At 40.8% G+C, this 273,061-nt stretch overlaps 27 protein-coding genes and 2 long non-coding RNA genes across 55 annotated transcripts; 15 read left to right on the forward strand and 14 right to left on the reverse strand.

Annotated features, from left to right (window-relative positions):
* Positions 1–8,651: 8,651 nt before the first annotated feature.
* Positions 8,652–16,528, reverse strand: lpxn (leupaxin). Its single transcript, XM_020080739.2, has 9 exons — positions 16,245–16,528; positions 15,288–15,373; positions 15,079–15,146; positions 14,324–14,420; positions 13,796–14,038; positions 13,492–13,665; positions 12,939–13,020; positions 12,685–12,833; positions 8,652–10,356 (listed from the first exon to the last, which is right to left on the reverse strand). Exons 1-9 carry the CDS (start codon positions 16,291–16,293, stop codon positions 10,090–10,092), a joined length of 1,215 nt encoding a protein of 404 aa, XP_019936298.2. The 5' UTR covers positions 16,294–16,528; the 3' UTR covers positions 8,652–10,089.
* Positions 16,529–17,818: 1,290 nt separating this feature from the next.
* scyl3 (SCY1-like, kinase-like 3) lies at positions 17,819–24,862 on the forward strand. Its single transcript, XM_020081123.2, has 14 exons — positions 17,819–18,105; positions 18,209–18,393; positions 19,141–19,326; positions 19,783–19,896; positions 20,034–20,090; positions 20,174–20,276; positions 20,389–20,500; positions 20,579–20,656; positions 20,909–21,048; positions 21,175–21,362; positions 21,698–21,869; positions 22,701–22,871; positions 22,956–23,782; positions 24,253–24,862. Exons 2-14 carry the CDS (start codon positions 18,229–18,231, stop codon positions 24,313–24,315), a joined length of 2,376 nt encoding a protein of 791 aa, XP_019936682.2. The 5' UTR covers positions 17,819–18,105; positions 18,209–18,228; the 3' UTR covers positions 24,316–24,862.
* A 102-nt stretch (positions 24,863–24,964) lies between these two features.
* Positions 24,965–36,311, reverse strand: firrm (fignl1 interacting regulator of recombination and mitosis). 4 transcript variants are annotated; one of them, XM_020081120.2, is made up of 25 exons: positions 36,084–36,311; positions 35,774–35,887; positions 35,390–35,429; positions 35,192–35,280; positions 34,909–35,013; positions 34,604–34,744; positions 34,192–34,354; positions 33,973–34,057; positions 33,705–33,843; positions 33,348–33,437; positions 33,177–33,241; positions 32,932–33,080; positions 31,725–31,854; positions 31,160–31,346; positions 29,839–29,921; positions 29,578–29,629; positions 28,755–28,844; positions 28,193–28,378; positions 27,863–27,982; positions 27,585–27,680; positions 27,379–27,492; positions 26,531–26,635; positions 26,369–26,449; positions 26,144–26,290; positions 24,965–25,304 (listed from the first exon to the last, which is right to left on the reverse strand). In XM_020081120.2, the coding sequence occupies exons 2-25, from the start codon at positions 35,867–35,869 to the stop codon at positions 25,098–25,100; spliced, it is 2,760 nt and encodes a 919-aa protein (XP_019936679.2). In that variant the 5' UTR covers positions 35,870–35,887; positions 36,084–36,311; the 3' UTR covers positions 24,965–25,097. The 4 variants fall into 4 exon arrangements, with proteins under 4 accessions (XP_019936679.2, XP_069378249.1, XP_019936681.2 ...); XM_069522148.1 differs by having other exon boundaries at positions 35,390–35,476; positions 35,661–35,887; XM_020081122.2 differs by having other exon boundaries at positions 36,183–36,268.
* A 2,404-nt stretch (positions 36,312–38,715) lies between these two features.
* Positions 38,716–41,499, reverse strand: LOC109625906 (14 kDa phosphohistidine phosphatase). Of its 2 annotated transcripts, XM_069522152.1 has the most exons (4): positions 41,447–41,499; positions 39,396–39,727; positions 38,973–39,097; positions 38,716–38,867 (listed from the first exon to the last, which is right to left on the reverse strand). In XM_069522152.1, the coding sequence occupies exons 2-4, from the start codon at positions 39,535–39,537 to the stop codon at positions 38,775–38,777; spliced, it is 360 nt and encodes a 119-aa protein (XP_069378253.1). In that variant the 5' UTR covers positions 39,538–39,727; positions 41,447–41,499; the 3' UTR covers positions 38,716–38,774. The 2 variants fall into 2 exon arrangements, with proteins under 2 accessions (XP_069378253.1, XP_019937047.1); XM_020081488.2 differs by lacking the exon at positions 41,447–41,499 and having other exon boundaries at positions 39,396–40,136.
* A 119-nt stretch (positions 41,500–41,618) lies between these two features.
* Positions 41,619–46,337, forward strand: sele (selectin E). The gene is made up of 12 exons (XM_020081484.2): positions 41,619–41,764; positions 41,878–41,950; positions 42,080–42,484; positions 42,622–42,726; positions 42,906–43,097; positions 43,218–43,409; positions 43,547–43,732; positions 44,207–44,392; positions 44,488–44,694; positions 44,784–44,963; positions 45,061–45,190; positions 45,549–46,337. The coding sequence occupies exons 1-12, from the start codon at positions 41,762–41,764 to the stop codon at positions 45,607–45,609; spliced, it is 1,920 nt and encodes a 639-aa protein (XP_019937043.1). The 5' UTR covers positions 41,619–41,761; the 3' UTR covers positions 45,610–46,337.
* Positions 46,338–46,917: 580 nt separating this feature from the next.
* Positions 46,918–50,639, forward strand: LOC109625904 (E-selectin-like). 2 transcript variants are annotated; one of them, XM_020081486.2, is made up of 8 exons: positions 46,918–47,465; positions 47,544–47,585; positions 47,693–48,088; positions 48,173–48,277; positions 49,636–49,815; positions 49,964–50,053; positions 50,142–50,163; positions 50,291–50,639. In XM_020081486.2, exons 2-8 carry the CDS (start codon positions 47,558–47,560, stop codon positions 50,334–50,336), a joined length of 867 nt encoding a protein of 288 aa, XP_019937045.2. In that variant the 5' UTR covers positions 46,918–47,465; positions 47,544–47,557; the 3' UTR covers positions 50,337–50,639. The 2 variants fall into 2 exon arrangements, with proteins under 2 accessions (XP_019937045.2, XP_019937046.2); XM_020081487.2 differs by having other exon boundaries at positions 46,918–47,414.
* Positions 50,640–52,568: 1,929 nt separating this feature from the next.
* On the forward strand, positions 52,569–58,392 carry LOC109648028 (E-selectin-like). Of its 3 annotated transcripts, none has more exons than XM_069522149.1 (16): positions 52,569–52,787; positions 52,870–52,945; positions 53,029–53,415; positions 53,499–53,606; positions 53,687–53,872; positions 53,952–54,143; positions 54,893–55,078; positions 55,176–55,361; positions 55,454–55,639; positions 55,742–55,927; positions 56,034–56,219; positions 56,330–56,515; positions 56,718–56,906; positions 56,983–57,171; positions 57,676–57,795; positions 57,899–58,392. In XM_069522149.1, the coding sequence occupies exons 1-16, from the start codon at positions 52,785–52,787 to the stop codon at positions 57,961–57,963; spliced, it is 2,631 nt and encodes an 876-aa protein (XP_069378250.1). In that variant the 5' UTR covers positions 52,569–52,784; the 3' UTR covers positions 57,964–58,392. The 3 variants fall into 3 exon arrangements, with proteins under 3 accessions (XP_069378250.1, XP_069378251.1, XP_069378252.1); XM_069522150.1 differs by having other exon boundaries at positions 57,679–57,795; positions 57,899–58,266; XM_069522151.1 differs by lacking the exon at positions 54,893–55,078.
* A 1,721-nt stretch (positions 58,393–60,113) lies between these two features.
* Positions 60,114–71,814, reverse strand: lmx1a (LIM homeobox transcription factor 1, alpha). Of its 3 annotated transcripts, none has more exons than XM_069522154.1 (8): positions 71,466–71,814; positions 70,776–70,956; positions 64,559–64,779; positions 63,897–64,087; positions 63,195–63,272; positions 62,742–62,826; positions 62,227–62,418; positions 60,114–61,325 (listed from the first exon to the last, which is right to left on the reverse strand). In XM_069522154.1, exons 2-8 carry the CDS (start codon positions 70,952–70,954, stop codon positions 61,183–61,185), a joined length of 1,089 nt encoding a protein of 362 aa, XP_069378255.1. In that variant the 5' UTR covers positions 70,955–70,956; positions 71,466–71,814; the 3' UTR covers positions 60,114–61,182. The 3 variants fall into 3 exon arrangements, with proteins under 3 accessions (XP_069378255.1, XP_019936372.2, XP_069378254.1); XM_020080813.2 differs by having other exon boundaries at positions 70,776–70,961; XM_069522153.1 differs by lacking the exon at positions 71,466–71,814 and having other exon boundaries at positions 70,776–71,383.
* A 1,358-nt stretch (positions 71,815–73,172) lies between these two features.
* Positions 73,173–98,483, reverse strand: rxrgb (retinoid X receptor, gamma b). Of its 2 annotated transcripts, XM_020081425.2 has the most exons (11): positions 98,243–98,459; positions 91,842–91,993; positions 82,086–82,321; positions 78,568–78,712; positions 78,065–78,244; positions 77,154–77,314; positions 75,698–75,827; positions 74,665–74,797; positions 74,155–74,246; positions 73,803–73,908; positions 73,173–73,699 (listed from the first exon to the last, which is right to left on the reverse strand). In XM_020081425.2, exons 2-11 carry the CDS (start codon positions 91,906–91,908, stop codon positions 73,552–73,554), a joined length of 1,398 nt encoding a protein of 465 aa, XP_019936984.1. In that variant the 5' UTR covers positions 91,909–91,993; positions 98,243–98,459; the 3' UTR covers positions 73,173–73,551. The 2 variants fall into 2 exon arrangements, with proteins under 2 accessions (XP_019936984.1, XP_019936986.1); XM_020081427.2 differs by lacking the exon at positions 91,842–91,993 and having other exon boundaries at positions 98,243–98,483.
* A 6,085-nt stretch (positions 98,484–104,568) lies between these two features.
* Positions 104,569–135,750, forward strand: atf6 (activating transcription factor 6). 2 transcript variants are annotated; one of them, XM_069522172.1, is made up of 17 exons: positions 104,613–104,829; positions 104,960–105,013; positions 105,715–105,803; positions 106,059–106,137; positions 107,081–107,178; positions 107,874–107,997; positions 108,244–108,447; positions 110,158–110,303; positions 115,920–116,105; positions 116,325–116,416; positions 117,533–117,682; positions 119,632–119,727; positions 119,818–119,920; positions 120,736–120,800; positions 121,911–122,022; positions 125,641–125,725; positions 133,907–135,750. In XM_069522172.1, exons 1-17 carry the CDS (start codon positions 104,748–104,750, stop codon positions 134,101–134,103), a joined length of 1,962 nt encoding a protein of 653 aa, XP_069378273.1. In that variant the 5' UTR covers positions 104,613–104,747; the 3' UTR covers positions 134,104–135,750. The 2 variants fall into 2 exon arrangements, with proteins under 2 accessions (XP_019936446.2, XP_069378273.1); XM_020080887.2 differs by lacking the exon at positions 104,960–105,013 and having other exon boundaries at positions 104,569–104,829.
* Positions 135,751–135,981: 231 nt separating this feature from the next.
* Positions 135,982–142,847, reverse strand: olfml2ba (olfactomedin-like 2Ba). 3 transcript variants are annotated; one of them, XM_069522170.1, is made up of 8 exons: positions 142,385–142,847; positions 141,995–142,187; positions 141,637–141,744; positions 141,055–141,237; positions 139,223–139,451; positions 138,108–139,103; positions 137,245–137,421; positions 135,982–137,155 (listed from the first exon to the last, which is right to left on the reverse strand). In XM_069522170.1, exons 3-8 carry the CDS (start codon positions 141,700–141,702, stop codon positions 136,542–136,544), a joined length of 2,265 nt encoding a protein of 754 aa, XP_069378271.1. In that variant the 5' UTR covers positions 141,703–141,744; positions 141,995–142,187; positions 142,385–142,847; the 3' UTR covers positions 135,982–136,541. The 3 variants fall into 3 exon arrangements, with proteins under 3 accessions (XP_069378271.1, XP_019936443.2, XP_019936444.2); XM_020080884.2 differs by having other exon boundaries at positions 141,995–142,258; XM_020080885.2 differs by having other exon boundaries at positions 141,088–141,237; positions 141,995–142,258; positions 142,385–142,801.
* Positions 142,848–143,132: 285 nt separating this feature from the next.
* Positions 143,133–147,385, reverse strand: LOC109625605 (torsin-1A-interacting protein 2-like). Of its 2 annotated transcripts, none has more exons than XM_069522173.1 (10): positions 147,244–147,385; positions 146,726–146,831; positions 146,551–146,643; positions 146,381–146,446; positions 145,769–145,978; positions 145,600–145,683; positions 145,407–145,514; positions 144,994–145,137; positions 144,657–144,821; positions 143,133–144,479 (listed from the first exon to the last, which is right to left on the reverse strand). In XM_069522173.1, the coding sequence occupies exons 2-10, from the start codon at positions 146,778–146,780 to the stop codon at positions 143,710–143,712; spliced, it is 1,695 nt and encodes a 564-aa protein (XP_069378274.1). In that variant the 5' UTR covers positions 146,781–146,831; positions 147,244–147,385; the 3' UTR covers positions 143,133–143,709. The 2 variants fall into 2 exon arrangements, with proteins under 2 accessions (XP_069378274.1, XP_019936447.2); XM_020080888.2 differs by having other exon boundaries at positions 146,381–146,464.
* LOC109625606 (torsin-1A-interacting protein 2-like) lies at positions 147,325–151,478 on the forward strand. The gene is made up of 8 exons (XM_069522174.1): positions 147,325–147,589; positions 147,808–147,930; positions 148,003–148,209; positions 148,520–148,603; positions 148,695–148,829; positions 148,923–149,045; positions 149,131–149,184; positions 149,284–151,478. The coding sequence occupies exons 1-8, from the start codon at positions 147,517–147,519 to the stop codon at positions 150,069–150,071; spliced, it is 1,587 nt and encodes a 528-aa protein (XP_069378275.1). The 5' UTR covers positions 147,325–147,516; the 3' UTR covers positions 150,072–151,478.
* Positions 151,479–151,987: 509 nt separating this feature from the next.
* LOC109625609 (ferric-chelate reductase 1-like) lies at positions 151,988–156,345 on the reverse strand. The gene is made up of 11 exons (XM_069522175.1): positions 156,107–156,345; positions 155,872–155,963; positions 155,588–155,783; positions 155,431–155,484; positions 155,304–155,348; positions 154,840–154,923; positions 154,580–154,668; positions 154,438–154,496; positions 153,758–153,919; positions 153,639–153,655; positions 151,988–153,509 (listed from the first exon to the last, which is right to left on the reverse strand). Exons 1-11 carry the CDS (start codon positions 156,212–156,214, stop codon positions 153,402–153,404), a joined length of 1,014 nt encoding a protein of 337 aa, XP_069378276.1. The 5' UTR covers positions 156,215–156,345; the 3' UTR covers positions 151,988–153,401.
* A 128-nt stretch (positions 156,346–156,473) lies between these two features.
* xcr1a.1 (chemokine (C motif) receptor 1a, duplicate 1) lies at positions 156,474–159,741 on the reverse strand. 2 transcript variants are annotated; one of them, XR_011240624.1, is made up of 5 exons: positions 159,625–159,741; positions 158,489–159,455; positions 157,434–157,577; positions 157,235–157,332; positions 156,474–156,612 (listed from the first exon to the last, which is right to left on the reverse strand). XR_011240624.1 is itself a non-coding variant. In XM_020080891.2 (3 exons), exons 2-3 carry the CDS (start codon positions 159,443–159,445, stop codon positions 157,485–157,487), a joined length of 1,050 nt encoding a protein of 349 aa, XP_019936450.2. In that variant the 5' UTR covers positions 159,446–159,455; positions 159,625–159,741; the 3' UTR covers positions 156,962–157,484. The 2 variants fall into 2 exon arrangements, 1 of the variants encoding a protein (XP_019936450.2); XM_020080891.2 differs by lacking the exon at positions 156,474–156,612 and having other exon boundaries at positions 156,962–157,577.
* A 1,264-nt stretch (positions 159,742–161,005) lies between these two features.
* Positions 161,006–176,379, forward strand: fyco1a (FYVE and coiled-coil domain autophagy adaptor 1a). Of its 5 annotated transcripts, none has more exons than XM_069522157.1 (19): positions 161,028–161,286; positions 162,004–162,065; positions 162,827–162,938; positions 163,593–163,699; positions 163,884–164,009; positions 164,530–164,636; positions 165,497–165,640; positions 165,851–165,944; positions 166,058–168,562; positions 168,714–168,806; positions 169,073–169,191; positions 169,279–169,446; positions 170,272–170,421; positions 170,545–170,774; positions 171,528–171,681; positions 172,676–172,768; positions 173,571–173,781; positions 174,408–174,517; positions 174,705–176,379. In XM_069522157.1, exons 3-19 carry the CDS (start codon positions 162,872–162,874, stop codon positions 174,778–174,780), a joined length of 4,554 nt encoding a protein of 1,517 aa, XP_069378258.1. In that variant the 5' UTR covers positions 161,028–161,286; positions 162,004–162,065; positions 162,827–162,871; the 3' UTR covers positions 174,781–176,379. The 5 variants fall into 5 exon arrangements, with proteins under 5 accessions (XP_019936797.2, XP_069378258.1, XP_069378259.1 ...); XM_069522158.1 differs by having other exon boundaries at positions 162,007–162,065; positions 162,824–162,938; XM_069522156.1 differs by having other exon boundaries at positions 162,007–162,065.
* LOC138407207 (uncharacterized) lies at positions 176,029–177,427 on the reverse strand. 4 transcript variants are annotated; one of them, XR_011240619.1, is made up of 2 exons: positions 177,233–177,427; positions 176,029–176,851 (listed from the first exon to the last, which is right to left on the reverse strand). It is a non-coding gene; the product is annotated as an uncharacterized lncRNA (long non-coding RNA). The 4 variants fall into 4 exon arrangements; XR_011240620.1 differs by having other exon boundaries at positions 176,029–176,955; XR_011240622.1 differs by having other exon boundaries at positions 177,132–177,427.
* Positions 177,428–177,552: 125 nt separating this feature from the next.
* Positions 177,553–180,574, forward strand: LOC138407204 (homeodomain-interacting protein kinase 3-like). Its single transcript, XM_069522159.1, has 9 exons — positions 177,553–177,713; positions 178,355–178,545; positions 178,668–178,859; positions 178,981–179,162; positions 179,264–179,387; positions 179,477–179,596; positions 179,694–179,783; positions 179,891–180,045; positions 180,143–180,574. Exons 1-9 carry the CDS (start codon positions 177,671–177,673, stop codon positions 180,501–180,503), a joined length of 1,458 nt encoding a protein of 485 aa, XP_069378260.1. The 5' UTR covers positions 177,553–177,670; the 3' UTR covers positions 180,504–180,574.
* LOC138407206 (homeodomain-interacting protein kinase 1-like) lies at positions 180,438–182,167 on the forward strand. Its single transcript, XM_069522163.1, has 7 exons — positions 180,438–180,579; positions 180,712–180,902; positions 181,025–181,216; positions 181,338–181,519; positions 181,621–181,744; positions 181,834–181,943; positions 182,027–182,167. The coding sequence occupies exons 1-6, from the start codon at positions 180,510–180,512 to the stop codon at positions 181,939–181,941; spliced, it is 867 nt and encodes a 288-aa protein (XP_069378264.1). The 5' UTR covers positions 180,438–180,509; the 3' UTR covers positions 181,942–181,943; positions 182,027–182,167.
* An 84-nt stretch (positions 182,168–182,251) lies between these two features.
* Positions 182,252–207,221, forward strand: ghrhrl (growth hormone releasing hormone receptor, like). Of its 2 annotated transcripts, none has more exons than XM_069522161.1 (14): positions 182,252–185,460; positions 187,556–187,712; positions 196,510–196,615; positions 197,042–197,149; positions 197,895–197,986; positions 199,128–199,231; positions 199,373–199,505; positions 199,675–199,828; positions 201,124–201,184; positions 201,423–201,492; positions 201,823–201,914; positions 202,568–202,697; positions 204,114–204,155; positions 204,921–207,221. In XM_069522161.1, the coding sequence occupies exons 2-14, from the start codon at positions 187,599–187,601 to the stop codon at positions 205,020–205,022; spliced, it is 1,308 nt and encodes a 435-aa protein (XP_069378262.1). In that variant the 5' UTR covers positions 182,252–185,460; positions 187,556–187,598; the 3' UTR covers positions 205,023–207,221. The 2 variants fall into 2 exon arrangements, with proteins under 2 accessions (XP_069378262.1, XP_069378261.1); XM_069522160.1 differs by having other exon boundaries at positions 182,252–185,001; positions 185,347–187,712.
* Positions 189,270–194,060, forward strand: LOC138407205 (uncharacterized). The gene is made up of 6 exons (XM_069522162.1): positions 189,270–189,563; positions 190,287–190,477; positions 190,600–190,791; positions 190,913–191,094; positions 191,237–191,467; positions 191,564–194,060. The coding sequence occupies exons 1-6, from the start codon at positions 189,521–189,523 to the stop codon at positions 191,922–191,924; spliced, it is 1,200 nt and encodes a 399-aa protein (XP_069378263.1). The 5' UTR covers positions 189,270–189,520; the 3' UTR covers positions 191,925–194,060.
* A 520-nt stretch (positions 207,222–207,741) lies between the features above and the next one.
* On the forward strand, positions 207,742–218,481 carry LOC109625409 (multiple epidermal growth factor-like domains protein 6). 2 transcript variants are annotated; one of them, XM_069522164.1, is made up of 23 exons: positions 207,742–207,969; positions 208,447–208,587; positions 208,689–208,749; positions 208,826–209,005; positions 209,559–209,684; positions 210,285–210,425; positions 210,726–210,851; positions 211,183–211,215; positions 211,785–211,907; positions 212,105–212,227; positions 212,398–212,520; positions 213,374–213,496; positions 213,847–213,969; positions 214,449–214,574; positions 215,060–215,188; positions 215,326–215,418; positions 215,531–215,626; positions 215,941–216,036; positions 216,194–216,289; positions 216,906–217,007; positions 217,121–217,226; positions 217,529–217,645; positions 218,245–218,481. In XM_069522164.1, exons 2-23 carry the CDS (start codon positions 208,456–208,458, stop codon positions 218,318–218,320), a joined length of 2,451 nt encoding a protein of 816 aa, XP_069378265.1. In that variant the 5' UTR covers positions 207,742–207,969; positions 208,447–208,455; the 3' UTR covers positions 218,321–218,481. The 2 variants fall into 2 exon arrangements, with proteins under 2 accessions (XP_069378265.1, XP_069378266.1); XM_069522165.1 differs by lacking the exon at positions 211,183–211,215 and having other exon boundaries at positions 207,746–207,969.
* On the reverse strand, positions 218,481–224,261 carry LOC109625616 (cytochrome P450 2J4-like). The gene is made up of 9 exons (XM_020080914.2): positions 224,052–224,261; positions 222,960–223,122; positions 222,635–222,784; positions 222,390–222,550; positions 222,061–222,237; positions 221,094–221,241; positions 220,791–220,978; positions 220,566–220,707; positions 218,481–219,715 (listed from the first exon to the last, which is right to left on the reverse strand). Exons 1-9 carry the CDS (start codon positions 224,259–224,261, stop codon positions 219,540–219,542), a joined length of 1,515 nt encoding a protein of 504 aa, XP_019936473.2. The 3' UTR covers positions 218,481–219,539.
* LOC138407209 (uncharacterized) lies at positions 222,390–224,829 on the forward strand. Its single transcript, XR_011240623.1, has 3 exons — positions 222,390–222,530; positions 222,906–223,024; positions 224,073–224,829. It is a non-coding gene; the product is annotated as an uncharacterized lncRNA (long non-coding RNA).
* A 283-nt stretch (positions 224,830–225,112) lies between these two features.
* On the reverse strand, positions 225,113–229,825 carry LOC109625408 (cytochrome P450 2J6-like). Its single transcript, XM_020080617.2, has 9 exons — positions 229,437–229,825; positions 229,184–229,346; positions 228,755–228,904; positions 228,518–228,678; positions 228,113–228,283; positions 227,645–227,786; positions 227,189–227,376; positions 225,908–226,049; positions 225,113–225,554 (listed from the first exon to the last, which is right to left on the reverse strand). The coding sequence occupies exons 1-9, from the start codon at positions 229,764–229,766 to the stop codon at positions 225,379–225,381; spliced, it is 1,623 nt and encodes a 540-aa protein (XP_019936176.2). The 5' UTR covers positions 229,767–229,825; the 3' UTR covers positions 225,113–225,378.
* Positions 229,826–230,852: 1,027 nt separating this feature from the next.
* Positions 230,853–237,820, reverse strand: LOC138407208 (cytochrome P450 2J4-like). 2 transcript variants are annotated; one of them, XM_069522167.1, is made up of 10 exons: positions 237,734–237,820; positions 234,207–234,337; positions 233,954–234,116; positions 233,599–233,748; positions 233,351–233,511; positions 233,015–233,185; positions 232,219–232,360; positions 231,826–232,013; positions 231,600–231,741; positions 230,853–231,230 (listed from the first exon to the last, which is right to left on the reverse strand). In XM_069522167.1, the coding sequence occupies exons 2-10, from the start codon at positions 234,249–234,251 to the stop codon at positions 231,055–231,057; spliced, it is 1,338 nt and encodes a 445-aa protein (XP_069378268.1). In that variant the 5' UTR covers positions 234,252–234,337; positions 237,734–237,820; the 3' UTR covers positions 230,853–231,054. The 2 variants fall into 2 exon arrangements, with proteins under 2 accessions (XP_069378268.1, XP_069378267.1); XM_069522166.1 differs by lacking the exon at positions 237,734–237,820 and having other exon boundaries at positions 234,207–234,513.
* On the forward strand, positions 235,480–238,036 carry uqcrh (ubiquinol-cytochrome c reductase hinge protein). Its single transcript, XM_020080716.2, has 4 exons — positions 235,480–235,641; positions 235,937–235,978; positions 237,073–237,234; positions 237,791–238,036. The coding sequence occupies exons 1-4, from the start codon at positions 235,597–235,599 to the stop codon at positions 237,821–237,823; spliced, it is 282 nt and encodes a 93-aa protein (XP_019936275.1). The 5' UTR covers positions 235,480–235,596; the 3' UTR covers positions 237,824–238,036.
* A 2,262-nt stretch (positions 238,037–240,298) lies between these two features.
* Positions 240,299–247,948, forward strand: faah (fatty acid amide hydrolase). 2 transcript variants are annotated; one of them, XM_020080477.2, is made up of 15 exons: positions 240,299–240,610; positions 241,118–241,231; positions 242,441–242,581; positions 242,689–242,822; positions 242,994–243,200; positions 243,293–243,333; positions 243,454–243,578; positions 244,244–244,369; positions 244,452–244,549; positions 244,941–245,040; positions 245,680–245,723; positions 245,807–245,846; positions 245,929–246,037; positions 246,611–246,756; positions 247,447–247,948. In XM_020080477.2, the coding sequence occupies exons 1-15, from the start codon at positions 240,377–240,379 to the stop codon at positions 247,567–247,569; spliced, it is 1,782 nt and encodes a 593-aa protein (XP_019936036.2). In that variant the 5' UTR covers positions 240,299–240,376; the 3' UTR covers positions 247,570–247,948. The 2 variants fall into 2 exon arrangements, with proteins under 2 accessions (XP_019936036.2, XP_019936037.2); XM_020080478.2 differs by lacking the exons at positions 244,244–244,369; positions 244,452–244,549; positions 244,941–245,040 and having other exon boundaries at positions 240,307–240,610.
* A 6,435-nt stretch (positions 247,949–254,383) lies between these two features.
* On the reverse strand, positions 254,384–259,616 carry LOC109625317 (diencephalon/mesencephalon homeobox protein 1-B-like). The gene is made up of 5 exons (XM_069522168.1): positions 259,411–259,616; positions 257,088–257,255; positions 256,715–256,893; positions 256,152–256,608; positions 254,384–256,011 (listed from the first exon to the last, which is right to left on the reverse strand). Exons 2-5 carry the CDS (start codon positions 257,239–257,241, stop codon positions 255,593–255,595), a joined length of 1,209 nt encoding a protein of 402 aa, XP_069378269.1. The 5' UTR covers positions 257,242–257,255; positions 259,411–259,616; the 3' UTR covers positions 254,384–255,592.
* Between the last annotated feature and the right edge of the window lie 13,445 nt (positions 259,617–273,061).

The raw sequence follows: 273,061 nt of genomic DNA on the forward strand, positions 1-273,061 counted from the left end.
ACCAAATATTTTGCAACACCAGCAACCAGAATGAGTCTCTGTTGTTTAGTCAGCAGTTAGAACCTCTCGACTTCGTCCAAAAGATATTGAAACTGCAGTAAAATTACCAGTCACAGCCTTGCTCCAACATTTTTTGACTTAAGCTCAGTACCAGACCGTTTTTTTATCCCATGAACACGGCACAGCCAACAGGCCATTGTGGGAGGATCTGAAGTGTCTGGCAGTTCTGAAAGGGGTGAGAGGTTATATAAGAGAGAGACGTATATCAAGGTTTATCCTGAATTGAACTGGAGGTGTGGGGATGTGTGGTGGAAATTTATCTTGAGATTTGAAATAAAGAGTTTCTCAGACCGGAGTTATCTTTGGGTCTTTAAAAGAGCTCTGCAGAGGGTTTCACACTCAGCGTGAATGCTCAGAGTGGAACCTCGAATAGTGAAAGGAGAAGGTTCTTATACAGTACAGGGAACATTAAGAGACAACTGTTACTGAATAAGCCGCAAACACTGAAGCCACCTGTAGTCTGGTTGACACCGGAAACTGCTCTCGCTTCTGCATGAAAGAGGAAGTTTGCTTGCTACACAGATCAGGGTCAACAAGGGGATCATCATCAAGTAAGGACATGAACTCTGAGGTTACATCTGCAAAGTGCACAGCAACACTCAGGGCATTTGTTAGTTCAAGGTAAAAAAGAAAAAAAGGTATCTGACTAGTTTCGAATCGTCCATCTGCACGTACGCCAGACAGTTCCTCTTATGCTAGCATGACTGTTTCTATATGAGGAGTTATTGTTGAACACAGCACACGAGCATTGACCAGACATAGGAAAGAGTTCATGCTAAGGTCTTATGAAAATTTTTCCATTACAGATGCAAGGGCAGGGGTTATATAACTTTTTCCTCAGACCCTCTTAATAACCAGACAGCAACATTTTCAATTAGCTGTAAACAGGAGATGGCAGCCTGATGCCCAGAGGAAGTCACAGCAGTTCAGCCTGATAATATAAGAGCATATATTACTTTTGATCAGTGGATGATAAACATGCTTAATTTGGGTGAGATGGTTGAGTAGGAAGAGACTGGACCTTACAACAGTATGTAGCTGTTGAAGCTCAGAATATAATCACTATTATTATTTTTGACTGTATATAATGATGGACAATGGTTCTTCACTTCCTTCCACTATTCAGAATTGAAGCCAAAATATGCAAGATATATGAATGATGCCATTTTGCACCAATGATGTCATTTGGAGCCAGAGTCTGCACAGTGGTGACCAGGGGATGAAGCCACCGTATCAAGGTACTGCCGAGACACACCCTCAACCAATCTCTGCATCTCAGCTGTCAATTATGACATTTAACCCTGTTTTATAGCATCAAATATAGAGGGACACACTGTGAGTGCATACCTTCACAAGGCTAATGCATTATCTTGACATGTCAAAGCAGTGTTTCTCCTGATTAAAATGTTTTTCATGCCACAATTTCATAATTAACAACTTTGTTTTATAGCTGTGTGCAGCAGTATTTGCTGTTGTCCATAAAGTTGTTACCGTCCATGCAGACAGTCACACACTTGAACATACATTGTTGATAAAAACTACCTTAAATGACAGAAGCAATTTTTGCAAACATTTTATATGATGCACTTTGACTTTTTGGTTTGGTCAACGTCCCATCCACTATTATGGAGCAGGCAGGATTTATATACTGCAGCCAGCCACCGGGGGGGTACCAGGAGGCTTCACTTCTGGAGCTGACATGTCCATTTTTAAATGTAGTTGATGAGCCTCTACAATCGAAAACAATATATTTTTATTGTGTCCTCAGTTGAGCCCATTTCCCAAATGCTAATATTATTCTGAAGTTAATGAAAAACATCTTTGATAACCAGCTCACCCACCATACCGTTACTGCTTCCCATAGAGATCATTAGCTTCATCCTCCTGTTTCTCATACTGCTCCTACTGCTCCTCTTCCTCCCTCTGATCGCTCAGTCCAACGTACGGCACATCTTCACTTTTGTCTCTGCTCTTGCCCCTCACATCCTCGACGTGTCGCAACATCAAACGTTAAACATAAAAGCCTCTCTCCGCTGGAAAGAGTTTCTCTCCTGAAATGTGTTTCTCATTTCATGCTATTATCATATCACTGGACATGTCCACATGCAACTTTTGTTTTGAAGACAGCGGATTCAGAGAGTAAATGAGCCGCAGAGTCAGTAATTTGAGCTCTAATCCCGCCGTAAGCCCTGACACAGACTCGACTTTTGGTGGAAACATTTCTCAAGCCAGTCATTCAAGAGAGGGAAAGTGAAGAAGATGTTGATAAAAATGACTGAATGATCCTGGAGTTCCTGTTTGTCTTGGCTTCGCTGGTTGCTACGTGACGGTGGTGAGTGGGAAAGAGAGAGAGCTAAAGGAGATAGATGGAGAGATTGAGATTCTGGTTAAAGAGGGAAATAAAATTTGATGATAAAAAGCACAGGGCGTCAGTCACATGAATTTATGCCCATGTGGCTCCATCAAAGTATTAGGGAAGGAAAAAGTGATGTGACATGGAAGGATCCTGACTGTAGTCGGTTGTCATAAAATACAGAACCATTTTTAGATATGGCAAATTAATGGGAACCAAGTTGGTTCATCTTCTAATATTACGTTGTATGAAGGACGATCTTGTGAACTACTTTATTCTTTTTTCAGTACACACTTAGAAATAAAAATAGATGCGAGTTACCAGAAATGTATTTATCTAAACTTCCAGCAAAATATTGTGAAGCAGATATAAATTAACATTGATTAACTTTATATATATAAGATCTTAATTTAAAATTATTTGAATACATTTAAGAGGCTAACTACTCTTTTTTTTTTAGAATAAAATATCCATATTTTATCCATACTGTCTATTGCACTCTACTGCACTACCTTCACAGATGAATGAAGTAAGACTTTCTCAAGTTGCTGGGTTATAAAAATGCACCAATAATCATAATGACAAAAGTAATGTGGTGGTTTTAAATTGAAATAATTTTTATGCAAAGACGTCCTGTAATTCCAACTCACTGCATAGCTGCAGACAAGCTCTCCTGTCAGACAAAGCCATGTATCTTAGCGGGTTTTGTGGGAACAGGGTGTCACTGAAAGTGCTGGTGGATTAGTGATGAGAAAAATGTCTCCACCGATTCCAAAGGTTTGGAGCGAGACGCTAATGTATCCTTCAGAAAAGGCAAACCTGAATCCTCTCAGTCCAATTTAAATAGATGTTCTGTCAAACACAGCAGAGCCAAGGTGCTGGAAAATGGACACCTGCTAATAGAATTACTGTAAAACTCAAGTGAAGTTTCCAGGGTGAAAAATGTGTGTTATATATGGTGCGTGTGTTTAACTATTAAACCCATTACGATGCAATATAATGTGTGTGTGTGTGGGGGGGGGGGTTCTCCACAAAGTTTCCCAGCAGCAGACCTGTTGAAACTTTGACTTGAGGCCGGCCTTGTGGGCTGCTCCCGCAACGGCTGTGATTTATCAACCAGCCAGCCGAGATCTGCTCCTCGCAGCGTTTCCCAGCCACTGAAAACCTCCTCGGCCTCGTCTAAACCCAGGAGGTCATTCAGCTCCATAACATGGCCTGGTTGCCAGGCCATATTGTGGCTAACCATCATTCTTTAAAACAAATAACAATGATCAATGCTGTGGCTGCTACAAAGACTGTGGATGTATCCCCACCTGGTCCAGGGTTAGAGCCCCTCTGCTCTGGTTTTCAACTATCTACTGCTAACAAGACAAACAGAGATCCACACCCTTAACTTCCACTCCAGGGTCACCTTACCATCCCTTACCCAAATTTAACTATTGAAGAAAACCCAGCCTGAACCTCAACTTTTTGAAAAATAAACCAGCTCAAATCTTTACAGGATTACCCATCATTCAAAACATCTTCTAACCATTACAAGAATGGTTTAATTTTCTCAAAGACCTCCATCGTTCGCAGGAATGGTTTCCCCTGAACATGTCACACACTGTGCTGCTCTGGCACACTGCAAAGCACACCCACACATGGACACAATGAAGAGGCATAATGAAACCATCTATCTTCTTGACACTAAAGGCTAGTCTACAGAAGGAGCTCACTGTCTTATAAATCTCTCGTAACCTCAGCCAGTTCGGTCTGCGCTGCCATTAGGCTACAGATAAAGTGCAGCGCGGCCTCTTTCTCCGACTCTTCCTCCATGTTTTTCCATGTTGAGCATGGAGGTCCGACTGAGAGACTTGGCAGGCGATGAGAGGGAGATGCAGCAGACAGAAGGGAGATGGAGTATTTCAAAGTTGTCATGAGAAACCTCACAGCGTCCCCCTCGGGAGCTGACTCCATTTAACTGATAAAACCGGAGACCTCAAGTTCACTTGGTTAAGGATCCGGCAGAGACGGCAGTGCTTGCATAGATATGCTGTGTAAACCAAGCCCAAGAAGAGCATATTCGACTTGGTTGTGCGTGTATGTGTGTGCGTGAGAGAGAGAGACCAAACTCATAAATAGCTTTTATATGTTTATGTGTGTGCACGTGTTTTGCATCTGTGTGTGTGCGTGATTATGGTCACTGAACCCACAAACAGTATGCATATGTGATTTGTGCGTGTGTGTGAAGCTAAGTTTTTGTGTTTAAGCATGAGTCTGTGCATGTGATTGTGCTGAGTAAACCCAAGACAGCATGAATAAAAAAATCCACAAATAGTTTTTACAAGTTTGTTTTACGTGTGTGTGTGTTTCACATGTGTGTGTTTTACGTGTGAATGTGTGTGTGTGCATTCATAAGCTGCTGTGTGTGAGAGAGTGTGAGATAGAGAGGAGTCCTGAGTTTTGGGCCAAGGACAACAAGAGGTTTCTTCTCGACAGAGGAGCCAGTCATGAATCAGGTGTGATACCTGCACCCAGCGTTCGCTCGATGCCAAAACAAACACGGCCAGAAGTGGAGCCGCGTCCAGCTCGACTTCTCTCTGCATGGAAGTAATTTCTGAGGTGTTGAAATTGTCACTTTTCCTTTGCTGTTAAAAACACATTCATTTGAACTCTCACACAGAAACACTTCTATTTCGCGCAGGCATTCCCCTCAGACCGGCTCTGCTGGCTTATACCAGCTCCCATTTGTGGGTTGCTGAAATTTGCATGTACACATTTTGCAAATAGTGATGGACACTCTAATTCCTCCCAGTTCGGATGACTGGTTCTTCACATAATGTTTTGATTTTCTGGTTGTTGGGTTGTCGCAGAAATCCTCTGGTCTTTCTCTGAAGGACATGAAGTAGTTACAACATCTGCAAACAAGTTCAAATTAATATTTTCCCACAGATTTCCCATCACATTGGATCACTTACAATCGTGCTAATGGTGTCATGACAATGAACTTACCAGGATACTGAAGACAATATCCGCAAATTATTTTTAATGATAATATGCACACAAGTATAGTTGCCTGAAATAACAGGTGATTATGCCAGAAAATGTGTTTACGTCTGCCTCCCATAGTTAATAACTGTGATCGGTAATTGATGACAGCAGCAATATTCCCTGCTTGGTGAAAAGTACTACGGACGTGTCAAAACTAAAAGAAAAAGTGACTGTCAACATCTAAATAAAATCAAATATCACTAAAGTTCTCCTGAAACTGTCTGAATCAGTTGCTTTTTACACACTCAGGTACTTTTCCTGCAAGCACCCTGGTGAAAGATCTGTAAAATGACAGAGTGAGCCCATGAGACACTATAGAGCATGACTGAAAAATTAAATCAGAGTGTGTTGCTGACATTTTAAACATGTGACAAATTAGAAACTGGAGGAATACAAATATCTCAGGATGAAAAATGAGGTGTGATACATCGATGAAGATGACAAATTGAAAAGACGAGATTTGAGAGCTTTTGGTGATGAGGGACGAAATTCTGAAACATGTGGCAGGGAATTCATGCATCATGTCCTGCCTCCAACATGGTCTATATGCAGGCACCACCCCTTGAATTAATTTTCTCTGTATTTTCCTGTTGCTGTGAACGTGTCCTGATGCATTATTGTGGAAGACAAACTGTCCAGACCCAACCTTTCTGTCTTAATATAATCACTTCGGTTAATTTAAATGAGCTGCTCCTGTTAAAATCTGGTTTCACTCAATACTAAATTACACAATCAAATATATCAGACTGGGAAAAGAGTTAATTAACATTCCCGGGTCATAAAACAGGTTTTGCTGAGGCGGTGCACGCTATAAAAATCCATCCATCAATCATCCATCCCGCTCATCCTCAGAGGGTCGCATGTGGCTGGAGCCAATGCTGAAAATCAACATGTTAAACAAACTCATTCACTCTACACTTAGAGATTCTTAATGGCAGCAAATTATGATTATGTTTTGTTGAATTACCTAACAGGATTCTTTTTTTTACATCATTGAAGTTAGATCAAAAACACTGGTTTATTTTGGTAACTCCAGCTCAAGTAATGCAAATGTGAAAATAAACATTTTGTGACAGATTCATTAAGTGAAATATAAGCTGTTATAATTCAGACATCATTTGTCATTTGTGTGCTGTGAACTGTAAAGTTCATCAGTATGTAAACGTGGACATGTCTCGTAATGATGTGATTGTAATCTGCTCCCTCCAGCTTTTATTGTACCTACTGGAGCTGTGATTTCACATTTTAAGGGTTGATTTGCAACTTGACTTTTCTCCAACTGGCATTTCCCTGCACGTGTGTCTACAAGCAAATGTGCTGATTAATGAGTCGGACTGTACATAAGACCAATCCGACAGAAAAGGCTTCAAAGCTGATGAGAGCTGGTTAGGGCCGGGCCAGCCAGGTGTGATTGAGAGGGGCTGTGTGGTTCTGGACGGGCCGCTCAGCCATCCCCATCGGGGGTGGCCCGGCGGGCACAGCCATTTTACAGGAGAGGAGGTAAGTGTTGGGTTTCAGTGTCACGCAGGGGTAACGCTCGCAACTACACTCCTCAACCCCTGCCCTCCTCACCCGGCCTCCCTCAGCACCGGTATCCATTTTGTCCCAGTGTACTCCTCACTCCCTCTTTCCTCCCCTACGGAGCTCGAGCTGCCATCTCATGACCCGGTGCACTCCCAGACTGTTCGTACTTTGTTTCACTGCTGTAAATGTCACCTGAGTTACACTCTCGGCTTTCCACAGACGGCCATTTATTCGCCACCCTTTTAAAAAGACCCCCACTCACATTTCATGTTTTCTCATTTTTACTACGTGCTAGAGAACGCTTTTCCTCCCTGTTCACTCAGCCATATGATACCACTCACTTTTTTTTCCTGTGGATGCCAGAACATCTTTCCCTGCATCATATTTTTGTTTTCTACTGCTCAGTTCGAGGCTTCGTTCGGCTCTGGTGTTGTCTGTACTTCAGTGAACCCACTGGACAGCCAGGGGTTAGTGTATACATGTGTGTCTGAGGTTTTTCACAAATCTAAAATTAAGCTAACCGCTGGTTTATGGCTCTTTGAAGCCATTTGTAGGAAAGACAGCATTAAACAAGTATTCCCACTCATGAGACAGTTTTGGCAGCTGGGTCCTCTCATAATAACATGCAGTTGTGACAGTGATGGTGCAGAAAGAAAAAGAAAAATACTAGAATGAACATATCAGTCCTCAAGCCATGTGACCATGTGGAACTTTACAGCTGTGCGAGACGTCAAAATGTCAAATAAAATCCAAGTTGATGTTGTTCTACGCTGGAAAGTTCACTTCCTGTAGTGTCACAAAACTTAAATCTCTCATGTGCATTTTAACATATCTAACATTTTGCATTACAGTATGTCTTTGAGTGCAGCAGGAATTTGGGCACGAGGCCCTGAGATCATTAAACACTTACGATCTTTGGATCTTGACTGAACACGATACATTCACACTTGTTCCATGATGCAAGGTCCGTATTCTGTAAGGGGCCACGAAGGGCCCGGTCTGACAGCGATGACAGAGTGATTAATGCCCACCTTCGTTTCTCATGCACACACACTTACTCCACAAGGCGAACTCTAAACCGGTTTGAAGAAAAGCTGGAGAAAGCTGCCAACAGGGTCGACAAACAGAAGCCGGTATTCATCTGAAGATAAGATACAAGTTGATGAGATTCAGTTTGACGTTGACAAAAATACTGAAGTCAGTATTCTGCAGGAATTAGAACATTCAGGAAAGGTTTGGTTTTCACCTTTCGTTCAACTTTCACTGATTTGAAATTCAACTACTTCAACATACTAGCTAGAGACTTAATTTGAGCTTTCAAGGACAATTTCAACACCTCAGGAATTTGCATTTAAATATGTTCTGTCTTGGCTGATTTTAGTTTGTAGCCTTTCAGATCAGTGTCACATGCACAGATAAAAAAAACATGTATGTCCATCTCTTAGACTTTGTGAAACATCACTGTTGAAAATATTCAAGTGCAATTCATTATTAATTGTGTGCAAAATACTAAATTTTTTACACAAATATACATTTTGTGTATTTTCATACAAATATATATCAAAAGCTGCAAAATTATTTAAAACATGAACAAACTTGAATTAATGAGTTTTAAAAGTTGATTTACGTGATTACATTTTTACATCCACACAAAAAGTGAAATAAAACTGCAAGATGTAAATTTATTTGTGAACATCATTTTACTAGATCAAATATATGAATGACACGTCAAGTTTACAGTATTCATCCTTTTTTACAATTCCAAATCTAACTTCTTCTTCAGACAAAGTCAAGGGAGCAATTCAGTTTCAGATTGTAAAAAAGCATCAATTTATGTTAAGTTTCAAGTTAAGTGTAATTTCATTTTTGACTTTTTAATTTAGTGAAGGTTTTTAACCACATCTTTTGTTTTTTTGATTTCCTGCTTTCCATTTTTGGAACATGAAAAGCAATTGCAAAGATTTCTAACTTCTCATGACCCTTAATTCCCTTGATGGTGTATTCAATTTATTTGAATTGAAGGGTATCTTGCTGCAAAATCCATTTTGTAGCTTAATGCATATATGTCTGTTTAGGCTGAGTTAAAGAGCTTGTTGAGATTTGTGCAGCTGCAAAATCTATAAATGTAAAACACTGATTTTTCTATGATATGATTCTGCAGAGCTGACCAAAAAAACTGACATTTAAATAACATATTTCCTTTTGTTGATCCATGTCCTGACTTGGATTCAAGTTTTGCAAGTTTTCTCCACCTTACATATCATCCACTATGTAAGGCAACAATAAAAAAAAATACCACATCACCAAAGTTATTTTTTCTCCAAAGCTTTAAAGCACTGTGTGGTTGATTTGTGCCGCGACAGTCAGAGTGAGCTGCTGACAAGATGCTGTGCTGTGAAGGAACTCTTCACCTCCTGAAACCACCGTTGTTCATCTCAGCACCTTCATTAATCTTCCACGAGCTGCTATAAAGGAGCTTGTGTGGAGTATGAAGAGCTTGTCTGAATCCAGGGCGCGTTAAAGGGCCAAACGGTCAGTGAGAGTAAGAGGAGACTCGGCCTGGCACGTTGACTCCAGGCCAGTCCCACTTCCATGCCAATAAAAGCTATCAGGCCAAATAGACAAGCCCCTTGACGAACGGCTGGAGTGTCTCTGCTCTGCCAAGACTTACGGCAAACTGAGGATAGCTCAGTGGAAACCATGGATTAAACCTGAGCCTCTGAATTTTCCTTTCCCCGTGTATGTATTTTAAGTAATTGTGATTTAGGAAATCCTGTGTCAGCAACAGAACCATCCAAAATTCACATGTGAAAAGTTTCTTCAATACCTTTACATTAGGAAACAAGTATTTTCCATGTGTTTTACAACCATGTCATTAATTATGGCACAATGTTTGCATTTACAGCTCATTCCTCATCCTACTTAACCATGTAACTGATCATATTACAATCCAAAATCACTTGAGAGTGAAATGTGAAGAGTTGCTCCTCTGTACAATGCAAATAAGAATAGCTGCCTAATTTTAATTTATCATTCATAATATGAAGTCATAAACTCAACAATGGCAATGATACAGTTTGTTTCCTTTGCATTATTTGTGTGTTTACGCCCTGCATGCCTCACACATAGAGTTTGTTGAAGCAGGCTGAGCAGTACGGCTTTCCTCTCTGCTCCTTGAAGATGCCCTGGCTGAGCTGCCGCAGACAGAAAGCACACACAAAGTGCTCAGGGTGAAACTTGCGATCGAGAGCGGAGATGCAGCGGCCCATGATGGGCTGATCGCAGCCGCCACACAGGGTGCCCTGTCTGGAGTGGAAGTGCAGAGAGCAGAGGGGTCGACCGTCCAGCTCCATGAAGCAGCCGTCAGTGAAGGGCTTCAGACAGTCCTGGGTATAAAGACAGAGGAGGGAGGGAGAGTGATGGAGGGAAAGAGGGAGAGAGGATGAAGAGAGGCAGAAAAAAGGCAAGAGATGGTCACAAAGGATATTTACGTTTCAGTTTGAACATTTGCTTTTCAACAACCTTACCATTGATTTTTCATTACTTTTCCAAATGGATGCTTACATCACTATTGTTACTAAAGCAGAGCATAGTTTTAGTAATGTTACTGAGTTATTTAATCACTGAGCAAAATATTTTCACAGTTCCATAAAGAAGGAAATTGATTATTCTTTAAAGCTGACCCCTTGGTGCTGACTTCACAGACATGCTGACATTAATATCTATCTGACATCACTATTTTCCTGCTTAATCAAACATTTAAGATCAGCAAAAATGGAACATGGACAATGATGATGTGTATTTTGTATAGCTCCACGCATCGAGCAGAGAGTCTTGATTTTGCTATTGTGTCATTGTGATACAATTCTTAGAAAGCGTGATTTTAATGAAATAAACTGGATTTATGATTCTATCACTTAAAGAGCTTTACACTAATAAGTCAAATTCATCAATTCACACACACTCATACAGTGCTTCTATATCTACCAACTCTCTGTCCCTTTGACACGCAGACTGGAAGAGCTGGGGATCAAACCACCAACCATTAGATTAGTAACAACCCACTGTAATTCAGGGCCCACAGATGAGGAGTGATGAAAGAACTCCATCATATAACTACATATTGTTATTTCCTTGATGTGCTCTGTTACACACAACCTCTATTCTGTCCGTCCTGGGGGAGAGGTCCCTCACTTCTCTTTTTTTTTTGCATTTCTTTTTAATGTATTTCTTTTTGCAGTTTTTCCTCACCTTGACGAGGGTTAGGTGCAGAGGATGCCGGACCTAACTTAGGCCCTATGAGGCAAATAGTGATTGATTAATTGAATGATTGATTTGTTTCAAATCTCTGTAATGTGAGATTCTGTTAAAACTATATGGAAACCTAGTCTATAATCCTGTGGTAATACTTTGAAAAGTGGTCAGCTGTAAAATAAAGTTAAGCTGCATCTGATGACACTGCGGCAAGATTACTGACAAAGAGCAAGCAAAAAAAAAAGAATTATAGCAGCGTTACTGTTAACAATCCATGAAGAACTGCTTTAAAATGGGTCTGGAAAGTGAAGCTGCACATATTAGCTGACTGCAGACATTTCTCTTGGCAGACACTTTGACTTGTCATAGCAGCAAAAGTGCAGGTGCAACTCTTAACCTTGGTGATGGCTATAGTTCCATTCCTATGTGCCAGTGTGCTGTGACAGCGAGCCAGCTTGTGCAAAACTAAAGCCTTGGAACACATCAGTGGAATAATCCATTAATTACATCAGCGACACCTGCATTTAAGAAATCAAAATGTCGCCTGCTCTGCTCTGTCAAAAGTTTTTCTAACAATAAAAATAATCCGCTGAATGAGAATTTCTCTGCAGTCTGCAACAAGTCAACAACAACTGTAACGTAATGACTCTCTCCTGAACCAGCATGTTTTAGAGGAGAGTCATCACACGTTCACGGTTTGAGAATCTCAACGAGCTCGTGAGCGCGACCAAAAAGCTCAAAGGTGCTAAATTGCAGGAACTGCTTCATTAATTTCATGCAGGGCGTTGATTGAAAAAAAGGCTGGTCTACTCTGGAGTGTCCACTTCAGCGTCTTTGTGGAGTGTTTGACCTCCTGCCCTCTGGAATGAGACATGGGTCAACAAGGACCAGGTGGAACTGTGACCTCGCTGCTCTGTATAAAACAATGTTTGGGTTCTGTGCCAACGCTGAGCCATATAACTGCAGTAATGATTTGTTTAGGTAGTTACAGTTGGAAGTATTCCATTTTCTGGATGACAGGTATTAAGGGCAGTGTATTTTATGTATTTCCAGGTTTATGGACATTGTATTTCTGCATTATTTTTAAAGGACTGTACAATATACTAAAGTTGAAGCTGCTACCTCATGTCAGAGCATCTCCACTGAGAGCGTTTCATGTTTAACAACTGCAGGAGTGAAGCAGAAGTGGAGTTGCACACTGAAGCGTTTTTCGACCAGATGCTGCACACAGAGAGAAGTGGGTTTGAGGAGAATGTAATAGATACCCTCACTGAGGAATATGGTTTCCCTGATTTATTTGCATCATTTCAACCGCGTCGTATTCATCAGGCATACGGTTTTCATCAGCCTCGCGGGCAAAATGTTGCAAATAAAGCCAACGTGTGGATATCTCTCTCATTCATTCTCAGGCTAGTGTGCGACTCGGAGCCACGTGTGTGGTCCGAGGTGAAAGGGCTTACTGCGCAGACAAAGCACTCTGGATGCCAGGTGCCATTAGCTGCCGTCAGGTAGTTCTCCTTCACTGACTCCCCACAGCCAGAGCACTTGGGAGCAAATAGGTGGTAGAAGTCCCTGCAACAATATGGCTTCCCGTCCTTCACGAGGTAACCTACAAGTACAAGACAATTTTGAGACTGTACATGTGATAACTTGTGAAAGTATTTGTCAAAGAAGTGGTTTCCAGTGAAGAGAAGTTAATGCACAAGCCTTTAACCTTTATTTCCGAACAGGTCTCCACAGTGCATACAGAAGAAGTGCTCAGGGTGCCAGGTCTGGTCCAGGGCTGTCAGGATGTTCTGGTTAACCAGCCACATATAGAAATATTACATCAGGCTTTTAACGTCAAATAAGGATTATTAAGACTTTTCTCAATTCACATGTTCACATGTGCGGGGGCACAAAAATATGTATGGTAGAAGTGAATCACAGGGAAAATTGCATTAGTTTCTGATTAATGACTTTGGTCTGCAGAACCCAATATGGTTTTGTGTTCTATTTATTAAGATGACATGTGGGATACATATTGAAGAATGTACTTTTCCTATTATATGTCATCATCCAATCCAAACCAGATAGTTGTATAAATGAATGGATGTAGTATATGACACAATAAATGTGTTTATCAATCAAAAAGGGATAACTAGTAAGGCTTTTGGGTTTATTAAATAAACGGCCACAACATACATTTTAATAGTCAGATTTTGACGGGGGTGGACTCCTTGTTTTCATTCCCATGATATGATTGTAATGAATCGATCCCTCCTCACCTGCACAATGGGCCCCTTGCAATAAGCGCAGCAAGGAGAGAAGATGTTGTGGTAGTCTCTGTCACAGTACGGCCGTCCATCTCTCTCAAAGAAGCCTGTGGTGCTCAGCTCCGTCTTACAAACTGCACACACAAAGTGTTCAGGGTGCCACACCTCACCCAGCGCTGTGATCATCTGGGAAACAGAAAAAATATTTATAAGTAACTTCACTTGTGTTGTACAGACATATGAATATAGCATCTTTTTTTTGCAGAATTGTAAAATATACAATACATGTATTTAAAAGGTTTTCCCTTTACTGTACCTTTCCAGCAATGCATTTGTTGCAGGCAGCACAGTGGCCCTTGGCTGTGGTGCGTACGCCAATCTTCTCCAGGTCAGAGCTCAGTCCTCCGAGCAGGTCGTCTATAGTGTCTGTTTTCATGGTCTGTGCGTCTGAACCTGCTGAGCTGCTGCTCTCCTTCTTCTCCTCTTGCTTCCCTTCTGTTTTTCTTTTCACCGACTGCTTCTGTGTAAGCGGTGGTGGGGTTGTTGAAGATGCTTTCTCCTAAATGATACATGTGAGCACAGAAATCTGGGTTTTTGATTTTATAGTTGAAAATATTTAACATTGCTCCAATACTGACATTCTATGATTGTGCAGTGTTGAGATTAGTACAATGCTGCCCTCTGTTGGTAAGATTGATCAATTTCCCTCGTAAATCCACTTGCTCAATTTCATTTCCTGTGAACAATTCTTGCACACAAGATAACTGAGAAAGATGATCCTCATTGCGTACTTTCACAACATTTAAATGAATTTGGCACATGCATGTGGACACACTTAACTGACCTCTTCTCCCAGACTCATCAGATCTTGCAAGATGGAGTCCAGCTCCTTAGTGGGTGAGTCAGGTTCCACAGAAGCTGCCACGGGAGCTGGGAGGTCACTGAAAGCCAGAGAGGGAAATTAAACATTAGAGCACAATATCTCAAATTTTAACATCAGCTTACAATAACACTGATGATTCCATTATGTACAACTATTATGAGCAATTGTTAACAGAGCAATAACTCTAACCTTTTGTGCAATGTATGTGTTGCCTGTGTCTATTGAAGAACATGAATAGGATTTTTTTTATCAGAATACTTATATTTATAGGAATTGATTTTTTTATTTGGTAAATTTTTACAACCTGGACTTCATCTACTGGATTCTTTCATGTTTAAGGTACATTTCTGATATCATATAGTCTGCATCTGGACTGTGGCTCTGAACATGATTCAGGGTCCTTGATGATTTTTTACACATTGTGTAATGTGGGATTATACATTTTAAGAAAAAACATTAGCAGTATTAATGTAAAAAAAACAAAATGATCAAAATCTATAGAGGAAACAGAAACAGAAATTGTTAAGTGGTGCTTCAGCGTCAATGTGCAAAGCTTACAGACCCATAACAAGATCTTTGTGTGCAATATGATAATGAATCTACACACTTTCATTAACAACCTTGAAATACAATTTTTCAGGTAATTTATTAGTTTCTTATTGAATGTTTAAACGATGATAATCTGAATCAGGCATCAACAGGAGCCTGTGGTTCACCTGTAGACATTTGAGCTGACTGAGTCTTTTTCATTCTTGCTGAGTCCAGTGTAGCCTGCACCTGGTACCTGCAGACACAAAATGTACAGATGTTTTCATGACACAAGTACCAAGATTAAGTAAATGTGATGATCTGAATCTGGAAAAGGTGACGATGCAGAGTTATGAAACAATATAATGTTTTAATTTTTGTGGTTTTGCTTTGTCACCTCGCCATCATCTGTAACATTCCCCACATTTTCTCTGACAGTCTTCGGGGCAGCTGCATTCAGGGCAAGCTCTTGCAACAGCAGATCTGTGGAAGGATGAAGTCCATACATTTTCCAAACACACTTAAACATAAACACATGCATTTACAGCACAGTAGTCACACAACCACTAAAACACATTGATTTGTTCTCACTGGGCTGCTAACTGTTAATCCAGATGATACTGTATGTAGGACAGGCAGAGTGAAACACCCTGATGTACAGATCAGGGGTTGATGTGACTTCATGCAAGTCAGTTTCCTCAGGAAGTCATGGTGTGGAGTGCACGTTGCAGAAGTGAAACTTTACATAATGTTGTAATGCCTTGAAAACCAGAAATCAAAATTTCTTCTCCACATATGGAAAAACATATAAAATCAATAAAGTATTTTTCTGAGAAAGCGAACAACATATAAATGTAGAAAAAGAAAAGGGTTTGATTTTAGCACAATAATCTTAAACATCTGATCTGGTTCCTTTGAAGTAAAAAAAAAACCCTTTACAGAATAGTGACATGAAAAAATACAACAATAACATTTTAAAGTTTAGTTTTTCTGATGAAATCAGTAGAACCTTTATTTTCCCATGATAGTCTGCGGAGATCAGGACTCTTAAGACCATTCTGGATAAAATGTCAGTAAACAAAAAAATACTGCATTTAAATACAAAACAAAAGTTGGACATAATAAATGTAAGAAATGGCAAGAGTAATTCAAATCCTTTTCATACTTCATTACAAAGTACAGGTCTTACAGTACGAGAGTCACAGACCACAGTACTGTAAGTATTTTATTAAATCATCAGATCTTTATTTCACTAGTTTCAATCTACACACACCACACTCATCAGACTATATGAATAAACACTGTAGGTCCATGGTTTGAGTACGATCGACACTTTGAAAGAAAGTCATCTTACCGAGCTCATCCATGTTGGTTCCTGCTTTCAGCTCAAAACCTACTTGCATGTGAGTGTTTTTCTTTTTTTCTCTGTTCCTGCTCGTTAGTTTCTAAGGTAACAAAACTGTCACTTCCTGTGACAAGGTTTGTGTTTGCGACTGAAACAAAACATATTCATGTTTGATAAAAAATAGTTTGTTTAATGAAGAGGTAACCACGGACAATGTCAGTGAGACAAAAACTTGGGGCTCAGTGGAGTCATGTGTTTAAGTCTAACCCACAGTGTGAAGTGCTGATTATATACTGTATATATATATATATATATATATATAGACAGGCAGTGCACAGATAGACCCATAGTTTTTTTTGGCTTGAGCACCTGCCCCCAAAAGTGTCTGTGCACGTGCCTGTATACTGCATATATAGACATGCATGATGACACACTATTGGAAACATTAGCACTAGTTCATCTGAAGGTTTTAGTCAGACAACTGACCTCACAGTTTTTGTGCTTTGCAGGTTTGTAATAGTTTGTTCATCATCAGTTAAAAATACAAATGTTATGGATAAGTTAAAGGTTTAACAACTATAAAATAGCTGTACTTTTTTACGTTGTATCATGAGGCCTTACTTTAATAGAACATATAATTAACAATATAAATGAAATGTTCCATCTCTATTGTAGTGTACAATCAGAAATCAGAATCAGAAATACTTTATTAATCCCCGGAGGGAAATTCAAAAAGTCACAGGGCTCCTGAGCCAGCGATGGAAAAAGCAGGTATAGCAGTGAGAGTAAGGGCTAAACAAAAAATGCGGCGTTATCAAAATAAATCAAATTAAACAAGAAGACAAAAGTAAAAAGTAAAAGATGAGCATAAGTACAAATAAATCTGCAATATAGATCAACATGACATGTAAGTTAAGTATACACAGTATACATGTTTAAGCTTATTTACAAGTTGTGATTATACAGTTTGACAGCAACAGGCAGGAATGACTTCCTGTGTCGTTCTGTGGAGCAGCGTGGGTGGATGAGTCTGTCACTGAACGAGCTGCAGAAGCTAATCAAGATGAGTGATCATGTGTAAATGCTCTCCTCTCACATCATATAAACTCACCACACGTGGTTCCTCCTCACGAACTCTCACATGGATTCAGATTGTCTTTATTGTCATTGGACGTGATTCAACGACATTTGCATTGTTAGAAACAGGATTTAGTGTTGACTGAGTCAGGATGACGGGCCTCGGCTCACTGAGGTCAGAATTAACACACGAAAACACTCTGGGTGTGCTGACCTCAGATCAGCCTCCATGTTTCACTTGTCTCTCCATGTCAGCCCCGCGCGCGCACACCTGCGTTAACTCGCGCCACTCTAGTTGCAACCATTAGCCACCAGAGCAGGGGTGTGTGTGGTTTAGTATTGATTCAAAACGAATTATGAAATATAATAATGAACACGGTTATATTTTTTGTGCAGTAAATATATGCAATATCAAAATAATTTACTAAATCCTACAAAGATTCGTTTTTTATGACAATATCTAACATTTTTAAAGTAGTAACACCCCTGCTCTGTGGTTTGCTCTGAAACCGGAAAGGTTTGTGTTTACAGCGGAGCTCCACGTTAGCATCGTCGACTTGTCGAGCAGCGAGCAGGAACTAAGTCGTGTCGTCTCAATATAAATGAACAGTTTCATATTTTTGCAGAGAAGTGTTCGGTTGACTTTGTAGCACACCGCGGATAGCATGCTACTTTGGAGGCAGAATGGCGTAGCAATGACCAGCTGGCTAACGTAGCCGAGGTTAGCCAGCCAGGCTACCTGACCGCAGCAGCAGCTAACAGCAGCGGTGCTACATCCAGTCCGGGCAGACAGGTATTCACCGGTGACAGCTTATTTGTGCGTGTTGAATGAATAACAACAGCACGCTGCAGCTTGACCCTTTAACGTCCACCTGTCCTCTGCTCGTTGGCCACAGCTCCAGGACTCAACGCGGCCATGGGTGCGGAGAGCAGCGCTGTGCGGAGCTGTATCCTGGAGGAGCCGCTGCTCACCCTGCCCTCCGGACTCACCATGTACTCAGCTCTGCTCCAGGATGGAAAGTCCGCTTCTGTGTTCGTCCACAAACGAGACAATGAAGACAAAGTCAACAAAGCTGCCAAGGTAGTTAATGCAGAAGCTTCCTTCCGGTGCCTTGTCACACTGGACGGAGCTGCCTCGCAGCAGCAGCAGTATGATGTAATAATAATAATAATAATGGATATCTGAGACAAGTCCTCATAGACGCTTAAAAACCCCCGTAGAAGTGCACCGACAGTATTACGAATGTATCGTCCTAATCTTATAAAGCAGGAACCTGTTCTCATCCTCCAGCCTCCCACCCTTCATAAATCACACTTCAAATGTTCTATGTATAAAACATAGACAAGATGTAGTTCTCAGAGGTAAATGGACTGCACGGAATTTAATCATTTGTGCCTCATACAGATCAGGTTTTCTGCAATTCTCCAGAAACTCGAGTGATACTCAGTAGAAGCTTCTACATCCGCCAAGCCCTAAGAGTCCACTCAAATACAATCAAGCTGCACCATATTTTACAAACTCATAAATATCAGTTCACTAAATGTTTTAACAAAAAAAAATAATCCTGGATCTATGCACTTGAATTTTTGGTTCTTCCCTGATCGATACATCCTCCCACCAAGTTTCTTGGTAATCCGTTCAGTAGTTTTTTGCTAATCTTTCTTACAAAAAAACTAACAAACAAATTTGGTAACAAAGCCACCAAGATATGTGCGTATGCTTTGTATAGGCTGTCTAACCAGTTCCTGCTCAATGATCCTCCACAGGAGCATGACAGTCACTGTCTTTAAAAAAAACAAAACAAATGAATACTTTAATTTCTTGCAGCACCTGAAGACCTTGAGGCACCCATGTCTGCTGCGCTTCCTGTCCTGCTCAGTGCAGGATGGTGGCATCCACCTGGTGACAGAGCGTGTGCAGCCCCTGGAGCTGCTGCTGGACAGCCTCTCCCCAGAGGAGATCTGCGCAGGCATCTTTGACCTCCTGCAGGCGCTGGTGTTTCTGCACGAGAGGGTGAGCAAAAACCATGTCTTTTAAACATGACATATCCAGGCAAAAAGGTGTAAAAGGCTGTTTAGGTGCAATACCAGATATCTGTCCGTGCTCAATTGGATACATATTTTCAATATTTGAACTCAGGTTCCACAATTTAGCTCTTTACTCACTAAAACCCAAAGTTTTTTTTCTAACAAGTTGAGTTGTCAACCCTGTGCCATTATTTCTAAAAAGTTGTTAAATACATTGTGTGACTCCTGTCTGTCATGCAGTGCATTCAGTACTGTGCAGTTGCCCACTGCCATGCAAGATCTCACAAGGCAGACAGTAATCCAATCCCTGTTTTTTTTTTTTTTTTACAATTCGGTTATATAATCAAATATAGAATATTTGATGACAGCCCAACTTCTAAGGTTGTTTTGTGTTTCTGGTCATAAGCAGTGTGACTTATAACATGTCTTCCTCTTCCACCAGGGTAAATCGAGCCATAACAACGTCTGCATTGCATCTGTATACGTCAGTGAAGATGGTCACTGGAAACTGGGAGGGATGGAGACCGTCTGCAAGTTTTCTGAAGCAACCCCAGAGGTGAGAGGTAGAATTATAACAAGTGTTATACCAAGAATCTATGTTTGACATTGTATTTTCCTTAATTAAGTTAAAAGTATCTACAGTAGATCAGACATTTGAAGATTCACTTTCCACCTTTTCCCCCATGAACTCAGTTTCTCACAAGCATCCAGAACGTGAGAGAGGCCAGCTGTGTTCCTCCAGAAGAGCAGGTAAAGAGATTAAAAGTCATGATTGACAAATAGAATATCTTCTGCTTTTGTTTACATGTTCTCATGAAACATGTTGTTGGCAGGTTGAGGGCTTTAAAATGCTTCTGGATAAACATGCTCACTCTCGAGACTGTTACTCTTTTGGAGTGATGGTGGAGATGCTCATCCCTCTCCTGAATGGCTATGGTGGGTAGAGGTGACCTCATGACCTCAAACCTCATCTTACATCATGTCACATTTGTCCAGTGTGTATTTTCTCTGCTCTTTTCAACCCCACTCCCTCCTCTGTTGTTTCCAGTGTCGCAGGAGCTGTCTGACAGTCTGGGGAAGACCCTGCAGGCAGGCCTGCTGAACTCTGACCCCTTGTGCCGACTTCCACTCAGCTCCCTGCTGACTCATGACTTTTTCAGGTTTGTGCGATCGACTTGCTGTTGTTGTACAGTATAACATTGATTTGTTTTTAACCAGTGTTTTTTTTCTATGAACAGGAACGACTTTCTGGAAGTGATGAATTTTCTCAAGAGTCTGACCCTGAAGACTGAAGAAGAAAAGAATGAATTCTTTAAGTGAGAAACAATATGCTCTTCTTGGTTTACTTATTATAAAGAGTGCTTGTTTGCTGTTTGTACATCGTGTAAATGCAAAACATAGTTTCGTAAACGTGTCATACATTATTTACCAAGGCAGTTCTTACTTTTCAACTTTCAGAATTGTATTGTGCAATATTGTAGGTCTGTTAGTGTTTTCCATATAATTCTAAGTTGAACTGTTTTCGCCAAGGATCCCTGAACATGCTGGTTGTGTATTTGTTTGTGCAGGTTTCTTTTGGACCGGGTCCAGAGTCTCCCTGAGGAGCTGACAGCTGCACGTCTTGTCCCCAAACTCCTCAACACTCTAGTTTTTGCAGAACCAATGGCTGTGAAAAGTTTCCTGCCTCATCTTCTAAGGCCAAAGACGGGTAAATTCCACTCTTGCTGCTAAAACAACTCAGACCCTCTAAAGAAGCTTTCACGTAGAATTGATGTGTAAAATTAGTGTGGATGTTGCTTAGACTTCCCCTCTTCATTTCCACCTGTGTCAACAGATTCCAGTAGTGGTGGCGGTGAAGAATGCCTGCTGTCTGTAACTCTTTACCGTAAACACGTGATCCCTCAGCTTCTCAAGCTCTACAAGGTCAAAGAGGAACACGTACGGATCGTGCTGTTGGGTCACATCCACATGTACGCAGAGTTCTTCTCACACGAAGAGCTCAAAATCCAGATCCTGCCTCAGGTGGAGTGTTGACACAGTTCCAGATATGTTATCTTGTCTGATGTGTTTAAATTACTTAAGGAGGTAAGGCTCAGAGGAGTTTCAATCAGTTGAGCATACAGACTTAAAGCAGCTAGCAAGGGAATCAGCTAGCAAACTCACTCTAAGAAATATTGATCACTATTGCTATAGTATGTAAAACATGGATTATGAAACATACAAAATGCTGGAAGGAAGCAGAGGTTGTTTTTTCATGCAAATGTAACTTGGGAAAAGGGCTGGGTTGTCACTGCTAAATGTCTGTGTGTAATTATCTCTGAGTTACATAACATCTTTTTGTTTTCCTCTGGCTGCAGGTTTTGTTGGGCATGAGAGACACCAATGACTCTCTGGTTGCCATGACGCTGCAGAGTCTGGCGGTGTTGGTGCCCTTGCTGGGAGCCCAAGTGGTGGTTGGAGGAGAGAGAACCAAGGTCTTTAAACGCACCACACCCAACTTCACCAAGTCTACAGAGGTCACTCCTGAAAGTAAGCAGCACAGGGCCTAATACTGACATTTACAATGAAGGTCGATACATCACTGACATTGAAATTTGTGGCCACATGTTTTGTTCATCTGCAGTTGTTGAGGTTGCAAGAGACTAACATCAAAAAAACATAGACATTCAGTCAAAAACTCTGTGGGAAAACTGGTGGATCAATAAAATTCCCCTTAAAGGATTTGTTTGCTGTTTTGAGCACGAGGCTCTTCTTCAAATGACACTGGCAAATAAATCCTGTGACAGGAGCTATAGGTGTGCTAACCTTTTATTTTTCAAACATTTTTGTGGCAAGAGAATAACCCATACATTTTCCTCAGGCATGGTTTGGGTGAACTAGTCAGACACCTACTAGTTCAAGTTCTATGATCCTGCATCTCATCAAAACAAGATATCAAGAAAAGTCAGTCGGAAGTGACGTATAAAATAATCCTAGATTTGTAACTGGTTTAATAAGTTGATATAAGTGTTGCATTATATATCTGATCAAAACCAAATAAAATGTCAAACTTGTAAATAACTGGCCGCAGGAAGACCATTGCAGCTGTAAGGCATGAGGAAGCACAAAGGATTGGGATGGTCACTCTGCCATACATGAGTCATTGCTCACCTCAATACTTCAAGAAACAGGTTTTTCAAAATGGAACAGTTCAGATTAGAGAATCTGGTTTTGGCCGATTAGACATCACATTACTGTACATACAAACTGCTCAAGGGCTTAAAAACTCCAAGTCGAATACTATAATGTGAGAAGGATCTGCATACTTGACAAATCATGTATGAATTTAGTCAACTCTAAACTTTCTTATTTTTGTTTTAGCTTCTCCTGTCCATGTGGTTGGAGGTTCCCACCCTCAGCTGGCCCAACCCCCCAAAGTCTTGAATTTATTCTCCCGACCGCCAGGGACTGAAGGCCTGGTGCTCGAAAATATGGGTAGTTTAGCCGAGAGGAAAGAGCCTCCAAGAAGTTTCCCCCTGGTGCCAAAAGCAGGTATAACATCACCCTTATTACGAATCCTTTCAACAGTTTGACATCATTGTTCGTGGAACTCAGTCTCTGTGTTGTGTGTTTCAGACGTGAGTAGACCGATGTCTCTACCTTTGAATGGCCTTCATCAGGACAGTGTGATAAAGCCATTGTCATACAGCCCAGAGCAGCCAGACAGCCCAGAGCAGCCAGACAGCCCAGAGCAGCCAGACAGCCCAGAGCAGCCAGACAGACCTGAAGGCCCAGTGGAAGACTGGCCTGACTGGAGTGACACTGAAGAGAGCAAGAGAACTGGACAGTCAGTCCAGATCCACATTCAGGCCTCAGAGAGAGCAGATCCAGTCCAGCTACTCTCACACCGCAACACTGAGGAGCCATGGGATGACTTTGAGGACACTGAACCTACCTCTGATCTCTCCCCTACTGCTCCTTCAGGAGACCCTGTTATACTCACACCACCCAGAGGGGGCACAACTGCTTCACCTGTCAAACACGCTCCAGGAGCATCAAGACTGGGATCCTCCAAACCTCTCAAACTGACCTCAGCACTGCGACAATCAACACAGAGCAAGATCGCTTCCTCGTGGGACGACGGCTGGGCTCAAGAGGAGATGGACTCCACCCTTAACCCCAAACCTACAGAGGCACTAAAGAATCATGGGACGGGAGGTTTGGGGGATGAGTTCACCATTAAGGTGAAGAAAAAGGTCAAACAGGACCCAGAGCTGGATTTGTTTGCTGATATGGTCCCAGACATTAAGCTGTCTTCTCCAGCTGTGATTTCACTGGGAGAAAGCAGTGTGAGTGACGCTGGACTGTCGGCGTCCTCAGAAAACTCTAAATTGTTGCAGGTTGACTCACTGATCGACACTGTAACGCTCACTGCCAAGTTTGCAGCTACCAACCTGACAGAGGTGAGCATCTTAGACAAATGAACAGGTTTAACAGCTGTGTTTTTGTACACAATATAAGGAATGCTACAATCAAACATCATCTAGAGCATTTTATGATTTTAGAGGTAGAAAAAGTTTCTGGTCCTTTCCAAGAACAGATGGAAAACACAACGTGGTGGAGATAAGTCACCAAGAGTAGAATTCTACCTCAGTAACTAGTAATGTGTAATATTCCTGTTTTTTTTGTCGTCGTTTTTTTATGAAGAACAGTTAGAATGTTCATTACTTTCAGTACAAGAGCAAAGGTGGTTGGTGATTGATCATTATTACAGCAAATTAGAATTAACTGGAAGCAGTTTGAATTATTTAAGAGCCAAAAACCTGATTGTTTTTCAAAAAAAAACTGAGCATTTAAAAACTCACCTCTCATTGATGATTGTTCCTAGTTTCCATTTATTTATTTATTTATTTATTCTTTTTTCTGTCAAAAGATGGAAACAGATGGCTGGGGCGATGGAGATGACCTGAACTGGGAGGATGAGAATGCCTGGTGATGACATCTCCAACCTTTTTTTTTTTTTTTTTATCTGCAGCAAAAGACTTGATAACTGGAAAAACCTCCATCTCTAGAAGCGACCACTTCACAGCCAACTGATCCAGTTCTCATTTAACATGATGCAGTCAGAATAAAAAATGAATGGGATGGACTGAGCCCTTTTTATCCTGTTTTCTTGGTTCTTACTTTTATTCTCAGTATGTTCATTAAGCTAATTTTCTTCTGAACTGGAAGGATCATCTGCTGATCAGATGTCAGATTTGGACAAATGAAGCCACTTTTAATTTTGCCAACTGATATGTCACCTGGAAATGAATGAAGATCTTAGTCAGAGGTGAATATTATCCTGTTTTCTGCATCTTTAATTTTAATTTTATTTTTAAATGTGCCAATTTCACTACTGGCATTGAGATCTAGAAATGCTTTTGGGAAGTTGTCCAGAGTGGGTTGGGTTTGATTTGCACTTTGAATGAATGTGGAATAGGAATGAGATAATTTATTAGCAGTTTTGGGTTATGGTGAAATAAAGACTTTACTGAATCGGATATGTCCCTGTTCTGTTCGATGTTCGAAACAGAAGTTTCCCACTGACCTATTCTCAGGCAGTGAAGACTTAAACTTTCTTCCGGGTAAAAATAAATCAATGCTTTGTATTCAAACAAGTTTAATAAACATCATATAATACAAGACTGACAGTTGCGTCAAGTGTAAGAAAAAATACTTTCAGTAGCAGTAATACAAACAGAGCTTATGATACAGATCATAAATAATCTGGGAATGTTACACTGTTGTGTGCCCGGCTGTACTGATGTGGGTTATGAGGGTCTGTAGTTCCTGCAGTTTGGTTTCCAGCCACTGTGGTGGCGCTGTAGCATTGGCTTTGTCCTCGATGAGAGCCTGAAGGGCTTTTAAAGCACTCTCTGCTGTCTGGATGTAGCGGCTGTACTCCTCCGCACTCGTCTCCTGCCGAGCTCTCTTGGGACGCGGCTGAGAGGCAGGAATGATTACAAAATATTTATTTACATCAGACATGTCTTACTTGACTTGCTTGACTTGCTGGGCATGAAATTATACTGTACATTCTTCAGGCGCAGACCCAGACACAACTTTGAATGCACTAAATGAACATTGTGGTTTACACATTCCATCTTTGGAGGTGAAGACTACAAGCAATCCTACGAGCTGCTTCCACTTATTCACTTCTTCTACTGTCATAATGCTGTTTCAACTTCCTGCAATTGGTCCAGAAGTCTGAACTATCCAAAAGTGTTTCACATAAACGAAAACCATGGTTCAGTTAAATCTGGACTGTGAGCTTGGTCTGAGGCACAGTTCACACCTGTTATTTTGGTTCAGACTAAACTGAAAAATCTGAAGGTCCAAGTCAAACTAAGTAGGTGTAGATGAAGTGTCCTTAAAGGGATAGTTCACCAAAAAATTTAAATTCACTTGTGTACTCACCACGATGTCGGCAGAGAGGTGGGTGTAGTTTGAGTCCACGAAACACTTCAGGAGTGAACCTCGTCGGAAGATATCAGCTGATTTAAATGACCTCATTTCAAGTCGATATGAATGTTGGGGCTTGCTGAAACTTGGGTGACACCACACGAGCAGTATGGAGGCATGTTATGTTTTTTTTGTTTTATTACATGTGGAGCTTTGGTAACTAGTTACTTGAATTGTATTCTGCTCTGACACTGTTTACGCCTGAGACTCCAGAAGTGTTTTGTGGACTCAAACACTTCACTCACCCCTCATAGTGGTGAGTAGATAATGAGTGATTTTTTCATTTCTGGGTGAACTATCCACTTAATGATGCTACTGACCTCTGATTCTGCAGCTGCTTCTTCAGCCTGTTTGTTACAAACGTTTTCTTTGTTGTTCTCAAGCTTCTTATTGTGTTGCTCAATTTGTGACGTCTCCATCTTGAGCCTCTGTAGCCGTGACTCAGCATCTTCCTGTGCATTCACAGTCTACAAGAAAATATTCATTAAGAAGTGTCCATTTTATTTCAGGGGGGCATTCCATCACAATGTATTAGGATCCCTTACCTTGCTAAGATAATTCACCACCTTGGTCTTTGTTTCTTCTACATTCAGACTCTGAGAAATTACTTCCTCATGGTTTGTGACCTAAAATATCGGAAGGACAAATTCAAATGATGTTACTGTTCACAGCACTAAATCCAAATCATTATTAGCGTCATCTTGTACCTCTGCAAATTGAGAAAAGGCCTCCAGTGCATGCTGATGTAGCAGCCAGGACTTGTCAGCCAGCAGGACGCCGAACAGGCTGCTCAGCCTCGGCAGAATTTGACTCTGAGGGGGAAAAAGACTTTCATGTGAATATTCAGGTGAGGTGAAAATATTCTGTAAGGTACAATTTGAACTATTGATTATTATTATTATTCCCTTTTTCATATAAGATTGTTCTTTTAATTTATCAACAGGAAGCATTTATTTCATGAAGGAATCAAAGACAAGAGTAATTTAATCAAAATTAAATGATTTACATTATTGTTTGACATATAACCTCTTGAACCCTGATTTTTAAAACATGGTCAGCAGCGTTTAGAGCAACTTCTAATGAGAACAACAGTAAAATAGTGAGGTTGATTTTTTCATTGCTTTCATTGTCATTAGTTAAGAGTAAAGAAAACCTACACCATCTATTTAATTGAAACTTGGTGGCAGGATGGAGTGTGGAGGAAAGAACGCATTAACTTAAGCAGTGGATTCGATTAAGGGGGCAGATCCAGGATTTGATTTTCTCTGTCTTTAACATTGCAGGATAGGGCCTTTTTTGACACTTTTATAAAATCCTTAAGAAGTAATGCAAGTAATAAGAATTATTATTATTAAAACATATTTGGGGGATTATTATCTATGAGTGTGGGAAATTTGAGGCGGCTTATTTCAATTTAAGGGGGCTGGTGGGCCTTGTCGGAGGTATGCACTCTACTGATACTAGTCCTTCTAGTTTGCCTAGAGCGACCATTGGTGTTAGTTGCATGTAAGTAAAACAGTAAAATACTCATTCACAAATCCTCTGGTTTCAGTACCTGAATGTCAGGAGGAACAAAGATCTTCCCCAGAGAGCCGAGGAACTCTAGAACAGCCAGCAGCAGCTGCTCGGCCCACTTCTGAGACGCCAGAGCATCCACACACAACAGGGCCTGGGACACACACACACACACAGATGTCAGTCAACAGAAGTTTTTCTCCGTTCTTCTTTTGAAGAATGTGAACTATAAAACTATCAGTATACCTGGCAAACGATCTGAGGTTCCAAGTTTTTCACTAATTTGGCCGATATGGACAGGAGCAGCTGCAGAGTACACAGGAGCACAGGGTGGGTCTGCACCTGGAGTGTGACAGAGAATAGTCATTATAATTGTGCATTTACACTTGATCTGTGTGTGTGTGTGTGTGTGTGTGTGTGTGTGTGTGTGTGTGTGTGTGTGTGTGTGTGTGTGTGTGTGTGTGTGTGTGTGTGTGTGTGTGTGTGTGTGTGTGTGTGTGTGTGTGTGTGTTTTGGGGTCTCACCTGATCTGAACTCATGCGTAACCAGAGCTGTGTGACTATCCTCATCACAGACAACACAGACTGTTCCTCAGGAGACGACAGCCCTTGAACCACAACAAGGAGGGATAACAGCACCACGTTCTGGAGACAGGAGGGATTTCGTAAATACCTACTTTGCAGGATGAAAGCCTGTCAGCAGAGATTGCGTGCAGCCCTCTCCGCAGCTCTCAAAGTATTATCAGTATACAGAAGCTAATGGATGTATGGATGTGCAGGAATCATTTTATGCTTCTTTATATGGACCTGCACTCCATCTTAGATTCCATATTCCATATCTGAGGTCATCCTCACCACTTGGTGCACTTGTCCAAGTTTGTATCCTCCATTTTGCCAGTCAGTCAGAGCTTTCTGAGCCATGCTAATAATGTCAGTCTCTACACGGTGACGGACATCTTGTGAAAGAGCTCTGGGGAGGACATGACGCCACACTGGTAGGTTTACCTCCTCAGAGGGTGGGAAACGTGTCACCAACTCCATCTATGGAAAAAGAAACACTTTGGATTCAAAATAAAAGCAAACATGTCATATTAAGATTATGATCTTGCACAGTTCAGTGTTATTTTAGATGTCCAAGAGCACTAGTGCAGGAAGTTAGGAACCCTATTGTTTTTTCAGATTATTATTCCCATTGACTCTTTGCAAGTTAACCTACCTGCTTTTCCACACCGACCTTTATCAACTCATCCAAACCTTTTCAGTGTGAATCTTCCACACGACAAGCTTGCAAAAAGCCGTTAAAAAATTGGATTTGTCAAACTGTTTTTGAGAAATAAACAAATAAATTGTAACTGTGTGGTTTTAGTGAATTTTTACAGAAAAATATCTAAAATTAGTTGTACATTGGGTTTCAAACCTGGTGGTGTGGTGTCATAAGGAAAACCATGCGTTTAAGCAGCAGGCCCATGTGGAACGCCTGGTAACACTCAGCAGGGCATGTTTTTACCTGGAGGAGAAGAGGGAGGACAGAGAGGAGGTCAGCGTCAGTGTGAGTGTCGGTGTGAAGGCTCAGGTGGAGGAGAATCACCAGGACGTCAGGGTAGAAGAAAGGTGAAGAACTGAAGCAGAGGGACGTGTATGGAAATCAGTGGGATCCAGGTTAACCTGATGATGTTATGGCCAAACAGGTTATAAAAAGGTGTCAGTCACTGAGATCCCACAAACACTAATTGTCACCTCTGTTGGAGTGCCACAGAAAACAGCGAAGACCCCATACTAATCCATAAACCTACAGAGAGACGAGCAGAATTTGGATTTATTTCAGAAAGGTCTCAGGTAGAGGTCATAGATGGTGGTTTCTACCCAGGATGGTGGAGACTAGGAATTTAAATTTGGGATTTGATTCTGTAAAGTACAGCATGTCTGAAAAATATAAAAAGTGATTTTGAGAGTTTAATGAGTATCTATATGATTCCTGTCTGAACTCCAGGGAACTCCTGACATTAACCAGTGGGCTGAATGTGAGAACTCAAATGTCAGAAGCAGTTATAGACATTCGCCCGTGTTTCTCCTCCCAGCCCCCTAGTAAAAGCTCTGGATAATGAAACCAGGTGAGAATAAAGCAGGAGATTCTCTATGTCCATGCTGGATACAAAAACATTTGATTTCCGCAGCAGAATGTATATGTTAAGTCCTTTCTCCATTCTCTGGAGTTAATGTGTGCTTTTTTTTGGACCCACCAGCTGAGCAATGAGGAGGACATGATGTAGACAAAGTTCTGCTGTCCCATACCTGATTACAGAGAAAGAAAGAAACCAGCAATCAATATTTTACACAAATAAAGCTGCAATAGTTCTCTAGGGCAGAAAATAGCCCTTATTTTTTAAATATTTGAACACATCCTTAAGGAGTCTAAAAAATTCCGACCAGTCACACTGGTAAAGGAAAACTCCCAGTTAGACATGATGAATAGTGGGAATTGAATGACACCTCACTCTCACCGTGCTGTGAAGCACCACACATCAGTTGCTAGTAAAGCTGTCTGTGTATCAACCTGCAGGACCCCATCAACCAAGCAGCGCTCCTAACAAAAAAACAAAGATAAAGGAGAAGGAAGGGGAAGAGGTAGAGCAGGAAAGTCAAACAAAACCAAGTTTATTTTAAAATGAATTTAATATGCACACAAGAAAAGAAAACATGATTAAATGAAGGGAATCCCCTGATACAAAACACAGCCAAGTATTAGGTCAGGGGGTCATTAAAGTGAGAAATGACTAAAAATTCAACAGACTTGATTTTTGAAATAAAAATCTTGCATACTTAAGAAAGTTTTCAGACAACAAACTACATTCCTATTTGTATTTTCTAACAGGAAAAAAAAGTTTGATTGTTATGCCTGTTGAAGGGAGAAGATGATGGAAATGATTCCTGAACTATGATGAATCTAATCACTTAGTTCAACTTCAGGAATGTCTCAAGAACATCAAGGCCTGGATGACCCAAAACTTCTTACTTCTAAATTCAGACAAAACTGTGGAACCAGCTCCCACTCTGGGTTCGGGAGGCAGACACCATCTCGGCATTTAAAGTTAAACTTAAAACGTTCGTTTTTGATACAGCCTATAGTTAGTTCTAGATCAGGTGAATCCTGAACCATCTCTTAGTTATGCTGCTATAGGTCTAGACTGCTGGGGGAACTCCCTTCATGCACTGAGCACTTCTCCACTTCTCTCTGCCCCCCCCCACACTCATTTATTTATTTTAATACATGTCAATAACTATGTTTCTTTTTTCTCCCATTGTCCCTCTCTCTCTTTCTCTCTCTCATTGCAGATATCTCTGACCACGGAACTGCAGGAGAACAACTATTACTATTATTAACAACACTTCAGTAATTAATAATTATATGAATTGTGACAGTTATCAATAATAATCAATAACTCTTTACACTGTTATTGTTTGAAACAAGTGTTCCCGGTCTCTCTCACCTCTCTTTCTACCCCTCCCCAATATCTCTCTCTCTTCTCTCCCCTCTTTTCAACCCATCTCTCCTCTCCTCCCCTTTTTTCTTTGTTTACCCCAACCAGTCGAGGCAGATAACCGCCCACATTGAGCCTGGTTCTGCTATAGGTTTTAAGGTCTTGACCTTCTATGTAAAGTTACCTGAAATAATGAATATTATGGTTTTGTGCTATACAAATAAAATTGAATTGAACTGAACTAAAACATACATCATTTTTGGTATGTGCTACTCTGAACTCTGGCACCTTTTTTCATGACTGCTTCAGACAAAGATGGATTATGGTTGTGTGCAGAACTCACCAGTGTAGGGAAGTAAACTGGAGGAAGTGCAGCCACACTGGCACAGAGGTGCACGCAGATGTGGTGGTGCAGAGTGACCTGGTTCTGGGCCTGACCTCTCATCATCACCCCTGGCAAGAGCACTGGTGCCTTACGCTCAGTGTAGCAACGACAGAAACTAGTGAACAAGGCCTTGTAGAGAGGAAGCCTGGAGACAAAGGGGATGGAAATATGTTTTTAATTGTTTTGGGTATCAAGCTAGTGTAAAAAGGAAAAGAGACAATGCTCCTGTCACACTGAAACTTGAAATACATTTGCTCTAAATTATATATCTGGGTATCTTTACAATCTTCAGTCTGTCTATCTGTATAAGGCTAGTCCGTGTGTGATGTAAATATCATGAAAATAATTCACATAATTAGTATGATTAAACAACTAATTCTAACGTTAATAGACTGATCCATCGCCAACCAATATCCCTCCTGAAAGTAAAAGGTTAGAGCTGGTTGCAACAGGCTTGAAATCTAAACGCTGAGCCCTACATTAAATCAGGTAATGAAAACAAACAAATAAAATCTTGTATTACCTGGGTGTCTCTTCTGAGAACTGGCTGCCAGTGTACCAAAGCTGCAGCACCTCTTCTGGCTGGGAGGCCAGCTGACCCAAGACGTTCACCAGCAAAAGACAGTGAGGAAGCTCATGTTCGGGACTTAACCCTGCAGACCAATGAGACAAGGATCATTCTCTGGGTGTTAGTGTCTGCAGTCAGAAACATGATGTCTACTTTCCTTTCAGTAACAACATGTAGTCAGCATTTTCTCCTAAGATGCCTCAATTTAATAAATATACAAACTGAATGTTTTTCTTCAATAGATTTTAAGTAAGTGTCTTGCAGGCCCATCAAGGTGTGTGAGACACTCCATGAGATTTATAAAACTGTAACTGTATTATATTAGTAATGTGCAGATGCAACAATATTTTTACTTTAAACGCATACATTAATGCTGTATGTAGTATACACACACACTAGTGAAATGACAAGATGAAATATACTCACTATCACCATTAAAAATATTAACATAAAGAGCAAAATTACTCATATTTTTGGTGACTTATCTTTGATTTTGCTTTATCACCTTTGTTAACTATTATTAGTTTATTTAAAAGGGAAAGAGAACACTAATGTGTGACAAAAATCACCTCAACAGTTGATATAATATGAAATAAAATAAAACTGAAATAAAGCTGAAATGTAGAATTGTAAAATGTGCACCACATTTTATTGAGCTTTAGCCTTTTGACACGTTAGTTTAAGTCTAGCTAGTTTTGGTCATATTTGTGTAGTTGCCATGGTTGCAGGTGTCTCTGATAAGGTGTCTATGTCACCCTGCTTTGATTCAGGAAATCCCAAGCATTTCCAGACTAAACAAACAGAACCACCTTCCCTCGGGTAAAGGTTGCAGATAAATCATTCAGTAGATAAATGTCTGAGTAACTGTTCTTATATGATTGTACTTGGTTTAGTTTGAGAGGAGATGCTGTATTGTTTTATAACCTGGAACTCACTGAGAGAAACACTGAAGACAGTCGACTGTAGATACTTGAAGGCAAAAATGCTTGATGTCCTCAATTTAACTTTTCTTGAACGACCATTCACAATAAACAGGATATACTTACTGTGTAACTCTACCAAAATACTGCACAACATTATACACATTGAATATTCTTCGTGTAATCATGGGAAATGCTTACACTACAACATAAATTAAATTAAACGTTAAGTTTAAACTCACCCAGGTCTTGTCGGAGGACAACTTCCGAGAACGGCCTTAAAGGCAGCAGCTGGAGCAGGAGGGCATCCATGGGAACCAGAGCGACTGCATTCAGCTCCTCGGATAGAGCCTTGGGCAGCGATGGAGCACACAAGCTGGGAGGGAACTTACTGAAACAGCCACATTAGAAAGTTTCTAAAAACCTCAATATTGTCAAGTCAAAGGATAAATTGGGATCTCACTCTGCTTCTTAAAACCACACGTACCTAATGATTTGGAGGTAGAGTTGGTAAAAGTAGCTGCAATACTTTGTGAGAAAACATTTAAATTCCTGTTAAAAAAAAAAGAAATATCGGATATAAATTCCATATAACATCACACTCATAGACATGGCACAATGCAATTATTGAGCCAAGAAAGCTGCAAAAGATTAATACCTTTATGTAATGAACCAATGTGTTCGCAAAAAATCTGCACATCTTTGCAGATTTCTGGAACAACTTGTATTCAGGGCTTTGTGTTGCTTCCTAAGACAAAAGGTGACAAAGATTAAGTACACTAAACAACACGGGAAATATACATCATTATTTCTAAACATAGGATACTGAAAATACTAAATGGGACAGAAACATACCCCACTGTCACAATCATATTAGTTCAGTAAAGACAAATATATATTTTATTGTACCTGGGAAAACCACATTTACATTTATTACAAGAAAAGCAAGGAAGAGATCTGTATAAAAGCTGCTACAAAAGTGTAAATTCACATTATGTGTTTATTTCTTTCATACCTGTAGACCAGCATGTTGTATCTGTTCAGCCAACTCCACAGAGTTGTGGAAGGAGGTCAACAAGTTGTCACACAGAGTGGTGCTGATGTCACCATGATGCAGATGTTCCTCCACCAATGACCGGTACTTCAGACTCTGTCTGATCAAAGTAATGACCATTTAAAAAAGGAAAAAAAGAACGAACCTAAACTCTGATCAATCTAATATGACAGATGATATTACATAAAGAAAAAACATGGGGGTAAACATGTGCATCTACTCTACTGACTTGATGAGGAATTTCCATGTGTTTGCATGCAGAGCAACGTCCAGGTTGGCGATAATAGAGCAGATATCCAGCAGGTTGTGAATCACTGAGGAAGATGACACAAATGTTCAGCGAACTTAAGGCTGCATTCAAGATATACAAGTACAATAACGGAGAGGCTGAATAATAAGTGTGGCAGTGAAACACACATACATTTAGTGTATATGCACAAAGACACACCTTTAACGATGTCAGAGATCTCCTCCTCTGAGGCACTGCTGTCGAGAGAGACCCTGTCCAACAGCTCCAACAGACCCTTCTGAAGGGAGTAAGCCTCCTTGAAGAGTCCCTGCAGCAGGTCAGCCACCAGGGACAGACGGCCACAGTAAACCACCTCACTCTCCTGTGAACACCAAGAAATACATTTACAGGTTTGTGTCATAAATTAACAAATATTGAAATCAGTCATTACTTACTAGATATCATATAGATTATGATATAATTATCTTTTGATACCAGACAAAACTTTCTGCCATAATTATAGTAGCTACAACACAGTGTATTTTAAAATACGTGATACCGGTTTGCAATGATGATCTGCCAAGATTTGTAATGTTCTCATTACAGCCACAGTAGAACTGAACAAACCGACCTTGCAGTGTTGAAAGGTTTCCCTCAGGATCTTCAGGATACAAGTAGGTAAGGAACGGATAGATTCCAGGTCAGGAGCCTCCTCGAATGAGCCAACATGACGCACGCACGTGGATAGTGCATCAATTAACTGCATCATTGCCTGAAGCAGACAAACAGGATCTTGTCAAAAATATTGCTTAGGAGTGAGGTGAGAGCAACCTTTTGTAGATAATGTACTGTACATCGTACACAGCTTAAACCTTCGAGGTACTAATTGATGAACAAAGAAATCAGCGATCATGATAATAGCTATAATAATAGTACCTGAAGAATTCTCCTTAGTAAGGCACACAGTTCAGTGTTTTGACTGGACAGCTCTCCAACTTGGTCTGAGATTTCTTTCATCATGCTGTCAAACACTGCCACAGCCTGCAGATATTTCATATAAAGGACAGACAGACAGATATATATTATATAAAACAGATTGATATTTTGGCCCAGAGTATAATTTAAACTAGGGACTCTTCACAGGAGGTGCAGTCACCGATTTCACAAACACTAGTTAAGGTATTATAAACCTAGATCCTGAAGGTAACAGGCTGTTTACCTGAGGTAGAATCTTAGAGAAGCACTCGTCCTCCAGCTCCGACAAACCCATATGTGGAAGGAACATGTCTGTGATTATCTTCAGAATACCTGAAGGGAATGAGATGTTATTAACACATTTCTAAGTTAATCACAAATATCACAAACGGCACAAAATAAGGGGTTTTGTAATTACTAATCTTACAGTGAAGAAACTTACGTATGTGATCATCCCAGCTCTCAGATTTGAGCTGCAGGGAGTGGAAACAGTCAAGGAACACTAAGGCATTACTGCAAATGATTTACCCTTCAAATGTCAGGATTGTAAATGTAGTAGAAAAAGAGAAGACATGTGAAAGTGAGGAAAAGTTTCAACAGGAAAAAAACTTAACAAACTGAAGAGTTTTGTATTAAGTGTAGGTCTTTAGTTCTGTTGATGTGACGTATTTTAACCGGACCCCTAATCCCAAATGATTTTGTTCATGCTTTACCAAATTTTAAAACTTTACAGGATGTAGAAATCACTGGAGTCCCCATACAGACGGCATCTGAATGGATCTTTAAAAGGTGATGATGCAGATAAATGTAGTTTTGAACAGGATATGTTGAGTTTGGGCAGAACAGCCTTGAGCTCCTGGCGGCATGTTTCCTGACTCCACTGCACCACCTCGTCCAGGAGAGACGTGTTGGTCTGGGACATGATGACAGCTCAGGAGCGCTGTCCTCAACACAGAAGGTTAAACAACAAGTCAGTCACACGAAGATAAAACGACATTTCAGCAGCTCATGATTATAACCTGCCGCTGTTAGCAAGGAGCCTGGCGTTAGCTTGAGTTTGTTGCGTATGATTCGCTAAAACACTTAACGCTGGCGTGTTGATAATGGGATTATATATTAAATATGTTAGTTCTTACCATACACGTAAGACCGTATCTTCAGTTCATGTGAGTTATTTTGTCTTAAACGTCGCCATTGTTGTTTTGTAATCGACTAAACTGCAGAAATAAACAAACCGCGCGCTGAAGTTTGAGTCGGATGTGACGTCGTATCCAAAGTTCTCAGCTACGGTGGCCCTGAGGTGCAAATCTGAAAACACAGTATCAAGAAAGAAAACCCAACGATGAATCCCAGAACACTAGAGTAATGTAAGGAAACACAAAGACAAATGATTAACCACAACAACAAAACACAAAACACTAGAGTAATGTAAGGAAACACAAAGACAAATGATTAACCACAACAACAAAACACAAGATCAATATAAGAAAACACACAGACAAATGATTAACCACAACAACAAATCACAAAGACAAACTAAAAGGGTCCTCACAGAGTACATATCTCCACCAGGACCCAGCAGTCCCCCTATGAAATCATAAATGAATCAATTACAACAGCTGAGGCTCAGTTACAATGATATTAAAACTTCAATATTGTTAAGAAACACTGGATTACACTGCAGTGCCACTTGTTTTTATTGACCTCAGCTGAGTTTCTTTCATCATGCACGTGTAACATGGAACAACACCCACAATAATCTTAAATTCAACACATTTTATCCTTAGAGAATTTAAGTTTCTAATCTCACTTTATTTTACCTCCAGCTGTTCTTGTTTTAGTTGATTTATTTATTTCTTGTTTAGGGAACAAGATTTTGCTTGTTGCTTATCTCTCTTCAAACATAGTATATTGCAGCACTGCTTACAGTATAGAAGAACTTGTCAAATTATATTTTTGTATATATTTTATACATATACATTTTAAATGGGTACATTTTGAGCATGAAAAAAACTAGTGTTATTCATGCCATAGGACACATATGAAACAAATGAGAGAAAGTGTTATTGAGGGGTGTATCTTCTGTAGGACTGTAAAGATTATAAGGCCTCATTGAGATATTTGATCAATAGATAAGTCTTATGCTTCTTATTTAAAAAATGCCTTTAAGATTCCTTTTTATTGTCCCACAATCATGCACACATGGGGAAATTTAACCCATCCGTGTGAACACAGCACACACGGAACACAATACATACAGTGACCACATGGAACAGTCGGCAGCCATGAAGGCGTCCGGGGAGCAATTGGGGGGTTCGGTGCCTTGCTCAAGGGCACAGGAGGTGAACTGGCACCTCTCCAACTGGCACCTCTCTATGGACTGAGCTACTGCCTCCCCAGTAATAAAGTAAACCCCAATAATAACACGTGTTTTCCAAGAAATGGGTTGAGTGTAATGCCTTTGTCTTCTCCCCCCTGTGCCGACTTCCCTGTTAGTATACAATACAAAGGATTTCAGTTAACAGGAAACTGGCTCAGATTTTGGAGCTGAAAAAGGAAGGAAGATCACTTTTTGGCTTCCTTTCATTTTTAAAGGTCACAGGGTAACTGGCAAATTGCAGTCACATCGGCGTCTAGATTAGGTCTGCTGATGAGTTCAGGTATCCCCAGAGTGTCGACAGTATCTAATTATGTTCATGGAGCGCCACTCTTCCGTGAAATGTTTTCTCTTTATCTCACCGGGAAGGCGAGTCATAAGGTAAAAAGGAAAGTAAGAGTAAGTATGTGATCCATGGCTGGAATACTTGTTTCCTTTAAGGTGTGAGAATGTGGGAAATCCAGAGGAAAAGGATGTAGACTCTTATTTTCTAACCATCCACACTTAAAATAGCGTGGATGCTAAAAAAATGTCATTAATGTTTTCTTTGCTATACATTCATACAAAGTGCAGTCAGACCGTTCTCCCCAGAAACATGTCAATGTGATTTATTCAAACATTCATGGTTGTCACGACTGATTTGACCCCAGACCTTTCCTTTAGCACCTAAATGAGATTCAAGGCTGTGGTTTTAGCAGAAATGTATCATCAATTACTATATAACACTATACTACAATAACTTTCATGGAATTTGGAGTACACATGTACTCATTAGTATGAATTAAACATTTTCTATTTGTAAGCTTTTAGAAAGTTTTGACACAATCTTTGATTTACTCTGACTAAACATTATTCCTCCTCATGTTAGTCTTGATCTACTTTTACCCGCAAGCTCTGATTGTTCTTTTCTTTTTTCATTGTTAGGAAGTGCTGTATAAATAAAGCTGATTTCTCTTTGTAATCTTTATTCTTTGACTTTTAAATGCCAGGCTTTTATTTATTATTGTTATATTGTCTCGAAGTTTATCATTACTTACTAATGAAAGCACAAAACCATGGTGGCAAGTGAAAGTGTTTCTTATCTGTGTCCTATTTTCTGAAAACAGAAACTTTCCCTATAACAGGATGCTATTTAGTCTATCCCATTCACCCCTTCCTGTGTGGACTTTACGCCTGACTCAAAGCTTGCAATTTTGATTAGGGCCAACGAAACACAAACTAAAATCAATCATTGTGTTGTCAAGGGAGTTTTTTTTTTCCAAAGTCATGTTTCAGGGGAATTTAAATACAAAATATTGAGTTTCCTTTGAAGAAATCCAGTCATGATTCAGTAGCTTTCCGAAGCAAACAATTACAGTGTAGCTGAATCAAATGATGTTTGGACAGAGGGCTCAAAACATTACTGTGTGCTTTTTAATTTTGCAACTGAAAAATAAAGGCAGACATTATACTATTTTTTGTCATCAGACCAGGTGATCTCATAGTTGCTGAAGGTACTCTTCAACTTCTCTGCAGACACAGAATGGTCGGCTTTGCCAAATGCCTAGAATTGAGTCAGAGAGCACAGATGTTATCACATCAGAAATATTGCTGAGTATTTGGCATCTAATTCAGCTTTTAATGCTTTTATCCAATGACTTGAACTTACAGTAGATTCTCCAAACACCCTGAGTTTCTTCTCTTGGCTGTTGTGCTCTATCTTCCCTCCTCCGAGGCATTTGCACTCCAACCCCAGGGCCTCCATAGCTGGGTTGACCTTCTCAAATATGTGATCTGTCAATAATTCAAGTCAAGATACACAATCTGATTTAGTTGCAGCACGGTCCAATCTGCAAGTCGTATAATATGTACAACTGTAGCATTTTAATTCATGGGCATTATCGCCTTTTCGTAATGCAGATATTAAGGTGCCTGGTCTGTGTATTTATGCACAGTGCACATATTTACAGGCTGCACCAAAAGACACATCGCAAATGGGAATTTCAACCAATGCTGCTGCAAAAGTGCGCATGTCTCTCTTTGCATGACGCACTTGAGGCTCCTCTGCTGCAAACTACAGTGACGAACTTACTGTGATACTCTGCACTTTTTGTGCCTCGGACTATGTCTTTGTGCACATCGCCACCTTTCACCTTCACTCTGACCAGTATGTACTTAAAGGTCCCTTCTGGATCGATCTCCACCTCGGGGACTTTACCCAGAGCGTCTGCCATTGTGACTGTAGCTCGAGTCAACGCACCGGACACTGAGGACCTGTTCAGAGGTTTTCAGAGTGAGCACAGACAACATGGTGCGTGGTTTATTTTTGGATCAGCAAGTCTGCTCCATGTCTTAAAGAGACAGACCGTGGCAGTTGCGCCCCGTCAGTGCGCACGCTGGCGACCCCTAACGGCAGCAGGAGGCCTAGGTTTATGTCAGAGAGAGGAGTTCAGAAATATAGAAATTAATAAAAAGAAATCAAATATATGAATGCATACATTAAAAATGAATGAATAAATACATCAACATATATGGAAACACAGAAACATCCCTTTTCATCGCAAACTGCATTTAATCATTTATTCATTTATTCATTCATCATTTATGTTTGCAGAAATGATTAAATTAATAAATGTTGAAATAGGTGAATGAATGAATAATGTAGAAAATATATAAGTAAAAGAAAGTAATCATTCATTGCATGGGTTTGTTTATTTATTTATTTAAACCTTTTTCTTTTGAATCTACACTGCAATCAAACCAACCAACCAACGGACAGGGGTGAAAACAGAGGCTCCTTGATGGGGACAATTATCCATCCTGCAACCTGTGGAGCCTAAACATTTGAAATGTGTGTCACAAACCTTCAGTCGTCTTCTTTATTATTTCAAATAAGACAGTGAACGTGCATAAATGCTTTAACTTCCTTAGTTATGTTGATCAAATCAGTTTTTTCTTGAAATACTGTCTTCAGTTAGTATTTTATTTGCTGTTCGTAACAGAGCATAAATAAAAACAGCATTTGTATCATACGCTCTTATCAAAGCTTAAGTCCCTCGGGTCGCATTCTGTGCAAGTTAATCGTACAGTTTATATTTTTCATCTGAGGAAACCCTTGAGGTTTCGAGGCGTCAAGTAACAATGGCTTCTGTCTGGTGTGCAGGGTCAGAGAGGAAGGATATGATCCGTCACTTCCAGAAACTGTGGCAGCCAGCAGCCGCCACCTCTGCTCCTGCACCGAACATTTCCTGCCCCTGAGTGCTCCTAAAAAAAATACCTGTAATAATGTTTGTTGGTTGTCACAATGCATTGTTGTAGTTTGTGTTCTATCTGCTCTTCCATCTTTTGATGAGCACAATCTTTTACAGGACGTGTCAATTCTGTTTTTTAGAAGAGTTAAAAGCACGTTCCAGTCTTATGCACAGTCTTTGTACTTTTTTTTTAGTTTCTCTCCCAAGCACCTTTTAACTGTGTACATTAGTATTGACATACCTTCCCTAAGAAATGTATCATTAATCTTGTATCCTGCAGTTTATGTTGTCTTTTCACACTAGTGCTGTAATTTGCCAAAGTTTTAAGTAAATTATCTGAACATTACCACATTTCTAAAAACCAATTAAAATTATTTTCTGAAGTAAAAAATTTTTTTTTAATAATTATAGCTACTGATTAATGTATAGTTGATTTGTTCTGTGATTTGTTAAAAAAAAGTAAATCAAAAAAAGATGGCCATCTGTATTTGTTTTTTGGATTTCACTGAACTAAACTAAAGCAAACCAAACTAAACTAAAAGTATGAATTAATCAGGTACAATACTGTATAATGTATATATCCTTAGAAAAATCACATATAATGAGACGTATTAGCAACATCAACATTTTAAGCACTCATTAGTATATGATAGCCCTAATGATGGGAAACATAATTATATGATTTATCATCATAGAAAATACTTGAATGTAAAACAAATTATCATATTTCATAATTATGTGTTTTGGATGTAAAGTCATATTTGAAAGTGTAAGAGTCAAATAAAGGCATTATAAAAGTAAAGCATATACAATTTCTCCCTGATAGCTGTGATAGCATAATTACTAAAGTAATGTAGTACTGATTGTAGTAAATAGTTTTAAATATACTTACTCTCCACTTGTAACAGCATCAACATTAATGATGAAAATAACCTTTTTAAGGAGATTCTACTTTTAGTTTCATAGTGAGAACATAACAAACGGGAGGGAAAGTTTCCAAGTCCTCTGGTGGGATGGGGTAGTGGTAGAGGGGGTGTGGGGATTTCCACTTAATAACCTGATTGTGACGAAGATTCCAGGAAACCTGGAGCAGGCCAACTTGTATAAAAACAGGCACCTCAGCACATCTAACAACCATCACATCCCCACACACACTGAGCGTAATTACATACAAGTCTTCAGTAGGTCCTTAGACATATCACTTAAAATGGTAAGTGCAGGGGTTTCTATTTATGAGCAGGGGTCTTAGTGCAAATCATTTTATGGTTTGCTTTGTTGTCAATTAATTTATCTTTATGCAACATTTTTACTTAATTTTTACAGGAGTTCTGCTTTGGATTACTTCAGAGTCGTGGATCCAAGATCTCATGGATCAGCCAGATGCTTCTTTGTTCAAGTAAGTGAATTAAATGCTATGAAAATCTTCACCTTCCCACTTTCAACATTTTCTTTCTGGATACTAATTTTAAAAATTCCCCATTACTAATGTACAATCTAATATATGCCCTCTTTCCTCTGTCCTCAGTGCTGTGCATGTGGACTACTGTGGAGAGCTGGTCTTACTTCTACTCCAACACCACCATGGACTGGGAGCAAGCTAGAGCCTGGTGCAGGGAGCACTACACGGACATGGTGGCCATCCAGAACAAGGAGGAGATCGACTATCTCAACAGCTGGCTGCCCAGAAAACCCACCTACTACTGGATTGGGATCCGCAAGATCGAGAATGTCTGGACCTGGGTGGGCACCAACAAGAGTCTGACAACAGAAGCAACTAACTGGGCAAAGGATGAACCAAACAATGGCAAGAATCTGAAGCAGTTCACGGAGAACGAGGACTGTGTGGAGATGTATGTGAAGAGGAAGGAGCAGCAAGGCAAGTGGAATGATGAGAGGTGTGGGAAAGAGAAGACCGCTCTGTGCTACATAGGTAAGCAAACGTTTGGATTCATAGGATATGTGTCAGTCTATTGATTCAACAGTTTTGACATGATTTACTGATGTTGTGGTAAAAGACAAGCTCAGAGAAATATGCAGGATATGTAAAAGTGCTTCTTGTTTCCCCAGCGGCCTGTAAGAATGACTCGTGTCACCATGGAGAATGCGTGGAAACCATAAACAGCCACAAGTGCGATTGTATCGAGGGCTTTTATGGAGAGAAGTGCGAAGAGGGTAAGAAAATACAGTGATGTTTTAAGTTGATATTACTAAAGTCACTTCTCAGTCACATCAATAAAATGACAACAGTAAATGTATGCAATAAAAAACTGAAAACCTGAAAGAGACAATACAAATGCACAGGTTTACAGTAAAGAGTTGATATTTAATTGTCTTATCTTCTCTGTTGGCAGTTGTTAAGTGCGAAAAAGAGGAGGTAACTGTTCCTTACAAAGGAAGTGTACATTGCAGTCACAAGTATGGAAACTTCTCCTTCAACTCATCCTGCGAGTATTCCTGTGAGGAAGGATATACGCTGAGTATGTTGAGCCCGCTGAGATGCACTGCTTCCAAAGAGTGGTCGAAGCAGCCTCCTACATGTGAACGTGAGTAGAGCTGTATTGCAAAGCTGTAAAAAAATGTAATATGTAACAACACCCAGAGAAACAGAGTTCTAATGATGGGACCTGCTTTAATGTGTTTTTCCATGGCCCTGTCATCCGCAGTGGTCCGGTGTCCGGAGCTGACTCGTCCTGCAGGAGGATCCATGTATTGCTCCAATCCTCTGGGCGACTCTAGCTACCAGTCCACCTGTGTGTTTGTCTGTGACGAGGGCTACGTACAGGCTGGTTCCTCCTCTGACACTCTGCAGTGTGAGGCATCAGGACATTGGAATGCCTCGCAGCCGTCTTGTGTTGGTACGCGCTCATATTTCTTTAACTTGCCGGATTTGATTGTCTCTGTTGTTTGTTTTAACAAGGGAAAAGCTGTGTGATTTGAAGTTGTTACATGAGGCTGCTTATTGACCTCTACTCTTGCACCTCTGTCTTTGCAGCTGTAGAGTTACCTGCTCTCCCGACACTGGAGAATGGCTTTGTCAGCTGTGGACCCACAAATATGAAGTTTATCTACAGGAACACCTGCAGCTTCAGCTGCAGCCCTGGCTACCACCTGGTGGGACTGAGCACGGTGACATACACATCAGCGGCAGATTGGAGTGAAAACATTCCTCGCTGTGACGGTGAGGGCTCTCTTTAAATGTAATCAGTGAAAGATTTAAGGTTTTTCTAAAATCAGGGGCTATAGAGGGGCCACAATTTACACAGAGGGTTCAATTATAAGTCCAAGTCCAACATCCATCACGATTCTTGATTCAGTAAGATTTACATTTAAGTCATTCCGTTAGCTCTTTTGCTTTGAGCAGAGCCACACATCATTGTATATGGTTTGAACATTGTTCTTCAAAAAAGCATAGAAAATACAAATTCTAAACAAATTTTCATATTTATTGTTAGTATTGTTTGTAAATGACTAGTTTATTAAAAAATAAATAAATAAATGAAAACTAATGACAGGACCGGGACACTTAAGGGGCCAATCAGATTGAGCCGCCCCTGAATTCTGCAGCGTTAAAGTTAATAAGAGCATTCTTTTTCTGTTCCTTTGTGACAACCATGCTAAATGTAATTCTTTTTCTTTTTTGTTACGCTGTTAGCGATCACATGTCAGAATCCAGAGGGAGCTCCTCACCTGATCACCGTGTGCAGCAACTCCTCCTCTGAGCTGCGGCTGGGCTCCACCTGCAGCTTCAACTGTGGAGCCGGCTTTGAGCTGCAGGGAGCAGACACAGTTCAGTGTTCTGATGAGGGGCGGTGGAGTAAAGCCATACCTACCTGCAAAGGTATGGAAGCATATTTTCACACATATCTTTACACACACACAGCTTTTTCTCAGCCTATTTGGACAAGTCGTGACGTTTCTTTCACACTTTTGTAGCAATGGAATGTCCTGCCCCTGAGATTCCAACAAATGGCCACATCAGCTGCAGCCTCTCTCTGTCTTCACCTGCTTCTCCCGAGACCTCCCATCCACTTGGTATGGTTTGCACTTTTACCTGTGATGAAGGCCACGAGTTGGAAGGTGCTCTCAGCATGGAGTGTGAGCATCCAGGCCAGTGGAGCTCCACACCACCCACCTGCACAGGTATGAATATGAAACCTTTTTATCTGCTCCATTTGTTGTTTTGACAGGGTCACAAAATGAGATGTGGCTAAATTATTCTCTTCCATCAGCTCTAAGGTGTCCATTGCTCGAGGCTCCAGAAAATGGTGACATCAACTGCTCAAACAGCGAGCCAGTGTTCAACTCTCAATGCTCCTTCACGTGCATCCCAGAATACTCCCTGGATGGGCATGAGCTGCTGACCTGTGATCATCATGGAAACTGGACCGGAGAGAGACCCACCTGCCAAGGTGAATAAAAGAAAAACTCAAGAAATCCCCAAAATAATTTAAAGTCAAGTTTGCATTTGAAAGGTCAACAAATTTACATTTTGTAATGTTTCCACAGCTTCCCCATCCATAATGAATGCTATTACCTCTGGTGTGGCAGCAGGGGGCACTCTGCTAACTGGTCTGTCTCTTGTAATTTGGATCCTGAAACGACTAAGGAAGAGGAAAAACGGATTTGAATTGAACAGGTTAGACGAGCATTCACTTTTCTAATGCCATGTATTTTGTAAAATGTCTGAGGTTTTGTAAGGCTCTCTTTGAAAGAAAACAGAATATAATCCGTTCGATATATCTCCATAGACCGTGTCGAATACAGAAGCGGCATCGCCATGTTACAAATTTATAAGGCTTATTCTATTGAAGAGAAATACTACAGTTTTTATTTTAGGCTCACTACAGAGTTAATACAACTTAGATATGAGGATTATATCCCATTTTTTAGCAAAGAGTGCCTTAAAAAACCTCAGACATTTTACACACTGCTACTTTAAACAAAAAGTTTGTTAAATTGCAGTGCTCATCCTCTTTCTTTGTCTTTTCTCACAGTAACTCCGACATAGAGGCCCCTGTACAGGTCTACAAAAACAGCACTGACAGCCTCATATAGACGTACACTCAAGATCTTCAGCGACAACTAAGGCCAACGTGTGTCTCTAACATTGTAATGTCCTCAATGTGAATCATCTTTGTTTGTACAAAGCTTGTTTGGGTTTGTTAACAGGAAAACCCCAGTATTTCAAAGCTATCAGTGAGAGGAAATGTTTTCTATGTTGAACATATTGTTCTGCAGCTGTATGTACATGATGGATATATGGCTCTATTCATGTTATATCAAGTGTTACATAACATTGTGGGTGTGGGTGGATTGCAGACCTGTGAATACTTTTCTGTATATATTCCAGTATTTATTTAATGCATTTGAACTGTTAATACATATTTATGAGTCACATGATCACATGACGAGAAAATATTTATGTGAGGATGACAATGTGCAGTTGCAGTAAATTATAAATGGTTTTCACAAGCAAATGTTTACAAATTTCTTTTCACGCCTATTACGTGCTGTGTTTTCTCTCTGCTCTCTTTCTGCTCTCTCTACCAGGTGTCCATTCAGGTGCCTCCCTTTTCCCTGTAGCTGCAGTGTGTGTGTGTGTGTGTGTGTGTGTGTGTGTTAAACTTGGTGATCTCTTTCATGCGTGTCGTGTTGATAGCGTGACCAGTTAGTCTGTTAGGTTGTGTTGTTGAGTTTAATTGTTACTGCTGTTTGTCAGTGTCACTTTCCTTTTAGAAAGTTGTTTTCAGTTTGTTATTAATAAATGACTCTTTTTGTTCATACGTTGCCATGATTCTCTTTCCCTGGGTTACTTATATTTTTACTCCCCTGCACTTCAATCGTGAAACGTTACAACATCCTTTTTAGAGCCTATTCCAGTTTACACTGCCCACTTGTGGTGCAGCTACACTAACGCAAAACTGAACAGAGCTTCAGGTGACACATAATGATGCATTCAAAAGCTTCATCAAGCTTCTTAGATGGAGAAGTGCAAACCTCAGTTCCACACATTTACACTGAGATCGCAGAATGTAATTTTTTTTCAAGGGTCCAGGAAGAACCTTTTCCAAACACAGGACAGACCCCTTATCTGTCTCTGTCACAGTGCCCCATTCCCAGGGTCAGGACAGAGCATGATTACAGTGAGAGATGTTTTAGCGAGGAAGGGATATATTGCTGGTCTGATGTCTTTTAAAGATCATTACCATTGTTTTCACCTTCTGCATCAGCACATTAGTGGGAAACGAAATTTTCCCACTCATGGGATTTTGGTATCTAGAAACGGAATGGTTGAATGATTGTTGAATTCATTCAATCAAGTCAGGATGCAAAGCGGCAATGGTAATCAAAACTGTTGATAAAGGAAACTGATAGTTAAACACTTAACAAGCGGAAGGCTTCACTCCATGGAGCCATGTACAGACAGAGAATCAGCCATTTTAGTGTTAGTCTTGCCTTTGGTCCTAAGGCAAGGATATATGATATTTTCTGGGTGAGGAGACTATTTCTTAATGTTGGCTTCATTGGTGACTCTCACTAAATGATTATAATTTGAAATAAGTCATTGTTTTTGGTGTTTGTGTTCCCTTTCATGGGTTATTTTCATGGATGACTGGAAAAAAAATCTGCCCCTGACTCCACCTTTACCAAAAGTATGCAGGGTTCATTTCCCAAAAGCTCTGCTCTGTTGTTTAGTCAATCAGTCATCAGACACATTCATGCTGCACAGTAAACATCCAGGTATTCTCCAAGGAAGGTTGGACTGAATCGCCCGAGAGAAATATAAAAGTCTGACACGGATCCTTGGTTTGCACCAAACTTGCGTTCACTTACTGAGCTGCTGTGGTTTAAAGTTTGATGTGAGTCGAAAACATATGGTTTTACTTTAATTAAACCATTTTCTGCTCCGGGTAAGTGATTCATTTCTTCTTTTTATTAATTTATCTTTTATGATGATATTCGCTGCTATTTTTTTTCTTGACTTAAAGGTCATTAAGTGAAAATGCAGTGGACTCTAATCGTCCTTCTTGGTGAGTATTAGTTTAAATAGCAAAATGTCGTTTAGTTTACAGGAAACATGATACAATTATGAATGAACTCTTTCTTATCTAAAAGTTTCATCCTATTGTGCTATCAGGGAGCTCCTTGGCTGAAACTACTTTGGGCTGGATGTACCACTACTCAAATGAAAGCATGACCTGGGCCAACGCTCGACAGTACTGCAAGACCAATTACACGGACATGGTGGTCATCCAAAGCCAAGAAGAGAATAACCATCTCGTCTCCCTGCTGCCAAACCGAACTGGGAGTCCATATTATTGGATTGGAATTACCAAAAACCACATGAATGAAACCTGGACCTGGCTGGGCAACAACAGCACGTGGATCGGTAATGAGTCGTGGGCAGAGAACGAGCCCAACAACAACCACAGCACAGAGTTTTGCGTGGAGATCTACGTCAATATATGGAAAAACCGAGGGAGGTGGAATGATGAGAAATGCTCCAATAAGAAATATCCTGTTTGTTACAAAGGTATGAAAAGGTATGGCGGTTTTTGTCAGCTGTTGCTGTTTCAGAAGTGGTAGAGGATTTAGTGTTGCACTTTTTTCTCGACAGCCCAGTGCAACGAAACAGCATGTGGCCGAGGAACATGTCGGGAGACTATCAACAACATAACCTGCCTCTGTGAACCTGGATTTAAAGGAGACAGATGCCAAACAGGTGAGAGGTGGGAGCTCTTTAAAACATGTTGATAAAGGAAAGCCTGTGCAAAAGCTGCATTTAAATGATGAAAAATGACTAATTACAAAGTGTACTGTAATCAATTGAAACATGTGTATAATAATGTATTTTGTTGTGTTTATCTAATAAAAATGTTGTTTACCCATTTTTTAAGATGGCTGTAACCAACATTTTCATGTCTGTTTTTTTCAAAATTCTTTAACAATACACAACTTATGCTAACGTGTTGTGTAATTGCATCTACCGATGTTTAGGGTTGCTAAGCTGGACTATGGTTTCTCAGGGGAGGGGTTAAAGGTACAGTGTGTAGAATTGTGTGATATCTAGTGTTGAAAATGCATGTTGCAGCTGAACACCCCTCACCTCACCCTCTCCTTCCAAACATGAAAAAGAACCATGGTAGCCTTCAGTTTTCATAAAAACTCAAAAGGTGTTTGTCCAGTCTGGACTAATGTAAAAAACATGGTAGTCACCATAGAGAGGACCCCCTCGATGTAAATATAATGTATTTAAATATAAAGGACCTTTTCTGGGGTAAAGAAAACTACAATTCATACAATTTAGATGAAACAAACTAGTGAAAACATCATGAGGATTATTCTACATTAAAGTTCTTCCAATAGTTTCCTTTCACCTAAATCTTAAACACTGGACCTTTAAGGGAAAAGAAATTTTCAACCAGCTCAGCTCTGTTGATTTTTAAAGTCTGTAACTTAACTATTATATTAAATAATGTAACAGGCAGACAAAATGGCAATGAGGTGCATTTAGCCGCAAACAAACAAGATATTTCTCCTCAACAGGTGGTGGAGTCCAAAAACAGAGCTACAAAGAGATTCATTTTGGATTAACATTCATTTACACAAAAACTAAAATTGATAATGGATCATACTGCATGTGTTCGATATTTCAAAAGGGAGCTGTTTACTATTAAGTTTTATCTTATCCACTTAAAAGAAAAAAAGTGTTGTGTTTTGTCTTGTTTCTACTGCTCCCAAGTGGCTTATAATCAGTTATTGCTGGTTTATCGCAGGTACGATAGAAGGTTGTTGATATTGTTCCTTTTCTAAGAATTATGTCCTTTATTCTGCAGAATTTTCTCTCCCCTGACTCTCACTGCTCTTTTTTAGAAAATGACATTTGTTGATTCTGGGCCTTGACACTGTCATCATAAACCCCCTCATCTGTTTCCTCTGTTTCCTTAGGTCATACTGAGGATCATGTCTAAATACTGATGAAAACACTAACATCAGCATGTCTTTGCTCCCTAAACAATAGACTTGTGAGACATTACATAACTGTATCCCAATTAAACTTTAACCTATTTGTGCCCACAGCGGTGGAATGTCCCTATCTGCCACAGAGTGATAACGGAGACTTTCGCTGCTCGGAGGGAAACCAAACATTTAACTCAACCTGTCAACTGAAATGCCATCTTGGCTTCCTGCCGACAGGGTCATCAACCATTACCTGCGAGGCCAATGGAGTCTGGAGTGGCCCAAGACCTATTTGCACAAGTAATTATCTTAAATTTACAAGTTTTAACAAATATCTTGAAATAAATACATCAAAACCAAGGGTATTCTATGTGCAATAGTACATCTTGTTTAGAATAATATCTGTCGAGCATTGAATGACATAAGATGTGTGTTTGACTTTTCTCAGGCTATAAACATGCTCTTTTGGCTGTGGTGGGGTGTGGTGCCCTCTCAGCCGTCGGCTGCCTCTGTTGTTGTTGGATGAAACGCAGAAAAAGTCAGTGTTTCTCAACTACTCTTAATAGAAATTGCAGATGCAATCTTATTTCAACACTTCAATCTGTTCGTCTGTTCATTTCTTGCAGGAAAGAAACTTGCACAAGTAAGGTCAGTGTTGAAACACGACATTTGTACAAAGCAGCCCCACCCACTGACACACCATTTGTGATCTTCAGGATTTAGAAAGTTGATTTACAAACATAAGAGTAAGTTTGAATATGCTTTTTGTTCACAGGCAGACTGAAGAAGCGACATGTTCATCCAATGAGGTGCACGGATAAAGGATCCTTGTGTATGTCTTTTTAAAGTAGATATATAATAACCAAAATATTATTTATCCTACACTTTTAATGAATATCCCTGCAGTCACTGGCTCCACAAGCTATTTGCAAAAAAATGTTCGATTAGCAGGTTAATTGTTTTGCTGAATATACTGTATTTTAAAGTTTGATTTAAATATATATAGCGTATCATATTATGTGTATGTAACCTCCAAACATGCTTTTAATAACATTAGAGTCCAATTTCTGCTGTATCTTTGTTAAATATAAATATTTGAATAAAACAAAATACTTTCTAAACATTTGTATGTGTGTTGTCCCGGTATTACCCGCTTAAGGGACACCTATATCTGTTTACGGTCCCCATAATAGAAAATAATCACATTTGAAAGTACATGTTTTAAGGTAAGGTTTAGGTTTAGAATTAGGTTATGGTTATGGTTATGGTTATGGTTATGGTTAAAGTAAAGTTAAGGTTTAGGTTTAGGATTAGAAGGGTAGGCTGTGTGTCTCTAACTTATCTGTATGTGAGTAGCCGGACATTGTAATGTCATCAATGTGAATTATCTCTGTTTGTATAAAGCTTGTTTGGACATACTGGAAAACCCCAGTATGTCAAAGCTATCAGTGGTGAGAGGAAATGTTAATTTAAACTTTGCATTTATTTTTTTTTAAATTTTTGTTTAGACATGTACAATATATCCTATATTGTATAATATATTATAATATATTCTATATTGAACATACACTCACCGGCCACTTTATTCGGTACACCTTGCTAGTACTGGGTTGGACCCCCTTTTGTCTTCAGAGCTGCCTTAATTCTTCCTGACATAGATTCAAAGAGGTGTTGGAAACATTCCTCAGAGATTTCAGTCCATATTGCCATGATGGCATCACACAGTTGCTGCAGATTTGTCAGCTGCACGTCCATGATGCGAATCTCTTGTTCCACCACATCCCAAAGGTGCACTATTGGATTGAGATCTGGTGACTGTGGAGACGAATACAGTGAACTCATTGTCATGTTCAAGAAACCAGTTTGAGATGATGTGAGCTTTGTGACATGGTGCATTATCCTGCTGGAGGTATCCATCAGAAGATAGGCACACTGTGGTCATAAAGGGATGGACATGGTCAGCAACAATACTCAGGTAGGCCGTGGAATTTAAACGATGCTCAATTGGTACTAAGCAACCCAAAGTGTGCCGAGAAAATATCCCCCACACCATTACACCACCACCACCAGCCTGAACCGTTGATACAAGGCAGGATGGATCCATGCTTTCATGTTGTTTCCTACAGATTCTGACTCTACCATCTGAATGATGCAGCTGAAATTGAGACTCATCAGACCAACGTTTTTCCAATCTTCTCTTGCCCAATTTTGGTGAGCCTGTAGCCTCAGTTTCCTGTTCTTAGCTGACAGGTGTGGTCTTCTGCTGCTGTAGCCCATCTGCTCCAAGGTTCGACGTGTTGTGTGTTCAGAGATGGTATTCTGCATACCTTGGTTATAACGAGTGGTTTTTTGAGTTACTGTTGCCTTTCTATCATCAACAAGGCATTTTCGTCCACACAACTGCCGCCCACTGGATATTCTCTCTTCTTTGGACCATTCTCTGTAAACCCTAGAGATGATTGTGCGTGAAAATCCCAGTAGATCAGCAGTTTTTGTAATACTCGGACCAACCCGTCTGGCACAAACAACCATGCCATGTTCAAAGTCACTTAAATCCCGGTTCTGATGCTCGGTTGTTTGAACTTCAGCAAGTCGTCTTGACCACGTCTAGTTGCCTAAATGCGTTGAGTTGCTGTCATGTGATTTGCTGATTAGCTGTTTCTGTTAACAAGCAATTGAACAGGTGTGCTTAATAAAGTGGCCGGTGAGTGTATTGTTCTGCAGCTTTATGTACACAATAGAAATATGGTTCTATTCATTTTACTGCAAGTATAACATAACATTGTGAGTGTGGGTGGACTGCTGTGATAATTGCAGACCTGTGAATACTTTTCTATATTGATTCCAGTATTTATATACTTATTTAATGTATTTGAACTGTTAATAAATATTTATGTGTCAACCTTATTCATGTGTTGCTTTTTAATAGATATCAAATGATGAGTCAAATGATCACATGACGAGAAAATATTTATGTGAGGATGACGATATGCAGCAGCAGTAAACTATAAATTGTTTTCACAAGCAAATTCTTCTCTCTGCTCTCTTTCTGTTGTTTCTCTCAAGTGTCCATTCGGGTGCCTCCCTTCGGGTGCATGTGTGTTTGTGTGTGTATGTGTTATGGGTGGTAGAGTGATGCCCTTCCTAAGAGGAAGTTATGGTAAAAGTGATATTACAAAATCATTGAATCACTTCCTGGAGGACAGTTAATACCGTTTTGCCATTAATCATGAGTAGACGACAAGCATGAGTGACCAGACACAGATCAAATGGTAGGACCTGTGAACTCTGCTGCAAATGTATATTTACACTCATATGCATTTGTGAGAAAAATTTAATATCTTTTAATTCCAGATGTCTCAAGAATCAGTTGATATCCGACGTCTGCATCACAGGGTGCTGATAGCTGCATTGATCGTCCTTTCCCAAGGTAGGTTTGCATAATCCAACAGGCTCAAAACTCTTTGCTCCACCAGTACACTTTGGTTTAATCATCCATATACCTCATCATAGACCTGAGCAGCAGAGGAGGAGCACAGGCATGGACTTACAACTACAGCATCACCCCGAACCGGAAGTGGCCGATGGCCCGCCAGTGGTGTCAGGAGCACTTCATAGACATGGTGACCATCCAGAGCCAGGAGGAAACTGACTTCATCAACAAACTGCTGCCATTCAACTCAAAATATTACTGGATAGGCATCCACAAAGTGGATGGAGCATGGACGAGGGTGGGGACAGATGAGCTTGTGCCAGAAGACGCCCAGAACTGGGCAACAGAGGAGCCGGATAGCATAGCGGGTCAGGACTGTGTGGAGATCTATATCAAGAGGAATGAGGACATGGGCATGTGGAACAATGAGAAGTGCACAACCAAGAAGGGAACTGTCTGCTACTCAGGTAAACTCCTCTTAATTGTGTTTGGTCAACACATGTACTGACTCTTATCATAGCATGTAATATTTCTTTCTGTTTCTTTGTAGCCTCTTGTACACAGGATTCCTGCAGTGCACATGCAGAATGTGTAGAGACCGTAGGGAACTATACCTGCCAGTGTCATCCAGGTTTCCATGGCCCACGCTGTGAAGAGGGTCAGCAAACCATCGTAATATTCAAACCAGTCATGACCTCTTTTTGTGATGAGGTAAATATCATATTTGTCTCTCCTCAGCAATCGCATGCAAACCCCTGCTGGATCCAGAACACGGTTCTCACCACTGTTTCCATCTCTACGGGTCCAATCGTTTCAACTCTTCCTGTCGTTTCCACTGTGAACTTGGCTTTCGCTTGGTAGGCGTGCCCCAACTCTTATGCCAAACCAGTGGACATTGGAGCCACGTTGTGCCTCAGTGTCAAGGTATGACAACTGGATATAAATATTGTTACAGTAACTGCTATTTCAGATGTACGAGGAAAATATTTTTTTCCTTTTGTAGTTGAACAGTGTCCAGTTCTGAACCACACCAACAGCAGTGGAGGTAGAGTGAACTGCAGCCACCCCATCGCACCTTACAGCTACAACTCCACCTGTGAAGTCAGGTGTGACGAAGGATATGAGCTCAGTGGAAACGAACACATACGCTGTGACCACACAGGCCAGTGGACAGCCAGTGTCCCAGCATGCACAGGTAAAATTATTGTTTTTACCTTCAAGTGATACATTTGAACAAAATAATGTTTAAACATATAATATGTAACTCTGGCCACGAAGAGTTCTTCAATCAAAACAAAAGAACAATCCTCTCTCAGAGGACGCAGTCTACTGGGCCCTTGAAATGGGACGCAGCTCTAGTTTGGTGACTTTTAGGCAGCACAGGATCATGAGACCTGATTTCTTCACCACCATTGCTAAAGAAAAGCAGATATGATGCAATTAAGACAAAATTAAATATCCTTTTACCTTGAACAAAACTGAAACATTTTGGATAATATGAGTAAACAAGTCGCAAAATTTAAATCATGAGTCTAGTTGTTTTTAGACATTTTAATGAAAAACTGTAACATATAATTAAAAACTTTTTTTATTTGATAATTTAATGTTAGTATTCAGGTCTTTTCTTTGACACCATATCTGAATATTACTTGTTAAATACTTTTCATATGATTTTCTGTATTGCTTGGCCCCTGTTAATAGATTGAATGCAACCATTTATTAATACTTGCCTCAGTGTTGAGTCACATCCTGTCCAGACTGCAGCGCAGAGCATAGGCCGGTCACACCTGTCAGCACTTTACTTCACAGTCCTTTATATCTGCATCGTCCAGACAATAATGTGATTTGCTGTCGCTGTTTTCCCTGACCATAAATCATGTCATCGTGATTCAAATGTTGATTTGCATTGAGTGGGCTTTGTGTAATGTCTGTATCCCACCACAGTAAAAAAGTGCACCCCCATTTTCTCTCCTGTCACGGGCAACATGACATGCGTGGACACTCTGGAGCCTTTCTCCTTTGGCTCATGGTGTGACTTCACCTGCCAGGAAGGCTACTACCTGAGTGGAAATAGCACACTCACCTGTCTGGCGTCAGGACAGTGGAGTAAACCTACACCTACATGTGCCGGTGTGATTTCTGTTCATAGAGTTTTCATTGTGTTGCACAAGCTTTCTGAAAATGTACAAAGTTCTCCACTGATGAGTAATGGTTATTTCTTCTTCAGTGGTGCAGTGCAACAGCCTAGAGGCTCCACTTCATGCCTCCATGCAATGCCTGGACCCTTTGGGAGAGTACAGCTATGACTCAATATGCTCTTTGCAATGCGAAGAAGGATTTGAACTGATTGGCACAAACAAAACTAAATGTTCCTCACAGGGCAACTGGAGTCACGCACTTCCTGTCTGCCAGGGTATGACCACACATTACTAAGTGATGAAGTATTTAATAAGTATAATGAGTATAATAATATAACAGGTCTTTTTGTTTCTGTCGCTCCTTTAGCTAAGAGGTGCATTCCCCAAAATCCGCCCTCTCACGGCTCCATTTCCTGTTCCGACCCTAATGGATCCTTCAGTTTCGGTTCTCGGTGCACGTCGACCTGTGACGAGGGTTTTCTCCTGAATGGAACGACCAGCACTGACTGCACCTCTGTGGGCACGTGGAGCACAGATCTGCCACATTGTTTGGGTAAAAAAGTCAAAATCTTTTTAGACAATGACTTGCAAACTTTGCAACTTTTGCAAAGTAGAGCATTTAATAATCTTTCTCTCTGTCTCTATTCCCCTCCAGCTAATCCATGTCCCCCCCTCCACCCTCCCTCTCATGGCTCTTTATCCTGCTCCCATCCCCATGGAGAGTTCAGTTTTGGGTCTCGGTGCACATCAGCCTGTGAGGAGGGTTTTCTCCTGAATGGGACAGCTGACACAGAGTGCACCTCTCTGGGCACATGGAACGCAGACAACCCACTTTGCACGGGTAGAAAAACATAAATCCTTCTATTATTTGATTATAAATCAACAGAGGAGCTCTTAATTTGAAGGTTCAGTTGCATGACTGTGTATCTTTACTGTTTGTCCCCCAGCAAAGAGATGTCCCGCTCTGAACCCTCCATCTCACGGCTCTTTATCCTGCTCCCATCCCCATGGAGAGTTCAGGTTTGCTTCTCACTGCACTTCAAACTGTAAGGAGGGTTTTCTCCTGAATGGGGCCGCAGACACTGACTGCACCTCTGTGGGCACGTGGAGCACAGATCTCCCACATTGTTTCGGTAAAAAAGTCAAAATCTGTATTTTTTTAGACAATGACTTGCAAACTTTGCAACTTTTGCAAAGTACAACATTTAAATATCAGTCTCTCTCTGTCTCTATTCCCCTCCAGCTAGGCAATGTCCCCCCCTCCACCCTCCCTCTCATGGCTCTTTATCCTGCTCTGATCCTCATGGAGAGTTCAGTTTTGGGTCTCGGTGCAAATCAGCCTGTGAGGAGGGTTTTCTCCTGAATGGGACAGCTGACACAGAGTGCACCTCTCTGGGCACATGGAGCAGAGGAATAACCCACTGTCAGGGTAATAAATCAAAATATGGGTGTTGCACTTGGCAGATATTGATTTTTAATAATATGCATTATTTGTATCATAAGAACAGAGATACGATATTAACTTCCCATACACTAAACCTGTGCTCCATAGCAGATATTCCATTTTCCACTTTGTTTCACAAAGAGATGTTGGTTTATACAGAGGCTGGCTCACACTTTGTTATTTACAGCACGTCCATGCCCCCTATTGGCCGAAGCTCCACAACATGGGCAAATGAACTGCAGCCATCCATACTCCCCTTTCAGCTATGACTCCCAATGTGACTTTGGATGTACTGAGGGTTTCTGGCTGAGAGGAAGACCTACTGTGACGTGCAATAACTCAGGCCGCTGGAGTCAGGATCTACCCACCTGCGAGCGTGAGTGCCCACAAATGTACCAGTTTTGTTCTGGTGATCAAGCAGCTATTGTAATAACAATTTCTGTCCTGTCCAGTTGTACAGTGTGAGGATATCCATGCCTTGTCTCCACCCCTGTCTGTGAACTGCTCCCACCCTCTGGGGAACTTCAGCTTTGGCTCCAAGTGTCTTTTCACCTGTAAAGACAGATTCTCCCTGAATGGCACTGATGTGTTGCTCTGCTCGTCCACTGGGTTTTGGAGTGACAGTCTGCCAAACTGCACAGGTAAATAAAAAAATGAAAAAAGATCCCTTATCAACTTTTACAATACATTATGGTATTTTCTAGATGATCAATTTTTGATCAAACAAACTCATAGTTTGTCTCATATGGCTTAACAAGGGGTAATAGCTTCTGCCCTTAACCCTCAAATATATAACAAATAGCCTATTCATTAAAAAAAGAGAGGTGTATCAATATAAGTATTTATGCAAAAGATGAAGAGAGCAGTAATGACAAATTCTGATTGTAGAGTAATTGTATGTGAATGTACATATTATAGTATAGTTTTAATCATAATCCATCATCAACTCCAGATACACAATCTCGATCAGAATCCCAATTTGAACAGTGGTGGTTTTTTATTAATTTTAGGGGTTGATAAACACATATAAAATCATATAAATCATCAAATATTACAAAAACATAATAAAAAAGTGACAAGAAATATGCAAAATATGCAGAAAGAAAAGTTAAAGAAACATATTCACTTCATTTGTATGTCTGTAGAAGATCTGCCGGTGCGGGCAGCCATGTTTATGAACACTGGCATCGGTGTGGCCTCTGTGCTCGGGCCACTTGTCCTGATCGGACTGGCTGTGTTGATATTGCCACGATTCATGAAAAGAGGTGAGACTTGTATCGTGATGATGATGTGATGTTACACAGATGCACACACAGCACATTGTGGCACACCGATCATGTCCCTCATATTGTCATCTGACCTTTGCAGGAACCCCAATCATTTCTCATGCACCACTGTGGGAAGAAAGAACAAATCCAGCATTTGAGTTTTGAGTATTTTTCTTCTTCTTTGCGACTCTTGATTTTTTCATTTCAAATACTTTTGTATTGATGTAGGTGTTGTTTTTTGTTTTTATGTTATTGTTAATTTGCTGACTCTCATATGTATATAGACACATTATTTTCTGCATGTTAATCATATATAGTCTCATTTGTAATTTTGTATTATTTTTAATCTGTGCAAAGCAATAACACAATTACTGTAACTCATGCAGTATGCATCATGTGTGCTGTTTAACATTAACTATAATTTCCACTCATGCTTAAAAATGTAAATAAACAAGAAATTACAACACATTTTGCATGAAAAGCTTTGACCTCAATCTTAGAAAGCTTAAAATAATACATAGTAAATATTGCTTGTTCCCTGCTTGTCCCTTGAACTGTATTGTAACTTGATTTGTCAGTAAATTTTAACCATCATTCCTTTACTGTATTTATTCATTCATCTTGCTCAACCACACAAATTAAGTATCTGATCAGTGTTGACATGCTTCAAGCAGTGTCCTGTGTGATGGCGAGACCCCGTCCTCTTGGTGCCCTCCCCAGCAGCTCTGGTTTACCCACGTTTGACCTCTTCCATATCGGAGCTAATACTGCGGGGTCAGACTGGGAGGCGGACAAGAACCTTTGAGATCGCCAAACTGCCGCAAAGTGTCAATTTAGCACATTTACTGGCCTGAAAGCTCTTGTCACTGAGTGGTGAGGAGGTGATCTATTATCACTCTCAGCACAATGTGTCACACTGGGCACAGATCCAACGTTCACGGGCAAATTACTAACCTCGCACTAATTTTACAATAATTATCTGAGAATCACATCGCATTGTATACATGGGATGATCTAGTTTTTTATTATAAATCCAGGGGCAATGAATTGTATGAAGATAATCAATGGCTGTGCATCTTCCCTGTGTATCTGTACCAATACCAGAAATAAAGAATGCCCCCACACTTTAAATATGTGCTGCAAATGGCCACTCTTCAGCAAAGCATGTGCATCTGTCTTGGCGCTGCAACAGCATGAAGCCAATTATAGCGGTTAAAAGACAGAGGGTTTGTGGTCTACGGCTGGCATGAAGGGTGCAATAAATAACCGAACTGTTGACAGGAAACTGTTTGGCTACCGTCAGAATAATAATGAGGTTATTGCTACCCGCTGTGACCGTATGATCACGGTTTGATTATTTTTCTCAACCCACCCACTGTTGCTGGCAGCCATACGTACAGTGTTGTGCCAACGCTGCACATACTCGTGCACGAGAAGGGAAAAGGCCCTGCAGGTGATCACGTTGGCTTCCTTCCTTGATGTTTAATCTGGCTTTACTCCCTTCACCCACCTCTAAAGGTACAAGCGAATGCATTATGATACATAAGTCTGTACAACTAAGAGTGTTGTTCCTCCCTAGCCCATGAGCATGCACACGTGCACATGGCAGCAGCCACTTAGAGCAGATACAGACTCAGATACAAAGGCAGACTCACACACTGTATACTCTGCTGCACACTTCTGTAGCTCGGGTTGGCAGTAGCATACCACAATGACAGACAGTTAGATTGTTCCTGACCATTGACTTGCGCTCTCTGCTCTTCAAGGTCTGATTTCATAGTGGGGAATATGAGATGGGTCCAGGAGAGGGTTCACGGCCGGGGCAAGGAGGCACTCCATACAGTGGGGCTTCATATCTCTGTGTCACCCTGGGCATTCTCCCCTGACACAGCTTTCAGCCCCTCCGTTGTCCAGAACCCCCACCCTGGGTTTTCTCAACCTCTCTCCCCCAGGATTCGGTGCATTCCAGCTGGGCTCAGTGCCTGGGTGGTCCCCCTTGCCCACCTCCTGTACGCTTTGACTGGAGGGAAGGAAAAGACAGAAAAATGCAGCAAGGGCCTTTGACCGCAAGGAGCACAATGTGAGCGTTGATGACGGCGGCGTGGATGTGATGCTTACCTGCCATTGACCCATGCCGCTGTCATAGCCCAGCGTTTTTACAATCTGATGATCCACCCAGCAGCCGGGAGAAGATGCCTCGCTGACCCGTCACCTAGATCGGACTGATAAGCACTGAGGATGGACTGACCCAGCTCTGACCTCATCTCCACATTAACAGATCGGCCTCTGCCACACACCTCACACTGAAGTCACTGTATCATTAACATCATTTATTGATTCATTCAAGTTGAACAGCATACACGCATTGTGAGAATAAATACAAATACACAACCAAACAGTTATTTACATTGAGTGATGCAGTTATAATCTCGTGTTCTAACATTTAAACACAGTTAGAGGTCGGACAGTATTGTACATGCACAGGGGACTGCGTTGTTGGATTGCAAAGCATAAGAGGCAGAGGAGTAGTTACTGTATGTTTATAAGGACATGCACATGGAAAATCCAGCAACTGATAATCACAGATGTTCTTATGATGTGCTCATTATGTGACTTCTTGCCTTGACTCTTGAATTAGTATTTCCTGTTTGATGATTTTCTACCTGTGTCTGTTGGTGACTGACCTTGTGTAATTATTAACTTTGCCTTTGTATTTATGCTGCATTCCAGAAAACTCGGTAGTTCCCATTTGAAATTTCTGATTTCTGAGCTCCAAGCATATCAGGCAAATGACGGCAAGCATAACAGATTATACAGTACGACTGAACTGTCGGCAGTTCAGCTTCCTTACATATGTAATCGAAGCAGGTATTATTAACTGTAACCAGCTGCCTAATGATACTGGTTATATTTTGACCTCAATTGAAATGAAGACAGGTTTTACTTTATATTGAATATAGGTAAATGTTTTTCATGTTTCCTTTTAATTGATGGTTTTTCGATTTACAGTGTACCTCCATGGTTGTTGCATGTTGTCAGATGGCGGAGGTTTACCAATCTGGCCTTCTGAGTTGTGTTCAACGCTGCATTACACTCCTCTATCAGTTCGTCTGTGTTACTCTTTTTGGACTGGCAACCTGGTTTTTGGATTCTTGTTCCTGTTTTGGATTCCCTGGCCATCTGCCTGTACACCAGTTCTGCTCATTTATTGTAGTACCTTCATTGCACCTACCTGCCTTTGTGTGTGTATGTGTGTTCTGAAATGATTGTACCGTGACAGATTGACACTATATCAAATACTATCACAGTGTATCCACATTCCTTGGCGATATTTTTACACGCACTTTCATGTGGACCGTTCCTTACTGAGTCCAGTCTTCACTCTCAGGAGGTGAAGTACGAGTCCTGCATGGAGTAAAGACAGTCAATAGGAGTAAGTAAAGAGGAGCCGCCCAGGGAGAGGCAGTCCCTGTCAGCCATATGACAAAGAGGCTCTCTGTCCATTTCACCGTACAGGCCCTTGAAGCCTAAAAAAAAAGACAACATCATTGCTCAGTCAGTAACTGGTTTATAACCAGATCCTATTAGCTTTAAAGTCTTCTCTGGGTGTGGAGGGAGTAGTTAAAAAAATAACCCTGGTGATGCCAGCGAACTGGAGATGTGGGATTTAAAAGAAGTGGACAATTAGGAGGCAGCAGATGGTGGTGGGGGGGGGGGGTCAAAAGCATCAATGAATTGTGGGTAATTTAGGACGTGGTGATTTTGGAGACGGAATTTATGTTTTCGTAGGAGTAGCATTACACTCAAACTACTAAACGGACGGAACTTGCTGGAGGATGTGGTTTAGGGTCAGGGAAAAACCCAAAACATTTTAATGTGGCTCCAATTCAGGGAACGGATCCAGGGAATTTCCTTTTCACTTTCTTCAACATTGTGAGAGGAGGGCGTTGGTGCGGCTTGATAGAATTTGATGGGAATATTAGGCCTTTGTATGAACTCAACTGAATGCCATTAAGTTTTAAGAGTGACAACTGATTCTTTGTAAAGTTTATATAATCTTCAATTTTACAAAGGTTTGCTGACCTCAGTTTGAGCAATATTACATTTTAAATTTATATCAGGTCAAATATTTCCTACATGTCAACCATAATTTACCCTTTCAAATTCCATCTGACCTGAAAAGAAAGTATGAGTTATTCTGCAACATGAGGAAAATGAGCAGTATCACAGGAAACATTCCCACAATGCTGACTTTAACTTGATCCAAAAATAAATATACTATTATAATAAATGGAATATTTTAAATTAAAATTGTGTTTTAAGCTTCATGTTGCCAATATGAATGCTTTTAAATCATTTTTGGGGCAACCCTGTGAGCATCTACTTCACTAACTCTACATCATGGTGCTGCAGCGCTGAGCTCTTTACCGTAGGGGTGCATGTGATCCCCCGGCATCTGAGGAGGGGTCAGGCCCTGTCTGAAGGGGTCCATGTCATAGTCCTGCTGCTCGAGCGTGGTGAACCCCATCTGCTGCTGCGTTTTCTGCTGCTGCTGCTGACTGTGGGAAAAAGAGGAGCCCAGGCGCTCCAGCTCAGAGGGCAAACCACCACAGGGGGGCGCTGTGGGACACAGGAGACACATATCTCAACATGCAACATGTTTCTGACATTTGCTGAGCTTTTGTGCCAGTGTGATGGAAATGTCAAGTTGTCACTGATTTAAAGGGTCTGTTGAGGCACACATGCATCTTTCTGAAACCCTTTAAAGCTGGTACATCAACATCTCCTCCCTTTATAATAAAGTATTTACTATGACATTCTTGCTTTTCTACAAGATGTGATTCCCTTTGCTGAAAAGGAAGGTACATCTGATGTAATTTTCTCTTAACACACTGATCATGACTAACTCATGGGTATGGAAGCAGTTTTCTGCAGTATAATACCTGTATGGTGTGACGGGTGCTCGTGCTGTTCCTGAGTCTGCTGCTGCTCCTGTTGCTGCTGCTGTCTCCTCGCCAATTTCTTCATCTAGAAACATGCATCACCCGACATTACAGTGAGCTGCACACAGGTAAAATCAGCCTCTCAGTGCACAGTCCCTCTGCCACCCAGGCATACGAGTGTGTTCACACACTTGCAAAGTATTAACATCAAGGTAAAGGACATCTGTCAGTGGAAGAGGGAAACCACACATGAGCCCACTTTGTGAGGAAATATGAGGTTTAATCTACAGCCATCTCACAGTGAGATGTCATCAGTTTCCTGTATGTAGAGATAACCAGGCAGATTTCCACCCTGGCATACAAATACAGTGCAGAAAGAGTTCTTTTATTAGTGTGTGTGTATGTGTATGTGTGTGTGTGCAGGTGTGTGTATATTAATACATTGTGTATTACCTTGGCTCTTTGGTTCTGGAACCAGACCTGCACAACTCGGACGCTCAGGCCAGTCTCTGCTGCCAAGGTCTCCCTTACCTTGGATTAAGATTCAGGGGGAAGGACAAAGAAAGAAAGGTTGAATGAAAAAAAAGGAAAATAGAAAGAAAGAGGAGGTCATTTGAAGGTTAAAAAATCTGTCTCACTTCACCAGTCCACCTCAAACAAGGTGGAAGGGAAAACAATTCGATTGTTAAAGAAGATGAAACATTCAAAATATATCTCTGCTTCTCTACTCTACTAAGTCAGATTTGTGAGCAATTTGGAGGAATGTTTATATACATATGTGTAGCATAAATAATATTGCAGTATGTTCAATAGCATTAGAGCTATAGAAAGAAATGTGCCACACATGAATAACTGTAATGTTTTTTTACATTTGCAGAAAAGCCAAAAAGCGGTTCCTTTGTTTTTCTGTCCAGGTTCTAAAGTTGATCTTCTGCTGTCATCATTTAAAAATTTTAACTTCTGTTATTCTTGTTAGTTATTTTATAAAAGATGCATCCTGTAAACTTTCCAAAACAAAGGTTCTTTGCTAATTAAATAGAATGTCAAATGTACACCTTTGTACACCAAGTCTCCTTCAAATCAAGCTGCACCAAATTTCACACACACACAGATATCGGTTCGGGAGGAAACAGCGCCGACATGGAAACACTCTACCTTTCTACAGGGCTTGGATGAGACCTCGAAGGAGGCTTTAAAGGTTCTTCTTTGTTGGGTGGTCAAAATAGTGCGAGGTCTTTTAGGACGTTTACTTTCCAGGTCTTCTGATCTGATTCGCCTGCCGGTAACTTTCTCCTCCTCCTCCTCCTCCTCCTCCTCCTCATCGTCTTCATCATCTTCACTTTTACCTGTAGTGGACACACATGATCGAGAAGATGTTTATTCAAAGATTCATGCAAAAACTCTTGCTATCAATCTAAGGTAATTCAGGTAATATTTGCGCTCAAGTATTTTGTGATTGCGAGTTAGACACTTTCCTTTGATTTGCAGGACCTCTGCTCTAGTTTATGGTTTCCTACATTTCCCAGAAAACCTTTCAATAACCTAGAATGAACGACTCATTGCTTTCTTAATGAGTAGAACACCATTAGTTATAAATGTCATATTTAAAATAAATCTCAGTTTGAGTCATCGTAGCACTGATTCATTACTTACTACTTTTCTATATGCTCCATTTATATAGTTTTTATGTTACTGTTATTGGGTTATTGATCCAACAGTCATGTAACAACAACACTAACCCTTTGTCTACTCAGTATTGTGTATACTGAATATGTGAACCAGTGATTTGTATATGAACAAACAAACTGTACACATACCTGTGTCAGAGGAGGTGGGACTGGCCAGACACTGGTGGTAGTCCTCTCTGGCACACAGTAGCTGTCCCTCCCTGAGGACACAGCGGTCTCCGGTCTGCAGGCGGCAGGAACAAACGCTGCAGGTGAAGCAGCGCAGGTGGAACACAGCGGCCCCTGCACGCATCACCAGCTCTGCAGGAGACACGGCCTCTGTGCAGCCCCCACAACGCACTGCAAACAGACTGGAGAGGAGGAGGAGGGAGAGGGAGTAGCAAGGGAAGAAAAAGAGAGAAACTGTGAGAGTCCAGTAAATAACAAGGGGTGATGCTTTTGTTTAGATGTGGTAAAGCTGAGACACTTGAGGAGCACCTCAGTAAGAAGAGGCTCCATGAGACAAAAATAAATGCTTGGTTGACTTTAGGAATGTTGCTGAGTCGAGCTGTCACTCAAAACAACTGCCAGTCTGACTTCTCCCCTCTCCACCTCCTCCTCCTCAGGCCCAGGCCACTCAGACACATACCCTAAGCATGGCGGGTGTGCATCTTAGCGCCTGGCAACCGGCACTGGTGGGCTTATAGCCCCAGAGACTGTTGCCGTGGCTCCGGCTGCCATGTCCGAGGCTGCGCTCCTGGGGAGGCAGGAGAAAGGCTCTCGGCAGGCCATGGCTCCAGGCAGAGGGGGGGAACCAGGTCTCCCGGTGGGAGAGGCTGAGCCGCCGGTCCCAGGAATTATCTGCAGAATTATCCCTAAGTCTGCTTAACCAGGGCAGGACAAAGACAGAGCCAGCCCCTGAGCAGCAGGACCATTGTCCGCTGGCTGGCACCTCGGCATTTTGCGTCTGTCATGCAGGATGATGCGTCATCATTCTGGAGCTGGCATTTGTCTCCAGACCTGACTGGGTCACCAGAGCAGTCAGCACAGAGGCATGAGAAAGTGACAGCTTTTTTTTTTTTAGCTTTCACATAAGAATAGGGAACTTGGAGCTGGTTAGAGCTTAAAGCTTAAAAAGTCATATTGGCCCATTAGGAATCATAGGATAATAGCCACCTGGTTGTTCCACTTCAGACATGATCAAGCATCAACATAATGAAAAACATCTGGCACTTATTCTATTTATTTTTAAAGACATTTTAACCAACATTGTTGTCTTTGTCTATTGTCTTATAGTATTAAGTATAATTACTTACAGAAAAAGCATGAAAATAGGATTGTATTTTACTTTCTCTGAAGTTTCTTAAATGGAAATACAGAATAATATTCACAAGACAAACCAAAACAAGAATAAACAGACTAAACATAAAGCAAACACCCAGGTTGAGACCCCATCAGAAGCCGTGGAGTAACAACATCCTAAAGCCAAACATTTCTGGGACCTCTTACTGTTGCTGTGGGGTCGCTAAGGAAACGGTAAAGCCCCCACTCCCAGAAGCTCAGGAGGGTCAGTCGGGCTGCTTGACCCATCCGCGTCTTCTGCCCCACGGCCTCAATGGTATGCACTTTAATATGGTCAACATACCGTCTGTGGTATGTGCATTCCTGTGGCAACAGACGATGCAATGAAGTACGTTCAAAGGAGGAAAACACTCTATGAGACAGCAAAGTGCCGCACCTGCTTTAATGTCTTAATATGATGCTGATGCTGGACGACAGCGAAGAAGAACATATTGGCCTTAATGTTGTGAGATTGTTCATGTTTCGAGAATTGCTTTTCCATTATACGCCTCGTCCAGATCGTCTCATTATCCCCACTGCTCTAAAGCATTGTTAATGCAAAGGTAGAATTCCTCCGATACTTATGGAGCAGCTCAAGGTGTTTAATATTTCAGAGTTTCCGCTGACGTGATTGACCCAGGGGCCCCGCCAGGAGAGCGGGAACACTCAGTCACGCTGGATTTAGACATGGCAATTAGTGACAAGATCATTACAGCACAATAAGTCAGCAGAATCCTGGACTCCGCCACACTGACACAGCACGGGGAAGTCGACTCGGAGTAAATGTGCTCCATGTTAAGTGTTTAGCAGAAATACACACACACACACACACACACACACACTGTCATGTTTTAATGACTTCAGCGTACATTAACACTGACTTACATTGATTCCCTGGAGACTTAATGTAACCCTCAACATAATGTTACTTGTCTAACCCAAATCTAAACCTAAACCTAAACCTAAACCCAGACCTCAACCTAAACTGAAAACATGTCTTCACTTTAAAATTCAATGATTTACATTGTAGAGTTTTTCTCTCCGTCCCCATAAGGAAGACGGGTCCCCATGATGGGCCTGAGCAAACAGATTCTGGTCCTGAAAAGATCAGTATCAATAATGGAAAGAGTCCTAAAGAAGTACCAAAAACGAGTACACACACACACACAAACACACACCTCCTCTCTTATTGTTCCTGTCTTGACTTCAGGGCTGACCTTTCGCAGTCGGGCAAACGTACACTGCTGGTCTGCCGGACAAGCAGAGAGACAGATCCTGTTTCTGGATCAGGTTAACCTGGATCCTTTGCTGAACCCACATACACCCCAACAGAGGCTGTGTATCAGATACAGATCTGCAGGTCAAGTGCAGCGTCAGTCACAGCTCTGATCTGACGGCCGATCTGCTGTCTGGTGCACCTGTCCACTGAACCGTGCAGCCGAATCTAAATCCACTGACAATCTACCCAACCCTAAACATCACATTGTCAGACAGGAATTTGCATAACGCGTCTTTAGATTACAGCACTGATGGCTGAGTGTATTATGTCCTGTGGGCTGCTAAGGGGTCAGGCTAACAAATGACAGAATCAAAATGCCATTATTTTAAATAGGTAATAATGAAAAAAGGAATAATAAAGGATAAATGTATAAATTTACTTATAATGACAAACAGAAAATCAAATCATCCAAACATTTAAAGATATGAAGGAGTTGTCACATTTAGAAAAGGTCGAGTTTCTGAGATGCCTGTGATGAAGCATGTTCATGAATATCACCAGTGCGGTTTAATGAGATTCTGAAAGTTTTTTTCCTGCTCATGACATAAACAGTATCAGTTGGTCTGTGGGATAATCAGAGTTGTGTCGAACCTGTTTTTAATTCATGAAGAGTGAATTATTAATCTAATTAAAGTTTTGAAAAAAAATCAGCAAATGGCAATTCAGATGTTTCAAGAAATGAATTTACTCTGTTCCTCCAAATTACATTTTCCATGTTCTTATATTTTAAAGTCTCTTGATTCAGTAATTGATACTCAGCATCTAAAATTACAGTCAACTGAATAGGCCTTAACCTGTTTCCAGTGATACCCCTCTACTGAATGACAACATTATTGAAGCTTATAGTGCTTTCGTTTAACAGGCACCATATTTTCGAGGTTGCTAATAAATCCTCTGTTATCTAATGAACATGGATCTATTGGAGATGTGTCGAAGAAGACTATGTCATACTAAAAAAAACTGTTTCAGAGAGCAAAGTCCCAGATGTCACACACTTTTTCATTTTCTTTTCTTTTTTCGGTGACGATATTGTTTATATGTTATTGTTAAAAATACTTGATACAACCTGAATGTTGTAAAAACCCTCTGCATGCTTATTTGGCAGCAATGTACACATTAATCATAATATTCAATAATAATGTTGTTCCTGTCTGTCGTAGTTACAGCCTCTTTGATTCAAGCAAACACTTGCAATGAAGCAAATCCTGTAATTTTTTGTTTTCGGCTTTGATCGACCTGATGATGTGACTGATGCTGATTTACCACATGAGCCAAGAGGAAAAAGAAAGCAGGACTCAGTCAGAAGATTCAGTGGGGTTGTGTCAGTGTGGAACAATCATCCCCACTGCCACAGTTTAGAACCACTCATCATGGACAGAGGAGGTGCTCTCATGCTGTCCAGGGGGCCACAGCCCCTGACAGGGAGGTGGGAGACCTCTGAGGTGGAAGCTCTGGCACCAGGCCTCCTGCTAATTGGTCAGTTCAGATATCTCATGGTTGGCTGAGCGTCGTCCCGTCGCTCGACACAGGGGCTGCTGTGAGCGGAGCTTTCCAGATGCCACGGCACATAGCGCCAGGGCTCATGATGTGCACTGTCCCGCAAAAAAGAAGTTTGCACCATCCTCACCGTCCCTCTTGTAGGGAGGCACCAGACCTTCTGACATATGGTTATACTCTCCTAATTACCTCTCAGTCCTGCTCTGGCCAAGTCCTATTATCTCCACAGATCACACTATAAACATTTAAAATCATCTGGTAATTCATGAATGCTCCATACATTTCCTTTAACCACTGGGGCGCCTGCTAAAATGTTGATATGAGGGTTGTCCCTCACTAAAAAGTGACAAATTCTGTACATGAGAAGGCCCTCGTGCTCCTAACACCACTACAGTGTGACTGGCTGGGCGTATGTTGCACCAGTGACTGTAACGTTTCTCATTGCGTCCCTGCAGCTTTGGCACAACCACCACTAAATTGTTCAGAAATAATGGGAGCTGCTGCCGTTCAGCTTGTACAGTTTTTGTCTTGGCTCTAGTTTAGGTGAGAGCATGTTTTTGGAGGAAGAAGAATGGGGGGATTAGGTGATGTGAGGGAGTCGGGCGACGGGTGATGCTGGGATTTTTTCTTTTTTTTTTGGTGGGGGTGGGTTGGGGGGGCTGCCTTGTCTACGAGACCATATGTTGTCCCCAGCTTGCAGTTGCCACGCCAGCGGGCCTCGAAATTTTAACACATTTTGACAACGTGTCAGTTGAGCTCTACCCCTGGTTGTGTGCTCTATGTGTATGTGTGTTGTTTGTGTGTGGAGGTGTGACCATGTTGTTTTGTGTGTGTGTGTGTGTGTGTGTGTGTGTGTGTGTGTGTGTGTGTGTGTGTGTGTGTGGATACAGTATGCAATAGTGTTCTCACATTCCAGCTCCCTCGCCATCCCTTCCTCCTACAGTCACCTTGTTCTGAGCGCTCTGTGCCAAGTTCCCTGGACGTCAACTTACACCCTATGCACTCACACACTGATACACAACTACACACACACACTATATAAAGCATTTATTTTGCCATGAACAGAATAAACCCATATGTACAGAACCACACCAAGCAGGAATACGTAGGCCTACATTTAACTTCAAGAGATTACTTGTTTACCAACTTTCTCTCTCTCTCTCTCTCTCTCTTGCTTACACACACACACACACACACACACACACACACACACACACACACACACACACACACATTCTTAGTCAAGGTCAGACATGGACAAGGGTTCTGTTGAGAAAATTGCCTTAATATCAGACGATCACTTTTTGTCAAGGGGCCAAATTCAATAGACACATAACAACAAAATAAAATAAACTGCCAAGACAAAAATTCATCACTTGGGCAATTGGATATTTTATCTTTGTTATGGACTATAGGCCAACAACATTGAGGTCATTTCTACAAGTAAACATAATTGCACCTAATCCTGCAGCAGCATATTTGCAACCCATGAGCAAAAGCTTTGTCGTCTTTGAAAAAGAAATTGGGTACAGTTGATTTCAAAGTATTTTGTATGTTGCATGCATAGATTTTAATATAAATGTATTTAACAAAATAATTATAATAAATAAATACATATACTGCACATTACTCTGACATCTTCAGATCATTAAAAAATATATTTTAAAAGATTTTTACCATAATTTAATAATAACATTTAACCTAAATTGAATTGCACTGAATTTAAAATTTGAGGGTGGGGGGGTTACATTACAGTGCAAAACCAGTTAAGAGCGATCTGGAAAATCTCTTTCCATCCAGACTCCACGCAGCATGATGCAAACCTAAAAAAAGGAATATGTGTCTACATCCCATTTATTCATACATTCTGAAGCTTTTTTTTTTTCATTCAGTCCTGCTCGTTTTAGCTTAGCTTGAATTCAGAATTTAGATGTAACACATTACAGAAATGATGTTTACGTTGAAATGATATGAAGTTTCTGCTCTGCATGCTCTGCCATGGGTTGTTTTAGGACTTCAGGCCAGTATGACCACGTCTCTAATCATACCCCCACCCTTCCCAAATTGGATTGTGTTCATTTTTTAGTTAATTGTCATTTGTTGTCTCTGTATAGGTCTAAAAAAATCTGCCAACAGCCCAACTACTGACCAATCAGGGGGAATAAAGTCATATGTGTGTGTTTGAGTGTTTGATTATTTCATCTGTAGCATCAGGAACCAGAAACACAGCAGTGGATGAGTTGGACTCACTCAGCATAGTCCCGCTTGCAGTAAAGTTTGCGGTCCCGCAGAAAGCAGGAGTTGTTGAGCGCGTCCCCGCACGCCGCGCACCGCACGCAGCCCTCGTGCCAGAGGCAGTCAGTGACTCTGAGCAGGAACCTGTCCGTGATGATGCGCTGACATCCCGCACACACCGCCTTCTGATCCATACCTGCACTGACGGGAGATCGTTCCATTAACACACTTTTTACAACCAGGAAATAGAGATTCAGTATTTTTTATCACAGTTGTGGAAAAGTTTGGAGAAAGCCTCATCCAAATGCGAATTTGCATCTTTTAATTTGCATCCCTTTACTGACTAAGATTTTTGGAAAACCAAAGTTAATTTAAAATAAAATCAAATCAAATTTCTTAGACTATTTACTAAGAGTTATAATTTTTAGTTTGCAATTGTTTTGACAGTGGTTTAAACTGACCAATAGATTAGGTTAGGAAAAAAAAGTGCTGAAAATGAAACATCTCAATGAAATGTATCGTTTAAAAAAGTATATTTAAATCTAAGTTCTCCAATAAAGCTGAATAATATAATTATATAATCAAATCCTAATGGTTTTAAGAGCGATTTTAAATCCACCACCACATGCCATCTGAAGAAATTGTGATTCTGACCAAAGTTAACTGAAATTAGATATCTTCCAAGTAAAAGCATGAAACTCTTACCTGTAAACTGTGATCGTGAAGTGAAGCCAGAGAAGTTTTTTTCAGGTTTTTAACTCGCACTTATTTTATCAGAGCATCTCCTGAATGCTCTCAGAGTCCTGCTGCAACTTTCTGCTCCGACTCCCAGAGAACAGCTAGCATCAAAGTTTCTCCTTTGATGTTCACTTCGACCTCGCTGAGTCCACAATTATCGACTGTTTAGATTATCTATTAATTATCCTATTAGGAGTGAACGGGAAGGAGGGATGGAGAGAGAGAGAGACTTCCTCCATGTGCAGGTGCAGGTTACCTCTCTCTCTCCGTCCCACTGTCTCTCTCTCGCTCACTCTCTCTCCTCCCATGCTCACTGAATGGTAGAGTTACAGGGACGCACATGGAAGGAGTTTCTCTCCCCCTCTATCTCTCGCTTTCTCTCTCCATTAAAACTAATGATAATGTTCAGGAAGTGAAGTGCAGGTTAAAAGGTCAAACTTTCATACTTTTAAGGTCACTTTATGGGAAACACTTTTCTCAGAAAGAAAGACATAGATAGATAGATAGATAGATAGATAGATAGATAGATAGATAGATAGATAGATAGATAGATAGATAGATAGATAGATAGATAGATAGATAGATAGATAGATAGATTTATGTATAATCTCAGATATGCTACATTAAGAAAGCAGTTCCATCTGTCTATACAGAAATGCTTTATAAGTCAAACTTAAATTTTGACCCTGGACAATATTGCTGGTTATCAAACAAAAATAAGTCAGTTATGCAACGTAATGTCCTATTCATTCATATAGTTGTATCTATTTTATTGTTCTACTCTCATTTTATCTGTCTAGTATTGTTTCTTCATTGTAAAGCACTTTGTAACATCGTAAAGAAAAGTTGAATGTATTTAAAGTATCTGTGCTATTTCAGTTTTTTGCTTAAAAAAAACGTGACATTATTATCATTATTATTGACACTCCACTATATTCCTATTTACATATTCCTTTCTACTTGGCATTCCTACTCTGGGTTTTCTCGCTTTATGTCAACACTAATGCTGTTACTGTTGTGATCAAGACAGGCTCCTACAAATCGTTGTGATGTAATATTGTATTTTTTTATCTTGACATTTCACCTCTCAACCAATCTTCACAATATCACAGATTTTTATAATGTGGAGGAGCCCCTGATGCTGTGGCCCAAAGGCAGTCTGAGAGGCTGTGTGTATGTGTGTGTGTGTGTGTGTGTGTGTGTGAGAGAGAGTTCATGCTTACACTCCGTGGGGGCCATCTAGTGGCTAGAGCATGATCATACAAGGAGGACAGAAGATCATTTGCTTGATCCAGATGACTTATTTTCTGTAGTACAGGATGTTTTTCCACTCTTGTATAAGCAGACAGATCAGGTTTGAGTGTTTAGGACTGAAGAAATGAGCTGTTGAGACTAATTACTTAGTTGATTTGGACAGATTATCATCTTGGTAATGGTATGCTATTCTTACGTCCTGTCACAAGATGAGCTAATTTCAACGCCTACAATGTTTATCCTCATCTGTTCCAAGATTTCAATGGGTTCTTCCTTGGATCATATCCCACCCCTTCACAAAATGTTATGGAAATCTGTCAGGTGCAAAATCCTGCTAAAAGTCAGACAAACAAACAAGCAATGAGAACATAAGCACCTTGGTGGAGTAAATAAGTCAAAACACGACAGTAGAAACACAGATTTTAGATACGTTTTTAAATAACTTTATTCTGTAAGAATTCTCAAAGTGAGGGATGGTTTCTGTTCTTATTCAATTCCTCTTTGAATAAAATATTATCTTTTCAAAATTGCATTGGCTTTCTTTTAAACAGACACCTGGAATTATCTATTTACAAAAGAAATCTGTTAACAATTGTATTAGAATTCATTTTGACAGTATACTCAATCTGCCTCACTCTCCCAAACATCAAAATACTTTTTTAAAAATTTTAATTACAATGTTTTCGCTTGGTACAAAATATGCTGTTTCACAATTTTAAATCAAGTCTTTTAATCTTAATTTTATCTTCATATCGCTGACAATGTGGGAGTATGTACAAAGGGAAGGGGGGGACTGGTGTCATGTGATCTGATGCGGCGCCTCCAGCATCTCCATCAGGAAGGTGTCGATGGGCGTGTCCCCGATCAGCTTGAAGAAGAACAGATGCTCCAGGCACTTGAGGCCGATGGAGCGGAGGGCGGGCAGGCGGAGCAGCAGTTTGGCAAACCTGGGGAAGAGGAAAATAAAACTAAGACCGAGCCTTCATATAAGCCATCATCAGTAAAATATATTTTTTTAAATAATTTCCTATCATGTAGTGCATTTCCTACCTGCCAGGCTGATCTGGGTATTTCTGTTTTGTATATGACTCCAACGAAGCATAGACTTTTTCCCTCAGCCCTTCGACCTCTGGTGGGTTCGAAAGACCTTTTGCATCTGAAATAAAACACAAATTCAAAGTCATATACAACAACATAGAAATCACTTCTGTTCCATCAAACATCCACCTGCATTTAAACCTATTTGAAGAAAATAAGACCGAAACTTTCCTGATCGCGGATAAATCCACAGATTTACAGTGAAGACATGGAAAAAAACATATCTGCTTAATAAGTAAGCAGTGGGATAATATGTCACATTTAACAAACGACTCGGATAATTCAAAATCCAGAGATAACAGACCTGGGTTGAAGAGGACGATGGCTCGAAGGCAGCCGAGCTCTGTCTTATCCATCTGCATATCTTTCATTTTAGATACCAGCTCTGTCAGTACTCTGCAGGGGAACAAGAGAATTACATCAGAGAGTTAACCCTCATTTTTCTAAAATAGACTAAATCAGATGCTAACCAGTAATACAGATGTGCTTTGCCTCCAATTCTTAGCAAACATTTTTTAGAAATGACCTCCAGAAAATTGAGTCTGGACAGTATGTAAAGAATATGAAGAACACAGCAGGAGGTTATTCAGTCAGATCTGTTCACAACAGGAAAATGTCCCGAACATTGAGTGAGGGATGGCACCTGGGTAGAGCATGAAGGAGCCAGGACATGACGTATTAATTCATGTTCTTTGTTTACAGAACAAATGTTCAGTTACACTTCCTCTTGCAGTATTAGAGATGCATTACAAGTCAGGTTAAGTCATCATTGCTGACGTTTAGCTTCTCAGTTGTTGCCTTATCTGTTACGTACCTATCAAAGATGGAGCCCACTCCTGCACTGTGGGCGCTGCTCCTGTGGACATGGAGGCCAGTCGCCAACAGGATACCGTCTTTTACCGTGACTGAGCGATGTGAGAATGAGGCGATGAGGAGCTCGTTCCAGCCTGGACACAAAAAGAAAACAACTGTGACTTCTCCCTCTTCCTGTCGATCCCTACCTCACAGGCCAAGTTTCTCTAAATGATCCGTGACAATATTTTATTACCTCTGCCAAAGAGATTTCCATCTGCGTTTGTACGTTTGCTATGTAGCTGGATTGTGCAAAAAATACAGGGTGGATTTCCACGAAACTTGGTGGAAGGATGTGTTATCGGTCAGGGAAGAACCCCATTAAATTTTGATGTGGATCTGGGGGTGGATCTAGGCTTTTTTTTTCTCTTTCATTGAATTGCGATACGCATTCTGTTTGACATTTTCACCGATTTCCTCAGGAATAATTCATGGATCTTGATGAAAATAATCAGTAAAGTGGACTGATCTTGTTGTTTGCAATTTCATGCAGCATGCATGAATTTTAAGGGGACTCCTGGGCCATGGCAGAGGTAGGCACTTTACTGAGTGGGATTCTAGTTCTGCTGGAATGGATCGGCTGTCCCATGTTTCTCTTAAAGCTAAAAGAATCCCCATTAACTTTGCTGTGTGACTTTATCATGGTGTGTGGAATTTGTCACCAGCAGGGGTCAGCGTTGTTAAAGCTGCAAACCGCACTGCTGGGACTGAGAAAATAGTCCAGTTATATTTGGTTTCATCGCTCCATTAAACTACATGGCAAAGATGTGTTAAGTGACTGTAGAAGACTAATAATAGAGGGTCTGCCTGAGGATGAACAACTGCTAGGATGTAGCAAGGCGGCTCAGGGGTTAGAGCGACCGTCTTCTAACCAGAAGGTCAATGGTTTGCTCCCAGTCTGAGTCTCCTCGTCCATGTGTGCTGAACCTCTCCTTATAGAAATAGTGCTGCACATAGATGCAGTGTGTGAATGTATAACTGAACTATGAGCCCACCTGCTCGTAGTAGGATGACCTGGTCGTCGAGCGGGAGTTCGGAGAAGTGCGGGATCCTTTTGGCCCACTCCACCAGGGTGAAGAGCTGCTTGTCTGCTGCTTGGCAGATATTGGTGACGGGGTCGTTCGTCTGGAGGGGGAACGAGTAGATAAAACGTCAAATCGACAGCGGCGCTGGTGAGCACTTCCGCTGACATCTGAACATGTCTATCAGCAGCTAGAGCAGGTGCAGCTGAGACTATTTTATACTGCCTTGTAAACCAACAAATTCCACTCAAGACCTGTGAAAGTTTCAGAAGTCAGTTTCAAAAATGATCACAGAGTTGAGTTACCACTTGCACAGGGTCACCGGAGCTCAGCAACATGAGCTGCGAGGGGGTGAGATTTATAGCAGGGCTGTTGTGTTGGATTACATGAGACTGTGCAGGTGTACTCAATAAAATCAATATAAATCAGTGTGTATGTCGCTGTTAATTTATCGCCCTATCAGAATAAAGGTTAAATAAAAGGTCAAATTATTTCTAAATGCAAAACAACAAAGACAGGCTTCAGGGCAGTTGTCAGCAGCACTGACAGTAGCTTGTCTGAGTCATGGAGTTGCAGTTAAGCCTGTAACTCCAACTTGATTACCAATCAGTACAACATTTAAACATGGATCAGGCTGCATCAGTCATCACACAGGATATCAGGACCTACATCATTAAGAAGCACATTCTTTACTTAAAGGTCCAGTGTGTAAGATTTAGGTGAAAGGGAACTATTGGCAGAAATTTAATGTAGAATAATCCTCATGATTTTTTCACTAGTTCATTTCATCTAAATTATATAAATTGTAGTTTTCTTTACCCCAGAAAAGGCCCTTTATATTTACATACTTTATATTTACATCGAGGGGACCCTCTCTACGGAGGCCGCCATGTTTTTTACATTAGTCCAGACTGAACAAACTAAACACCTTTTGAGTTTTTATGACAACTGAAGCTACCACAGGTTCTTTTTCATGTTTGGAAGGAGAGGGTGAGGTGAGGGGTGTTCAGCTGCAACATACAACTTCAACACTAGATATCACAAAATCCTACATACTGCACCTTTAAGCAAGCACTTGTTCCCTCATTTGTTAGTTTCCACCTCAACCTCAAATAAATAAATCCAGTGTTTAATAGTTGTAATCTGTAACCAGATTCAGCACGTGAATATGCAGGATATGTAGGCTGGGGACAAGATTTGGTTTCTGGTTTGAGCAATCACGTTTGGTCTCCACAGGTCAACAGTCGGTTGTCACTGACTGAATGCATCAGCTATTTAGCTGTAGCTATTTGCTACAGATTGCTTTTATCTTTTTGTCTACACTGGAAGCCCTAAAACATTGGTCGTTGCCCCCGGGGGCTGCTTCGTTGTCAGGCTTTAGCTGATGGGCACAGAGATTGGGACAAAGCTCTGTGTCTGTGATCCTTACCGAGTGTCCAGGACTGCCTTCGCTGTACGTCTCTGTTTTGGGCTCCACCGCCAGCTCAGCATCCAGGATCTTGTCAACAGGCATCTCCTCGTTGAAACTGCTGGTAGATTCCACCTCGATCTCCCCCCGCTCCTTCCCACGCTGCCTCTCTTCCTGCACCGCTGCACACACACACACACACACACAAACACACAAAATAAGCGCATATATTTAAGGTCAAACCCCCACGCTTAATCTTCTGGTGCAGATATTCATGGCAACATAACATCACTGATACAACAGTAGCTCTGCATCTCTCAGACCTTAATGTAACCTCTGAAGCAGATTCCCTACATTACAAAATATCTTCCACATCTGCTTACTCATGGAACATTTACCGGAAATCAAATATTCAAATCCAGGACTAGCATTGTCACGGTTGCAACATGTATGTCCATGTAATGACAGAATACTGAAAGTGGTTGTGCATCAAGTTAAGTTTCAGACATGAACATTTTTTACTTTTCATGTATGAAGAACACAGCAAGAGAGCGTCTATTCTCTTTGTTTTTTTTGTTGCATCTGCTGCATGTTAGAAATGTCATCTACATGCCCCCACTTGCTTGCTGTGAATTTTCCGGACATTCTCACATGGGCTTACTTAGAAATGTAGCTAGGGGGCTGGCAAGACAAGTCCCGAAAAAAGGTCTGGATTAACTGACTCTGACGTTTGCGTTCTCACATTCAGCCCCTCTGGAATATTCAGTACATGTCTGAAAGCTGCTTTATTGACATTTTCCTGCATTTCAGTCTTAAATCATTTGTATCTTGGAAAACTTTGGGATGCAATATATTCCTACAGGGTTGAATACTTCATGTTCGTAATGAAAACGCCTGTTAGGTTATGAAAAAATGAAACTCCTCAGGCCCACCTTCTCTCTTCATGCCCATGGCCAGGCACTTCTGGTAGCGACAGTATTGGCAGCGGTTCCGCTGGCGCTTGTCAATCAGGCACTCCTTGCTGTCTCGACACGTGTAGGTGAGGTCTTTTCGGACTGTCCTCTTGAAGAAGCCTTTGCATCCCTCACAGCTGTACACACCGTAGTGCTTCCCTGTGGACACAAGAACCACCACATCAAGTTCCTCTCTTTGAGGCAGAACCTCGCTGTACTTCAGGTTCACAGTGTGGAATATAAACACATGTTTGGAATAAGGATAGAAGGCCAATAACCACAAGAGGAGTTTGCCAGTTACAACCTAATGAAAACCCATTAACACAAAAACAATACAGCAATGAAGAATGTAGCAAGATGAACAATAAAACAGGTAAATGCCTGACAAGTCACCTTGAAATGAAGTTATCTTCCCTCCAATCACCTGTGATAATCTTTATGTGGGAGTGAAAGTGCAAAATGTCCTCCATCCTCACCCTTACCTGAGGAGCGGTCCCCGCAAATGGCACAGATGTGCTTGGACATTCCCCCAGGGCTGGTACACTGGTAGTTGATGTTCCCCAGGTTCTGCAGCCCCGGCGGAGGCTTGATGTCCTCCGAGCTGCTGACGCTGTTCATAGAGTTCATCTGAGGATGACAGGAAGAGAGAACAGAGACAGAGGTTGAAGCTGATGTTGCCAGAACTGAGCGAACAGAGCAGAGCAGAGGAGGAAGCAGAAGGGAAGTAAGAAGTGAAAAGTGCTAGGCAGGTCTCATGATACTGCCTCTTCCTCTATTTTCTCAGTTTGTCATCTGTGTGCCCATATTATCATTTTCTACCCCCCCCCCACCCACACACGTTTATTGTGAAAGTGTCGCAGGGTACGATCACATGCTCGCGCAGTGGGAGGAGCTGAGTCTGAAGCTTGTCAGACAGGTTTTTCAATGTTTGTTGACAGGGAGAGGCGTTGGGAGTCACGTGTGCAGAGAGTGCAGTTCTCAGACTTGAACAGCAGAGGGGGCTCCTGCGTTGGGTCTTCAAACTTGGGCGAATGGAGGAGATTTGAATTGTTAAAGATGTTGATGCCTCTAAACTCTGCACGATTCATTGGATCCGGCCTAGTTCTAAATTTGGAGTTAGGAGCTTCTTATAGCGGCGTCCCATCCGGTTTTAGAAAATTCACACCTAACACATTGGGACTGATGTGTCTGAGGTCCCATGTGAAACTAAAGGAGAGTCATGAGACAAAAAGGTGTGAACAACCCACTGAAGTTAGAATAAGTGAGACCCTCCAGCACTCAGTGGAGATAACAGAGCCTCTTCAGTGAGATTCCAATCATGTTCAATGCCGGGCAACTCTTCTGACTTCCTTCGACTTTTTCATATCTCTGTCTCTCTTATCTCCTGCACGCCCTTTGACCCTCTCCTGCCGACCGAGGGCCAGGTGGGACCATGGGACGCATGCATGATGTGCACATTTATGTTTGTTTATTTGTTTGTGTGCGCACGTCTGCACTCCCACTGGAAGCAACAAGGCTGACCTACATATCCCCTCCCGTCCTATATATTTGATGCTGCTTGACATATAGGACAGTCACCTCAGGCTCTTCCTATCATTTATTTACGAAGTGCACTTTCTTATGAATATCCTCTAATGGCTGAGCTGAACTAAACTTAGGACTCTGCGGCTGTGACCTCACAGCAGAAGGAGATTATACAAGAGATTCTTTTTTCTTTCTTTCATTCTTTCAGTTTTTCCCACAGAACACTAGTATTCTACACCGCCACTGGCCTCTTCATCTATAGATGCCCCAAAGGCTGGCAGTCACACTTAAATGAGCATTCAGCCCCCTGCGTATTCGCTCATCGGTGAATCAGTACCGCACAGTTATTCCTCTTCAGTGCACAGTTTTCACAAATAATTAATTTTACACATGTACAGCTTGAGAAAAATAAGCCTTGTGGTGAGCTCAAACAGTGGTTCAGACGCACATTCAGTTTCAGACAGACAGCATATTGGTGCCAAAACGGCTACAAGCACTGTATATTATTGATGCGTCATACATTCTTTATACAGCACATGGTATGAAGACCACACTGCATCATACATGTTAGGTTTACCCCCTTTCATGGGCCACACGTGCTCTTCAATAGTCTTGAACTAAGAAATCTAATCTAATCAAAGAGAAACTGGTACAATTGGTAATAATGTTGTTTTGAGATTCACTGTGCAAACATATCAAACCATTCACCAATATTTGATCTGTTGAGAATTTAATCTAAAACTTGTCTGATAATCGAAATCGTATATTTTGGAATATTTGCTGGTTTTCTGAGTCTTCCATCAAAACTAAAGTAAATATCAGATATAATGACATAAAGAATGTGTCGGTTATGGCTTTGAAAAATTAAAATGAATAAAAAATATTTTAACATTTCACAGACCAAATTATTTATCAATTAACTGAGACTGATTAATGAATGTTAAAATTAATCCTTGGATGCAAATTCAATATAATACTAAAAACATACACAGACAGGTAGAAGGAGCTAAATGAGGATTAAGAATAGATAAAAAAAATATATAAAGAATTAATAATGAAGTTAATGACAAAGTGTGCATCTCAAAGCGCAGGATTAGAAGCTGCCATCACTTCCTAATTGTGATGGCAGTAATGCATCATACAAATAAATGCTATAAAAATAACTTAATGTTAAATGTGAGCTTTAAATGGTTTTGTTGCAACTAAAAGCAGCAGTGAAACAGTCAAAGACAATTGAAAAATACTTAATAACTACGAGTTAAACACTTTTGATTGTATATGTAAATATTCCTGTAATTTACAACATCAGAAAATAACAAGATGATAGCAGAACACTTGAATATCACCATCATGTATGCAGAAGCGTAATATTCAATATGCTTGTGTTCATTGCTGTCACCCCATGACAGGCTGGTGAACTCCAGTTAACCCATGAAAACAGTAGCACACGTTACATTACACAATGACCTGATGGCGACTTGGTCACTGGTCGTCTGTGGCAGTCAAAAGACGGTGACACCGAACAATCATATTAACTTTGACTGTCCCTGAAGGCACAGATCCATATTGTGATTAAAGCAACGTATATGCTGTCCACTGTGCCCTGCAGCACTGGCCTCAATCCAGCCTCTGAAGCACAATATGTGTGTGTGTGTGTGTGTGTGTGTGTGTGTGTGTGTGTGTGTGTGTGTGTGTGTGTGTGTGAGAATGTGCAGAAACACACCATCATCAAAGCATTAAGCCTTGTGGGGTTTGTAGTTCATTCTATGGACCACTTTGCAAGTATATCCATTAGCTCTCTGCTTCTCTTGCAGTCCGATATGCCAAAGAGTAAAAAAGAGCAGTCCTGTGCTATTTATATATACACCTGCTATAATAACCAGTATGATGCTGTAAAAGGAGATTCAAATGAGTATATAAAGGAAAAATAAGCAAGAGAAAATGTCAGGGAAGGAGAATAAAACTAGTAAATATTGAGGCTGTCTCTATGTTTCCATAGTTGGAGTGTATCTCTTAAGTTCCCTTGGCCTATAAGCAGCAACACAGAACCCACCAATGACCTTTAGGGAGAGTCGGTAAAGGTCAGTAAGGGGAGGGAACAGTGAGAAAACCCAAGGTATGCCTGCCAAACACATTGGATATGGCTAACCTTCAATGTCCCAACCACTGCCGAGATTCCAAGAGCAGAACTCACATGATCGACAGCAGAACATGATAGTTTCACACAAACAGACTTTGCAAAAATTAATTTGAAGGAAGATAAACCTCTGTTGATGAGAGCGCAGCGATGAATAGAAGACCCTGTCTGATTTTAAACATGAGGCTGATTTACAATATTACATCTGGAACGCATAAAACATCATAAACTGATTATAAACCATCTTAATTGTAAAATATGTTATATTTAAAAAAACCTTACAAGAAGTCTTCTAAGACAACGTGTGATCGCCATCAAAACACCTGCACATTTTCCTACCTGTGGACTGCCGAGAGGACCAAAGTTCATGTTGGGCGTGGACGGCAGTGATATAGAGGGAGAGCCCAGGGACGATGTGATGACGGGGTAGGGTGAGGCCAGGCCATTCATCGGCGAGCCCAGGTTGGACATGGGGGACTGCAGGGGCCTGGAGGTGCTGATGACTGACGGGTGCCCCACCATGCCACCCATAGGGGGCGGGTGGGTGTGGGCCGCACTCATTGGCCCCGTAGAGTCTGGGGGAAGAAGGAAGGTGTGTTAGAGAACAGAGTGAAGACGATTTATATTGAACAGTGTCAGATACGCCAGTGTAAACAAAGACAATCAAATACAACAAATCCTGTATTTACAGTGTAAATGTTTTCAGTCATAAATATAAAATATTAATTAGTACAAAGAAATACTGTATGTTGTAACACGATATTACAACTTGTCAAACAGGCATCATAGAACATAGTATATCACCTTAAAGTCAACATCGTAAAAGGGACATTTATTACTAAATAATTTCAGTTTTAAAACACGTGTAATCTCTGCTCCGTATACACCTGACGTCCATGTGACTGTGGAGTTTTCATTGCCCTAAACAGAGACTTTTGGAAATGCGCCTGGAGCTGTTTTAAATTTAAAACAACAGGGTTGTGTTTTCAGTGTGGCCACGCAGAAACTGAGACGACAACGATGCAGACAACCACCTCTGCTTCCTCAGCTAGTCAGCCACAATATATCCTTGACTCTTTTCCTGAAGCCTCTGGTAATCATTTTCGACTACCTGTATCAAACACAGTATGGTTAACAAATTACAAGCGTTGCAAACCCTAAATATCAGTAACACTTCCACCTACTCATTTGTCAAAGCAAAGAAATCCCTGCTCTTACATTTTCACTATTGTTGTTCTTCATTCTTATTATTTTTCTGCTACTTCAAGGTCCAGTGTGTAAGATTTAGATGAAAGGGAACTATTGTCAGAAAAAAAATGTAATCCTCATGATGTTTTCATCTAAATTGTATGAATTGTAGTTTTCTTTACCCCAGAAAAGGCCCTTTATATTCAAATACTTTATATTTACATCGAGGGGGTCCTCTCTATGGAGGCCGCCATGTTTTTTACATTAGTCAAGACTGGAAAGACTTAACACCTTTTGAGTTTTTCTGACAATTAAAGGCTACCACAGGTTCTTTTTCATGTTTGGAAGGAGAGGGTGAGGTGCGGGGTGTTTAGCTGCAACATGCAACTTCAACACTAGATATCACACACTGTACCTTTAACAACAAACTGCAGACAGGACAACTTGCTTCTTGTTTAGAAGCACACACATGCCAAGTGTACAGGAATGGTCATGCTTCCGTATGGACCATTACTGTATATAAAGATGGATGACATGACAAATCCCCAAAAGTGAGGCCAAACATTTTTTGCCTCCTCCATGTTAACAGTTGAAAGAACTTTTTCTAAAAGATGACTTATTTCATTTTAGGTTGCTCTTGTCACACTGACATTGTTCAAATGCACATTTTTCTGGGAAGTTTGCTTTTTGATTTGATGCTACAAAAACAGGGGTGAAACGTCATGATTGACAACTGAGACTGACTCGCGATTAGTTGAGCACATGTATCAGCAGGACGTTGCAAATCCACTCCACTAAAACTACTGCTCTAAATGACATCACCATGCAGCGCAAGATGGCGACACCCATATCCGATATCTTGGCTTCATGTTTTTACAGCGGGAGGAAGCCATCCTTTTTCATTTGCAGTCTGTGTTATGGATGGAGATCATTTGTATAAGTGAGCTAAAATGCTCATCTTAAAGCAGCACTGAGCAGTGTGATGGGAATGCACTATATCATCCCCACTGTGGTTACGAGCGTAAAACATACAGTATGGGAAAATGACGTAGTCGTGGAAAAACTGGTTTTCATCTTATAATCAAAAGCTTAAAAATACATTGCTGACCAACAGTGCAATATGCATGAATGCAGTCAGAATGTTGTGTCCACCTGATTCTGGTCACAGGGTGCTGATTTTGCTTTGCATCCCTTGATGCAAACTGACAGGCTGGCATTTACATAGATGACCTACTTAGAAAAGCTGTCAGTCAACTGGGTAACAGGTTGTGGTGTGTAATTCCATGCATGTGGTGTAGCTGTGAGGACATTCATTCACCATCAAGCCATATTTCACTAAATATTGACAAACGCATACAGCTTGTACATGTACAGACCAACATGTAGAGTACACATAATTAATACGTACAAATACCACAGGTTGTCACATGCTCTGGTAGAGACAGATGCAATGAACAGTGTGTCTCTGGGCTAATGTCATTGACTCATAGGAATGAATAAAAAACATTTCTCTATGGAAATGTTACTGATGAAGAGTGACATACAGTTAATGTTTGTTTTTTTCAGAATGGCCAGAAAATGCAGAAGCTCTTCCTTGTGTGTCAGTGAACCATCCCCCACCCACCTTTACACACAGTTACACACATGCACGCAGTGTGATACTGGGCCACTGTTCTTAGTTAAATGTCACATTCCTGTGTGCGTGTGTGGGCGATGGTATGATACCCTGACACACAATGAAAGGCACCTGTTTGAGTTTATAAAAAAATGTAAATGAAGGTAATTGTTCTTCTTTTCCTCCCTCAAAGCTCAACAGTGTGTCAGAGATCACAGTTTTTCGTGTATGTTGCCGACCAGCCAATAGGCTACATGACAGAAGGAACAACTACGGTATAAGTCTAAAAAAAAAAATTTTTAAAAACACAAAAATGGGCGAAGGCTCTGACCAGCCAAGACAAAACGAGGAGCTCGAACCTAAAAGAGAGTTTCATGTGTCACATGAATGTAGTGTAAGAAAACCATGATTTGCACATAATGCTGCCGCCCAGTCTCCACAACACACTCAAACACGCCACAGTCATGTCAAACAGTACTGAGTCTACGGATGAGAAGAACCACAAGCACAGCTGAGCGCTCAAAACAAACCACAAACCCGTAATGTTGCAGGAGGCTTTCGCCTGCAGCACACCATATGGCAAAGAAACACGAAGATGGGAAGATAACATCTGCCAGAACAACATCACCTGTACAGACATGGCCCCAAATGACATAGTGAAAAAAAGGTATGATGAACGAGATGATATGTGTTTTATCATCTAATTACCTCAACGAGGATATGAGATTAGGTCATTAAACATTTCGTAAAACATAATCTGGATTAATTTATAACATATATTTCTTAAGATAATTTTGTGATGATGACAAAGTCTTAACAGAAAGATTTTAAGTTCATCATCCTCTAAGCTGTCAGCTTTGCTGTAAAAAAGTTTTTTGGTTTTTTTTTTGCCCTAGTTCTGAGAAATAACTTAAAGTTTCTGCCTGTCAGTTTCCCTGAAGTGACTAACATTTGCAGCCTTTTTATAAGTGAGACAGGACCACTCTTAATACTTTGGAATACTTCTGAAAAGTTGCTCTGACACTTAACCTCTGGCAGTGATTAAGTTTAACATTAGGTTCTGTCCCATTGGAAAAGAGAAGCGTAACCTCTATTTAAAAAGAAATGGAAAGAATGAGTAATGCAACACAGTTGCTTTCAGATGTCAAGGATTTGGGGAAACAGTCAGAGGATCGTCACATTGTCTGCCTGCCTGTTGCACTTTGTGCATTGAGACACTCTACAACACACAGCTGGCCATTCAGTCCCTCTCTGGATGCCAAGGAACAGATGTTGTGCAACTTCCTGTTTAGCAGCTAGACTATAGCCTCCACCCCCTTTCTCGCTCGCCCACTTTCTCCAGCCCTCCATGAGTGATCCCTGGCAAGCAAATATGTATCAGGGCCTCCCTCTCTCTCCCACAAAGCTGACTTTATACAGGAGATTTATTGCACTGCTATATGCACGACAGTCAACACTTTACACAGTATTCTATGGTCTGTGATTCTCCAAAATGCACAGCTCAGATTTAAGTTCTGCAGTGGCAGGCGTGTATCCCAACTTTTTAGAGCACGTTTTTCTCTAATCAACAAGCTTACATAATGGATGAGCACAGGATGGGTACAGCGTGTACTGTCTCAGTTTGTGCACTGACCCCTCTCTTTATGCGCAAGGCAAATTCCCTCCGTGGCTCATAACTTCTATTCTATTCTGGAAGTGCTGAGTAGAAGATCCAGCTCCAGCTAACAACGTACCAACGGGTTCTCACAATCATCCTGGACCAACATGTATCCAGATGTAAAATATGGCAGGATGAAGGTTGTGATGTGGACTCACTGAAGACACACACACAGCTACATTTTTGCATCTTAAACCAACCTCGCTGTCAAAATCGGTCAAATAAGTCATTGCTACATTTCGAGATGATATGATGAAATAATATGTAACAGTTATTAATAGGTAATATATTATTAATATAATTTGATTAAAAAACAATTAGACCTATGTTATATATTTTGTTGGTTTGTGTACTTATTCAACATCATTGAAAATGGTTCAAGCTCAGAGAAATCCACAATTTTATTCAAGGTAACGCATTTTAATTGCGTCATATCAAGTTAACTTGTGGCTTTACCAGTCTCTGCTGTTACTTCTGGGACAAACGACATATGAAAAGGTAAAAACACTCCTAGCCAGTTAGCCAGTTGGCTGTTTTTTCTATACACTGTTTGTACTGGTTACTCATAACGGCTTATTTATTGTTGTTTGCTGAGCAACCTGAATAAAATGTTCATAAATGATTTGCGCTGATTTGCTGGTGGCGAAGACAACAACTCCCATGATCCCACGTTGCTTCAGGACTTCATCAAACTAGGCCTTTTGTTATTGTTTTGATTGAGAAACCCCTAGTGGCCAGAGTTACATATCGTACATTTAATGGCACATTTTTAAAGTGACTTGTTAAGCAAAAGAAAACCTCTGTTCTCAAAGCAACATTCTCTGATCCCAGCTATTCTAATGTGACTAAATAATGAGCAATAAAATATATTTGGGTTTTAGTCTGTTCCTCACACAACTCAAGCAACTTCAAAACATATAACCTTGAGCTTAAAGAATTTCTGACATCGGGGAGTGTGTGTTTATGTCTCTGTGTGTTTGCAAGTGTGTATATTTGGAAGGTGGCCAACATGTTCAGCGGAGGAAGCATAAATTGGCCCAGAGCGGCTCAAAGGGGCCTATCCTTGAATGACCCAACTCAACCGGCTGTTCCATCTCAATTCTATGTAAATCACCTCAACACAAAGAAGCTTGTGGAATGTACAGCCCCGTCACACGTAACACGGCAGAGACAGAGAGGTACAGTAAGGGGGAGGTTGTTCGTATAGACTGTCTGAGAAACACTCTACACAGCTCTCTGAATTGACCAAGATTTAGCTGCAGTGCTTCCTGTCGGTCGTTGTCTAAACGCATCAGGAGCAAACAAACAGACAGAGCAGCGAAGGGCACCTTTGACCGCTGGCGTCGCAAATCAAAGGTCGTGTGTTACCAAACTCCTGAACTGAGTTTAAAAGAGTATCTATCTGCAGTAGTCAACAGTTGGATCTGAATGAGAACGGGATGAATGTTTTACAATGTACGACAACAATAACATTTACTATTTTTTAAACAGAAATGATATTTTCTTTCTTTTACACACAGGTAATGTAGTTATACTATAATGCAAAACAATTAATTGATTCATTATTAGAATAAGTGAATAATCATAAATCATATCGCTCACGTTTTGGGAAATTTCACAACTTCCTGGCATTTTATATTAGGACATTTGTCAGATTAATTCCCAATAATATTAAGGCCAGACTAAACTATGTAACTTTGTCCGCTAGGGGTCTCTCAATCAAAACAATAACAAAAGACTTAGTTTGATGACGTTGTGAAGCAGTTGTTGTCCTGCCGTAGAAAATCTACCAGACGGGACTCAGGCAGAAGTCATGCTCACAGATGAGGTGCTGTAGTAAAGTTTTGTTCAAGTTACGCTGAGTTAAGCTATGAATGATCCATTCATGATCCATCACAAGCAACCAATACAAACAGTGTAAGGAAAAAACAGCTGACTGGCTAACAGTGTGTTTTCTTTTGTAATTCGTTGTTTGCCATGGACGTTGTAGCTGGATATGACGCATTAAAGTGTGACCGAAATTAACAACTCATTACCTTGAATAAAAGTGGGGATTTCCCTGGGTTTGGATATTGTTGGAAACATTTTTGATAATGTCACCACACAAGTCAACTTAATATATGTAATTGTTACATATTAGATCTTAGATATGCAGCATATGTAACTTGTCATTTAAACTGTTACACTTTTAAGATGATGGTATCCTTTCAAATCATGATGCTGAAATCGTTGTTTTATTTTTCAATGCAGACAAGTAATCAAAAACAGAGCAGCAGTGTAAAACCATTTCTGGTTTCCTGCACACAAACAGAACCACAACAGCATCATCACCATCAATCAGCTGCTGAGAGCGGACAGAGCCACAAATATAACCACAAATGCATCACACTGATCTGATGATCAACAGGTTTAGAGGGAACATTGCAGACCACAAACCCTCTAAATCCTTCACTGTTAATTACTGGGTAGTGACTGCATGGACCACTCCACTGTGTGGTAATTCAATAAGCCCATGGCCCACTAACTAATAATATCTCTGTCTGAAGAGCAGAGCAGCACTGGGAGGCTATCGAGGAGGTGGGGGGGGCAGTATGGGATAAATGCCTGAGGCGGGGGCAGCAGATCCCAAACACCAACAGTCTCAATACCTATAAGATTAGCCACATGAAGAGGGATCACCAGCATATACAGCGATCTAATACCTTTTGTGTGTCTGCAAGTGCCGCATTGATGTGTGCGTGCGCATCCCTGTGCGTGGCATGGCTGCATGCACGTATTTGCGGCCTTGACCAAATGACAGAGCGCAGAATGCATCCTAAGGTAATCAGATGGACAGCCTGCAGAGCTCATCAGATACAGCACACATGTAATTAAGAAATGTCTTCGCCACTGGTCCAGCTCACTAGCGCTGGCTGACACACACACACACACACACACTTGCACACACTTGTTTTCTGTCACATTAAAAAAAAGGAAACAAATAAATTGTCCATGCACACGAGCGCAGAGTTGCCACCATTTAAACATTCATTTCATTGCTAAATGAGGTTGATGTCTGATCAGTTGTGTCAGTAAATCCTCTTATCCCTGGGTAAGTATCTGCAGCTCAGCAGGCCAGCTGTCAAGAAGGCGGGAGCCCGAGGAGGGGGGGACAGTGCCAGATTGGAAGGAAGGGAGCGGTGGATGGATGGATAGACGGACGGGATGGGAGGATGGATGGGGGAGGGTGTGTGTCCATGTGTGTGTGTGTGGGGCGCTGGCAGGATGCCACTTGCCTCCCAACTCTCACATGATCCGACCACCACACACACATGCACCTAATCTCTGAGCCTGGCTGAGAACATTAGATCATCAATTGATTTTTCTGCACAGCTTAAGCAGATAGAAATAGTTACTGATGAGAGAAAACAGATATCTTTTAATATTCTCTACTGTTTCATTCACAGCAAAGAATCCAACGCTGCTTCAAGAACAACTGTTTATGTTCTGTCGGCCTTTAAAGAGAAAGTTACACAGCTGAAATTCTTGCAGAAAACTTAAGGAAGTAGAAGAATGTTTTCCATAAAGTCACACGGCTGTGACAACACAAGCACTTCAGCTCGTGTAGTTCTCTGACCCCAAATTCTGCCCGGTAGTGAACTCTTCCAGTGAACTCACACACACTATCCGACAAAAGAAGAGGAATGAACTCTGCTTCCTTTCTCTTTATCCCCATATCTCTGTGTTTCTTTAAATGAGCAAAAGAAATCCTAATTCCCGCTAATTAACATACATTACATTCTGTATTTCCCATATGTAAGCTGTTGCTGCAACCACTGTGAACCGTTTTACCCAGAGGGATCAATGAGGAGGCCTGCAGCACTGAGGCAGGGAAAAGATAAAGATTGTTTTGCAAGTGATAAAAAAAAAAGTTTGGAACTTAAACAAGAAGAGCTAACATGAGTCTGCTTGCACAGACAGAACAGGCTGACCAGCAGTCCAGGAAAAACAAACAAACAGGTGGACTTACTGGCCTAATGCAAGGGCATCCACCGCTGTGACTCAGTCTGACAGGAGTTCCTAGAAGTGGTTTCTTGGTGTTACAGTGGCTGGTGAGATGGGTATGTGCTGTCAACACACACACATTGTACACGGCAACCCATTCATCTCATGCTGTGACCTAGTGAGTGGGACTCGGGCGACCTGACCTTTGGACCTGTGACCAGATCCCAGAAAGAAAGCAGCAGCAGCTATTTACAGCAACAGTTGACTTGTGGTGATGTGGCGTTTGACACATACAAACACGGATAATGTTTAGCATAGTTTGTAAAGTAGCATTTAACAAAAAGAAAGTCTGCGGCGGATGGGAACTTCTGTGTTTTTACCACTATTTGATCATATTTCAAAAGTATTGGAGACCCTGAGATTTTCACTTGATGATGATCATTTGTCTTATTACAATTTACCATCTGTATCAAATATAATTTCAATCCATCTATAATAGCTGTTATTAACTGATGTTTTCATCTGGACCAAAGTGCTGGTCTGTCTGTAACATAATGCATCGTCTGTTTTAATAACGGGTATGTTTTAAGATAAATTGTGCCGAATGTATTTTTAATGTCTGAGAATAAATTACTGTATAACCTAAATTTTGTTAAAGCATTTATTAAACCATAAAAGATTGTTTTTATTTTAATTAAATGTTCCTAGTGTTCCTATTAAATTTGAGGTTCAAATGAACATTTCGCATGTCATCAATAACTGCAGCTGACAACATTATGGATTTAATCAGCTGTGCCGAACATCCTGCTGAGCTTAGTTTAGATCCACAACAGAAAACCTAGACATAGTTGGTGGATAAGCACATATGTTTTGTTATTTTGGGTCAAAACCATAAAATGCTTTGTGAATACGGTGCACTATTCTCAATCCTTACTTTACCAGAGGCCAGGTGCTCTATCTACACATCACCCAACACAAACATCAGCCAGTCAACAGGCTAAGTACAGTAAGTGTGTACAGAAGCTCTCATCAACACCTCCCTAACACAGGAAGCAGGGAGAAGAAAGATAACTCATTAGAGCGAGCGTTGATGGAGGGATGCAGGGGTGACAGAAGGCAGACACACAGAGAGAGAAAGCAGAATGGAGCGGGCTAATAGGAAGGGACATGTGTCGAGAGACAAACAGATAGTGAAGGACAAGGCAATGAGAGCTGGAGGCGTCCCTTAAAGCTGAGTGGCATCCACACTGACCACATCTGAAACCTAAAGTGAGTCACAAGCTCTTGATTGTAACATGCATCAGCAAGGCCTCATTGGTTAAAATGATCCAGTGATTTTAAAGGAAGCAAATAAGTAACTGGAAATCTATATATAACAGAATATAACATTAACAATCCATAGGGAAAAACTGGAAATGCAAATATATTCAAAAGATAAACATGTCCTGCAACAGTTGCATGTTTCTCCCACTGGGGAAAGAAATTCAAAACAACTTGTTCAAAGAGTGAACAGGGATTAGAGGCATTATCGCAACAGTGGTGCAGACATCTTCTAAAACAAAAAACAAACAATCCCCACGCTGACTCCGATCGCTGCATTTCAAACAACAGACACACACAGAGAGGCAGGAACAAAACCGCAGCTACTCACAGTGACCATAACCTATCTCCCTCCCAGTGCTTCCTCCAGTTGCAGGTGACGCCACGGGGTGCCACATGCCTTCAGTTGCGAGTGTCGGCACAGGCAAGGGCGCCTGTCACTCAGGACCAGTACTCAGACGCGAGTGATGTCTTGGTGACACACTAGGGAAAAAAAAGAAAAAAAGAAAAGACGTGGACACTCTGGACATCAACCACTTTTCTGTACAGGAACAGGAACGGCAGGAGAAGGGGAGAGGGGAGGGGGGGCGTCGGCAATGAGCAGAAGAGGCGGAGTCCACCAGCGCCGGTTATAGGATTACCCAGATTATCCTTCCCCAGAGATCAATCCCACAGGAACTGTTTGCTGCCTGACTGCTGCACAAATCAGCTCTTCCACCGCCCACTCATCTCATGTCTCTCTCTCTATGAGCATTGGTAAAACTATCTGTTCAGAGACACCTGTTGTAGTGGCAGCGCAGGGTATGAGGCATGAGGAGGGAGGGTGGTCACGCTTAAGGATACAGTATTGCCAAAAGTTTCCGATTACTCTCTCTTAAAAGGGATCAAGACTGGAGAGCATGGGAAGACAGTGCGACAATGATGTTGCTTTAGTCTGCTGAGGTTATTATGTGTCATTGACATTTCCTTTGACATTTTCTCCCGTTTTTTCAGAATATTAGTCACCGAATGCTGCCTAATATAAGCGTGGTATAAATGGAATGTGAGTGTCAAAATAGGAAATGACAAGGAGGATAAAGAATTCTCTTCAATCTTCCCTCAAAAACATCTGTAACTCCCCTCAATGCCAAGATATAGCTGTGCCATGCATTAATGGTATACTGTTGTGGCCTGTGTGCACATCGTTAGTATGTTTGTGTGTTTAACAAGTGTTATAGCATTCCAGGAAGTCAGGAGTTGTCCTTTTCTGTGCTGTAGAATGGTCAAGCAAAGCAAGACGAAACCCCACAGGCCAAAAATATAACTTGAAGGCGGCAAGGAACAATGCACGACAAAACCTTTGGGGAATCTAAATAAACTGCATGCACGGATACATTCAATCTTTAATCTGATGCTTGTTGAGCACGCTTTAAAAAAATGTTGATTAAAAATGGTTTTAGCGGGGAAAAAAGCACTGAGATCGGCCTGCAAACACTTTCTTGGACAAAAACCTCAGCAGCGCACACTCTTGGCCAAAGAAGTATGTCCTGTCATTATCACCAGAAAATAGTCTATTCTAATAAATGTGAACTTGGCACTGATTTAAATCTGCAGCTGCCGCTTTTAATTTATCCTGCCATCCTATCAAATGTCTTGTTTGCATTGAAGGATTGCAGGAAAAAACCTGAGACACCTACTGCAGCATGTGTGCATCTACTTTACTTACTTGACTTATCAGAGTCGAGCCTGTATGTGGCTGGATCAGATATCTATACAGTTGAGCTTGAGGGACAGCCAAAGGTAACTAGATCCCCTCGGTGACAGTAGCCTGGCAAGAGAATCAGACTCGGGCTGGACACTAGAAGAGGAGCAGACAGCCGCGGAGGACAGACACTCGCTAACTCCCACTTCACGAATCCCGCAGGGAGAAGCGAAAATAATACAATCCTCTTTAAATCCATGCAGTGTTATAACGCGTCGTGGCCCACATAAAAACTGTCAAATTAACCCTGAGAGCCATAATTAGCATTCAGACATGTATATGAAGATGTGGAAGGAGGATAATGGGTGACTCTAAATTTAGCTTGCACTCAAATCTAAACTCCTTAAAATCTGTCATTAGTGCCCTCATGTGTCTACAAGTACAAATCAAGCAATGATTGCCCAATGTAACGGAGGAGGGACACAATCACGTAAAGGAGAACGCAGAATGCAAAAAATGGGTAGAAAGATGAAAAAGAACAACAGTTTTTTTCCCTCCAAACAGTGACGTCTCCATGATCACGTTAATGGGTCCAACCTTTCAGCTGTGGGTGGGAGGTAGGGCTCCCACACCAAAAGAGCACTCAGAATAGCAGCAAGGTTTACGGCTTCATGTCCCTCAATGGAGACGTTTAATGAGCTCAAATGTATTTAGCTATTACCTGTTGCTGCCATTTGGTCAAAGAGCACTTTGGCTGTTCAAGTTAAATCCCACTCAATCTCACTCCTGTTAATGTTAGCAATGAGCTCCATGGTTCTTAAACTTCCAAATCTTTGGGACTGGCTCAGGGTACAGGGCTGCAACACATGCCATCCAAGAAGCTTGAACCTAAGAATATTCAGTGTTTTTTTCTTGATATATGAAGACAAAAATGTAGTATTTATAATTTTTTATCTAAATACTTAACTAGAGTGTCACTCAATAGAGAGCATATCAATACCATGGCAAAACAGTCCCTTTATGAAACCACATTTGATCTGCGCTAACTTGCACACACTCTGAAATACACAAATATCAGTCCCCTAAATATACCAGATTTCTTTCCGAAATAGATCTATCTCACAATGTTACAGAACGTGTAAAGAAAATCTTGAATCCGCCCCTTGATCCATATCCACACCAATAGTTTATGGGTCCTTCCCTGACGAATAACACATTCTTCCATTAAGTTTCTTGGCAACCTGTCCCATAGTTTTGCTTGAAAACAAACAAACCAACAAACGGACAGAGGAACTCAAAACCTCCTTGGTGGAGGTAACAAATAAACCAATCTCTGAGCCTTCGGTAAGCCTCTGGGGTCTACAGCTAATGTTTCAGTGCTTCTGGTGTTGACAGTGGATAATCAGGCCAAGATTCCAACTCTGTTCAACATACACTGTTTACAGTCCGACTAGTTTCTTTACCACGTGTGACAAGTGTTTCTCAATACAAAACAAACATTTTTGTAAGTGTTTTAGAGGAAGAGGACATTTTGGCTCATACAGCTACCTGCATAAGAAAACAGACACATTAAAAAGCCAATAGCTGATGCATTTCAGTCAAATCCTGCTCAAACATGATCAGTCATATTCGAAACAACGATCCACAATATCTTGTCCCATGCCTACAGATTCTGCACATTTAAATGAAGAATCTGTTTTTACAGATTACAAACAATCCAACAGACAGGGGTGGAAACATAACCTCCTTTGTGGATATAAGTGGGCAATCAACAGTGTTTCTCCATCTAAAATATGTTGCAGTGATGACTGGTAATAATATTGGTTTGAAAGACACATGAGCAAATAACATTTACTCTCTTTGCACTCAGATACTCTGTTAGCAGGATAACAGTGTATTATTTGATGTAGAACGTAGCATGTCTTTAGCTGTTATGCCTTTCATTTCACAGCAGAATATATTTAAAACAAACATGCATGCTATGATTAAAATCAGAGGGAAGTGTCATCCATATGTACATGTTCAATGTGTGCTCATGTGTGACAGGTATGTTGTTATTGGATTATTAGCAAAGAAATAGCTTAATACGTCTCATAACCTGACACGGCTGCAGCCCGTAGGCCTTTCAAGGTTCTCTGCTTCATTAAAGCTGGAATTAAATCAAGGCTTTGACTTTCTTCACTAATGACTAATTAATGGAAATTAGCCCTGCAGAGAATGGCCTCCTTACGCCCCTTCTTTTCCCTTATCCTGTTCTCACAATTAGCACCCACTCACACACAAAAGACAGGCAAGTCTTTTTACACTGGTGCATAAATACACACACACACACTCAATCAAAAGTGCCCAGGAGTAAACCCACCGCGCGCATTGTGTGCTAATGCATGTGACAGCATTGAAGGATTGCAGCTCTCAAACTGCAGAATCCTTGAGTAAATACCTGAAGAGAGCCCCACCCTCTCTACCTGTGTGGCTGACTTCACTGTGCAGGAGTGGGTGGTGGGTGGGGAAGGCTCTGTGCTGGGATCGGCCATTAGAGAAGCAGGTTTTAATACTCCTGGGACTTCACAGTCAAATTTTTAACACCCACATTCTTTAAGTCACATGATATCTTGGTCACATTTTGTTGCCGTGCATATAGGAAGTCTGCAAGTTAGCAGCCGTGGAAATTTAGGCATGGAGCATGTGATTGAAGGAGTTTCTCTTCTTGCTCCCAGTGAGTGTGTGTGTGTGCACGCACTGGGAGGTGAATCATTGACCCCTGGCAAGTGATGAGAGTTCACATCAACTAGGGGGACTTCTTTCTCCACCTCCACACCCCCCAACCCCCACTACCCTACACTTCCCCTTTATTTTGCTACCTTCACTCTTCTCCATTCTGTCCATCCTCTCGGCCGTCACTTCCCTCATCTTTGAGCTAAATAAGTTCCCACATCTCAAAAGTCAGCGCGTCTGGAATCACTTCCACTGACGGAATTAAGTTGGTTTTTTTTAAACAATGAGAGAGAAAAACGCTGACTGTGCTCGATGCCCGGGGCAGGCCTGCATTAAACCTGCTGAAACATAACATGTCTGGGAAAAGGTGAGTGGATCACAAAACAATCCGCACATAATCAGCAGTCTGTTTTTCTTTTTCATTTTTTGACTTCACACTGCCTCGCCTTCGCCTCACTCTAATGACAGATTCCAAAGGGGGATCATCTCCCATTTCAAGAAATGGTTATTGTTTATGGACCTATTTTCATTATCAGTTTCACTGTGTGGGCTGTTTATACCAAAATACATCATAAATAACAGTCATGAGCCAAAACACAGACAGTGGTTGTGGCTTTGCACTAAGAAAGAACTCATTGACTTTTTAAAGTAAGTAAATGCACGAAAAGATATGAACTGTCCTCGTCCAGAGTTCAACTGATACCAGTTTACAGCCACTGCTTTTAGAACTGATGTGTTTATTCCTCATATTTTCAGTGCTATTAAGTATTTTAATGGTATAAAAAATGACAAACATTTATTGTTTAACCCAGATTGCCTCTGTGAGGCAGAAAAAGCTGCTGCAGGATTACTGTGGGACCTCAAAACTCCCCACTGAAACCAAGACTGATGACATTCTTTGAAAAGAGAGGCATTTAAATGGTAGAAATGCATCTATCACAACCAAAGTTCATGATTTTGTGAATGTGCCAAAAATTGTATCCCACACAGGAATTTTTCCAACTTTTAAAGTCAGTTTTTCTAGACCTACAGCCTGAGGAAAAACCTTGGGATTATTAGCAGAGGACAACAGGACATGGTCAATAACAGACAAACTAAACTGAAGTACACCCATAATCAGCATAAATCTTGGGGATGCCTCCACTGCCTGATCAGAGCAAAGTCTTTTAAGGCAGACAAGAAAGCTGTGTAGCCCAGGGGGACTATTCTGTACACTGTGGGCTTCCCTCTTTGCCGCTCTCCCATCCAGATGTCTCTCTTATTCCCCCTGGGAAGCCACATTCATTATGGAAACAATTTTCAGCCCCCTCCAAATGGTGCCGAGATATGTGGCGATAACATAAAGCGGCTGCTCAAAGACCTCTCTTTCTGTATTTGTGTCCTTGTAATGCAACACTAATATCTTTCTTTTCTTTTTTACCCCACTGTAAAGGACAAAGGTTCAGAGGCACATGCCATATTTTCTCCTGCAGTGGTTTGTGAGTGAGTGTATTTTGCAGGGAGAAGAAGAAAAAAACATCACATGATAAATGATGCATATAGTGTGTGACTCAGTGAAGCTCAATAAGCCTCAGACTCCCTCTCTCCACAGTGAGGCTGATCTAAGGAGGTTTAGCTGTCATCAACACGTACTGAGCACTTATTTGGCACATAGGCCTTCTTCTATACAAGTATCCTACATGCTGCCATTTAATTCTGCGGATCTAGTCGATAACAGAAAAACAGCCATCAGCTAGTTCAAGTTCATCTTTTTACAGAGTGAGAACTCACGTCAGGCTGTCACTCAGCTGAACCCAGCCACAGCAGCAGCAGCGACCAGGGCGCGTCTCCCTCCCTCACACACACACACTGTTTACCATGGTACAAGTTTGTTGCTGCAGAAATCCGCCATTCCTCTAAGGCTCCTTATATACGTCCACCCCAGACCAATAAATTGTGCGTTTGTGTCTCAAACTGTTTAGTTAGAGACGTGCGACAAGCTGCCATAAATTACATAAGCGCAATTAAAGTGCCAACCTCTGACCTTGCCTGACCGGCGCGACCACCGCGATCACCTGACTTTTGCAATTGGCCGCATTGACACTTTTTGCAAAATAAAAAACTGAGTGAAAGAATACGATCACTGAGGCAGGAGAGCGGCAACAACAACCGGGTTCAGCGAAAGTGCTTTTGCGCACGGAGAGACTGGAGCGGACTGGAGAGAGGAGACGCCATGAAACAAACGCACCCCCCTCCTCCTCCTCCTCCTCCTCCTCCCTTCTTCTTCCAAGAAACAAAATGCGCAGCAGCACCACAGTCAGACACGGATCTAAACACACCGTAGAAGTCGTACTTACTGAGGTGTAAATACGGATCATTACTGTCCATACTGTGCGAGTGGCTTGCGTCGGTTTCCTACAGTCGGTGCCGCTCCGCATCCCAGCGCATTCCTCTCCCAGGCAGCCCGGCTGAACTCTGCTGTGAGGCGGGCGGCTCTACACGGGGGCCCAGCGAGGGGGGGGCGGCGGCAAAAACAGGGCTTCTCCCAATGACAACAGTGGGTCCGTATCAAGCTGCAACACGATCATGACGAAACACAGCTCCCCTCTCACACGGGGACAGCGATGTTGCAATGTTGCAATCTCAAAAAGTAACCCAAAAAAATGCCTTTAAAAGCTGTATTTTTTAAACTCTAATATTCCCCCCACCCCCGAACTCTTCCTACAAAGCAAGTTTATTTGTGTGACCACATTTCAACAACAATGTAACAAAGGGTCTTACATTAAAAAAAAACACATGGAGAATAAAAAAATAGATAGGAATCAGAATCAGATTCAGAATTCCTTTATTGTTGCAAGATTGGGAAATTAACAACATTGCAACAGCAGGATAATAAAACAAGCATGAACAGTGATGAATATAAAGTAAAGATAAGATAAAACAAGATAAATTTGGAAATAGGAAATAAGAGAGTGAAAGTATAGTGTAAGAAATTAGTAATTATTTCATGTAGGCTAATAAAAGGCAAATAGGGAACTCTTCAGCTTTAATTGAAAAGAACTAAGAGTTGCCGCAGACCTGATTTTCTAAGCCTGTTCCAAATAAAAAGCAAACATCAGCAGCCAGTAAGTCAATAAGGAAATGCTAACAACATATTAGTGATGAGGGCACGTTGCTTCTAATTTAGATGGAGGTTGAATGCACCACAAGGATGCAAGCACTCTATTTGTTTGTTTATTCCTCTGTTGAGCAGAAAGGCTGATGCATCATTCACACTCACACTCTTTTCATGCAGTTTAGCAGAAAATGTGCATTTATTTTGTAACGTCAACAACAGCAGTCCATCTTCAAATTGTCAATCTGCAATATTGAATATCTGATTGAGTGTTCTTTAACTGTATACAATCTATTAACATATTAGTGATGAGGGCACATCGCTTAGTGAATGGAATTGAATGGAGCATGCAAGAATTTTATTTGTGTTTATTTCTGCATTGAGCTTGTGGTTTACACACTTGTGCATCATTCACACCCACACTCTTTTTGGAGCAGGATACTATAATACTTGCAGCTTTCTGCAAATTATCCATGTTAATCTGCATCATTATTGTCTTCAATTATATATCTAAATTTGCCTTTACAAGATTGTGTTGAATATATCAACACATTAGTGATGAAGGCACTTTGCTTATCACCACAATGAAAGCATTTTATTTGTCTGTTTACAGCTTTTTCTATTTTTTTGCAGCTTTTCTTGCAAAAAACTACAACCCCCCTGCTAATTATCCATGTTAATCTGCCTCATTGTACTTGTCTTTAATTCAACATCTAACTGGCTGTTGCTTGCATACTGTTACATTTGTTAAAATAAACGCAGAGCACTGTTTTGAATCTCCTGAGGGGGATCTACTCCATGTGTTTACCTACTGCTGTAGAGAGAGTGAGTCCTGGTCTGGGTACCCCCCGGAGTCCCCCCACACCCCTGCTCAGAGTGCGGGGTCATGCAGGGGTGAGGCTCCCGGTACCTCAGAAGGTTATTCAGGAGTCACGCCGCTCTGTGGCATTCACAGCGGTGAACTGCGCAGCGGCCAGACGCTCCGTCAACGCCGGGTCCACCGCCGCTGCTGCCGCTGACCACTCAGCGGAACCCCCGCGCTAATGGGGGGGGGGGGCGGTGCGCCCCCCGGCTCCACCGTCCTTGTAACAGCGACCCATAAAAGAGCACAGGAGGATGCTAACCAAGATGAATGGGCTTTTTTTCTCTCGGCTCATTCTACACTAATCAGAGCTTTTCATTTGTTATGGCCGCGCGCCAGCCCCTCCACCGCAGCCTCCATTAGGGCCATGATAACGTATAAATTCATTAAAGTCAAAGAGGGGGACATTAAAATGGTCATTTGTCACATCTCTCTTTGTGTGTCCCTAATGGTGGCACATGGTTCAAGGCATTGAGATGATTTTGGTAGGGGGCTTTCTTCCCCCCTCCATCCTCCTCAGAGCATTAGGAGAGGAACGTGGGAACTGGGGAAGACATGTTTTTCTATTTATTATTAATATTTCAAATTCAACTTTTAGCTGTTTGTTCTTTTCTGAAAAATTACATGCACGCCACCAGAGATCTTTCATGTCCAAAAATACAGTGTAATTTTGCACTTATTTTAATCACAATTATAATTTTTTTTTCATTTAATAGTTCATTTCCTTTATTTTCCTAATTACAGCTATTTTTTTATTTTGGTTGATATCCAAATCCATCCATCAACTTCAGAGCCCCCACCCTCCAACACACAAACACACACACACACAGACTCACAGTCAATGAAGCAACCCTTTGCACTAATCCCTTTGTATTCACAGCACCATTCCCACCAAACAATGTCCCAAAGTCTAATCCTAAACCAAGCTCGACAAACCTGGGCCACCTGCTAACAAGTCACAGTGCAGCCAAAAACGCCAAACACAAACCAAGTCACTTCGAAACCCTACTGACGTCTGCCGAACGCAAACAATAATTCATTAATTGAAGCGCACGTGCATCCAAACACCTAAAACATGTTTTTTTCTCTCTCTCTTTTCTCCTTCTCTCTGTTTTTGGCCCCGTCCACTTATTTCTCTGCGTCCGTCCCTCTCTGGCTTCAGGACGGAGGTCTCTGGCTGCGTCGTCATGGGAGATGGCTCTCTCCATCTGCCTCTGCTGTCATTAGCTCATCTCCACCACGCTTTATCAGAGGGAAGCCTACGCCTCGCCTCACCATCACCCTCCCTCCTGGACCCTCTTCACCATTCTGACAACCCCTGCCCCCCTGCTCCATACATAAGTCTGAGATGATAAGTGTTCTCCCTCTTTGTGTCGGCCCGGGATAAGACAATGCCACACAGCACTACAGAACATCATCCATCTCATAGGTCATCAATCTGGGACACAAAAGATGAAATGTAGCTCGAACTCCCTTTCGCTAAAAGGGGGTTTCTCTTTGCTCAGAAGGAGCTCGTCCTCCACCTCCTTTTCTCTACAACAAATTCTTCTGTTGTGTGGCCACATGGGACGAAAAGAGCTCAAACTATTTTAAGCATTTCTTAAAGACACAATACAATATTAATGACACCAATAGTTGCAGCAGCCAGTGTCCAGACATTATTTCAACATCTACAGTCAGGAATCTACTCGTATGTCTGTGTTTTTAGTTGTGCAAGCCTGATTGCGCACAGTCTGTAAACCACCAAGTTGTATTTTAAATTTGAATTTATTTGGTTCTAACTAAAAGCCCTGTGTCACATGAATAACATCAGGTCCCCTTTGTTTCTCCTGATCTCTCCCTAATTGGGTTTTCATTGTCTGATCAATGGTGTGGGGCTTCTAGCCTTTGTTCATTGTCTGTGATAGCATTGTTGGTTTGGCTTCTCCATTTCATGACACATATTTTACTGTAACAACCCATTTTTAACAAGATAACGCACTGAGGTTAACATTTTCTCATTGAGGCCAGGAAACAAACATTGAGAAACAGAACATGATCAGTTTTCTCCAAAATAAGATAAAAATTGTAGAAATGGTGATGGCTAACATGCATGGCACTTTTATGATGGTGTGTCCATCAATCAGTTAAGTCATTATACAATGGTTATTCATTATCTTCACCAAGAAGGTTGTTTTTTTCACCCCCAACATTTGTTTGTTAGTTGGTTTACCTATTAGTGCAGCACTGTTACGCAAAAACCACCAGGGCTGTTCTATGATGCAGAATTTGCAGTTATCAGGGTAAGTTCAGGTTTAATTCAGAGTTTTCAGTTCTACAAAGCTTGTTCCCTTTTTATCAGGATAAATCACCATGGTAACTTGTGCTGAAGTTGGAGATAGATCAACCTGTATAAAAGCACTGTCCATTAACCAATCCTACACTTTGAAACATGATATCACTGTTCTTAGAGGATCCTGTGGAACTCAATGTGTGGATTGTTAGAAGGAGGGAAAAGAACCCAGTACATTTTGGTGACACTCAAGGTCAGATCCAGGATCTATTTTCTTCACTGTCGTACTGTTTTCCCAGGGAATAACTCATGGATTTTGACTAAAAAAAAGCACATTCAGGGAACTTACAACTATGAGTGTGAAATTTTAATTTCAAGGGACTGTTGGGCTTTGATGGAGGTACGTGCTTTACTGTGTGCTATTCTAGTTTGGACTATACTATTTAAGTTATAGCAGAGATTTGCTGCTTCCTGCAAACCAATTTGAAACTTATTTTATTTTACCTCCAACAAATAGGTTGTTAAATGATTTGTTTGTTTGTTTCTCTATTTACCAACAGGATTACTCATAAATCACAGAAGCGATATAAATGAAATTTTGGGGAGGGATGGGGCATGACCCAAAGAAGAACCCATCAGGTTTAGTATTGTCCATCAGGTTTAGGATTGTTTTTTGGTTTGTATGTTTGTTTGTTTGTCAGCAGGATTACACAAAAACAAGTGGATCCAAAAATTTTTGGATTGAGGAGGCAGGATTCATGTGGACTATAACTTGATTCTAGAGGATGATCAGTGGTGTCAATCAAAAAATAAAAGCCCCAATAGTAAAACTAACACTGTGACAATTTATATGTATTAATTTCAAAGTGTCATGTTATGACAAGTTGTCAATATAATAATCATGTCATGTCTCTTATTACCCAAGGATTTCAAGTTCAGGGTGAGATGCTCATGAATGGTATGGCTGGTATTCAGATGACAAGAATATTAAAAGATCTTTAACATGGACATCGTGTTTCAGATAAACAAGATTTTTTTTTGTAGCAGCTTCAACAGCAACAGAAACGTGACACTAAATCCATTTCACGCAAACATGGTTAAACCATTCTGCCATCATATCGGGTCAACCTGTTAATCTGCTGTCCGTGCCTGTGTCCAAAAGGGCTTTACACACAATCAATATGATGAGCCCTGATCTGTTCCCAGACAGAAGACATCATGTGTGCCATTACCACACCACTCCAATCAGAGATGCTTGCATTATCATTACCATCAGGACACACATCATACATTTTTCAGCTCTGTGGAGACTGTTTGACACTTTGACTTTGAGGCAAAGCAACCTCTGACTCCACAAAGGTGCACAGTCACACTGTCATGCTGGGAATGAAGAGAATAGCATGCACTGCACTGACCAGTGATTCATGAAATCAGATTGCTTACATTAGTTGATTGGGTTTTATGTTACAGGTGGACTGCAGACTTCTGGCAGATGGTTGACCCCTGTTAGTCTTTGCCATGCTTTAATAAGTTAAAACAGACTGGGGGCTTGTTCTTTTAGAAGAGAGCTAAACCAATCCAGCAGGGAATCAACCAGACCACCTCAGGTTAATCTCTCCACGACCTGAAATGTCCATCAAGGATTAGGCCCAGTGTACACCTGCTACTGACTTTTAGCACATAATGTCACCACTTTAGGGTTAGGTTTAGGCCCATGCGAGTGACCTGTGTGTGTGTACTTGATTTTGTTACCTCTTTTGGACATAAACCAACATAACTACCAAACTAGAAGACATCATGGGGTCCAAAGCGTGGTCCCGACAAGACACAGTATAATTTCTGAGGTCCTGATTAAGGTCAGGGGTGAGATGTGAATTGGTCAAGGTTAGGGTCACAAATAAAGTTTTGGTCAGGCTGTCCACAATGAATGAAGTCCATGCAAAGTAAATCCTAATGAGCTGTAGCAGCGCAAACCTGTGTGTGTTTGTGCATGTGACATGCATGAGTGCATGTCATTCTACAGCTGTGAGGGACAATTTTGGATTAACCCCATCATTGTGAGGACATTTTGACTGCATGGTCCTCACTAATTCAAAGGGTTGTTGAAGGGGTTTTAGGGTTAGGATTAGGTTCAGGTTAAGGTCAGGGTGAGGGACTAGGGAATGAATTAATTCGATGAGTGTCCTCGCAACTATGGAGAGACAAGTGAGTGTGTTTGTGGCGTTTGAGACAGAGATAGAGAGTCAGAGAGAGTGAGTGAGAGAGAGAGAGAGAGAGAGAGAGAGAGAGAGAGAGAGAGAGAGAGAGAGAGAGAGAGAGAGAGAGAGAGAGAGAGAGAGAGAGAGAGACTATCAACAGAGAGGAACTGCAGACTGCGGTACTATCACGCCACCTTGCGGTCTAGTGGAGCAGCACCGGCTGTAGCGTGCTGTTCAGCTTTTCCCACGTTTGTCCCTCGGCGGCACCCGTAGACTTATGGTAAAAGTCAGACGTGTATCTTTGCGTCAGACGGAAGTCGAGCTGCCAAACAAGTGAAACATGAACACGCGCATCAACCGTCGCTTGGTGGAAACTTGTCACAGCGGGATTATTCACTGATTCATCTAAACGAGGATGTCCTCCGCCTTATCGTTTCAGAGTCCAGAGGCGGACGGTGAGACCGGCGTCATGTCCATCGACCAGGGAGGAGAGTGGGGTAAGAGACGGTTTACTACACCGACCACAGGGGACACACACAGGAAGTAGAGTATCACTAATGAATCTGTGTGTTATTGTTACCCATTATGTTTTACGATTCACATTTGTCTCAATGCTGCTGCTTACAGAACCACTCAAGCCTGAGGTGGAGGGAGAGAGTGTGTTTCCATCACATGCTACAAGTCAGTTAGCATTAGCTCGCTGGTGATGTAACACGGTGTAACATGTCAATAATGAGACATTTGCATGTCCCCAGTGTGTGTCACTCTTTGCTGCTTAATGTGAATCATTGAATTTGTTCAGGAAGAAGCTGAAACTTAAAATAATGAAAGAAAAACAATAACTTTAGGTCTTGTTATTCTTGCTCTTTCATTTTTATGTTTCCTAAGTTTTTTTTGCCTTTGCCTGTCAATATTTTATTTAAAACTGAATTGTTGTTTCACTACTTTCGTGTGTTATTGTCCATTTTAAACGCTGACCTTAAAGACTGGCATTTTATTGTTTTTGCATTTTAAGTTTTTTGTTGTTTTATTCTTTAGTCGTTTCATTTTTTTTCCGTTTTAACCTTGTTTCTTATCTGTTCTGTTTTATTGCATTGCTGAGTATGATCTGGTTGTCATACAGTCATATGATTTCTTATCTTTTTAATACTTTATTTTGTGAAGCACCGTGTGACTCTGGTTTTCAAAGGCTCTGTAGAAAAGAAGTTTAATATGGTTGTTATTTTTTACATAGTTACGAACATGTAAATCTCCTACTAACATGTAAATCTCTAAATAACAATGAATAGCTTTTTCTTGTAATTCCATGTTTTCTCTTACTTAGTTTGTCTCTTGATTAAACTGGGACTCATTGTATGTCCTGTGTGTCGGTCACCACACAGACATAAGCCTGTTCGATGAGCTTGTCGATGAGCTTGTCGACCTGGGAGATGCAGTCGATCTGCTTGAGACCTTGCAGAGTTCTGGCTATGTGAGTAACTCTTCTCAGTATGCACATTTTTTATCATGGAATGTTCTCGCATGAAATGTGGCCAACAGTAAATGTGCTAGTTAACAACTCAGTGCAGTGTAAATCTCAGACAATTTCCGAGGGCAATAACAGGAGTTTTGTTGACTGCTTAATTAAATGTGTATTGCTCACAATGTTGATCTGTTGCTAACTCCTGTTTCACATTTGCATCCAGATACGATTCACTGGTTAAGAATTTTGTGTTTGGTTTCTCAGGCCAACGAGGGTCCAGGTCTGGACTTTGATATTGATATACCTCTGTGGAATGAAGTTGATACATGCAGCATCTACACAGGTACAGCGACACATGTTGATACATGTCATGGTTATCACATTTTATTTTGCAATACCAGGAGTCAAGGCAGAAGTATTAGAGTTTGATGTATTAATATGATGTAACCTTTGTGTGGTTTTGCACTGTGATGAGATTGTGGCAAGGTGATTATAATGATTTTCAATAGTCACCCAATGATGGTGTAGTTGTGCTATAATTCTTTCAAAACTATGGTATATTATTCTGTTGTTTGCATGGCTATATTCTGAAATACAAAGAAAGCAGGGGTGGAGTAAGGTCAACATATCCAGGATATCTTTTCGTTATTTGCCTTCACTGCACCTGATGTTGGCTCTACTGATATCCTCTATTACAAAACAAGTTATCAACTGGGTCATGGGGAAGAGTTTGAGTTGAGAATAATAACCAACATTTTCATAAACATAAATAATGTTTTCAATATGATTTGGAAAGAAATCATGATACCCACAGCGAAAGACAAAAGTCATGTTTAGCAACGTGAAATATAAGCAATATGATCACCTAAGAAAAACACAACAAATGATTTGCATTTGTTAAAGTCAGGTTGAGGATAAACTAAGTAATTAAACATTTTATTAAGTTTCCCAAATACTCCCTCATACAAGCCTTGGTGTAGCTCATTCATTAGGTTAAAATCTTCTGGAATCAATGGTTTATGCTGGTTTAGAGAAGGAAATATGAAGGCTGTTTGTTTTAAGGTAAGATAAGATTACCTTGTTTGAATTACGGCAGCCGTAGTTTGTGGACAAAGTTATGTGTGATATTTACATCATCAGTGTTTTTACATGAGGTGTAATAGTTCACATTATATAGATGAATAATATTGAATTAATGTTTGTAAATAAACAGCGATGGTAAACACACATCCCATACCAATAATCCTTCATATATCATCTGTGTGTGTTTGCTGTTGTGTATCCAGATGGTGAGGTGAGTGTGGACTCTCTGTCCCCTGCCCACACTCTGAGCTCTGTCCCCTCTCCTGCCTCTGTGGAAGCTCTGTCCCCATACTCCCTACAAGTAAGTGTCACTGTCGTCAACACTTTGTCCTCCTGACATTTGACATTTGACTTTCATTTCCAATGCAAATTTTTACCTTTGTTAGTGCTATTTATTTATTTAATATTTAAATATATGTCCATGTTGGTGCATGGATAGGACAAGTGAAATCCTCATCCAGATGGTGTCGGAACATTGACAGCTGCTCTATACACACACACACACACACACACACACACACACACACACACACACACACACACAGTATTAATAAAAGCCTTAAACACCTTGTCAAATCAATAATTTGCTGTCGATCTGAGCTGTGTCCTGCCCCCTCATTAGATAAAAGGCGCTGACAACTTCAGCGACATTAGCATAATTTAGCAGGCAGATGTTTTCACAATATGTCAAAACAAGGACATGGGTTACATCTCTTTCTGGCCCCATCACAGTCTGCACACGTATGTCTGCTCACTGATTCACCCTGTCTGGTTCCAAGGACACGTTTGTCTCCTGGAGTCTTTGAATATTAACAAGGACACTTGAGTCTTGTCTCATCAGATATCTCTAAAGTACATGTATTACATAGAGTATGACTGGCTTCGTAAGGATTAAATGTATTTCAGATTCATTTTCGGTGTCCCCGTGCTATAACCAGTGCCTCCCCTGAGCTTATTGGCGGTATTGAGACAAAGTCTCTCTGCTTCTCTGTCCAGGATGAGGCCCTGTCACCACAGTTGCAACACTCTCCTGTTTCAGTCTGCTCAGAGTCCAGTGGATTTTGTTCACTGTCTTCCCCAGCCAAGACAGCTCCAAGGAGGACCAGCCAGACCGCACAAGGTGAGACAGTCCTTGCCACTGCTCATTTGCTCCATCAGCTGTCATCTACATTTGTACTCTTTGTCCAAAAACCAGCCGCGATCAGATTAGTAAAGGAAACAAGTAAAAGTAATTCTTCATCTAAAAACGAGCAGGAGTACAGGAAATGTAACGAATGCAAACTCGCTCAGCATTTCCTTGTATGTGCATAAATTCAGTTTTCTTATCTCACTCCTTCCAACCCCCCCACCCACACACAAACGCCAGCCAAAGCAGCTCAGTCTATCAAGAGGCCAATTAAGATCGGACCAAAAGTTTCCATCCAGCCCAGGCCGCTGATCAGAGCTCTGCCACTTGCTCCGGCAGCAGCTTCCCTGCAGGCCAAGACGATCATCATCCAGCCCCTGCAGACCACTGTGCTGCCTTTGGTCAAACCAGTTCCGGTCAACATCCAGCCAGCGCCCCCTCCAGGTCAGAGATCTCACTGCAACACATAGAAACACACTGAAACACATTGTCTTGCATCATGCTGTATTTCCACAGATCTGTGGATTTCTGGACATAGTAAAGAACATAATCATGTTGCTTGCTAATAACTGTATTTTTTAACTTGTATGATTTAGTATTAATACTGTTTGTTGTTTGTGATGTATTTGTCTGATATTATCACTGAAACAACCATTTACTTTGTTGTGTCATGGCCAGCAGAGGGTGCTCCAATCTAATGTTTTGCTCACTGGTCAGTTTCATACCGTATTACTCTTCATGATGGTCAAAAAATATTTAGATGTTTAATGTTTGCTTTTTCAAATCCAAAATAGGTCAGAAATTTGAATGTTTTTGACAAAAATAAAACTTAAGTAATCAGCCACCATTTATAAAAAAAAAATTAAAAAATCTTGATAATATATATATATGTATATATATATAATCAAGATTTTTTTTTAATAATCCACAGGTAAACCAGAGATTACTTATCAGCCGGTGTGTGTATTTGCATTTAAGTCATTATAACTCTTGCCTGGTTTACCAATCGGGTCCTCTGTGTGTTACATCAACAGCACGTAGGCCAATATAAATACTTATGTCATTGCTTGGGACCGAAGTGGGTGGAGTATCTGACCTCTCCTGACTTGAATTTGAACTTGGCTCTCCTGTCTGCCTGGTAATGGCCAAGATGGCAGATGGCTACGGCCAAGACATCCAAGTTTAGGACCCCAGATGAAAGTCAAGTCAGGCCTGCTTAGTTTTATGGGCTTCATTGGTTTAAGATGCTCTTGCAGCTGATGTTTGAGATCAATGCTTCAGGGAGTTGAGCAAAAGAAATCAGAGATGTTAACAGATGAGTTCATATTTTATAGGGTCTGACCGGTAGTTATGTATTTCCGGGGGAACAAACAGGCTGACTGGTTTTCCCAAAGCTTTTAATTTCTTTTGACTTTCAGCCTCTTGAATTCTTCTCACAGAGCTTGAGCACGAGACATAATTCTGGCACCACTGACATTCATTAGCAGGCCTGGGTAATATTTCTGCACTATTAGCACTGACACACTCGCTTAGCATTAGAGGTGAAGCTTACTGGGTCAGTTTTGAGGAATGGTTCCTGGCACAGTCTCACTGGGAGGTGTGGGCTAAATAGCGGGAGGCTCCTACACCAGCAGGACCTTTATAAACACGGACAATATTTTTTTTTCTTGTTGAGGTTTGTGTTAGTTTCTGTCAGGCCTCGTTGCTTTTTAAAATGTGGGCACATGTTCATGTTTACGTGCGTTCATGCACGTAAAACTCCCGACAGCTCTCAGTAAGGAATGTGGAAGTTAAAGACCACAGGTCAAGATGGTAAACATCCTCTCCATATGTACTTTAAACTCAAAAAGTGCCTTTAAAAACAAGGGGTCAATGTAGGTCATCAGAGGTGATGGGAGTTCAAGGAGCTGAAAGTACCATCTGCAGCTGGAGGCTCCACAAACATCACAATGATAGATTTTACAGCTTGTATAGAATATTAACATTAATGTTTTTATTTGTTGTAATATATGTGGGATAAGAACATACACACAAACACGTAATCACAGTCAGTGTTAAACAGTGTTAATCATTGAGTAGATATATGATTATAGTATAACTAGGTATGCTAACCCCATGTAATTTAGGTGTCTATGTGTTATGCCTCTCCCTCAGCTCATCCTATAGTGCTGTCTCAGCCAAGCCAAGTGCTACAGATCCAGACACCACAGGCCGTCACAAGCAATGTGGTCGCCATGCCAACGCTCAGCCAGGACAGGCCTGTCTCCGTCACACTCCGAACCCCTTCCTCAGATGACGATGTGAGTCAGTTATGTTTTCCTACCTACTACTCCCCAGTCGTAGAGCCCTGAGATATTAACAGCAAGCGTGTTCCCGTCCACCTGTTTCTGTGAAAATAAAACAGACCAGAGACGCACCATGTCATGCAAAACTTAATCTTTGGATTAAAGCAGTGGATGGAAACACATTAATCTGTGGTTAGACTTGTAGAGTCTGCAGCAAATGTGCACAACTGTATTCATGAGCAGTCATTTAAAAGATTTAGGCATGATGTTTTGAAAGTTATAAAAAAAATAATTTTACTTTATTCTCATTGTTTTCATTTTTGATCGGCTGATGTTAATTGGTCAGGACTTGAGTGATTAATGTAAAACACAAGAGTTTCTATGCCTGTGTGGACATGCAAGGACTTGCTTGTGTGCACTTCTATGTAGCTGCATGCATATATGTATAAGATTATGTGTATTAGCTTCTCTCTAACCCCCCCATTGCGAACCTCAAAATAATCAACTGTATAAATAATTGATGGATGCATATACATGTATATGTACTGTTATGTTGTGTTTGATATATTCAAGCTAGATCTTGTCTCATTTTAGCTCTCTCAATGATCTTTTTTAAATTTGAGGCCAAACTTAATGTTAAAATTAAGGATTTTCACTCAATAATTGAAAGATATTTCCTCAGAAATGTGAGAAAAAAATAATAGTATTTACTATTATGTGATTCCAAGATTTAAACATCCAAATTAGTATTTTTGAGAGTAAATTGACGTTTATTGTATTTGTCATTATGGACTCATATGGCATCTGCATGGCAGATCATTCATTAAAACTAATGAATTCCGTTTTTGCCAAAATGAATATGCTTATTATCAGAATACAACAGACAAGTGCAATACAGTCATGGAGACACAATCTGTGGAAGATCATACCTGAGGGGTTTCATTGGAAACATAGACATGTGATGTAATTGTAGTTCAGACAGTTTGAACAGTGTCACACTAGGACATGACTCTGTGTGGGTGACAGAGATCCGTCTGTGTGTTGCATTCAGGGGTGACGTAAGGACAGCTGCAGTGTACAGAATACACACACAGAGTAAACTGTTGCATGTGCACACACACACACACACTAATCATCATTATTTCAACTCTTCACATAGTCATTTTTCATAGCTCTGCAAAATGACAGCACAGGAAGGCACGGTGCTTTGAGCGAAACATCTAAGGTACTATTAAGTGCAGCAGGGACTGCCCCTGATATTTAAAAGTTAAAAAAGAAAACTATATTATAGTTTGTTTTGTTTATAGTACAAACTTGTGGTCTCTCAAGAATGGCTCCCCATCTTTTGTCCATGCTGTTTTATTTTAAATGGGAGAGTCTGTCATATTCTTTTAAAGAACTGTGGCTGTTGTTTTTGTTCTGACTTTCTGCAAAGTCTCTTCTCGTAGTCCGAGCTGTCATCCTCCGTGCAAACTGGGAGATGCCGTGACTTTCAGCAACTTCACTGTTGTTTCAGGCTTTGGTCTCCAGCGCAACAGTTCCTGATGGCTTGCTCTTGTCTGACCTTTAGAGAGTTGAGAAACATGTTCTCACTCCCTATTCTGTTTGTCTTGTTTTATTATTTGTGAGCAGGACTTCCACATTCTCACTGTATTCTCTTTTGCTGTCCAGCTCACACTGGTGTGGGAGAGAAGTTGCACAAATGCATCATTGGACTTAAAGTAGGGTTGCATATGTATCGGGGAAATGTCTCTTAAATCAAGGTGACACTGAGGTGACCACAAAAAATAGATCCAATTTTCAGCTATTATCATCTCATATGCACAATCACTGTGTGGCCCTGATTCATTCCTCATGAGCATAAGAAACATTAGTCATGACCTAATGTCAGAATGCTCTGTTTTACCAGTCTGCTTCATGTGTTTTGACATTAACAATGTTTTCCATCAGGCTTTTTTTAAATGAGAAACTCAAATTAAATTGGACAAGTGGTTATTGTTTTATGAATGGCTATGTTGACCTCTGGTTGTAAAAAATAATCGGCCCCTAATAAAGGGCCGAGAGGAACTTGTTCAATTATTGTTTGGCATAATCGAGTCTGGAGAAGAACGTTTCATGCCAGACTTCAACAGAAATGTCAGGGAATTCCAAACCCCACAAGCCAAAACAAATTTGCCTCTCACTCAATTGTAAAGCTAACCATGTCAATAAAGTTTACAATAGGTGATTAAAATGGGATGGGCTGTACCCAATAATTGAGAGGGGGAGTTTTTGAGCCTTTACTGCTTTAAAATAAAAATCTGTGAACGTCAAAAGTTACTAGACAGTATTTCAGCCTTTATTTTAACTATGCAGTCGATGAAATGGACAGTAGTTATTTCCGTGGCCCATGGACAAGCTCTTGAGCCATATCACGCTGTGTGAGTGTATGCTGGTGCTCAGACTTGTTGCAGCTGGGTTCACTTTATAACCTCACTGCAGCGCAGTGGGCCAGGGCGGTAAAATGCATGTTAAAGATGGCATGGCTGTGCCAGGTGTTGCTACATGTAGTGTGTTGCTACATGTAGTGTAGTACACTGTGGGTGTGTGTGGCAGTTCATGTTCTTTATGTACTGTATTTTGGCCTATAGTTAGCCTACATAAGCCTGGGTGTTAAACGGCTGCTAACGATTACATGCTTCAGGCAGGTGTTGTGCAGGGCGAAGCATTTTGCGACAGCTGTAAACAGCCATCAGGGATCGGGTCACTGTAATGTAATGGGCTCCTGCACAGGAGGGATTGAGCTCTGAGTGAAAAACAGCCCAGCCTGGAATTGCAGGCCTCAACAAATCCTCCCATTTGTAGGATGGGAAGGATTTACAGGACGGGACCCCAGGAAAGCCTGCTGTGATTCTGGATACAAAGTGGCCTCCTACATTTAACCCAGATGTCTAATGTAATGTTGTTAAGGTTTCAAATTGGTGCGATTGGTTGAGTTAACTAAAAAAGAATCACCTTGATAGGTTTCCTTCGACAAGAGAAGCTGATTGAAAACGTAAGACCTATTCAACAGGTTTCACCATGGAAGTCTATGTGACAAGATTTGCATTTTCCCCCACAGTGATTTTATAGAGTTACCATATGTTGTGTTGAAAATCTGCTGAGTATTTTCGCTGAGAGGTTTTCCAGCTCATGTTTTTGTCACCACATCTGTCTGCTCTTGTTTTTAATGTGTAAAAGCTGCGTCCATAATAAGCAGCAGGAAAACTACTGTAAACGAATCAGATAAAGCTCTTTGTTTCATAACACAAACTCAGATGCTAAAGTTTCCAGAAAGTTGAATGTTTGACATTTAAAAGCAGGTAGACAATACATTCTTACTGTTGTTATGGGGATTTTTTTTATTTATTACTTCCAAAAAAACAGTTTGTCCAAATAACACAAAGTTATAACAGTCACAAGACTAGCAAGTGGGGAAAAACTTGCTCTCAAGTGATTTTACTTTTATTCAGTCAAGTATCTTAGCTCTTTGAAAGAATTGAATATCTCAGGTTGACAGTTATTTCACCTGTGCAGGGCGTGCCACAGTTAGTTAGTTGTTTTATGCCCAACAGTAAAATCATGTGACATTTTCATCTCACACTTCCTCCTACAGTAAGCCTTTGGATGCTGGATGTAAAAGATGGAAAGACCCGGCAGCAGCATGACAGTCGGGCATGTGCAGATCTGTTGCTGCTTTCCTGTTAACTCTGCTGCAAAATCCTACATTACTAAGAATTACACCCCAGGACTTTAACTGACTGATCAGTCTACCAACAGCTGTCTGCAGCTGGCTGCTCCGCAGGTCCAAACTAGCAGCTGGTGGCAAGTGGCCTGCTCATGGACACCGTGGCAATTTTTCTTGTTGATTTTTCCTAGACACTTAAAATAGAGTTTGAACCGGTGTTTGCCTCATGTCCATTCATGGGCTTCATTGAGAGGTGCCACTTTTTTCGCCCCCTGCCTCACATTTCCCTCCTTGGCCTCATTGTGGCGACACAAGGTTCCCCCATGGTCTCCGCTCCCCCTGGTAACCACTTACTTGCAGCGTTCCCAGGCTCAAACTTGTGGCGTGGCTCCCAGATCTGTGCTGGGAGACAGACGGGTTTCTCAGGAGACGGAGCACAAATACAAGGATCCAAATAACTTAATCACCAGTGGGGCTATTAGACCCAGGCTCTTAGAAGCTTACCCTTGGGAGGGTATTTGTGTTTGGGGAAGGGCAGGGGTAGCTAGGGACTGGACAAGCAATGAAGGTGTTTGGGTGAACACAGATATTGTTCGTGTTCATTTGTGATAGGTCATGTCAAGGTATGGGCTGTTTCTGGTTAGCATAATGCAGGACTGGGATTTCCGGTCTCTGCTCACTGACCTCAAGTAGGAATAAATCCCGCTTCTCCTTCTTACAGGAAATTTTAAACTGCTCTTATGTATCTAGTCACTCATTAGTTTGATTCTTTTAATTTTTTTTTTGTCTTTTTAGAGTTTATCCAGTGCTGATTTGAAATTAAGTCCTACATGGACAAAATCCAGGGAATCTAAACATTAAAATGCAGAATATATGATCTATTTATTTGCAGATGAACTTAAGCATGTAAGACAAACTACAGCAATTAAGAGTGGCTATGGCTGGATGTTTTTTCTTTTTTTTTTTTTTCTTCCCCTCCAAGACCTACAGCGTACATTATTCCTCAGTGTTTATGTGTCTCTGATGTGAACCCATTCCTCAAACATTGACACACTCCGTAAACACGTCCTTCTTCACGTATAGAACACAGGTTTTGAAAGAAGCCCTTTTGACCTCTCACAGGATGTGGGCATAAATATTTTTAAGCAGAAGCTTGATCACATGCTCTCACAGGGGTTTTTGTAGCAGCGTTAAAGCCGTGATTTGTTGCAGAGGTGTCATTAACATCACGACACGTCTTGAACATGTTTATTTATTTTTCTGTCACTGGAGTTAACTGTCCCAGAGAGAATAACAAAGTAGATCCTACGTTAGATGTCAGGCTCCTCTTTATTTCTTCCATCTACTTTTGACCGACTTTTTATAGGATGTTTCTCTCTTCTTCTTCTTCTTCTTCTTCTTCTTCTTCTTCTTCTCTGCCAGTGACAGATTTTCAGACTTCTTGTCTGCTTTCACATCTTGTTTTAAGAAGTTGCACAGTCTTGTTCAGGGTATCACATCCTGAATAAGAGTGAGTGGAAGCTGGTGCAAAAAACAGAAAAGATGTTAGAGATCAAGTGTTGAAGCAGCTGTAAATAGGAATAAGTGTGCATAACATACCTATCTAAGAATGCCTATTCTCTGTTGTTATTTTGTGCTTGCTGGTTTCTTCCTATTTATTTTCTAGAGAATCATTTAGATGTTTTCACAGTGACACGAAGTGAATGAAAAGCCTTTTTAAACCAAATACCCTTTAGAGCATAAATAAACTGGATGTCATGATTAACCTATGATGTACAGCTCAACAGGTGGCTCAGGCAATTCACCTCTTTCTCAAAATAATCGCCCCTTTCCTGTTTGGATAGGTGTCGAGTGGATCAAGGGTGAAATGGATGTCGTGACATGAAACGTTATTCTTGTGTCTTTGTTTCTGTGTCTCACCTCAGTCAAAGTTGTCCCAGAGACAGCAGCGCATGATAAAGAACCGTGAGTCAGCGTCCCTGTCTCGGAAGAAAAAGAAAGAGTACCTGCTCTCGCTGGAGGCCCGTCTGAAAGTGGCGCTGTCCGAGAATGAGGTGCTCAAGTGTGAGAATGGCAACCTGAAGAGGCAGCTGGAGGGCCTGCTGAGTGAGGTAAGAGTGTAGATGCTGCAGCTTTGCTGAGACCTCCACACTGATGAGGACGCCTGTGCACAGTCAAAATGCTTCAAGACTGAAAAGCAAATTTCATGTAGAATTTAACAAACAAAAATAAATCTATTTATAGCGTTACTGTTTAGCTGCTTTCACACATGCACTTAAGTCTGGAATGAATTGTGAACACATCTGACATGGTTTCTTTCTCCCCTGCAGAACACAGTACTTCAGACAACAGCGCCCAAGAGGAGAGCCGTGTGTCTCATGGTGGTTTTGGTGTTCCTCGTGCTTAATGTTGGACCGATGAGGTAAGCTCATGACTGTGAATGTCTCTATGCTTTTAAGTGCCCTACCCCATAACATTGTTTATTGTTCAAAGGCGTAAATTCAGTGTAAAAGCAGATCCTGTAGTTTTGAGGAAGATAACTGGCAACAGCAATATATTACGAATGCAAAAAGCGTAAGATTACTGAAGGAAAAGAAATGGGAAGCCCCATGACTCACTGTGGGAATTACTGCTCTCATGTAAAACACAAAAATGTTTATTGAAAACAGTACAGAACATTTCCTATTGCAGCAACATGTTCTTATTTTTCCTCAGAACAGAACCTCTCTTCTGCATTAACTAACATATTGGCCTAATAATAAAACATGACAGTAACTCCTTCTTTTTCTCACCAACTTGTTAGCTTGTAATAATAAGTTAAGGTTAAATAAAGTTATGTGAAAGTACACTTGGGAAAACGAGCTTGATTACACCATGCAGGGATTGTGTAATTCCAAAAACGCACGCTCCAACAGTCTCCCTCCAAGTATAACGGCAGATTCTCTGTTCTCATGTTGTAAAAATGTTTGTTTTTTTCCTGGAAATAACTTTTTCTTCAAGGATGCAAGCATCTACTCTTGGACTTGATGACTCTGTGCTGGAAATGTGTTCTTTCAGTCGTTCTCTGGAGCTTAAATATGAAAAAGATTCTTAAGAACCACGGAAGAGTTTGCTTTTGTGATTCACAGAAGCTAAACTCAGTGTGTGTGTGTGTGTGCGTGCTGTACCTGTGCTCTCATCTGTGTGTTTTGTGTTCGGCCTCTCCTTTGGAATGTAAAATATGCCCGCTTTTGAGGTCAGATCCTTTGAAATGAAATGCCACTCAGTGCAGTAATGTTGTTGAAAGAGACTGTGTATTTTTGCATGTGTGTGCCCCAGCGTGCTTTCGGTTATTCAGTCTAGATCGGAGTTCAGATTCTGCTGCTTGGCTAAAAATGGAAAAAATCCCGCTGTGCACAGGATGTGGCCCAAATGGAATTCAGTGGACATCTCAATCCACTATCAAGTTGTTGGGATTTTCTGTGTTTCCTCCGGCCTGAGTGTCCTGATTTTACCTCAACTGTCTCCTCTCCCTTAACCTGTCTTGTTGTTTCATTAGTTTGTTCCAGGGTGGTCCGGGCTCCAAGCACGAAGTTGTTTCCATGCAGCACGGCGGCCGACACCTGCTGGGTGTATCCCCGGAGGCAGAGACGAATGTCGTGATGGGCCCCGAGCCCCTCGACGGCAGCCTCTCTGAGATGGCCGACAGGTAATGACCTCAACCCCCACAAAGCCTTTCACAACACTATGTTTAACCAGGATGCACCTGTGCCTGCACAGTCTGACTAGTACAGCTCATTACAGCACGTGTAAACACATGCGCCTGCCGATTACCAACTCTGTCCAAACGTCTACCTTTCGAGCGCTTCCAGGCCCCTGGCTAGTTGGCCAGCAGTTTGTGCTTTGAGTAACAAGGTGGGAAATTAGGGTCAGGCCTTGTTTGACATCCAGTCCTATATTGTCAGAACAGTTTATTTTTCTAAAGGGTTATATATTTATCTTTCTTTAAATACACTAGAGGCCCAGCAGTCTCATTTGTAAATTGCATAAATAACACTCTTGTTTGGTACATTACCTGCACCCACATGTCCTGAAAATGATGTTTTGTATGGTCAGTGTCTGATGTCTGCATGGCGTTGCCAGTCTGTGTCGTGTCAGATCTCTCTGTAGGGTATGTCACATGTTAATGTGAAACATTCATCTGTAGTATCAGGTTTCCCGGCACAATTAACCCAGCACAGGCAGGAAGGAACACCTTAGCTTATACAAAAGGCAAAATGTGGCCTAGAGGAGGACGCTGGGGTGAGATATGCAACCTAATCTTTGGGTTCCACCGAGCAGGAAGGTGTGTTTTGTAGGAAGGTTAAAATGGGCCCAGTTAGGGCTTAGTTAGAGTTATTATCAGGTGTCTGTGGTCTGACATATTGTCTCGCGGAACCATTTCCAGGACGTTTAGCGAAGAGAATGTGAGGCGAAGTTGGCGTCTTTTGGGCTCAGATCAGGGAGGCCCAGAGGGGGGATTACGTCGGTGGCAGACGTTTTTCCTAACAAGCCCCCTGCAGGTGGCTACGGGCTGTGGACAGTCTACATCACCACCTCAGGCTATATAATCATTCACTTCCACAAAGGTATAACAGTTTTAATTACCGTCACAGTAACTTGTGAGGGGGGAAAGTCATGCAATGTGCTGCGGACCCACAATATATGTAAACATACCTTATGGTAACAAGGCAGGCTTTTAAGCTGTCACCGTGCATAATCAGATGGGCTATGCCAAGGGTTGGGTTCATCAAAATGCCTAAAACTAAATGGTTGAAAGTGTGGCTGTATTTCAGAAGGACTCTGTGTAAAGAGAGGAACACGATGAACTCATTGAACCACCTGATAGACAGAGGGATGCAACATGTTTGACTGTTTGACACATCAGCCAGGAGTGAGGGCGTCCCTGCTCCCGGCAGTGGGGAAACTAATGATGATCAGTTTTGCTGTATTAAGCACTGAAACTAGTATTAAGTGTTGTAGTTGGGTTTGTTCTTATTTATTATGTGATTTTTGTATGTACATTTTTCAATTTTGCTCAAATTTATATTTCTATATTTAAGTTAAGTATAATTTAAAATGTTTAAAAGTGTTTAAAAAAAATTGCTCTTGTTGTGTAGTGTGTTGTGCCACTGTTATAAAAAAAATATTGATTTAGCACTGGTATTGAAAATATCCCAAACAATACACAACCCTATTACTGACTAGGACTACTTCTTCTCTGTAGCATGTTTCTGATGACTGTGAACATGATTTACTGCAGCATGTGGACATGTCATGTCATGTCTTAGTCAGCGTTTTTTGTGCTGCACATGTCTCATTAATAACCAATTAAAGAGATATAATTGGCCGCACATTGAAGCCACGCTGGAGTCTTGATCGCACTATTTTTGCTCCTCATAACCAAACCAAAAAAGGGCTTCACCTCTGTCTGAGGGCGTGCGGCCATGTTGGCACTGGGTTTGCATTCAAAGCATATTCTCAACATGTGGAATATATTTTCACCAGATTGCGATTAGAAATTGTTTCAGTCAATCCAGAGCATCTTAACAGGACCCCGTTCACTTATCACTCTTCCCCTGATTTAACAGCCTCTGTCTGCTCTTTATTCTGTTTCAGCTCTGAGGATAAGGCCCTGATGGTGGTTAAGGGTCCCATCTTTCTCAGACCCCCCCCACCCTGCCAGCCTCCTGTTAACAGGACCAAGTGCAAAGAGTAAGTTGTAAACTCTTAAATCCTGGCACAAAATCAACCACATCATATCTGAAATGTAAGACAACTCCCTGTGTTAACTTTGACTGGCAGGTTGGCCCATGAGCTGAGGGGTTGGGTCCACCGTCATGAAGTGCAGCAAACCAAATCCAGGCACATGAGTAACAGCAATCACAAACCCACCAGGACCATTCTGGTAAGTCAGAGCAGCACGGTTTGAAAAACAGGGAAACTAATCTAATGATCCAAGAAAATGAAAATGTTCAGAGTTGGCATCAAAGCCTAGAAACCAAACTTCCCTTTTACTTCAAACCATTGCGTTCAGGGTAGATCAGGTTTTTGGCAAACCTCTTTCTCTACCATAGATTCCACCTCTCCCTCGCTATCTCTCTCTCTCCCACCTTCTCTTTTTTGCCTCTCATTTCTCTTTATTGGGCTGAGTTTAATCCGACAGCCCTGAGAAAGTAAACACAACACTTAGAGGGGAGCTGTAGGATTAGTGCCCCCTGCTCTTTTTTTCCATTATTTTTTTTCTAATTCTGTCACACTGAGTCCAATCTACCAAGAGCTGCCCACTTAGTATAGACCCATTCCTCATGTGACTATAAAGAAAGGTACATGTTGGGTTGTGTTTACTTCTCACCTGTACTGAGATTTCTCTACAAACTTCATTGTATTTAAACAAATAAACAAGATTTATACTAAAGAAGAACAAATGTGAACTTGAATTTCTGCTCATATGAATTATTCTTCATGTTCCTTTTCGTAGAGCAATGTTTGGCAAGTTTTGACAGATATCTGTCACCCTTCGATATGAAGAGAAAGAGTTTGAGACTTGAGATTTCAGTGATTTAATGTGTCGATGTTCTGATACAATGGTCACTTGTATTGTTTTGAGGGAGTCTTTGTGTTATGCAGCGTTACCAACAGTAAATCCTGCTCTTTCTCTAATTGTTACTCAATGTTGTTATAAAGCGATTATATTTCATTCTCTCTCTATGTTCCTAACAGAAAACAGAAAATAAGGAGGCTGCCCAGATTGTGACCGTTCAATACACAGAAACTACTGAGGAAAAGTAAGTTAAAGCCTGTTACACAGCATGCTAAGAGTAATGTCAGTTTCAAACAATTAAATAATTTGGCTCTTTTTTTTTTTGGGCCTCTTTTGTTTTTTAAAGCTGATTCAAGCATTTCTTAACAGCATGAGGGCAGACATACTGTAAATAACAGAACAAATTCACAGTAACTACTACTTGTGTGGTAAACTAAACACAGTGGTAAAGTGAAATGGTGAGGCGGTGGAGTTGCAGACTGGAATGTTTATTGTCAGCGGGTTCTACCGAAGTAGATGACCGCATGACTGGAGTTGTGTTTTTGCTTTGTCGATTACATCAAGCACCTGTAGACATAACAAACTGATGTGTTGCATTGTTTTGAAGTTGTTGTTTTTTTGGAGGATTACCTTTGTATACTGTATCAGAGGTTTTGGGGTCAGTAAGAACCTTTTCTACTTGACGTCACTCAGTTTTTGTCCCAGTTGTTTGTCTGACGATGAAACATCCAAATATACAAAACACAACAGGAAACGTCCTTTCAACAGTTGACGTCTGTGGGGCCACTGGTTTGCCAGAATAAAAATACACAGAAAATTCAAATTTCAAGCATGACACAAAACCTCAATTTTGGTTTCCATTCTCATGCATCTAATGTTTATAGAAGATTCTTTCTTTCTGTAAATTATGTATATTTATATATATTTTTGTTACTTTGCTTTTTTCTTCTCACATGCTAATTTACAGTATAGACTGGATCACCCACTACTCTTGTTTAAGTTACTAGTTGTACAATTTTCTTTAGTTTGTTCAGTTTTTGTTTCTACCTGTATTTCTATTGACGTCTTCTATGTGTACACATACTTCTCACTCTGGATTATGGTTAAAGGGACAGACATGTCAAAATAGTTTAAGTGCTGACTTGCTGTGATACAAGTCTTATGATACAACTGTGAAAAAATGTAATCTGCATGAAAATTGCCAAACGTAATAAAGTTTTCTCGCAGAAAACATTGGTTATCACAACTTAATCAGAGACATATGTGTCCGTTTTGGAACACCCATGTCAATTTAATGAATTTTTTAGTGACTGATTTATTTATTATAATCTTATTATTCTTCTTCTCCCATCAGGAGTTCTGGCAGTGAGCTGCAGGTCTACTACGCCCCTCACCACACCTACAGTGACTTCTTTGACGAGATCAACCGTCGGGGCGACACTTTCTACGTGGTGTCTTTCCGCAGGGTAAGGTTTCAATTTAACACAGATTTGAGCGGAGAAACTGACACTGGTCTCTGCAGGAAATTGTGCCAGTGGGGAAATGGATCACAATAAGTAAAACTAGAGATTTCAAGGGGAAATTTTTACAGCTCAACACTAATCAAATTTCATTCAATTTTTGTCCATCACAAGATTTCCTTATGAATCATAAATTATGCGTAATAGGTCTTTTTCGTCACAGAACAAATGAATTTCAGAGGAAATTGCAGGATGGGCGAAGGGATGCAATGCACATGGCCAGGGGTGTAACTAACCCTTTTCAGTCCAGTTTCCTTGGTTCATTTGTAATCATCAAGACCATGTTTTGGATTTTTAGGCGTCACCATGTGTTAATGTTAATCTCTTTGGTCTTTATTCATTTGACCACTTTTTCCACATTTGAAACTTGAAGCCCGTCTTTAAGCCTTTTCTTTCTTGATATGATTAATTCTTGGACATAATATTCAGAAAGAGGTTTTTAGGAGTTTTGGTTTGTTGAAGAACGTTTCTTCACAAAAACATATATAATACATATTCATTTTTTAGAGCTTTCAGCACATTTCAAGTGCTATCCAAACAAAAAGAATTCAAATTTGCTGTGTTCTTTTTTCCCATTTGTTTTTGATAGAGTCCTGTATGGGTTTGATTATTATAATTGAGTATTGTCACGAAAGTGTAGAAAGAAGCAAAATAAGTTCACCAAAAACTGCTAGCCAACCAAATTCTGTAGTATCTATTACCGATAACACAGAAGATGTGTCTCTTACAAAACAGTTCCAAAGAGCTGGAGAAAGTATTTTTTAATATCACATTAAAAAAAAATCTGTGGGCAATGTTAAGCTTTTAAACCCTCAGGATTACTCAGTGGGTCGGGAGTTTTGAAGCATGTGGTCAAAGATCAAGTCCCCTTGTCACTAAACAAGTGACAAAAGTCTTGCTCTGTTGGCATGGTGACAGCAGGGACAATGGCACTAATGGTGAACCTGATCCGAGGGCCTCTACAGGTCAAGTGGCTGCCTTTCACTTTCAAGCAGCTTTGTGTTGTGAAGGAGCAGCGAGGCTCTATAAGTTCATCTAAAATCAAAGTTATATCAAAGTTTGTATTTTAGAATTCAAACTAAATCACAGGGGAAAAAACTTTTTGACAGTTCAAACAAACTGATTAATTGTAATTCCACTATTATTAATCAACAACTGCTAAGAAGGATAAGATCACAGAGCTGCAAATAATGACCATTTTCATTTCCTTAAATCAGTCAATCATTTTCTGCATTTATTGATAAACCATTTAATTGGTAAAAATTGGGAAATTGGGAAAAACCAATACCTGTCATCAACTAACAGCCCAGAAAACTAAAGATATTCTGTCAAGATTCAATTTTAAGAAAATGTTACCACACAATGTTTTTGATTTAAAAAAACATATAGAATTAATTGGTTATCTAAATAGATTTTCTTTGGTTAATTAATTGTTAACTTTATGGTTAGCTCTATGGGGATATAGTAATTGTTCTGACTTTCAGTAATTCTATTCATTTTACTCAACATTCACTTTACCGCATGTCTGCTCTTTTTGATGTGATTATCATTGTAATTAGGTTTTTTTTTTTAACTTTGAACTTATGTAACTCAGAAGCACTAACATAATAAGACTCAATCTGTGTAAAGAGCATCAATCACTGGCCTTTTATTTAGCGCGACCTTTTTCATTTTTGCAGACACTTCATTTGCTTGTGTTTTGTTTCCTGGGTTTCAGGGTGTGATTGTGTGTCTGAATAAGTGGGTGTGCTTTTGTTTTTTTGTTCCAGTCAGTATGATGTTATCACACGACTGCCAAAACTCTGGATTAAATTTGGAATTTGCTAAGATTTTAAAACAAATCACCACCAATTTTGACTTTTCCCCTCTGTGCAAAAAAAAAAAAAAAATTTCATAGAGTTCATAATGTCCTGTTGTCACCTCTGCCAGTAGTTGAAGTCACTCTCTTCAGCATGAAGCACACTCAGACGTGGTCATACAAAGGTCAAGGTTACTTTGATCCCTCAACAGATACTTTACAGGCTCTTTGTTTAACTGTGAAATGAGGTGAAGTGATGGAAAACATAACTCTGCCGCAGCTCTTACTCTACAACCGCAGCCCCGCCTCACTTCACGTGCTGTTTTAGCACCTGCGGCTTAGTGTAAGTGTGCATAGAGGTGTGGTGGTGGAAACACTGATGGCTTTCACTGTAGATTGGGTCCAATAGGGAACATGGAAAAATCACCTGTTGTCATGGCAGCTGCAGCTGTTGTGTCGGCTTGACAAGCGGCTGGCCCCCTGATGATTAGCAGTAATGTGGTTGGTGTTTTCCTGCCTCTCCAGGCAGAGTCAACTCACACACTCATTCATTTCAAGGGGTTATAATACTCCCTTTGCTGCCTTACAGACCCATGAGCACGTATAACACACAACAACCTGTATTTAGAAGAAGCACATCCCATTTCTGCAAGTCTTCAAGAGATTCGTATTAGAGCTCAACCACTTGCTGATTGGCCAGTATGAGTCTTTCATAGACATCAGTATCAGCGTTTATGTTTGCAATTTTAAAGTTGAATCTTCTGAATGAACGGTGCAGAAGAGATGACATTTATGTTTTCATTGTACGTAATAAAAATGTATTTTATATATATATTTAGGTTTTCCTTTTTTTAGCAGTTATTTGTAATATATTTTATGTTTGAACTGGAAAATATCTAGCCTCAATACCATTAATGTGGGAGTTACCTGTCTCAATTTAGTCTTCTCAAATGGGCAATTTGTGTAAAATAGCAGCAGCTCTATTGTCACTTCATTGTTGATGAGTAATCCTGATCATTTAAGGGTTTTGGTCAATCATTTTTTAATTCCATTAAGTCCCTTTCTGTATTTAGTTTGTTGATCCTTTATTTCTCCAGTGATTCAAGCTTGTTTCAGTCTTTGGTTCTGGTTTAGAGTTTATTTAAGAGGCTTTGTTTTACTACTTTTTCCTGCCTGTTGCTTTGCCTCAAAACACACAACAGATGACTCAAGGCTTTCTTTTTGAATCTGTTCTTCGAGCCACAGTTCAACTCCGCCCTTAAGTGTTGTGTGGGTCGCGTGTGTGTTCGCACATCAGCATTCCTCTGTGTCGTAACTCCTCCTGAGAGGATGTGCTCAGAGAAAACCTTTCCTGACATTTTCTAACGAGATGCATAAAGGCTCATTTTAATTGCACCAGGAATGAAGTATTTGCTTGTAAATGCCATTTTGATGTCTGATTTCAAGTGGATTAACAAGTTCAATAAGGGCTTCAAAATGCCAATGTATTGAAGTAGTGGTGGTTTTAATTGTTTAGGTGATGAGGCAAAACATGAGAGAAAGTCCTCAATTTTAATTTTTATGGAAATTATTGTCTTATGTCTTCTACCTTCCCCGATGACCCATGTGAGATGTTACGTAATCATCATTGGAAGCTCATCATCTGTTTAAAGTTCTGACTTGTGCTCCAAAGCTTGATCAACAACTGGCGAATGCACACAGCTGACTGTTTTATTTGCTTCCAAATAATTTGTATTTTCCATTTGATGACCCTTCTTTGTTCTCAGGATCATCTTCTACTTCCTGCCACCAACCACAATAAAGGGAGGCGACCCAAGATGTCTGTGGTGTTGCCAGCAATGAACATTAATGGTAAGTGCTGCAGCACAGACACAACAGTCGAGGAGTTTGATCATGAAAGTGAAGCTGGGAGCAGATTCAGAACTACACCTTCCCAACAGAATGCATTACAACCTAAACAGAGCACTTGAGCTTTTTAAGCCTAATTACTCGAGTTTATGTTTTTCTTTGGAGATTTTCTTTGCCAAAAAGTTTCTTTGACATCTGGCGTCTTGTTACTAAAGGATCTTTGCTCCTTCCCTCCCTCTGAGCCCTTTGTGGTTTCCGTGACCTTCATCTTCTTACTATACTTTCTGCTGCACAGACGCCAAAACAAAAATGTCGTCATTGTTTTTGGCTCTTTGTACTGAAAGTAAAATTGCGGCCTGAACATAAACTTGTATTTTTTTAGATGTATTAATATAAGATGTATTGATCTTTGTCATGTTAACATAATACACAAACATCAAAATACCCTATGCTAGCCTAAAATCGCCTATATACCACAGATTTTATTAACAAGGACAAGCCCCCCCCCCCAGTAATAGCTTGTGTAATAGCTTGTGTAATAGCTTGTGTAATAGCTTGTGTTGCAATTACCCTCTGACTGAGTGGACGCGAGTGTACTTGAGACTTTATGTTTGATTTTCTGTGAACAGTGATTGGAGAGTTCTTGCCTTTTGTAGTGTTGCTAAGTGTCCTCTCCCACCTGCTAAATGTAGGTTTGTGGGTGTGTTACGTCAGACAGGAGTAGTTTAGCAGAGAAGTTATAATTTTGGAGTTATTACCCAGGACATATATTATTTTTGAGCTTTAGAACGGCCTCCATGGCATCACTTGGCCCTTGAACTCCAAAATATAATCTATAAAACAGAAGCAGTTTGGTTTGAGCACACGAGACAGACAGTTCACTGTGATTGTTGCACACAATGGCTGCCTGTGATTGATCAAAAAGTCAGATTACATAAATGCAAATAAAAACACATTCAGATTGTAGAGCAGGGACATACAGTTGCTCAAGGCTGCTTCATTTCCAACTTTTAAAAGAACAATTGCTGTCCATAGTTTGTCCGTGTGGGTGGTAATCAGGATATGCTTGGTTGCAGTTTGGGGGCGTGGTGTAGATCAGCCCTTTTGAGAAGCACTCAGCCTTGCTCTTGATAGCCTGTCCTCAAAAACCAACCCAAATATTTGAACACTGGTTAACACAGGGTACGCCTCAGTGTGGAGGATCCCAAGTGTGAAGGAAATAGAACTTAAGTATTTCCTACATCCATCAATCTTTCCGTCCATCTGTCCATCCATCTATCCATCCATCCATCCATCCATCCATTAGCTACACTGTTTATCCTTTCAGGGTGATAGGGTGGCTGGAGCCCAAGCGTTTCACTGCTTCTTATCTATACGTAGATAAGATAGAGTTATTTAAACATTCATTTAGTTATCAATTAAAAATAATCAAAATAACAAAGCGATTCTTTATTAGATATTTTCATAGAATAATAAAAAGAGAAATTTAAAATGATTTATAGCTTAGATGATGATGAAATGACTCAGCAAATCAAACCACTGTAGGAAAAGAAACTGCAGCTGGGAGCAGCTTATTGGAAACTAAATTTTCCTTTCAATTTAATTTTTGCATCAAGTTATTTATTTGTATTTTTAAACTAAATTTTGAAATTCTAATTATTAACATAATTATTGTTTTTGTAAATATCTTTTTAATATAATGAATTAATTTATACTTTATTTGTAAAATCCTTTCATAATCCCTCTTTTTATTGTCCATTAAAATATCAAATAATAAATTTCTTTGTTATGTATTCATTAAGACTTAAAATACTCCTACATAAAACTAACAGTTGTTCGTTGATGACATTCGTTGTTACTATTTCCATGACACTTGTAGTCCTCCATACTGTTGCTCCCCCATGCAGGATTTATACACTTGACTACCATTGGCACATTTGTTGCCAAGTGGTTTTCTATGGATCATATAAGTTCACACATGTTCTTGATTTGAATGAGCTCATCGTACGTTTTTTCCATGGCCCCTCAGATCTGCTGGATTATCAATGTAGCATTTCAAAGTCTGGTCATCAGAGGATTCAGTGGAAAGAAATCTCATGTGTCTAAATAGTGCAGAGTTTATTAACAGGTGGCCTGGTTTTCACTGATTCTGCAGGACAGTGAACTGAGAGGAAACCCACCCAAGATGAACTGTTCATGTAGGGAGTTAGAAATTAGGAAAGCAGCCTGCTGTTGTTGGGCTGTTTTATCAGAAATCCTCTTGGCCTCCTGATGTCTCTCTACCTGTCCATCTGTGGCAAAGATTTGATTACTGTTTTAAGCAGCTGAGAGCAGTGAGTCAGTGGAATATGAGCCTCTTACTCAGCATGGAAGACATGGCCATTTAGAATTGCTTTTTTTTTTTCTGGGAGGGGGGTGTTAGAGATTAAGAGTGATGAAGGTAAACATTGTTCTTGGTTGGTCTTGTCAGGGTGGAATGTTGGGGTCTGTGCCAGTCAGATGGTCCATTGAAATATCAGCAAATAGTGAAATCCAAGACCTCCCTTTTAGCTAATTGTTGAAATGGCCAAACAAAGATGGCATTCAGGGAAAGATATCAGGTCTGGAGTGATTCCCAAGAAAGAGGTCTTCCATTTGTATGATCTGACATGGATTCTCGCTGTCCGCCTCAAGCCTTAAAGTGTTTGTATCTAATCATGTGGAGTTTTTTATAACTCTTTTACACCAAAATTATTGTGTATATATGTTTGTTAATGCAGGTAAACCAGCTTCAAAAGGCAAATTACTTCTTTCCCAGTGCCAGTAGAGGAGATTGCCTCTTTGTTTTTCCCCCCGCTGAATCATGTTCGATGCCATGAACACACCAAATTTGGTGGTGCTCTCTCACTTTGCTGTCTTGCCAAATTTGTGTGTTATCCTGGGTTTACATCACTGCCAAACTAAGCCAGAGCTGATAAAAACCTGTGTCTCCTGTAGACAGTCTACAGTCCACACAGGTTTTGACTCTGGAGTGAATGCTGATTGTATCCATTGCAGACAAAAACATGATGTTACTGGGTTTTCGACCAGTGGAAAAGGGGCTTCCTCCAAGTATGTCCTCAAACTATCGTTAAAGCACAAGCCAACTAATGTTGACAAAGAAAGGACGACTTTGATTCTCTATAAATAGAAAAACATGCATAGTCGTCCCCTCCATCAGATACGAAACCCCATGTGTCTAACAGATGACAGCATTTAAGTAGCCTTTTAGATTTATGTTGTCTCTGTTTGAAACTTGAAGTGATAAAGTGCAAATGTACACAATTTAGCAGAGTGGGACCGTTAGAAAAGCAGAAACACTGTCCTGTTTCTGCAGCCTGATTGCTTGACAGTGGAGGATAATTCTTTCCAGCTCCCTGTTACTGCACTCCTTTAGGAATGCCTTCCTTCTCCAGTCACTAAATGGTTTGCATCTGGAGGAGGTGGATTGACTTTGCTAATCTGGAGCGATCGTTTGGTCTGTCTCAGTCAATAATCAAACGTCCAAGATCGAGACTTTGATGTAAGCCGTCGTCTGTTTCACTCTCGCTGCGTGTCCACGGTTCAGGGGGTTCTGTTGAAGTTACTTGACCTTGACCTCCTACATTCTCCCTGAAAAGCGTACATGGTTGAGCAGTGGCTCTTTATATGGACTGAAGGGTGTGTTTATTTAATGATCCTCTGAGTTTGAAAGCAGCTCCATCAAGTGGAAGGGACATGTTTGGAGGAGAGAAATGTTTTGCAGATGACATCATTTACAGGTGGATCGACTGTGGGACTGCAGTCTATTTTTACTGCGCTGAGATTGTGCATGTGCACTGTTGCTAACAGGCAGCTTTCACTGCTGGTTCAAGGTAGAGCTCCACTCTGCTGAAGGAGTTGGGGATCAGATTTTCCTACTCCTCTAATCTAAACAGAACATCCCCACCCGCCCCCTGAAACAGTGCACTTTCACCAAACCAAATGTTTAGCCCTTGCTATCCTCAAATATTCAAAATAAACTTCCAGTCTGTGCAACTTTTAATCATTTGCCTCATTTACTTAAGTCTTTATATTTAAAGTTTAGCATTAGCCATGCAAGCTGCATTGTTCAGTTGATAGAAATATCAATTGGTTAGTCATTGGCTTAACACTTTGATCCAGACTATAGAATGTATATAAAAATGGACGTAGACTCCAAGTCCAGAAAGTGAAGCCAAGCATTAGTAAAAATTTGTTTGGAGTTTGTTTCTTTAATACGATGTTCATTTTATAGATAATGTTCCCATTTATAGTCAAATAGATAGAGATCCAATGAGTGCAGGTCACAGGTGTAGGTGGGTATTTGTGCCCTCTAGCTCTCAGTCTGGCTCACTCTTACTTCCGAGATGGCACCGGCTAAAATTCCAAACTTAAAACCTTAAAATCAAAACGGCAGCTCTCAAACTAATGGGTGACTTTTCTGTGGGTTCTCATTCCGACAGAAAATCTCAGCAACTCTGAATGATGAGAGTAAACTCCTTTTTCCTAATCTTAATTTAATGACCAGATAACTGCAAAACAAATGACACATTACATAAGCATCATGTGTAGTGTGAATGTAAATGTAACCATGCTACCAGGCTAAACTAAGATGGTGAATATTGTAAGCGTTGTGAGCATGTTAGTGTGTTGACATTAGCTTAAAGCACAGCCTCACATTCCTGCTATGGTAAACCATTGTTTTACTGTTCCCTATTGGCATTTCCATAATATTTTATATAAGTTTCATTGTCTTGTCTTTAAAGGTGAGCATACTGTTTGTATTTTCAGAATAAATGAAATTCTGATAATTGGCTGTATGGGTAGGTTTTGGAGGTTATGTGTTTAATTTGCCCAATTGACATCCAATTAGACTCTAAATAATTGTTTACTGAACCAAAACATGTCTTTTAATTCTTTGTTTATATTTAATGATCAAATGTCTCTTTCTCATGTGAAAAGAAAAAAAACACTTCCTCAGAATCTGTGCCAGTCTGGCAGCCACCATTCTCCCAAGATGCACTCTCAGGTTTCCTCAGATGCATCCGTTGCCAGACATCAGGCTTTTATCAGCACACACCCGCTCACTGTGTCGCTGACACTTTCTGGAACAACTCCAGATGGCACCAGTAAAAGGGGGAAGGAGACCACGCGGAGCAGGATGGTAGATTTGGCAGCTGCTTCAAAGAGCTGCTGTTTGAAGTTGGGCCTCGTGGCTGTTTGTTTGTGTGCTTCCTCTAACGCTGCTCAGGCCTCGAGAGCAGTTTGCTGAATAAAAGTTAGACAGTTTGGTAATTTGTTGAAGGAAGGATGTTAACAATGAGGATGTTAACAATGAGGGGAATTCAATTTGAGTCTTGGATAATTTTGAGATTTCGGCCCAAAATTTACGGTGTACTTATGTTGTAATCGTTGCGCATTTACAAAATAATTATGGGGCACGCAACCGCATTAAAGGGAAACAGAACACGAAGTCTCCGAGTTGAGAGTCAACAACTTTTTTTTACAAGCTGTAAACAAAGCAATGACTTTATAAAGTTGATATGGTGAAGGTGTAAGCAGTTACCTAGTACACATCCAGCTTATAAAGTGCTTGATTTGAAGTTGTGTTCAAAGGAGCTAGAAAGCGTGGCCAGGTAGAGGGATGTCTGGAATGCTCGATTTCGCCCGGGTACCCCCACAACCCAAGCCTGGGTATGCATAAGACGATGGATGGATGGATATATGAGTTTGATTCAACACAACCAAATGGCACTGGCTCTTTTTGGTACTTCTATGTGATATTTCATTGAAATTAGTTCAGTGGCTGCATTGGCACGTGAGCGTCGTGAATAAGGAGACTTGAGGCCTCTTGCAGCGACCACAGGTTCAACCCGGCCCTTTATTGTGTGACTTTCCAAATTCCTTCTCCACATTTCACACTTGCTGTCTTGTCAATAAAGACAAATGCCCCAAAACATTAGGAAATTAGCTAAGTGGTTCTATGTCAGAGCTGTTTAATTTGCACTAAACAGAATCATCCCAGGCTTGACTCTGCAATAATGAAAGGACCTTGAACTGAAAGAGAAGAAAAGTATTTATGATCTCATCAAGTGAGGTTTGACATGGAAATAGCGTGACTGGGAGTTAAATCCAAACCCAGGAGATGTCTGTTGAATCACAGAAAAGAAAATCCAAAAAGTTCCAGTTTCACTGCAGGTGCAAAAAGAGGAAGTTGAGCCTCAGATGAAGTCATACATATGCAGCCTTACGTCTACTGAGCGCCTCACGATGTGAGCGTCCGTGGATTCTTCTGGCTGTGGAAGGAGCTGTCGTATACTCTGCTGCTAAAATATACGTCCATGGAAGTAGTTCAGACGGGCAGAAGATGCTGATGTGTTGCACAGGTGTCTCTGGAAAAACGGCTGCAGCTTTTAAACAACTTGCAGCGCTCAGGCATTTTAAGATGCTTACTGCTCCATTTCTGGGTCATGTAAGGATGCACTAAAAATGAATGAGCTGTTTGTTATCCACATGGGGAGCTGCTTTCAATATTTTCCTTTCGTTGTTTGTATTATATCACTGTTTGTATTATATCACGTAATAATGGAACAGGAATTAAACTAAAGTGAGTAAATAATTGAATACATAACCTCATCTGTCAACATAATATTAAATAATCAACTTGATTTATATAACACATTTCATAACACAGTTATGAGGTGCTGTGGCAAACGATAGGAAACAATTCAAAACAATTGTGAAAATCACACAGCATGAGAGCATAAATATATAATTGAACATGTACAGATGAGAAAATAATAATTTCTAAAAAAAAATTTTAAATATGATTAAAGAAGTTGGTGAGAGCAGAACATGACTTGCACCTGATGCTGCTCCACATCATCAAACTTTTTAAATTGTTTTGATTGAGAGTGACCAAAGTTTCATATTGTACCTTCGATGTAAATACATGAGGAATCCATCCTTCAGCATGTTGATCGTAACTGTCTCCAGCAAAGACTTTTACAAGTGTCCACTTTAAAGGCTGTTCTTCTTCCAGGCAAAGTAAAAGCCAGGCTGTGGGAGACCACAAGCCATGAAGCATTCATTGTCTCAAGGCCAGCGTCTTTTTCCAAACTTGAATTTCCCAAGATAAAGCCAGAGCACAGTAATGGCTTGTTTGTACATCAAACAGCATAATGACCGTTAAAATGAAAAATTTCAAAACATTTAATCATTGATAACAACAATCTTTGTGTTTATCATCATGCTGAACACCATCTGCAGGCTCTGTTTGGTTTTTTCCTGACTCATCAGCATCGATCGCTGTCAGAGTTTCCTCTTTCCCTCTCTGAACTCAACAAAAAAAAAAGCCTGAAGGAACCTGACTCATCATCAGTGATCGCACTCTGTCTTTCTCCCCCCCACTCGTGCCAGACTTTGCTTCTCCCAAATGTGCATGTCCTGCTCTTGGTTAGCGTTGTTTTGTTTATCTCCATGTCAGAGAAATCCCATATGTGACTCACCTCTGGACTCCATCTGTAATCAAGCCTCCACTCATAATCGCTGCGGTCCCCCCCCCCCCCCATTCTGCCTCAAACAATACTCCTTTATGCTCCCATAATACTGTCCTATCATGTCTCTTTGCTGCACGCATCATTTAAAAACTTGTTAGTGAGAAATATGATGTGGAGTCTGTTTTTGTCTTGTTTTAAATCTTTTGCTGTGATACGAATCCACGGCGCGTAGAAGCAAATAAAAACTGGAACAGGAATGGCTCAGTAGAGCATATACCTCTGCGAAGGCCCAACACTCCCATTATATTCAATCAAGCTGCACCACATTGCACACATTGATATATCCTTACTCTAAGTATACCTAAAGATGTTATTTTTTCCTTCAACCCCCATGAATTACACCCTGAGAAATATATGACATTTTCAAAGATCTTCTAAATCTCCCAACTTTTTCACAATTTAAAATCACTTTCAAACATTCAAAATCTTGGATCTGCCCCCATGTTCCACCCTTCCACCAAGTTTCATGGAATCCGTTCAGTAGTTTTTGCCCAATCCTGCAGACAAACAAACACAGAAGCAAAGGGACAGGGGCAAAACCTTCTTTATTTATTCATGTGTTGATGCATCCACGAGTACGACTCTTCTCTTCTTCCTGCTATCACAGACAGCGTCATCGGGGACAAAGAGTTCGAGGTGATGATGCAGATCGACTGTGAGGTGACGGACACCAGGATCCTCCACATCAGGTCTTCAACCATCCCGCCTGTGCTGCGGGTCAACCGCACAGAAACGTTTTACCATCACTCCGCGACCAACAACCAGGCCACGCCTCCTGTCGGCGTGCTCATGGGGTCTGCCTAGGACCACCATCGGCACCTGCGTTATTTCTAACAATTCAACAAATACGCAGAAACACAAACACGAGATAAAACCTCAGTTTTCGGTTGATGGATATTTTTGAATAATTCTGGTGTGTTACCACTGACTTTATGTTTGTGCTTAGATGTGAATGAATGTGCTCTGCAGAAACCCCTCATCCTTAGGTAGCTTGAAGGCAGTACTTTATTTGGACCGATTTCCAGAGGTAGTCTGTAATAGGGTCCAAGCAGACGCTCTCCCCGTGACCCCAGATGTCTCGCATAAGGAAATTGCTTAGCGGTAGGGGGCAGAGCATTGAACCTTGAATCACCCCATCATAACAAAAATACTTACCATAGCAGCTCTTCTGAAGTCTGTTCTACTTTCTCCTCTTAATTTCAGGACAGAGAAAACACATTGATGTAAAGCAGGTTTACTTAGAAGACAAGTCCGAAGAATACATCTGTGATATCAATGTTCAGAAGCACAACAACGTCTGTGTTTATACCTCGGCTAAAGATGGATTCCTGCAATCATCTCTCTTACTCACGTTTGGTCTTTGTGACTCTCCAAATAATGTCAATTTATTTGTGAAATAGTAAGAGATGTCAGATTAGTAACACGTGGCACCAGAGGCAATCAGTAACGAACCACAAACTGCTATTTGTTAGTTTCTCTTTTTAACAACATATAGATGAAGAATTCCACTTTTTAATTTTTAGTCTTTGCACTGTGCTTCACTTATATTGATGAACAGATTCAGATACTATACATATTTATTTCATTATTATGTAACAGTAATTGTCCAGGATTTATTTTTATTTTCTTCCTCAGTCTTATTAATTGTGGGAACGTTTTATTCTAACCGAACAAAGAAAAGCTAAAGACATATTGTAAATAAAACTATAAACGGTGGAAATCGAATGTATATTAAATTTAGATAGAGGGATTTGGGAAGTGTCAGTTCGGTGGACATGTAGAACTTTTTTACTGAAAATTTGATAATCCTCAAATTTGAAATTGCCACTAAAAAGCCAGCATTTGTCTTATTTTATTTATATTTTTTTATAAATAACCACTAGTAAAAAAAACGAAGACTTTTCCGTCCATGGACTGAATTGCAATTTTATTTGGTGCACTAGTAAACAATTGCACTGTTAAAGCAGCGTCTGGGCTCGTCAACTCTGACATTAAATGCCTTATTTTTGTATGTCCACCAACTTGTTTTGACTACCTTTAGGTTGGGGTAACATTGAAGTAAATTAAGTTGAAGAAATTCTATACAATCAGAATTAGTTAAAATATTCCTGGTCAGTTTCTCTATGTTTAGATAAAACAACATGCTTTAGTTCTGTGACTTTTAGCTACATGATTGTACAGATGGTTATGCTTCAGCTCAACAGATGCCCATGAAACTTGTCCAGGAAAAAAAACTTGTGTTGTTTTAAGACCAGATCTTCTGTGTATGTGTGATTTCTGTTTTTTCCCTTTTTGTCTTCAAAAATATATACGATTTTCCACTTTGTTTTTATTGCACCAAGACAGAACTAAAGGAGAGAACAAGAGTACAATTCAAAAACTTGTGAGGTTTAGTTTTTTGTATTTTATTATGTGTGTAAACCAAAATAAACACTGGATTTTCTCTAACTATACCTGTGTGTCCTTCTTTTGGGCTCTTCGGGGAAATCCTGCGTTATTACATTTTTTCGTCCAACAATATATTGACTGTATTTTCGTAAATTACAGGCTTGAACAGCCCTTCTTTGTACATCTTTATTTGTCTTTTCCTGCCTTGCTGTCTTGAATCTATCTTCAGTCCGTCAGTGGGATGAACACCCACATGCTATAATCTAAACCACTTTAACAAACAAAGAAAAAAAGTTTATTTAGCATTTCTGAACTTTATTGCGGTCTCCTTGAAGCAGTCTGATACGGAGGGAGTAAGTGCTTTTCACAAGACAAAGAACCTGTGTCACATGATGCAAAGAAAAACGTGATATAGAGTAATGTATATAAAATAGAAACAAATGAATTTGGCCACAAACGTTTGGGGATTTGTTTGAAGAAAAAAACTTTGAAGAATTATTTTTTTAGTGAATTGCTTTGACTCAAGTCATTGACTCATTCTGACACCTCTCTACATTCATGGATCTCAAAGGGCTCTGTCTTTTACAGCATTACAGTAAATACAGTTGAACTTGATGTGTTGACTGAGGCAAATTTTTCATCTATTTCAGGTAAAACTTAAAACATTCTTGATATGAACAAAACAATTGAATCACATTATACTGAAGTGTATACAGCGGGGTTCAAACGTGTGTCTTGGACCCTATTGTATTTACATTTGGCCCCCATCTGTTTCCTCACTGAAGGCCATGTGGACTGATCTACAATCCATTCAAATCATAGAATTCACTTTAAAAATAACTTTAAAACCCTTACTAAGGGTCTACATAAGCAAACTTAATGTTGTACGTGACTTGGTGTCCATTGTCCCATGCATACAACATGCCCTCTTTGGGATTGTAGTCAATCTGCGTGGTGTAGGTGTAGTTGTTGATGAAGGGCATTCTGGGAATCATCTGAGTGTTTGTGTGCGTGTCGAAGGCGTACTCCAGGTTGGCCTCTTTTTGGTTGTTGCTGTCAACAGCATAGAGGACGCCGCACACAATAAAGCAGTTGCCATAGCGGTTTCTCCTGAACCCAGTCCTCCAGGTGGTTTCCCTCTGCATGCTGAGATCCGAGGGGTTCAGTCGACTCAGGACGATCACTTCCTGCAAGAAGCCTTCGTCGTCTAGCGCCGGATAGATGATCCACAGGCCACTGTCATCCACGGCAAAGTCGATGTCTGAGTGACTGCGCCACTCCCACGGCGACGACGACTCCTCAACCAGGGCATCGTGCAGCATGGTCCAGGAGGATACGTAGCGCTGACGCAGGTCATACTTGATGATGTCACGGGAGAAGGCACGGTTGTAATAGAAGGCTCCGTCGTAGACCACATGGCCTGTGCCGATCCAGTTGTAAGGAAGCTTGTAGGAGTTGGTGAAACGGCCTAGAAAGGATTAAGTAGAGTGGAGATTCATGAGATTTATTGAAACCAAAATGAACAACTGAGTGGAAGCTCCGACTGCTGGTTCTTACCTTGTTTAAAAACCTCCAAGTTGCGAAACTCTAGGAGATTGTTTCCATAAAAGAAGTTAGTAACATAAATTTTGTTATTGTCAGACTTCGGATCCTTCATCCATGCTCCCTCATTCCTGCCATAGGTGTTGTGAGTTACTGGCTCGGAGATCGTTGCCAAAGTGTCCTTACACTCCCCTGTAAAAACACAAAAAGACCGAGAGCAATGAGCGAGGATTAAGAAGCAGTCTAACATCGTCCAGACCTGCGTCAAAAGAGCCTGAAAATAATTACAGGCTTTTGTTTTGAACAGCTGGAATCAGGGTGAGGTTGTGACAGATGATAGGGCACTGAATTTACTCACAGAACGATTTCTTTTTTATACTCTTCTGACACGTTTTATGAAACTCTGAAAATAATGACTGCATGAGGTCAGTCTTTTCCATTGGGTGTTTCAAACTAGTTACAGCAAATCACAGGTTCTGTTTTCCTTAGGGGGGGGGGGCATTTTGTGTGCTCTTGCTAAGATTTTTTTGCCACACAAGCAGCATGGCTGGAGGGATGGATGGATTGCCAAGACATTTGGCCCAGATATCCACAATGCCTGCTGACTTTGGCAATCCTCGTACTTCTCCCATTGAGCACGATCATTGGGTTGATTTTAAATCGTCCGTAGTGTGGAAGCTAGAGTCTGCGAGGTAGCGCTCGGGGGATGGATGGAGCCACGATAATGAGGTCCTATCGATACACCCCCAGAATAATCGTGAATCAGTGTTTCACCCCGTTTTTATATTAAAACCAAACTTACTGGAGACTTTAACAAACATCTGTGTAATAAGAGCTACCTAAAATAAGAATAACAAAATAATGAATAATTAATTTACCAGATTTTATTGATGTTGATTCCTCCTGTCTTTGCATTTGTTCTTCTAATCCCTGTCTTTTTTTCTCCCCCTTGTCCTCCTCCCAGCTGATTTTGTATCTCTGCTTTACTTGGGGAGCCTGACTGGTGGTGGTGGTGGTGGTGCTGGTGGTGGTGCTGGTGGCTGTAGAAGACATAGTTGTAGGGGTGGTGAATGGCTGAGTGGTCGGTCTCTGTGTAGTAGGAGGCAAAGTTGTATATGAGAAGGTGGATGTGGTTTCTTCCGCTGGTGTTGTGGTTGCAGCCTCCGTGGAAGTAGCTACTGTGGAAGACTCCGTGGGGTGCACTGGTGCTGAGGTCAGGGCGGCGTGGGTTGTGATGGAGATGGTGGAAGTTGACGCCTCTGTAGTTGGATTTGGTGAACGTGTGCTTGGAATAGCTACAGTGCTGCCTGGTACAGTTTGCATTTGCTCTTTCAGTTTCAGGGTAGATGTTTCCATCATGGTGGCTGCTGTTTTTCTTGCTAGTGGGATTTCCTTCGTGGTCGCTTTTTCAGAGGGGTGGGTTGTGCTTGTTGTGGTTTCAGTTGTTTCCTTGGCAGTGATGTTTGGACGGGTACTGGCCGGTTCATCCATCAAGGGATTTGGCGACTCAGTGACTCCAGCCGTGACTCTTTGGGTAGTCTGAGGTGTAGTTGCTGCGGTCCTGGTTTTTCGTGTGGCAGTGGATGGTGCAGACATGACACTTCTCCTCGTGGAGGTGACAATCGTTGCTTCTGCAGAGAGATGTGTTGTGGTTTCAAAGGTACCGAGGGACTCGTTTTGAACTTCTGACACAGTCTCCTTTGGTTTTGGTGATTGGCTGGTGTTCTCTGAACCATGCAAAGGAGGGGCTGTCTTTGGACGGAATGATCTTGATCCCGCCCTTGTTCTGGGGTCAGGGACTCTGAGCTGGAGAAGATTCTCCTCAATATAGAGGTTGTTTGGGCCTTCACCACTTGACCCATCATACTCTAAAACTGAAGAGAGAAGGGAAAATGTGTAGTTACAAATGTTTTTAACCTTATATAAAGATAAAAAGCTGATTGGTCAGTTGATTGATCTGTAAAGTAATGTTGCTAGCAGTCCTTGTACTCACAGTTCTCTCCTGGTTCCCCATCATCTGCCACCATTGGATCCGGCTCAGATTTATAAAAAGTCATTCCTCTGATGATCATGCCGTTGGGACCGACCTTCACCACCTGAGAAGCCTCCTTGTTAGCCGGGTTTTTTGGGGTCACCTGCGGTTTGACCTCGATGATCTGAGCAGAACCATCTGTCTGCAGGAAAGACAAATCTGCCCCAATATACTTCTCCTCATACTTTTCCTGTTAGTGGACAGAAAGACAGGCAAAATTAAACCATGCGACAGGTGACACCAACAAATCTGGACCTCATTCTACATGAGAACATGTTGAAACCAGGATACAGGGAGTGTCACAATTCTACGAAATATATTGAAAATATAATATGGACTGCACTTTGAGTACAAGCGCTGACAGGAAATGAAATAATCTTTGTGGTGATAAACATCAAATTGTGGAACATGAACATAAAATGTATTTTTTTTAATGTTAGGACATATTATTTTATTTCTATGTTTAATGAGCTGTTGTGTACACTATGTGATATCACTACAACAGATGACAATAAAAACGCTGATGGGCTGTAAACAAACCAATTCATTATCTGAACCATTCTATTTGGAAGTACACACAAGAATGAGTATAACCAAATTGTAGGTATAATGATGATTTACTCTGAAGAAAACACACAACTATATCAAGAGCTGTAAGTCAAAGTTTAACCAAAGTCAGTCTGCAAACAGTGATTCATGTTAATATTTTATTTAAGTTTCTTTAACTTAGTGAATCACTTGGATTAAGCTCAGGTCCACCCTCCACTATGCTGCACATGTGCTCCAGTTCATTTGGAAAATGTCATGGATGAGGCCCCGTGTTCCAGTCACTGGTCTGAGGTCTGTTATCGTCCACTGGACAGCCGGACCTTCCAATGACCTCACTGACTCTTCACATTCTTGGTATTTATTCATGCAGAAAATGATTTTATGAAGGTATTTGCGTAAAGAATTATCAGCGCTCCTTTAGTTGAAGGAACATCAAGAGTTAATAACGCTTCAGCAGCGTTAAACTTGTTTCCTCCTTAAATTGAGTCAATTCAATCACAGCATTCATAACAGCTTTTAATGAAGAGGATCTGATCAGGACCAAATCACCATTTTACCACAAAATCGGCTTTTATAATCTTAGCTAAGCTGTTAATTCATTCAAGAATTACATTACAGGAACATACTGGTGCAGTTATTGTGTAGTTTGCAACTGACATAAAATGTATGTGGTAGCTTTTCGATTTTTTTGTATTATTATTGAATAGTTTGTGAAATTGTTGGTTTACGCGGGCAATTACGTCCCAGGCAAAATTAATGTTACAGTCACAGTAATCATTTGGTATTTGACATTTGAAATGCATTAATAGCTAGAATTATTTTTTTATATTCTGTGAAGTCACAGAATTTATGTAGTGGATAATATCTCAGGTCATGTTTATGTATTATTTAGAAGTACTAACAGCCTGTAACTGTCAACAGTTAGAACAGCATCTACTTTAAAAGTATTTGTTAAAGTTGGTTATCATATTTAACAACACTGGCTAAGTTATAACCCCAGTGAACCTGTTGAAGTATATCAAACGTATTTGTCTTTTGCATCACTAATTACCAAATAAATACAAAGTTAATGTTAAATCATTACACCTGTATTTCATGACACTAACTAAGGCAAATAATTACTTTAAGTACCACTAATGTGTTACTCTGTAATTATAGCACAGTAAAATAACCACCAGTGTTGAAACCTTTCCCTCTATGTTACTGACCCCTGCATGATGTAACTGATGAGATGTCACACTCACCTCTAGGCTCTGATAGGCTGCTGCTCCACTGACCTCATTGGGTTTCTTCTTGTCCTGATGGCGGTAAGGAGGAGGAGGTGGAGGAGGAAGAGCAGTGGTGGGTGGGCTCTCAGTCACATTTGCATCAATCGGAGGACTCCCCACCGGCTTCACCTCATCTGTGGTGTTGTTCACAGACACCACCTTCGTGCAGCCATGGACAAATGGAGACATTAACAGAAAGTGTACATGTCTTTTAAATAAAGTGGGCAGCACTCTTCAGTTGCCATAGTCACTGACAGGAGGAGGAGAAAAATAAAGTGGAGCATCTTCTATCTGAAGATGTGGGGGACCTACATCTGTTTACACAGTCGCATTATAGAGACTTGTCTTCCTTAAAAGGACAAAAAGCAAGTCCCCATAATGTAAATCATTACATTTTAAGGTGAAGACATGTTTTAAGGTTAGAGTTAGGTTACGGTTTTGGTTAGGATTAAGCCAGCAGTAACTTTGTCTCCAGAAAACCAATGTAGATCAATGCTATGTCCCCTGATGTTATGGAGACATGACTGTGTAAGTGTATGCGTGTGTGTGTCACTGTACCTTTTCAATGTGTTCCACGCGATCCAGTAGCTTATTGGTGATGGAGTGCAGCTTCAGCAGATCCATGCCATAGAAGGAACCCTCCAGCAGCTCCAGAATGGTGGACAACTAAAAATGATCAAGTGGAATCCATCAGAGGGGGTTTACCAAGACACAGGCTACCGAGCGTAAAATGCGCGTATCCAATCTCCTGGTCTCTGGTAATAATGAAAAAGAGGAGCTATCCTTCACTGAAGTTGATTAAACATGACATCCATGCCCCCAGTAATCCAAACCTCTTCAGAAAAATCACGCGGACCTGAGCAGCTTATTGGCACTGTTGTGTGTGTGTGGGACAATGGACAGGTTGGCACTTCACCTTGACATTCTCCTTCCCAGCTTCCCTGAGTTTTTTCAGCCTGAACTCTCCCTCGCACGGGTTGACCGCTGACGGAGGAGCGATGCAGGCGCACTTGCACGCGGGTCCAGATGTGATGGTCTCCACGGTGTAGAAGTCCTGCGCCGTGGCGCTGCCTTCCTCTATCCGCTGACAGGCGCTCCGGCTCAGGGGTCTGACAACACATTTACACCGACAGTCAGAGCCTTCCGAGAGGGCTTTCACTTTGTCATAATCACCCAGCAGCTACAAAGAGAAGAGCAAGCATGTATTTTCCACCACACTCAATCAGGATTGGACTTTTTTACGCATAAACATGATTGGTTGTGCGTAAAAGAAATTGTGCAGAGGAATGAAGACATGTGCTCCTACCTTAGAGAGGATGCTCTCCTGACCGTCTATCTCCTCTTGCAGACTGTCGTTCTGCTCCTCATCGCCCACATCGTGAGACCTGTGATCTGCTGCCAGGGTCTGTGGCGCTGCGAAGCTCCGCGGGTAAAACGCAGCGCACATCACGAAGACAAGGCACAACTTAAACATGTTGTGAAGCTCGCAGAGCGAAGGAAGCACAGGAGAAATGATGCTGCCGGTGTGCCAACCAAGGCAAAACCTGTCACCGCTTACAATTGAGCTTCCAGTGAAGTTTCATGGCTCCAGAAGCAGAGATGTGTGCATCCAAAATGTCACCAGACAAGAAGAATTACGCATCATAGCGTCCTTCATGTCTTCTTCATCACGTAGTAGAATGTGGGCTAATGCGTGCACCCTGTGAGAGAGCAGCCGGCATCTGGTGCTGGAGCAGCGCTGACAAGAGGCGGACCTGATCTCACTGAGGAGGTGGTGATCTGCTCTCAAATGCATCTCACACGTTCTGCAACTCATTCGTCGTCATGAGTTCGATTTGAAGTGGAAGTTTGGTTCTGATCTGATTTTTTTCCAGATTGTACTCGTTTCTTACGTCTGAAAATCATATTTCTTGGTTTAAAATTTTTGCAGCCTGATGCACTTTCATTTGATGACTGATCAAGGCTGTTTCAACAGACTGCTCTCAAATGCAGTGTGTTGCTGACCTCTACCTGCAGCAATTCAACAACACATGCTTTAAATGAAATATGAAGCATTGTAGGAACTTGAGTTTATTTGTACTGTAAGGCACATTTCATTGTGTACTTGTTTCTCTCTGATATGAGCATATATATATACAAACATTGCACATTAAATGTTTAAAGGCACATAGTGCCACGCATTTAGAGAATTACACAAAAAACTGTCATAAAAACAAATCCTGTGTTGTGAAATTAATAGTTGTTTTGTGTGTTAGACATAAACAAACAATAGTCTCTCATTCTATAACTTTTAACAATGACGCATTGCAGTGTAAAATCATCACAACCCCCACAATTACATCACACATCGCAGATTTTCTCTAATCACATTTAATCAAATATTAATAAAGTGCCACAGTGTTTTATCAAAACTTTTCAATGAATATCAGAAAATATCCCATAATTATCTTAAGTGTTTTATTCTTTCCCATGATGCCGTCACCTGAAGTGAGCTTCAATACAATAAGAAACCTTTTGGTATTTAAAACGACTGTACTGACCCCACAATGACCAGAGTTCTCCAGTGCCAGATCTGATAAGTTGCATTAGTTTTGTATTTTGATTTAAAGTTCAAACATAATTGATTATTTTCTAGCCCTGGCAGCCTTCATGTTCTATCCTGTCCTCTGCTGCTACCGGGAGGATAAGGTGAGAAATGCGGCTCCACAGTCCACCATACTTGTCAATGTCCATCCTGTCAAAAGACACAGGGTGGTCATGAGAGAGGAACTTCTTCTTGAGGTGGTCGTCCACCATCTCCTCCACAGCATTCAAATGCATTTTGGCAGGAATCTCCTCTTCCTCCTCCAGCAGCACTGTGAATATCAGAAAAGTCTCCTTGTAGGCAGCGTTCTCGTGGTCACAGTAGCGATAGAAAATGAGAGTGGAGCCTGGAGGCAGCTCCTCAAAGCGGTGAATGATGGCCACAGGTTTGTCCCCTTCGAAAGCGCTTTGCAGCTTGCGATCTATGTCCAGTTTGACCTGGTCGCTGTCCTGGCTGGCTGTGCTGGTTCCATTTATCTGCAGGACGGAGGCCTTGAGTGCAAAAGATAAGGAGGAGGCCAGGCCTTGGGCCAGGCAGTGTAGTGTCTTCTCTGCTCTGAGGCCAGCAGTCAGGATGAGACTCACTGGTGCTGTTGGGTGGGCTGTCTGGAGGTGCCTCTGCAGGTGGATCCTGCTCCTTTTCCAGACCTCCGCACGCTGATTAAGGAACTGAGCCTTCACTTTTTCCATTTGCCTGAGGAAGACGGCTACACTGTTTTCCTCAAGTGGAGTCTCAGAAGGGCTGGAGGGCGTCAGGTAAATGGCAAGACAAGCAGCTACTACAACAACTGCCACTGCTGTCAGAACCCAGAAATTCCCTATGGAAAGAAAGCACATGTTTGTCTTATATAGAGTAATTCACAAGTTTTTTTATGGTTCTGATTATTGAGCATCAAATACTAACAATCATAGAGAAGGTATAATAATCATCCAGGGTTCTTGCACGAGATTTACAGTCAAGAAGATAAACAATAAGGAAATAGTCACAAGGTTACCTCGAAGAATCCCAGTGTCATCTGTAGCTGTGTGTTCAACACTCTCCACAGAAACAGACTTAATGGTTTCAACAGGTATTCCCCAGTTATGCGTCTCTTCCTCTGTGTCTTTCGTGTCCAACATTTCCGGTTCAGGGGAATCATGCTCTGGACTTCCTTCGTGATCTGAGCAGTGGGGGATAACAGGTTAACATAAACTTAAAAGAAACACAAACAAGATAAACAGACATGACGCTTTACTGGCTTCCAGCCGGTGAACCCTGCCTGTTGTGTTAGAGTGGAACAAATAGAAGCTCAGCATTAGAAAAATGACAGAAAGAATAAAAGTTGCACTCACCCCCTGCAGCTTCATTTGTTATGTCTTCATCCCGATGTGGTTGTACATCAGGTCCACCTGTGAATCCATCTACTTGGTCCGTTTTCACTGTATTCAGGGTCGGTGAGCTGGTCACGGGTGCTTTCTTCTCAGTGAGGTCTTCACCTGTAAAATGAGAATAGTTGATTTTCATGTCTATTCCAGATTTGACATATGGCCAGAACGATTTGTTTTTCTTTGTACATTTATTAAGTCAGTTACACAGGTTTCATTGCAACACCTCAAAACAGAAAACTAAAGTTTTTCTTCAACACCACATGGTTGTACATCCGGTCCACCTCGGTAGACCGGATGTACAGTACAAACACAGATGAATTCTTCTTTATAAAAGAGTATTTGACAGAAATCAAACAGATATCAACCTGATTACTTACTTTTACCATCGGCCTGCACTGTGGGCTGTTTGTTTGTGGATGCAGCAGCAAAAGCTCTTTCAACCAGGGTTGGTGTGGTTGTGTAAGGTGCTTTCAGCCCAGTGAGGTCTTCACCAATAAAATAAGAACAGTTAAACTTCCATAACAGCTCAATCATCAGTTAATTAATTAAACAAGTAATCTATTTACTTACTTTTACCATCAGCTGCTGCTGTTAGTTCACCAGTGTCGTCTTCAGTCCCTTCGTTTGTGGGGGCAGCTGCAGATGCACAATCATCTTAGGTGAACAGAGGCACATTTGATTAGTATAGTAGATACAGAAACACATTGGGTAAAGACACACTGACTGGATTACTATTCACCTGGCTTGATAACATTATCATCCGAGTCTTTCTTCACAGTCTTGTTTTCCCCATTTACCACATTTAAGGAATTTGTATCTTCTTTCGGTTTGTCTTCAACACCATGTGGTTGTACATCAGGTCCACCGGAGGATCCCTCTACTTGAACAGTCTGTCTTTCAACCAGGGTTGGTGAACTGGTTGTGTCAGGTGCTTTCTGCCCAGTGAGGTCTTCACCAATAAAATAAGAACAGTTAAACTTCCATAACAGCTCAATCATCAGTGTCTTATGCTCATACTCTAAACAGGGTTTTAAAAAAGGAGCAATCAGCAACATGGCATATGGCCAAGGCAAGTAGCTTCTTCTTCAACATATAACAAGTCAGTTACAAAATATTTCAAGGGTAACTATGGGTGAAAGATTGCACAATGGTTAACAACATTAGAAAACTACAGCATGGGCAAAGTAAAACGTAAAACATCTTTAAATGTGCATAACAGTCTTATGTGAGAGCAAAGGTAACATCCAATAATGGAAGAAAGTCACTATGGATTTCTCGTTGCTCATGAATTTTTCTTTAAGATAGGTTTTTTTGATGGAAATCAAACACTGATATGAATCTATTAACTTACTTTTACCATCAGCCGCTGCTGTTGGTTCACCAGTGTCGTCTTCAGTCTCTTCGTTTGTGGGTGCAGCTGCAGATGCACAATCATCTTAGGTGAGACAGAGGCACATTTGATTAGTATAGTAGATACAGAAACACATTGGGTTAAGACACACTGACTGGATTACTATTCACCTGGCTTGATTATGTTTTCATCCGAGTCTTTCTTCACGGTTTTGTTTTCCCCATTTACCACATTTAAGGAATTTGTATCGTCTTTCGGTTTGTCTGTGAGAGAAAGAAGAAAACTGTATTAGTTAACGACACTGATGTGAATGTTTTATAAATATACTTATAACATGGGGGTTACCTGTTTCAGTGATTAATTTGAGCTGCTGGGTGCTCTCTGTCTCCTGCCCTGCCATTTCTCTGAGTAGGGACACTTCACTCTCGCTGGTTGACTGGATGCTTCAGAGCTGCGAGACACAGGTGGAAGATTTCAACATTTAGTACAACTCCACTGATTCTCGTCACACGTCCAGAGTCCAGATGAATTTACGAGGGGAGCCTGACAAGCCAGGCTGACAAGACAACCTCACGTTTCCTATAACACCTTCTTCTCTAGTTATCAACTGAGAGTCGTTTGAACACGGAGTTTTCTCTCCTGGTGTTTGCTAAAGTAACTTATTGGCTGACTAACCACTGAACTAGCTGAGCGAGCAGACAGTACGGAAACAGGAAAATAACTATCAAGCTAGCTGTGGGTTAGCTAACTTGCTAGCGGCTACCTGACAGACAATTATCAAAAGCTAGCCACCACTCAGCAAAGCTACACATGGGCAGCCCGTCATTAACGTAATAAAGCTACTTTTATTTGCCATGCCTTACCAGAGGAGCCACCGGTCACATTGCCGGGGAATATGACCCGTGCACCGTGTCCTTATCGTCTCTGTGTTCGTGTATCGCACTGACAGCGGGAGACAGCGCCACACCGCTCAGGCGGAACCATCTGCGTTGCTCTTGTTTCTACGGAGATCATTTCCGGTCGTCGGTGGCGTACGCTTTCAAAATCTCTCCCTCCACGATCACAGGAATGCCCGTCGTGTTGTGTGATTAATGTTTATTTTGTGTGTGTGTCGCCCAGTTCAGCTGCAACCATAGATGGAACCCAAGGTTTCTGAAAGCAAGGCGTCTCAGGTCCTGAGGCGATCTACGCGGCAGTCATCCGCTAAAGGTGAGCACACGGTCCGCTGTGACAGCTAGTTAGCTTAGCCCGCTGAGCTAGCTAACTTCAGCCCATCAAAGTTTAACAACAACACCCATTGAATTTCTGCTCTGAGTCGCGGTAGCGGGTTTTATCGCGGTAGACTTTGGCTGTTTTTGTATTTTATTCGCCCAACAATGCTTCGGGACGCCCTCGTGTCAAAGTGTGTCTTCCTGTTTCCTCCGTAGCGCTGAGTTTTGAGCCGACCCCCAGGGGTCCGCTGAAGAGGACCAAGAGGAGCTCGGGGAAACCGGCTCCTCTCGCAGCAGTCAATGGGTCCGGAGATCACGAGGATAACTCTGAGGATGAAGGTGAGATGCTCCACTTGTGAATGACAATGACAGTGAATCCCCAGTGACGCTAACCCTGACCCTCCTCCATAGAGTCCCCGAGCAAGAAGAGCCGGCTGGAGGCTGAAGGGGCAGCGGGATCAGGAGGTGGTAGTGGTGATGATGATGATGATGATGATGATGGGACTGAGATGGAATTCCAGGAGTCAGCTGGAGATATGAAGAATAATCAGGGCCAGGAAACTGTCTCCCTGAAGCAGGAATCCTCTCATGGCACTCATCCACCTAAACTCTACCCAGGTCAGGGCTCTGTCCAACATCTTTATTTTTATATCACTCAACATGAATACACATTATTATTATTATTATCATAATACCATGGCTTGGTTTAAAAAAACTCTCAACACCAAGTCCACTTTAATTACCCCCCCAGTCTCAGCAGTCTAGATCTGGCCTGATGCATGCAGGTGCTTTTAAATACATTTCAATTTTACAATTAACATAGTTAGACATCTCTTATCTTTAGTATCACAGGGCTCAACAGCATCAGATCTGATCACAAGCAGTTTTATGATTGAATTTATTTAGGTTTTCCCTCTGTTTAAAACAGGAGATGTGAATTTAATCCCTCGTGTAGTGCTACACGAATACTGCCGACCCCAAGTTGTAAATGAAGATGCAGAAACCAAAAGAGGTATGAAAATGCTATAAATTTATTCTACATGGTAAATACCATATTTAAGGTGAATACTACATTTGTCCTTACCTGATTTGTTTGTGTTCAGTAAAACCATCAACCAAAGCACCAGCAGCCTCCGTGAAGTCAACCAGATCATTGGTCAACAGCCATGATGTGCCCACTACCAAGACCAGCATGGCCGAGTACAAGAGTAGAATGGAGGCCATTGCCAAAAGAGCTGGTATTTTTATTCAAGAAAATTACACTGAACACTCACTTTACATCTCTAGAAATTATCAAATTTCTACAGTAATTAATTCTTCCTCATCTTAAGATATTCCCACGGTTAACAACGTTACCCCAAGTGTTTATCCGTCATCAGAGAAATCCTTCTCAGTGCATCAACGTTTGAGGCACAATCCAATTCAAAAAGAATCTGTTAAGTCCAAGAAAAAAGGTATTGCACCTTTAACTGAATTTTACAGTCTTGACTACATCTAATGTGGCTGTGAAATGTATTTAAATTAGATTTTCTCTTGTAGAAGGGAAAAAGAAAGCAGATGTCATCAAGATAAGCTCCAGACATTCTTCTCGGGGTAATTATATTAACTTTGCACTCAAAGATACTTTTTACATTTTTCTTATGACATTAATATTTATACTCAAACTAAATTTGTGTGAAATTGTGTCCTCAGGTTGCATGTGGTGTTTCTGGTGTTTGGTTGCCCTTGTGCTGCTCAGTTCTGTCGCCTTCCTGGCATACAAGAAATTCCCTGTCCTCAAAATGGTCACAGATCTAGGAGGGGATACATCCAGCGCTGCTGAGCCAGATGTGTTTGCTGATCAGTTGTCTCTTCTTGAGGCTCAATTCCCCAGTCAGCATCCAGTGTTGTGGAAAAGGAGCAAGATACATCTGGGGAAGCACCTCAGAACAGCACAGCCCACAGAGCCGGTGAGTCTAATTTTCACCGCTGGCCAAAGCGCTGAGAGGACGCTGCGCTGCCTCGCTCAGGGCCTGGCTTCGGCCTTCTCGTCTGTCATCAATACCTCCGTCCTCCAAATCGATGGAGCCAGCAAAGCCGGTCAGGACAGCGATGAAGTGAAGCTGGACATCGACAGCCAACTGAAAGAAGCCTTTGAAGGTGATAAACAAGTGGCAATCATTCATCGCTTTGAAGAGCTGCCTCCAGGCTCTACCCTCATTTTTTATCGCTACTGTGACCACGAGAGTGCTGCGTACAAGCGGGTGTTTTTGTTGTTTACTGTGCTGCTACCTGAGGATGAGGTTAGCAGTGAGCATAGTCTGAAGGACGTGGACGAGATGGTGCAAGACTATCTAAGGGAGAGGCTGGTGGTCTCCAACAGCCAAACTTCCTTCAATGAGATGGACAATAACAAGTACGGTGGACTGTGGAGCCGTATCTCGCATCTTGTTTTGCCTGTAGTGTCTGAGAAGGAAATAGAGAAGAGAGGATGCTCATAAACCAAGCTGGCTACTCAGAAAAAGTCAAGATACCACTTTGGACCAGCTTGATACTTCTTGGCACAGTGCAGGAGCTAGGAAACAAAAGTAAAATGGAAATATAATGTGTGTGCTGTGATAATTCACATATAGACTTGATTTGAAATGGTTGAAAATTGTATTAATCTCTCTGTCAGAGATAAAATTGTACTGCTGTCCAGTGTCTGATCAGTTTAACTGCTTCCAAGATGTCCGGCGCAGTTTTTAATTAAATGTGTGCAGGCTTTTCATTAGGACGAAACAATGGTGTTGCACCATCATTCCACTTCCAAGAGGGGAATTCAGTCAATATTCTCATGTAGATTTAACATATAACAAAATTTAAAGCACTTTCTTCAACTGATTTTCAATGAACATGTCCAATCCATAGACTGAATATAAAGATGGACAAAGTGTCTCCACTTCCTCCCACTAACCAGAAATGAAGACAAAATATCCCAGATACGAACGTGGCCATCTTGTGCATTTGGAGCTAAAGACTGTTCAGTTGCTCACAGGAGATGGAGCCGCTGTAGGACCCACCGATACACACTCTCAACCAATCATGAGTCAGTCTTTGCTGTCAATCAAGTCCATTATTATAGCATCAAAACAACTATTAAAACCAAACTTAATGAATGACAGAAAATGCAACATCTTTTAAATAAATCTAGTGTAGTTTGGCCTTCACTTTAAGCTGTCCTGTAACCATCTTTGTAAACAGTCTATGGTCCATTCCAAAAGGGTTTCGGTTGAATGATGAAGAATTGAAACCGGGTCCTTCTGTAAAAGTTTCATTTTCTGTAGAAATTCATATTTCTTGCTCCGTGCAAAATCTCTTAAACAACTGATGACATGCTCTATATTTCTGTTTAATGTGTGCATCGCTTCATTTAAATATCTTGTGCACACAACTGGATTGGATTTGCACTGAAAAGGTTTTTCATTAACTAGCTGTCAAATCAAGAGCACTGGGTTTTAAAAAGATAAATCTTTTATATCCTTTGTTTTTGGGGAATTTGTATATATGTCGTCTGACTTTTTTTTAGATTGGATATATATATATGTATATATGTTTTACCACTGAAATGTACTTATGTTGTAAAAACACACAGGTTCTGAGTTTATACAAATATTTTGACTGAATATCACAAAATGTGCCTTAAATACTGACATGGAGACAAACAGACTCATCAGTCATCTGACACCCTTTGAGGACAAGTTCAGAATCCAAACACGCTTTTTTGTTGATTTCTTTCTTTAATTTGTGGTAATTTGAATCAATGTGTTCTTTCTTGATATTACTCATTCCTCTTATGTTGTTATTCTGAGATGTTGCCCATATGAAGATCTGGATATTTTCAATAAAGACTATTTTGGTACCTGGAAGAGTTAATTGTCCAACCTGTTGTTGTCCTTAGTGTCTTTGGACATGTTTAGTTGAACATATAAAGTAAAAGTCAAGAAGATCCTGAATCATCGTCTGTATTGTGCTGAAAATAGAGACGTTACATTCAGCGGCAGGATGAGTCATCAGCCTGAAGGTGGGCATAGGTTAAACATTCTCATTTCAAAAGAATCATACAAATAAATGATTGACAAATCGCGTCCAGACAGTAACACGACTGTGCAAAGACCTGCAGACATGTTGCTTTTAAAATACACAATAACGCAGAAAACAACTCTGATTTACTAGTGACCTCTTTCTCATTGCAGTGGGTCCAGAACAAGGGGTGAAGAGGAGATAAAGTTGTTATGATTCAGGGCTTCATCAAAGGAAGATGTTAGAAATGAAAAATAACACCAGCAATGAATTTTAAGTTGAATGGCACGAGCACATTACAGAAATAGAGTTGTACTGCCTTAAATAATAAAACTCATCAGAACCAGCCACAGACTCAGACTTAAAGGATTTTTTATTCTTCCATCATGCACTTTTTTGATTACATGTATATCTGTTATTCATTGAGACTTAATAACCTATTTACAATATGTACTGTAGTTTCATCTGGTTGACTTTTCTCTAACACAAGAGAAGTTTATGTCATGAGTGGACAGATGAGGGCACTAAACCTGTTGAAGAACAAATTTAGCTCATTTGCCCGTTCCAGGCTGCCTCCTGGCTGTCTGTTCCTCTTGAACCCAGTTATTTCCCTTATTCAAGTCCACACATCCCTCACATTGTTCTTCCATAGGCGTTTTTACACTCCCTCGGCTTCCCCCTGCACGTCTTGTATGATCCTCAGTTCTTCTCTTCCCCAGACCTGAGGGCTTTCTTCTTCTTGTTTAGAAGAACTTTCAGCTCAGTGGTGATCTAGAGCTTCTTGTTGGGATAGCAGCATACAGTCCAGGCCGGCAAGGTGGTTTGTTCACAGAATATATATTACGTGATGCAGTCAGACATGCTGTTGATATCTTCCCCATGTGACTCACAAAGAACATCCAAGTCAGTGGACTTGATGCAGTCTGAGTGCACCTCCTCACAGTCCTTGTGGATTCAGGCTGCCACTGGACAAGAGGGACATACTTGGGTGTCAGCAAAACCAGGTTATGGAATGATCTGCCGAGTGGGAAGAAGGAAGTGGCACTGTATACATCCAGAGCATTTGCGTACAGAAGGTCCAGTGTTTAACTTTCTCTTGGCAATTGACATACTGATGAGATGGTAAAAGTTTTGTCCAGTGTGACATGATTAAAGTCTCCAGTGATGTCCATAAAAGCACTGGGATGTTGCGTTTGAATCCTTGCAACAGTGGAGTGAATGGTGTCGCCAGCTACAGTCACATCAGCTGATAGAGGAATGTCAGCGACAACGATGGTGGACGTGAACTCCCTTGCAAATAATATGCGCACATTCCAACTGACAGCAGTTGAATTAAAATGCATCAGTATGTCAGGGATTACACCATATTTCACTCACATACAGAGCAATCCCTCCTCCCTTCTTCTTGCCGATAAAATAAGAAGTGACATAATTTAATTTACTACCTCTGTGAAAATCAAACAATGTCAGTCTGTTCAGTCTCACTGGTATATTGTGTTTGGATGCACTGATATTATGTAATAATTAAGAAAACCTGTATTTTCACATTCTGTGGCTTTATTGTTATTTATATATTTGCTGTATTTTCACCTCAAGAGGAACTACCCATGAAAAGTTTCACATGATCAATATTCAGTTTATTAAACTTGTTAACTGTTCTCCAATTTTTAACTTTTATGCTTCTTACCAAAGCATATTCCTTGTATGTGTAAACCTAATTGGCAATAAACCCTGATTTGGATTTTTTAGTATATCTGGGAGCTTTTTTTCTAACACGTAGCTATTCCAACCATGAGAGCTACAGTGAAGGAAATGGTTCCAGCGACGATGATCACTGGAATAACAATAACGCTCACTATAGCTGCACAGAAATCCCCCTGAAATCCAGAGACACAGTGATTGAAAACAGAGGACAGCTCTTTTCACTATAATGTCCAATCTCTTATGATAATTGTCATGCTCAAATCGAAATGTGCAATATTGCCACAATGTTGACAGGATCTCACCTCTGCCTCTTGTTCCACTGTAACAGAAAACAGAAACATATTGATTAAAAAAAATCTATACCATATTTCATGCATGGTACATATTTCATGCATGGTACATGATACTTCAAGTCACTCACTCTTGTCAAGTTTCCTCAGTATTGTTTTTCTGAATATGATCGCCCAGACTATGAACAGGAAAATCCACACTGTGTAAGTGATCAACACTATCAGAGGCCAAGACTCCATCCTGGTCTGCCCACAGCGGTCAAGCTTCAAAACACCAACATACAGGATGGCAACTGTGTGTGAAAAAATCAAATCTGTGACAAAAGTAGAAATCTGAGCAATAAACAGGTAATGGCATCTTTCTGAAGAGCTGTGGTGATGTTTAGCCAGTCTCTGTTGCTGCAAAGCAAAAATTGTCATGTTGAGGTAGATTACATGTGTGTCTAAGAAATGTAAGGCAGCAGGTTAGCTGTGCATTAGCATTAAGACTGGATCATCCAGCCATCTTAATTTTCATTTGTTTGAAAATGTTAGCTTGCAATTCTACAGGTGTTTGTGTATTGGAATATTTCTTGCTCTGGAAAAGTAACGAATAAGATATGAAACATGAATTTGTTTCAAAGGTGCTGGTGGATAAAACCATAGACTGTATATATATATATATATTAAAGTGGTATCAATCTTCCCATGTAACTCCTGGCCAGAATGAAGGTAATAACAAAATGTCACAATATTGCCAGATACATTAAAGAACAAGTCTTCTCATGTGGAGCAAAATGAATAAAGTTTAGAATCAGAAGAGTTTCCTTACATGTTAAAATCACCTGGAGTAGAGAACCCACTGTCACAGCGAATTTACACTTCCCTTGTCTTTAACAGAAGAAACAAATAGAGAGTGTTCATGTGAGGATCAAGTCAAACAAGGAAGAAGGAAGTAGAGATGCTGAACTTACTGTACATCACATATTAATGGCAGGGAGGCGATTATGAGCTCTATTAAGTTTATCACTGTCACCACACACATAAGAGCTGCAAGAGTGATCTAAATACAAGCGCGCACACACACACACACACACACACACACACACACACACACACACACACACACACAGAAAAGGTGACACACAGTAAGTAAAAAAAAAACAACCTTACAAGAGTTCAGAAAGAAATGCGGACGTATAAAAAATATTGTGCACCAGAAATTTTTACTCACATCATAGTGATCCCCAATAAAAATCAAGACCAAGGCTGTTAATTCAAGTACTGCACAAAACACAGTGCTTGATATGTTAAACCACTGCAAGAGAAATAACATTCAACACTCAACACTTGCTATACACACACATGCAAGCACAGGATACTGAGCCTTAATATACCTCTAGCATGTTGCTTTACAATACTTCTTAGATGGGTATTTATGAGAAGAAAAAAAGGCACATCTGCAATTTTGTCAATTCTAAAAATATGCACTACACAACATTTAACTAACTACCTAACATTTACTAAAACATTTATTAGTATTTATGATCGGCATCTTCTTCTGCCAAAATATATTGGTTAGTGGTGTAGTCCGCCATCTTGCCATGTCTGTGATTCAGTCTACGACCCGAAGATGCATGATGAGGAGACTGAGAAGCAGTAACTATGACAACAAAAGCTCCTCAGCTCTCATCTTACCTTATCTATAGCAAGACAAGTGTAGCTGTCGAGGAGGGAGACCATCTGAAGAGAAACACGACGAGAGTGGTTCATGTAATGTTTGATTGGATAATTGTGTATCTATATGAGTTTATAAAGATCATACCATTTTCAATATCTCAACAAAACAGTTGGTGCACATCAACATAATACATCCTTCCTGGGGAAAAAAGAGAAACAATTAGTTTTTTTGGGACAGAAATCTGCTTGTTGCGCTCAATGATAATGCTTTTAAGATTAAGAATTAAACAGCTAATACTTGCCTCACGAGTCAGTGAGTGTTTAGTGCTTGCATTATTATATGTTGTAGTAGTCAGCTTTGTAGTAATTGTTCCAGTATGTGACTCTGTGGTACTTGTGGCGGGACTTGGCTTTGGAGTACTCGACTCAGTACTTGCAAAAGTGACATTCACATCCACTTGGTCCCAGAATGTACTAAAAGACTGAAGAAAAGTGGCTCTAAAACAAACGAACAAATCGAGCAGCTCAGTTTTGTTCTTTGCTTTTTTTGAACTTGGTCGAATGGTACAAATACATTAAAAGTAACCTGAAAGTGACGTCAAGGTCAGCTCCCTGTGCTGTCCAGTTAACCTTTATCAAAGTCTTTCTTTGATTGTTTGCTTGAATGACAGACGAGTCCTGAGGAGAGTTGTAAAAGAAAAGTGTCAGAGAAAGGATCAGGATTTTACACTTTAAGTTCACTTAAATTTCTTAGTTGACATGAACATGGAAAGCATAGATATTTAATTAATCAGTCCACTGCATTTAGTGCCTTTCCTTACTGCAGAACCGTTGCATGTCATGAGTTGAGTCTCATAAGATTCAAGACTTATAAATTTGCCAACAGGGCGGCCTTCGTCCACCATCCCTCTCTCCCGGGCCTCTAACATAAACCCCAGGAATACTGTGGAGTTGTTGCTTTTAAGAATAACTGAAAAATAAATAGAGGATTAATCCTGGTGAAGGCAGAGGAACAGAAAGTCAAGACAGCGATAGTAATAACCTTTGATGAATCCAGGTACTGACCACTGCCCCAAAGATTCATAGTGATAAACAAGCATCCAGGATAAAGGGGAGCGACAGTCTCTGTACCTGTGATGGGCTCTTCCTTGTTGCCTTGTTCGTAACTTATAACATAGGGTGGTTCAGTGCTCTGAGGAGCAAAACGTTGTCCATCTCTGTCATCATGCATGGGTAACATTGACCCACACGACTGTGGGAAGGGAGCACTTGAAAACCCGAGCACCTTTGTGATGAAGTTGAGGCCGATCAAAATGCACAACCACATCTGCAAAAGAATCGGCCCATAAATCAGTAAATATCATGAATCAAGAGGGAACATCTTTATTTGGCCTTCCTCATTAACATACAGTCAATGAAGATATATTTCCTTAACCTGAAACACTGCCACAGTTATAACCAGCAGAGAGTATGGTACCCAAAAAAGTATTATTATTCGTTATAATATTATTAATATCACTACTAACAATTATGTTTTATTATTATTATACATGTTATGTTTTATTGATTCAATTATTCAATTACAATTTTATTTGCATGGCGTCATTAGAAAATACAGTAAGTAGAGGCACTTTACATATAATATGATCAACATCTGAAAAATGACTCAAACACTATTTATTATTCATTATTGCTTTATTTATCCTGGGAGAAGTCCACTCCTCATGCATTTACAGCCATTATGTGACCACAAATGACTCTCACTCCCTGAATCAGTCAAAATATGAAATGTGTATTTTGGAAAATCTCAATTTAAGAAGGCCTAAAAGTAAATAGCAAACATTTTCCAAGACTAATTCATTCAAATTTAAACATGGAATCCCGGCACAGTGCGACTTCAACAGCAAATGATTAAATACACAATGTAACAAAATGTTTTTTCCTCTTACCTTAAATCAAGTGATTGTACACAACATCCAGTATCATGAGATTTCAAAGCACAACCTCGGACTCTCAGTGACAACAAGGAAGAATTTCTCTTTATTATCTTCAAGGAAAACAAAAGAAACCTCGTAAAGGTCTTTTCTGAGATGAGTCCTCCTGCAGGACGTTTAAATATGTTCTGTTTTATAAAGCAGTGCACCTCACCGGACTGAATGAGGAAGTCAGAAAGGGCGACAATAAAACACTTTTATTGTTTTATCTCTGATCAGAGCTGGTGTGTTGTTTTGCTGGTTTCCCAACAGGAGTTTTCTTATTCATTATTTCACATGAGACTTCGTATCCCGAGTCCTGTTTCAAGAAGCAGATTTCATAGCAGATAATATGAGATGATGGGATTTAGAGTTGTATGCTGAAAATTCATTCTAACATCACAGGAAATCGGTATCTCTGACACAAAGAGAAACTCAGAGTTCACAGTCCAAGTCAACACAATAAAAAATAAGTAGGGGTTCCTACAGTATGCACTGCTGATGGCACCAAACACAAAACGCATTCAACACAGCAATGCCAGTAGAAAGAAAAAACTGTTCCCTAATGAATATTTCAAATCAACTGTCGATTCAAAATAAATTAACAATGACAAAGATACTGCTTCCCGAACATATGTTTTGATAGAAGTATAAATGCAGTTTTTCCACTGGAACAGTTCAATGAATCAATGTTTGATCTAATTAAGATCTATTCTACACAACTCACGTATGAATTAACAGAAATGTAAGAATTTAATAGATGAAAATGTGTAAAGACTTTAAACATACCAGCTCATTTGTATCACAACAAGGGTGTGTTAAAAAGCACTTGCATAATATAATTATAATAAGCTTCCTTAAAGGACGCATGACACTTGCCAAAAAAAGTAAACAGTAAGTGAAAACTTATAATTAACATTATTTGCACTGTGAGGATATTATCTATAGTAGCTTCACTGCACTGTGAAAGGTATTTTTATCAGCCTGTGAAAGACAAAACTTATTATAGCTACATACAAGCTACATTTTAAGACAAATGTTTAACACAGACACATTTATTAATAAACAGTGAAAATTTTGATTACAGACAAACAGCAACAAATGAGCCAAGTAGATGTGAAGAAATGCACACGTTCTAATGCAGTGATGCAGAAGTAAATGCAACAAAATCTTAGGCTTGATCAGCATCTAGTAAAGTGATCTGTGCGAGATGAGGTTTTGCATTCTGACCTGCGGCTCCTCGACTGGACTTTGCCGACTGAACTTTTGCTGCAGCATTGACTTCAGATGGCTCCTGAACTTCACACCAACGAACGCATAAAAGACAGGGTTGAGGCAGCAGTGGGAGAAAGCAATGAGCCGACACACATGGAACGCATAATCAAGCTGGATGCTGACTTCACAGTCTTCAAACGGTTCGACCAAGTTGTCAGCCAGAGTCCTGAGAAATATCACCACGTTGTACGGCACCCAGCCGATGAAGAATACAGCCACGATGCAGAAGACCAGCTTCACTGCTCTGTTCCTTGTGTGGGATCTCGTTTGTGTGATTTTTACGAGTATTCGGATGTAGCAGAAACCCATCACCACAAAAGCAACCAAGAAAAAAATATTCTGCTGGGAGATAGTAATGATTTTCCACAGGGTGGATTCGCATTCACAGCCCAGGGAGTGTGTATCCTTGTGGGGGATGGAGATGACGGAGCTGTAGAGCAGGGAGGGCAGGGCTGCTCCAATACTTATAATCCACATTAGGAGAGACAGGGAAATACCGGTGCTGAGTTTTTGCATCTTCAGGTCAGAGAGAGGGTGGACCACCGCCAGGTACCTGTAGATGGTCATGATGGTCAGGAACAGGATGCTGCTGTAGAACCCAGTGAAGAAGACAAAAGTCACGATTTTGCAGAGAATCTCTGAAAATAACCAGCCCCAGATGTGGTAGATTGCCCAGAAGGGGAGGCCAGTGGTGAAGACGAGGTCAGAGATGGCCAGGTTGAGGATGAAGATATTGGTGAGGGACTTGAGGTTCTCGTACAGAGCCAGGATCACAAGGACAAGAATATTTCCTGTGAGGCTCAGGGTGATCACCACAGAGAAGTAAACAGGGATGACGATGGATCCAAATCTGACCACATCGCCCTTTTCACAGACTTCATCCTCATAGTCAGTGTAATTGTACTCAAGCATTACTGGTCAGCTGAAACATAGAAAAAGGAATATAGTACAGATATTAAAGGCGTCATCTTGGATTGCCACGTAATAAATATCAGTTTTGCAGCAAGCAAGTGATGGCGTCGATACTTAGGGAGGATGCACTTCAGATATGTTACATTGGAAAATCACATGTTGTAAAGAAAATGTCCTACCTCCTTTCAGATGGGACAAGGATATTGTCGGACGTGAAGCTTTCTTTCTTCTCAAAAGAGAATTCAAAAAGCACCGGCTTTAATAATCTTTTTTGTTCCCCATTCTGACCAAAAACTACATCCGTTTTCAACAAACCAAAAAGGACACGAAACTAGAATGCTCACAGCGAATGAACAGACCTTTTAAGAAACACTTTCCCTGTAATCATTGATATATAAACTACATAAAATACAATGATCAGCTTACAAATAGACTATTTATACAATGTCAGCTACTGTAAAGACTATATTTTCAATAGAAATCTCAGCATGGCTAGATGCAAATAGAGGTAAGGTATAGAATTAGAGCCTGGTCAATATATTGGTTGTTTGTTGTTATGCGCATATATGAATAGCCTACTGTTATTTTACAAAATAAACAATGAAGAAAAAAAAATTTAATTTATGTTTGCAGTTTATGTAAAAATGTATTTCTTCTTAATTCAAGATCAACATATTTGGTTGTATTGTGTTTTCTTTTTATTGATAGCTTGTTTTTGTTATTGGTAGTATCTGTATATTTTTACTCCCTAATATCACTTTCTGCACAAGCCCTTAAAAATCTGAAATCTCTAGCTGAAAATATACATAATTATCAGTATTATGTTACGCATATAATGTGAATTGTATGAAATATGGTAAATGGGATAAGTCAATGATGTGGAGGTAAAATTAAATGTCAAAGCACGTGAAAATTAAATGTATTCATTTTTAAGTGGTGGTGGCATGGTGTTGGAATGGAATATGTGTTTGTTTGTTTTTTTAGTTTGGAAAAACTGACACTATGAGACTTTAGAAATAGAGAAATGAGACTTGAGATACTTCTGCAGCTTTAGTCTTGCACTTTCAAAATGTTCAGGTACCTGAGAAACACACACACACACACACACACACACACACACACACACACACACACACACACACACACACACACACACACACACACACACACACCATCTTCTCATCAGACCCTCTCTGCCTGGTTAATACATGTCTGTGCAAATGAGGCTGAGCCCTCACATACTGTAATATTTATGTGTCCCGCTCATGTCTGACATTATGTGTATCTCACTATAATAATACCCAGAGTCTTCACAGGTCAGTGTTCACTCTCTTTGTGGCTGCAGTTATGATCTCAACAGGGAGGAACATACCGTTCCCTGTAAATAATAATGATCAGCTGTCACTAAAACAAAGAAGCAAACTGGGTCATGTATTAATGTGTCATTGATCACATGACACCTCTGTTTACTCTGCTCCTGCAACCACACCATCCTGCTCCATGGACCCGCCGACCTGCCTCAAAGCCATTGGCTCGAGGACGATTTGTCACTTGGTCATTGGATGACACACTTGTCAATCACCAAAGTCATAGCAAGTTTGTATACTCTTAAGAACGACTTAGGTGATTGTTGTCACATCCAGAAAAGTAAAGTTATTCTTCTTTTTCTTTTGTTTTTCTCCAGCCGCCGCGCAGACACACATGACATTAAGCTCAGCTAACGCAACCCGCTAGCGTCACGGTAGTTCTCAAAATGTCTGCCAAGGAATCTGTGGCATGCTGAACATTACAGAGACAACTAAAAATACACGAAGGCCGTCTGCAGACGATTAAACTAACAGGTACGTCTTCTGTTGAGTGATATAAGCACTAGAGGAGCTGAGGGTTAAAGTTATAAAACTGTTATTGTTGTTTTCACTGTAAAACTGTTATTTAGCCGCAAGCTTCACTAATGTAACGTCAAACAAACCACAACATCAGGTTGAACTTTAACTACGTTGTTAACTTGTGTGTTTTAAACTTCCAGGTGCTGCTGTTCTATTGTCAGAGTGTAACCACTTCAGTAAAGTTACATTTAAATGTCCTCTATTCAAAAGGAAATGCTTTGTTTACTTCCACATAACAGGAGGTTAACAAGAACATCTTCACAGTGCTCAGTAATGTCAGATATAAACATCACCTCTTTGTTGTTTGGTTGGCTCTGTGTCAGAGAGGTGTGGACTCAACACCATGTGATCATTGCAGCTATTATTTCTGGTTTTGTATCATCATGGCTAAAGCAGCATCTCTCTCAACACTCTGAAAACATACTTTTGACTAGAACCTCCACCAATCTCCTTAAATCTGATCAACACACACCAAAATGTTCACATACTCATAAATGTCAGTCCCTTAAATGTGCCTGATTGTAGCCATTGTAACTGGCACACTATATATTCTATGAGATGGTTTGAAAGACGTCACTGTGTCTTAGATGAAACTTGTATCCTCATTTTTGTTGCAAAAGCTTTACTGGGCAAGTTAACACAACACTTAACTCTGTTAAAACTTTGTCCCAGTAGCTACAATACTTGAACGTCAGAGAAATTTTCCTGAAGTCTCGACTACCCGAACAGAGCTGGTAAATCTGTCTTCTGCTTTAATACACCACATGTTTGGAGTAAGCTGCATGACAGTTTAAACTTAGAAACTGTACCCTCGCCTTGCTTGTTTTACATCTTCACTCATCAGTTTTCACATAACGCTGTCATTACTGCTAACGTGTGCTTTTATTTTCCAGAGTTCATTTTTGCCACAGATTTACATATGTTTCTGTCTCTGTTCTGTGTTTTAGCCTGATCGCTGTGTTTCAGTATGTTTTTTTGTGTTGTCTGTCCCTGCTTGTATTTGCAAATACTTGTACTTGCAGAAGATATATTGTATCTTAATGGGATCCTCCTTGGCCCTGCTAACTTTCCAGTGATTATTTACATTATCCAATTTTTCAGTACACTGTGCATGTTTGCTCTTATTATGGGATATGTAATTGTTTACTTAGTTACCTGTGTGCCAACCTAACCACTTTATGAACCAGTCAGGCGCATCATCCCGACCCAAAGTTCAAGAAGCGGGATGTTTTGACTTTTTAGTTGTTGCTCCTACGTTGATCAAAGTGTCTCAACCTGTGGAGTAACATTATCACATTTACAGGTTATAAAGATCAAATTGCATATGTGACAGACCATTAGACTTTTCTCTGAACTGGACAACATGCTGAAGGAAAACTGATTAATCCTTAGCAGAATTGTATGTACAGGTTTGCTCATGCTGCCTGACAGAGTATGTTGGACTATTCATGTCAGTCTTTTGTTCCTGCCTGATTCTGATTCTCTGATTCAGCAGACTGGATGTGACCTTGTGACCCCTGGTTGCCAGGGAGAAATCAGCATGGCCATGGCCACAGGGGCTACCGCTGGGGAGAGCCAACTCCAGAGGATTATCCGAGATCTGCATGGTAGGCCAGCATTATGTGTGTATGCCTGTTCGTGTGTGTGAATAGATTGTCAGCAGTAGCAGGCAGTCGCTGGCTCACACAATGTGACTGAAAAGAAGAAAGAAGAGAGAGAGGTTTCCCGTGATGTCATGACCTCAATCTCGTTGTCAAGTCCAAGTTTTATTTTTATGCCTGGAACTACTTTCCCTCTGCTGGTCACCAAATCGTTTCGGTAAACATACATCTGACCACATGTGTGTGTAGTAAGGGTGTGGTGGAAGCCTTTGTCAGCATGCAACGAGACAGAGAGTGCGTGCGAAGGGTGCACCCATCACGGGTGTCCTTCCAGTTTTTACGATGGATACGAGGCAAGTTTTTAATGTACACTTGATAAGGGTGGTGTGGGAAAAATGTGAAAAAATGGTTGAAGCGTTAGACACCAGGAGAGGCCTAAGTGTTGTAACTGGAAATGTATTGAGGAAATACAGTTAGACAGTTTAGATTTTACTCTCAATTCTTTTGCTGGAAAACCTAATAACAGCACTAGTGTCAGTATGAGGCTATGTATATATTTGATATATTTGTCTATAAGACAGATATAACCGAGTTAATGTTGATGTTATTTGATAAATATTTATTCATCCTTGAATATGTATGTGTGGTTTTGAATTTCAGATGCTGTTGCAGAGCTTGCAAAGGAGTACAGGGAAAGTGGGGAGCCAATCACAGATGACAGTACCAACCTGCACAAATTCTCTTATAAGCTGGAGTACTTGCTACAGGTATGAATCCCAATTATTCACTATGAATAAAAGGTAATTTTAAAATAAGATACCACTAGTTAGACATATAAAACACATGCATGCTCACAATGTATTTTTTTCTTCACATCTTCTTTCCTGAAAATATGACCTGAGACAAAAATAATCCACATAATGGTTTATTTTACCTTTATGTTTCTTTCAGTTTGACCAGAAGGAGAAGAGCACTTTTCTTGGTACAAAGAAGGACTACTGGGAGTATTTCAGCGACTGTCTGGCAAAAATCAAAGGGGCAAATGATGGGATCCGCTTTGTCAAATCCATCACTGAAGTATGAAAACTTGTTGTTGTTTTTTATGGCAACATCACTAATATTTCACTGATTTTATACTGTTCATTGATGATATCAGATTAACCCTCAAAATAAGAAAGTGTGAAATCTATTTTCTTTGAAATAACACAAACATTTATGTTTTCTGTCTTATTTCTTATTATTGACACAACACAATATACACAGAAAGAATTCAGTTCAGTATTTTAGAGCCAGAACATAGTCAAGAAATCAATTTAAGTCTTTGCACTAATGTGCTGCTTCCTTTTAATTTTGATCTAAAAGCAATGTGCTGTAATTGTAGTATATTTGTTGTCATTTCTTCCATGTAATCTTACTTATATATAGTCTGTTTGCATTAGAATGGGCTTCAATTGAATATATGTAGCATCACTTTATAAACAGTGACACTAGAGTTATGATCAAATATATTGTTTGTTGAGCAGTAAATAATAAAAAAGAGTTTGAGGTAAAAACTGTTTAAAACCACTGTAAAATAAAAAAAATTCTACTTCGACAGCTGAAGACATCTCTGGGGAAGGGACGAGCTTTCATTCGCTACTCCCTTGTACATCAGCGACTGGCGGACACGCTGCAGCAGTGCCTGATGAACCAGAGAGTCACCAGGTAAAACAGACAGTTATTAATGAAGTCCCCTGGCCATATGATTTTTAATTTATATACATTTCATTGTATAGACATTGCTTTATAAATTACAAGGTTTGTAAAAAAAAAAATGGATAGAGGCCATGCAACATTTAATTTCCCCTTTCTGTGACATGTGCCTGCTCAGGTTTTAGAGGATATAGTGGTCAGTTAGGGGCTGAATTTGACAATAATTCAAGATAGGAATTTGACTCCTTTCTAGGCCACCCCTTTCACACAAAGCAACAGACCTCTATCTTTGAAGGCTAACCCTATTAGTTGATGTAATGGTTACCAGACTAGCAAAGAAGTAGGCCGTGCAGTAATTCACTGCCCTCTGCCTTCTTTTCAATGCCTTCATCTTTGTCCGTTGCCATAAGAATCCCCTCTGTTGCCACAACCAAAACAGTGAAAATATGATATTTCCATGGCTTTTACTATGAAAGTCTACATCAGACTGCCCGATGTATTCTGGGTGTCATATTGAGGTGGTGAACTGTCATTGTGAATTCTCTCCCTCTCTGCTCCACCTTTCCTTTTCTTCTTAACACAACTTTTCATTTCACCGACCTTGTTATAATCCTATCAGAACTGGGTGCATGGCTGATACAATGATTTTAGATAGCTGTAATAACATTTGGCTACTATGTGCTATGTATTTGAAAGATCCGTCCACTCATTCCTGTTTTTTATATTATTGCTGATCAAGTTTTCAGTTCAAGGCCAAAGGTCAGTTTTCCCATTAGTGATATGGATAAAAATTAGAAACAAACTTCCTTATTCAGCCGACTAGTTATAGTCATTATGCTGTATATGATTTTACCTCTACTCTTCTCCTGTAGTGACTGGTACTATGCAAGAAGCCCCTTCCTGAAGCCTCATCTTAGTGTTGACATCATCAATCACCTGTATGAACTCAATGAGGTACAGTTTGATGTGGCCTCCAGAGGACATGATCTTGATTCCTCCTGGCCCACTTTTGCAAGGTAAGAACACAAAAATCAAATAAAACAACATTTAGAGCAAATAAAAAAAGATGACAATGATCCATCAGATAACTAAACAAGCATTATGAAATGATTGTAGTAAATCTTTTTCATACAATGCAACCTTTTCTTTGCATCTGCTTAAGAGTTAAGTTATGATGTGTGACGTTTGCCAGTGTTTGCAGTAATATCTTTCTTTTCTGATAAAAGGAGGACACTGGGAAGTGGAAACTCACCGGGCCACATGTGGAAGCCACCAAGTCGCAGTTCCAGCATTAACAGTCTGGCCAGCACCTACTCCCAGGTAACTGATCCATGTCTCTAAAATCATATTATCATTTTGTTAACATTTTAAAATGACTACAGAACGTTCATCACTTCTTCTCCTCTCCTCCTGTTTCTCTTACAACCATCCAGCAAGCACCTGAGTTTCCCTCCAGCCCCGACTATGGTCAGAGTCTGCTAAATGACCTGAATGATTCCCTGCCTACGTGCACTGAAGATGTCAGCACAGTTGAAGACCTTCGTCTTGAACTTGACCAGTCTGAGCTGAAGCAGCGAGAACTCCTCGATAAGGTGCAGCAGCTTGGAGAGGAGGGAGCTGAGCTCAGGGGTGTAGTTGTGGAGCTCCAGAGGCAACTGGATGTATCGCTTTCTGCCCAAGAGGAGCAACAGGGCTTGCAGGGAGAGCTCATGGCTCTGCGAGGGAGAGAGGAGGCCCTTTCCAGAGAGGTGGAAACACTTAGGACTAGGGACAAAACCACAGAGGCTGAACAACGCCTGCTTCATGAAAAATTAGCTGCTGCTGAAGGGAAGAATATAGAGTTCATGGCCAAGTTGGACGGGGTTCTTAATGAGAAGGGCCAGCAGGCAGCCAGCTACTTTGACTCAGCACAAAAGATACATGAGTTGCTGGACAGATTGAAAGAGGCAGAGAAAGGAAAGATGGAAGCTGCTGCAGAGGTAGAGGAGAAAAAGAGGCTGGCAGAAAGACTTGAGGAAGAGCTGAGATTCAAGGAGGCAGCTGCAAAGGATGGTGAGATAAAACTTGGAGCATTAATTGCATCTGCATCTGAGGAGAAGGCCACATTTATGGCGAAAGTTGAACAACAGTGTAGTGCAGTTGACAAGCTACAGGGGGCATTGACATTAAGAGAGAAGGAGGCAAGCAACCTAAATAGGCAGCTGCAAGATCTGCAAAGATCTTTAGAGGAGAGAGAGAAAGAGGTGGAGGTTGTAAAGAGGATGGCGCAAGAATATAAAGATGAAATGCACAAGAATGTCGGCGACTTAAAAAAAAAGCTAGAAACAGAAGTCACTGCTCTTAAAGAGCAGGTTGAAAAGAAGGAAGCAGAGCTGACTTCAACCTGTGAGACACTGCAACAGCTTGAAGCCAAGAACCAAAAGCTGAACACAGAAAGGGAGAAACTGACATGCAGCCTTGCTGAGCTGGAGGGAAGCATCAAAGAACAGACCGCAAAGATAGAAGATTATAAGACACAATGTACCAATTTAATGGAGCTGAATGAGAAGCTGCTGACCAGGGTGAAGAGAAATGAGGAGTTGAAGAAGGAGATGGCAGACAACAGAGCAGTGCTTGAAGCAGAGTTAGCAGCTCTAAGGGCCTCTGAGAAACAGCTTCGCGGACAGCTGGACGATACCAAGATGACAGTGGATGAAAAAGAGAAGATGTTGCGTGAGGAGAACCGCAAGTTGGATGAGAGTCTGCAGCGAACCACCATGGCCGCAAAGCTCTCAGAGACCACGTCAAAGCGGCTTGAGCAGGAGAACCAGAGTCTGAGAGAAGAGCAGGACACTGTGAAAGCAGCTCTTGGTCGCATGCAAGCAGACCTGAAGAGTGTTCATGGGCAGATCGGAGAGTTGGAGAAGAATTTAGGCGCTTCACGTAAGAATGAAGCCAGTCTTCAAGAAGAAGTTCAAAACAAAGAGAACCTGCTAGTAAGTAAAGAGAGGAACCTTGTTGAGCTCCAGTCCAGGTTAACAGCTCTGGAGGCCAGGGAGAAGGAGCTTGAGATGGCCAAAGCTGATGCAGAAGCAACCTGTGCTAGACAGACTGAAATGATCGAGAGGGTGACGTGTGAGAAGCAGGCGATGGAGAAATCTCAACTGGAGAGGAGCGCTGTTCAAGTTAAGGAGAACCAGGAGGTGACAGGCAAGCTGACTGTGTTTGAGGGCCAGTTGGAGGTGACCATGAAAGAAGTTTCCAGGCTCCAGGCAGAGATCCTGGACCTCAGGGTGCAGGTACAGAGGTCTGAGGAGGAAAAGCTTAAATCCCAAGCACTGCTGGAGGTGACAGAAGCCCAAAGAGATGAACTCAGGACTCTGACCGAGCAGCTTAAAACTCAGACAGAAGCACTGAACCAGAAGCATGTAACAGAGCTGATGGAGTGCAAAAAGAAAGAAGAGACTCTGATCGAACAACGCGATAGAGAAGTAGCTGCCAACGCTGAACTGGCGATCTCTGCAGCTGCAGTCCGAGAAGAACTGTCCACCCTCAAGGCACGAAACGAGAGGCTGGTCGTAGAGAACAGTGAGACACGTGAGGGTCTGCACAGGGCAAACACGGAGATGGCAGAGCTGGGGATGACCATCTGCAAGCTGAGTGCTGAGAAAGAAGAGGCCAGAAAGCACTGCACAGGTGACGCTGCCATGATTGTAGAGCTGGAGAAAAAGGTGGAGCTGCTAGAAGATTGCATGACGGAACTGCGACTGGAGAATAACAGAGTAAGGGAGGAGCTGTCGCAGAAGGAGGTGCTTCCAGGGACTATCATTGAGCTCCAGGAGCAGCTTGAAAAGGCCAAGAACCAAGTACAGAGTGTCAGGGACTCAAGCAGAGAGGAAACTGATGCCGTAAAGTTCCAGATGAGCTCAGAGAGCATGAATCATCAGAGCCAGATGAAGGTGAGTCAGTCAGAACCTGTCAACATCATTTTCCTTTTCATGGCTAACAATGAAATATCAGAACAACTACTGGATGGATTGACATTAAGTATTGTACCAACATCTATTGTTTCCTTTTTTTCCATTCTCTTATGTTTCTGTCACTTTTCAGAGTATGAATGAAAAGCTGGACAAGGTGAAAACTCAGCTGCAGGAGGAGCTGAAGAACGTGTGCAGCTTGCAAGCCAAAGTATCTGAATTAGAGGTGAGAGTCTTTCAAGCATTAGTTATTAAGATCCATTAATTGTTTAGTTGGGGAAACAATTTTTTGGAAAAACACCTCACAATGTTAAAGAAAGTAAAAAAAAAAAAAAAAAGGATCCACACAAAAAAATAGTTCTCTGACCCACACTGCATCCTTCCACCAAATTTTGTCTATCGGTTGTGTGAAAACGTAACATCCTTAACGAGGTAAAAACATTTGTTCTGACCCATATTTTTACTTATGTGTCCTACTTAACTTGAATAAAGACTGAGAACAAGCAGTTCCTGGTACTGACTGGTGAGAAAGATGCTCACATCACAAAGACAGAAGCAACCATTCGTCAGAGTGAAAGCGAGATTCAGCAACTGAGAGACGCAGTGAGCAAGTGTGTTCCCGACCATTGATACCTCTGCATTTTATCATAAAATTTGAAATAACAGAGGTGCTGACTAATTGCTTTCACTCTCTTCAGAGCTGAAGATGCACACTTTTCTGCTCAGAAGGTTTGCGAGGAACTGAAGGAAAAACTCAACGCAATGCACTCCGACCAGCAAAGCCAAAACCTGAAGATGACTGCAGAGATTGACGACCTCAACAGAACCAAGGCTAACCTTGAAGAGCGGCTCATCGAGCTTATCCGGTATGACCCATGTCTGTTACTGCTGCCAGCCATGTTGAGGCTGTCAGCGCAACAGGCGGAGAGATTCTTAATGAAGACTGGGGTCAAAGTTCATTTTTTCTGCCTGCTCTTTGATAATCCCATTGAAGGGGGGGTGGGTAGCGGTTTGTTTTCGGATTGGTTCTTTCATTCAGAGCAGTTCTCTGATGTTGCTATACTTACCTTTGGTAACATGGGACAATTAGATCTGAGGAACAGGATGTGGGGGGAAAGGGCTTCTTTGAATGCTGAGATAGTTCACGGAGAACAGATCTGACGGAAAGACTTTCACAGAGAACAGAGCAGGGAAGGTAAAGCTCCAACATGCATAGCAAAGAGACACCACTGTTGAGAATGGGCTTTTTATCCATTATTCTTCACTGAACTTAGCAGGCACTGATTCCTCCGTGGATCACAAAGCTTTCCTACTCTGTCAGGGATGAAATACACACATTGATTCAGTCAAATCCCATGGGGGGTTCCCACATCGATTCAGTCTTTTGTACTCTTGCATTATATGTGCCTTCATTATTTTTCTCAGTTGTATCATTTGTGGTCTATAGCTTGCTCCGAACAGGTGTCGTGAATATAAATTATACTAGCACAGTACAAGTACATGACATGATGGTTCCTAATGGGAAATGTACAATACAAACACAGATACCAGTTTATTTACAATAAAGATTCCATCTGCCATCATGAGCATGAAATATTTTAACATCCAACAGAACATGAGTATTTAGAGAGATTAAGTTGAAATAATGATGTGAAAGGAAAACAATTGAAATTTGTCTTGCACTACCTAAGGGACAAAGATGCTCTGTGGCAGAAGTCGGACGCTCTGGAGTTTGAGCAGAAACTGCGAGCAGAGGAGCGCTGGTGGTTGGATAAAGAGGCGACTCACTGCCTCGGCTGCAAGGGCCAGTTCACCTGGTGGCTGCGCAGACATCACTGCAGGTGGGCTCTCAGTTCTTACCTATTTTTGATCATCATCACTGAGGCACTTGTGCACATGCATGTCAGCAGAATCTGTGTTTAGTCATAAAATGAAATGTCTGTTATGGACATTATATTTCCCAGGCTCTGCGGTCGCATCTTCTGTTACTACTGCAGCAACAACTTTGCAATGACCAAGCACAGCGGTAGGAAGGAGCGCTGCTGCAGGGAGTGTTACACCCAACACAGTGCGGTGGTGGAGAGATTCACTGAGGCAGAGCTGAGTCCTTCAGATATCCAGCCTCCTCCACCTGGAGCTGGACCCCAACCGTCTCCTGAACCAGCTCCGTACAAACCCACCCCCAGGGTAACAGGTGAGATGCACACTGGGGATACACAACTACTACACACTAATTTGACACTGCACACCTGGGTCAAAAGCTTATCACTGTAGTTCTCAAGGCACCACTTTCTTTTTCCATTGTGTTAACTGGAAAACAGAAGTGAAAAACAGACTTCCTCATACTCAGGAGCAAAGAGAGAAAGTTTGGCTAAAGAATATTGTTTACTCGAAAAAAAAGGGAAGGTGACCTTTCCCTCTTGAGAACAAACATTTCTCATACTTTTTTTTGGTGCTGCATAATGTTAAATTTATATTATTAGTGACTCTAATTTCAAAAAAGATTTGTATACCTGCATTAAAGGTACAGTGTGTAGAATTTAGTGATATCTAGTTTTGAAATTGCATGTTGCAGCTGAGCACCCCTCACCTCACCCTCTCCATCCAAACATGAAAAAGAACCTGTGGTAGCCTTTCATTTTCATAAAAACTCAAAAGGTGTTTAGTTTGTCCAGGCTGGAGTAATGTAAAAAACATGGTGGCCTCCGTAGAGAGGGTCCTTTCGATGTAAATATAAAGTATTTGAATATAAAGGGCCTTTTTTTCATACATTAGATGAAACGAACTATTGAAAACATCATGAGGATTATTCTACATAAAATTTCTGCCAATAGTTCCCTTTCACCTAAGTCTTACACACTGGACCTTTAAGTAACATGAGATGGTGGTTGTTTACTGTTCTGTATTTTCAGTTATTTATTTTGTTAAATCCATCGATTCCTCCCAGTTTCTGATCCCAGCAACAGATCTGACGATGGAGCTTATGACATCATCACCGAAGAAGAAGTGAATGGCGTCTACGACAGCGACACCACCTCCCAGACCACAGCAGGCTCTCTGGATGGAGAACAAGACCGACGTCCTCCGGGATCACTGGATATGTGAGTGTAACATGAACGTGGGGAGAAGAGCAGAGGGATGAAGATGAGACCTTTTCATTTTCCGCGTCTGTTTTCGACTCAAAACTCTGGTCATACTCCTTGGCTTAAGCTCAACCAGAAAGGTCAAATAGTATAATTTAGACTGTGTATAAAGATGGATGACACTTCTTCACGTCACTATCCAGGAATTAAGCCGTAATATCCCAGATAAAATGCTGCTGTTATTAGCAGAAGACATAATTAGGAGTAGTAATTGTGGCGTGGAGGTGGTGAGGTCCCATTGATACATAGAGTTGACAAATTGCGAGTCAGTCTCAGCTGTCAATCATGACATTTCACCCCATTTTTATTGGATCAAAAAATAATTAAAACAAAACGTAATGGAAAAATAGCACTTTGACATAAAGGCGAGGTTTATGACATAAACTGCAGCCAGCCACTAGGGGGTGATAGAGACACTTTGGCTTCACTCATGGAGAATTCAGAATGAATTCAGAACCATCAGTAATGTAATTGCAAAGTTATTTTGTAGTGTCAATTATTTTCCAGGACTTCAGTTAGTCAAAAAAACACTGATTTGCCAGAATATTGAAACCAGTTATTTTATTGCTTATGTTCATGTACTTGATTCACGAAAACCAGGTTAATAGTATATATAGCAAATATATTGAATGTTCAATAAGTCATAACAGGGATGAAGATGAGGTACAACTGAATGAGCTTGTGCTGAAAATCAAAATAACCATCGGTATGTTAAGCCTAATGTAGAGTGTGTTAAATTAAATAGGGTAAATTAATGATGTGTGCCTAAAATTAATTAACCAATAAAAATGCATTGTCATGACTGTAGTGTAGGAACAAAACCTCATGTACTGTTTCTATGTTGTTTAACCAGAACACTCTTTTGTTTCCTGCAGTGATTTCTGAAGGTAGAACAAAATTATGTTTATTCCGTGTCATTAAAATAAGATGCGTGTTGTCTTTGACTTTACAGAGGAACAGGAGATTTGACACCTGATGACCCTGAAGAGCACGTCCCCACGGTTCAGGATTCAGAGATCAACCTCCTCAGATCGGGAGAAGTGACGTGAGTCCTCATTATGACTCCATTAACAACTGACATTAAAATGCATCTCATATTCAGATTGAATCTAGTTATGTTTTTAACAACATTTGCCTCCAGTGTTCACACAAAGTCGCAGTTGAGGTCTAATTTCTTTCTCTAGCTCAAGTCGCATTTTTCTCTTATTTGTGCAGGTCTACAAAAACAACAGACAACATAAAAAAAATAGAGGAAGGATAATAGAAGGTTGCAGCCACCTGTGAAGCCTTGTTTTTGTGTGTGTTTGCTTTTTGTCAGTCTCGTCTTCACTTCATGTAGGTGTTAAGGTGTTTACATAACATTCACAGTTGAGCACTGAGGAGAGGACTGCATTATGTTTTTATTGGCTAATGGCTTTTAGCTGCAGAGCTGCTACCTCGATGTTTTGGTAGAGCCACCTGTGATAATGTTGTACTTAATCATAGTAGCCTGTGTAGTTGTATCATAGTAAAAAGACTGTATTAAAGTAGTGCTTTTGTAGTTGTATTCAACAATCGAACCACTGTCCCTCTGTGAGTGGACAGCTGATCCACAACTGCACCATCAATATATTTACAAATTGGGTTTAATGTGGTTACAGACCTCCTCAGAGGTTGTTTGGCCAATCAGATTACGATCCATAATCGATGTGTATTTGTTTCGTGCACCTGTACTGTCAAATGGTGGAGCTCTGTCTCAGTCTAATCTCACAAAATAAATAAATTGAGTATCAGATATACTCTATTTCATACATCATTTCATATGGGTTGAATTTGTGCATCTGAACATTGATGTGTTGTTCTTTCAGTATGGCCGTTCCCCTCAGCATTGATGCTATTTCTCAGTTTGGTGACGGCTCTCGGGAACTCTTCATCAAGTCCAGCTGTTACAGTGTGATAACCGTAGCTGTGGACGACTGCGGACCGACCATCAGCTGGATGTTTTCCTCTGAGCCCAAAAGCATCTCCTTCAGTGTGGTTTACCGGGAATCTACTGACACGCAGGTGGAACAGTCGAAGGTAGATGAGCTCACTGTGTTGGTTTGTATGTTTATGCACAAACAACAATGTGCTGGGAGATCCGAACCACTGGAAGCCATTGAAGTATACAGTATGGAGGCCCAATCAGTGGGAAGATGCCTTTTATCTCCCCGCCACTCCTTACCTCAGAGACGATGACATTATTATCAGACTCAAAAGACTCTGGACACCCCCTCACTGAGTACTGAGGAAACACACATGTAGCACTTCCACATCCAACACAGTCACAAGTTGTGACCTTTCAAAACATAGCTGATTTTTTTCATCAAGATCCATGAATTATTATTACAGAAACCTTGAAGAATGCCATATCTCGCTATGTTAAAGTAAGTGGAAAATATTCCAGGATCTGCCCCCTGATCCGTCCAGTCATTTTTGCATAATCCTGCGAAATAACAAACAAATGCAGATGAAAACATAACCTCTTTTCTAGGGGTAAATATTGTTATAATGATTTTATATTTTTTATTGTCCGATATAAACAGTTTTGTAAGTTAACATAAATGTTATCAAAAGCAAATGAGTGTTTTATAGATAAGCTCCAACAACTTCAGGGAGAATTTCTTCACTTTCACTTCAGACTGATTTCTCTGTTCTGCTCTCAGGTCCTGATTGCCCTGACTCGCTGCAATTCTCATAAAGAGACAATTCAGGGGCAACTGAAAGTCCGACACCCCGGCCTCTACTCACTCATCTTTGACAACTCCTTCTCACGGTATGAAACACCTGACATCCAGCCTACCTCCTGAAATGATTCTAAACTTGGTCATTATATAGTCTATATATATGTGTATGTTTGTCTGGGTGTCCACATTTAGCCTTTCAAACCTTTGACCCTCAGCGTCTTAGTAAATGGGATTGCACTAATGCCCTCCTTTGATCAGAAACCCTTCTTCCAACAGGTTCATCTCGAAGAAAGTCTTTTACCATCTGACCATGGAGAAACCGGTAATCTATGACGGAAGCGACTTTCCCTGATGCTGGATGACGCATGCTGCCACAGAGGGGTCATTATGATGTCACCGTGGCATTGAGTGAAGAGATGGTGATTCAATAACTGTTTGTCATTCATTTGACTTTTACCCAAAACCTGCTTTTACCCAAGTATTATCAGCATCTTTCAACGTTTCTATTTAATTTAACTCTGTGGTGTGGATGTATTGAGGTGTGCTCGTGTTTTAACTGTATGTTAAGTGAAGTGTAGTCAACAACATGAAAGAGAAACAGAAAGACAAGTGTCTGTGCAAGTTTTATCATCAAGTTGTTTAATATACACCAAGTAATGTACAAAACTTAAGTTCAGCCAAGTTTAAATTAAGTTGCTCAATTAGAGAAACTGTCATTTTGTTTTATTTTCTGTAATGTTTCTCTGTCTTAGTAATGATTTGGCTTCTCTTTTCCCAAATAAGCTGTTACATAAGGGAAGGCAGATCGCTGAAAGTAACACAGACAATGGGAAATCTGATATAAAACTTGTCTATGAAGACCCAGGAGTGTCTCTAATGGCCAGTTTAAAATGTGTTTGACAATGTTTTAAATCAAATGGCCAAAGGAAGAAAAAGAAAAATAAGTGCAGAGATCTGGTTTGCTCGCTGGTTTTTAATTAATTTAATTGTCTGAAAATATTTGCACTGTGCCAGTGAAGGAAGGAAACAAAGCAACTGGCTAATAATAACTGGCCTGAAAAAAAAGCACAGTATCTGCTTGAAAACAAAGCATTATGCACTTTGTGCAAATCTCAGGAGGGAGACACAACGTTGTCCTTATAGCATTTCCTCATTTTATATTTTTAGAAAGCTAAAAAAGGCAATTGAAGAAAATCTTGACAGATATTAAGAATGTTTTGATATCTGACCTGAACACCAACTCTCTTACCTAGTGAAGTAGAGTGCCTGTGCTTACTGGGGACAGACTGACTGTGTGTCATTACAATGACACACTCTTTAAATATATAAACTCACTAATGAGCTACTGTTTTTATAAAGTGCCTTTTAACTTTAATCACCAGAACTTAGTTTTTCTTTCATAGCTAGATATTTGACTCTCTATCCTCACAGAACATGATTTATTCTTAAAAACCTAATTCTTCTCACTTTAAAATCACAATATAACATGCCTAACATCATATATTTCAGTTGTATTGTTTTCATTATAATCTCTGGAATCGTTTGGTCTCATGTCTCTGTAACCCTCTGGCTTCTCTTGTACTCTCAGTGATGAAATGTGTTGAAATATTTTCTGCAGTTTATTGTTTTTTTTTAAAACACAAATCAAAAAAATAAGCCTGATCACGTTTGGACACAACATAACATTCATTGAAGCGCTCGATGCTGCTTTTACAGAGATCTTCTTGTTGTCCAACAGTCAGATCTCTGATATTTCTTTTTGATATTTTGTAAATTGGTGCAATTTCTATGCAAAGCCTCATATTTTCTCTGCAGTGCTCCAATTTGTGATAATTACTTTATACTTTGTTACGAACAATATGAAATCTGTTAAGTTTACATTATCACACAGTGACAGATGTTTGTACTTGCTCTAACTTCTAGTGGAATAAATCTGTGCATTATCACTCGAGCGCTCGGTGTAGCTGGTTCTGGACGAGTCAAACACCCTGCAAACATGAATTAAATGTGAGGGTGATGACGCCTCTGATCTCCATTAACCTGTGTCTGATTAAGAGTTCGACAATGTCTCTGCCACCACACTCAGAAATCTTACACCAACATAGATGTGGAAGAAAACCGATGTTTATGGGTCATGTAGACTTGATACTTGAATGACATGGGAACAAATTCACGTCCTGCTGATTTGACCCTTGCTGTTGATACAGTCTGAAGACGTTACCTCTTTTTTGCTCTTTGGTGATATAGTCATTGCTAATGAATGTTTGTTTCTTTATCAATTCTCAATTACATCACTTTACCCATGCTAATCGACTAAGTTATGGTGTTATCCTACTGTAACTCCCAAACGTATTCCAACATTCTCCTTCGGTGATGTGACTGTGGTGAAGAAGTGCCTGAGGTTCATCTTGTGATGTGGAGACCTGAAACAAGATTGTACATTTTAAATGCCAGACATGTCGGCATCCTGCAGCAGGCAACAGAGCTGACTTTAGTTTTCTGGAAAAGCTGTCATCTGAGCTGAGCTCTGAAAATAAGTTAGATTCAGTCATAACACAACTCTCAGCTTTAACAGTTGGGTTTGCAGGTAAAACTAGCGTGACATTGTCTTTAATATATTTTGTTTACGAAAATGTAAATATGAAAAAGTTCACAAGTATTGCTGTAAGTCCAGTTAAAAAGGTTCCCATAATAAATACACACCACTTATTTAAGAAGTCTTTGGAGCATAATATAGTGAATTGTTACTGTTATGGCCCAATATGCATTTAGGATTTAAATGTTCATATATATGGTGGATTTACCTATAATATATTTTTTAATACTGTCTGGATCCTTGTGTTTCAGTGGTGTACAGTTAAATATAATATATATATAATAACACTTGGTCCTACAGCTTCTATGTACAGCTTCAATATAAACTATGACATGGCCCTTAAAACACACACACACACTATTATTACAGTTTGAATATTTGAGAAAATGTGATGCTTTTCAAATACGTTGCTATTGTATGTTTTTATTTGAATTTAAAAAAACACATGACAACAAAGGATGCTCATTTTGGAACTTTACATCAAAGCAGTGCTTTTTACATCAAAGCACTGCTTTGATGTAAAGTGGTCAGTACTTGCAGTCAGAGAAGCATGCACAAACAAGATCGTATCATCAGATTCACAATCTCAGATCGATTCACAGTCTTCTGCGCTACATTTCTGAGCTACAATATTTAACTTTACATCATGTCATCGAGGGGACCTCCAGGAGATTCATCTGCGGCCTCAGGTAAGACTCTGAAAACAGGAGTATCTATAAGCAAAAGTAACAATGCTAGCAGAAGAACACTGATTTTAACATGCAACCTGTGTGCCCTTGGTTAAGAGCTTGTGTGCGTTGTTTCCGATGTGTGCGTGTGAAGAGTAGAATATCAGAGACCAGCTACTTCTGCTAGCATTGGACGCATGTTAGGATTTTTCTGATGTTTGTTTACATTTGAAAAATCGATCAATTACTTCAATTGTTTTGGATTTGGCTGCAAAACTGTTTACCCTTGAAACTCCAAAAGTGTTTTGTTAAGTTAAACACTTCACCTACCCCTCCATCTGCATAGTAGTGAGTAGATAATGAGTGCATTTTTAACTTTTGAACTATCCCTTTAAATGCACATTAGCACACAAAAGCAGCTATGTGTCACCTTCTGCACTTACTTTATGTCCAAGAAAGAGCAATTCGTTGTTTGTTACTTGAATCCAATTATTTTTTTGCTGTTCTATCACATCAACATCATCTTGTCTGTCTTAAAATGACTGCTGCAGAAATACAAATTTATGTCACTCCTGGTTTAGTATTGCGTTTACCCATACTGCATTGACTGACACTGAAAACACCCAGGTCTCATATTTTGTGTCCACCATCTCTCTCAACAGTTGCAAAGACACCTGACATTGCGGTCTGCGATGTGCTTCGGAGCAGCTCTACCTCTTATTTAGTCCTGGACTTTATAGGGGAAGGCACCTTTGGCAAAATCACAGCATCCCGAAACCTCTCCACAGATGAGGAGGTGGCTGTAAAAATTCTAAAGAAAGACACAAAGTCCACCAAGGGCACTAAGCATGAGGTATGGTACTGAATTCTTTGTTTATGTTCCTGTGCTCAAGTGTTGTCTGCTCCATCTGAACATGTAGCTGATCACAAACTGTTGATAGTTTTGTCTTATCATGCCTCCTCTTTTCTCTCCAGGTTGCCATGTTGAACCTCATCAGGGGCCTGGATGTAGATCGCACCAACATGGTCAGGTTCTATGAAGAGTTCCAGCACATGGAAAAGACCTGTTTGGTATTTGAGAGGCTGGACTTAAGTCTCTTTGACCTGATATTGCAGCGGGACTGCCAGCCCCTTCCTCTATATGAGATCCGCCCAGTTGCCAAACAGGTATGTAGCTGCGATCAATGCATCATGAAACCAACACTCTTTTGTTAGAGAGATCCCCAAATCCTAAACCTCACACCCAACAACAGGACATGGAAAAAAATATATATTTCTGTCTCTGCAGCTCTTGGTGGCCCTGGACGCCCTGAAGGTTCTTGGTGTCCTGCATGCGGACATCAAACCCGACAACATAATGTTCATCAATATGCAGAATCAGCCACTCAGGGTCAAGCTGATTGACTTTGGCTGCGCCTTGATAGCTTCCAAAGTCAAAGTGGGGATGTACATCCAGCCGTATGGGTACAGGTGGGTTCATTGTGCACAGTATCTGTTTAGCCACATTATTTTCTCTGCCCTAAAATGTTTCAACAGATTTTTCATCTTTGTCTCATGTCTTTCCTTCTCAGGGCTCCAGAAATCTCTCTTGGCCTTCCATTTTCAGAGGCCGTCGATGTGTGGGGGGTCGGGTGCACTTTGGCGTTCCTCTACCTGGCTGAACACCTGTTCGACATTGACTGCGAATATCAAATGGTAAACATCATCACAATCTTTTATTTATTTTTCATATTCATAGAGAATGTAAGTGGATGAGATTCTCATAATGTGTATTCTGTCTGCAGATCAAGAGCATAGTTACACTGCTGGGCCAGCCACAGGACAAGCTGCTCCATGCTGGCAAGTACAGCCAGCGGTTCTTTATTGAAGAGGAGGTTGAAGGTGCTTCTTCATGGAGACTGATGGTAGAGTAACCATGTTCTTCTTTGTTTGAGGATTGTGTTGTAGCATTTTTAAATCATACTGCCCTGTTCTTATCTTATTTTCTTTTTGTTCCTTCAGACCGCAGAAGAATTCACAGCTGCCACCAAGGTGAAGACAGAGAACAGCAGATTTGTAAGTCTGCCGAGCTCTCTGAGCGACCTGATTGATGTGAGTACTCTCCTGTGTTGTACAAGTAAAGACTGGATCTGTACCAGTTATTTATCTGTCAATTGGGATCTGGATTATCTGACCTGAAACCTGTTTTCAAATCAAAGTCAGAGGCCACGGAGATGGAGGACCACACAGAGTTTGTGTCTCTCTTAGCAGAGTTGCTGAATGTTGACGGGGATGAGAGGATCTCTCCTCATCAAGCTCTGCAGAAGCCCTTCATCATGAGCAACCTGAGAGAGGACGTCGACAGGGGAGAATGGTAAGCGACCACATGTTGTTTCACACTGGAACTAAAAAACACATCAGGTTGGATGGACAATGACTGATTAACTATTTGATTGTCTTCCCTCATCCAGTCCGACCACCTCTCAAACTGAAATGAGGGTCTGCCCAACTGAGGACAGCGTCCACTGTCTAACCACAGACAGTGGCTACGACAAAGTCTCCGGGGATTCTGTCAAGAATCTTCACTGCACAGTGCCATCATGTCTTCCACTGCAGCCAATGACACCAGTGACCTCTCCTGCCTTACTGTCCAGAGACACCACCAGGTCATCACCTTCCATTGAGGAAGTCTCTCCCTGGTGTACGGAAGAGGCTGTAGATGTCCCCTCTGCAGCCACAGCCTCCTTGCGCGGCTACAGAAAGCTGCTGAGAAGAATCTGGAAATTCTTCTTATACCTCACAAGCTGCTGCCGCCCAAAAGTGGAGGACTGAATTATTATGGGTGCCTTGCCAGCTGGGCGCCCCGTCCAGTGCAATGCATTGGCACTTATATTATCGTTCCGCTTCCGTAAATTTTCTTCCCGCTACTCCTCCCAAATTTATGTCACTCCTGGTTTAGTATTGCGTTTGTCCATACTGCATTGACTGACACTGAAAACACTCAGGTCTCATATTTTGTGTCCACCATCTCTCTCCACAGTTGCACAGACACCTGACATTGAGGTCGGCGATGTGCTTCAGAGCAGCTCTACTTCCTATTTAGTCCTGGACTTTATTGGGGAAGGCACCTTCGAAAAAAACATAGCATCCCGAAACCTCTCGACAGATGAGGAGGTGGCTGTAAAAATTCTAAAGAAAGACACAAAGTCCGCCCAGGGCACTAAGCATGAGGTATGGTACTGAATTCTTTGTTTATGTTCCTGTGCTCAAGTGTTGTCTGCTCCATCTGAACATGTAGCTGATCACAAACTGTTGATAGTTTTGTCTTATCATGCCTCCTCTTTTCTCTCCAGGTTACCATGTTGAACCTCACCAGGGGCCTGGATGTAGATCGCACCAACATGGTCAGGTTCTATGAAGAGTTCCAGCACATGGAAAAGACCTGTTTGGTATTTGAGAGGCTGGACTTAAGTCTCTTTGACCTGATATTGCAGCGGGACTGCCAGCCCCTTCCTCTATATGAGATCCGCCCAGTTGCCAAGCAGGTATGTAGCTGCAATCAATGCATCATGAAACCAACGCTCTTTCCTTAGAGAGATCCGCAAATCATAAACCTCACACCCAACAACAGGACATGGAAAAAAAATTATATTTCTGTCTCTGCAGCTCTTGGTGGCCCTGGACGCCCTGAAGGTTCTTGGTGTCCTGCATGCGGACATCAAACCCGACAACATAATGTTCATCAATATGCAGGATCAGCCACTCAGGGTCAAGCTGATTGAGTTTGGCTGTGCCTTGATAGCTTCCAAAGTCAAAGTGGGGATGTACATCCAGCCGTATGGGTACAGGTGAGTTCATTGTGCACAGTAAATGTTTAGCCACATTATTTTCTTTGCCCTGAAATGTTTCAACAGATTTTTCATCTTTGTCTCATGTCTTTCCTTCTCAGGGCTCCAGAAATCTCTCTTGGCCTTCCATTTTCAGAGGCCGTTGATGTGTGGGGGGTCGGGTGCACTTTGGCGTTCCTCTACCTGGCTGAACACCTGTTTGACATTGACTGCGAATATCAAATGGTAGACATCATCACAATCTTTTATTTATTTTTCATATTCATAGAGAATGTAAGTGGATGAGATTCTCATAATGTATATTCTGTCTGCAGATGAAGTGCATAGTTACACTGCTGGGCCAGCCACAGGACAAGCTGCTCCGTACAGCCAGCGGTTCTTTATTGAAGAGGAGGTTGAAGGTGCTTCTTCATGGAGACTGATGGTAGAGTAACCATGTTCTTCTTTGTTGAGAATTGTGTAAATCATACTGCCATGTTATTATCTTATTTTCTTTTGTTCCTTCAGACCACAGAAGAATTCACAGCTGCCACCAAGGTGAAGACAGAGAACGGCAGATTTGTAAGTCTGCCGAGCTCTCTAAGTGACCTGATTGATGTGAGTACTCTCCTGTGTTGTACAAGTAAAGACTGGATCTGTACCAGTTATTTATCTGTCAATTGGGATCTGGATCATCAGGGGCCACGGAGATGGAGGACCACACAGAGTTTGTGTCTCTCTTAGGATTTGCTGAATGTTGACGGGGATGAGAGGATCTCTCCTCGTCAAGCTCTGCAGAAGCCCTTCATCATGAGCAACCTGAGAGAGGACGTCGACAGCGGGCACTTATATTATTATTCCGCTTCCGTAAATTTCCGTAAATTTTCTTCCCGCTACTCCTCCCACAAAGTTTGACGCACATTCACACAAAGTACATCAAACTGGCTCATTTTTCTTGATCGCTGTGCTATAACTTTTCTAAAACATTCGTCAAACGGTTCGTTCGTAAATCGCAAAAATACCGAAAACCAAATGCATGGGAGTCAAGGTCTCTCAACATCCGTTTTTCAGCCACTTTTTTTGTGTTTAAACACTTCTCCTAGCCACAAACGGAGTCCGACAGACATGATTTTTACATCAGGTGAAAATAGAGTTTGTTTCCTATGCACACGTGTCACTCTGACATCTCTCGGTGCTGTAGTTTAGGCTGGGTCAATTTACTGAGAAATGTTTTCCGTCTCATTTATCAATTGACTCCCATGTTCATTTCTGAAAAAAAAGTCAGAAAAGAGAAAAACAGAAAAAAAATTCTTACTCGCTCCCTAGGCCTTATTTCTTAACTTTCCCCAATAAAGAGATCACAGCACTCTAGCTCCCCCATTGACTCTAATGTTAATCTCCAAAAATTATTCCTGATGAGAAAACTAAATATCTAACTCGCACTCACTGTCTCATTTCTTAACTCTAACCAATACAAAACATATGTGTAAGTCGGGCAAAGTCTTGGGATTCCCATGATGTCTTTATTTCTCAGATAGGACTTAAAGATTTTGAGTTAGAAGCATTTGTTTGAGGGCTGGTCTGGAGCTTCTTGGTCTCTTTAAAATGAGGGGACAACAGGTGTTCCTAATCAAATCAGTGAGTATCCATAGCAGCCCCATAGACTTAAAGAGGAAGAAGCTCCTCTTTAAATTTACTAATTTCAAATTTTTTGCCACCTTCTGCTTTAGTCCAGTGGTTAAGGCACTTGCATCATGTGAAGTAAGTCTGGGTTCAAGTTCGGGTGACGGCGAGTGCTACAACAGCTGTTGGCAAAGACAACATAGTCAGTAACACTTGTAATAAATTATCCATAACTTTCTATACTGGTAGCAGTGGCTAATTCCAAATTACATGCAGAAACTATAATTTACACATTTCCTTTGCAGTTGTGGTTCAGGAGGTAGACTGGATCCTCCAGTCATGAGATGGTTGGTTTTTTCGATCCCTGGCTCCTCCAGAATCACACAGAATCCCTCACTGTGTGATATTGAGAAGTTGTGTGTTAATGGGAGAGAGAGAGATAGAAAATTTCCCCTATATAAAAATATAAATCGATGTATGTCACTAAGAGGAGTAAAAATACATTTGATTCAGGTGGTTCTTCATTTATGACCCAGGATACATTTGCATCAACACAGCAAAAAGCCACATGCACCTCAGACCGCCTCCAGATCAAGATGCATTCAGCAGCCATCAGATCTGTATCGTAGCATCGATCACCTTAGATTGGATCACTCAGGATGGATGTTGATACCTGGACTGAATAGTGACTTAGTGATGCTCAAACCATTTTCCTTCATTCCACCCAGTTATTCTCTGGAGTTCTCTCCATCTTAGTCTCCCACAACTCATTAAATCTTAGCAGACTATCACACTGCATCCATGAGGCAGAAGCAGATCCAAACCATATTGCCCTGAGGAGGAGGCCTTTTTGATTTAGTCATTGCTGATGAATGTTTGTTTCTTTTTCAATTCTCAATTATATCACTTATGCCTTTACCCTTGCTAATTGACTAAGTTATGGAGTTATCTTGCTGTAACTCCCAAACTTATTCCAACATTCTCCTGACTTTAGTGATGTGACTGAGGTTCATCTTGAGATGTGGAGACAAGATTGTACATTTTAAATGCCAGACATGTTGGCATCCTGCAGCAGGCAGCAGAGCTGATTTTAGTTTTCTGGAAAAGCTGTCATCTTCGGAGCCACTGCATTCCGTGGCCACGAATTAATAGCGCGTGGGAACAAGATCCTGTCCCGTGGCCACGACTTGCTTAATGAACGAGATGATTATTAGGTGGCCACGAATTAATAAGATGCATGATGAAATCTATAACTTCCTCGGGTCAGCATATTGTTTACGTTTGAGTCCGTGCTTTTTGAGCAGCCAAATTAAGTGTTTCTTGCTCAGAGTTACTCCATGTCTAACCGCGAGTCATTATAATTCATCCCTACGAAATCAGATCAAACTTGTCCATGTTTGCAGCTGAAGCTACTGATGCCAGAAAGTCAACAGTCTCACTGATGAAATGACAAAACATTTCTCGTCTTTTTAATTCGTGGCCACCTAATAATCATCTCGTTCCCACGCATTAAGCAAGTCGTGGCCACGGGATAGGATCTCGTTCCCATGCGTTATTAATTCGTGGCCACAGAATTTTCAGAATGTCACCAGACGGGATCCGTAGTCATCTGAGCAGAACTCTGAAAATAAGTTAGATTCATTCATAACACAACTATCAACTTTAACAGTTGGGTTTGCAGGTAAAACTTACGGAGCCCGTCTGGTGACATGGGAACGAGATCATATCCCGTGGCCACGTCTTGTTGAATGCGTGGGAACGAGATGATTATTAGGTGGCCACGAATTAATAAGGCGTGGCCACGAGATGATTCCAGAAGTTCCAGATTGATGGGATGGTGTCCAGTTTTGGAGCGGTCATCAATCGTGCAATAAATACAGGTAATTACACTTTTATATTCAAGATTATAAACCTATAACTCAACTAGGATCAGGGCTGTACATTAAAACACTCTGTTGACCTGATCAGGCCAGTGGCTCATGTGCGCTAAAGTTATCCTTCACCTAAGCAGGAAGGGCTCAATTCGTGGCAGCGGCAGCTAGTGGCACTTCCAGCTGCACTGCCCTGCCACGACAACTGCTGCTGTTAAGTTTTTATTTTATAAAACAGTCGTCAGTGTTGTATTAGACTCGCTAGCGGTAGCATTTCTATTATGTGATTTCTGCATTAAATTACGAGGTTTTCTTCATTAAACTCTGTGAGCTAAACATGAGTTGTTTTTGCAGATGTTTAGCCTTTAGGCTACATATGAAATGGAGAGAGAGGAAGACGCTCTGCTGCAATTTCTGTGGGACCGTAGGATTCACGAAGAAATCATAAACAAACTAAAAAATTACAAGGTATTTTTCCCCAAAATGTTGGTTAGCTGTTATATTTTAGACCTTATGTATGGCATATAAACATACATAGACATAAGATTGTATTTGACAATGGCTCAAGATAGTGATATTCAAGAAGAAGTGTTTGCTCGTGTGTTTCTATTCATAATGCAGATTTTTGTACTATAATAAGTTCTGTGGTAGCGGCCATCCAGCACAACAATTAGCCGCCGAGAGGCTAATGTAGGGAGATCTGTCCGACACGTTATGTCCAAACAAAACATTCGTCCGTAGCTGCTTTTGATTGTTTTATTGATAAACACACATACAGAATCATTGACTTACATGATGCTCTGTAGATGTTGTGGCAAATATTGAGGTCAACAGAAAATAACGGCACCCTACTCACCCCCCTCTCTGTTGTAAACAAAAAACTAAAATTACAAACAGGTACGGGTGATTTAAATTACTACTGCTACGCCCTGGTGACTTTTCCCAAAATGACATTGATCAAGACTGCACAGTGGAGAACCTGTATGAGAAAAACAAAGTAAAAATGCTGAGACTGCACCTCTACACCAAGAGACATACTCAAGACAAGGGCAGCTCTGCCGACACTCTCCAACTAACAACCTCAGAGGTCACAGGAAATGTTGCACAGAATTTCTTCCAAGTTCAGGCATCAGAACCAGAAGTCATAACTATTGACTTATTACTACAGGAATCAGATGTCATACAGCTGGATAAAGACATATCAAATATGCAGATGCTTAGTGTTCATACCAGAGATGAATGAAATGAACAAGGAATATATGCCACTATCTCGCTTCTGGCGACACACTTGCTGGATTAGTGTCACAGTTAGGACACAAAACTCTTGTCCAGACTCCAATATTTGTGATTGAATGCTGGAAGCCCATCTTGAAAACTTTGACAGATACTCTGTATACACAGAGACTTGAGATAATGAATGAACGTGTACCAACACCAAAATCAGATATCCTCTTTGGACACCACATCACAGTACAATTCACTGAGACCTCTGAGTTCCAGTGTCAACCTCAGGCACATAGGCTACATGTGGGTGCTATTTGATGATACCTATCAACTACCAAAACTCCAAGTTCACATTAACACTGACTCACAAAACTAATTTAGGTAGCGGGGCAGTACAAGTCAGTTCTCACCTGATAAGTGGTATATTCACTACTAAAGACTAGGACCTCGTTCCCACGCATTAAACAAGTCATGGCCACGGGATAGGATCTCGTTCCCACGCGTTATTAATTCGTGGTCACGGAAATTTTTCTTTTCCACCCATGTCACCAGACTAGCGTGACATTGTCTTTAATATATTTTGTTCACGAAAATGTAAATATGAAAAGGTTCACAAATATTGCTGTAAGTCCAGTTAATAAGGTTCCTATAAAAAATACACACCACTTATTTAAGAAGTCTTTGGAGCATAATATAGTGAATTGTTACTGTTATGGCCCAATATGCATTTAGGATTTAAATGTTCATATATATGGTGGATTTACCTATAATATATTTTTTAATACTGTCTGGATCCTTGTGTTTCAGTGGTGTACAGTTAATATAATAACACTTGGTCCTACAGCTTCTATGTACAGCTTCTATATAAATTATGACAGGGGCATGTTGTGCAGCTGACACCTAGAGGATGATCTAGAACACTTGTTAAACACTGTAGTTTAAAGTTATTTGTGTGTAAGGAGCCGGTCGACCTCATATTTCCAGATTTCTGATTCTGTGTGTGTGACACAGCCAGGATCAGGAAAGCAGGAGGAGGAATTTTAAACATTGGTTTAATCTCAGTGGTGAGACACCAGGCTACACTAGAAGCTCTCTTTTTTCCCTTTCAAAATAAAAGTGAAATGTATCTCTTCATAGTTGTGAAACACTGTGTTGATTAGACTGTAATATTCCATATCACAGTGGTAGTGACAGCTGTATACGTGGTTATGACTGGAAACAACTCAGCCACAACCATTTCTTACTGCAGCTTTTGATGAAGGCTTTTACTCTGAAAAGAAAGACAGGAATTGCTGTATGACTGTGATGCAGTATGAGATGTATTTATTCTCACCTGGAGAGAGAGGCGCTAAGCATCCCGTCCTGCTGGAGTGTGCAGAGTGATGCAGTCTGACTGGGGGAAGCACCACGCCGGAGGGAGCCGAGGGCACTGCACCGTTAACATGACCTGTCTCCTCATCACAGGGATGTTTCTCACTCTGTGTTTGGCTCCAACTGTAAGTGAATTACTTTTAATATAATCACAGCTACATTTGAAACTTAGAGTTGTTTTTTATCTGGTAAACAAATTACAATTGTGACTATTATTTCTGAATCTTTTTTGTGCAAAAATGATGATGAAAAACAATCAAAACAAATCTGAAACAAATTGATCTGCTCCTCTTTCTTTTGCTCATTATATTCGTCAGTGTGTGTGCAGGATTACAGTTTGGCTCTTCACCATGATCTAGAGTAAATGTCTCGGCAGGAGCATGTCATCTATGCACTGACTTACTGTTTGGCAGCTTTTACATCGAATCAAAATGAATGTGGAGCAGATTTATTTTCGACAGAAAGACAGGATGTGTGAGTGTTTGTCTAAATGTAGGTGGGTGGGTGTATCTGTGCCTGTGCATATAGTATATGTAAATATACACATAAATATACTGCATTCTGCAAAATGTAAAAGATATCTCTGAATTCTGCCTCCTCATGGCTCAAAATGTGAATATTCATCATGTCTTCTGAAACTCAATCACACACTTGTTTACATTTGGTGTTAAAAACATAGACGGACAATTTCCAGATTTTTCTGGTAGTTGACCCTATTTTGTTTTTTATTTGTTATGTACGGTTGTTTCATTGTTATCTTGATTTCAGCGTCCATTTTGAAGATGTGTGTGTCTGTGTGGATAGAAAGGTTTTGCTACACGTATGTAAAACATAGGGTGTAGTGTCGTCACATATAAACATGTACATTTATACAAACATTAGCATATGAAATGTGAGATTGATTTTCTGTACAATCATGTAATTTGTGGAAGATAAAACTACACAAAACAGACAGACAAACACACGCAGGAGAGCAAGGAGAGAATGTGAAGAGAAAAGTAATTTGTCAAGTTAAACGTATAGTTCAGTTTTTTGGTCTGTACATGTGAGTAGATTTTGTAGTTCATGGCAAAAATAATTGTGTGTGTGTGTGTGTGTGTGTGTGTGTGTGTGTAGTAGTAGTTGTGTATGAGTGTGTGAATGTATATTGCGTAACTTGACTTCCAGGATACATTGGTGTAGAGGAGGAGAATAAGATGATCGTAGGAGGATGGCAAGGGATATGAGAAGGCTATTGTATACTGTATCCCCCCCCCCCCCACACACACACAGACACATACACACACACTCAGCTTATTGAAATCAAACACAGCTCTATTTAGAGTCTAGTTACAATTTGTTTTGGCCAATCAACTGTGAAGAAGCAAGACAGGCGGCGAACAGAACACATGTTGCACAATCACACACAGCAGCTTTTTTTTCTCAATATCTTTATGGGACTGTTATTACACGGCCACCTTGCTAACTTCCATATCAGAATAAAAATATGAGAAGCAGACGAACGGGTGGTGTGATGATCACTGTGGCACATGTGAGAATGAGAACAGGGCAGACACTCATCACTGTGTTCCACTTCATTCCGTCCATTCTATTCTGTCACTGCTCAGAACTGCAGAGAATCATAATGATCAGCCAGGGCCCATAAAACACACACACACACACACTATTATTACAGTTTGAATATTTGAGTAAATTTTATGCATTTCAAATATGTTGCTATTGTATGTTTTTATTTAAATAAAAAAAAACACATGACAACAAAGGATGCTCATGTTGGAACTTTACATCAAAGCACTGCTTTGTGAGTAAAGTGGTCAGTACTTGCAGTCAGAGAAGCATGCACAAACAAGATCGTATCATCAGATTCACAATCTCAGATCGATTCACAGTCTTCTGCGCTACATTTCTGAGCTACGATATTTAACTTTACATCATGTCATCGAGGGGACTTTCAGGAGATTCATCTGCGGCCTCAGGTAAGACTCTGAAAACAGGAGTATCTATAAGCATAAGTAGCAATGCTAGCAGAAGATTATTGATTTTAACATGCAACCTGTGTGCCCTTGGTTAAGAGCCCGTGTGCGTTGTTTCTGGTGTGTGCTTGTGAAGAGTAGAATATCAGAGGCCAGCTACTTCTGCTAGCATTGGACGCATGTTAGGATTTTTCTGTTGTTTGTTTACGTTTGAAAAATCGATCAATTACTTTAATTGTTTTGGATTTGTCTGCAAAACTGTTTACCCTTGAAACTCCAAAAGTGTTTTGTTAAGTTAAACACTTCACCTACCCCTCCATCTGCATAGTAGTGAGTAGATAATGAGTGCATTTTTTATTTTTGGCTGAACTATCCCTTTAAATGCACATTAACACACAACAGCAGCTATGTGTCACCTTCTGCACTTACTTTATGTCCAAGAAAGAACCACTCGTTACTTGAATCACTCGTTACTTTAATCCAATGATGTTTTTTTTTAATGTGTTATCACATCATCTTGTCTGATCTGTTTATTGAAAACATAAATAATTGAAGTCATCAGGAAATCAACACAATATTTTAATTTTTCATGCTGTCTTAAAATGACAGCTGCAGAAATACAAATTTATCTCACTCCTGGTTTAGTATTGCGTTTACCCATACTGCATTGACTGACACTGAAAACACCCAGGTCTCATATTTTGTGTCCACCATCTCTCTCCACAGTTGCACAGACACCTGACATTGAGGTCGGCGATGTGCTTCAGAGCAGCTCTACCTCCTATTTAGTCCTGGACTTTATAGGGGAAGGCACCTTTGGCAAAATCACAGCATCCCGAAACCTCTCGACAGATGAGGAGGTGGCTGTAAAAATTCTAAAGAAAGACACAAAGTCTGCCCAGGGCACTAAGCATGAGGTATGGTACTGAATTCTTTGTTTATGTTCCTGTGCTCAAGTGTTGTCTGCTCCATCTGAACATGTAGCTGATCACAAACTGTTGATAGTTTTGTCTTATCATGCCTCCTCTTTTCTCTCCAGGTTGCCATGTTGAACCTCATCAGGGGCCTGGATGTAGATCGCACCAACATGGTCAGGTTCTATGAAGAGTTCCAGCACATGGAAAAGACCTGTTTGGTATTTGAGAGGCTGGACTTAAGTCTCTTTGACCTGATATTGCAGCGGGACTGCCAGCCCCTTCCTCTATATGAGATCCGCCCAGTTGCCAAACAGGTATGTAGCTGCGATCAATGCATCATGAAACCAACACTCTTTCCTTAGAGAGATCCGCAAATCATAAACCTCACACCCAACAACAGGACATGGAAAAAAATATATATTTCTGTCTCTGCAGCTCTTGGTGGCCCTGGACGCCCTGAAGGTTCTTGGTGTCCTGCATGCGGACATCAAACCCGACAACATAATGTTCATCAATATGCAGGATCAGCCACTCAGGGTCAAGCTGATTGACTTTGGCTGCGCCTTGATAGCTTCCAAAGTCAAAGTGGGGATGTACATCCAGCCGTATGGGTACAGGTGGGTTCATTGTGCACAGTATCTGTTTAGCCACATTATTTTCTCTGCCCTGAAATGTTTGAGAACGGCAGCTTTGTAAGCCTGTCGAGCTCTCTGAGCGACCTGATTGATGTGAGTACTCTCCTGTGTTGTACAAGTAAAGACTGGATCTGTACCAGTTATTTATCTGTCAATTGGGATCTGGATCATCTGACCTGAAACCTGTTTTCAAATCAAAGTCAGAGGCCACGGAGATGGAGGACCACACAGAGTTTGTGTCTCTCTTAGGAGAGTTGCTGAATGTTGACCGGGATGAGAGGATCTCTCCTCATCAAGCTCTGCAGAAGCCCTTCATCATGAGCAACCTGAGAGAGGACGTCGACAGCGGAGAATGGTAAGCGACCACGTTGTTTCACACTGGAACTAAAAAACACATCAGGTTGGATGGACAATGACTGATTAACTAATTGATTGTCTTCCCTTCATCCAGTCCGACCACCTCTCAAACTGAAATGAGGGTCTGCCCAACTAAGGACAGCCTCCACTGTCTAACCACAGACAGCGGCTACGACAAAGTCTCCGGGGATTCTGTCGAGAATCTTCACTGCACAGCGCCATCATGTCTTCCACTGCAGCCAATGACACCAGTGACCTCTCCTGCCTTACTGTCCAGAGACACCACCAGGTCATCACCTTCCATTGAGGAAGTCTCACCCTGGTGTATGGAAGAGGCTGTAGATGTCCCCGCTGCAGCCACAGCCTCCTCAGGCGGCTACAGAAAGCTGCTGAGAAGAATCTGGAAATTCTTCTCAAACCTCACAAGCTGCTGCCGCCCAAAAGTTGAGGACTGAATTACATTTTGAATTGTACAAAATGTTACTTCTTTTTAATATTTGCAATACATTTTACTACTTTTCAATACTTTTAAAGTTGTATTAATACTTTTTTGCTACATTTTATTACTTTTAATGATTTTGAATACTGTGTAATACTCATCATTACACAAAGTCAACTAAAAGTTCAGGCCTGAGTGAGCTGTCATGTGAAATGCATTTTCAGGTGTGTTCAGGGGATTCAAACTGATGCAGAGCCAAAATGCACTTACTAACCATATCACATGACAGCTCACGCACACTATGCATGCAGCTGTTAACTGCAGCTTTTGGTTGTTAGAATAATGGCTCGTCTCCTTCGCATGTAAAACGTTGTATTGTTGTAAAATACAGAATATAACTGCACAACAGCTGTTGGCAAAGACAACATAGTCAGTAACACTTGTAATAAATTATCCATAGCTTTCTATACTGGTAGCAGTGGCTAATTCCAAATTACATGCAGAAACTATTATTTACACATTTCCTTTGCAGTTGTGGTTCAGGAGGTAGACTGGATCCTCCAGTCATGAGATGGTTGGTTTTTTCGATCCCTGGCTCCTCCAGAATCACACAGAATCCCTCACTGTGTGATATTGAGAAGTTGTGTGTTAATGGGAGAGAGAGAGATAGAAACTTTCCCTGTTGATGCATTTGCATCAACACAGCAAAAAGCCACATGCACCTCAGACCGCCTCCAGATCAGGATGCATTCAGCAGCCATCAGATCTGTATCGTAGCATCGACCACCTTAGATTGGATCACTCAGGATGGATGTAGATACCTGGACCAAGGTTATTATAGTTTTGAAATTTTCATTAGTTTTTATTTTTATTTAGTTTTTCAGTTTGCTTTTTTATTTCAGTTTAGTTTTAGTTAGTTCAACAAGTGATTTTGTAGTTTTAGTTTAGTTTTTATTTTGAGGAATCGACTAGTTTTTATTTTAGTTTTAGTTTTTCCAGGTATTAAGAGAAAGCCTTGACTTGTAGAAGCTGAAAAAAGATGAAACAATGTCTGACACCAAATATAGTTTATCAAGTCCTTTAATTTCATTCTTTAACCATCACCTGCAAGACAGGCAGTAATCGAGGGAGAAAACGAAACTGAATTTATTTGCACTTCAGTTTTTTGTAATTGTCGTTTTATTTTTATTTCATTTAACTAAATTATTTTTTCATTGCTAGTTTTAGTTTTAGTCTTAGTTTTCGTTAACTATAATAACCCTGACCTGGACTAAAGGTGACTTAGTGATGCTCAAACCATTTTCCTTCATTCCACCCATTTATTCTCTGGAGTTCTCTCCATCTTATTCTCCCACAACTCATTAAATCTTAGCAGACCATCACACTGCATCCATGAGGCAGAAGCAGATCCAAACCATATTGCCCTGAGGAGGAGGCCTTACTCTCCCTCCCTCTCTCACACACACACACACACACACATATATGCACACTTAAAAACACGCACACACACACACATAACAATCATTTCAGAAGTATGTCTCCAGTCTTTTCAATGTTTTGATAACCTGAACCTGGGAGACAACACAAAGAAAAACAGCAAATTGAAAAGGGGAAAAAAATAATCTTTTCTTGCTTTTCTGGCATCTTACTCAGAACTAAATTCCCTCTGCAAGCTGCCAGCCCTTTTTATTTGATTTGATTTTTCTGTTAGGTTGTTTATGTCAGCTCTAATAGTTTGACAGTTTTTAAAGACATTTTTTTCACTTCATTCAAGTTAAGAAGTTTGGTTTATGAAGCGTTTGTCCAGCAGCCTGTTAGCTTCGCCCAGAATAAAGACTGAAAATAGGAAATCAGCTAGTTAAACAATACAAGTTAGAAACACTGAACTTGAAGTATAGAACTCTACCATAAAACCACAATTTATATTTTTTAAACAATGAACAAACAAAATATGACATGGTTCTGTTTGAAGGTCTGCTTGCTGTCATATTTTATTAGTCTAAAAAAAATATGTAAAACTAGAATGGCATAAAAGTCCCCTTGAAATCTTTCAAGCTGAACCTGATTTTTCATTAAGTTACATGATTTATTTGCATAAGAATTCACAGAAATGCCAAAATATATATTAATAAAATCTTGCAAAGAAAAACAATCCTGGATCTCCCCCCTTAATCAGATATGCTCTGTTTTTGTTTCATCATCCTGCAAAAACAGACAAAAAAATAAACAGACGAACAGCAATGAAAACTTATACACAGTGGTGAGGGTAATTAAAGCTTGAAGTGAGAGTGCACAGCAGCGACTGGGGAATGGAGCTGCATTACTGATACAAGCGTTCAACCAAAGAGTGAGGGAGTGAGACTCAGCTGTCGATGATGTTTTTATAGCACCAAATTAAAAAATAAACTTACCAGAAAAAAAAACATTTGAGCAAACATCAGTTTGATAAGAACTATCTAAAATGACATAAACATCTTCTAAATGATCTTTGTTGTGTATTTTAAATTTTTAGCTTTGATCATGTCCCATCTACTAACACGGAGGAGGCAGGATTTATGACCTATACTGCAGCCAGCCACCAGGGGGCGATGGAGACACTTCGGCTTCACTTTTGGAGAGCTGTCATTTGCACAGATCCAGACTTTACCTCCTCTTTTCCATCTTTATGCTCTCGCTTCATTTACGCAGCATTCAGTTATAATGATTCTAAGTTGTGAGTGCATTTGCCAAAAAGTCAAACATTTCTTCAGTTTTCAGAGACTGGCTGTGTTTGTGCTCTCCTTCCGATCAACTGCACATGTTTTATATTTTTCATCCTGTGCTGGAGAAGCGTGGCTGAGGTGTGAAAGTGCACATCGCTCGCTGTTGAAAATAGAAGGCAACATCTGCAAAGTGAGGCCCTGCCGCCCGATAGCCCCTTTTTGGGTTGTTAGTGGATAATGGGCCTCACCTCTCAGAGAACATTTTTACAGCAGGCTGCATGCTACCCTGACTGTGTGGAGGGTGGACTTCGCATTTAGTTTTCATGGCTCACATTAACCAGCATTACCTTATGCATCCGCCCCCCCCCGTCGCCATCCATCTCCATCTCTCTTCCTGTTTCTTTAAAGCAGCAGAGTGCCTCGCTTTATCCCAACGCGATGCTAAAAAAGCATGTCTTGACTCTCGATTTGCACCTCACCCTCTGCCATTTGACGCTTTGCTTGCATCCTCTCATCTGCACACTGTTCTCATGTAGGATCAGAGCGTCTCCTCTGCATATAAGAAGGGGGGCGGGCATGCATGTGCAGCACACGGCTGCAAATATACATGCTTTTGGTAACACAGGTGCAGGGGGGCCATGCATGTGCAGCACACGGCTGCAAACATACATGCTTTTGGTAACACAGGTGCTCTATGGTAACTCAATGCTCAGCAGTGACAGACATGTACAAAATAGTATCAATCTCCTTGGCCTGAATCACAATAACTGCAAACTCTGATTGTCTGATACAGTGTCCCTGCAGGAGTCAAAGTATAGACAGTGTTTTTTTTGTTTGTTTCGTATGTCCCTCGTCTGCCTTTGAACAGGAAGAGCAGTAATTGCTGAGTAAATTGCACAGTAACACCTCTCATTAGATTATTAGCATTGCATTAGGAACAAAGATGACTGGTAGCGATTTCCTGAGGTTGTTTCCAACGTGTGCGTCCATCAGTGGAGGGAGAGATGGTGCTAAGAACTTGCATATTTCTAACTACTTGTGCAAAGTAAATACAGGGGCGGGTGGGTGCTGGGTAGCTTTAACTGTCCAACCACTGTCAGGATAATTGTGTTGAGTTCCAATTACTTTTACAGTGTTGTCTTTATTTCGCAGGTGTTTTTGTCAGTGTTTCCAGTGTAGTTTATTTTCTGCACGAACACAAGCTCTTTCCTAAAAAACTCATCTGCATTTTGGTGCATGGGTGTGTGTGTGTGTGCTCATTTTTGTTACCACTCTGAGACTTTTTACTTTATAAACACAGAACCATTGGACCTCATGGGGACAAAACCCTGGTTTTAATGAGGCAAAACATGTTTTCTGAGCTCCTGGTTAAGGTTAGAGGTAAGATGGGAATTGGGTTAGGTGTCGGTTAGAGTTGTGATGGTTAAGGTAAGGGTTGGGGGCTAGGAACATGAGTGTGTGTGCTTGTGGTCTTGAGGACTTGTCTTTATTATAAGGACAAAAATCATTACGTGAAAGTTAGGACATTTTGCCAAAAATCTCTGAGCGGCACTAAATGGAGGGAGGGCAGCGTTGAGAAAATCCTATGTTTCTCCAGGGATGAACCCATTTAATGTTTTTTCCGAGCTTCCACTCTGCAGTAAAGTGAGACATTGTTTTGCTTAATTCCACCAATGGAAATAGGTGCATTTAGCCAAAAGGGTAAGAGTTTTAGTGGGAAAGCATTTCCTGCTGAAAATGCACTGTCCTTTTTAAACTGCAGGCTTTTCTTTTCACACAGATTAAAGACCCTCTCATGTATTTACAGACTGGGTGGTCTCCACATCCTCTGCTTAAATGCCTGTTTATAATTTAATAGAGGATTCCCTCCCTCTGTCCTTCCTTCTTTCCTGCCTCCAGGCTTTATCGAGCCTGCATCCAGAGTGTGAGTTCATATTCCAGCTGGAGAGAGAGGAGCGCCACTGCCTTCAGTACATTGCAACACAGGCCAACAGGAGCCAGGAAGGTGTGTTACCGATGTTAAACTCACCCTGCGTCAGTAAAAATGTTCATGTCTAAGCTGGAATCAAAGCTTCACATGGAATCAGGGCAGACAGTGATTTATCACGATGGTGCATCTGTAAAGGAGACATCTGTAGAGGAGACTATTTAGGATAGTTACATAAGGATTTTGCCCTGGGCTCTATCTCAAGATGAAGGTCTTGCTTGTGACCTGCAGCACTCCCACATTTTGTATTAATGTAGTTTAGAGGCAGATGTTATGGCTACTAGTATTGTGCATATACCGTCTTTTCTGTCTCCATAAGAAACTGTGTGCAACCGTGCTTTTCTGGCAGCAGTGTATAAATTGGTTTGCATGGAATCTCCTGTCTGGTTAACTATCAGGACAGACAAATATTTAACTTGATGATGATTTCATTTTCCTCTTCAGGTTGTCGTCCATTCTGGGATGCAGTCGTCTGCTGGCCTCATGCAGTCATTGGAGATACGGTCCACAGAGGTTGTCCTGCAGTCTTCTCCCTCTTCAGAAACAACACAGGTGACTGAAGGGTCACACGGTGAGGGTGGAGGGGGACAGATGATAAATACATTTAAAGTTACAGCATCACCAAAGTCATGGATCTTCCTCCTGAGGGGAAAATGTTTTATAGAATTCCATCCAGTTGTTTTTGAGACAGTTCACTCCAAACCTAATGCAAGCCTCATGGTAGCACTAGTGGAAATGATTAATCCTCTGGGGACCATCAATGTCTGAGCAAGATTTCATGGCAGTACATAAATTTTTGTTGAGATATTTCACCAATAAATCACAAATGCAAACCTCATGGTCATGCTGATGGTACATCTGGGAACCATTAACGTCAGTTTAAAGTTTTGCGTTAATAAATCAATGATCGCTGTGATAGTGTAGTCAAATCTTTCAAAATCTGGTGGCGCTACAGGAAAAGTCATGATGGCCAAAGTCGTTTGGATTTTCCCTCTTGACTGATGGACAAAAGATGGACAAAATGTCAAACTCAAGGCTTCAAAACAGCAGCTCACAAACCAATGGGTTGTGTCAGAGTGAGTGCCCTTTGGTCTGTACAGGATTTCATGCAGACTCGTCCCACAGTTGTTGAGATATTTCTGACTGAAACAAATCTCTAACCATCTCCACAGCCACATCTCCAGTACGGCTACATGCATTTCACCTGAATATATTCTTCTCTCTATTGTGCCTCTAATCTGAAGTTCACTGCTTTATGGCTGAGTTAAATTCTTGATCTCTTCACCTTTCACCTCAGGTTCAGTGAGTCGTAACTGCACCAGCCAAGGTTGGTCCGGGCCCTTCCCATCGTACCACGTTGCCTGCAGCGTGGATGATGACTTCCCTGAGGTGAGAGTTGCTGGGTCAGGGTGGATCCAGAGGTTAGAGGTGGGGAATGAGATAGCAGATGTCAGGGAGAACGAACCAGACACAGCAGGAGAGGCAGCAGGAGCGAGGAGACAAGTAAAGGAGACAACGCTCTGTTTCAGCTCCAGAGATTAACACTCCTTAAAAGAAGAAGAAAACATCTCGGTTTGCACTTCACAAGCTTAGCAAGATGAACAATAGAGACTAGCAGGAGTACGTGGCACTTAAAGATTGTGCAATATGTACAATAAGTCAGTTATTAAAGGAAGTAAAAGTGTTACAGGAGCTAGCATGAGGAGGAGCAGCAGCAATGGACAGTCTGAGGAAAGTTCCTAAAAAAAAAACCCTTAACCTGAAGGGGAACCTAATACATCTCCTTTAATATATGATGCACGCTATTCCTTGTTATATTATTATCACGATGTTCCTTATGCTATTCACTTTATGTATTTATTTGTATTCTTTGGTGTAAACCTCTTGTGGTGCATACAACACACTGTCATTAACCAAAGATTACAAAAAAATCGGAATTATTTAATATACATACTAAACAAGCTAAAAATTATATATATAAATCAACACACTATACAAGCTAAATAAGAGAGGTAAATGAACCATGTTTGAAGAGGTACTTGTGTCAGACTGTACTGATGTGAACACCTGCAGGCATTTCTTTCTGGGTAGTTGACTTTCAAATATAAATTTAATGGTTCATTGCCTCACAACACTCAAAGAGAAAATGTATTCAAACATAAAGGCACTACATCTGAAAATACTTCAGGTAATTGCCTAAATTATCTTGTTCCACAAAGAGAAGATGGTGCTCAATCATATTGATGTATGTTTTTGGACGAGGATCACGAGTAAAGCTTCTTTTGGTGTCACACAGAGAATTTAAGTTTAAAAAAACAAGCTTTTAAGTTGTCCAGTGGCACTGGTGGAAAGACATTAATTACAATTGCTGATGTTAGAGAAGCAGTGTTGTAGCTTTGAATTGATTCAGTATACGTAGTTCTAAACCAGTTTCCTCTCATTTTGAGACATTATCAGGTCTAACAGCATTTTTTGAAAGCTTCGATTTTTATTTTCGGGTAGAAAGTCATTATGCAAAATCTGCTTCCAGACAGAGGAGTCATACTTTGCCACTGTGAAGCTGATCTACACTGTTGGCTACAGCGTTTCTCTAGCGGTGCTGACTGTGGCCGTGTTGATCCTGTTACTCTTCAGGTAGGAGCAGATTTCTCCAAATTGTCCAGAGAAAAGACACACAGGAAGCTACAGGCAGAACCACTATGCCTGGCTTTATATATACATATCCCTGTATATGGTTTTTGTTCCTTATATTGGTTTTGTCTTTTTTTCCAATAGGAGGCTTCGTTGTGCCAGGAACTTCATTCACATCCAGCTTTTTATTACCTTTATCCTTAAATCTACGGCGGTGTTCATAAAGGATGCTACACTATTCTCAAGTGATGACATCAACCACTGCACACTTTCCACAGTAAGTCAATGATGTTGACGACAACGGGGTCTTTGCTCAAGTCGGGAAAATCTGAGCAGATTTCATTGTTCTCATATTTACGCCCTCGTCTTATTTCGCCTGCACGGCACCTCGTTCATTCTAACTCCTACTTGCATTTCCTTCTCTGTCCTCTTATCTTTCCCTCCAGTTCGCCTGTAAGGCCTCTGTGGTCTTCTGTCACTACTGTGTAATGGCTAATTTTTTCTGGCTCCTGGTGGAGGCGCTCTACCTCAACTCCCTGCTGCTCTCCTCCTTCTATCAAAGCCGGCGCTGTCTGTGGGGCTTCAGCCTGCTGGGATGGGGTGAGATGCTTGTTGTGCGGAGGTGCAGACTAAATTTGATGAGTTTGGTTCCACTGTTTATTATTGCAGATTTGAAATAAAGGAGCCTGTATTGGACAAGGATCAAACAAAAATCTCAAGAAAGTATGGTATGCTACTAGTCCAGTACATTTACATAGTGAGTAGGATAACAAAAGAATTAATATTTTATACATACTTGGGTTTTCATTTCGGTATTAAATGCATGTTAGCTCACAGTTAGTTGAAAATAAAAATAAATGTTTTCTATTCCTGAAAAGTTTAAAAACTGCAGCTTTGTATTATAGATATTAAGATCGTTTTCTTTCTTTTTTTGCAAGTCATATACTCACTGTCATCCATTTTAAATGATGCGTAGTCAAATCTTTCAAAATCTTTTTTCAAAAAGTCATGATGGCCAAAGTAATTTGGATTTTTCCTCTAAACTATAAAAAAGCACATATGGGCTCTGGGTTTGGAAAGTGAAGCCAATGCTGAAGTGTTTGAAACCTGCGTTCTCTCGAATGATCAGCAGAGGGCTTTCTTTATAACTTCAGTAGACAGGTTTATATGGAGTTTATGGTCTTAAATACAGATAACGTTCATTTTATGAATTATGATCATGTTATAAGTTAAGAAAACGATAAGGGGCATGGATACCGTGTGATTGACAGCTTCTATCATCCTGAGGGTGAAGGTGTAGGTGGACATGCAGTGTCCTTGAGCTCTCAGTCAGGTTCACTCCCCCACTCCTTCAAATGTGGCTATTTTTGGTTTTTAAAAAAACAAGATAGATGAAATGTCAAACTCAAGGGTTCAAAACGTCACCTCACAAACCAATGGGTCGTGTCAGAGTGAGTTTCATTTGGTCCGTACGTGATTTCATGCTGACTCATCCCACAGTTGTTGAGAAATTTCTGACGACATAACCATCTCTACAGCCACGGCACCAGTACGGCTACATGCATTTCAGCTGAAAATATTTTTTGCCAAGGATACAGAGATTACAAACTAAGAGCCACACGACCTCTGACACATTGAATTATGTATCATTTTCCAGAATTAAACAACTGAGTTAAAAGGTAAAATTGTTTCTGTCCATTTTCACATCAGACACATCACTGCTTCAGCCTCTGAATTATAGCATTTACTTTGAGTTGTTGCTGCACGAATCAATGCAGATATTAGAGAAGTTGACAGGTCTTCTCTTCAGTATCTGTCTGATTATAATTCTGCCAACTCAGCGCGTATTGATTGCACCTCACTGACATCAGCTCTGGTTTTCTGTCGTACCACAGGCGTACCTGTGCTCTTCATCCTCCTGTGGATTGGATCCAGGCTGTATTTCGAAGACACAGAGTTTGTATAAACTTACATAAACTTTTCCATCATGTCCGCATGCAAAATTATAGACATAAACATATTCAAGTGCCGAAGTTAAAAGTGCAACATAAAACCACAGTGCAGCACACTGTTACTAAATGATTGATGTACATTCATCACTTGCATTGTCTACTGAAGTCATTGTTCATCACCCTGGACGAGAACCTGCACAGACTGATTGAAATACTTTTTTGCAAAATGTCTTTTCACACAGATGTTGGGACATCAACGAGGAGTCGCCCTATTGGTGGATCATCAAGGGACCAATTGTTGTGTCTATAGCGGTAAATTCCTCCATTGTGCCGATACAAACAAAATAATTGGACCCTCAATTATACACCCTGCAGATGAGAAATTGTTTTGCAGATGATTTGTTTACTTTCTTTTTTGAGATGGATTATTAGCAAGGATTTAAATAAAATCTTTTGTGTATACCAGGATTGTGAGACGGAGACTTTCCTCACAGCAGTCACAGCCAATTACACACTTGGCTGCCCATTATGGTTCCATGACATTTAATAATCACATTGTTGTGAGCGACATTCATAATGCTAAGGACTTAAGCACATTAAAGTGCTTTTTTATTTTGGCATTCTTCCTTTTTCTATCACCAGGTCAATTTTATGCTCTTCATGAACATCATCAGAATCCTAATACAGAAGCTGAATCCTCGGCTGATCCAGTTCAACAACTCCTCTCAGTACAGGTAATCCTTGAGCTGCAGACACGCTGTGGACACAATAAAAGTAACTGAATTTACCAGCTGGGCTTTTGTTTTGTCAAATGGAGCTTTAAATGTTTTACTCACATATTTTGCACTTTCAAATGAGCAGATTATACTTCCGACATTTTGATGTCAAAAAGATGTGAGCTGTGTGAAATCTGTTGCTACACCGCAGTGGGAAATGTATAATTCATTCAGTCACTGCTTAACCACAAAGTATTGAGTCCGGCCACGTCTACCTTTCCATTTCCCAACAGGCTTATCAAAATTTCTAATTAAAACAGGCTCACTAATTGGCTGAAACTGTTCAGGCACACCATGCATAGCTAGATGTTATACTAAAGGTAAGTTAAGTGATGCTTGACTTAATATGTTCCCCTACACTTGCACATTTTAATATCCCCACTTAGAATCGTGCACCTGCTGCTACTTCTCCGCTCACAAACAAATACTGCGTTCACACTGATGCACACACCCGAGTGTCCTCTTGATTGACATCTGGTGATTAGTGTGTCTGTGGGCATGATGCTATCGAGAGAGACATTCAGACAAGATGTGCAATAAATATATCCCTCAGGTACATTCACCTCCAGCATCTTGTTTTCTTTTTGTTCTTATTTTCTTCTGTGAAACAGACGTCTGACGAAGTCCACCCTCCTCCTCATCCCTTTGTTCGGGACTCACTACATGTTCTTCAATTTTCTACCTGACTACTTCAGTGTTAACCTGCGGCTCTGTATTGAGCTCTGCATGGGATCCTTCCAGGTACACGCGTGGGCATAAACACTCAATATTCTCACAGCAATATATCGCACATGCTCAAATACCCTGAAAATACACATTATCTCCTGCCAATACCCAGAATGTAGTCTCTTTATTGCACTGCATGTTGCAATAAACCCTTGTTGATTGTCTCATTGGTGTAAAACGACTCAAACAATTCATACAATATCTTGAATAAATCCATTCTTCACATGGACTAGATTAGCTGTACAGTCTGCACTTTCATGTTCCATGTATAAATGGCATTTGAATATATGAAATTTCTTCTTGAAATCCTCTTCACACCGGACATGTTTGTATAAAAGCTATGCAAACATGCTGATGTTTACCAGCTGTAATGTTTTCCATTATCTTAGTTAATGCTGGTTAATGCTGGACAATTATCTCTAAACCCTAAGTGCATCTGTACGATGGGGAATGAGAGCCATTTATGGGTTAAGAGTAAAATAAAAAGTGATTTTTAATATTGTGATAATAAAGTCATTATATTATGAAATATTATTTTTTGTTTTTTTTCATAATATAATTTGATTATTTTCTTATTTAATTAAACTTTTATTCTCCTAATATTACAATTGTATTTGTGTAATTTAAATTTTTTTTTTCTGGTTAAAATATAACTATATTATTGGATATCGTAATAGTACAACTATTAATGAAATATGGCCCGAATACTCATGTCTAATACTCTGTCATACAGCTTAAACTAAAAGGAGCATCATTAATTTTGGACTTATAGAGTTGCTATCTTGTTTTAACAGATTTTTTACTTAACTACTACCATGTAAAATAATATGGAATATTAAATCATAAAAAATTATATATGATATATTATATATTATAAAGTTATATAAAATCGGCATTAATAATAAGCAGGAAAGGGATTAGCCTTGCTGGAATGTGAAAGTTGCTGCTTGCTGTTTACATTTGCCAGTGACATGGAAAAGTCAAACTGTTTCCTCCACTTCATGCCACATCTGGAACAAGCTGGTTTGACATTGAGCTCCACAAATTGGATTTTGCTCCTGAACCCCCTCCTGTTGAGAACTTAGATTAATTAGACACAAATGAGTATTACATCTTCAGCTCCCATTTAGCTGCATGGGACAAAGGATTTATTTTTAAAAGAGGTGAAACACTAAGACTAATTTCATCCAGCAGGGAAACAGAGATTATACATGGCTTACAGCCGTGTATTACAGAGATATGAATCAAGACTATTATTTATTCCACTCTTGTTTCATGGCTGCGGTGGCGAAACATAATAGACGTGTTATTAATTCTTGTTTTTTCAGCCTATCAGTTCTCATTTGTGTCTGACATTTAAGCTATCTCTCCACCTTTTAATGACGTGGACCAGTCCGAAATGTTAATGATTCAAACTCATCTCTCTCACAGGGGCTGCTTGTCGCAATTCTCTATTGCTTTCTAAACCAAGAGGTCAGTACAAGCCACACCACTCAAACATTTATCTTGACGCGTCGACCAAATCTCACGGATAAGTTACAGCTCTCTCTGTTGCATAATAAACCATGTGTGCCCACACTGATCATATGTCAGCATGGGTCTGACTGGGTTAGTGTTGTCGGAGCTTGAAATGCAAAATAATTTGCCACCTCTCTTCTCCTCATTGCTGGTTTTTGGATTATGTTATAGGATGTAGGATGTAAGACATAGGATGCAGGATGTAGATATAGGTTGTAGGTCGAAGGATGTAAGATGTAGGTTGTAGGATTAAGTGTGTAGGTAGTAGGTTATAGGTTGTAGGGGGTAGGTTGTAGGATGAAGGGTGTATCTTGTAGGTTGAAGGATGTAGGTAGTAGGTTGTAGGATGTAGGTTGAAGGACGTAGGTAGTAGGATATAGGATGTAGACTGTAGGTAGTAGTTTATAGGATGTAGGTAGTAGTCTGAAGATAGTAGGTTGTAGGATGTAGTCTGTAAGATGTAGGTTGTAGGCTGTAGGATGTAGGTTGTAGGATGTAAGATGTAGGTATTGATCTTCTTATCTAACTCTTGTCAAGAAAGCAAATAAGTGCATTTATCAAAGTTAAAAAATATTGCCTACGTCCTTTTTTTTTGTGTAAACATATGACACAAGATCATTTATTACATAAAAAACAACCAATTTCTAATTTGCAGTCAAAACACTCTGTGTGTGTGTGTGTGTGTGTGTGTGTGTGTGTGTGTGTGTGTGTGTTTGACAGGTCCAGAAAGAGGTGCACATGCAGTGGCTGAGGTGGCAGGAGAGGAGTTATGGGGTGGTGTCGCCTGCTGCAAAGGGCAGCCAGATGGACACGCCCTTCTAGAAGATTTCACCTTCTGTCTGTCGGATCAAACTGTACTGCTCCTGTGCAACTCGTCTCACATCTCTAACTCGCTCTACAGTTCACACAGTCAGCCATGCACCATTGAATCCTGGGCGTCAGTAAGTTTTCATTCCAAACCCTGACACTGTTTTCACTGGCTGCACTCCCGCCATGACAAGAATATTGAGGTGAACCTTCCAACGGAGAATGATGCTGAGATCCTATGTCATATACAAACAATACATTTCTCATGTGCCAAAGATAAAAAATATAAATTATAGATAAATCAACACACTATACAAGCTAAATGAAAGAGGTAAATGTACCATGTTTTACTTGTGTTAGACTGCACTGATGTGAAAGTGCTGCCCATCCACCTGCATTTAATTTCATTCTGGGTAGTTGATTAGATTTAATGGTTCACTGCCTCTCGAGACTAGAAGAGAAAATCTGTTCAAACTTAAAGGCACATGGTGAGAAAACACTTTTGAAAGGCAAAAGTTGAATCGAATGTCGTCCATTAGGTAACAGCTGCAAATATTCTGTTGAGAATGTTGCTTAATCCTTCACTTTTTGGACAATATTCATGAGAAAACCTCCGTTGGTGTCATACAGAGAATTTTTTTTCTCAAGTTCAAAACAAGTGTTTCTATTTTTACACAAGTGCGGGTGGTAAGACACTAATTATTACACATTCCACATTATAAGAGGAGCCCCTGCCGTGTGTTTCTGAGCTGGAACAACTAGCAAGTAAAATGAATGATTGGAAATGTTTTGTTGTTTTTCATTGGATTTGAACACAATAACACACTATCTTGTCTCATGTGCATTTCAATGTGCAAATAATATCCAGTACAATACTTTTCATTTATCATAGATGCTTTAGATTGTTTGAACATACACATATACATATCTTTCCTTCTTGGGATTACAAGACAGTCAGTTTGTTTGAGTTTGTGTTTGTAGTTTGTGCAGGTTTGTCCCTGAAGTAAAGAATCTAAATCCGTCCTGCACCAGTAAAAGTCACACAGTCACACAAACAAACCAACCAATGGAGGCAGCAGTGGGTCACATGTGCTGCAGGTAAAATTACAGTTTTTGTCAATGGAGTCCCGAGCTTTGAACACAGGGATATAATGACTGTTTCTGGCTAAAGACAAAGGATCTAAGGTCAGTGACTTTAGGAATTCTTGCTGTCAGACACTTTTGAACTCTGCAGGGGCAAAACAAACACTTTTGACGTTGACAAATATGGTTTTTCAAATGCAAAGTTATTGCAAAGATCTTTTTCCAACAAAACAAAATATAAGGCCCTAGTTCAAAAATCCTGAACCTTAAACTTTAATACAAGAATACTTCTTATAACATTGCTGTTTAACTGCATTGTCATACAGATAATGATATAAAACTTTGACCATGTTTCCCAAATTGATGGTAGATAGAGAGATAGATTGTGTGAGATTATGTGATCAGCATTTGTACATTTTGAATGTGTTATAACTTCATAAAGAATAAACTTTATACAAATGTATGTACCATCCACACTCATATTTCAAAATGACTTCTCTTTAATGGAGATGAAACATTTGCCTCAATCTGAATGTATAACCTAGATGCTGCCAGACTGTCTCTCTTGTTACATTTGGATGTTGTTGCTTTTCTTGTGCCTCTTCCTGTGATGTTTTAATGCCGTGTTAGAAAAACAACCAGCTTCACTTCACATCATTAAAACTCCCGATGGCTGCAGCATCACCATCAGCTAAAAGTTGACCCAGCGAAAAAAGCTGTAAAAGTCATGAGAGTCATTGTGGGTACATATGATGCAGTCTGGATACAACCTGTGCTGAAACTGGAATTATATTTATTCATAAAACAGTTTAGGGACATTAGGGAGATTTGTCCTTTTTCTTGTGTGATTCATCTAATTTTCACTGTGTGTGAAACGGTTGTTGAGATTATCTCCTGTAGTCAGATTCTAAACTGGTCGTACAGGTGAAGATGAGAAGCAACGTAAAAAGGTTCCAGTTGTCTCCAGTTGGAAAATTACTCATTAAATCCTTCAGTCTTTTCAGTGTTGACATGGTTACCTCTAATCCACTGTATACAAGAAGAATTACTAACTTTATGTATTTCAATGACTTTAATATAAAATGTCAGTGTAACCTTTGATGTGATTTAATAAATTGTGTGTTATTATTACTTTATTTCATTTGAATCACTTCACATTGAACCTATGCAACAAAAATAGACAACATGAAAATTTGATTTGTAATTGAAAAACATACGTCCACATGTGGCCAGAGTTGATCAACAAAGGAAAACAAAACTGTGAGGTGTGAATAGCTTTGAATTCACAATCAATCACACCTCACAGTTTTGTTTTGTGTTATGTTGAATCCAAGAATGCTATTTTTTTATATCTTAGCTGCAACGTGAAAGTTGCACTAGTGAATATACAATAAAATCAATCTTCTAACAGTTGCACCCTGCTGCCATCATCGTGCTCTCTGGAGTTAATAATTTTTCTTTGTTCAGTTTTCTTTTATGAAGTCTCTGTGATCTCCCATGATTCTCTGTGTGTGACCTCGCCTGCTGACTGGTTGTTCACCTCCCCTCCAGGGTTCAGAGCAGGGGCACCATGCAGCAGCCCTCCTCTCTCTCTCTCCCTCCCCTCTGTGTGTGTGTGTGTGTGTGTGTGTGTGTGTGTGTGTGTGTGTGTTTGTGTGAGGGGATTTGGGATTTGTGGAATGGGACGTTCCTGAACAGGATGTGAAGTCACTGCTGTGGTGAACAGACCCCCCCTCCTTTAATAGTACAGAGCTGGTTTGCGGCTGCATGAGTCCACATCTGGAGAGAATAGAAGAGCACTTTTTTCCTCCACATCTGGAAATCTAATTTTCTCTATTTCCTGGTGCCCTGTTTCTGAGTGAGAGTGCATCTAAACCGGGTAAGTCGAGTTAATCGAGTGTGTTACTTTTCCTGTGCTTCATTACTCTTTAAGTTAGAGTAAGTCTCTGCTGTTTTCACAAATATAAAAGGTTCCACAAAAGTTTTTCCACTACTAAATCTTTTCATACATTACAATAACTTTAGTCACAAATCCAGCTGACCATATCTAAAACTTGTATCTGTTCACTGAAGCAGCTGAAGTTTCTTTTGTTCAGTGCAGACAGCCCAGGGGGTTGATGTTCACTTAATAACAGGGTGCTCTTACCCCTCTGTTGTTTTGCCTGCCTGGACATGCAGCGTGTGGTTTATGTTACTGCTGCACACACACACACACACACACACACACACACACACACACACACACACACACGCACAGTCTATATGAGTGTGATTTCACAAGTACTGAAGCTCTCATTCCTCAGTTATTACTCTCATTGATCTGTCTTTGCTTGCTCCTTGTCCTCTCTCCACACAGATCCAGGTGATGGCTCACATGTGGACCCTCCTGTCAGCCTTGCTGCTGCTGGGTTTGTCTGCAGCTGAACCTCTGAGCAGCACTGAGGAAAATGCAAATGAAGTCATGAAGCACACAGAGGAGGAGATCACACAGATCCAGGTTAGTGGGCGAGGAAACCCCCCTGAGAATCTGCAAAAATGCAAATGTCCCCTTTTGGGGGTGATGCCATCAATTAAACTCAATTTCTGGTTCACCATCAGGTGATCGAAAACGCAATCGGAAATCTCAGTGAACCTACACCAAGCCACACACCCACCACATGTGAGTTGTTGTTTTTCTGCATTTTCTCTTGGCTTGTTTTAAGTTTCTCCATAAAATTGCAGCTTTTTTCTTTTAGCATCTCCCTTGACAATGACATATTCTCCGAGCTCCAGTCCTGCCCCTCAGTGTCCAGGAAACCAGGTGATTCTGGAGAGCGGCTCTAGATGTGGCTGTCCTGCATCTGGCATGGTGAAGGTTGGGGACAACTGTACTTGTCCTGCAGGATTCACCCTGGACGAAGCTGCTGAGTGTAAAGGTGAGGAGGAACAAAATCAGCAGCAGAAACCAGTATCGCTGGACCACAAGATTAAAAATAAATCATATTGGTTAATACTTATAATTATCAACATGAATGTTAATTAAAGAATTATTATTTTTTTAAAGTTAATTCTTCTACAAAAAGCAAAACATTTTACAAATCTGAGGTAGAACAATTATGTGTTATACCTCCTGACTGTACTCATACAATGCATTAGCAATACATTGATATACATATTGATTTGTATTATTGCTATTAATGCAAACTATATTGTGATAATTACTGATATTGTTTTATTGTCTAGTCCTACAAACCAGTGCTTAAAGATAATAAGTGTAGAACGTCAATAAAAGTATCACTGCATTCAATTTGAGAAATCAGTGCACAACACAACTTTCCCTTCAGGAAATATTCATTAATAATACAGCACTATAATAAACTCTGTCCATCTGAACAGCACATGTTGCTACATGACACCAGATCATGTTTCACATTTTTATGTGCATAAACAGTGACCTCAGTTGGACATTATCTCCACTCTGCTCTACAGATATTGATGAGTGTGAGGGAGAGGGGCCAGGACCATGTGGACCGTATGCCAGCTGCTCTAATACCCCTGGCTCTTACTCGTGTAGCTGTCTCCGTGGTTACCTGATGGGTGCTGGAGGGTGCCAAGGTTCGTTAGCATCTGTGTGTGTATGTGTGAGTGATTGTGTGGTTGTGTGTGTAGTAGAGCTTGGAAACTGCAGCTGATAAAATTGGCTGATATGAGCCGATAACTAACACATTGGTATCTGCATGTAAAGCAATACGTATGTTAATGTAGAAAATGTAGAATGTAGAAAAAGATGCATTTATGTTTATATCCTAAGAAAAACAAATATTTCTATATTATATATATATTATATTTCTTGATTGAGGTTATAATAAAGTTTATGGTTTAGATAATATCATTCCTAAATTACTTTACTTTGTCATGAAGGTTTGATAATGACATCTAAGGAATCATTGCTACTTTTTAAATGTATGCATCAGCTGACACCAGTATGAAAAATGTTTACCATAACATTGGTATATGTCTGAGGACCAATTTTGTTTTATAAAACATTGTTTATAAACCATTATTACCTTGTTTGGACTGAGTTTGTGTGTGAGGCAGAAGGAATGTACTCTATGTGTGTGTGAGGAGACTGGAGGGAGAGTGTCAGAGATGACTCTGTACCATGCATCCTCTGTTGTATGGTTTTAATGCATGTGTGCCTTATGTGTCCTTCAGATATAGATGAGTGTGCTCTGGCTGCAGTGACAGGTCTGCAGGCCTGTCAGGGGGAGGCTGAATGTAAGAACACCCCTGGTTCCTTCACCTGCTCGTGTCCTGCAGGATTTGTAATCGCCCTCGATGGAAAAAGCTGTGTGGGTGAGGCTGTGTTTTGTATGACTATGGGACATGGATGTACAATTTGCCCAGTAGTCTCTCTAACAACATATCTTAGAAAAATTGGAAAACAAATATACAGAGCAGCGTGCTGATGTATCAGACTACACAAAATCTTTTCCCCACATTTAACCACAACCAATAAAATCAAAAACCACAATGTTCAATAAATGACCTTGAATTACATGGAAAGGTCAAAGGGGTGATGGTAACCTCCATAACTTTGCCACACTGATGAATCCTATTAAATGCTTCTTGCTGGTTGGTTTCTCTCCACTGCAGATGTGGATGAGTGCAGCTTCGAAGAGCAGTGCCGCCGGGAGCTGGGAAACGTGTGTGTGAACACTCCTGGCAGCTTCACATGCCAGTGCCAGCCGGGCTTCAGAGCGGAGCCGCCCGCCTGTGTCGGTGAGTCTGTGGTCGAGCCTCAGCACAGCAGGATCAGACCGATGATCAGATCTGACCTGGTATTAACACGTTATTTCCTGTTTCACTGAGATTGGCCCAGAGTTGATAACTCTAGCTGACAGGAAGGAAGTCTTCGCAGGAATAGTGAGCTTTAATCTGCTGCTTTGCTTCCCATCTGCTTTGTTTCTCTATGTTTCTGTTTCTCACATCTTTTTCCATCAATCTTCCAAAGACTAATTCCTGTCTTTTCTGTAAATCGTCCCAATGCTCTACTACTCTCACCTCTGTTCACTCTGTGACTCCCGCACTTGTGATCCCTGGTCCTCTGTAGGTCCTGTATGTCCAGAGTACACCGTGTGTCAAGGTATGATGTGCTTTCCATGTTTAACACACGCTGCTTGCCAAATCAGAAACTTTACAGAAATTGTGTTAATATTGTTATTTTTCATCCTTTCTTAATATAGAGTATGTATAATGTATCAAGGAATGGTAAATGGTTTGATATATAGATATAGCTCTTTTGCACTCGGAGCGCTTCAGAGTACGGTTTTGAATTTTGAATTTACCCATTTACACACACACACACACACACACACACACACACACACACACACACACACACACACACACACACACACACACATTCATACAGTGCATCTATGTGCAGCACTTTATCACTCGTCACTCACACACTCATTGTGTTGACAGGACACATTTTACGCCACTTAAGCCTAATAAGGACTTGATTGAGGTTTGGAGACATGAGACTGCTTTGGCAACTCAAATTGACAGGAGGGAGGGGGGGGGCATTTCACAGATGACCATGGCTTTTAAACAACAATAAAATGAATGATTATTTATTATTATACCAAATAATCACAGAGCAATAAGTCACACTGTAAGAACCACCTTTCCTCTGTCTCTCTGTCCCAGATGTGGACGAATGTACGGAGAGTCCTGCGGTGTGTGATGGTCAGGGTGTGTGTGAGAACACGCTTGGGAGCTATAAGTGTGTTTGTCGACCAGGTTACCAGGGAAACGGCACATACTGCGAAGGTAAGCAATTAGTGCTGATGTCGCTCCCTGGGAAAACTTTGGACAGGTTCAGCTTCCTTGTGTGTGTCTGTGTTTTAATGCTTGTTTTTATATCTTCCATTAAGACTGTCCCGGGTGGCAGAACAGGGTTTATTGAATAGGAAAGGAATGAGTACTGAATCTGAAATTGTAAATAATAATGTGCTCTTTCTTTCAAGATGAAAACGAGTGTGCATTAGGTCGTCACGGGTGTGATACCAACGCTCGGTGTGGCAACATCATTGGCTCGTATTTCTGCCAATGTTACCAGGGCTTCAATGGGGATGGATACTCTTGTTTTGGTGGGTAAGCAGTGTGTGTTTTCCACATGTGCGTGCCTCGAGTGGTGCTCGGTATCGTTAAGTGTCTGCCAGCGATCCTTGTGTCATGCAAACAATTCTTGGTGTGTGCCAGCAGCACTTGGGCACACGCTCACCAGACACCAGTCCTTTAGGTTTGCCCTTGTTTACAGACATTGATGAGTGCGCACTGAACAACGGCCACTGTGAACACAACTGCACCAACGAGGCCGGAGGCTACAGCTGTCAGTGTGCATCCGGATACCAGCTGGACCAGGGCGGACACAACTGCACAGGTAAAACCCAGGTCAGCTGTTGGTCCATTCACATCAAGCAGCTGACATAGGTTTTGAAAAACAGTATCATCATATTTCTAACATAGATAAATTGTTTTGTCACATACCTCATTATGGCATGGCATTCCACTCCTGTTTGCCAGATCTGGGGCCACAAGTAAGCCATACAACCATATGTCAGCCAAAGGTCCCAAAGGTTGTTTTTTGCTATTTGGACTATATTCACCATCTAGCACATGGGCCACATCCAGATTACACCTTACCTAGATGTGGTGCACATGTTTGCCAAAAAGTCAGAGTGAGAGGTTTCGGTTTATCTGGAGACTTTCTCAGCCTGGCCTGTGACAGACACACGGTGTCTGTTAAAATTAAGAAGTCACAGTAACACAATTGTTGGTTACCAATTTTAACTTTTCATATTTTTTTTATTGTAAATTGGATTTTTTGTTGCAGCTAAAAACAACACAGAAGATAAGTTTCAGACCAGACTCTAAAACAATGAGCTGCTGCAGATTCAGTGGATGATTCTCTGCAGGTTCAATAATAAAAGCGATTCCTTTCACATTGTTACATAAATACTGATTATACACTGCTTATTCATGAGGGGTGACTGTTATTTGTAACTATGAAGTACTTTCAAAGAGAAAAAGATGACTGCTCAAAGTAGCTGATCAAGACATGGATTTAATCAATGGAAAAGTTCAGATGATTTCATCATCCTCAAAAGTCAGGGCCCTTGATCTAACAAGCAGCTTCCCTGATGCACACCCCATCCACATGGCCCTCCAAGCCTCTTGAAACAAGTGCTAACTTGAAACGTAAATTGCGTGAACTGAATGAACTGATCCCACAGATGTGGATGAGTGCTCGGCGCTGAATGGGACCTGTGAGCACATGTGCATCAACACTCTTGGGTCGTTCCAGTGCTCCTGCAAGCCTGGCTACCAGCTGCACATCGACCACCACACCTGTGTGGGTCAGTCACTCCCCGACACTCTGTCATTTTCCTCTGCTGTCTACACACTTGTTTTCTGTCATCTAAGCTGTGTAAGCATTGGCCACTTTACAGCACGTGGATGTCTCATTGTGTGTGTGTGTGTGTGTGTGTGTGTGTGTGTGTGTGTGTGTGTGTGTGTTAGTTTATGAACATCTTTTCTGCATGGACATTAGTGGGTCTCCTAGGAGAACATTTTGTAAAATGACAAGAAGCCAGACTCAGTTACAGACATCTTACACAGGAAATGTACTGTGTCCTCTGTCTAAAAACATGTTTACTCTGTCTGTGTGTGTGTGTGTGTGTGTGTGTGCATGTGTGCGTGCACTCAGACATTGATGAATGTAAACTCCAGAACGGTGGCTGCTCCCACACCTGCACCAACTCTCCAGGAGGACATGAGTGCCACTGCCCTCCTCCTCTGCTGTTGGACACGGACAACCACACCTGCAGCAGTAGGTTTCTCAGTAAACTGTTGTTTACATATAAATTGCTCTTTGCTATACAACGTATATTGTTTCAAATTATGCAGAAGAACTGATTCTAAGGAGAACACCTTTTTGTTTTATTTTTCATTTTTAGAAGATAATTTAAGGTCATTCTGATAATTCAGATACACCAAATTAAGGCTGCAACTAATTTACCAACCCATTCTAACTATTATAAGTCAATTGTTTTGTCTATGAAAGGTCAGATGTCTTGTTTCGTGTTATCAATAGTCCCAAACATGAAGATGTTAATTTGCTATAAAATTAGTCAACTAAAGGCAAAACAATTTGGAAACTGAAATTCTGAGAGTTTTTGGCACTTTTTCTTAACAGAGGAATCAATTGTCAAAATAGATGCTGATCATTCATCTGTCAATCAACCTAACCAAACCAGTCTTTTCAGCTGACGGATATCTGTTAGCGTAATTTCTTTATTACCTGCGTAGATGTTTCATCTTGTAAGCTGAGGAATGGCGGGTGTGACCACGTATGCACAGTGGGGGCTGAGGGCCACGTCCGCTGCAGCTGTGGAACAGGCTGGAAGCTGGGCGAGGACTCGAGGAGCTGCGTGGGTGAGACCTCATTGTCACTCCTCACACCGTCACTATACCTCTGTTAATTTGCTGCTCTGTTCTTGAGACAATGCGACACTGTTGTCTGGGATTTTGCAGATTTAGACTTGTCACCGAAATGAAGCTGTTTATTTTATATTTTATTATATTTTTAATGGGAGTTTTGGAACAGCTTGTGTCATAAAATGAGGTTATGCAGTATTTCTGAATATTCGTTTTTCAGTATTTAAGTACATAAATTGTTTATATATAAAGCTATTACCCCTCTGTTGATGGAAATTATTGCTGTAGTCTTTCAGATAACAACAGCGAAGTGCTAAAAGTTTTGCTTGAATCTAAACAACTATAAAATGATCTGAAATTAAGTGCGGGAAAAAATGTTTAGTCGTTTATGACCCTGAACAGTTCAGCCAGGACCAAGCTTTCATAAATATCTTGCCAGAGTTTCACCTGTTTAACTTTCTCTCCATGTCCTTTGTCATGAGATGTAAATGAGTGTGGGGACTTCACAAACGGAGGCTGTGAGCAGCTCTGTGTGAACCACCCTGCTGGGTTTAACTGCACCTGCAGGGAGGGGTATGAAGTTCGCACTGATGACCTCACCAAGTGCCAACGTGAGTCAGTCAACATACAGTGTTTTTTTTCCGCAAAAGAATCATGGAAACATTATTGTTAAAAGTGAATTTTAATGCAACTTTTTTTATGATTTATAAAATCAAATCTATTAATGCTTATGACTCTGCCCTTCCAGCTGTGTGTGACCCTCGCTGTCAGAACTATGGTGTCTGTGTGGCTCCAAACAACTGTGACTGTCCTCTGGGATACCCTGGTGTGGGCTGCTCAGGTATAAACCTGCACTGTTCTACATGGGTGATCATAGGACCCTTAAACGAAATTGGTATGATAGATGAAATGGATGAAATTGAACAAAATCCAATTTGGTGTGTGTGTTTCAGCCATGTGCTCTCCGCCCTGTGCCCATGGAGGTACCTGTATGCGCTGGAACAAGTGTTTGTGTCCTCCCGGCTGGACCGGAGCAGGCTGCCACACAGGTAGATCCCCTCTGACACGAAGGTTAATGAAGAGTGTCCGCCTCTGTATAAAAACGCACTCCAGAGATAGTGTCTATAAACACAGAGATTGGTTTTAAGGAAGCAAAGCAGATTGCACAAAAAAACATTGATACAGAAGGAAGTAATATAAGACTTCAGGATAAAGGATAGAAATCTTACCTCAGGGTATGAAGTAATGTGTCATTACACGATGCTCATATTCTTTTTTACAGTTTTTACCACAGACGTTGTACATGAATCCCAAATGGTAATGATTAAATATAAATTCATCCTGTCTGACTTGTCTCTGTCAGCGGTGTGTGAGTTGCCCTGTGCTAACGGCGGTCGCTGTGTGGAGCCTGATACCTGCCAGTGTCCATCTGACTTCAGCGGTCAGCAGTGCCTTTTGCGTGAGTGAGAAAAACACCAGAACATTTTACTTTAGTTACACTAAAGGTCTGTCAATTTGACTTCTTACCTGCAGGCTGCTTCACACTGTGTGTGTGTGTGTGTGTGTGTGTGTGTGTGTGTGTGTGTGTGTGTGTGTGTGTGTGTGTGTGTGTGTAGCCCTGTGCACTCCTGCCTGTCAAAATGGTGGTAGATGTGTGGATGTCAACAAATGTGCATGTGTTGGTGGATGGCAAGGAGCTCGCTGCCAGATAGGTGAGATTCTACACACTCATACATTGTCACTGCATGTGTGGATTGTTATATAACTAAAACATTTCAGTTAACACTGTACATGACTGATTTAAACCAGTGTTTTAATATAATAAAACCCATAAATAAATAAAAATAGCAAAAAATAACAAACTGTCTTCAAAATAAAAGTTATGAGCATTGTTCCCTTCTGCCTCTAATTTATGCAAAGCCAAAGGCAGAATGTTTGAAATAAGACCACATTACTTTGACTTTTACTGTGATGAGGTTTTAAGGTTTCAAGTCAGAAAGATTGGGAACAACTGTCTTATCATACGTAGTTCCCCAGGCTGCCAGTCAGTGGCGCTCTGTACATGGTCAAGTGTAGCACCAGTTCACACCTGCAAAAATATAAATTAATAAATGACTAGAAGTTCATGTTACCTCCACAATAAACAGTCCAGAGTGAAAAGTAACACTGCCTGCTGCAACTCTGAAGCCATATTAATTCAAAAGAGACACAATCCATGTTCCCTACCGAAATACCAGTAATAGATAGTTAACAGATAAACCTCACAGTGTGTTTGCTCTCTGAGCTGGAGGAGAAGACGTGAACTGTTTTCTCTTCTGTCTCCCTCAGAACCTGTTCAGTGTCAGAAACCTTGTAAGAACGGAGGAGTGTGTGTGGGCCACAACAGGTGCCGCTGTGCCAAAGGATTCACTGGGAGCCTCTGTGAAACAGGTTGGTGTGTGTGTGTGTGTGTGTGTGTGTGTGTGTGTGTGTGTGTGTGTGTGTGTGTGTGTGTGTGTGCCTTTGCATTGCATTAACACTCTTGCTGTGTGCTGTGTGTGCAGCGGTGACCACCCCCTGTGTGCCGCCCTGCCAACACGGAGCCACCTGCAGTCCTCACAACACGTGCACCTGTCCAGAGGGCACCGCAGGCCTGCGCTGTGAACGACTGTGAGTGTGAATAACCACATGAGTAACAACACAATCACAAATACATAACACCCACCTCTGTGGGTCCTCAGTGTTGACTGCTAATCAATCAATGGTCTCATTTGAAGAAACTTGCTAAAATACATTGGAAATGCTTGATCATTTCAATTTGTCAGATCAGTTGTTGGAGATAATGGCCGCGTACTCTTTGGTAGATGGTCTTAGTCTTTGCATCTCTGATGAGCATTTGAAAAACTGTTTCTGTTCTAAAACCACTGTTTAAATTTGGCCTGCAGATACAGATTTGTGTGTTTATGTTCTAGGACGTGTCCTGTGGTCACCACGGTGGTCAGTATGGCTCGAGCGGTGAGAAAGGCGTTCAGGGAGAGTTACGTTGACCGCTGTGGACCCCTGGGAGTTCAGCTTTGCACTAAATACAGGTTACATGTTTTTCTGTTGCCTCCTCCGGCATTAAGTAGTTCAAGTTGTCTCCTGTTTGAGGTATCAGGTGGTTGGTTCAAAAAACATATCTGATCTTCTTATCTACTTATTAAATACATGTCATAAAAGTACTAATACTTTGTTTTCCAAGGTCATAAAAATGATGGGATAATAAGAATGGCACTCAGGGGAGTGCATTCCTCTGCCAACAACACCTGTGTGAAACCACATTTAAATTCACTGGATCCAGATTTTTATTTGGATCCATATATTGCACACACCCATAAAAAATAGTCCCCCGAGCATGTGCCTTTTTCTGTAAGATCAAGAAATGATAACCTGAAAAATCAAGGAAAATGTTGAAAATTAGCAGATCTGCACAAAAAAAGTAAGGGATCATCTCTAACCCAGACTCTATCCTTCCATGACGTTTCGTGGTAATCGGTCCAGGAGTTTCTGTGTAATAACGCAGATGTGGGATGTGTGTAACATTAGAATTCATGGACCATGATTCAAACATGTAAAAGGTTGAATAACATCATAGTGTATTAGTATTACAGTGTTACAAGCTTTGACTGCTGCGTGGTTGTGTTTCCAGGATAAACCAGGCACGTGTGTACCTGCAGGCCTACAGGGTGGGCTACAAGATCCAGTGTCCGCAAAGGAAGGGCTGATGAGCGGTGCTGTCAACAACCTGCAGGTCACGAGGACACATCACCCATCAGACAAGATTTTAAACCGAAACTAACCTGTAAAACTAAATGTGACTGAATCAACGTGAGGTTGATGTGGCTTCTTTTAGATCAAGTCGATGTACTGAAATGAGAAAGGGGATTGTATCATTAAGGCTGTTTATTTGGTTATCTCACTTTTGTACACCATCATTTACATTTCATGAGAAATATTCCTTAGAATGTACAATAGATGTTTGTAATGTGGCAGCTGAGCGTTCTACAAAATGGTGTCAGTATTACTAAGGTTTTTATTGTCTGCAAACTTTCAGTGAAAGGTTGTGGTTGAAGAGTTCACTTCAGGGAATATTCCCAATAAAAAAAAAAAATTCAAGTTAATGTCGTGGACTTAAAACCTCAGTTACAGCAGCAGCGTTGTGTGACTATGTATGATACATCTTATCACGGTAATACTTTTATCTAACCCCTGGCTCATGACTCCTTTTAAATTGCAGCCTGTAAATCCAGGTTAGCTCATTAGAGTGCATACCTGTGGTGGCTGAGATGTTTCACACAAGTGCATGAACGGAAAACACAGATGCGAGAGACAAGCATCTAATTTTAAGCAGAGACTGATTTGTCCGGGTTTTCACAAATGATGTACAGTAAATGACTGCCTGTTTCATTGTCAGCATCTGTTTTCACACACTTCCACTGTGGTTGTGTTTCCATTTTGTGGCTTTTGCATTTGTGTTTTTCATTAATGCACTTGTGTGAGATGTCTCAAACCGCTGTAGACACCTCCACTACGGCTCAACAATCTGACATATGATTGTTTAGTTCTTAAAGTAGACATATAAAAGAAAAACTGATATGGTCTGATAACCTAATGGACTATTTGTCATAAAAGATAGTTGAAGAAAGTAAAAAAAAAATCTGACCCTTAATTTACATGTGTTCAAGATAGGTAATTCCCAAACCACACCCCTCACTAAGTTTAATGGGTATGGGTTTAATAGTTCTTGCATAATCACCCTAGACATCCAGCTAACTCTACTCCAAGTGGCCAAATATTTATTATTGCAACTATAAGAAGTGGATTAGGTCACCAAGAACACTAACTCATGTTAATGCATGTAGAACTTTATGTTGAACTTTATCCTGTTTCACAAACAGAATTCATTTGTCTGAAATGCAACTTAAAGCTTGAGGAGTGTCACACTTAACGTAGTGTGGCACAGATTTCATAGTGTTGGGGTGAAAGAATGACGCTAACACGGGGCTTTAAGTTAGGCTCCACCCCAGGAGGCATGGAGAAGGTGAAGTGCTGCATGAAGGAGGTGAAGAACAGGAAGAGCTCCATCCTGGCCAGGTTTTCCCCGAGACACACTCGCTTACCTGCAGGAAAAATACAGGACCATTCAACAGAGGAATGCCAAAGATACAGAAAATTATTTTAAGTTTTATGAAGACATTCATATGGTGGCTGAGACGTCTCACACAAGTGCATTAACGGGGAATGCGAATATAAAAGCCATGGTTGTGTTGTGGCTCTTGCAGTTGTGTTTTCCATTATTGCACCTCTGTGAGATCTCAGACACTGTACATTTCTCTTATAATATAACATAAAATCTCTATTTTACCTATAAAACCTTTTGCCCTTGTAAACTTGAAACAAGATCTTGGTTAGTTACTATCACTGCATGTTTGAAAATAGATTGTGCAAACCATCTGTGGCTCTAGAGGAATGTGACAAATGGCCTCTAGTGATGTCACAAAGTTTGAGGATGAAAGAAATGTTGGGGTGTGGTGATAGAAAGAAGGTGTTTTTAATTGCGAGCATGATTGAGTACAAGTTGCATTGTGGGTATAGGAATCAAGTTTAGGCTGCCCAGCATGAGTCTAACAGTTTGATAGGAGCACTAAATCAATGCAGTAAAATGTTGGGCAATATTTTGGTCCCACTTTTGTTTAAACGCAGGATGTACTTTGATTTGTTCTCTCATTGATAAGAGGAGGCACTATTGTAGGCTTGTGAAATGTTTACAATATGCTTAAGTAAAAGCAACATTTCCACTTATTACCTCAAATTTGTCACAAAATAATGCTCCTAAATACTTTTTTATTAAATAATACATTTCTCAGGATGATTCTGGTGTAAAGTAAACCAGCTGATCAGACAAACTAATGGATTAATAGATTTGTAAAAAAAAATATCTTGGCCATTAAAATGTGAGATGGTACTTGCCTGCAGAGAAAGGGATGAACGCAGCCTTCTTCACAAACCTTCCCTTCTCATTCAGAAAGTGTCCAGGGTTAAAGGTGTAGGGCGTCTCCCACTTGTTCTTCTCAAACAGCACCGAGGTCAAATTAGGAATCACTGTAACGCCCTGAAAAATGCATCACAATGAGTGGATTAAAGAGCGAGTGTAGCTGTGAGAGAAAAAAGACAGAACACAGTGCAAGAAATCACCTTTGGGAGTTTGTAGCCTCCCAGCTGGAGGTCTCTGTTGGCAAAGTGAGGCAGCCCCAGAGGGACGATGTTGCCCATCCTCTGCACCTCGTGGATGACGGCGTCAGTGTAGGGCAGGTCTGCACGGTCCTCCATGCACGGCTGTCTGGACTGTCCAATCACTCGGTCTATCTCTGCCTGGACCTTTTCTGTGCAACATGACAGAGAAGGGAACAAAACAAAACATATCTTACAGCAACAAGTATTCAAGTTTGTACTTTTTCCCAACAATCTGCCTTCTTGTCCACTTGTGTGAGCTCCTACCCTGAATCTCAGGGTACTTTGTCATGTAGAGCAGAGCCCAGCGCAGGGTGGTGGATGTGGTCTCAGTGCCGGCTCCAAACAGATCGAACGAACACATCACCAAATTATTCTCATTAAAACCAGCATCCTCTTTATCATCCTTCTTGCTCTAATGGTGAAGATTTAAAAAAAATACACATCGTCATATTGATATTTCAATTTGAATGTAAAATCTACATGTAAAATACAATGGTATACTAAATTAATGAGGATATTATGTAACACGTGGTCAAAGATTAGGCAGGGTGGGAAATTGATTATTCAACATTTGATGTATATCATACAGACCGCAGGAATATCATTATCACTTCACTTTTTAAGTTTATTTCAAAATACGTAATCTACGTAACACGTAATCCCCTTTGACTTCAGTAGATTTTAAATAATTATATGCTCGACTATTATAAGAATGGCTACGTTACAATGAAAAATTCAAGTAATAAACTATAAATTATATATTTATAATAAACTTTCAGTGGTTGTGATTTCACTGCACGAACATATACTACAGACCTCTTTAGGAAGTTTATAGTTTTTATACTCCAATGATTAGTCAGAGAGGGCCCATTGGAAACCAAGAATGAATTTATAATATTAAAGTTATTTCACTAAATGTAAATTACACCTTAACCTTTAGGAAGAGTAAAGCCTAACAATTATTATTGTTATTATTATTATTTTCATTGCCAACTTATCTTTTGTGAATTTACACCGTTAATCAAAAGCTTTTAGATAGTGTTTGAAAATAGTGATAAAAAGCCCATCACATTTTCAAGTCTAAAAGTATAAATGTATTGTCCAACCAACAGTAGAAAAAAATTAAGATTCTCAGGTTACCATTAGATCAACAAAAGAATCAACCAAGGATTGTGGGTTTAGGATCTTGCACAAAATCTTACTTAAAACAATGAAACGTTTGTTCACCCACCTTCTGAATTTCAGTCAGGTAACAGTCGATGAAGTCTCTGGGCTCTGCGGGGTCCCAGTCTTTCTTGTGTTGATTGATTTCGATTTTCATCAGCTTTACCATTTCACCGTAAATCTTCTGAAGAGTGTGGTGAGGGCCCGGCAGACGTCTCATCAGCATTGGAAACCCATTATACAGCTGTTGATATGACCGAGAAGACTCAAAATAAGAGGACTAGCAAGAACACGTGTTTCTAGAAGCAGTACTTGATATGAGTGCGTCAAAATGGCAATGAATCAATACAGAGTAGAAAAAGCTTTCATTAATGCTGCAGCTTTTAAAAGCAGTACCTGCGCCCAAATGGAGCCCTCGATTTGAGTTGCTTTATCAATCAACTTCATCATAGTGACAAACTTCTCATCGCCGTATTCAAAGCGATGACCAAACACCAGGGAGCAGATAATGTTGGAGACGGCATTGTTCATAATCATGTGAGGATTAAAGGGTTTGCCTGTGAAGGTGATCACATATCAGACTTTACACATCTGACCTCAGTTCATACTATTATTGTCTTTTTGCTTTTTAGATTCTTTACCGTCATGAACAGCAATCTCTCTGGATATGTAATTAAATTCGTCCTGTATGGTAGATTCCAGTGATTTCTTGCCAACTCCAAAGTACTTGAGAGTGAAGAGGGCAAATTGCCTTTGCTGTTTCCACAAGTATCCATTGGTAAAGATAATACCTGATGAGAAAAATGGAATTTAGACATAAATGAGTTCAGAGTTCAAAAAAGGTTCAAGGTAGAAGTGGAGATATTTACAGTCACATACAAAATGTCATACATTACTATTCCTCTTCCACAGTGAGTAGAAACTATCTATGGAGCAGCCCGGGTTATGGAAATAGAAAATCTTTACCCAGGTCAGGGAGCACGTCAGTATGGAGAGGAATTAACGGTCGGTCAGCCAAGATGTTTCCGTTGGTGAGTAGACCTTCTTGCAGGGCGTCGAGGCCATTCAACACCACTATCCAGGAGGAGCCCATTTTGAGGCTGTACACATTCCCGTACTTCTCTGCTAACTGCCACAAAAAAAGGCATAAGTGAGATTTAAACAGCATAAATACAACCTTGGCCTAATGAGTAAATAGTCTCCACCCACAATAGCACTTATTGTTTTAATGTTAAATGGGGATTAAGCTGCATTTGAGCGAATTAATTTGGAAATCTGGATCTATCATTGCACAACTTCCTTTTGATCCGAACATATGTTGTTTTGCCTTTGTCCAAATTGTAAAGTATTATCGATTGAAAGTTTGAGTTATTGTTAATAATTTTACACAATACATGTGAATGTTTTCCATACTAAATTTGAATTCATTCCAGCGTAGGATCACTGTTACATTTAAACATTGTCTACTTCAAACAGCCACATTCACCTGTACAGAGGGTGATACAGGAGGGATCAACACAGGCCCGAGAGCACATTTGAACATTATCATTTTATGCTTTTAATCCACATCATTTCAGATGCAAATGTTGCACTTTTTACACCATTAAATTAAGATACAAGTCATTATCCCAAACTGGCTTGTTGCAGAAATACGTGTAGACTCAATGTTTTTAGTCTCAATGAGAGTCACAACTTTTCATTAAAAGATGAAATAGTATGACTGGTATTTTTCTCTCCTACCTCAGAAGTTACCTCCTCCATTATTTTACAAATAGCCCTGATTCATAGTGTGACACTTTGGACTGGACCCGAAACTAAACTTCTGTAAAGTACAATATGAATCTTGCTCCACGATGTGAAGCTACATTGGTAAAATGCTGTTGATATGTGTATTGACACTTTAATAATGCAATATAAGAATATAACCATCACAGAGCTTTTATTTTTGTAATGATGGAGTTTTACTGCAGAACTTCACTAAGTATTTTACACTGCTGTACTTTTATTGAAGTAAATGATCTGAGTGCTTCCTTGTAATGTACATTATCTGAATCCTACCTTGGTGATTTCTCTGTGGAGATTATTGAAGTCAAGGGAGAACATGGTCCCCACAAGAGGAAGCACCCGTGGTCCTGGAGGAAAGCCGCTGGGACGACGGGTCCTCAAACACGCTGCTATCACCAAGAAGACCAGAGTGAAGAGGAGCAAGCTGCGAACGTCCTGCCACAGCCACAGAGAGGAAACGGAAAAACCAAAGAGCCCATCCATCCTCACAACCTGCTGCCTCTGGATCCACGGGGAAAATCTGCAGTCATTTCGATGGTGCTCTAGTTTTATATAATCACCTTAGGGCAAATTCCCAGAGGTAATAAAAACAAATATCTTTTTATTTATGCCTGAGTTGTGATCCGCTACATGTGTCCTGGAAGTTCAAACAAGAGACAAATGGTTTTTCTCTCTAAGTAGAGCTTTTATATCAACAACAGTGGGTGGGTCATCAAGTTTTTCTTTGTGTGCATGTCCAGATGACCACCAATAAGTGACTGTTGTGCTAGTTGGGTTATGTAACAGTTCTATAATCATTCACAGCCTATGTACCCAGATAAGGAGGCAATACCTCTATCCTTTGCCACACTTTGTCCACATTCATTGTTAAACAGTTCAAGTCATTTTAAAGGGATAGTTCACCCAGCTTGTTCCAACAGCTGTTTTAGCTTCTCCCACGATTTGTCCGGTCTTGTGGGTATTGTGAAGCTACCTTGATGAATGAAGCTGGGATCGTTTGCTTATATCCTCATAGCACAGGAAGTCACAATAAAATTGAAGAGAGGAAAGCAAATGTTGTTTTCCTCTTTATACCATGACCCTGAAGACACCCACTTCTGCTAAAGCCAATATGGAAGCTTGTCTAGGATAGGTCAAATTCCACTGGAAGTGTCCAGATTTGGAATAATCCCGATCTGTCAAAACGCTGAGACAGTGACTTTTCGATGATCTCAAAAAGTTTCCATCACTTTACAAAAAAACAAAACTAATATACATTCTGCACATTAAATATTAAACATTTACTTAAATTATCACTTGTCACCAAATAAACAGTAAAGTGGAACCATACACAATTATTGAAATATGCACTTTATTTTCAAGTGAGAAAGCAACAAAGATCTTTGAATTGTGCAGTGTAAGGCTAAGCTAAGCTTGTCTATAGAAAGAGATCTCATAGCCCATTTTGGGAAGGTTAGGCCTTAACAGATACAAAGAAACCAAGAGATCTCAGCAGGAGCCACCATGTTATGTTACAGAAGCCATTCAGTTTGATATGTTTTAGTAGTAAGTCGTGACAGGACGGAAAAATACTATTGACCTTTGTGCTATTTGTAGAGTATTAACGGGGTGATACACAGATTTCATAAGGATTTGGTGCCAGAGTGAGACCAAAACAGTACTCCATCTCAGATTTCACCCCAGGCGGCATGGAGAAGGTGAAGTGCTGCATGAAGGATGTAAAGAAGAGGAAAAGCTCCATCTTGGCCAGGCTCTCCCCGAGGCACACTCGTTTACCTGAGACGGATAAACAAACTGAGTCAAGCAGAACATTTTGTCCCTTGTTAGCCCTAATTTCAGGGCTATAAGAAAGGTCAAACATCTCCATTGATCTGCTGGTGCCCACTATTAAATAATGATCAACAATTCCCACTAATCATTTTTTCAGCTTCTCCTGGTGTGTCACTGCGAAATCAAGACAAATGTCATTGTAGTGATCACTGACACTTGCATAAAGGACCAAGTGATGATCCCTGACCTTTTTCCTGTCTCTATTCTCGAAGGTCCCAGGGTGTGCAAAGGACAGGCCACAAGTCCCTGATTAAGCAGGTAAGGAAAGCAATAACACAAGTGACAGTGTTTCTCCTCACCTGCAGAGAAAGGGATAAGAGCAGGTTTCTTCACAAACTTCCCCTCCTCATTCAGAAAGTGTCCTGGGTTAAAGGTGTAGGGCGTCTCCCACTCATCCTTGTCGAACATCACCGAGGTCAAATTGGGGATGATTGTAATGCCCTGGTGAGAGTTTATAAATAAGCGACATGAAATGTGACATGAAAACGCCAGTTTTCTTTTATTGCATTAGTTTCAACCAGTTACAGTCTCAACGTTAAAGTACTTGCATATTAAGTCTTAACTTCCCCACTAAGCTACTATGAGATGTAACTGTTTCACTATGGATCCATTTCAGCTAAATGAAATGAAATGAATCTTTTTTATTCAAGGTTCTGGAAAATTAAATATCTTTTCAAATAATATACTTTAAGGAAACACTTTTTTTTCAACAGTTTCCAGTCTGGGTCAAGACCCCTTCACAGCACTGAGACAGCACTTGTCTGGTTACTAATGACCAACTACTAAATGACAATAGAGGTAACTGCTTGATTTTAGTTCTTTAAGTCATCATTTGTAGATGACACTTTAAGTTACGTTGCCATTAAACATCATAGATCGCAGTCTAACAAATTTCACAAACTGCTCTGATATTAAACCGCAATTTCCTTTACTTTAACGATGACATCTGTCTTATCTCACATCAAGGCAATCTACAAAATTAAATATTTTTATATTGATCACTGATTTAAAAAAGTTGTACATTGCCTTCATTAGGCCTACTGTAATGAATTTTACTCAAGTATCAGCCAGACATCCGTACATCAATTAATACAAAATACTGCCTGTCGGCTTAATGCTGGGACAGAAAGGCTTGACTCCATCACCCCTGTGCTTGTATCCTGACTCCCTACTAAATTTTGTGTTGACTTTAAAATTCTGTTACTCACTTTTAAGGCCTTATACCCAAATACCTTTTATATATATTGACCTAAGATCCACAGATGGAGCCCTGCAGGTTATGTCCAGATCTCATCTGGTAATAAAGGGTGACTTAGCTTTTACTGTCTGAGCCCCAACAGAATTTGCTCCCCATTTAATTCTTTTAGGTTTTTTAGTCTCTTCTTAAAAAATGTTCTTTTAATGAAAGCTTTTGCATACTATTGGCATTGGCTCTCTTATCTTCTTAACACTGACAACTGCTATGTTCATCTTCCATTGTTTTATTCTCATTGTTTCTGCCTTGGAAACCATTTGTAACATTGCCTAGAAAATTGCTATATAATTGTATTATTATTATTATTATTATCATGGTAAATGACCTTTGGGATGGTGTAGCCTCCCAGCTGGATGTCTCTGCTGGTGAGATGAGGCAGGCTTAGAGGGGCTATGTTGCCCATCCTCTGCACCTCATGGATGACAGCGTTAGTGTAGGGCAGGATTGCACAATCCTCCATGTATGGCAGTCGGGACTTTCCAATCACTCTGTCTATCTCAGCCTGGACTGTCTCTGTGCAACAAGAGGGATTTGAATCAGTCACAAGAGGACACACTGTATTATTTAAAAGTATTTACACATAGTTATTCATTACAGAGTTTGTGAAGGGCACTAGTGATTTCATAATATAGCCTCTGTCAGTAGCATTATTGAAGCAGGTCATTTGGTGTGAACCTGAAACACTGGTATTGATTTTCTACAGCAGCAAATGTGTTTACTATCATTCATATGCACGTTACTATGTAAGAACAAAGAACATCAGCTTGGTCGGGGCTCTTACCTTGAATTTCAGGGTTATCTGCCATGTAAAGCAAAGCCCAGCGCAGGGTGCTGGATGTGGTCTCTGAACCAGCCACAAACAGATCGAGGATGCTCATAACCAGGTTGTCCTCAACAAATCTATTGTCTGGCTGTCCCTTATTCTGAGAATTCAGACAAATGGCATATCGGTTGGAATATAAATGATATCAACTAAGAGTCTGTGTTATTGCAGAAATTCAAAATCTTTTATGATGGTAACTTTTCAGGTGACATAAAAAAGTCAGGGGGACACTTAAGCCTGCCATTTTGATAAATATGACAAAAAAACCCTTTTTTTTCACAATCAATTACATGCATATATCGTCAAAATGGCAATACCAGTGATCATTAACGCTAGGCTAAAATAGCAAAAATATCTAAATCCTGTGATAGCCATCAGTAAAAACCTCATAATATAAGATAAAACTTAGTTTCTAGAGTCACTCACCATCTCATTCAGGTAACAGTCTATGTAGTCTCTCTGGTCTGAGGGATCCCAGTTCTGTTTGTGCTTTTTAACCTCTACTCTGATAAAGTCCTTCACTTCACTCCAGATGTGCTGGACTGTCTGATGTGGCCCCGGCAAACGTCTCATCAGCAGAGGGAACGAGTTGTAGAGCTGCACAGTATAGAACATAATATTTTCTGTCCATATCTATTAAAACTAAACTACTGCTAAAATACTTAGTATTACAAATCAGCTCTTGTGCAGCCTGTTCCATGTTGTGCTGTTGTTTTCTAATTATTTGTATACGTGTGCCCAAACAGAGCCACTGCCCTGCTTTATAATGAGAAATGTAATGCACAAAAAAGCACATAATAGGTTTTGATCACGAGATTTTAATTGTGGTACCTGTGCCCAGATGGAGCCTTCGATCTGAAGGCCTTTTCCTGTCAGCTTCATCATCTTCATGAAGGTCTCGTCACTGTACTCGAAGCGATGACCAAAAACCAGGGAGCAGATGATGTTGGAAACGACGTTGTTGATTGTGAGATGTGGATCGAATGGCGCACCTTCACCATAGAACAATAAATTATATGCAGATCATGCATGTGTTCATTATGCATGATCTGCGTTGTAACCGCTCACCTTTATTGCCACTGAACTCTTTTGCACAATGTGTAAATTCATCCCGGATGACAGTTTCAAGTGACCTCTTGCCCAATCCAAAATGTCTGAGGGTTGAAAGTGCAAAACGTCTTTGCTGCCTCCAGATGTGACTCTTGCTGAATACGAGACCTAACAGGAAATATGCAGAGTCAAACAAACTTCTCCAAATTTAAAACAAGACTTTATTTTAGCATGAGGTCTCATCTAAGATAGTGCTGTATACAAAAATATATATAAGTGTAAATTCAGTAACAGGAAGAAACAAGTTTATCTTGCCAAATCCGTACAGCAGAAACATAATTTACTTCAAAGTGTGCACTCAACTTTACTGTATGATTATTCACAGGCATTGCAATACACAATGTCTGTGTGTGTGTGTGTGTGTGTGTGTGTACTGTGACCTCTCACCTAGACCATTGCTGATGTCATTCATCAGAGGAAGATCAGGACGCTCTGCCAGGCTGTCCCCCTGCGTCACCAGAGCTTCTTTCAGAACCTCAAACCTGTTCAACACCACCATCCACGCTGAACCCATTCTCAGGCTGAACACGTCTCCATATCTTCTCCCTAACTGTGAGGAGGTTTGAGAGAAAAGCTTGAGCATTGATGCTACTGATAGAACAGATCACAGACAAATGAGTCCTGTCCTTGGTTGACCCACCTCTGTCAGACTCTCGTGAGTCCTGCTGTGGTCCACGGTGAACATGTTGCCCACAACAGGAAGGGCCCAGGGTCCTGGAGGGAAGCTGACCGGCCGACGGTTCTTGATATAATCTGTGGTGAGGATGAAAACTGCCAAGAAGAGCAGCAGACTTTTCACATCCCAGGCAAAGTAGGATCCAGTCATGGAAAATAAGGAATCCATCATGTGAAAACGGACTTGGGTTTTTCCACCTTTCTTTTGGCTTCCCCTCTTGTGAAATGTTGTTTTTCCAGTCGTTCCCCTCCTCTCTCTTATGAGGCTGCAGCTACTACTGGACTCTGACCTCATAGAGCATGGTATGCGTCTACTACTGTAACATGGAAATACGAGCACACCCTAAACACTGAAATGAGTCAATTTTGAATCAAGACAGCTGAATATTTCTGTACTCCACCTAACTCTGCAACTTTTGTTTTTGTTATGTAAAGTGAACAGACATTTTTTATTTTAATAAACAAGAAAGTGAGAACTGGTCAGATGGAAACAAAACCATTGAGTATGTACTTTTACAACTATTTTGTAGTTTATTCAGCGATAGACAGTGTGTGTGTTGTTTCTTAATCTTGTAATAACGTGGCTATACCTTCTACATTTAGATGAAATTAACGCTAAAATAAAATGACAAATAAAAAATATGTTGTGGTGTCTGAAATGCTATGTGTAGTCTTCCCCATAAAAGAAATTTATCTTTAGGTTTGAGGTCCACAGGGTGTTGAGGAATTTGGAGAAAGCCTGAACAAATGGTAGGGTGATAGGTCACAGCTCTAAGTGCAACATTAAATTTGGGCTAGTGTCGTCTCCCTTCCTGTGACTGTATAAACGTGAAGAGCTGGTGCTATTCCCTTCCTGGCACCGGACAATCTGGAGGAAAGCCAGATGCATTTTCTTTAGGTTTACGCAAACAACCCTCCTATATAAACGAGGAGATGAAGTTGCCTCAGCAGAAGATTCACATTGGCCCCGAATCTCTCTCCAGGCAGATTGCTTTGCTTGTATTGATGCTGAACTTTTTGTATTAAACTTTTATATACAATCAAGACGGTGTCATCGGAGATTCCTTCATCATCTTCACATCATCGCAACCCCAATATACGACAATGTCAAGCTCACAAGGCCCAAGTCCTTGAATTGAAAAGAAAGTTTAATGTAATGAATGGAACTGGGTTTACAATCTACCTGTATCTAAGCAGACCGGCAGAAATGCATGCACACACACACACACAGACACACACACACACATTTGCACAAGGACACTTGAACATGTGGATGACCTGCTCAGCATCGACCACAGCTGTTTCACGAAATAGATCAATAAGAACAGTGATGTCAATAATTTTGTCCATAGTCTGTAGGAGGAAATGTAATAAACACTTCTTGCTGTTGTAGCGCTGTATTTTGACACAGGATGACAGTATATATTGTTTAATCATTTCAACCAAAATGAATTGTACACAAGTTAATATGAGCGAGAAGACTCAGAATAAGAAAAGTGCAACAGTGAGAAAATGGACTCAGGTAAGAAGTGACAAGACAGAAAGAAGTATATAAGTTCTTGTAGTAATTTTTTTTTTGTAAATTAGCGAGGTGTTGCGCAGATTTCATATGGATGTGGAGCCAGAATAATGCTAAAACTCTGCTTCATTACTGGCTTCACCCCAGCGGGCATGGAGAAGATGAAGCACTGCATGAAGGAGGTGAAGAAGAGGAAAAGCTCCATCTTGGCCAGGGTCTCACCGGGGCATATCCGTTTACCTGAGACAGGAACACAAACTGAATAAAGCTGGAAAATGTCTGTGCACTGATTCAGTAGAGGAAAGGTAGTCAAACATCTCCATTGCTCTGCTGGTGCCCACTGTAGGAGCAGAAATTATGATCATTTCCCACTCATGATCTTTTCACTTTCTCCTGATGTACCATAAAAACACTTTATGAGGGAAACAGATCAGTGTCACTGCAAAATCAACACAAATTTTCTTGGTCAGCGACACATCTCACAGGAATGATGTGGTGATGACCTCTGACCTTTGTCCTGTGTGTATTCTCAAAGGTCCTGGTAGCGACAGCCTCCAGGTCCCTGAATAACCAGGTAAGGACAGTAATAAAACAAGTGTTGCTCCTCACCTGCAGAGAAAGGGATGAAAGCAGGTTTCTTCACAAACGTCCCCTCCTCAGTCAGAAAGTGTCCAGGGTTAAAGGTGAAGGGAGCCTCCCACTCGTTCTCGTCAAACATCACAGAGGTCAAATTGGTTATCACTGTGACGCCCTGTTGAGAGTCCATATATAAGCGACATGAAATGTGATTTAAAAGCACCTCTTTTTCTTATCATGCACTAGTTTGGGAAATGACCTTTGGGATGGTGTACTCTCCCAGGTGGAGGTCTCTGTTGGTGAAGCGAGGGAGGCTGAGAGGAATAATGTTGGCTATCCTCTGCACCTCGTGGATGACGGCGTCTGTGTAGGGCAGGTTTGCACGGTCCTCCATGCACGGCCGTCTGGACTGTCCAATCACTAGGTCTATTTCAGCCTGGACTTTCTCTGTGCAACAGGAGGGAAACTGATTTTTGAACCAGCAATACGAGGACACAGTATTATCAGTTTAACTTACTATCTATATGGCACCCTTTATTTAATTTACTGCATCTCAAAGTGCTTCACAACTGACTGATGACCCAAAAAGTGTCATTGAATTGCAGGTTACTGTGTAAGAACAAAGCTCCATCAGCTTGGTCAGGGCTCTTACCTTGGATTTCAGGGTTATCTGCCATGTAAAGAAAAGCCCAGCGCAGGGTGCTGGATGTGGTCTCTGAACCAGCCACAAACAGATCGAGGATGCTCATAACCAGGGTTTCCTCCTCAAAACTACTCTCAACCTGCCCCTTGTTCTGAGAATTCAAACACATGAGCTGAAACATGTTGCAATATAATTCATTTTAACTATAAATTAGTGCTATTGCAGGAATAAAAAAACTTTCATATTGACGACTTTGGATTGAACCTCTATTGGTTAAATGTGTATAAGGCTTCGGTTTGTTAAAATGAGCTGTATCCTATCCACGTCCTCTACATATGCAAAAATGCAATGCAATGTTGAGAGCTGGCCATCTTTGCAAACAACTCAACACAAGTGATAAAACTTAGTATGTAGTGTCACTCACCATCTGAATCTAATTCAGGTAAAAGTCTATGTTCATTTTATCGTGAATGTTTTTCATAAAATGGAACTTAATTTGCTTTATTACTTTATATATAACTTTTTGATATTGTCTCACTTTTAATTTTTTGTGTCCTTGACATTGCAAAGTTTTTTAACTACAGTCTCTGGTGCAGAGTAAAAATAGAACATTTTGCATTCATCCTATCTGGTTTATCTGTAATGTACATTTTGTAGTGTTTTGCAATGTTTTTTCATAAAATTAGACTTAATTCGCTTTATTACCATGATTTATTATTTATCAGTACAATGCGAAGTTAAAAGATGGCCATCATTAAAAACCACATAATATAAGAGATAAATCTCAGTTTCTAGAGTCACTCACCATCTCATTCAGGTAACAGTCTATGTAGTCTCTCTGGTCCAAGGGATCCCAGTTCTGTTTGTGCTCTTTTACCTCTGCTCTGATAAAGTCCTTCACTTCACTCCAGATGTGCTGGACTGTCTGATGTGGCCCCGGTAAATGTTTCATCAGCAGAGGGAACGAGTTGTAAAACTGCAAAGTGGAACAAGAACATATCAGAACACCTCTTAAATATTTGGATTACAGTAATTTAGTGTCCAAACAGAGCCCCTGGCATGAATGATAAACTGCTCCACAATGAAAAATACACTGCACAGAAAGAGCACGGTTTTGATGAGCAGATGTAAAATGTGGTACCTGTGCCCAGATGGACCCTTGGATCTGGAGGCCTTTGGGTAACAGCTTCATCATTTTCATGAACATCTTGTCACCGTACTCGAAGCGATGACCAAAAACCAGGGAGCAGATGATGTTAGAGACGGCGTTGTTGATGGTGAGGTGTGGATTGAATGGTGCACCTTCACCATTGAGCAGGAAATCATCATTAGTATGTCATTATATATTATTGCACATCATAAACAGGCCTCTATTTGTCCGCCACTCACCTTTGTTGGAAATGAACTCTTCTGCACAATATGTAAATTCATCCAGGATGACAGGTTCAAGTGACTTCTTTGCAAATCCAAAGTTTCTGAGGGTTGAAAGTGCAAAACGCCTCTGCTGCTTCCAGGTGTTCCCGTTGCTGAAGTTTATGCCTGATGGGAAAGAATGAGATTAACTCCTGAACATAAAGTTTAATTGATTTTATTATTTATTATGTATGTTCATGGGTAAAAGGACAAAAATGTGATTAACATAGTGAGACGTACAAAAATGTTCAAATAAAAACAAAAGTGAGACTTATAGTGAGATGAGAACTGTGAAGCTTTTTGTCTCTGTGCAGGTTTTATGTCCTCTCACCCAGTTTATGGACTATTTCCACTTGCAGAGGGAGATCAGGACGCTCTGCCAGGCTGTCCCCCTGCGTCACCAGAGCTTCTTTCAGAACCTCAAACCTGTTCAACACCACCATCCACACTGAACCCATTCTCAGGCTGAACACGTCTCCATATTTTCTCCCTAACTGTGAGGAGGTTTGAGAGAAAAGCTTGAGCATTGATGCTACTGATAGAACAGATCACAGACAAATGAGTCCTGTCCTTGGTTGACCCACCTCTGTCAGACTCTCGTGAGTCCTGCTGTGGTCCACGGTGAACATGTTGCCCACAACAGGAAGGGCCCAGGGTCCTGGAGGGAAGCTGACCGGCCGACGGTTCTTGATATAATCTGTGGTGAGGATGAAAACTGCCAAGAAGAGCAGTAGACTTTTCACATCCCAGGCAAAGTAGGATCCAATCACAATGGAATCCATCATGTGAAAAAGTGAACTCAAACTTGTCAAATGTTATATGAGACAAAAGGTTGAACGTCTCCCCCCTCTCTCCTGTAATGCTGCGGCTTGCTATGGTTGGATCTTTACCAACACAGCTATTATTTGTACTCTTATATGGACTCTGACTCTGACCCGATATGCAGAGATAGAACTTAAATCAAAGTTCACGATTCAGGTCACTCACAGCTGTTAAATTGGGTGAACTCAGGTCAGTCTGCTGAGTAAAGTCTTGCACAACAAGAGAAATGTCTCTTCAGGAATGCCACACACACACACACACACACGTTTATACTACTATCTCAGTGAGGACACTCATTGACATAATACATTCCCTAGCCTCTTACCCTAACCTTAACCATCCAGACGAAGACCCTAACCCTAATCTTAAACTAACCCTAACCCTAAAACCAAGCAAGCGGGCCGGTTTACATGTCCTCACTTTCCAAAATGATGTCACTCTGTAGGGTTTTTGCTTAAAATGGTCCTCACAAAGGTATTAGTACAGTAGAACAGGAACACACATACACACGCAAAGGACACAGAAATAGATCAGTAGTGTCCACATAATTTGGGCCATGTGCTGTTAATGCAGTAAATCATTCATTATGCTGTAATACTACCTTTCAACACAGGATGGCAGTATATGGTTTTGTAATTTTTCTACTTATGGGAAATAGACAATTCTTGCTTCAAAATAAAATAAACTTGTCGCTCGTTAAAGGGGTAGTTCACCCTAAAAATGAAAATTCAAACACTTCACCCACCCCTCCATCATAGTGGTGAGTGGATAATGAGTGAATTTTCATTTTGGGGGAAACTATCCCTTTTTATAAAATAAAGTGTAACAAGTGACAAGTTTAGAAAACTGCTACTGAGTAGGTGGGAGTGTAAATGTCACTGCAACTATTCAAATCATAATGAATTTATTTTATTTTCACTTAATGATTTTATTCAGTAGTTTGAGTTCAAGATTGAATAAATATTTGGATAATGAAATGTGTGTTATAATGAACTCGACGAATGTGACAGTAATCGTGTGGGTGGGTTTTACTTTGAAAGCGCACTAACCGGACGCGCTGCGGTGTGTTTCCTTGTAGCTCGTGTGAGCGGTCGTGTCCTCCAGCAGCCCCGGTCTGACAGCAGGTCATCTTAGGACAGAGACAGCTCAACCATGGTTTTCGAGGAGAAGATGATCACGAACGGAGAGCCCGAGGATGTTAGTGCATTTTACTGATTCAACACGACTCTGCCATGCTAGTACCGTTCGGTTGTTTCTGCCGAGAAGCTAACAAAACACGGCTAACTAAGCTACACGGAACGGCTAGCTTATGTTAGCGTTAGCCACCGGCGCCGTCCAGGAATATGTTGAAGCTAATTCGTGTAGTTTAAACACGCATTTATCATCTGTGACGTTTGTTTACCAGCTGTTGGTGTCGTTCATGCTGAAGTGAAGCTGCCGATGGTTAAAGGACAATGATGTAACTGGGTTGGTTTGTGTGTGTGTGTTTCAGGAGGAAGAAGAAGAAGAGGAGGAGGATGAAGAGGACATGGTGGTATGTTCATCAAAATGCGTTGCGTGACCCTCAGAATCTCAGTGGAGGACATGAACTTGTAGATGAACGAGAGGGTGTTTGGATCTCCGAACAAGAATTCTTGTTAACTCTCCTCCACATGAACACTCCTCTGCCAGCACCTTTTCTTAGGACCACATCTATCAACACAAGGTTTTGTGTCACTCTGATAAAAGCCCTTGCAAGCGCCACAGAGTTTTGAGGTATCAAATCAGTGCATATTCACAAATCACCTCAAGGTGTGACATCCTCAGACTTTAGCCCTCGAGTGACAAAAGATTACTTTAAACAAAATCCCTCATATCAGAGGAAAACAAACCTCAGAGAGCTGTGAGGGATCCCTCTCCCAGGACAGACAGACGTGCAATAGATGTCCTGTGTAGTGGAGCACATCAACAATATAACAATATTTACAACAGTCATGAGAAATGACAGCGTCTACCCAAACGCTTCTCCCTCCTAGCCCACTTTAAGAAAAGGGCTCAGACTACATGCATTATGGGCCGATTTGACCCATGCTCAACCACCCCTGGAGAAATTTGCTCCAGAATCTTCATAGGTACTGATATTTGTCCAGATTATATTGTAGCATTTGGAGGTCACAGTGCCCTTAATAGAGTTAGAGATTACTATCTGCAACCCCCACACTTCAGGATAATTTGACCAGATAATCTGTTGAGATCAGCCTCAAATCGGAGACCCCCTGTACCCAACAACTGTCTGGAGGACTGAATCAGACTTTGAAAACCATGGGGCTACTGAGTGTAGTTCTGATTATCTACTGATCTGCTTGGTTTGGCGTGATTCAGCTGTCTCCTCAAACCACCTGTTTCAAGGGAGCTCAAGTCAAGACACAGCTGTGAAATCTTCTGCTCAGAGCTGTTTTGCCTCATGCATGTGGTTTGCCTGGACAGGACAGTAATGCTACATGGGAAGGGCAAAAAAGGCCTTGACTCTTGTTACTTGTCTTACAAATGATCTGCATTCTTACAATGGTCTCATTATTGTATTTCAACATGCATCTCATATTGAAGGACGATCTTTATGGTATATTTTCCGAATGCTGTGTGTTACAGGATCCTCTTGAAACAGTGCGACAAAAGTGTGCAGAGACGGAGCACTGCGTCCACACTCAGGAGCGTCTGGAGCAGTGCGAGACCAGAGTTGGCTCTCGGTCTGCGACAATGGAGGACTGCACTGAGGAGCTGTTTGACTTCCTGCATGCTCGGGACCACTGTGTAAGTGAGACATTTACCATTGAGGGCCAAGTTATTATAATACAACACAAAGCAGCAGAGAAGGAGTAGCTATTTTGTTAAAATTCAAGTAACATTCAAGTAAAATCTCCTTTTCAACTCGTGGGCAGAGTCTTCCACAGCTCGTCTTTATACTTGTATTGAAGGTTCTCAGCACTGCCCCTTGAGGCTGACAGAGCTTGTAATGAGAAGGTGGCACTTCACAGATGTCAGGACACATTTCCTCTTAGAAATCATTAAAACAAGTGGTCTTCACATAATTATTTAGCAAGACGTTAGTGCTCACCAATGGCCTAACATACAAGAAGTGAACTTTCACCGACATGCAGCAGTCGTGAACACATTTTACCCCAAAAATAAATACAATACAAGCTGTAGCTACAAGCGTTTTCCATTGTCCATTTTGTTTGACAGTACATTCTTATACAATGCATAAGTCTAAACTTTTCAATCCCACTTAAGGCTCTTCAAGTTATCTTACCTTCAACTGTATGTTTACATAAATCAATGACCTCTCATGTCCTCTCTCTCTCTCTAGGTGGCACACAAACTGTTCCACTCGGTCAAATGAAATGCTTCCTGATTGTTGCACCGCTGGCTGATGACATTCTTCAAATATTATATTATGAGGAGAACATGGTTTAAATACATCCACATGTGGATCTGCTGTATGTTTTGACTTTCAATGTATACTATACTGTATCTGCTCATGTAAAGAAACAAAGTATTTAACAAGGTAGTCTGAGTCAACGTTTCATTAAAGTAGATGGCCGGAAAACCTTAACCCGTGGCTTTGTGAGTGATTTTTGTAAGGCTGAAACAGCAAATTCATGTAGAAATTAGGTTTGAATAAACTTACAACAGTAATTCTATGGTTAATTTAAATAGGAGGTATAATGTCATCTTTACTCATCCCTTCACTTTGTGCTCTTAGATAACACATGACAGCAACAGATCCACCAGTGTAGCTTTTTCCCACACCTACATAAAAATCGTACTTACTGGGTTTTTATGACGACATGAAAAACTTGATGCTGTAATCTGAAATGAACATTGCGATCATGTCATGTAGAAAAATAAACATTACATAACTGTCTTGTTTTTGCAAGATATTGCACCTGGGTCAAGGGACAGTTTTAACTGTTTAAAAAATAAAGGACGAAGTTGAGTTTAATTTTTAATCTAAGGCCTATAAAGTCCATTTGTCAAAATGACATGCAGGAGAACATTTTAGTGATTAGGGTGATGTTGATCCTCTACAGGAGCTTTTTCATCTGTGTCCCAGTTACCCCTCAGATTTAGTACGTTGTTCAAACTCAGAGCCACAGCACAAGTTGAGCTACAGGGCCGACAGACTAGACACAGCCAAAAACTTTATATCAAATGTTTATAGCAGTGATGAGTACAAAGTTCTATACATATATAATATGGCACAGCAGGCACAGCCTCAAAATAACATTCTCTCCCACAAGAGAGGTCTTGTTGTTGTTGGAGTGGTATTTTGTGTTACTGGCTGATCAAGTTCAAGGAGAATGGCACTTGATCTCACTTTAGCACTGACTCCAGGTACAGATTTTTTTTTATTATTGAAAATTCATTTTACAGCTCCGTAGGCCCCCACTCATTCTGGATTACCTCGTGAGCGCCCCCTACACAATCTGGAAGATTTCAATCTCTACGGCTTCATTTAGGCTTCTTGTTCATTGGCTCTGATTCAGCTCTAGAGTTATGATGTTCACGAACGAACCGAATCTTTTGACCGGCTCATTAACATGAACGATGGGAACTGAGTTGTGCACGCTCCCTTCATGTGAGTGCCTCAGTGAAAAACAAAGAAAAAAAAGCGAGTGCATCTGAGTGCAGTGAACAGCAGCCTGAATGAGGGGGAGGACCATCCGTCGTCATTCTGCAAAATGAGCCAAAGAAAAAGGAGCAGCATTTGGATGCACTTTTCGCTTGAGGCAGACAGTAAGGCTCAGTGCAATATTTGCCAGAAGATAATTTCATTTAAGTCTGGCTCCACAAACAATTTGCACAGGCATTTTAAAACTCAACACCCCACTGTTAAAATCTCAGTGAGGAGAGAGCATGACTCTGACGATGAAGTGGAGGGTGCCAGTACTTCTGCCTCCACATCAAAGTAGTTTTACACACATACACACACTTTATACAAAGGGTAAATAGTGATCTCACTGTCAACTCAGAGGGATATGGCAGTGGAATATTTACAATGAATCCATATCAGACTTTAAAATCTTGTCCACACATGTCAAACGAAGCCATAATGAATATTTCAGAATAATTCAAATTCAAATTTTGGTGGGAAATCTGAGTTCAAAATTATTCTGATCCAAATCTCATCCCATCATTCATCCCTGTGATTATTTCCAGGATAAAATGAATTAACCCCAGGCTGGCTTCTTAAAAGAATAAATATAAAAATGAGCCAAATGAGCCAGTCTTCTGAATGGCTCTTTGAAATGAACGGATCCCAAAGATCCGGCTCCCTCCAAAGAGCCATAAATCCCATCTCTATTCAGCTCACCTCATCTCCACCCAGTCTGGGATTAGCCAGGGGTTGAGCAGAGTCAGGCACCGTGATGGTGACAAACAACCCACTTGCTTCAAAACTGCTTTCATGGACTTAAAACCTTAAATAGACATTAATGTCATAATGCATTCAAACTCTCTTCAGAAACCTCGGGCTGGACAGGAGGGACATCATGGAGGTTATGTCCAACTCGATATTCAGTCTATTGGACATGATTTCATTCAAAACACTGATTATTTTAGGAAATTTGATAGATGCATATTTTTTTTAAAACTCAGTTTAAAAGCAAGGTAGGTAAGATTACAGGTTTTTGTTTAATCATATGATAGTTACCTATGATATCATTTTATTGACCACATGAAATTTGACTGAACAAGAGACAAATAAATGTTGTCTTCTAAACTTCCGCATGGATCTACTTAAAAACCCGGAAGTTGTCTGTAGATAGTTGTCCGCTGGCTCCTCCCCCTTGTCCAAATAGGGGGGAAGTCTTTCAAAAACAACATGGCGACTGTGGATGACGTCACAGTGGGTGGATAAAGTCTATGGACCGCGCTGACTGATCGGCTGGAGATGATCAGCGGGGGAGTCATGGAGGACCTGATGCAGCTCTGGCACAGGGCGGAGGTGGACAAGCGGACAGCGGCTCTGCTGGCGGGGGCCGCCTGCGGGGCGGGAGCTGCGGTGCTGATGATCCGGAAAATGATCCGCTTCCGAGAGGCCAAGGATAAGATCCAGAGAGCCAGAGAGCGGAGGACCGAGAGCCTGCAGCGGGCAGAGGAGGCTGTGCTGCGGTTCAAGGAGTCGGTGAGCTGCTGGGGAGAGGAGTGGAGAGGGTGTCTGATGATAGAAAAGTAAACATCTCACCTATTGATACATTGACAGAATATTGTTGAATCTTGAAATTTGACGGAGTTTTGCTCTTGAGGGAATGTTGTGGTTTTAGACTCTTCTTTATAAGCGGAGAACGACACTTGATAAACACATTTTATACATCTGAGGTTAGATCAATCCTGTGTTAAAGCTCCTCACTGTGTTTGCACAATTCAGAAGTAATATACATCAATATATAATGGACTTAAGTTATGTTGCCATTGATGACAATTATATAGTTATAGTTATTGATATTGTTTTATCCTCCAGCCCTAGTCTCTATTCTGTTTGACATATAAAACTGTTTAGTAAAGACAAAACTAGCAGATCAGTGGATAGTAATCAGTAGGTTGATGCATTTTTCATTTGTCACCAACTTTAAGCCTGAAATGATCAATTATTATCCACACTGCAATGACTGATGATGTGTGTGTCCTCTAGCATCCAACAACCGACTCTGCTCTCATCTTGACGCTGTCCCTCTCTGAGTTGACCAAACAATTGCAGGAAGGCTTGCTGACTCCAGAGGAAGTGTTTTACACTTACATGGAAAAGGTTCAATACCCGACACAACATTCCTACATGTAGCACAGAGAAACACACAGAGCACAGAGATGGTTGGACATTATTCAAAGAGCAAGATAACCTACAATTTGGTCCACCACACAAATTAATTCCTAAAACCAATAAAAGCAGCTCATAGAGATCTCACTAAAACAAATCAAACTAACAAGTCCTTCAGCTTGCTGATAAGCATCATGAAGTAAGATACGTGCCAGTCTGTCTAGTTTGTGGAGAACGCTCTTGCAGTCATGAAAAAGCCAAATCTTAAAGGGATAGTTCACCCAAAAATGAAAATTCCCTCATTATGTACTCAGCGCTATGCTGATGGGGTGGGTGGGTGAAGTAAGTTCAGAGAACATGTTAGGAGCCCCAGGCACAAACACTCACATACTGATCAAGCTGTTGCACGAGGTGCATGTTCCTGCTCTGCAAGAATAAAAGTTGGTAGTTTCCAAAACTCACTCTGGCATTTGGTGAGAGGATTTCAGGACATTAAAAGTTGACACAAGGTCATGAACACGTTTGTCAAGCTGTTTAATTTGGTTCCAACCTGAAGGCTACAGTAGGTGCTGGAGTCAGTATACATCATAAGGATTTCACATGCACTGAAATCTGAATGATTGTTGACAACACACTGCTGTGAGTAGGTCTTTTGAAAACAAACTCTTGTAAAGACTCAGACTGACTGTTCCAACCTGGAAAACTAGTTAAGAGTGCATCATCACTCCTATTAGATGCCTCACAAAAGAGAAGCAGTTCCATAACACAACCAAACTAAAACATCAAAGAGCACAAAAACACAATTTTGAATAATTTAGGTGTTGCACTGATGCATGTTCAATTTAATTATTTATTTGATTAAACAAAAACAGGTTGAAACACCATGATTGACAGCTGACTTGCGATAGGTCGAGCATGTGTACATCCTCTGATCATTGGTGCAGAGACTTTGGCTCCAAATTAGCAAGATGGCTGTGTTTGTATCCAGGGTGTTTTAGCTTAATTTCTAGACTGGGGGGCAGTGGTGGAGCGTCGTCCATCGTCATGTACCAACACATACCTTATTTTTTAGATTTGAATGTTATTACCAGGATAACCTTGAATATACCCATCTACAGTTTACACACCAACTCCTTTAGGTCTGTTGACACCAAGCAAAGTAAACTCATGAAAATATTTTTCCCTTTGTGATTTTTACAGACTCTGGATGTGAACAAAAAGCTCAACTGCTGCACTGGGATTTTGCTGGAAAGTTTCGATCAGCTGAAAACTCTTGACTCCAAGAAGAAGGGTATCTTGTATGGAGTTCCAGTTAGTATCAAAGAAAACTTCGCTTATAAGGTAAGTTGTGATTGTTTATCACAGTTAATCAACAGTTATAAGCTGATAAGTTGATCTGTTGTTATCTAACTGCTCTTTTGGTCTTGTCTTCATTTAACGAACACAAGAATCATGACTGTTCTTGTGGTTTGGTCACTGATCTGGACCAGCCCCTCCAGAAGGACGGTGTGCTTGTGGAAGTTCTGAAGAGACAAGGAGCTATTCCCTTTGTGAAAACCAACCTGCCTCAAGCCCTACTTAAGTAAATCATTCTTCAACCAAGTTGTTAAGTGATAAAGTGGTGACACTGTGTCACACACACAGACACACAAACACACACACAAACACACTTGTGCAGTTGTGTACTATGGGTTTTAGACGACACAGGCTGTGAAACTATATGTTTATCTGTGTTTTATTGCCTCACTTCCAGCTATGACTGTAGTAACCCCATATATGGGCAGACCGTGAACCCTCATAACCTCCAGAAGACCTCTGGAGGTTCGTCCGGTGGGGAGGGGGCTCTCATCGGGGGAGGCGGCTCTGTGCTCGGTTTGGGCAGTGACATTGGGGGCAGCATCCGCATTCCTTCAGCTTTCTGTGGGATCTGTGGCCTCAAGCCGACAGCATGTCGGCTCAGGTGAGTACGTGAGCCAGTTTTATGGAGACTTACTCTGCAGTCATGACACTTTCCAACAGACTTTCCTCTTTATTTGTCATATTTATTGTCAGTTCACAAGGTGTGAGGCCCATTTACAGAGGGCAAAAGTCAGGTAAGAGGAAATACGCTACACATCTTATACAGCTCATGCATCGATTAAGAGTTAAAGAGTTGCATCATTATTACCTCACAAAACTACTTTTTGACGACTGTTATATTCTTATAAACCTAGTGCTGTCATCTCCTGGACCTATGGCGAGGGATGTAGACAGTCTGGCTCTGTGTATGCAGGCTCTGCTGAGTGACCACATGTTTTCCCTGGATCCTACTGTTCCACCCATACCCTTTAATGTGGAGGTATGTCCAATGAAGTCTAATTATATTTTAATAATATTAATAATGTATCAGGAATCATTAATTTGCCTCAAAGGGATTAGCAATCTGTGGATTACATGTACCCTCGGTCCTTATACCCTTGAATTGGGTAAGAAAAAAGGGAGTTTTAGTGATGCTTCATGGTCTGACATAACCAATGGCCTTGAAAAGGGCCATGCAAATGGACAGAATGCTCCAGAGAGGGTCTGCATAGGTTCTTCTACATTCTACATGTTGATATAGAGGTTTGAAACTTGGTGAGATTTCATGTCACATTTCAGAATTTCACGGAATCTGCAACATAAATTGGGACTCCTCTCATACAGTAAAGAAGAGAAACGTCTTGTCAACTGTAACTTATGGTGATGAAATCTCCCTTGAGTGGTTTCCTCCTGTATCTTGCACTAGGGATGTTTTCTCTGGGTGATGTGCTCTGCTGTGATGGTAATGAGCTGTGTTCATCCACCAGTGCAATGGATGTCTTTGTCTGCCATCATGATTTAGAAAAAAAAGGGTTTAACGTGAATTTTCGCAGGCAAAGCTCATTCAAACACACCAATTAAGTCTACAGCTCATTGTCTATACAGTTAAACCATTATGTTTTTACACTTGAATGTTTCACAAAATGAGAATATAATTTTTCCCAGATGTACCAGAGCACCAAACCTCTGAGGATCGGTTACTTTGAAAGCGACGGCTACGCACAGTCGTCTCCAAGCACGGCCCGAGCCATCAGAGAAGTCAAGGCACTGTTAGAGCAAGCTGGCCACACTGTGAGACCAAACCACACCCTGACTCACACTGTTTGGCACATGAAGTCTATGTTTTTAAAGTTCCTGTCCTTTGTGCCTGTAGCTGGTGCCTTACAGTCCTCTGAAGATCAGACACATTGTCAACGAGATAATGGTTAAGGGTGTCCTTGCAGATGGAGCCACCACCATGCTACAAAAACTGTGGGTTGAAATCTCCTTTAAGAACAGTGAAGTCAGTATTACTAAGAGGATTCTTTTGATGCATGTGCACAGCTGCGGTGTTGGGAGAGTCAGTCTAACAAATATCTATTGGACTTTTTTTTGGATTAATAGTTTGAGTCTTCAAATGTGTAAAATCCTTTTCATAAAATCCCAGTACCTCAAGTTGATGTCTTCAGTTTGTTTTGAAAGTGTCAGTTTGTCTCAAAGAACGGAGGCTGAGCAGATTCCTCATACAAGATATTGAAAAAACACTGAAACTGTATTAAACCTCACATAGCTGCTTCATAACTATTATGATAAACACCAGAATAATCTCATTGTCTAGATTGTTGTATCATTTGCCAATTATGTCTTATTGATTCTGTTTTAGGGAGGGAGGCCCTATTGACCCCTGTCTCTCAGCGCAGGTTTTACCCTACAGTTTACCTACATGGCTGAAGAAAACCCTCTCATTCCTCCTAAAGCCTGTGGTTAGTTCAATCAGTCGATTGATCGATGCATGTTTGTGCTGTTCAAAGTGTTTCACAATTGACCGCTTCACCAAAAATGAGATAAACCAAATACAAATGCTGACAATGAAATACCTTGGAATAGCTTTTAGCCAAAATAATAAAAAAGAGGCAAGAAATAGAAGAAAAAAGTCAATAAAACGGGGATAAAAACACATTCTAATAAAGTTAACAGACCACTGAAGAGAAAATTAAAACAAACTGAATTAAATGCCAGATTAAAGAGATGTTTTAAGCTTGTGTTTTGAAGATTTCAACACTGGTCCTCAGGGTGGGTGCTCCAGCAGCTTGGAGCAGAACCATTTAAAGCTACCTCACAAAAGTTTTGTCTTGCACTTTGGAACAGCATCATACCAGACGACCTAAGGAGCTGTACTGGTTCAATCCTGCTCGACATAAAAACACCCATCAGTTTTTTAGATCCAAGGGATTTTAATTTTGGCTATGAGTACAATTTCTGTAATGTCCTGGCTGAGTTGTAAAAAGTTTTCCAGACATGGATTTTTCTAAAATCAATGTGAATATAAGTGTCATTAGTTTTGAAAATGTGATTTTTGACTGTTGTTGTTGTTGACCATTGTTGCATATCATATTTTGTAGGCTCCTCGTGCTTCCGCCATCCTCAGTGGTATCTGTGGAGTCAGGTGAAAGAGTTGCATTGACATTTTGTGCTTGAGGGTTTGCTGTGTAATAGCGTACTGACTCTTTCTCTCTGTCTTGTTTCCAGTTCTGTTCCAGAGCTATGGAAGCAGCACGCTGCTGTCGAGGTACTGTTAGTCCTCAGTCATTTATTATTCTATGTTCTAAATGCATACAAGGGGAAATTTAATTCTCACCTGTTTTCCTTAGGACTACATTTATGAAACAATAGAAGATTGGAGAAGATGCAACATAGATGTGCTGCTGTGCCCTATGTTTGGACCTGCCTACAACTTCCTATACTGCGGCAAACTTACCAGTACGGTAGACTTAACTGAAGTCAAATATCTGCATGAATAGAGTGATGTCAGAGACTCTGTCTTTGCTGATCATTTCTATAAATCAGGGATAGCTATACAATACAAGGAACACATTATTTGAATGGTTTCGTTGGTTTTGGTAATACTGTAATAATAATTTTCCATCAAAATTAACATGACACCATCAAAACGATTCAAAGAGGCTGCCTGTCTTCCTTTGAGTTTGCTCCTGGGAAAACAGATACAATAACAATCCTCGGAGAGCTCATAGCGTACTTTGCAGAGCATTTCTGTGTACATAGTCTAAGTAACTGATAAGATGTAAACAAAAATGTTTTACAAAGTTCCCTTATTAGACTCAGGCAAAATAAACATCACCTGCAAACATCACCTCCCTATTAAGAATCTAAATTTTCTGGATCAACAGCCAAGATCCTGCATTATGTCTTGAGAAATTCCATAACAGCATAAAAATCACCTTATTCACAAGCTTCATACAGAACAGTGATAATAATATTGTTGTTACACTGGATCACAGTGACTTACTTATTTCTATTGTCTTTTCTTTAAAGCTATGCTCACGAACACGATGCTTTACAATCTCCTCACCTTTCCGGCCGGTGTAGTTCCCGTTACCACGGTGACTGCAGAAGATGAGGAGGAACTCAAGTACTATAAGGGCGTTTATCAGGACCACTGGGACAGGCTTTTCAAAGAGGTAAGAAGCACCTGCCAGAGTGAGGTGACGTCCAAATGATCTAATACAGAGGTCCTATTCTGTTAAGACTCAGATTATATTATTAAAAGTTTATTCACTGAAATTAAACAATGCCAAAGATACACCTAACTATTCTCATAAGTATTATACTGTGAAAATACACCAATAAATAACGACTGACCCTGGATACAGACGTGCTGTCCAGCAAGGTAGCCATGACACACACGAGAGCCAACAGCTGTCTTTAAATTACTGACGAGGCACAAAAAGACAAGATTGTCTTATTTTACGAACTGTGCTTCGGTTTTCTTTCTAGCCACTTTGCACTTTGCGTCTCAGTGTTTTGCTTTGCTGTTATTTTTTTATCATAATGTGGTGATCTTGCGTCTCTTTGTGGTTGGTGTCATATGAAGCCACTTTGCACTTCTGCTTTTGTTTGACAGTTTTTGTCGTTGCTTTTCATCACTGTCACGTGGATTTGTTCCTTTTTGTACTTGAATAACTTTCCAACAACAAATATTGACAGTCACCTCAGAGACTCTTTGCAGTGGCACACCTTTGTATAGTTTGTGTTTCTGTGCATCTTCCAAATTGAAAGTTAAAACTGTACTTCCACACTTGGTCAGCAGGTGGAGGCAGCAGACTGTGGTGGTTACTGACTGTTGACTGGCTGTTGATGTTTGTTTTCAGGCTGTGTCTGGGGGCGAGGGTCTGCCTGTGGCGGTGCAGTGCGTGGCTATGCCGTGGCAGGACGAGCTCTGCCTGCGTCTCATGAGGGAGGTGGAACATCTGGTCAAACAGAGCAGGAAGTAGAGCCTGGAGGCTACAGATGGATGAAGATGATGTTTGATAATAGCATTGGAACATTATGATGTGGGATGTGAACGTGAAGTTGATGCATTTAACAATAATTCTAGAGAGATAATTCTTAAGTTAGGGGTTTAGGGTTTGGGCTAACCCTAGATTTTTTGTGTTTAACTCATTACTTGACAAATCTTTAATGTTTAAATTTAATTGTATTTTGCATTTATGTGTCTTTATTGGAATAATCTTACTGAAATGGTGATTCTTAATATAATAATTGTAATAAATAAATACATTTCTTTTTATTGTTGATCATGTCTGAACTTAAAACCTACCGTGATCTGATGTCTGAGAATAAAACAACTGATTTCTCACAGAGGTCGCACCACTGAAATGTTGAAATCCTTTATTTCTTTTTTTTTCTTGATTTTTATATAGTTTTCAACAACAATACAGTTCAGTTCAATTCAATTGTATTCGTATAGCGCCAAATCATAATATACATTATCTCAAGGCACTTTACATAGAAGGTCAAGACCTTAAAATGGTATTAATATAGAGAAACCCAACTGTTCCCACAATGAACAAGCAAGTTGGCGACTGTGGAGAGCAAAAAGTCCCTCAATGCATACAAAATGTGCATTTTTATACAACTTTCTTTTTCATTTCTCAATAGTATAAAACATTGTTTATCTATTAATGCCACTCCAAAATATAAACAGACTTAAAGAAGCCAAACAAAACTTACACAAATGATTAAAAAACAATTATCGTCCACTCCATGTATGATACGAGGTGAAAACACAGAATTTGTTTTCTTAAAGCCAGGGTCAAGCTGCTGATATGATCCACTGTTCCTTCCACTGTTCATTTGTTCGAGTTGATATTTGCAGCTTTTTAAAAAGCTGTACTTCAAATCCCAGTTGAAGTTGTTTAATCTGAAATGAACTAAGATCCTGATGCACCTTCCCCATCATTCACTCAGCAGCTGTCAGGCCTCACACCCTCTTCTTTCACCTTCTGTTCCCGTCCACCTCTGCCTCTTCATCACTGTGCCACAGATGAGTGCAGATCATGTTCATCCCTATTGTGAGCGATTGTTGCACTGATGCCATCACTGGAAACAGAAAAGAGATAAAGAAGACTAATGACACATGGCGCCTCCATCCACGAGGCCAGCGCACCATGTCTTCGTATTGTGATTACTCCCGTGCTATTGTAAATATGTGTTTCTGTTGGGTTTACATAAATTTACATATGTTTTAAAAACTCTCCTGGGATGGGAAACCATTAGGGACGACGTTAGCGTTTTCCATTACAGTCGCCTGTGTTAGCACTCGTGTCGTGATTGAATGGAAATGGCCGCGTGTGCATGTGGCAGAGGAAGGAGGGCACATTAGGCGAGGAGAGGAGAGCTGGAATTGAGAGGTTGTTCTTAGCATTATCTGTGGCACATAGAGAGAGAGAGAGTGTGGCTCTCACTGTGCCACTCAGTCAGGGAGCATTAAGCTTTAAGAGGCAGTGAAGAGACTCAGGTCTTCAGAGGGAACTGACATTGTTCATAAATCCCTCAGGATCTGAGACAGAGGCAGCGACACACACACACACACACACACACACACACACACACACAAATCCATCCTTCAAATTGGCCCATTAAATACATTCACCATTTACAGGTTGGCAGGTGTGTGCATAATACTCTATTATACATAATTAAAATCTATTTGAATATTATATATAAACTGTAGCTATTTAAAACTTCAAAGATCATCAGCACAAGTGATATGGTGCAACATATCATTTTACCAAGTAAGGCATATCAAACTAAATATTTAAAAGAAAAGGGGGAAAATATTAAACTCATTTCCATTGATTTTTCCATGCAATCCTAAAATCCATTCATTTAAACATCACTTGCATAAAACACATGCATATATGTCATATTTGTAAATTGTAAAAAAATAAATAAAAACCCTTTGATAAATTGGAGAAAAATAAACTATTATTCTTGTACTAAGTAAAATCCAATTTAACATGACCACTCTCCTCACAACTATTCAGTTTCTGGGTTTAAACATAATGAACAAATCTTGTTTAATGAACTCTTACAGTTTATTTTTATGGGCCCTTTTCAGAAAAGATATTTTGAGATGTCACATGAAATCATTGGTTGCTGAAATTCCTTTTAGCTGCTTCACTTCCATGGTTCTGGTGTTGTGAGCTGCTTCACTTATGCTGCTTCACTTGTGTGAGTGCATGACAGGAAGTGCTTGTGTGCATATATTGTGCACCTGTAATGGATCGTGAGGAAAATGTATATTTGATATTTTCTCAAAACTAAGCATGAGGTGTTAACAATTGAAACCCAACAAATCATCTCTCTGTGCAGCTGTCGTGACACAAGTTGCCACATTTAAACCACAGCGAAACAGAACTAGTTTCAAGCCAACATTTCAATATCAACTCATCTGGAATGAAAATGTCTCTAGTACTGATGACTAATATATAGTTGTGCAGCTTTTAGCCATTTTCATCTTTGACCTACAGATTGACTCTAGTGGCTCTCATCGAGCCCCTGTAACTTTGCAGCTGACAAATATAAATACGCCTTTTTTCACCATTGCACACATTTATGATAAAGACCTCAGTCAGTGTAAGAATGTCCTCATGTATTCAACATCAGAACTTGTAAAACAAAGTGAGAAGAGTTGAAATAGTTTGAGTCAGATGTAGAAGGCATCTGGCCAAAAGCTCAGTCTGTTGTAATCATACAGCAGAACGGTTAAACAGCCCCGGCAGGCCGAGGTGCTCTTCTCATGTAACGTCTCATTGATAAGAGCAGCAAACACCTCATTTACAGGAACCTTAGGCTGTAAGATCAGGTACTTTAAAAGCTATCCAAACACATTCAGACCCTGCCTGCGTGCCAGCAAATAAAACACCTTGATATCGCCACAACTAACCTAGGATGATTCTGTCTTAATGTCCCATTTCAGGGACCAAGGAGCCCATAGTCTTTATGGCTCCACAGAATTGCAGAAAGTAATGTCTGACGCAGCGGGGCTCCATCCTTTCAGATGATCAAAGTGACAAGTTCAACCTGCAAACCAGAGCCACTTACAGGAAACATCAAGAAGCCGCAAGATTGGCAGCTTTTAGGTCTTTGGTGCATTTCATCAGCCATTTCCCCAGCATAGGCGACATGCTGCGGAGGACGAGTGGGAGGAGGGGAAGGCAGATTAACAGACAGCTGATACAGGTGTACAGGCGGTATCAAACAGCAGCTCTGTCAATACAGCAGCCTCCAAATTTCTTCAGAAGGGGCTGGGATCCCCGAAGTATGCCCACCGATCTCACTATGACCGGATTAACTGGGAGCTCCATATGATTTTCTCAGATTCTGTGACTCAACAATTCAGTGATCCACGTTCTATCGGCTTTAAAGGCCCCTATCCCAAGTTTGAAAAGCTTACCCCTCGGACAAGGGACACTCTTTTTCTCCCATCCAGTTCCGCTTTCGCCTTTTTCGCTGCATGCAGTTATTCATCAACCACAGCGTCTTCGCCAGCTCTCCCATCCTCCCTTCTCTCCACATCTGCTAGGTCTGAGTTTTCCTTTCTTTCCCCCGGTGCCTTGCTTGGCCCAAGGCCCTTATAGCCAAATTGGTTTACATTGGAGAGATAAATGCTCTGCAAATGCGCTTAAACACGTACAGTAAAAAATGCAGACAGTGCGTGTCAGGATTATCACCCAAGTCAGGGGGAGAAAGGAGAGCGTCTCTGTAGCACAAAGCTGGGGAGCCAGAGTGAAGCCTGCAGATATAGTCCGTCTCATCCACTTCTCAGGAGAAAGAGAGGATTTAGCATTTGCATGCTAGTCTGTAATTCCTGGCATTATATAACTTGTCGCCAACAATCAAACTCCTGTGGTATTGTGAAAGTATTGTTTCACATGGGTGAGCAAAGTGTGGAGTTACACTCCTGGGGAAGGGGTTTTCAGTGGCAGCACTGAAACAGCTGGTCCAAGATGCATGACAGAGACCACCCTATCAGCCCAGTCAAGAAAAACCTATTTAGCAAAACAACATCAGGCCCAACTGGAGAAGGTGCATTTCAAATTCCCCTCAAAATAAATGGTGTTTCTTAGAAAGAGGCTGATCCAAACTGTTTAATCTGTGGGAAGAAAGTGATGGCATTGCTAATTGTTGGTATTACTTGTATGAAGAAAACATATTTAAAATTTATATTTTAACATTTGATATGTCTGTAAACCACATGTGATCCTTTTTGAATACATGTTTCAATTTGTTATGTTTTACACTTAATGTAGAAATCCCATGTTGATCCATAATGTGAATTTAATCACATAGAAAAATGTCCCAAAGACCACCTGTTCACATTTGATGCAATTCACCATTTTGGATTTTCCATATTTTTGTTACTGTCAATAAATCCCACGAGAGACCAAAACTGACTACTCAGTGGGACTAAGCCACAAATCCACATGTTTCAAAGGATGCATTTCTTTTCAAATGAGTAAAATGGCCTCTATTTTTCTAGTGCTATAAAACAGCTGGGCACTGTAGTTTTTACTAAATGTAACTCTAACAGGAGAAAAAGGTTTTATTTAGAGAGGACTATTTTCAAATGCGGATTAATACACAATTGGTGGATGGTGCATGTGTCAGCTTGAAATAAACTTTAATTCCCCTGCTTATCATAATTAAGGAACAAGTTAGCCAGTTCATTGTTGTGTCACACTGATGGGCTGTATTTTTATACCGAGGAATAAGCTATGTCAGATTTTGATGAGGGGCTATACTTAAACATACTCAATCTGTTCATTGTTTTTTTATTGAAATATCACTGTTATCAATTAAAATTCCCAAATATCACAAGAAATGTTCTTTAAGAAACAAAACAATAACACAACAGACACACTTTTATTAGCCTGAGTCTTTGTCCCATCTCCAGGTGAAAGAGGTCTCACTTGGTGAAAACAGGCAGGTTTTTCTTGTATCTTGAAGATACAGGAAATGTTCCTCTCTCTTCCCACCTGCTGCTGTGGTCCCCTGGGGGACACCCTGCACGCTGCTGTCCCTGTCTACCAGCATCAGTGTAAAAACCCCTCCACATGCTCTGCCATGGGGATTTGGGTGTAAAACTTCCACAGTTCCTCCCCCCTCTCTCCAAAAGCCCCCCCCCCTTCTCATCCCCATGACCTACCCCTCCCTCCAAATCAACACCGTCCCCCTTAGACCTCCCAACACAAAGCCCTCAGAGCAGGCCCGGCACAGAAATCATAGCACACCATTCAATCATTGTTTTTTCCCCTCTCTCACCCCTTTTATGGTCCCACTAAAGGTTTTAGCCGGGCAGAGAAGGAGGGCTGTCACTGAGGAAACCTTAGCCCATTGATGAAGTGACAGGAGCTGCCAGAATATGATCCTAATCCTGTTTCCAGCATTCTTTTAGCCCGCTGGCATCGCAATTCCTCCACACATTCTCTGAGCTGTCAACTAGGAAAATCCCTCTAATAGCGCATTGCCCAGATACACATCAAAGAGCTCCTGGAAACCTTCAGCGGCTTAGCTGCCATAGACACACTCACACACACTCATTCACGCACACACACAAACACACCGTTCCCAGTGATTTACACCCTTTCCCAACAAAAACACTGAGGTTCATGACAAATTGACCACATATTTAAAGAGTGTCTGAAAATAACCTGAGGGACTTTGTACAAAAATTGACTTTTCAGCCCCAAAATTATTTTTACTCACTGTAACAGGCCCCGTCCTAATTCCCTCGCGCTTCTCGCCTCCTCCTCTGCAGTTAGAAAGTGATATAATCTTTACGGTCATGGAGCGAGGAGCCGCAGAGGAGCAGGAAAAGAACAGGTGTCTGAACTTTGCTGACTCCGGGATCTCTTTCAGCCCCATTTTATCTCATTCTATTCTTACTTAATCCATCGATATCCCGACCGAAGGTAATCTTCTTATGGCAAAGCATTCTGTTTCGGTGCAGCCAAACCTCGATTGACAGGGTGGGGGAAGAGAGAGAGTGTGAGGGGAGGGTGGTGGGTGGGTTTGCTGGATTGGAGACTCTTTAGAGCCTGACACTGTGCTTCAGTCATTTCATTTAGGATTAGTTATTCTACACCCAGTGAACAAGTGGCAGGCTCTCCCCCATGTGGCATGTAAACCTCACCATTGATGGTGGTGGACCTCCTGTGTCTAAATAATTTACGGTTAATCGAGGTGTCTTCAGCGGAACAGTTTAACTTACATTTCACTGTAGAAGTTGGAGTTGGACGTTGGACGTGATGTGTGTGGATATCAAAACTAATTTCTTTTAAGGTTCAGTTTTCTGTCAGTCCCACTCTGATCTGTCAGAGGAGCTGGATTCGGCACACCCTCGACTAATCCTTCTCCTGTTGCAGACTAACTCTCACATGAGAAACTTCGACAGAAGTGTTTTAGAAGACGATAATGTGTGAGTGCATGTTTTAATGGATGCTGTTCTTGTCCAGGCTCCTCCTGACTCACCTTTTCGCTGACTTGGGTTCAAAGGAAAATAGAAAACTGCCACTGGGGAAATTCGATTTTTGTATGAAGTCCATAAAGTATTTCGATTTCCTTAATCCATGAAGGAATATTGTGGTTTGTGTCTGCTGTTTTTTTGCATTCCAAGTAACCAGTGTTTTTTTAGGTTTAAGTTCCCTGTTTGCTTTGGAAAATTGCTAAATGAAGCTTTGTGAACAAATGCAAGGACACTTCTCCATGCTCTATTCCAACCAACGACACTGACAACAGGAGTCATTCTTATTTGTGATTTATTCCCTTGAATTAAACAGATAAATTACTCACATTTAAAACAATTGAGAAATACATGTCTTGAATCTACAGTGCTATAATACATAGAGATCTGGCTCGTGCGTCTCTCTGGTGACCTCGATCTGGCACCCGAGTTAGCAAAAATATACGTTGGCTGGGTTCATATTTATTTGTGACTGTGCCTCCTCCTTCACTGTAGGTCCTTTGCTTAAGAGACACAATTGCTTCACACAAAAAGGAGACATGAAGTTACACTGAGGGATATTTACAACGCTCAATGGATTCTTGCAGGCAGAGCTGTGACTTTAAACTTTCATCTACAAAGAAACACATTTGGCTCAAGGATTATAACCAATGATCGGAGGTTTATTTGCGATATTCGATCTGATGTGACTTCATTCTGTGTTGTGCGGCTGTAAGCCATGCTTCACAGGGTGCACACATGCATAGTTCACGTTCATGGTGTTGGATTATGGTATATTTTAATATCGTTGTCGGTCCTGGAAAGAGAACGTCAGCTCTGTGGTTGAAGACTTCTGCCCCGTGTGCACAAAGGAGACTCAGTTCATAGCGAACAGCTGGCATTAGGCTTGAGCTGTGGACCAGGAGGAGTCAAATACAAGCAAGATCCACACGGGCAGGAGGAAGTGTTCAGTCGTAACTCCAGTCCAGGTGGGATTATTCTTTCTCTTTTTTTTTATCTATTCATTCAAGTCCATCGAGTTCTCCTTATAATCTTGTTTTTTGTTCGGTCTGTCCAGCAGAGACGTTCTATATGTTTCTCATGAGCAACAGCAGTGAGCTTCATGCCCATTTGAAGAGGGCCCCTTCGATGTCTGCTCTGAAACACACTTGTGGTTTTCATGTTGGCCCTAAAAATAAGTTGCTCTACTCTTAGTTGCTCTGCTTTTGAAATTGAATTTAGTTGGGAGAAAAACTGCAAAATATCCTCAGCAGTTGTTAAAGTAGGAAACAGATTTGGAACTGAGGAATTTTAGAATGATCAGCCAATTGGGTAGCAGACAAAAAAAACTGATTTATTTCTCAGTGTGTTTTTGGATGCTGACAGTGATGAGAGGCCAAGAGGAAAATGTCGGGGAGCCAGAGTGACTTCCTGTTGACAGCGCCCATAATTCATAGCTAGACACAGATCAAAAACCGAACATAGAATCTGAGCAGCCTGCAGGAGCTTCAGTTGGGGAGCGTGTCCAATCCCAGTGAGGCTGCATGCTGCTTAGCCCTCATGCGGAGGTTCTCAATGCTTGTCGTCTTGCTGTTGAGGCTTCCAGGGAGGCTGCCTGGCGCCGCCTGCAGCAGCGGGCTGTTCCACACCTGCTGGGCCTGTGACAGCGTCTGGTAATAGGACTGGCAGGGCAGTGAGCCCAGTGGGGACGGCATGTTGACGTTCATGCCCAGGTAGGGCAGAGAGGACGGCGTGCTCATGTCAAAGGACGGGTAGTGCACCAGGTTGTTGGTGGCGGCCATGTGCTGCCGAAACTGCTCCTGCAGCCGAAAGAGGCTGAGGGGGGATGAGGCGTAGGAGTTGCTCTGAGCCAAACTGCCGCTCGCACTGCTGGAGGACGGCAAGGCAGGGGAGCTCAGGGGAGAGTCTGAAGGAAAGAAAGTGAGGAGGAGGATGTTAGAATATTTTCACATGGACGTCTACTGTAGATATCTTTTTCATGTTAATCCTGTTTTTAAAGTAATTGTGTGCTTTTGCTTATCATTTAGAAGCTATCCAAAGTCTTACCTGGTGCAGGACTGAGTCGTTTGCAGGATGGGGAGCTGCCACCTGGCTGCACCCCCCCCTCCCCCTGCGTCTCCTCCCTGATCTTCACCCTGGTCCCCGCCCTCATTTCGTCCTCTTCTCTGTCAGCATTTTCTTCCGCTGCTGACTCGCTGTCCGATGGCTCAGGGGAGGTGACATTGACTTCCACGCTCATCTCGTCAGGCTGGGGCCTTGCCGCCTCCAGCCTCTCCTCTGAGTGACAGGACGATAGGGAGGAGGGGAGGGGTGGGGTGAGGGCCTCAGGAACCAGGGTGGTGGTGGTGGTGGTGGTAGTGGTGTTGGCAGTAGTGAGGTCAGTCTTAGAGTCCTCTGGAGAGCCTTCAGCTGCTCCTGACGCCTCCTTCTGTTTCTGGAGCTGCTCCTTCTGCAGGCTGCGCTGCTTCTTGCGAAACTTGGCCCGACGGTTCTTGAACCAGACCTGGATCACAGATGAACACATCAGAGCTTGGGTTAAATACCTCACCAGTGGTCCTGGCCTATTCATTTTCACCTTTAATGATACAAGATTGCCTTTGGCTTTTTACCTGCACTCGTGCCTCGGGCAGGTTGGTGCACATTGCCAGGCGTTCACGCATCACCACATCAGGATAGTGGGTCTTCTGGAAGGTTTTCTCCAGGGCCTCCAGCTGCTGGGCGGTGAAGGCCGTGCGACTCCGCCGCTGCTTTCGGTGCTGGGAGCCATATCGGGCCTCAAGGATAATGTCTTGAAATGTGCAACCGTTGAGAAACAAGAAACACGACCAGTTTAATTAAAGGGACAGGTCAAAGGGCAGGAGATGAACACACTCTATCTACATATTGAAATGTGCAGCTGACACCAGCAGCTGCTTGTGGAGGATGCAAATGTGAAATGACAGCTTGAGGAGCTGAAAAGCAAAATGAGCAACTGCTTCTTACCAGCCAGTCTCTCTGCAAGAGTAAGTGCATGCACTGAAGGCCTGTAGTCAGGGGCGTGCTGGGCCTGTTGCGCCGCCTGCTGGTGGAGGTTGTACATGGCGCTCAGTGAGTTCATGGCGTGGAGAGAGTAGCCGTTCACCCCGTAGTGCTGCATGACCGACGTGTTTTCTGCGGAGGAAAGAAACAAACTGTTGTGAGGGTCAGGCCTCCAAACACAGTGCGGTTCTCTGAAGTATGGTTAGTTTGAAAATGAGGAAAGCTGTAAAATATGGTTTTAAAATGTCAAATAGTAGCAGGTGAAGTGGCCTTTAAACGCTGCGCTTCTGTGGAATAGTTTATTTCATTTATCAGAGCAGAGAATTGAAAGATTCCAACAAAAGTTTGTTGAAAGAAACCATCCAGAAAGTTTATGGAAATTCTGGGTTTCACATCTAAACAGTCAGAAAAGAACTTCTTTCAAATTGTAACTTGTAATCGTTAATCTTTATTTTCAACTATGATTAATTAAAAATATATATTTTGTAGTTTATGAATCTACTGCGGCAACAGAACTATTTTGCACAGGCTTTTTAACATGAGATTTTATAGCGAGCAGAAAAATTATCAGATAAGTGCAATTTTCCAGCTCCAGAAAAATACAGCGTCATATTTAGCAATTCACTAACTCAAATAAATGTTGCAGAGGTCTCAAGTTTAAAAGTATAATAATTTCATTGCAATATGTTAATTGTACTTTTCATTCTACAACTGCAGTATTTTATTATTTAATTTAACATTGTCATTAAATCAGGAAACATTTAGTGCGGTTTAATTATAATAGTCATGTAATCATTTTATTCATAGTGGCCCGCAGGGATGATGTATAGTTAATAAATTAATAATTAATACTATCATAATTTAAATCATTGATCAGATTGACAAAAAGGGTAAAAAATAAACTATAAAATTGATTCAGGGGATTTTTCTTTGTCATTTAATTATGACAGAGAAAATAAAAGTGGTCTAAATAAAAGTTCAGTCAGGAGTGTTTTTAATTTCAGGCGCTCTGTGAAAGCTCCGCAGGCTGCACTGACAGAGGAGAATATTTACTTTGCTCCCAGAGAGTTTGCCTGGAGTGGGGCAGCAGTTTATTTCAATCTGTGTCGGGTCCCAGGTCAGTTCAGGCGCCTGCAGGCTGACGGAGATGTGTGACAGCTCCTCAGTGAAATGTGCACACGGATCCCCCGTCGGGCTCCAGTCTAATGTGGGTGCAAATGGGTTCCTACTATACGAGACTATTAATTTATCACCAGGCCTGACACGTGAAAGGTGGCCCGAGTGCGTGTGTGTGTGTGAGTGTGTGATCAAAACGTGTGACTAATGCAATAACAATTTTCTTTCTTCGTGTGTCTATTTCATTGCATTATTTTTTACTAAATCAATCTCTGGCTGGATTGGTGTAATCTGTTCATGTTTTTAAACCTTCAGCTTAAATAAGAATTCCCCATAATGCTCCTCTTCCAGGACAATGTCACTCTGCAGCCTCGGGCTCTGATTTAAGCCTAATTATGCTAATTGCTGTGGATTTATGAGTTACACAGGTTTAGTGAATTCTGCCCTCAGGCCCTCAGCTCTGGCGTCAGCAGCAACACAACTTACCGGAGGACACTGATGGGAAAATAATCACTTTGTAAAGTGGAGTCAATTAAACTACATGCAACATTGAAGAAAAAACTAAATTCATCTTTCACAAAGAAAATACATTATCAACTGATTGGGGCTCAAATAAAAATATGAATTAACATAATTAACGTTAATTCTTACCCATGTACACACATACATATATAGCATATACATGTATTGAGGAATTGACACCACTAAACCATGAATAGAAAAAGCCAAACACGCATATACACCTAAAGTAATTATAAGATTTTGAAGAATATATTAAACAGTTAACAATGTATAAGTAGCCTATCTAAATATTACACATACAGACAGAGCTAATACATACAGGCTATTGGAGCTATTGAACAATGTATTGGAGAATGTGCGTTAATATTGCACAATGCATGTAAGTATACATCTTTTTAATATTTGATAAATATTCTTCATATATATATTTCCCTTCCTTTTGGGCACTTTAGACACTACAGGCTATAAATCACGTCAAGTTCAGACGTGGTTTTAAAAACAAAGTGAAGCAAACACAGGGAAAAAGTCGCACATATTAATGAAACCTTCTTTTTACGTCTGTTTCATTGTTTTTAGAGAAATCTAATGACACTCCATGAACTAAAGCTCATGCGCCGGAGAAACTTCCACTCAGGAAACTTCTTCTTACCTCTCCTCTCTCGCTCTGATGTATGAAAAATGTCCACGATCGGAGCAGCCGAGTATTTTCCTCTCAGATCTTCTCCTCTAAAATCCGCACGTTGTTCATCTCCTCGCTGGATCAGTGTTTGCTGCTTCTCTCTCTATATCCAGACTGAGTCCCGGTGCGTCCCGCTCCTGCTGCGGCTCTCTCCTCTCTCTCCTCTCCGTGGATGTGGGAGGATGCTGAGCTGCCATGTATCGGCCTTTAAAGCGACCCCCGGGCGGGGTCAGGGGGACGCTGCGCACGCTGCTGCTCTCTGCCAATCACGTCGCTTCACGGTCTCTCTCCCCCCCCTCCTCACACCTCCTCACCCCTCCTCACCCTCCTCCCTCACATTACACCTCACAGATGATTTCTGCATCCGAGCCGCAGACCGACGATCTGTTTGGTTTTGGAAAAAACAAGTGACAGTTTGTATTTTTTTATTTTATGCGTATAGTACTTTTTTTTAAATTGTTATCCTAATCGGACATTAACATTAAGTGCATTGTTGCTATTTTCGGAATTGACATTAATAACATTAATAAGATCGTAATTTTAAAGTTTTGATATAAAATAAATTCAATATAAAGATGAAATTCTCTTGATATAATAAAACTTTTTTGAACAAATTGTAATACCGTGTATTTTAAAATATCGAACATTTACTTTTATATTTTCTCAATAGGAAGTAATGATGAGGTCAGAATCCTATTTTCTGCAAACATCCTTTAATTTTGAATTGCTTTATCCTCCTTAATACTAACACAACGACAATTTGTAAAATATTGATAGGCTATCTTTCATTTTTTAAGACATATGCTTAAATATGAAGAAATTTAGACTTGAGAATATATTTAATAAAAGTCCTCAACGTAAATATGTTCTTCAGCAGTCCTCTATATATAACAAGCATATAAATGTCTCTAAATGCTTGAATGCAGCCACAAAAGGTTTATTATAACAGAGGTCTTTATGAAATGATATGCAAGTGCTAAGTTCTGGTCCTGTATACTTTCTGCAGCACGGTGACTCTCCAGGTTAATTCGGAGCTTTAATTTGATTTGCTCCTTGCAGCCTCTGCAGAGATGCTGCATGGTGGCGCACAGCCTCCAGCAGCAGCCTCCAGCAGCAGCCTCCAGCAGCAGCTCCCCGGCCCCCAGGGATTTAGGTTAGGATTGGGGAGACAAGACGCCATTTCAACCCTCCAAAAAATGTCTTAAAATGACTGCTGGTAAGAGGATTAAAACAATAATGCCCCCTCTCTTCTCCAAGGTTTTTTAGAAAAGATTTCTTCTCCCGGAGAAAACCCGTTTAGGCTGGAATTAAGGGCACCGGGGAAAGTAGCCTTTTAATGTAAGGCTTGCATATTTTGTTGAGTTTTCTCCGGGAGAAAGCGGAAGGTGGGCTGGGGTAGTGGTGGTGGGGATGGTGGAGGTTAAATCCTAAACTCAATTTGATCTTTGGCCACATTCATGCGCAAAAATCCCAGATTCCTAGAAATAGCCTGTGTGAAAACACTAATAATGTGATGCTTAAAGGCCAAATCACCATGTTTAACTTTAATTTCTATTAAGTGTAGCTCTTTGTCTCTTTTTAAATTGAACACAAAGGTTATTTATGCTCTTTGAAAAATGTGAAAGAAAACAAAAAAAAACATGATTGAAGGAGTTTTTGTTTTCAAGCAACAAGTGGTTCTCAAATGCGTAAATAGATCATTTATAATGGCAATAATAATAATAACAATAATAATAATAACAATAATGAAAATAGTCATACATTTGGCCAGTGGCTGCAGAACATTTGGGCCTATAGAGGAATGAAAAAAAATCGGATTAACTTGTGAACCGATGGAAATAAGAACTTAAACTGCAGATAAATCTGGCCAGTGTCTCTTTGTGCGAACCGTTTCTAAAGCAATTAAAGCGAGAAGGAATTCCTCTCAGCTGCTCTTCCTCAAATCAGCTTTTTTACGGAACTTAACGCCAGCTAATGTCCAGCCTGGCTGAGGGCTTAGATGCAAGTGTCAAGAGGGCCGACTATTAGAGAGATATTAGGCCAGATGAGCAGCAGCAGCAGCAGCAGCAGCAGCAGCAGCAGCAGAGCATGCAGGGGTAGAGTGGACAGTGAACTCAATCTACACATGCAGCGTCTGAATCTGTGCAATATATCGTGGATCAACTCCTAGACGTTTTAAAAATAAAATTCAAAAAGGAATAAAATGTTTAGTAGAATCTAACAGATTTACTTGAAGCTGTGATGCCCAATTGATCATTTGCACACTTAGTTTTATATCCTTACAAACTCCAGACTTAATTCATAAATCTTAGCATTTGTTAAATGTTAAATATAAGGTATTTAATTTGTATGTATTTCAAAGCAATTTCTGGAAATTTTCAGAGGAATTATTTTCATATTCAGCTCCACAATGCCAAATAATTAGGGGGGGGGGTGTCAGGTTTTATTTTTAGAGTCATCATAATTTATTGAAATTTAAGTGGATTGCACATGTTGCAGGAATTTAATTTCAATTCATAGACTGGAGCTTGTGACAAATCCTTCTTCTTCTTTTTGATTAGTTGTTTGGTCAGTAAGTGGTGAAAATAAGTCCATCAAAACTTCCCGGAGGCCGATGACATGTCATTGAATATCTTTTTTGTGCAACCAACAGTCAGATAGTTCATTTGTAATACTATGAAACAGGAAATACTCAATCAGAAAGAGCAACCAGCAGACGTCTGGACAATTGTGTTTGGAAAATGACTTAAACCATCAATAGTTTATCAAAACAAAATTCTAGCAACAAGTTAGTTGATTAATTCCTGCTGTTCTTTTGACTTTAAAAGACCCAAACAGTAACTCTGAATGGTTTCCTTCACAGAACAGTATTGGTGGTTTTGAGGCCTAATCATGATGATGATCCTGAATGCATGGCTCTATATGGTTTACCCATATGTTTCTATACAATCCTCCCACTCTGCGTCTCATCCTGATCATCTCCAGGATCTCAGCACCGCTCGCTCCAGGCTAACTTTCTAAACCCCGAATTCATCTCAAGATTTCCGTGGATTTCATCGGTGCACTCATTGTTCTCTGCACTCTGGCTGCATTCAAGCTCTATCATGTTAAAGCCTCTCCTCAGATCTGAGTTATCGCCTTTGCTTTCAATCATCCTCCCGCTCGCTCTCTGAATATCAAAACTTTATCCCTGCATCAGGACTTTGGCAGCCTGAATCGAAGCTCAGCCGAGGAAGCCGCAGCGATTTATAAATCATGTTCAGTTTTTAATCAGGTTTATAACGCATGAGAGTTTGTAATTTTACCCCTCAAATGGCTCCCTTTATTTTCCAAGTGGCATTTTACATCAACACGAGGAGAAAGTTGATGCCTTCAGCCTTCAGAGCCCATTAAGTTTTATCATTAGCTTTTCTTTAACTTCATGAATATATTAGGTTTCAATCCAGCTGCTGTGGCCTGCACACGCTCTTAGTCAAGGTTAGCTTGTGCTCATTTGGGTGAAATTAATCATTTTGATGTATGGTTGAGAAGTGACTGCTTCAATGGGACTTGTGTGACTGGAGTAACAAAGCAACATGCCATTAGCAATCCTCTGGCTGTGTATCAGCTGCATGGACATCCACCTCTAAGACTGTATATCTGAGTTGCACAGACAAATCTCTGACTCCACAGGGTTCTTTGATATTCAGATATCACTGAGTGGACAGATAAGGTCACAGAGTCTCTGTATATGAGTAGTAATACATCAATCTATGTGACCACAGTCTAATAAATGCAGCGATATTACAAACATTTAGCTGAAGTATAACTAGAACTCTTACTCAAAGCACCAGTGCAGATTCAAAGTTCTGTGCAGATTCTAATTGTAAAAACTGTAAACTCACGCTGAGAGAGAACAGAGTCAATTAATCACCAGAATGAGCAGCAAACATTAGTTTAAGAGTTATTGATTGTTTTTTGTCAACGTGGAGGTGGAAAAAACTCTAAATATAAAAGTGACATTCATTAAGCTGAACTTGTTAGTAAACTGTTTTTTCATGGCACGTCCAGCGGACGCAGAGCAAAATCATCATTCATTCCAAATACGTTTTTTGGCAACCTGATGACTGAAAGTTCATTCTTCATTTTCTTTTTAACTCTGGTTTGGTCACCACCCACTCCTGGAGAAAAAACAGAACAATCACCTCAAGGACTCTAGAACCCTGTGTAGATGTGGGAACTATACAATTAGGTGGTAACTCTCTGTGAGTTTACCACAAGAAGTGTCATTGATTCCACTTGTAGCTTCAAACTAATTGCTATTGCTGTTTTATACGGCAGCATTGGACTTCCATGATTCATGAGTCTGACTCACAATGGACATTTTTAAAAAGGGATCAAAATCACTGTCAAAATCTTCTTTGTCAAAATCAGGTGCCGACATTACCCACAATGCATCACATTTTCAGTCTACAATTTGCTTGTGTTATGCTAGTAGCCTTGCTTAATGTTGCTAGTCTTAAAGGTTCAGTGTGTAAAATTTAGTGATATCTAGTGGTGAAGTTGGATGTTGCAGCTGAATACCCCTCACCTCATCCTCCCCTTCCAAAACATGACAGAGAACCTGTGGTAGCCTTCAGTTGTCATTAAAACTCAAGAGGTGTTTAGTTTTGTGTTAATATATAGTATTTAAATATAAAGGGCTCATTCAGGGGTAAAGAAAACAACAATTCGTACAATTTAGATGATCACACTGGACCTTTAAGCACAGACGAGGGGTGGGCTACAGAGCTCAGGTGAGCTCACATCTCAACTCCACCAGATTGGTTTCATTCTCTTCAGGCAACTTTACAGACTTCACACTGCATGAAGCCGTATACCCAACACCTGTAAACTGAATGTCATAGTAAAATTGGCAGAGTTCTAAATTCACATTCAGCCTTTTGGTAGATATTAGTGTCAAAATAATCATCATCATCATAATCATAATCATAAAATCAATAACATCATTGGAACACAGACACAATAATACTATCACTATTGTTTATCCTTGTATGATCCTCCAGGCGCAGCATACCACACTGCAGCCAGGGCCGCTCCTCTGAACGGTTTCTCTGGCAGACTTGACGTATCGAGGTTGGCAGGTTTGTTTCCTCCCTCTTTCTCAGAGCCTGTCTTTGGTTGTGGCCCTCAGGCTGCGGCCCAGCACAAGGGTTCCTATTGTCAAGGCCTAATCCAGGGGCTACACAGCTTTAGCAACATGGTGGGATAAAAGCCCATCAAACCACTACTTTATGGGGGCAAATCTTTCCTAATCCCTCGCTTTATCTAAACAAAAGGAGAGAAACAAGAGGATAGAGAGAAATTGTGCAGACACAGGGCAAGACCGGGAGCTAAGATGCAAAGAAGTAGTTTCACTGGAGAAGCTAACCACTTTTGACAGGCTTTCACTAAAGGGTTGACAAAAAACGGACACTGAGATTCCAAAAAGGGCCGTACAGAGTCTTTTTTCTTTTCTGAAGTTAAGCTTTAAGATCCTCAGAGGGATATGTAGAAATTAGTGAGATTAAATTCAAAAACCTCAACTATTAAGAGGACTTGGCAGGGGGCACCTGACGCTATAAAAAATTGTCCTTGGTTTACTTGGCTGATGTAAACAAGCGACGACTGTGTGATCTTGAACCTATTCTTTACTCTTTTCTCAGAGTGCAAAAAGGGAGTATGGGAATTTGTCTTTCCCGCGTCACACACCGCTTGGAAAAATCTACTCCATCATACATACTGCGAGACCCTGACCTGTCTCCAAACTACATTTACTTTCAATAAAATACAAGTCAGCAAGGATTTACTTAATTTCGTGTGTGGGATTTCTTCAAATGACAGCGAATGACAGCTAAAATTAGGCTTTTTATTCCAAGTCTGAGACTGCGGCACCTTTGTCTGAACAGACCCTCCCTTAAAACCAGAGGACCCTAAAACTCCCATGTTCTCTGCCTGCATGTGTGTATCTGTGTCGGGTACAAGTCCCCTGACTCCATTTCATGTCTGCTGCCAATTCCAATTTATATCTTTGATCTGTGGCGACTCGCTTCAAATCCCAAGTGCCGCATCTGCAAATGACTCTGTGAGTTAGAGGCTACATTTTCTGCATCAGCCCAAACGCTCCACAAGAGAACCATTTGGAGCCCAGCAGTCAAAGAGCCGAGCGGAGATTGAGAACTAGCTGTAGTTCGCTCTGCCTCTGCGTACATAAACCCCCACAGCCGGGGGGCGCTCTGTGTCCTGCTCGCTCTCTCAGGTATATGAACAGAAACGTGGTGACAAACATAATTCACCACCCTGCAGTAAACACACTGTCACACAATAAAGTTCAGGCATTTTGTTCATTTAAAATACATCATGGAGCCCAAACTTAAAAGACTCACTTTGCATTATATTCTTTGCATTTGTTTGACAGTATGCCCCCTGCTGGCCTGTGCCTATGCCTCCCTGACTGGGGTAATTAAAAGATAATAGGCTGGGGATGCTCGTCAGGGACAGAGTGATTAGTGATTCATTACATGAGCTTAGAATGAGGAGGAAGAGAGGAGGGAAGTGGCTGCGTTTGGGTGGTTGGGGAGGTTTGTGGAGGGGGTGGCACACTGGAACAGGCCTAACAAATTGCCAATGGATTTATCTGGGGTAATTAACTATCACCCAGAGAGAGAGCCGGGACTAGGGACTATATCAGAAACAAAAAGTGGAGTCACTCTCTGGTAATCTTTGCTCAGTTAATTCAAGTCCTTTTAATGTTCAATCTTTGTTATTCACAATACAGTACACAAAATAGAGACTCCGTGGATGTAAAATTAAATTTAAGTCTGGAAGTCTTCTTGTTTTTTGTAGTTTGTTCTTTGCAGTTTGACGAATCATGTGTGTGCAGGCTTTGGTTGCCCGCAGTAAACAGCCCATGTGGAGAGCAATAGAAGCAGAACTCAGACTGATTTGCATTTATATTTAGATAGCTGTTAAGAGTCAAAATGTTGTCTGGATCTAAAACACCCAAAAAAAGTATTGTATTGCATTATGGATGTGATTTTTGTGCAGAAACATTTGACCTGTGTGGACTTGTTGGATTGGAACGGTGGACGGTGAATGGAAGATGGGCAGGATAACTGCTATCTACACCAAAAGTCCACAATCAGTGGAGAGATGGAGAGATATTACACAAACTAAGGCTAAGAAATAAAGTATTAAACTGAAATTCCGCTGTATGCCCTTTTGATAATCTTTGCATGCAGCACACGAGTGACTTCCCTCCACTATTTGACTGTCATGATCCTCTAAAGTAGCAAAGTCTATATATTCCCATCTTCATAGTCCTTCCAAAGCCAGCCTCCCATCCAGGAGTAATCCTCTCTGGTCCATATCAGCCTCACAAAGCAGCACACACTTACATGGAGAAGTTGATTTTCACTGGCTGTTTTATCTGATTTAGGAGCACTTAGAAACAGCTCCAAGTCTTTTCTCTCGATTAAAGGGACAGGAAAGAACCTCAGCCGGTGTGATAACTGCTCCCCCCTGTGCTATAGCTACTTCTCAACATCCAACATCTGTCTATTGTTTTGAAATCTGCTTTAAAGCATCTGTGGGTCATCTGGATTCAAACATTTAGAGAATTGGGGCTCATCTGTTGAGCTTAAGTCACTGTCGATTTGCACTCCTCTTCTTTTTTAATCAGAATAATGGCTGCTGAGCAGAGGCTCTGTTTCAAACACCTCTGGAAGTGTTGCTTTCTCAGCCTGATATCTGGTAACTGAGTCACATTGAGGTCAAACACAACTGGGTGTGCATGTGTGTGCACGCATACAGCATGCACATATGCAGCAAACACCGCTGATTGTTGATTACTGACAGTTTAACTTCCAATTATCCGTCATCATGTCTCTCAACGCGAGCACACTGGGCCTGTTGTACCAAGCTTTTCCCCATAAGCTTTATTATACAGTGTTTTATGAAATGAGCATAAGGGATTGATTTATTGTTGTTTCCTAATCTGGGTTTATGCCTTGTTCTGCAGAAAGCCTTCTTAAAAAGGCTTTGGCTGGCTGTCGGGGGCAGAGCCACATCCAGCATTAACCCACAGGCGGACAGCAGGGACACCAGCCCGACATGACCACACACGAACCACAAACTACTTCACAAGAAGAGCTAAGAGTCAAACATTGTGTGGCTTGTGTATGACAGAAGTTTTGTGTAAAAAGCCATTAAAACTTTTTACACTTTGTGGTAGCAGAAGGTGTTACATTTACAAACCACTCCGCCCTAGTGTCAGTCTTCATCTAACAGTCACATGGGTCGAGTTGACATAAGCTGCTCTCAGACATGCAATGAAGTCCAGACATTTTGCTGAAATTCTCAGGAGGGGCTATATATGAGAAGGCAAATGTCTTAGTCAATTGCTGTAGACGTTTTCCGGAACCTTTCCTGGCAGCCCCCGACTGCAATGTTCGGAAAATGTCCGATTGAGCCCATGTGAAAATACAGCAGGACAATGTCCAGAAAATTCACAGCGAGTGAGTGGAAGTGTTGATGACGTTTCAAACACCTGAAAGGTGTGAAAGTGGAAGAATTACAATACGCCAGGGATAAAAAGGAGGCCATAGACATAGAACACACAGAAAAGGATGTCAGCTTGGAAAGACAATGAACTTTTGGTGATGAGAGCCGACGCTGTAAACAAAAACACGATGAATTCTGCAGCAGAATTTCTACGTCGTGTCCTGCATGCTCTACCCAGGTGCCACCCCTCGCCTGAATGTTACGCAGATTATCCTGTTGTTGTGAACCTGTCTGACAGTTTCCGGTTGCGTTCTTCATCAGAGATATTCAGTTCATATCTGAAAACAAAGCGACTGAGTTGTGTATTTCATACACAACTCATTCACAAGTACATTCTTTAACATTCCTTGTCATATGTTATGTTATATATAGTATATATTGCTACAGATGATTGCAACAATTATTTATATAGTTTGATTTAGTATCTTTGTTTGAGGACTCCATCAAACACAAATGTGTAGAAGCTGTGTAGCATTGTGTACAACTCAGAAAGGTAATATGTTCAGACAAATTACACAATCTTTAATTATTGTGTGGTAACAGTAGGCTGTGCAGTTCAGATCATATTTTATTGGGTTATAGCTGCAGTTCAGCAGGTCCGCTTGCAGCCATTTGGCTCTAATTACAGTGTGGTGGAGGCCTCTGCAGAGAACACATGCCAGTGTGGAAATAAATGCTTAAGAAATGACTGTGTGAGACGGCCTGAGGGCACCGGCTCTCTGCTGGGGACGCTGCAGTCGGCCACTTCACCTGGATACCTGCTCACACAGATCCCACCGATCATGGAAGATGAGGAGCTCCTGCTGCAATGTTGATATGCTAGAATGAGCAGTTTGACTATGCAAACAGTACGATGCCCACTCTTAATACCCACAAATGAGCAACTCTTCAACCATCAGAGAGTGGGGATGAAGGAGGGAGTGTTGGTCGAGAGGCCTTGAGAACAAAAAGGAGTCTTGCTGGGCCCAACCGGCCTTGTAAAGAGCTGGGGCCGCCCTGCCTGTCAGATGGCCGTGGGCTGGAGGAGTGAGAGCTGCTGTTCCCTCCATAGATAATCCCTCCATCACACAGCAGGGGCAGAGGGAGGCAGCGAGCGCCTGTTAAAGAGAGACGGTGCTGATGGATATCTATGTGTATTTATCAGCTCCTAATGAGCACTGATTAGTGGCCCACTGAGCTGGAACGTGGAGAAACTAAATGACAAGCGGAAACTTTAATGGAACCATGATTCTGTAGAAGGTGAAATTGTGAAAATGTCTTTTTACTTCAACGAAGGTTTGTTTGTTTGTTTGTTTGTTTGTTTGTTTGTTCGGTATTCAGCAGAATTACGCAAAAAGTACTGGAAGGATGTTATAGGTCAGGGAAGAACCCAAATTTGGAGACGATCTGAATCAAGAATCATTTTCTTTAATATAGCAAGATGTTTTGACATTTTTTCAACATTTTATTGATTTCACAGAGAATAATACATGGATGAATATATTCAGGCACATTTAGGAAACTCATATATATATATAAAAGTATGTGACTGCAGCTTAATTGAATTTAAAGCCCTTTTTCCACTGGTTGAAAATCCACCAACATCTGGCTTTAGTCTACAATGGGAGTGTATACAATCGGCATCAACTCTCTTGTCAAATGATTCTGCAGTTGACACAGGTGTTTATAAAAATGACAAAGCAAGGGAAAATAAACAGAACGGGAAGTTAATCGACGTCTTAAGATCCTTTTTGATGCTTTCTGTGTGTATATGTGCGTTTTTTGTCTTTCCCTTGCCTCAGTGTCATGTCTCACACACACACACACACACACACACACACACACACACACACACACACACACACTGCAGAGAAGCCCTTTGGCAGAGATCTGACTCTACATGAATATGAATGAGGAGGTAACACACAGGGGAGAGTCGGGGATTCTGATGACAGTGCAGGAAAGGACCAGAGCATCTACTGGGATGTGTGAGTTCTCAGCCCTGCCAGTGATATGATAAAGTGGCTGCATTTGAATATATATATATATATGTGTGTGTGTGTGTGTGTGTGTGTGTGTGTGTGTGTGTGTGTCCCATCAGATGGATATGAATAATGTATTGATAGCCAGTCCCCCTGTGGTCTAGCCCATACAATCTCATCTGTGTGTGTTGTGTTTAGCCTGCCCAGCTGGCAGGGTCACGGGGGATGCACACACACACACACACACACACACACACACACACACACATTATGTCACTCAGTCCCAGGAGAGGTGTGGTTGCATGTTCGCTTTTCATCATCAATCAACAGAGCAAACTGTTTAACAACAACAATGAGGCAGTTAAGAGGCCCCTCGGCTCATGCCAGAAGTGGTGATAATTACCTAAACATGAAGTTGTCAGTCCTCTCCCTCTTCAGCTTCCCTCCGCATCTGCCCCCTTTTGATTGTGTGCCGAGCCGAGCGTGACTCACTCAGAGGCGAGACAGACAGTAATTGGTTGGATTGATTTTTAAAAGCTCAGTCAATTGACCTGCACCTTGTTCATATGGTGCAATTTTACTTTAAGCTTGACAAATGCTTCAGTGAGTTTCTTGATGATCTCAAAATGTGCTTTGCTTTTTACCTCTTTGTGAAATGAATCTCAGTTCTCTCAGTTAGTTGTTTTTCCTGGTAAGAAAAAAGGGAGGATAGACAAACACACCTCCTGTCAAATTGTCAGCAGGTTTGGATAAAGAGGCCACACTGTGCGGTCTACACTTGGATGTATTTACTTATCTTTAACAAGCACGAGATGTTTTCAGTAACAGCCTCAAAGCTTTTCATAAAACATGTGTGAATAAGAATGAACTGAGACATTATGTTCAGCAGGCAGAATCATGTACATGCTAATAAATGAGTGTCTTTCTTTTCATGCTCCATGTGTGAAAAGGGCTTGATCTTCAGAAGGTTGTGTACGATGTGAAAACATAAAGAGCTGACACAGAAACCCTTAGAGTTCAAATCACTGACTGGACTGGCAGGAAGAACCTTCCCCACCCTCACTATTCAGAAGTGAAGTGCCCTTGAGCAAGGCACCTAACCCCCCAACTGCTCCTCTGGCTGCCCACTGCTGCTGGTGTGTGTTTGTGTGTTCCCCACATATGACTGGGTTTTACATAAACTGGAGAAAGAACATTGTTGACCAATTACTTCCAACATACAAATGAATTTGTTATCAATTGTGTTCATATAACTTGTTAGCTTTGATTTGAACAAACATAATTCAAGTTTTCGTTACCAGTTGAAGAAATATTTTTTTCAGTGACATGAAAGAGATTCTTCCTGTTCTTAATCTGACATAGTATTAGTCTCTGCAGGAGCAGCATCCAGGAACTCTCTGACCTCTGAGCAGTTAGTCCGACATTGATTTCTACTTTCTCCTGCCCTCAGCTAAGTTGTCAGCGACAATAAACAGAATCTCCCTTGTTAAAAGTCTAAGTAATCGACTGGGAAGATTGAAGAGGAGATGGGAAAGGATCAACTCTTGCACAGCAAAGTTGCAGGGCAGAATAACAACATTACGGCAAATCTTGACTTAAATTTCATAGATGAGTGCAGCTATAATGTGATATATTTCCCCTTTAGCACTCAGCAGGCCAGCAAAGGCAGACTCGAGAACTTTGCGCTCACAGAGACGCATTGCCTTGAAACACATGAACGAATCCATGATATTGATCAGTGTGTTTCATATCGGCCCCTGTAATCCATCATGCTAACAGTGTGGGATAGGCCTAATTTATATCATCTGAAAGGTGTAATCAAAGATGAATGAACACCAGCGTGATAGAAATGTGCACTGGGTCATAATTTCTACCACTGTCAGTAATGTTAGCAGCGGATAAACACAACAGCTGCTGTACGACATAAACTCACAGTTTTTAGAGCCCAGTCGTGTGTGACATGAGTTCATCTGCCAACATGCTCCAAATACAAACTTTTTTTAGATCAGATTTGTGCAATTTGATGCAAAATGAAAGAATAAAAGGTGAATAATAACATAAATAAACAAAAATCTGATATGCAACCGCTAATTCATCTTTTACATAATTTTTTCATTATACAGTAAATAAAGTTATGTCACAGAAATGAATGTATTATTTTACAGTTTTTTTTCTAAATTAAGAGTAAATGCCATAAAATACAGTAAATACCTTTGACTGAAAATGTTAAGCATCAAATAAAAGTTCTAATCTGTAAATTCATATAATTGGAAATAATAGGTTTTTACAGGATTATTCAATTGCTTAATTGTCTTAAATGTCATTAAATTATGTGGACAATAATTGTACATCCTTTTAATGTAATGATTTGTATTTGTATCTGTATTTTAAAAAAAAATATGTGCAGTAGCGTATTTTTTTTATTATGTAATTTGAGTATTAAGTATTTGGCAACTTTTGCTGCCAGATTTTTTAAAGTGTACCAAAATAACTTTAAACTTGAGTCAATTTACTTGAGGTATCCTATGGAGGGTTTTCCTATATATAGATCATGAAAAGAGATGCACGTAAAGTCTGTATGTATCTACATTCATCCTTAGCTTTTATGATTTGGTTAGTAACATTTCCATAAATGAAAACATCAGCCTTACCTTTATGCAATAGGAAGGCCCGTGTACATGTGACAACGCAGGCTGACCCAGAGGTAAACGATGGCAGAGAAGGTGCCTGAAGCTGAAGCTGTGGGAGAGGGAGAGCAGCTGTAAATATATGTGTAAATATATATAAATGTTCCCTTTTAAAAAGCCACTTAAGAACTCCAACCCTTTAAATAAGGCCAGGAATAATCTGTTTCCTCCGTTGCGGTAGATCCAGCAGGGATTTGCAGAAACATTCGGCAGTGACACAGATCTACATAATCATTTTAAGTTTCTACCCGCTCCCTCCAATGATTCTCCTGCTGTCACTTTAGATACCGCTAAAACTGATTTGGGCTCCCTAATCTCCCAGTATTTCTTAGACTTTCAAAATCTCTAATATTATAAGGAGATTATTTCATTTATAATTGATTGAGTGCATTT

This window comes from Paralichthys olivaceus, chromosome 3 (genome assembly GCF_024713975.1).
Source record: "Paralichthys olivaceus isolate ysfri-2021 chromosome 3, ASM2471397v2, whole genome shotgun sequence".
In the NCBI taxonomy this organism is placed as follows: domain Eukaryota; kingdom Metazoa; phylum Chordata; class Actinopteri; order Pleuronectiformes; family Paralichthyidae; genus Paralichthys; species Paralichthys olivaceus.

Coding starts and splice junctions, on each gene's coding strand:
- LOC109625606 (XM_069522174.1), top strand. CDS start 147,517: ATGGAACCCAAGGTTTCTGAAAGCAAGGCGTCTCAGGTCCTGAGGCGA. Junction 147,931..148,002: donor GGATAACTCTGAGGATGAAG/GTGAGATGCTCC, acceptor CCTCCTCCATAG/AGTCCCCGAGCAAGAAGAGC. Junction 148,210..148,519: donor TCCACCTAAACTCTACCCAG/GTCAGGGCTCTG, acceptor TGTTTAAAACAG/GAGATGTGAATTTAATCCCT.
- LOC109625408 (XM_020080617.2), bottom strand. CDS start 229,766: ATGAGGTCAGAGTCCAGTAGTAGCTGCAGCCTCATAAGAGAGAGGAGG. Junction 229,347..229,436: donor CTCACGAGAGTCTGACAGAG/GTGGGTCAACCA, acceptor ACCTCCTCACAG/TTAGGGAGAAGATATGGAGA. Junction 228,679..228,754: donor AGAGTTCAGTGGCAATAAAG/GTGAGCGGTTAC, acceptor TCTATGGTGAAG/GTGCGCCATTCGATCCACAT.
- LOC138407204 (XM_069522159.1), top strand. CDS start 177,671: ATGTCATCGAGGGGACCTCCAGGAGATTCATCTGCGGCCTCAG. Junction 178,546..178,667: donor CCAAGGGCACTAAGCATGAG/GTATGGTACTGA, acceptor TTTTCTCTCCAG/GTTGCCATGTTGAACCTCAT. Junction 178,860..178,980: donor TCCGCCCAGTTGCCAAACAG/GTATGTAGCTGC, acceptor CTGTCTCTGCAG/CTCTTGGTGGCCCTGGACGC.
- LOC138407208 (XM_069522166.1), bottom strand. CDS start 234,407: ATGATGGATTCCATTGTGATTGGATCCTACTTTGCCTGGGATGTGAAA. Junction 234,117..234,206: donor CTCACGAGAGTCTGACAGAG/GTGGGTCAACCA, acceptor ACCTCCTCACAG/TTAGGGAGAAAATATGGAGA. Junction 232,014..232,218: donor AGATAACCCTGAAATCCAAG/GTAAGAGCCCTG, acceptor CCTGTTGCACAG/AGAAAGTCCAGGCTGAAATA.
- LOC109625317 (XM_069522168.1), bottom strand. CDS start 257,241: ATGCAGCACTACGGGGTGAACGGCTACTCTCTCCACGCCATGAACTCA. Junction 256,894..257,087: donor TCTTGCAGAGAGACTGGCTG/GTAAGAAGCAGT, acceptor GCACATTTCAAG/ACATTATCCTTGAGGCCCGA. Junction 256,609..256,714: donor TGCCCGAGGCACGAGTGCAG/GTAAAAAGCCAA, acceptor TCTGTGATCCAG/GTCTGGTTCAAGAACCGTCG.
- rxrgb (XM_020081425.2), bottom strand. CDS start 91,908: ATGTGGCACCCCGTGGCGTCACCTGCAACTGGAGGAAGCACTGGGAGG. Junction 77,315..78,064: donor CATGGGCATGAAGAGAGAAG/GTGGGCCTGAGG, acceptor GTGTGTGTGCAG/CGGTGCAGGAAGAGAGGCAG. Junction 73,909..74,154: donor CATCGTCCTCTTCAACCCAG/GTCTGTTATCTC, acceptor GTTTTATTTCAG/ATGCAAAAGGTCTTTCGAAC.
- xcr1a.1 (XM_020080891.2), bottom strand. CDS start 159,445: ATGCTTGAGTACAATTACACTGACTATGAGGATGAAGTCTGTGAAAAG. Junction 157,578..158,488: donor GTCCAGTCGAGGAGCCGCAG/GTCAGAATGCAA, acceptor TTCTTGAAACAG/GACTCGGGATACGAAGTCTC.
- lpxn (XM_020080739.2), bottom strand. CDS start 16,293: ATGCAAGTAGGTTTTGAGCTGAAAGCAGGAACCAACATGGATGAGCTC. Junction 13,666..13,795: donor ACAAATGCATTGCTGGAAAG/GTACAGTAAAGG, acceptor TCTGTTTCCCAG/ATGATCACAGCGCTGGGTGA. Junction 10,357..12,684: donor CAGAGTGCTTTGTCTGCGCA/GTAAGCCCTTTC, acceptor CTTTATACCCAG/GACTGTCTGAAGCCCTTCAC.
- LOC138407205 (XM_069522162.1), top strand. CDS start 189,521: ATGTCATCGAGGGGACTTTCAGGAGATTCATCTGCGGCCTCAG. Junction 190,792..190,912: donor TCCGCCCAGTTGCCAAACAG/GTATGTAGCTGC, acceptor CTGTCTCTGCAG/CTCTTGGTGGCCCTGGACGC. Junction 191,095..191,236: donor ATCCAGCCGTATGGGTACAG/GTGGGTTCATTG, acceptor GTACAAGTAAAG/ACTGGATCTGTACCAGTTAT.
- fyco1a (XM_020081238.2), top strand. CDS start 162,872: ATGGCCATGGCCACAGGGGCTACCGCTGGGGAGAGCCAACTCCAGAGG. Junction 164,010..164,529: donor TTGTCAAATCCATCACTGAA/GTATGAAAACTT, acceptor CTACTTCGACAG/CTGAAGACATCTCTGGGGAA. Junction 170,775..171,527: donor ACCCACCCCCAGGGTAACAG/GTGAGATGCACA, acceptor GATTCCTCCCAG/TTTCTGATCCCAGCAACAGA.
- LOC109625409 (XM_069522164.1), top strand. CDS start 208,456: ATGGCTCACATGTGGACCCTCCTGTCAGCCTTGCTGCTGCTGGGTTTG. Junction 215,419..215,530: donor CCCTGGTGTGGGCTGCTCAG/GTATAAACCTGC, acceptor TGTGTGTTTCAG/CCATGTGCTCTCCGCCCTGT. Junction 216,290..216,905: donor AGGAGCTCGCTGCCAGATAG/GTGAGATTCTAC, acceptor TGTCTCCCTCAG/AACCTGTTCAGTGTCAGAAA.
- LOC138407206 (XM_069522163.1), top strand. CDS start 180,510: ATGGGTGCCTTGCCAGCTGGGCGCCCCGTCCAGTGCAATGCATTGGCA. Junction 180,903..181,024: donor CCCAGGGCACTAAGCATGAG/GTATGGTACTGA, acceptor TTTTCTCTCCAG/GTTACCATGTTGAACCTCAC. Junction 181,217..181,337: donor TCCGCCCAGTTGCCAAGCAG/GTATGTAGCTGC, acceptor CTGTCTCTGCAG/CTCTTGGTGGCCCTGGACGC.
- LOC109625616 (XM_020080914.2), bottom strand. CDS start 224,261: ATGGATGGGCTCTTTGGTTTTTCCGTTTCCTCTCTGTGGCTGTGGCAG. Junction 223,123..224,051: donor TCCACAGAGAAATCACCAAG/GTAGGATTCAGA, acceptor TTTTTGTGGCAG/TTAGCAGAGAAGTACGGGAA. Junction 219,716..220,565: donor GTTCATCCCTTTCTCTGCAG/GCAAGTACCATC, acceptor TTTTTCCTGCAG/GTAAGCGAGTGTGTCTCGGG.
- LOC109625906 (XM_069522152.1), bottom strand. CDS start 39,537: ATGGCAGACGCTCTGGGTAAAGTCCCCGAGGTGGAGATCGATCCAGAA. Junction 39,098..39,395: donor AAAAAGTGCAGAGTATCACA/GTAAGTTCGTCA, acceptor AATTATTGACAG/ATCACATATTTGAGAAGGTC. Junction 38,868..38,972: donor GGGTGTTTGGAGAATCTACT/GTAAGTTCAAGT, acceptor ACTCAATTCTAG/GCATTTGGCAAAGCCGACCA.
- firrm (XM_020081120.2), bottom strand. CDS start 35,869: ATGTCCCAGACCAACACGTCTCTCCTGGACGAGGTGGTGCAGTGGAGT. Junction 35,281..35,389: donor GAGCTGGGATGATCACATAC/GTAAGTTTCTTC, acceptor CATTCCCTTCAG/GTATTCTGAAGATAATCACA. Junction 34,355..34,603: donor AAACCTTTCAACACTGCAAG/GTCGGTTTGTTC, acceptor TGGTGTTCACAG/GAGAGTGAGGTGGTTTACTG.
- olfml2ba (XM_020080884.2), bottom strand. CDS start 142,552: ATGTTTAAGTTGTGCCTTGTCTTCGTGATGTGCGCTGCGTTTTACCCG. Junction 141,238..141,636: donor GCGTGGAACACATTGAAAAG/GTACAGTGACAC, acceptor GGCTGCACGAAG/GTGGTGTCTGTGAACAACAC. Junction 139,452..141,054: donor CAGCCTATCAGAGCCTAGAG/GTGAGTGTGACA, acceptor GTCCACTAACAG/GAAAAGTATGAGGAGAAGTA.
- atf6 (XM_069522172.1), top strand. CDS start 104,748: ATGTCCTCCGCCTTATCGTTTCAGAGTCCAGAGGCGGACGGTGAGACC. Junction 107,998..108,243: donor GACCAGCCAGACCGCACAAG/GTGAGACAGTCC, acceptor CACAAACGCCAG/CCAAAGCAGCTCAGTCTATC. Junction 116,417..117,532: donor CTTAATGTTGGACCGATGAG/GTAAGCTCATGA, acceptor TTGTTTCATTAG/TTTGTTCCAGGGTGGTCCGG.
- ghrhrl (XM_069522161.1), top strand. CDS start 187,599: ATGCAGTCTGACTGGGGGAAGCACCACGCCGGAGGGAGCCGAGGGCAC. Junction 196,616..197,041: donor GGCCAACAGGAGCCAGGAAG/GTGTGTTACCGA, acceptor TTTCCTCTTCAG/GTTGTCGTCCATTCTGGGAT. Junction 197,150..197,894: donor CCTCTTCAGAAACAACACAG/GTGACTGAAGGG, acceptor CTTTCACCTCAG/GTTCAGTGAGTCGTAACTGC.
- faah (XM_020080477.2), top strand. CDS start 240,377: ATGATCAGCGGGGGAGTCATGGAGGACCTGATGCAGCTCTGGCACAGG. Junction 244,550..244,940: donor ACCACCATGCTACAAAAACT/GTGGGTTGAAAT, acceptor ATTCTGTTTTAG/GGAGGGAGGCCCTATTGACC. Junction 245,041..245,679: donor CATTCCTCCTAAAGCCTGTG/GTTAGTTCAATC, acceptor CATATTTTGTAG/GCTCCTCGTGCTTCCGCCAT.
- LOC109625609 (XM_069522175.1), bottom strand. CDS start 156,214: ATGTTAGAGGCCCGGGAGAGAGGGATGGTGGACGAAGGCCGCCCTGTT. Junction 154,924..155,303: donor CTTGTCTTGCTATAGATAAG/GTAAGATGAGAG, acceptor TTTCTCTTGCAG/TGGTTTAACATATCAAGCAC. Junction 154,497..154,579: donor CCATTAATATGTGATGTACA/GTAAGTTCAGCA, acceptor CTTCTGTTAAAG/ACAAGGGAAGTGTAAATTCG.
- lmx1a (XM_069522153.1), bottom strand. CDS start 70,981: ATGGAACGATCTCCCGTCAGTGCAGGTATGGATCAGAAGGCGGTGTGT. Junction 63,273..63,896: donor CATCCAAGCCCTGTAGAAAG/GTAGAGTGTTTC, acceptor TCTTAATCCAAG/GTAAGGGAGACCTTGGCAGC. Junction 62,419..62,741: donor GCACCCGTCACACCATACAG/GTATTATACTGC, acceptor TGTGTCCCACAG/CGCCCCCCTGTGGTGGTTTG.
- sele (XM_020081484.2), top strand. Junction 43,098..43,217: donor GCAGCCTCCTACATGTGAAC/GTGAGTAGAGCT, acceptor TGTCATCCGCAG/TGGTCCGGTGTCCGGAGCTG. Junction 43,410..43,546: donor CTCGCAGCCGTCTTGTGTTG/GTACGCGCTCAT, acceptor CTGTCTTTGCAG/CTGTAGAGTTACCTGCTCTC.
- uqcrh (XM_020080716.2), top strand. CDS start 235,597: ATGGTTTTCGAGGAGAAGATGATCACGAACGGAGAGCCCGAGGAT. Junction 235,642..235,936: donor CGAACGGAGAGCCCGAGGAT/GTTAGTGCATTT, acceptor TGTGTGTTTCAG/GAGGAAGAAGAAGAAGAGGA. Junction 237,235..237,790: donor TGCATGCTCGGGACCACTGT/GTAAGTGAGACA, acceptor CTCTCTCTCTAG/GTGGCACACAAACTGTTCCA.
- LOC109648028 (XM_069522149.1), top strand. Junction 52,946..53,028: donor ATTGATCGTCCTTTCCCAAG/GTAGGTTTGCAT, acceptor ACCTCATCATAG/ACCTGAGCAGCAGAGGAGGA. Junction 55,079..55,175: donor ACCTACACCTACATGTGCCG/GTGTGATTTCTG, acceptor TTTCTTCTTCAG/TGGTGCAGTGCAACAGCCTA.
- LOC109625605 (XM_020080888.2), bottom strand. CDS start 146,780: ATGGCAGGGCAGGAGACAGAGAGCACCCAGCAGCTCAAATTAATCACT. Junction 146,465..146,550: donor TGAAAACATAATCAAGCCAG/GTGAATAGTAAT, acceptor GTCTCACCTAAG/ATGATTGTGCATCTGCAGCT. Junction 144,480..144,656: donor TGACACTGGGATTCTTCGAG/GTAACCTTGTGA, acceptor TTCTTTCCATAG/GGAATTTCTGGGTTCTGACA.
- scyl3 (XM_020081123.2), top strand. CDS start 18,229: ATGGGTGCGGAGAGCAGCGCTGTGCGGAGCTGTATCCTGGAGGAGCCG. Junction 20,501..20,578: donor CTGACTCATGACTTTTTCAG/GTTTGTGCGATC, acceptor TTCTATGAACAG/GAACGACTTTCTGGAAGTGA. Junction 22,872..22,955: donor CCCCCTGGTGCCAAAAGCAG/GTATAACATCAC, acceptor TGTGTGTTTCAG/ACGTGAGTAGACCGATGTCT.
- LOC109625904 (XM_020081486.2), top strand. CDS start 47,558: ATGCAGTGGACTCTAATCGTCCTTCTTG. Junction 48,089..48,172: donor ATATCCTGTTTGTTACAAAG/GTATGAAAAGGT, acceptor TTTTCTCGACAG/CCCAGTGCAACGAAACAGCA. Junction 50,054..50,141: donor TTGGATGAAACGCAGAAAAA/GTCAGTGTTTCT, acceptor CATTTCTTGCAG/GAAAGAAACTTGCACAAGTA.